The sequence below is a fragment of the Vombatus ursinus genome, unplaced genomic scaffold, assembly GCF_900497805.2.
Source record: "Vombatus ursinus unplaced genomic scaffold, bare-nosed wombat genome assembly UNPS02014832.1, whole genome shotgun sequence".
Classification (NCBI taxonomy): Eukaryota; Metazoa; Chordata; class Mammalia; order Diprotodontia; family Vombatidae; genus Vombatus; species Vombatus ursinus.
The window spans coordinates 65,776,541-66,064,898 of NW_020954610.1; the positions used below are offsets into that span (position 1 = coordinate 65,776,541).

At 38.9% G+C, this 288,358-nt stretch overlaps 1 protein-coding gene, 1 long non-coding RNA gene and 1 other non-coding gene across 9 annotated transcripts; 1 reads left to right on the forward strand and 2 right to left on the reverse strand.

Moving 5' to 3' along the window:
• Window positions 1–38,679: 38,679 nt before the first annotated feature.
• LOC114026041 (solute carrier family 28 member 3-like) lies at window positions 38,680–174,261 on the forward strand. Of its 7 annotated transcripts, none has more exons than XM_027839637.1 (25): window positions 38,680–39,124; window positions 39,231–39,583; window positions 42,830–43,057; window positions 45,643–45,772; window positions 66,620–66,672; window positions 67,131–67,255; window positions 67,344–67,415; window positions 68,668–68,836; window positions 101,799–101,888; window positions 108,136–108,218; window positions 114,793–114,884; window positions 117,108–117,297; window positions 117,971–118,115; window positions 122,268–122,381; window positions 122,507–122,584; window positions 131,705–131,785; window positions 132,587–132,667; window positions 143,949–144,074; window positions 146,026–146,156; window positions 153,861–154,029; window positions 154,799–154,996; window positions 170,247–170,328; window positions 171,178–171,276; window positions 171,541–171,661; window positions 172,869–174,261. In XM_027839637.1, exons 8-25 carry the CDS (start codon window positions 68,771–68,773, stop codon window positions 172,984–172,986), a joined length of 2,064 nt encoding a protein of 687 aa, XP_027695438.1. In that variant the 5' UTR covers window positions 38,680–39,124; window positions 39,231–39,583; window positions 42,830–43,057; window positions 45,643–45,772; window positions 66,620–66,672; window positions 67,131–67,255; window positions 67,344–67,415; window positions 68,668–68,770; the 3' UTR covers window positions 172,987–174,261. The 7 variants fall into 7 exon arrangements, with proteins under 7 accessions (XP_027695438.1, XP_027695435.1, XP_027695437.1 ...); XM_027839634.1 differs by having other exon boundaries at window positions 39,231–39,517; XM_027839636.1 differs by lacking the exon at window positions 39,231–39,583 and having other exon boundaries at window positions 38,680–39,184.
• A 32,060-nt stretch (window positions 174,262–206,321) lies between these two features.
• On the reverse strand, window positions 206,322–209,975 carry LOC114025723. The gene is made up of 3 exons (XR_003567063.1): window positions 209,883–209,975; window positions 207,544–207,650; window positions 206,322–206,360 (listed from the first exon to the last, which is right to left on the reverse strand). It is a non-coding gene; the product is annotated as an uncharacterized LOC114025723 (long non-coding RNA).
• A 1,182-nt stretch (window positions 209,976–211,157) lies between these two features.
• TRNAG-CCC lies at window positions 211,158–211,227 on the reverse strand. Its single transcript has one exon. It is a non-coding gene; the product is annotated as a tRNA-Gly (tRNA).
• Between the last annotated feature and the right edge of the window lie 77,131 nt (window positions 211,228–288,358).

Here is a 288,358-nt window from a genome sequence, read left to right on the forward strand (position 1 = left end):
TGCACAAAACCCCCAAAGCTTGGGACTGTACATTCTCCACACTGGAAGCAGACCCCTACCTTAACAAAGAGTTTAAAACTCGAGAAATTGGCTGGGAACATGAGCAAACTACACCAAAAAAGTCAGACCATAGAATCTTTGTTTAGTGACAAAGAAGATCAAAACATACAACCAGAAGAAGACAACAAAGGCAAAGCTCAAAGAAAAATATGAATCAGTCCCAGGCCATGGAAGAGCTCAAAAAGGATTTTGAGAAGCAAGTAAGAGAGGTAGAGGAAAAACTGGGAAGAGAAATGAGAGTGATGCATGAAAATCATGAAAAATAAGTCAACAGCTTGCTAAAGGACACCCCCCCCTAAAAAAAATACTGAAGAAAATAACACCTTAAAAAATAGCCTAACCCAAATGGCAGAAGAGGCCCAAAAAGTCAATGAGGAGAAGAATGCCTTAAGATGCAGAATTGGCCAAATGAAAAAAGAAATCCAAAAGCTCACTGAAGAAAATACTTCCTTAAAAATTAGAATGGAGCAAATGGAAGCTAGTGACTTTATGAGATTGCCCTAAGGTTAGTTGGCAGAGTTAAACACACACCAAGGTGTGTAAAAATTCACTTTTAAAATAAAACAAATTTGGCTAGTCGTGGTGGTCTATAACTGTAATCCCAGATATCATAAAGGCCCCTTCTTTGTCAGAGATAGGGGTGGGGTGGGGAGAGGAGAGAGAGGAAGATGATGTCAAAGGGTAATATTTTACATTTTCTTTTGTTTTTCAGTCTTTTTAATTTGTTCTAGTATTTCTCATCCCATGGAGTCATTGATTTCTGTCTCTCCTTGTTATGGAATTCCCTTACTCGGGTAAAGTTTACCACTTCATGTTCTAAGCTACTTATTCTCTTTCCCTCCCCTCCTCTCCCATCCCTTCCCTTCTCCCCTTCCCTTTTTTCCTTCCCTTCCCTTCCCTTTCCACACACACACGTACACACAGACCCCTCAGTGGATAGCCCAGCATGACCCAGAATATAATCATTAGCCATTGATAAAGTGCTACCATGACTAAAGAAATGCCTTCAGACCTGCTTCCTAGATGAGCAAACCCAGAAAAGGGGGAGAGAGTCAAAGCTAGGAGAAGCTCTGGGATGAGATCTCTATTGGGGTTGTTGGAGGGGGTAAATTCCCTCTCTTCTCCTACTTCAGTCATGTAGTTTTGAAGAGTAGCTACTGGACCAGTTAGAGATACTCTGTCTAGCAGGTAGCCAGACAAATACAGATAGATAACAAATACAGAAAGACAGTCACTCAAGGGAGGAAGCAACTTCAAGGTCCCCTGGCAGCAAAAAAGAGAGATGGCCTACGAAGAGGAATAAACATTCAGAACCCAGATGAAGAACCTGACCTGCAAAGACATTACACCCAAAGAGGACTGCATTTGGATTTATGAAGAAAGGACCTCCAGGCCTTATAATGTCAGGAGTTGTGAGTTACCTTTATCACACATGTATCTTTGTCACTATATGTGCACCTCACTACCATCATATATTGTTTGAATCTACTTTCCTCACATAGTGTTTACCTGTGGGAGAGTACACCACAACTTTATGGGAGAAATGCTTTATAACTACTGTCCTCGCTCTACGATATGAGTAAATGCCTTGGCTAAGAGCTAATTGTATTTACTGGCTAATTGTTAATAGGAGACATATCAGAAGGGGCTCATGGGCAATAGTATTAAGAGTATAGACCCACAGGATTACCCCTAGAAACTGTTAGAGTATCCCCTGCCTTATGGGCTGCCAAGCTTACATCCTCTACACTTACACGTCTTGCTCCCTTCTCCTACTGCTTCACTTCTCTGGCCCTGGCTTATTCTTACCATCTGCCTCCTCTGCTCCTCATGAGCTTATAAGCTGCCAAAAGAAGCCAGAGGAAATCCTCTAACTGTGCTTTCTGTGTGTATTATAAATTCATGTTATCCAACTTCAACATGTCTATTCTCTAGACATGTTCTCAAGGAAGACAGGAAGTCCTTTTATTTCTCCCTAATTGATTCCCTATTTCACTCCTCACAGAAGCTCCCCACATTCTTCCTCCCCCTTTGTCACAGCTAAGAACCTTGCCTTTCATTTTGCTGAAAAAATTGAAGCCATTCAACATGAACTCCTTATTCTACCATTCTCTTCATCTCAAAAGCCATTGACATCATCTTCCACTCTCTCCTCTCCCCACCCCACCCCCATCTCTGACAAAGAAGGGGCCTTTCTCCTTGATGAGGCCATCTCCTCTCCATGTACACTTGATTTCATCCCACCTCGTCTTCTTCAACAGATTACATTCTCAGTCACTGGTCCCCTCAAATCTTCAACCTCTCCCTATCAACTGGCTCCTGTCCTACAGCCTTCCAAACATGTCCAAGACTCCCCAACCTTTCAAACAAAACAAAAAAACCTTTCCTAAACCCTGCCATCCCCTAAGGCTGTCATCCTACATGTCTCCTCCCTTTCTCAGTCCAACTCTTCGGAAAAAGTTGTCTACAAACTCCAAAAGATTCATGATGAAAAATGCCATCCACTTCCAGAAAAAGAACTATGGGGTCTGAATGCAGATCAAAGCATACTATTTACTCTCTCTCTCTCTCTCTTTCTCTCTTTTTGTTTCTTCTTTCTTGTGGTTCTCCCATTGGTTCTAATTCTTCTTTTCAACAAGACTAATGTGAAAATATGCTTAATATGAATGTATACGTAGAGCCTATATCAGATAGCATGCTATCCTGGGGTGGAGGGAGGGAAGGGAGGGTGAGAAAATTTGGAACTTAAAATCTTATGGAAGTGAATGCTGAAAACTAAAAATAAATAAATAAACTTTTTAAAAAAGGAAAAAAAAAGTTGTCTACAATCATTGCCTCCACTTCCTCTCCTTTCACTCCCTCTTTAACCCTTTCCCATCTGTCTTTCAACCTAATCACTTACCTAAAACTGCAAAATTGCCAAAGATCTCAAAAGTGCCAAATATGATGTTCTCTTCTCATTCCTCATCCTTCTTGACCTATGCGCTACATGTGACAATGTTGACCAGCTTTTCCTGGATATTCTTTCCTCTCTGCTTTGTTTTTGTTTTGCTTGTTTTTGTTTGTTTGTTTTTCTTTTTTTTAGGCAATTGGGGTTAAGTGACTTGCCCAGGGTCTCATAGCTAGGAAGCGTCCAGTGTTTGATCTGAGGCCAGATTTGAACTCAGGTTCTCCTGACTTCACGGCCCATGCTCTATCCACTGCACCACCTAGCTGTCTCCTTTTGTTTGTTTTTTGATGCTGTTCTATCCTGGTTTACTTCCTCCCTGTCTGACTGCTCCTTCTCATTTTCCCTTTCTGGCTCATCATCCATCCCTCAACTGTGGGTGTTACCCAAAGTTCTGTCCTAAGTCCACTTCTCTTCTCCCTTTTTACTCTCTTGAAAGCTTCATCAGCTTCCATGGGTTCTCTATGTAGATGACACAGATCTGCACATTCAGTACACCTCCCTCCTGAGCCAATTGATTATTGAATAATCCAAAATGGGGCTCCTAGATACATCTTAAACTTAATATTTCTAAAAGTAAACTCATCTTTTCCCCTCTTCCAAACTTCCCCATTTCTGTAGAAGAAACCTTCATCAGCCCACTATCTCAGATTCATGATCCTACCATAATCCCCACCCCAGTACATCCTACATACTGCATCCAAAGTGATTTTCCTTAAGCCCATATCTGACCATGTGACTCCCCTACTCTACCAACTCCAGTGGCTTCCTATTACCTTTAGAATAAAACAAAAATAAATACCAAAATTTAGCTTTTAAAGCCTTTTACAACTTAGCCCCAAACCACCTTTCCAGCCTCACTAGATATTATTCTCCCTCCCCCACTCTTAGATCCAAACAAACTGGTCTTCTCTCTGTTCCTCATTCATCTTCTATAGATAAGGGAAGAAGAGATATCAGAAAATACTTCCCTTTCTTCTTTGCAAAGGTAGGGCACTTACAAGAACTGTTGAAGAGAAAAAAACCACCTGTGCATTAGAGCCAAACCTGTCAGAGATTCATTTTTATTAATGTACAAACAATTCTCCTTACAGAGAAATTGATCCAGAAATTCCTCCAGCTAAATCAGAAAAGTTTCCCTCCTCAAGCAGTTTCAAAATCAGATTTTTCTAGCAAGCTGGGAAAAAATATTCTACAGTGATATAAAACAAAGGCTATTATTTAAATTTAAGGTTTTTTGAATTACTAAACAAAGAGATCAATGTTAATGTTGGCCCAGATCCTGGTAGAAGAAGTTTCTTCTGGAAACTAGTAGTTTCCTCTAATGACTTCCTCTTTAAGTCTAATCAAGGGTAAAACAAAGGGACAGCTCTTTAGATTTGCTTAACTAAAAGGCATCCGTACTCTGAGTTTGGTTGACAATAAACATGGCACTCCCAGCCTCAGCTTGGTCCTCTATTAACCTGGCTGCTGCTTCTGTCTAGGGGAATTAAGGTCACTCCCCAAAATTGATCAAGGCAAACTGATTCAAGGGAGGCTAATTAGGTCTTCCTCCATTCAAGGGAGAACTAGTCAAAGGAAGCATAGCACTTCACATCAGGACACTGTCATAATACTAATTTTTAATTTCTATGACACAATTGAGATCTCCTTGTGCTTGAGAATGTGTATGCCTCAGTATACTTAGGCCTATACTTTGTGGAAAACTATATATTACTGGACTTTGTTGGTGAACTGCGTTTTTTCCTCTTTTCTTTTTTATTCACTGTTACAAGGGACAGCTTTCAGGTGGGAAAGGAGGTCAATGGGTGTCAATTCTGAAAACAAATGACCAACAGTAGCAGAGGTTATACAACTGCTGTTAACTCTAAAAATACCAAAAAATATCAAAGACCTCACACAGATTATCACCACAGTTAATTCTGAAAAATAAAATAAAAACAAAATAAAAACAAAGAGTTAACAGTGTTCATAAGCAAAAAGCTTTCTTTATTCTGTTAGAGGAGGTAACCTAGATACATGTGCCAGGGCCTCCTCTGATACTGAGGAGACTCGATTTAGTGTGGGCAAATATGTGCCTCTCAAAGCCACATAGACTAGTGGCTACATAGTGAGCTGTAGCCCTGACGATGAGGGGTAACAGCAACAGTGAGACAAGTTTGAATACTATCAGGGCTTCGTGATCTGGTTTCTGCAAGGTGCTTGTCCAATATCAGGGATCACCTGGTGCTGATGTGAAACAATTCTGGGATTTTGATGTGGCTGAGTTCATCCAGAGGGTGAGTGCTCAGGACTGTTGTTATGCCAAGTTCAGGGCACAGCTTGCTTGCTGGGACTTAGTTCTGGAAAATAGCTCTCCTAATAGTAAAAAGAGAGGGGTGGTCTTGGCATTGGGATCCTGACATTTCCCATTTTGACTAAAGGGAAGGTGTCTAAAAGAACTTCTCCCCTTCTGGCCAATAAAGGAAAGGCAGGTATAACTAAGATGCCACAAGAGGCTAGCTGGCCCAGGACAAGATGTCGAGTTGACGGACAGCTGTGGGCTTAGGTTGGTGAGCTTAGGGATTAAGATGGCAAATCCAACAATTTGTTAGCCTCTCCCCCTAGCAATGATGGAATGCTATTTTTATCCCAGAAGGTCATTTCCTTGAGGGGACCTATCAGGGAAGTGTGTCCCAGGTATCATTGAGAAACTCCCAATAGGGAATCAGGACCTTGGTGGTTGGGCACATAACAAAAGGGAAAAGGGAAAAAAAATTAGGACAGTATATTCAACCCTTGTCTGGAATCTTGGGACAGCTTTCTTATCTGGATATTGACTGCTTCTGGGTCCCTACTAAAATGAACTTTGGGCTCGGATTCTTATAATCTAGCCACAGCTCAGATTCTTAAAATCTAGCCACTGCTTAGATTCTTATAATCTAACCACTGCTTACCCATGTTCAGACTCCTTAAGAGTCTGCCCAATATGATGGATGTTCTAATAAACCTTGTCTTTGGCCAAAAGAAGGCTTGGGTTGAATTCTTTCAGGCAGGATCCATGTGTTGTGATTTTGGTGTCCCAGCACCCCTGAATCCCTAAACCGCATCATTTTGGTGGCCCGTACGGGGAAACTGCCTAACCCCAAGTTCTTCTCCAGCCAGGACTGGAAGGTATGTAAGCCTCCTCCCTCCCCTCCTTTCTTGCTCTGCGGTTGGGGTCGCTCTCCAAGCACCAAGGCTTGGAGGTGCTTTTCTGGCAGACAGTTATGAGGCTGTCAGGCTCTCGGTCCACTGGGTCAATTCAAGGCCATGGACCTGGGTACACCTTCTGCAGCATAGAGGACAAGGATGGACACCCTATCCAGAAGTGTATCTGTGAATTCCCTTGGCACTAGGGAATTGGGGAAAACTGCAGTTGCTTTTTGGTTCCCTGAGGCTTACTTACTCCCTTCCCTCTATGCCCCTGAATTCTCCTTCATGGAGGTTACAGGGGAAAGTTAGAACACCTGAAAATATCTTGGCAGATTCTGGAGGTTTTGTGATTGATCATTAAGGAGTTTAGAATTCCTCCTTACAACCCTGGTCACTCTTCTTCCACTCCTTTCACTTGAGTACTTTTGATTTTGCCCTCCCCCACCTAGGCAAAAGGAAGGAGCATGGAGGGGCAGCAGCTACAGCATGGGCCCCACTGGCAATGGGCTTGGGCCCTATGGCAACCTTTGCCTGGAAGCAACACCCAGGTTCAGCACATCCTGCTCAAGGTAATGAAGCTAGCCTCCAAACTTGGGTAAGCATGCTCTTTTAAATTTGTAGTTTTAACTGTTAACAATGAGATGTTGATTCTCTGTGTAAAGTAATTTGGAAGTACATTTAACAAAACTGAAGTCATCTGATTGGTAATAGGTTTGTTTCACATTTCAAATTGGTGAACTTTCTGTATCAGTTATGTCAAGCAACTTTTCATAATTTGGTTACCACTAAAATAATGTAGCTATTGTTGGTTATTGTTTTAATGTGTAAACTAGCCAAAAAGCTTGTTTGGGTTATGTATGGCTTGCTAAGAATTTGCAAGTGTAAAGAAATCTCAAATGATTGGCTTTTTACACCAGGACAAATTTAAGTTTGAGATGTAAATCCTGGAAAAGTTTTTCCTAGGCTGTGTTTAGTAAAACTTGCTGTTTGATGTAAAAGCTCATAGGATTTTATTTTGAGTTGTCTGATGGGTCATAATCCATCGATAATCAATAATCCACCATCTGAAAGAAATGCCACAAGCTATTCAGAGGAGGTGATACTGGTGGTAAGTCAGCATGAGAAGACAATTTTAGCCTCAGTCTAAGATGGGATCCTCCTGGCTCAGTTTCCCCATTATGTTCCTTTGAAAGGGAATGTTACCCACCTGGCTATTTCTGAGTCTGGCTATGAGGTAGATTTGATACTTCATGGTTGGAAAACTGAATTATCTGAATCCAAATACAGCTAAGGATGTCTTATTCTCTCATTTGGTTAAATTTAGTCCCTGTTTTATATCTGGACTCTGCAGTCTTTTCTATCAGATTTGTGTCTTCCAGACTACAGGCCATTCACCTACAGTTGGTAACAGTGAGTGCCAGCCAATGGACCCCCATTGTTCCCTGGATGCAGCCTGTGCTTGGTTCCAGTCAACCTCCTCTTTGGGACCCCCTCAAGGCAGGCACAGCTCTATGCCCCTTGCCATCAGGAAGCAGTTTCAGAAGCCAAGACCTTCGCCCCTTACCCCAAAAGAATTTGGGTTCCTATTTGTTTGAGAGGGGAATGATAGGGCTGGAATCTGGGCCCCAGAAAGGAAAAACCCTAGACTTTCCCACATGGCCAAATCTCTGGCGTTCCCCTGAGGCTATAATCCCATCAACTGGTCTTTCATTGTGGCTACACCCAATCTCCCCTCCATTGTCCCCTCCCTATGGCCCCAGACCATTTCCCACCCTTGGTCCCATCTAGGCTCCATTTCTCACCCTTGGGAATACTATTATCTCCTGGACAACCTCCATTGTCTTGCCTCCCTATGGCCCCTGGCCATTTCCCACCTAGGCTCCATTTCCCACCCTTGGGAATTCTATTACACCCAATCTCCCCTCCATTGTTTTACCTCCCTATGGCCCCTGGCCATTTCTCACACTTAATCCTAGCTAGGCTCCATTGTCCAGGTCCCAGGAGTTCTGTTCACCCCAGCTTACTGGCCACTCCCATCCAGATCTCCTTAGACCCCTCCTCCAGTCACCCCTAACTACTTGACTACTCCTAGATCCCTCCCACAGGCTTTCTGTATATAAGGTCCATCTTGTCTCCATTAAGATACTGAGATTCTTAAAATCTAGCTACGGCTTAGATTTTTATAATCTAGCCACTGGACAGATTCTTATAATCTAGCTACTGCTTACCCATGTTCAGACTCCTTAAGAGTCTGCCCAATATGATGGATGTTCTAATAAACCTTGTCTTTGGCTGAAAAAAAAATAAAATAAAATAAAATGAACTTTGAGATCCTCAGAGGGTTCTGCTGTTCACTCAGGAGCAAGGGCTTTCTTCAGATGATCCAGGAATTTGGCAGCTGTGAGAGCAGTCAAAAGAACCTGGTAGGGGCCCTTAGAAATAATAATTGGTTGATCAGTACAGGGCCAGTTTCCTGATAAGACATATGGGATGCCTGAGATGTACAATTCTGAGAAAACTCCTTATATCAATCTTTGGATCTGAGTTTTTGCTCAGCATAGACCTATGATAGACATAGGTGCTTGGTTGAGGGTGTCTAAACAGCACATAGAGGTGGTCCAGTTTCCTAGGCATGCAGGACTAGGTTCAAATGATGCAAAGTGACATGAAAACAAAAGATATCAATACAATTTTAAATTAAAAATTGAATAATTATATAGAAAAAGTGAATAACTTTATAACAGTGAATAACTATATAAAGCCTAAGATCCTCTTATTTTGTCTTCGGAGTTCACACCTTCAACTTGAAGGAAATGGTCGGTATTTTTGGAATCATATATTAAACTTTCTTAATATCTGTACTTGCAGACTAAAATAATGAACAACATTTGTTTCTCCAGACTAAATGATATGACACATTGTGGTTGTGTGACACTGGGCAAGTCATTTAACTGCTCAATCCTTAGACAATATGTTACAGAGAATGTATCAACTTTCATTAGCACAGGGAGTTTTTCATTGGAAAATTGAAGATATATCAATGAAATTGCAAGTCTAGTCTATTACTATCATTATTATTATTATTATTATTATTATTATTGCCTCTCAGAGTAAAAAAAAATACACTTTTAGAATGAAAAAAAGTATCCAACATACCCTAAGTTTCAGTTAGACTGGACCTCATAATCTTTCCCATTTGGTGTTTGCTTGAAGACCTCCAATAAAAGGAAATTCACTGCCTGCTGAGGAAATTCATTCTGGCCTAGGATAGCTCTATTGTTAGGTATTCTCTCCTCACATCAAGCTTAAATCAGCCTCTCTGAAACTCCCACCCAATGCTTCTCATTCTGGCCAAGGAGAGTAAGTCTAAAGCATTCACATGACAGCCTTCCTTCAGATACTTGAAGACTTTTATCATATTTCTCTTCCCACCCCTGCCAATATATCCCACCCCAAGTCTTTTCTTCTATAGGCTCAATACTCTCAGTTCACTTCCTTTAATGACTTCCCCCATGGTCTTCAGTTCACTCACCATTCTGGTTGCTTTCTTTTGGATTATTAATTTATCTATTAATCTAACTATTGAGTAATTACTTATTGAGTATAAGAAGTCACTTAATAAATGCTCAATGAGTAATAATTTATCATGTCCTTCCTAAAATGTGAAATCCAAAAATTAATACAGTATTTCAGATATGATCTGACCAGGACAGCATATGGTACAACTATCATCTCAAGTATGCTGGACATTCTACCTCTCTAAATGCAGCAGAGGTAAGCATTACAAGAGACAGACAGACGGCATGGAGTATAGGATAGCAAGCTGGACTTGAAGTCAGGAAGCCGTAGGTTCAAATTCCATCTCTGATACTTATTATGGCCCTGGGTAAGTCATCTAATCTCTCTGAGTCTCAATTTCTTCATCTGTAAATTGAGGAATATTTTCATCACTTCCTTCAAGACACAACTCAAGCACTACTTTGTACACAAAACCTTTCCTGATCCCATCTCTTTAAGTGTCTTATACTTTTTCTGCATATATATCTATATATATACAGATATATATGTAAATATTGTTTCCCCTAATTGAGCTTAAGCTTCTTGACAGTAGGACTTGTTTCTTTTGTTTGTCTTTGTATCCCCAGTGCCTAGCACTGTGCATTGGCACACAGGGACAGCTAGGTGGTATAATGGTGGGCTTGGAGGCAGGAAGACTCATCTTCCTGAGTTCAAATCTGGCCTCAGACACTTACTGACTGGAAAGTCACTCATCTCTGTTTGCTTCAGTTTCCTCATCTGCAAAATGACCTGGAGAAGGAAATGGCAAACCACTCTAGTATCTTTGCCAAGAAAATTCTGAATGGGGTCACAACAAATGGGACACAATTGAACAAGAATTCCAACAATGAAAGTCACTTAATAAATGCTGGTTGATTAATTTATGGCCAAGGATCCCTTCCAGATCTAAATCTACAGTCCTGTGATTGTGTCAAGCCACCCTGCTGGGACTTAGAGGGGATCCTGTTATTGGGCATTTACCAAGAAAAAACACTGAGTTTAACTAAAGACACTCAAGGGAGCAGGGAGTCAGGATAACAAGTGAAGAGTCCTGATGCAAGCCAACAAGCCCCCCACATTGGGACCAGGATTGACACCCCTAAACAATGACAAGGACTAATATTCCCAAAGCAGATGCCAGAACAGATACAATCAAAGATGACATCATGAATGAATGAATGAGTGAGTAAATAGGACCTCTTGGGCACAGGGGTCTTTAGGCCAGGATAGGAAGCTCTCAGCATTGAGTTTATAGCATCTCCACTATCAGAGCAACTCAAGTATTTCATAGGAAAATAAGGCATCCTGCTATAGAATATGTTTGTCTTCTTATCTTTGAAATTACAGGTAGTGACACACTAATTGGATGAGAAAGTGGAAGTTTCTAGCCTGGAATAGTAACAGGATTATGGGTTTTTAGCTGATAGAGACTTTATAAACCATTTTGTCCAACTCCCTCATTTTACAGGTGAGGAACTACAGCCTAGACATTGTATTTCAAGAAATTATCAAAGAAAACTGCCTTGATTTCCTAGAACCAGGGTGCAAAATAGAAATTGAAAGAATTCACCAATCGCCTCCTGAAAGAGATCCTAAAATGAAAACTCCTAAGAATATTAAAACCAAATTCCAGAGCTCTCAGGTCAAGGAGAAAATACTATAAGCAGCTAAAAAGAAATCATTCATATATTGTAGAGCCACAGTCAGGATCATACAAGATTTGGCAGCAACCACGTTAAAGGAGCAGAGGGCTTGGAATATGATATTCTGGAAAGCAGAGCTAAAATTACAACCATGAATAATCTACCCAGCAAAACATAGATATGTAACGAAACAGAGAGCTTTCAAGCATCTCTGATGAAAAGATCAGAACTGAATAGAAAATTTGACAATCAAACACAAGACTCAAGAGTAGCATAAAAAAGTTAAACATGAAAAAAGAAATCATAAGGGACTTAATAAGGTGAAACTGTTTGCATTCTGGTATGGGAAGATGATACACATAATTCCTAAGAACTTTATCATTATTAAGGCAATTAGAAGGAGTTTACATAGACAGAGGACATGAGTACAAGTCAAATACACTAGAATGATCTCCAAAAAAAAGTGGAGGGGTGAGAAACAAGGATGCACCAGAAAAGGGGGAAGGGAGAGGAAGAATGGAGAAAATTATCTCTTCTTGTTTTTTTGGTTGGGCAATGGGGTTAAGTGACTTGCCCAGGGTCACACAGCTAGTAAGTGTTATGTGTCTGAGGCTGGATTTGAACTCAGATCCTCCTGAATCCAGGGTCCGTGCTCTATCCACTGCACCACCTAGCTGCCCCTGACAATTATCTCAAATAAAAGGCATGCAAGGAAGAACTTTCTACAGTGGAGGGGAAAATAAGGGGCAGGGCAGGCAATGTTTGAATCTCACTGATTAGAACTGGTTGAAATAAAGAAGAAAAAATATGTATATCAACTCTTTTGGGCACAGAAATCTATCTTACACAACAGGGAAGTAGGAGGGGAAGGTGATAAGAGAAAGGGGAAGTGATAAAAGGAAGGATAGACTAAAGGAGGCAGTGGAGAGAAACTAAGCAGACTTTTGAAGTATGTTTTGCATGACTTCACATGTATAATTGATATCATATTGCTTGCTTCTCAATTGGTGGGAAAGAATTTGGAACTCAAAATTTTTAAAAATGAGTGTTATGATGAAGTATAAAAAGAAAAAAAAGAGGTGAAGAGCACCTAAAGTAGGCCCTCTGTTGCTTACTACCTGTGTGACCTTCGGAAGATCATTTAAACTCAGTTATCATCAGTTTACTCATTTGAAAAATGAGAGGGTGAAAAATGAGGATGTCCTCTGAGGTCCCTTCTAGCTCCAAATCTATTATTCTATAATCTATAATCTATAATCTTAAAAACAGAGGGTAGTGTCTGTGAGAATACAGAGGAGGGGATGGATGAGAAAAATATTGCAGAGTCAAAAAGACAAGCTTTGGCAATTGATTAGATATGGGGAATGAGGGAGAGTGAGGAGTCAAGAATAATAGCAAGGTTTTTGGTTTTTTTTCACATGTAGGTCCTTTTCCCCTTTTTGTGATTTCTTTGGGATACAGACCTAGTATTGCTAGATCAAAGGTTTGTTTGATTGCCCTTTGAGCATAGTTTCAAATTGTTCTCCAGAATGGTTGGATCAGTTCACAACTCCACCAACAGTGCATTAGTGTCCTAATTTTCCCATATCCTATCCAACATTTATCATTTTCCTTTTCTGTGAGGTGTTAGATGATTCCTCAGAGTTGTTTTAATTTGCATTTATATAATCAATAGTGACTTAGAGCATTTCTTCATACGATTATGGATAGCTTTGATTTCTTCATCTGAAAACTGCCTGTTCATATGTTTTGACCATTTATTATTTGGGAAATGACTTGTATTCTTATAAATTTGACTCTGTTCTCTATATATTTGAGAAATGAGGCCTTTATCAGAGACACTTGCTACAAACCTGTATAACTAGAACAACGGTGGTGCCCTCAACAGGAATATATAAATTCAGAAGAGAGGTAGTTTTGGGGGCACAAGATAATAAATATTGTGTGTAATTTTCTTAAAATGCAGGCATGACCACATCACTCCTCCATTCAATAAACTTTAATGATTCCATTTTACTTCTAGGACTAAGTATTAGACTCAGCTATCTAGAGTTATAGGCAGTTAGATGGTACAGTGGATAGAGTGCCAGGCCTGAGGTCAGGAAGACTCATCATTTTGAGTTCAAATCTGGACTCAGGCACAAATTAGTTGTGTTACCCTGGGCAAGTAACTTAATGCTGTTTGCCTCAGTTCCTCATCTGTAAAATGAGCTAGAGAAGGAAATGGCAAAGCACTTCAGTATCTCTGCCAAGAAAAGACCAAACTGGGTCACAAAGAGTCTGAAAAAAATGAACAACAAATAAGTTCCATAGTTTAACTTGTCAATGACTATGGCCCTGATTTCTCTTTCCAACCTATATATACATACAAACATACAGATGCATACACACACACACACACACACACGTGTGTGTGTGTGTGTGTGTGTTTATCTGACCTCTTTGAGTTTGAGATGCCTATAGGAGATACAGTTTGAACTATCTAATAGGCAGTTGGAAATGCATGACTTGAGCTCAGGATAGAGACTAGAGCTGAACATATAGGCATTGGTCATCTACATGGAAATGGCAATTCAATCCATGGGAGATGATGCAATTATAAATAAGAGAGTACAGAGAGAGAATAGAAGATAGCCCAAAGAAGAGTTAGGCAGCAAGGCATGGAATGATAGACCAGCAAAAGAGACTGAAAAGTATTAATAAGACATGCAAAAGGAGAACCAAGTGAGATTAATGTCACCAAACCCAGAGAAGAGAAAATAAATGGTAGAAAAATGTAGTCAAGTTTCAAGCTTTGAAGATTAGTTGAGAAGAATGAGGATGGAAAAAAGGTGATCATACTTGGAAATTAAGATATCATTGGTGACACTCCTGTCCTTTTGTTGAGGCTTTGTGTGAGTGGTCTAGGCCAGCAGATATTCAGCTATTAAAGAGATACATAGCCTCCTGTTTTCCATAAATTCTTCTGGACTTTCTCCAGTTTCACATCTTTCCTACTGGACCTGAGAGACAAAAAGGTGATCACATTTTCTGGAAAGTGCTCTTACAAAGGGTCTTATCTATGAGAAAAGACTGTTCTCCTCTAAAATACTAACATCTTCTCATCTACAAGAACTAATTCATGACTCATTCCCACTCCACCAATCCCCACCCCAAAAAAAGGAATTGAAGGAAAAGAATTTTCAACTTGTCAACAGGTCCTAAATAAGCATCCTTAATTTGGATACATTATAGGCTCTCAGAAACAGAAAACAAATTATGGAATGTTTCTCTTTTTAAGAGACATCTTTGTTCCAGTATCAGGATGGCTTTCATCTAGCCAGATATCCCTAGGCAAAATGAAGCCAGCTCTACAATTTGGCCTGTTCAAGTTTTGGCAAAATAGCCAATCAAGCATGAGAAAGGCTCAAGTCACTTTGCTTAGTTTACTAAATGCTATCAACAACATTTCTAATAATTCCTTTGAAGGCCAGTTCTTAAAAGATCTCAAGGAATGTTACAGATGTTTCTTCAAAAATCCTTATCATGTGGTTACTAAAAAAAAATTAGTAGTCCTATTTTAAAAATGGTGACACCTTAGCTCAATCTTGATTGCTGCTCAGCAATTCTTAGCCCATACATTCACAAAGACAGTCTCAAAGTCTTTAATCATCTTCTTTTAATTAACCCTCTCCACCCCCCACCCACCCTTGTACTCACATGTGTATTTGTGTATTTATACATACATATGTGTATAATATTTATATTTATATGAATATGTGAATATATGTATATTATATGTGTATGTATGTGTGTATACATAAATAAAATTTTATTTCAATATAATTGAGGCAGCTAGGTGGCACAGTGAATAGAATGTTGGGTCTGGAGTCAAGAAGACCTGAGTTCAAATCTGACATCTAGGTGGGTGGCCCTGGGCAAGTCACTTAATTTCCATCTGCCTCAATTTCCTCCACTGTAAAATGGGGATAATAATAACACCTACCTTAAAAGTTGTTGTGATGATCAAACGAGGTATTTGTAAAGCACTTAGCACAGTGCCTGGCACATAATAGGTGCTTAATAAATGTTTGGTCAGGGCAGCTAGGTGGCACAGTGGATAGAGTTCCTCCCTTGGAGTCAGGAGGACATGAGTTCAAATCCAGTCTCAGACACAAGACACTTACTAGCTGTGTGACCCTGGGCTTAACCCTGATTGCCTCACCAAAAAAGAAAAAAAAACATAAATGTTTGGTCCCTTCTTCTCTGACCATAATTGTTTTTCTTTGCAATCCTATGTATTTTATTTTCTGAATTTAAAAATATTGTTCTGAGAAGGGGTTCATAAGCTTCATCAGATTGCCAGAGAGGTAGGTCCATGACATAAAAAAGGTTCAGAATCCTTGTACTTAGAGCCATGAATAGGTGTTCTTTTTCTTTTCACAGTTTGGGGTTCATTTGGGAATCTTTTATAGGTCAATAGACTAAGGAAAAGTCAGATGGTAAGGGGTTAAGCAGAGTGTAAATGAACAAGAAGTGAAGGCACTGACCAAAACTTGATACTTTTGAGAAATCTGGAGTAGAGGACAAGAGCTTGTGACCTGAGCAAAGGGTGCATTTTGTCTATTTGGTTTTTGGTTTTAGGGATGGTTGGTAGGCTTTTTGTTTGGGGTTTGTTTTGTTGTTGTTGTTGTTTTGCTTTTGTTTTTGTTTTTAGGAAAGGAAAGATATGATTGTGTTTTCAGACAAAGAAGGAAAAGATGGAGAGATTAAAAATAGAAAAGAGAGGGAGGCAGTAGCAGCAGTGACAGAGGGGACAATGGAGGTTGGGATAGGACACAGGATAGTGAAGAGGGAAGAGGTAGTGAAGAAGCTAGGTTCTTGGGGAGGGAGGGAGGGAAAAGGACATGATGGTGCAGACGACAGTCCAACTATGGACACAGTTGTACTGGGAGAAGTAATGACCTGTCTCCTAGAATCTCGCCTTGTGGTTCTGTCAGATGAGAGGGGACGCCCTGGAAAGAGGCCTTTGGGGATGGGGCGAGAAGAAGGATCAGCATCTTGCTATTCAGTGTAGATGAGCAGAGAATCTCAAAGCACAGGGACAATTATCAATAGACATCTGCAGGAAGGAAGTACACTTTCCCAAAAGATGAAAAACTACAGTGGCCCCATCCTAGTTATATCTCTACCTCACCTGTTTTACTGAAAAGATAAAGGTGACTCAATGCAAGGTCTCTTAACTTCCTTCCACTCCACCACAAAATTTCTGTCTATACTCGTTCACTGTCTCCTCCTTCCTTCCTGTCTCCAAGGGAAAAGTGGTCCTTTCTCATGCCTTTCTACCTCCTCCAGGACCAGTTTCATCAAACATCCTTTCATCCTGTTCTGTCTTCAAAGTCTCCCTCTCCTTCCTCATGGACAAATGAATAGAGATTCTGAGGTGGATATTTGATGGAAAGAGTTCCAGAGTTGGATGCTGCCTACCAATAAAAAGCGCTTCCTGCAACCATGCCAATTCTGGCAGGAGAGAACCATAAATAGGAGGATAAGCCATGCCCACCTAACCAGCCAGAAATGTGGTCTTTGAGTTGCTTCCCAAATAGTACAGATCTGACATGAATGTGAAATATCTGTTCAGCAATCCCCTAAGTCTGCTGGGAGTCTTTCCTACTTTCTAAGGGAGTATAGAAGAAGTGATAGATTACTATCCCATGTTTTAAGTATTTATTTGTCAATGTGATCTTATTAGACTTCTGTGTTTTAAGTATTTCCTCTGGTGTAGAGGAAATAAGTAGTTGTCTGGTGCTTACGTCTACTACTTTGTACATTGAGTAACTTTTCTAAAGGGGACCCTGTTAATGGCTTTGAGGGAGACTCTAGACATTAGCCAAACTTAAAACTACTTAAGATATTTTTTCCAGGACTTCAGGCATTATGAGCCAGAGAGTGAGCAAGGAAAAAGGCTTATTGATTAGAGAAATGCAAATTAAAACAACCTTGAGATATCATTTTATACCTACCAGACTGGCGAAAATGATCAAAGGGGAAAGCAACAAATGTTAGAAAGGATGTGGAAAAATTGGGACACTAATTCATTATTGATGGAATTGTGAACTGATCCAACCATTTTGGAGAGCAATCTGGAATTATGCCCAAAGAGTTAATAAACCACTGAATTCTTCTTTTAGGGCTCAGGTTCCCCCAACATTAAATTTGGGTTTGTGTCAACCCAGAACTAGAATCCCTTGGGAAGAGGATAAAGGAGAGGCGGAGCTAAGATGGCAGAGTAAAAGCAGTGACTTGCTTGAGCTCTCCCTCAAACCCCTCCAAATACCTGTAAAAAATGATTCTAAACAAATTCTAGAGCAGCAGAACCCACAAAAAGACAGTGAAACAAATTTCCAGCCCAAGACAACCTGGATGGCTGATTAGAAAGTTCTATCACACCGAGCTGGGAAAGAAACACAGTTCAGCAGGAGCACAGGCAAAAACCAGGCCTCAGCGAACCTGGAGTAGGCCTCAGGGGACTGAATCACTGGCAGCAGTGGCAGTTTCCAGACTTCTCAACCCAGAAACACCAAAGACAACTTAGAAGGTCAATAGGAAAAATCTCTGACCTCAGTGAGAGAAAAGCTTGGTCCCAGCCCCAGTCCTGGCATAGCCCCGGGGCAGCGGCAGCTTTCAAAGCTCTTGGCCCACAGACTGAGGGGGAATCTAGTAGCTGATCAGAGGGGAATTACAAGGATCTCTTTGCTGATGCTGAGGCAGGATTCTCTTGCTTTGCCTGTGCTTGGATCTGGGTCACAGTTCTGGGTGGCAGTCCTGGGGCAAAGAGGAGCACTAGTGTGGTGGAACTTGTAGTGGCAGTGGAGAGAGAATCCTCCTCACAGTTCCAAGGCAGAAAAGACTGCTTGTGGTCATTCATAGAGCAAAGCACAGGCCAGGAAAGGAGCAAACACCTAGCCCTTGATCATACCACCTTGGAAGAATTGAAAATTTACAGGTCCCTAGAAGTATCTCTGAAAACAGCTACACAAAATCCCCAAAGCCTGGGACAGTACATTCTTCACACTGGAAGCAGACCCCTACCTTAACAAAGAGTTTAAAACTCAAGTAATTGGCTGAGATCATGAACAAACTGCACAAAAAAAGTCAGACCACAGAATCTTTCTTTGATGACAAAGAAGATCAAAACATACACCCAGAAGAAGACAACAAAGTCAAAGCTCCTATATCCAAAGCCTCCAAGAAAAATATGAATCAGTCCCAGGCCATGGAAGAGGTCAAAAAGGATTTTGAGAAACAAGTAAGAGAAGTAGAGGAAAAACTGGGAAGAGAAATGAGAGTGATTCAAGAAGATTATGAAAAACGAGTCAACAGCTTGCTAAAGGAGATCCAAAAAAATACTGAAGAAAATAACATCTTAAAAAATAGCCTAACCCAAATGGCAAAAGAGGTCCAAAAAGTCAATTAGGAGAATGCCTTAAAAAGCAGAATTGGTCAGATGGAAAAGGAAGTCCAAAAGCCCACCAAAGAAAATACTTCCTTAAAAATTAGAATGGAGCAATTGGAAGCTCATGACTTTTTGAGAAATCAAGACATTGTAAAACAAAACGAAAAGGATGAAAAAGTAGAAGACAATGGGAAATATCTCATTGGAAAAACAATAGACCTGGAAAACAGATCCAGGAGAGAGAATTTAAAAATTATTGGACTATCTGAAAACCATGATCAAAAAAAGCCTAGACATCAACTTTCAAGAAATTATCAAGGAAAACTACCCTGATATTCTAGAACCAGAGGGTAAAATAGAAATGGGAAGAATCCATCAATCGCCTCCTGAAAGAGATCCCCAAAGGAAATCTCCTAGGAATATTGTAGCCAAATTCCAGAGTTCCCAAGTCAAGGAGAAAATATTGCAAGCAGCCAGAAAGAAACAATTCAAGTATTGTGGAAATACAAGCAGGATAACACAGGATTTAGCAACTTCTACATTAAGGGACCATAGGGGTTGAAATATGATATTCTGGAGGACAAAGGAGATAAGATTACAGCTAAGAATCACTTACCCAGCAAAACTGAGTATAATCCTTCAGGGGGAAAAAACGGTCATTCAGTGAAATAGAGGACTTTCAAGCATTCTTAATGAAAAGACCAGAGCTGAATAGAAAATTTGACCTTCAGATACAAGACTCAAGAGAAGCATGAAGAGGTAAACAGGAAAGAGAAATCATAAGAGATTTATTAAGGTTGAACTGTTTACATTCCAACATGGAAAGATGATATTTGTAACTCATGAGACCTTTGTCAGTATTAGGGTAGTTGGAGGGGGGAAAAAATTATATGTATAGATAGATTGATAGACAAAGGGCACAGGGTGAGTTGAATATGAAGGGGTGATATCTGGAGAATAAATTAAGGGATGAGAGAGGATTATACTGGGAGAAGGAGAAAGGGAGAGGTAGAATGGGGTAAATTATCTCACATAAAACAGACAAAAAAAGACTTTTACAGTGGAGGGAAAGTGAGGGAAGGTGAGAGAGAGTGAGTGAATCTTATTCTCATAGGATTTGGCTTAAGGAGGAAATAACATACACACTCAATTGGATATGGAAAGCTATCTTACCCTACAGGAAAATAAGGGGAAGGGGATAAGAGAGCGGGGGGATGATAGAGGGGAGGGCAGATTGGGGGAGGGGGTAATCAGAAGCAAACACTTCTGAGGAGGGACAGGGTCGAAAGAGAGAATAGAATAAGCGGGGGTTGGAATAGGATGAAGGGAAATACAGTTAGTTTTCCACAACATGACTACTATGGAAGTGTTATGCATGACTACACATGTATAACCTGTATCAAGTTATTTGCCTTCTCAATGAGGGTAGGTGGAGAGGGAGGAAGGGAGAAAATTTGGAACCCAAAGATTTAAAAACAAACGTTAAAAAATTGTTTTCACATGCAACTGGGAAATAAGATATACAAGCAATGGGATATAGAAATCTATCCTGCCCTGTAGCAAAATAGAAGAGGAAGGGAATAAAGGTGGAGGGAGATAGAAAGGAGGGGAGATTAGGGGAAAGGGTATTCAGAAGGCACACTGTCTTGGGGTTGGGGGAGGGAGGAGATGGGGAGAAAATTTGAAACTCAAAATCTTGTGGAAGCGAATGTTGAAAACTAAAAATAAATAAATATTCAGCCAAAAAAACAAAATTTTTTAAATTTAAAAAAAGAGAGAGAGAGCAAAGGAGATTAGTAAAGACCTTCTGTTTGTCTGTTTTGGGGTTTTTTTTTTGGCTAGGCAATGGGGTTAAGTGGCTTGCCCAGAGTCACATAGCTATTAAGTGTTGAGTGTCTGAGGCTGGATTTGAACTCAGGTCCTCCTGACTCCAAGGTCAGAGCTCTATCTACTGCACCACCTAGCTGCCCCAGGAAAGACCTTCTGGAGGGGCTAGCACCTGGTCTGTGTTTTTGAAAGACGCTAAGGATTCTTGAGGTGAAGGTGAAGAGGAAGAGTATTTCCTTCTATATCCCTTCCTTCCTTTCCATTTCTATTGTCACTATCCTATTTCAGGTTTCTCCCTTCCTACACACTCCACCAGTTTAATCTTCCTTCTCCAGGTTCCCCACACTTGACATTCCATCTGTCTGCCTATGTTTGACAAGTTGTCCCCACTCACCCCCATGTGTGAGTTGACTCCCTTCTCACCTTTCCCTTTTAGAATCCTTAGTTTTTCTTATGCTCAGTTAAATGCCACCTCTTACATGAGACCTTTCCTAATGCCCCTCTCCATCTGCTAGTGCCCTCCCCCCTCACCATTACCTCATTTATTTATATATATATATATATATATTTATAGGCTTACAGTGATTTTAAATTTGACTTCAGATACTTATTAGCTGGGTGACCCTGGGCAAGTCACTTAACCCTGTTTGCCTCAGTTTCCTTGTCTGCAAAATGAGCTAAAGAAGAAAATGGCAAACCACTCCAGTATCTTTGTCAAGAAAATTCCAAATGCGGTCACTAAGAGTCAGGTACAACTGAACAACAAGAAGATAAGCTTACATATTACCTCTTCCTATAGAATATAAAGTCTTTTAGGGCTGGGACTGATTCATTTGTCTTTGAATCTTTGAATTCCTAGCACCTACTGTGGTTTCTGGCACATAATAGGTACATCATTATAATAATCCTCTACCCCAAAGACTTCAGCAACTCTCATTTCCTGCCAAATCACCCCAACCTACATTTCCAAACTTACCTCACTATTGCTCTATACCTGTGCTATTCTACTCTGCAGCCAAATTGGACTAGTACTCCCTGTACTTTCGCATCCTATCCCTTGGGGCCCTGCCCTATTGCTACTCCTCCCTGATACTCTTCCTCATTCCTCCCATTCTGAAGTCTTTCTCCCCTGAACCTACAGTACTTTGTTCATGCTTTTCTTGTTGTATTTACCATATATTATTTGTTTAGAGACTGAAGGGTTTGTTGTATGCATGTCTTTGCATCTCCAGGACCTTGCATATAGTAAAATGATGAATAAATCTGTTGAATAACTCTGCCTTATGCAGAAAGCCTTTCCTGGTTCCCACCTGCACTCTCAGCTGCTAGTTTCTTCCTTTTAAAATTACCTCCCAACTTACATGAACTGATACAAAATGAAACGAGTAGAACCAGGAGAGCAGTGTACACAGTAATAGCAAAGTTGTACCATGATCAACTGTAAATGACCTAGCTATTCTCAGCAATACAATGGTCCAGGACAATTATGAAGAACTTATGATAAAGAATGCTGTCCTTCTCCAGGGAAAGAACTGATGGAGTTTGAATGTAGTTTGAAACATACTTTTAAAAAATTTTTTCTTTATTATTATTGAATTTTTTTGTCTATGTTTTCTTTTGCAACATAGCTAATATGAAAATGTTTTGCATGACTGCATATGGATAATATATATCAAATTGCTTGCCTTCTAAAGGAAGAGGAAGGCGAGGGAAGAAGGGAGGGAATATGGAACTCAAAAGTTAAAAAAATATTAACAATTTTTGTTTACCTTTATTGAGAAAATAAATAAATATAAAATGTAAAAAAAATTACCTTCCAGCTATGCTTTATATGTCTTTACATATCTTAATTAAATGTTTCCCCTATTTAGAATGTAAGTTTCTTAGAATGTTTTTTCACATTAGAATGTAAGCTTCTTGAAGGCACAAACCATGTTTTTGCCCCTTTTTTGTAACCCCAATGCTTAGTACAGTTTCTGGCATATAGCAAGTACTTAGTAAATGCTTTTTGACTCACTGAACATCTTACCTCTCCTAGTAAATTATTAGCTTCTCAAAAACAGAGATGACAATTCACCTTTGTATCCCCCCCCTTCACATTACTCAGCAATACTTTGTATATAAGAGCTTCTAAGCAAACATTTGTTGAATTAATGAGTGAATGTTTGTTTACATATAATTGAGATAATAAACAACAAAATAAAAATAAACAACATACATGCTAAAAAATTTTAAAGAAAAGCAAAGTTAACTGATTTCTAGTTTTCTTGATAACACTGGAACTTGGAGTGAAGAAAACCTTTTAGAAGAAAGAGAGAGAGAGAGAGAACACAGACACTCCCTATAATATATAATATGCTAAGTGGCACAGTAGATGGAGCACTGAGGTTTGAATCAGGAAAACCTGAGTTCAATCCAACTTTAGACACTAGCTGGGTGACACTGGACAGTCACTTAACCTCTGTCTGACTCAGTTTTTTCAACTGTAAAATGGGGATAATAATAACACTTACTTCACACAATTGTGGTAAAGTTCTTAGAGAAGTGCCTGATACGTAGTAGGCCCTTAATAAATACATGTTTCCTCCTTTTTTCCTGTTCTACATGTCAGAAATTATTTCATAGATATTGCAGTTCATAGATCCAGAACTGGAAAAGATTATTTAGTTCAACCCCAACAGATGAGGAAACTGAGACTTAAGAGTCTTGCCCAGGGTTACAGAAGGTCTTAAATAGCAAAAGCAGAGAATTCAACCCTGTTTCTAATGAACGGGATATTTTTTAATGTAATATGGAGATATTACATTTAACATAGAGATCATACATATAAAGCACTTTGTAAACCTAGAAAACATTATATAAAGCCAGCAATTGTTATATTAGTAGGGATAGGGGAACAGGAACTTAACCCCCTAATTTCTTTTATTTATTTATTTATTTAGTTTTAGTTTTCAACATTCACTTCCATAAGATTTTGAGTTCCAAATTTTCTCCCCATCCCTCTCCTCCCTCCACCCCAAGACAGAGTGCAATCTGATATAAGCTCTATCTACATATACATTCAAATTAAACCTATTTTCACATTAGTCATATTGTAAAGAAGAATTAGAACCAATGGGAGAAAACTAGACCCTCTAATTTCACTAGGATGATAACTCTCAAATGAGAAAACTTACTCTCTGCAGGTCAATATTTTGTTCTGCAATCTATGGTCTAGACAGCTGCCATTGAAAGGTCCTGACTTTCCCAGGGTCACACGGCCAGTATGTGTCACAGATGAGCCTTACCTAAGTCTGTCTTTAAGTTTGGCTGTCCACTGTACCACACTGCCTCTATTCTCTTAATGCTCAATAAAAATTTGGCAACATCATCTCCAGGAAGCATATAAGATGATTCTTTCCAGCAATGGTGGGAAGGGAGTTCATGACCTGATCCACCTGTTTAGTGAAGATTCTTCCTGGTTAGAATCCAGCCATCCAGCAACTAAGACAGTCGTTCAATTATTTCTTCACTCACAGCATTCCTTCTCTATCAGATTCAAGAGGAAAAAAGGGAGTCAGTGGTTATCTCCAAGTACGTTTTGCCTCTTCCAATCTCATCTAATCTAGAAAACAAATTTGAGAGTTTCCTAGAGAATGGTCATCATTTGTTTACTTCTCTCTAAATTATTAGATTCATTCCCCCTAAATGGAGGAATTTTTACACGTTACTCCACATAGATTTTTAAAAACAGCTTTGAAAATTTGATTGAAAAGAGTAGACTATTGCAGTTCTAGATTTTATATGCAGCTTTATCAAATCCAATCCAATCCCTTCATTTTACAGATGAGGAAACTGACAACCACAGAAACGGTTCTTCTTCAAGTGGCAGCTAGGTACATAGAGTTCTGATCTTGGAGCCAGGAAGACCTAAATTCATATCCTGCCTCAGATACTTATTTGTTGTGTGACCATAGACAAGTCACTTAACCTCTCCAGGCCTTCTTTTCCTCATCTATAAATTTTGTTTTTCAGTTGTGTCCAATTCTTTGTGAACACATTTGAGGTTTTCTTGACAAAAATACTGGAATGGTTTGCCATTTCCTTCTCCAGCTCATTTTACAGATGAGGAACTGAGGTAAACATAGTAAGTGACTTGTCCATGGTCATACAGCTAGTAAGTGTCCGAGGTCAGATTTGAACTCAAAAAGATAAGTCTTCTTGACTTCAGGCACTCTATCCATTGGGCCATAAAGATGTCTCATCTACAAAATAGGTATGAAAATAACATCAGGTCTGAGTGCTATCCACCTCCAGAGAGAGAACTAATAAACTCGGATTGCAGACTGAAGCATACTTTTTTTCCACTTTCTTTTTCTGGCTTTTTTGTGTGTTTTCTTTGGCCCATGGCTAATATAGAAATATGTTTTGTATGACTTCAGACGTATAATTGATATCATATTGTTTACCTTCTCAAGGGTGGGGGAAGGAAGGGGAGGGAGAGTATTTGTAATTCAAATTTTTTAAATGAATGTTAAAAATCTTTTCAAAATGTAATTGGGAAATATTTAATGAAATAAATATTTTTTAAAAAGAAAATAATATCAGAGTTATTGGGAGGATCCAATCAGATAATATATGGAGTTCTTTGCATACTTTAAAGCACTATATAAATGTTTGCTATATGCTATTATTATCTGTCCCAAAATCACAGAGTCAGGATGAGAAACCAGGTCTCCAGGCTCCCAGATCTTTGTAATGGCAATAATAATCATGATTATTATAATAAAAACAATAATAGCATTTATATAGTGCCTAGTATGTGCCAGGCACTATGCTAAATGCCTTACAAATATTATCTCATTTGATCCTCACAACAACTCTGGGAAATAGGATATTATGCATTAAAAATTGTAACTAGTTCTCATCTCCCTGAACAAGCCCTACTTGTAGTTAGTATATTAAGTTTATAAGTAGCCAGTGTAAAGTGGGAATAGCAGAAAATAAGATTGCAAAGGGGGAAAACCAGGAAGTCACATACAAACCATCCCAAAGAGCAAAGGAACAGAGTTTACAAATTGTATCACATATTATCCAAAACTCACACCCGGATAGTATGCGTTGACTCAGCAGAAGCCTAGGCACTGTTGTCAGGGCCTTTTGATCCTACAATATGGATATTTCATCCCACATATCCACAGCAAAGTCAGCAGAGCACTAAAAGGGGCTGATAATTTTGAGATGATGTGTACATGTTAACTTTAAAGTTTTATCAACAACTTTGAGATGATGTGGATATGCTAATGAACCAATCCCAAGGAGCCACAGATAGTCCATTACCCCCAAATCCTATGCAAATGAGACCTCAAACTACTGGGACTCCCTCCAACATTCTCCATTAGGTCCATGCTGCCCAGTGCTCCAGCAGGTTACATGAGTGACTTTCTGTGTCTCTCCCCTTCTCCATCCTCTTCCTCATGCTGCCAGTCATGGTCTTTCCCATCAAGTCCCCAAATAACTGGATGTGCCTGCCCCCATTTCATGATTTCATAAATTAATTATCAATTTATTCTATTATTATTCCCATTTTGTAGTTTAGGAAACTGAGGCAGACAGAATTTAAGTATCTTACCCACGGTTGCCCAGTCAGTAAGTGTTTCAGATCAAATTGGAACACAGGTCTCCTTGACTCCAGGCCCAGCATCAACTGCACTACCTATCTACTAGAGTGGCTAATTTTTGTGTTTTACTACCAGAATAATAAGCATTAATTTTCCTTTAAGTAACCTTCAACTTGTATGCTTTTTTCAAAAATATATTTTTATTTATACCTTTCATTTTTACATCCCCTAATTCCCTGTAACTTGCTTCAGCCAGGCTCTACCCGGATTATTGTAATAAATATTTGAGCAGGGCAGGCCTGCACAACCTACGACCGGCCCATAGGACACCAAAGGATTTCCTCTATACAAAAAGGATGTTTTCCTCTACATTTTTCAAGGTGGGCTGCAGGTTGTACAGGCCTAGAGTAGAGATTGTTTTATTCACCATAGTATTTGTTATTGTTGTTGATTGTCCTTTGTTCTCAAAGAAGACCACGACATTAGGGAGGTGATGCCATGACTTGCAAGTGAACTGGATTTAAGTGAGGAATGGCTGTGCAAAGTCACCAGCCTCACTTTCTCCTCCACAGCCATCTGGGTTCAGTGGCAAGATATAGATAAGGACAACTGGAAATGGCCCTGGGTGCAGTAGGAGACCTTGGCTTTTTTAAGCAAAGTAGTAGGTACGTAATAAATGCTTGTTGATTGCATATATATATATATATATATATATATATATACATATATATATTCTCAAAGACTTTGTCTTTTGAATTTGAAAGAAGAGCAATTTTCAGGATTCCATGCACAGCTCTTTGGAAGAGCAAAAAGATCTAGAATCATGAAGGCTTGGGTTTGAATCCAGTCTGAGACTATTACTACCTGGGTAATTCAACCCTGGGTAAATACCTTAACCTTTTCGAGCCTCAGTTTCTTCATCTGTAAAGCGGATATAACAATACCACCTACTTCCTTGGCTGGATGTCAAATGAGTTAATATATGTGAAGTATTTTTTGCAAATTGTAAAGCATTCTATTAATATTAGCTATTTTTTGTTGGAAGCGTCCAATGAGATAATGTATATAAAGTACTTTGAGAATACTGGAATCACTACTATTATTATCTAGAGTAAAAACTGGAAATAAATCTTAATTAGAGACCCTACAGGTTTTGCCTTATCAGAGGGTCATCATCCCACAGTCTATCTTCATGAAGCCTGAAAGTCATTGCCCCCTCCTCTTTCCTTGGTTCTCAGGAGCCCAAGGCTGCTTCCTATTAGAGACACAGGGGTTAAGAAAATACAATATTAATACTACTTAATGATGCTGTCAGGATTCAGTTTTTCTAAGGTCTGTCTCCTGACATCCAGGTGAAAGGAAAAAGAACATGGGAAAGTGGAGAAAGTCATTTTTTTCAAAGATTTAAAGTAGTACATGATTTCTTTTTAACATGAAACAGATGCATCCTCGTTGATTAAACTTAAAAGTTCCTGGAAAATCCAATCTCTGATTGGAACCCACAGGCAATGTCAAATTGGAAACAGAACAGAGGGCACATATAGACCCAAATGAAGACAAATGAGAGGGCTGTTGGGAAAAAATTGTCCAGTGTCGCCTGTAACCAGGTGAGACAGAGTCAGCATTTATAATCCATTAGATGTCCTTGACCTGACCTGCTTAAGTCAAATGCAGAAAGTGGCCAGCCCTTAGGAGTGTGTTCTAAATATATCATTCATGTGGGACTCACCTAATGAAGCCAATGGAAGTGTGGCTGAAATTCCAAACAAGATTAAAACTCTACTGGAGATTGAGATGTGTTTCCATCGCCCACAAAGCTGGAGTAGAAATAATCGTACGGTAAATTCTAAAGCAAGAACTCGCCTAATCCATTAAGAACAGCCTTTGTTTGAGTGTCCCCAAGGTCATTTCTGGAAAGTTGTTGGTAGATTGGATGGCTGGTTGTATATTTGCTTGAGAGAAGGGAAGTTAAACTGACCTGTAGGGTTCCAAATTCAGCCATCAGATTCCTTTGTGACTGGGAAGAGGGGTACGGTCTGCCCTACTCCCAGGCAGCACGGAGGAATTTGTTAGCAGCCCCCTGCTTCATCAACAATGTGTTACTAAGAGAGGGAAAGTTGCAGAGTTTGGTCCCCCTTGACATCTGCTCAGCAAGCCCAGAAGAATCCCTTTTATTGAGCTGGCTGCATTATGCTTGGGTCTGCTTTAAAGGGAGAATTATTACTATCTTGTGGAGAGAAGAATTTTACCTATCCAAGCAGGCAGCTAGATTTTTTGTCTGTTTACATAGGGCAGATTTCATGCTGGATATGCAGGGAGTCAGCATTTCTGGAAGCTTTTGTGCATTTGGGGGCTGGAGAAGGGGGGAGACACTGGCTTTCTGGATCATGCAAAGAAAAGACTAGCTGAAAACAATAATGGGAAGGTTAAAGGTATATTTTCCTTATGGAGCTGATCCATTTGAATGCAATTTAATTCCACAAGTATTTATTAAGTTCATATTATGCATATGTAATTAGCTCCACAGCATGAGTTAGGTCTACCCCTTCTCCTTCCCTGCTGGGACAGGAATGAGGCTAGCTGATTGGCCTCTGTTTCCCTAACCCAGCTTCCCAGTCATCTAAGGTCATAAAAAGTCCAGTGGGAGCTCCTTTGTCTTGGTGGATTTCTGAAGACTTTGTGAGTCACTGTATCCTTCATCATATCTTGAGTTGATGACCAGACACCTTTCCATATGGAAATGGAAGCTTCATCCTAAAGAAGCTAAGCTAAGCTTGTCCATATCCTTGCCTTGTTAGGGCAAATTAAAGCTTCTTTTGTTAATGTTGAATGACTTACAAGTGCCTTATTTCACCCCAACAATGAACCTGAATTGAGAAAGTACTTGCATGACAGCCCCCTCCAATAGCATTTATTAATTATGGGCACTGGGAACATAAAGAAAAAAACATTTTTTTAATGCTCCAGTGCCACCTCCTACAGGAAGGCTACATTCACCACCCCAGTTGCTAGTGTCCTTCTCCCATATTATTTTCCATATATTTAGTATTTAATTTTCTATCCAACATATTACTTCCCCCCAATAAAATGTAAGCTCCACAAGGGTGGGGACTTGAAGGAGGCTACAGATTCTTTCTGTAGTAGTGAGGAGGGAGTACATTCCATGCATGCCTATGAGGGGCAGCTAGGTGGCATAGTGGATAGAGTACTGGACCTGGAGTCAGGAAGACCCGAGTTCCAATCTGACCTCAGACTCACACTAGCTATGTGACTCTGGGCAAGTCATTTAACCCTGTTTGCCTCAGTTTCCTTATCTATAAAATGAGCTGGAGAAGATAATGGCAAACCACTCCAGTATCTTTGCCAAGAAAACCCCAAATGGGGTCAATGGAGAGACAATGCAACAGAAAAGGCTCAACAACAACAAAATACATAAATAAAGATAAGGAGATGGAAGATGGAATGTTGTTAAATAGATTGCCCCCTCTATCAATCTCACTCTCATTAACCTTCAGTTTCTCCCATCTACTGAGTGCTGCCCTGCTACCTATCAACAAATCCCTATTCTTCCCATGCTTAGAGAAACCTTCATTTGATCCTCCCATCCCCACAAGCGATAGTCCTATATCTCTCCTTTCTTTGGTGGCTGAACTCTACAACTGATGCCTCCAATGTCTTCCTTTTCACTTTCTTTTTAACTCTCTGAAGTTTGGCTTCTGACCTCACCTTTCAACTGAAACCATCCTTTCCAAAGGCACAGTCATTGCTTAATAGCCAAATCTAATGATCTGTTCTCAATCCTTATCCTTCTTGACCTTTCTTGACCTCTTCTGGTCAATCTCCCTGCCTCAAGTCTGGCCCCATTCCAGTCCATCCTCCACTCAGTTATCAAAGTCATAGTCTTATAGGGGAGGTCTGACCATGTCACCTCCCCCCAACACACACACACACAGACACAGCCACACTCAGTAAACTCCGGTTGATTACTTATGTCTTGACACAGACTTAAGAAGGGTCAGAATATCAAAGGCTTGGTAAATAGAAACATGGAGCTCATAATAAGTCAATAGTACAAGTCACTTTTATTAAGGGGAAATATTAACAAAACAAAGGACAGTCAGGGAGAATTTGAAACAGGTCCCCTTGGGCCCAGGGTAGAACTTGGCACCCTGCTCAGGTTCCAGAGGAAATGAGACTCCTTCTTGCCCCCAACCAAGAAAGTCCGGTGAGTTTATATAAGGGTTCGTATCTGCAAGGTTAGGGTCTAGAAGGACCCAGACTTTGAGGGATAGGAGCAAAGAATCTGGACCTGGGGAGTGGTAATAACAAACTTCCCAATATTGGTCTTGCTCTGACTCAGTGACTTAGCTTCCTTGGGGCTTTTTTTTTTTTTTTAAGGAGGTAAGGAAGATTATTCTTTACAACCTATTACCTCCAGGATCAAATATAAAATATTATCTTTGCCTTTATTAAAGTCCTTAATAGCCTGGCCCCTTACTACTTTTCTAGTCTTTACTCCCCTGAGAGTGGTCAGTGAAGAAATAGAACTTGGCCGTGAAGAGAAGAAAAATGGGAAAGTATCGAGGTGGAGTAGAATATCAACGAGAAAAGCAAAAAAAAAAAAAAAAAAAAAAGAATAAATAAAATAATTTTTAAAAAAGAAAATCAATGAGATTCTTTAAGATATTCATTTATTTTTTATACAGATAAAGAGGAACAGAATAAAGTTGTATAAAAGGGGAGATGTCTACAGGAATCTTAGAAAAGGGAAGAGGGAAGTAGGATTAAGGACAACAGCAGAGGGAAAGAACAACCTTAGCAATTACCTTTTCCTCTGAGCCACCAAGGAAAGGTAGAATGAATGCGTAATGAGATTGAGAAATTTTGAGGAGTTGCAGGAGATGGATTTGGATGACCTGTTGGGGAAGTCCTAAAATCTTCCCAGAGAGTAATTCCTTTCACTCTGGTCTGTTGCCAGGAGGTCAGTAATGATGGAGGCTGGGCTAAATTTAAGATATAAATTTAATTAGCATCAACTGATGGACAATTTACAACGTGGATAGTGAATGCCCTGAACGAAGAGAGATACACACATACACAGAATTTTACACAGCCTTGGGTTGACTTTACCCCTAGGTAAAAGGGACCTATCAGGTGAGGCTACTCAGCTACTTTCCTTATTTGGGATAATGAATGATAGAGGTAGTTTGTTAACTGATTTAGGGAAGAATGTGTTTATTTTGGGATCTCAGGAATTGCCAGAGATGAGTGGGATAACACTTCCTCTACAGTTAATCTTATCAGAATATCCTGGTGGATAGGAAGATCACAGTAGAGGCCTCCTTCATGATGGGATCAGTAGAGCTCTCATCCTTTGTTAGCCTAAGGATCTCTATTAATAGAAACCTATAGCTTTGTTCCTTTGATTTCTAAGGTTACTTTCTCTGGGGAAAAAATGTTTCCCCAAAACTCATAATTCACCTGCTCCACCAACCTCATTCTTATAATTTAGAGGCTAAAACATTAGCTCTTCAAAGGCAGGGAAATTTTTTTTTAACTTTTTCTTCCTGATATCTAGCATGACACCTCGTATTGGTAGATTCCTGGCATTCCTAAAAAGCTCTCTATCTTCTTAAAAGCACATTTTTAAAATATCCATTTGCTATTAACACACTGATAAATTCAAAAGAATTAAGTTAATCATCTAATCATTTATGATTTAGTCCTTTTATGTACTTATTCAAAGCTGGGGCTTCAGAGGCTATCTATCTAGTCAAGTACTCTTCATTTTACAAATTAGAAACCTGAAGCTGGGAGAGATTAAAATAAATTCTTAAGATTAAGAAGCCTAAGGTCACATAGCAATCAGCAGAGCAGAGATTCAAACCCAAGTGGTTCCATTCCATACTATACAAGGAATTTACAATGCAGTTAGGGGACATCTTAATGTGTGTTCCAGGTCCTCTGGGATAGAATCCTCAACATCCTCAAAGATCAAATCAATTTCAGGACTCACATCTCATCAGTACCCTCCAGCTCTGGGACCAACCCCTCAAAATGGAGGATAGAAAGAAAAGCCTTCCGCCCAGACACTCCTTTTTTCCCAACTAGCTGTACTATTTTGAATTTCTTCATCTGACCCCCTCATGGAGGATCTTCTCACCTCCTCACCTCCACCTTTTCAGATTCCATTTGCATGTTGTTTCTCCTCATTGGACTGTAAACCCCTCGAGGGCAGGCTCTATCTTTTTTCTATCTGTATTCCCATCACTTAAGCCCTGTGTTTAGTGAATAGTAGGCACTCTGTAAATGTTTATTGACTGATTGATTGAACAAACCCCCAGGGGACCCTTAAACCCTTACACAAAGTCAAAACTATTTTTTATAAAGATACTACGATGTTCAAATTTCTAATATAAGAAATATTGATAAATATAACCTACATAAATAAAAGCTCTTGGGGGAGGGGGAACCTCATTAATGTCTAAGAGTGTAAAGGGGTCCTGAGACCAAAAGTTTGAGAACCACTGATGGAATATGTACCTATTATGTTCTAATCTGAATTATATTTATCTGGGTACAACACGTCTTATCTGTCCACACACACTAGACTGTATGGCTCCTGGAGGACAGCAGTCCAATTTTATTTAACTTGTTTATGAACCAGTTCAAAAGCACCTATGATGTTCACAAAGATATAGGTAGAAGGAACTGGACTCTTGGTTTAATTGTTCTAGGGGACTCCCTGTGCTGAGGATGTTCCCCCTCCCAATATGTCATCAATAAATTCTTGTTGATTGATAAGCCCATGGTAATGACTTTTTAAATGTTAATAGAATGAATGCATTTAGAGTCATCTTATAAAACAATTCATCCCCCTGTATACCTAGGTCATTTAATTCTTCATGTCTTTTTAAGGCATTTAGGGTAAGCTCTTATGGAAGGCTCAGCTCACTTTTATTCTATTTTTTTCCTTTTCTTCTAAATACTTATACTAAATTTTAAGAGCTTTTAATTTAATTAACCTCCATAAATACTTAACAATTTATTATATGCAAAACACTGTGTTATGTGCTAGGAGACAATAGCCGTCTTCTCCCCTTTCCTAGATGGCTTAGTGGATAGACCTTGCTCTAAGTTGAGTTCAAATCTTGGTCTCACTTGGACCCACTTACTAGGTGTGATCTTGGGTGCCTCAATTTCCTGAATTAGAAAATGAGGATAATAGAGTCGTTGAGACCATCAAAGGAGATAATATTTGTAAAATCTTAGTACAGTATTTGTCGCATACGAAGCAATTAAGGCTTGTTTCCTTCCTTGTACACAAATAAGTGTACCTTAATCAATCAGCAAGCATTTATTAAGTGCCTACTATATGCCAGGCTTTGTGGTAGGAATACCAAGACAAAAAAGGAAGCAGTCTCTGACTGCTCATACTATAGCAGAGAGTATAGTACCTAAACTTCATTTAAGTAAAAATGTAAGTAAAAAAAATTAAATGAAAGTTGACTAATTAGTCAACATTCAACAAACATCTATTAAGTGTTTATAATGTGCTGAAAACAAAATGATACATAAGAAGTACTAGGGGAAAGACTGTTTTTGACAAGGAAGATCAGAAAATGGATCCGGGCAGTCAGTCAACAAACATTTGTGAAGTCTTTACTATGCGCTAAGTACTGTGCTAAATTTTGGGAATTATAAATACAAAGAAAGGAATAATTTTTGTTGCTGTGATTCGGTCTGTCCAACTCTTCCTGAGCCCATTTGGGGTTTTCTTGGGCAGAAATACTTGAATGGTTTGCCATTTCCTTCTGCAATTCATTTTACAAATGACGAACCAGAGGTAAACAAGGTTAAGTAACTTGCCCAGGGTCACACAGTTAGTATAGTATAGTAAGTGTCTGAGGTGGGATTTGAACTCAGTAAAATGAGTCTTCCTGACTCCAGGTCCAGGCTCTGTCCATTGTGCCACCTAGCTAACCCAATATGAGTTTAACACAGGAAGTCAACAAGCATTTATTAAGTTCCTACTAGGTGCTAAGCACTGTGCTACTCACTGAAAAAGAATGAATTTCATTGATAAGCAGGGACAAAAATCACTGACTGTCCATTCTTATAATGTGTTGGAGACTGAAAACAAAGGGTTATGTACTAAAAACTTGTTCACTGGAGGATCTGAGAAGTAAGAAAGTCTGGCAATCTGCCAACAAGCATTTAAGTGCTAGGCTCTGGAATTAAAAGTATAAACGAGCCCTGTCCTCCAAGAATTTACCTTCTAACCTGGAGCATAAACCCAGCTAACTTAAAGGGGCACAAAATCAATTACTCAATAATAAAGGAGGGGCCACACACTGTGAAAGACAAACAAACAAGCTTTCAAACAAAAACCCAATCTCTGCCCTCCGGGAGTGTATGTTCCAAGAGCAAGAGATGCAATTTCAACTTTAAAGAATGTGTGGGATTCTACAGGCAAAAAGGACGAAAGAGAATATTTCAGATTTGGGGAATAATTGAATCAACATTTCTCTCTAGGCCACACCTTCAGGTCTCTCTCTTTGGTTTCCTAAAGAAAAGGATTCCCTCCTGTCCCTTTGGGCAGAAGCGGGACCAACATTTAATGCCCCTTTGCCCCCTTGAAGTTTCCACCTCAACTTACACTCGGGGTTTTTTTTTTCTTTTTCTTTGAAAGTCAAGTCCAACTCAGGAATTTCCCCTGGTTGAATCAAGTAAATAATGAGTGATTGATTAAGAGAAGTTTTTCCACCCAATAGAGCCAGTAACTTTAAAGGATCTTTTTAAAAAAATCTTAATATGCTTTTGTCAATCCATCAGCAAAGTCCAAAGGCAACCTGAAGTAGCATCTTCATTTTAAATAGCACTCTGCTTGTAGAATTCATGTGCCCTCAACTAATGAAATTTATTTTACCTGTGACATTTCCAGGCCATGCTTCACACCAGTTACCAGCAACTTTCTTCATTTTCAAACAAATAGCCTGACATGCATTAGCCAAATAATAATGAGCTCTGTTAACAGGTAAAATAAAGGTTGGGGCCCAACACTAATAGACCAGGGCACTCTGGCAGAGACAAACTAATTATTAACAATAATTTGATAAAACCAGGAATTCCTGAAAGTGACTAATAAATCCTGATTTCCTTTTTTTTTTTTTTTTTTTTAATGTGTGTATCTTGGGGAAAAGCTTCCTCATTCAAGTATATATTAGTCGGGGCAGCTAGGTGGCAAAGTGGATAGAGCACAGACCCTGAATTTAGGAGGAGTTGAATTCAAATTCAGCCTCAGACACTTACTAGCTGTGTGACCCTGAGTAAGTCATTTAACTCTATTGCCTCAAAAAAATAAATAAATAAAGTATATATTAGTCATACCTTAGCTGCCTGTGAGGCCCCTAGGGTATGACTGATAGTCATAGGATGATAGATCAATTGTGTTAACATATGTATCTGGCAATTATTATTGTTATTATAGACCTATGATAGACTTAGAGGTTCTTAGCCTTTTCTGTGCCATGGACCCCTTTGGCAGTCTAGTGAAGCCTAGGGCCTTCTTCTCAGAATGTTTCTAAATGAGTGAAACACATAACACAGGATTATAAAGGAAACCAATTATATTGAAATAAAGATATATTTTTTTTCCCACTCGAGTTCACAGATCCCCAATTACCCATCCACCCTTGTGCATCCGTGGACCCTAGGTTAAGAATCCCTGATCTAATACAACTCCCTCGTTTCCTGGGTAATGAAGTCTAGAGAAGTTTCTGTGACTTGCCCAAGGTCATTCAGGTGGTAAATAGCAGAGTCAGAATTTGCATCCAGGTTCTCCTCTAATTCCAGAAGCCACTTTTCCACTGTAATATGCTACTTCTTCAAAGGTACCAGAAGGGAAGGAAAAAAAGAAAAAGAATCAGAGTTAGGGGATTCAATTAAACCTGGGCTTAGTGGTAGCCTCTGACATTCAGAGTCCTAATCTTTTTCAGCCCTCAATGCCCCCTTGGCTTTTAAGAAACTTTACAGTACCTCCTATTCAGTATGAAATGGAAAAAAAAATTCTAGAGTTTTCCATTGCATATGCATATAATATAATCTTTAGCTAATTTCAAAAGACTAATACAGTTAATCTCCAAATATTTCCATATCCCCTACTTGAGCTTTTTGCACCCCTAGGTTTAGGAATACTGGGAAGTTGGAAGTCCCTGCTGCACAGGTTCTGTCAATGGACCAATTAACATACATTAAGTGTCTAGAAGACCTTCTGAGTAAGTCCATCAAGTGAGATAACCTGGCTACTGACCATGTGATTCTAAGCAAGTCACTTAACCCACCTCAGGAAAATCTCAAACTATAAATTGCAGATTTATGTTGGCAGAGGGAGTTTCTTTCTGTGGGGTTTCATTCACCAATGAAATCTTAGGATGGGACCCCTCCTCCCTCCAGTACACATAAATTAAAAGCAAAAGCCATCTATATGTAGAGTATTGTGTTGGGTGGATGAAGACATAGTTTATATATGACAGGTTGTCTACAATCTAGAAAGGGAATAACACACAAGGAACTATAATGTTAACATGATGAATTTATTTGAGAGCTGTAGAACAAAGTGTTCCTTGAGGAGGGGAAGGGTATGGAAATCAGGTAAGGCTCCATGGAGGAGGTAGCATTTGAGATAAGCTTTAAAGGATGGGGAAAAAAATTCAATAGTCCAAGAAGGGGACGGACAACATTCTGGGCACAGGACACACCATGAGCAAATATGAAGATACAGAGGTGGGAAGTTCAGGTGTGTTTTGGGAGGCAGAGAATCTTACATCCTCAATAAAGGGGGGTAATATAAGGAATAGCTGCAGTGTCAGATTTTGGAGAGTCTTAAATGCCAGGCAGTAGTGTTGGAACTTTATTTGGGAAGCAGTAGGGAATCACTTAAGATTGCTTAAGAATGTGCAGTTAGAACTAGAAGGGACCTTAGAAGTCAGGTCAAGCCCACCAATTTACAGATGAAGAGATTGAGACTCTGGTTAAATGACTGCTGAAAGCCACACCGTCAGTATTAGATGTGATTTGAATCAAGATCTTAGTGACTCCAAGCCCAAGGCTCTATCGGTTACATAGCTGCCTCGAGTTTTTTGTTTTGTTTTGTTTTGTTTTTAGTAGAGGAGTGACTTGTTTGTAAATAAAACTTATCTGTAAGTACTGTGAATAATGGACTTGGGGGGGCGGGGTGGGACGGAGGGAAAGGATTGACAAAGTGGAGATAGGAAGGTCTATTAGCCTTGGATTACAATTCTGAAAGCTGTGGTTGAAGACCTAGACTAGGGCGGTGGGATAGAGAGGAGATTCAGAGGCAGGTGCTAATGAGACAGGTCCTGGACAGGATCTGGTAACTAAGTGAATTAGAGAGAGAGGGAAGAGTTAAAGAGAAACAACCCTAAGCTTATTAACATGAGAGTCCAGGTGACTAGAGGAACCCCAGAAAGAAATAGTGAAGTCAGAAGGAAGCATAGATTTGGGGAGAAAGATAATAAGCTTGGTTTGGGTCATCTTGAGTTGGAAAAAGGGTATGGGCCCAGGGTTAGACTGGCCTCTGAGGACAAGTCTAACCAAACTGCCAGCAGTCTCATCACCCAAAAATTGGCCATCACGTGGTGGTTATTTTTTTTCCTGGCCACTGAAGCAGAAGACATACAGTGGCCTAAAAGCTAAAAGCTTTTTAAAGAAACAAATTTTAATTAAGGGTTGTTTTTCCAGCACCTTGTGAGGCCCCTCCTGGACTTGAGGGCATCCTAGAGTCTCTTTCCCCTATCTTGAAATGCCATACAACTTGCACCAAAAGAATTTCCTTTGCCTCCCTTATCCTGTGTTCCATATTCTGTCATCCATCTTCCTCATCCTGTGTGATGACAATTTTTCCTTATCTTGACAACCATTTTCCTAAAAATATACCATTATCCTACAGGCTGTATAGCTTTCTGTCTATATAAGTCTGGGTCCTCTCCTATATCAGGGCCTTTGTTTAGCTCCTTGCTAATCTCAGGCCTGTGTGCTTTGACGAAATAAAGCTCCCAATGGCTACAGAGAAGGTCTAAGCGAATTCTTTCACACCTGAACCAGCTCTCCCAACTCTAAACCTCAACATAAAATGGTGCTGAAACCCGGGAGTCCAAATATTAATTGAACTCTGCTATCTTCTCCTGGCCTCTGGTCTAACAGCTATGTGCCCTTTTCTTTGTTTTCTTCCCCTGACCTTTTCTGCTCCTACCTTCTCCCTGGCTGAGAGACCCCTGGAGTGCCCAGACACTGCCAGCGGCGTCAGTCGGACTGTTGACCCTCGTATAAGGGGACGCCCTTGTGCTGAGTTGGTCACATTTTTTTCCTCTCAAGTGTCTTGGGACGCTAAGACAAGCGAGAGGCTGCTAGGAAACTGTTAGGATGGGAAATTCAGGGAAGGAGATCTTAAAGAAAAGTGCCTAGTATTCCATTGTAACACAGCCTGACCTCAATGTAATCTAGAAAAATAATTTGTAAAGGGGATTTCTAAACAAGACAAGCTTAGTAAGAAATTTGGTCTCCAAACTTAAAGAAAAGGCACCTCAGACTTTTATTCCCCTGCACCGTAGTTTACCCTGTATTGTTCCTTCCCCTCCCCCGAGGAACTTTGGGGAGGCAGGTAGGTGGGCCTTCACACCTGGTTTTCTTTGGGGGTCCCAGTGCCCCGTTTCAGGGTGTCCACGCTCTGTGGGCCTTTGCGTCTGGTTTTCTTTGGGTGTCCCTGCACCCCCATTTCAAGGTCTCATTTTCTAGTACATGCAGCTCAAAATTCTCAGGAAGATGGGAATGGAGAGTTGGACTGCTTAAGGCTTATCTGGTAAGTCTCAAAGGTAAAAGAGAAGAGGAACTACAGCTCTTCTCCAGCTGAGGCTGGAAGGTACGTAAGCCTCCTTTCTCTCTCTATCCCTTTTCTCACCCTGTAGTTGGGGCGGCTCTCCAAGTACCTAGGAAGGCCTGACCTCTCAGATCTGACCAAATGGGTCAGACAGCTACAAGGCTGTCTCACACTCAGCCTGAGCTCTCGGTCAAGTGGTTCGAGGCCATGGACCTGGGCACACCTTCCGCAGCACAGAGGACAGACTCTCTATCCAGAAGCTTATGTCCAATTCTGTCAATTCTTTCAAATCTCTGGGCACTAGGGAATTGGAAAAATTGCAATTACTCCCTTCCTTCTGTACACGGAGACTCCTGGGAACTCCAGTTCAAGGAGGTAAAAAGGTTTTTGGATGTGGAAATTGTCACCATGTGTCTTCAAAAAACAAAACAAAACAAAAAGGTGCATTTATGGCTAATAATCTCTTTTAAAGTGCTAAGAGTATTGGGCCTGAGAAATTAAAATGTTACCATTAGTGATTATGAATCCAGATCTTGTTTGCTCATCTAATTAAATTTAAGGTCACCTGATTGGTAATTAACTGGTTTTGTGTCAAGCTTTATATATGTGATAATTGCTAAATTTTCTTGTATTGTGTAATGTGGTTAACAATTGTATCACCTGTGTTAGAAAAGCAATTTTTCTTATAATATACACGTTGTTAGATCAAGCATTGTACTGTCAGATTGTGAGGTTGTTAACTAAGACAAGGGTTTTTGGAACTATCTAGTCATAATTTCTTATCAATCCTGTGCAAGTCTTCTATAGTGGAATTCCTACTGAGTAAATTTTTAAAGGCCTGGTAAACTTTGTTAATGTGATAAGGCTAATTAAATTGAGTGTGTTTAAAACCCAATTAGGAAAAAAACCTTGAAATTTCCCAAGGTAAGCACTTTTTGGTACTTAGGAATTTGTGATTATTGAGAATTTGGTTTTATGGCACTTTGGGAATTTGTGATACTTAAAAGATGTTTTACACCAACTTGGTTTTGATAAATTCCAATCTTTGAGGTTTCTAGCTAATTTACTTCATGAAAGTTTAGTGATTACTCCTTTTAAGAAATCAGGATAAACTGTAACTTTTTTTAAAAAAAGGGAAAAACTTTTTACAAAATAATGTTTTGCAAAATCTTTTTGTGTGATTTTTAGAAGGCCTACTAAATTTCCACTTGCTGGCTAATTTGTTGCAGTAATTTGATATTGATAATAATTACGTCCAAATCTACTATGAATTTTCTAAGTTTCATTCCTAGGTTTGTTGTGTCCTTAGATCGGGTGATTTCAGAGAAACAGTCAATGGTTCGTGCTTCAGGTGCCATAAGAAAGGGTACTAGTCTTGAGAATGTAGTTCTGAAAGGTTTAATACCCCACTCTAAATTTTTACGGGGTGGACATAAAAGTGAAAAAGTTAGGACAGCTAAAACATCTTAGCAGATTCTGGAAGTTTTGAGATTGATCATTAAGGAGTCTTTAAACACTTCATTAAAATCTTGTCACTCCCTTCCCCACTCCCTCCCCTGGAGTCAAGACGGTTTCTCAGTGTGGGGATTCCAAACAGCCCTGGGTTTCCCTGTTAACCCCTTTCATCCCAGATCAGATTAGGAAGAGGGTGTTTCATCCCCCTCACTCCCGCCTACAAGTTCACCTTCCCCCACCTGGCTATAGGAAGAAGGGGGAGAGGCTGCAGCTACAGCCTAGAAGTATCTTCCAGCACACAGCTGTGGGAAGACAGTGAAGGGGGATGGGTCAAGGTAAAGAAGTCAGTATGTGTCTGTACTTAGTAAGCCTGCCCATCCTTCTATCAATAATGTTTATATGATCTGGAAACTCAATTGTTGTCATCTGAAGTTTATTGTTTTGTGTTACAGCTAAAACAATTTAGTTATCACTTATGAAAATTGTAAGATTGTTGGTTGTTTTAATGTTAAAGCCTAAAGCTGTTAATTAATTACTGTGTATATGTGTGTAAAGGAGCACTCCTCAGGGCTAGTGGAAAAGCACAGCCCATAGAAATCCTAAAGATAGATGGGGTGGATAAGGCAGCCCCTTCTCGGGGATCCATGTTGATCCTCCTTCGTTTTGTAAACTTGCCAAAGAGCTTGTTTGGGTTATGGAGTTCCTAAACAAGGAATTTGGCTTGCTGAGAGTTTGCTAGTATATAGAAATGATCTCTAGTGATTCACTTTTGCACGAGAACAAATTTACATTTGAGAAGTGAGTCCTGGCAAATTTTTGATTAGTGAAACTTGCCATCTGAGGTCAAAGCTCATGGGACCATAACGAATTGTGTTTTGAGTTGTCTGATGGATCATAAAAATCCATCCATAATCAATAGCCAATAATCCACCATCTGAGAGAATTGCCACAAGCTACTCAGAGAGAATGTGGCTGTTACAGGTGGACGTCTGCATCTGGAAAAGCTGAGAGGACAGTCTTAGCCTCAGCCTAGGATTGGATCCTCCTGGCTCAGTTTCCCCACTATATTCCTTTGAAAAAGAATGTTTCCCACCTGACTATTCCTGAGTCTGGCTATGAGGTGGAATTGACACTGCATGGTTGGAAAACTATGATGTCCTTGCTTTTCCTTTTTATGGCAAGTTTCTGTAATCAAATCAAACAGTAAAAGATGTGAGCACAATAAATCTTGCTGTTTTCAATCTGAATGTGTAACCATCCCATATCTCAAACAGGTAAATTAGTAGTCATGTGAAAGATTAAATCCCTGGAATAGAACATTCTTTCTGAATGATAGGGGAATAATTTGACAAAGGAAAAGGAAAAAGTCTGTGAAACAAAGGTACAAACACAATGTTGAATCATTATCCCACCGACTAAGGCTGGGATACATCTGAGCTACTATATTAAAGTGTGTGTTTAAGATCTGAGCTATTCAGTCTAAGATTATGTTCCTTTCTATTTCTCAAGCCACTTAGGAAATTAGTATTTGGCCTAGACATCTGCCTATTACTGGATATGTTTGTATGGAATAAGGTCCTTAAATGTTTCAAAATGATGTAAGAATAATTGGGTATTGGTACAACTGATTGAGGGACCTAGCTAGTATTCTATTAGTTACTGAAACTAAATCAGAAACATCTTCAGCTTGGGGGAAAGAATTTCAGTTCAATTTTCTTAGAGGGAGGTAACTTATGGAATATTTTTGCATTAATGGAAAAGTCAATTTCATTTAAAGTTTACTACTATTGTGGAAATAATACCTGTTTATTCTGTATGTCCTGTGGCACAAACATGTTTTATTGTAAACAACTTACTGATATGCACTGTTTTGGAATTAATTACTTAGAGATCTTCCCAAGTCTTTTATGATAATTGGAGTAAAGTCAACCTCTTATAAGTAAATTCATTCATATAACTACGGAACTGAAGGGTAGAAAGCTTCTACCTGCAAAAGTGTTGTTACTTATATTTACATGTATAGAGTTGGATCCTCAATAGCATCTGATTCTCCTAAAAGAATTGGAATCATAGTGGAAAGTTTTGAGGAAAAAACAAGATCAGATAATCCTCTGTCAAAAGTAAATAATAGCATCATGGGGCTCTTGGTTTCTTTCTTTGTTTTCCTTTTTTCTGACAGTATTTTTAATGCTCCTTCTATTTAGGCCCTGCATATTGAAACTTGTTTGTCAGATTTGTGTCTCCTAGATTATCGGCTGTCCACCTGCAGACGGTCATGCAACAAGGATAACTGTTCCACACTCTCTTCATCCCCTGGACGCTGCTTCAGCCTCATTTTACTTCTCTCCCCACCCTCACTCAGGCAGGGACAGCTCCTTTGTCCCTCTTCCAAAAGCATTTGGGTGAATGCTGAGGCAGAGCGGAGTGCTGGAGGCAGATGAAGCAAGCAGGATGCAGGATGTGAGATATGGGATAAAATGCAGCGTGTGACCAGTCAGAAAAGTGATCAAAGAAGACTATGCATTGAAGCCCCTCACCATGGGGACTTGCCTGTGTGTTTTCTAGCTATGCTTTGTTCTGGGTCCCACCTTGAACCACCTCTCCTGTTACCTATTCCTGATTCCTGCCTTGTGCCTAGGTTAGGCCTGCTTTCCTGGAACCGGAATCAAATGCTTTAATTCAAAGAGGGAACTCTGTGGGGCAAGGCATTGTACATGATTGCTGGGTGTGTCAACTAGCTTACACCCTATAGCTCTCCCCCTGAAAACCCTGCATGGAATTTATCCTTTCAGCACTTGAAAGATTGTACAGGCAGCCTCTTGGATGCCAGACATCCACTCCAGCCTGATACCTCCCCCTACCTTCTCCTGGGGTTCATGTTTTCTTCCCTTCTTTCCCACATTCTAATCCCATTACTTGCTCTCATATTTGGTCCGTGTTTGTTTAACGTCCTGGTCTGATTTGTGTCTTCTAGCCTGCAGAAATTCCACTTTCAATTCTTAGCATACCACCTCCTACCCTTGGTGTCCCTGAGTGGTTTGCCTTTCTCCACAATGGACTCAGCTGGCACTGCATCCCACACCTTCATGCTGACCTCCCCTCCTCAACCTATTCTCGGCCCCTGAAATGGACTCCACCCCTGTTCAGCAGGAAGCAGCTACTAAAGAGAATGACCTTCAGCCCTTCTTCCCCGATTTCTTTTGCCTAGTGTTTGAGTAGGGAATGAAGCAGAAGACACACAGTGACCTAAAAGCTAAAAGCTTTTTAAAGAAACAAATTTTAATTAAGGGTTGTTTTTCCAGCACCTTGTGAGGCCCCTCCTGGGCTTGAGGGCATCCTAGAGTCTCTTTCCCCTATCTTGAAATGCCATACAACTTGCACCAAAAGAATTTCCTTTGCCTCCCTTATCCTGTGTTCCATATTCTGTCATCCATCTTCCTCATCCTGTGTGATGACAATTTTTCCTTATCTTGACAACCATTTTCCTAAAAATATACCATTATCCTACAGGCTGTATAGCTTTCTGTCTATATAAGTCTGGGTCCTCTCCTATATCAGGGCCTTTGTTTAGCTCCTTGCTAATCTCAGGCCTGTGTGCTTTGACGAAATAAAGCTCCCAATGGCTACAGAGAAGGTCTAAGTGAATTCTTTCACACCTGAACCAGCTCTCCCAACTCTAAACCTCAACAGCCACAATTGTAAAAGCCATCTGCTAAAGTCCCAGCCTTGGCGGGGGAGAGATATACCCACACTGATGACATCATGGTTTTATGAACTATTATTAAGGAAAGAGGAAGGACTAGGAGAGAAAGAGAAAATAAAAGCATGGAGACAGTGTGGCACAAAGGGCTTACCTTTGTTCAAATTCTAGCCTCTGCTATTTATTTCCTTTGTAACCTTGGATGTGACACTTCAACACTCTGGCTGATGCGGTCTAGAGGTTAGGGGTCCTGGCACCCCAAAATCACGACACCCAGGTCCTGCCCAAAAGAATTCAACCCAAGCCTTATTGCAGCCAAAAACAAAGTTTATTGAAGATTCGCCATATTAGTTAGACCCTTAAGAAGTCTGAGCATCTATGGGCTATTGGCTAGATTGTAAAAATCTGAGCATCTTAATGGAGACAAGATGGACCATATATACAGAAAGACCTTGGGAGAGTGGCCAAGTAGTCCATGAGGTAATAGAATTCTCAAGGGTGGCAAATGGAGCCCAGGTGGGACCAAGGGTGGGAAGTGGCCTGGGGCCATAGGGAGGCAAGACAATAGAGGGGAGATTGGGTGTAGCCACAATGAAAGACTAGTTGATGGGACCATAGCCTCAAGGGAACACCAGAGATTTGGCTATGTGGGAAAGTCCAGGGTTTTTCCTTTCTGGGGTCCAGATCCCAACCTCATCAGGGCCAGAGTTTTTCCTTTCTGGGGCTCAGATTCCAACCCCATCATGGCCACCAGCTCCTCATCACATTGGATCAAATAGCCATTAGGACCCCACCTAAGTTTCCTAATCGTTTGTCTAAAGCTGTAGAGAAACCTTGCCAATTTCATTTATTTTATTTAATTTTTTTCAATGAACAAAAATTCATTTTATCACCCTCTCCCTCCCCCCCAATTGAAAGAAAAACAAAAAAGAAAAACAAAATTCTTGTAAATAATGCAGTCTAAAAACAAATTCCCACATTGGCCATGGCAAAAATACAGGTCTATTATCTGATTAGTCTCTAAGTAGATCAGAGTTCTTAAGTCTAACCCATCAATTTCACTTTAAAATCTATTAGTTCATACCCCAACAGTAAGTGTCAAAGATTGAATTTGCATAGAAAAGAGTCACCAAAGCCAACCAGAATTCACCTTTATAAACACTGCAACTCATCTGAATGCAATCAGTTTTTTCCTCTGGAACAAAGATTCTGAATCTCACTTTGTAGACTATGAAACGTCTTTTGTAAACTTCTGTTCTATAGTAATCATTGGAAAGAAAGAGGGCCTTTACTAGGGAGTGTCTTCTGGAAAGGGACGGTTTCATATCTACCTCTTCTCTTCAAGGATTTTTATGCAGCTCTGCTCTGCTGACTGAATTCTGCTCTGGCCCCCTGGAAAGCAAAAGAGTCTGGCTATCGGCCAAGGCCAAAAGATGGAGAAGAGAGACCTCCCCTGGATCATCTAGTTTAAAAGGGTGAGTACTGAAAAATCAATTTTTTTTCTCATTTGCATTTAATTTAGGCTCGCAGTGACAGGTTTGTGTGTCTTCTCCAATAAAAAGGAAGCTCTTTGAGGGCAAGGGCTAACTATTGTCTCTGACTAAGCTGAAAGAATGTTTTTTCTTTCATTTGTTTGCTTATATTTTCCAGTTTACTCTAAGTTAGAGAGCACTGCCTTCATTCATTTTGCCACTGTGTATGAATTTATTATTAAAGGTAAATTACTCATATGTTGCTCCCTTTTGGTGTTAACTATGGGAGTTGTGGGTAGGGTGCTGGACATCACGAGACCTGTATTCAAATCCTATTTTAGACACTTAGTAGCTGTAGAATCATTTGCAAAGCTCTGCAACCTCACTTTAGTTGTAATACTAGGATAATACTATGTCCCTCAGGGTTCTTGTGAAGAAAGCATTTAGATATGTAGATGTGAGTTCATGCAATACAGTATTTATTGAGAACCTATACAGGATGTCCCAAAAGTCTTAGTGCAATTTTAAGCTCATAAAACTTAAGAGCCATAATGAGAGAAGGAGGTATAAAGTCTGCCTCCTTATACAGGAGAAGTATAAGAAGTATACTCCCTGGTCTCAAGGAGATTACAATAATGTGGGGAGGCAAGACCTAGATATGAAAAGATAACAAGTCATAAAACAGAGCATATGATGTGTGCCCAATAAATGCTATATGTTCTGAGAATAACAAAAATGAACATTTTACATGAACTTTTGATTTGCTTAGGTCCTGAATATAGCCTGGAATAACTCAGAAAGCCTTCAGAGATGAGGTAGGAAAAGATACAGACTTTGGGTAGTAATCACACACTTTTCTAAGGTGTTTTGAGGTTTACGAACTGGTTTTCTTCACAACAACCCCATGATGTGGGTAGTACAAGAACTATTCACCCCAGTTTATAGATGAATAAACTGAGGCTCAGAAAGACTAGAGACACACAGGTAATAACTTATTTTATGGTATAATGTAACACTCCAACCCAGCCCTTATGATTTCCAAGTCCAGCATCCTTTTTTTTCCCATCTTTATTTGTGTTTTTTAATTAATTAATTAACTTTTAGTTTTCAATATTCACTTTTATAAGATTTTGAGTTCTAAATTTTTCCTCCTCCCTCTACCCCCTCTCCCCAAGAAAGCATGCATTCTGATATAGGCTATATATGATCATATTAAACATATTTCCACATTAGTCATCTTGTAAAGAAGAATCAGAACAAAAAGGAAAAACCACGAGAAAGAAAAGAGAGAGAGAATTGTCTGCTTTGATCTGCATTCAGACTCCATGGTTCTTTCTCTGGATGTAAATAGCATTTTCCATCATGGGTCTTTTGGAATTGTCTTAGATCATTGCATTCCAGCGTCTTTTCTGCCATGATGGTTAAGATGTGAAGATGAGAATGATCCATGGAGGCAGCACATTAGTAATGGCAAAAGAGGAAAAAGAATGAGCTTTGCTCTAGGAATAATGAGATCAACAGATCATGAAATGCTAGGTCAGGAAGTTTGGGAGCTATCTTACAGGTGACAGGGAAACTAGTGACAGCTTTTGACCTTGGAGGTTCACTAATGAAAATAATGCTTTAGAAAGATTTGTTTCAGTGATAGGTAAGAGTTAGGGGAGGGGATTAGGAATGTAAACCAAATCAGAGGTTAATCAAAAATCCAAGTTTGACTTAACCCTAGATGAAGAGTTGTGGCCATGATAGATTGGATGTAAGAGATGGGAGGGAGAAAAGATGGTAGTGAAGGACCAGGAGAATAATGAGCCACAGACAAAGGAAATAGGGACTTCTGGAATGAGAAAGTATTTTTGGTATAAGGTGACTTTGGTTTTGGGACATCAAAATATATATATTTTAGAACTAAAAAAGACAATATCAATCATCCAGTTCAATTGCCCCTTACAGATATGGAAACTGAGATCATTTTAAGTCTGAAGTGATCAAGACAAATGACAATGTTCAATAGACAATTCTAGAATCACAGAATCAGATACTTGGACTTTATCTAATCTAGTCCCCTCATTTTACATCTAAGAGAGTGAGTGGTTCAGTCAACTTGATGGAAGTTGTTGGACTTCAATAGGCTTTCGCCAATTGAAGAAAAGCCTTCTCTTTTAACCCACCTCATCCTGCCTTAAGCCTCTAATGCCACTTCCTTATTCCCCACTCTTCTCCTGGGACACATGAAATCCAGAGGAATCCAGACTTCCTGATTTGAGCCCTATTCACTCAATGGTAGTAGTAGAGTAAAGGGAAGGGAGCCACCTTCTTCCCACACATACGTCTCCTCTCCGTTTTTTTTTTAATCTGAAAAGTGATACCAGAACCAAGGATAAATTGAGTTTCAAGGAGAGAGTGGTCAGCAATGTCAAATATCCAAAAGAGGTTAAGGAGAATGAGAACTGACAAACGACCCTATGATTTTTTTTGTTGGGTTTTTTTTTTAGGTCACTATTGACCTTTGGTCTCAGGAGGGATAGCTCCCATGGGTTCAACAATCACCTTCTACACATTTGATTTCCAGATCTATATTTCCAGTCCTCTTGGACATCTTCCATTGGATATCCCTATGGACATCTCAAACTCAGCTCATCAAAAACAGAACTTATTCTCTCCTTACGCTCTTCTTAGCTTCTTTCTTTCTTTCTTTTTTTCTTTCTTTCTAGGACATCACATTCTTTCCAGCCACCTAGGCTTGCAACCTAGGTATCATCCTCAACTCTTTTTCACATAATTGGTGCTCAATAAATGTTTATTCATTCCTTCCTCACCCTGCATATCTAATCAGTTGCCCGGTATTATGAATTCTACCTCCACAATTATCCATGTCATTATCCATCTCCTCACCACTCACTTTATGCAGTTACCACACATCTTTAGGCTCTTATCAGCTCTCCCCTAGACTACTGTAATAGCATACTAGTTGGTCTTCCAGTCTCTCTCTTTTCCAATCCATCCTCCATACAGCTTCCAAATTGTTATTCCTAAAGCACAGATCTGACCTCATCATTCATTCCCCTGCTCCAAGAGCTCCAGGGGTTCCCTTGAGAATAAAACAAAAACTCTTCTGTTTGACTTTTAAAGCTTTTTAGAATCCTGCTCGAGCAGGTTTACTGAATGTTAATCTCCTTCATTAACTCCAAATTCCCAACAAAATGGCCTGTTTGCTGTTCTCCATCTATGTTCCGTGATGTTCTTTGCTGTTGTGCCTGGAATGCACTCCTTCCTCACCTCCTCCTTGGAGACTCTAGCTTCCTTTAAGGCCGTTCTTCAGCCCCATCTCTTATTGGAAACCTACCTTGATTTCCCTCTAGTTTCTAGAAACGTCCTCCCAGAAAATCACTTCGTAAATGTTTTGTATTTAATATTTTATATCCATGTTATTCTCGACCCATTTACAATTTAAGCCCCCCAACGGCAAGAGAGTGTTTCATTTTTGCCTTTATTTCTCCAGCTTTTTAAACTGTGCTTGGAGCATGTTGTTCAGTTGTTTTGAGATATATGTGTGTGAGTGTGTGTGTGTGTGTGAGAGAGAGAGAGAGAGAGAGAGAGAAATTCCAATTGGGGTTTTCTTTGGCAAAGATACTGGAGTGGTTTGCCATTTCCTTCTCTAGCTCATTTTACAGATGAGGAAACTGAGGCAAACAGGGGTAAGTGACTTGTCAATGGTCACATAGCTGGTAAGTGTCTGAGGTCAGATTTGAACTAAGGAAGATGAATCTTCCTAGCTCCAGGCCCCATACTCTATCTGCTGCACCACCTAGCTGCTAGCTTGGAGCATAGTAGACTCTTAATGAATGCTTATGTTAAAAGAAATCTGGATTTAGGCCTCACTCTGGTCAATGAGGCAAAGGTAAAAGGATTTTATTTAGTACACCAAGGCCACTTTGCTTTTTTTGTAAACAGCTTCCATAGAGGGGCAAAAAGTATGTTGATTGCATACAAACATGAGAAGATTAGTGTCACCTCAGCTCCTCCCTTTTTACAGTATCACTTGGAGACTGATTAGTGCTGATATGCAAGGATATTTTCAGATCACAATCTCCTACAGGTTGGCTGTGCATGTACTCAAAGTCTGAACTAGGTTTTTATTTTTTTTAATTTTTTTATTAATTTATTTTGATTTATCAATAATCATTTCCATATACTTTAAAAAAATTTTTTTAAGAAGTTTTTTTTTGGTTTGGTTTTTTTTTTGTTTTTTTTTTTTTAGGCAATTGGGGTTAAGTGACTTGCCCAGGGTCACACAGCTAGTAGGTGCCAAGTGTTTGGTCTGAGGCCAGATTTGAACTCATGTCCTCCTGACTTCAGGGCCTGTGCTCTATCCACTGTGCCACCTAGCTGCCCCCATATACTTTTGAGTTTAAAATTTTTCTCCCCCTACCTCCCCACCACCCTCCCCAAGACAGCCCATAATCTGATATAGGCTGTACATATACATTCCTATTAAACATATTTTCACATTAGTGATGTTGTAAGTAAAAATTAAAACCAATAGGAGGAACCATCAGAAAGAGGAAACAAAACTCAACAGAAGAGAAACAAAAATAGCAATTCAACTTCCATAGTTCTTTCTTTGGATATGGATAGCATTTTCCATCACGAGGCCTCTGGAGACGTCTTAGAGTCTTGTATTGCTGGGAAGAGTTAAGTTTATCACTATTAGTCATAGCACAAGGTGGCTGTTATTGTGTACAATGTTCTCCTGGTTCTGCTCACTTCACTCAGCATCAGACCATACAAGTCTTCCCAGGTTTTTCTGAAGTCAGCCTGTTCATCATTTCTTATAGCACAATAGTATTCCATCACATTCATTTACCCTAACTTGCTCAACCATTCCCCAATTGATGAGCTTCCTCTCAATTTCCAATTCTTTGCCATCACAAAAAGAGCTGCTATAAATATTTTTGTACATGTGGGTCCTTTTCCCTTTTGTATGATCTCTTTGAGATACAGCCCTAGAAGTGCCATTGCTGGGTCAAAGGGAATGCACATTTTTACAGCTCTTTGGGCATAGTTCCAAATTGCTTTCCAAAACAGTTGGATCATTTCACAACTCCACCAACAATGCATTAGTGTTCCAATTTTCCCACATCTTCTCCAACATTTATTATTTTCCTGTTTTGTCATGTTGGCCAATCTGATAAGTCTGATGTGGTACCTCAGAGTTTTTTTGATTTGCATCTGAACTAGGTTTTTAAAATGGAATCACTCTGACTCTGCACATTTAGTCAATGAATGATTGAAATAGCATTTATTAAGCATTTTCTATGTGAAAAGTGGTAAGTAGGTGGCTCAGTGGATACAGGGCTGGGCCTGGAGGCAGGAAAACTCATCTTCCTAAGTTCAAATTTGGCCTCAGACACTTAACTAGCTGTATGACCTTGGGCAAGTCGCTTAACTCCACCCCCACCCCACCCCCCCAAAAAAAACACTGTGCTAAATGCTGGGGACACAAATAAAAAGTAAGAAAGCTTCAGGAAATCTATGTTCTAATTTGGCAATATGTTACATATAGGGAGTGATGGTCAGGGAGGAGTGTTTTTTGTTTGGGAAGACACTTGAAAATGAGGGGAGCTCTAGTAGGGTTTACTGATAATGTAGTTTCCACTATCATGACAATACTGATTTGATTGTCATAAGGGCCCTGGAAAGGGAGGGAGAGGGGAAAATATGCATATATAGCAGGACAAATGGCAAGGCTTCCCCTCCCACCCACCACCTAGTTGTTTGTTGATAGAATAAAAGAATGAATGGAGGTTTTACTCAATTCCACTTAGAACCTGTCAATCAACTAGCATTTATTAAGGACCTGTGCCAGGCCCTGTGCTAAGTAAGCACTGGAGTACAGAAAAGGACAAAAAAATAGCACCTGCTCTCAGGGAGCTCACAAATCTAAGGGGAGGACAAGATGCAAACAACTACGTTCATACAAGCTATATATATAATTATATAATATAGAGAGAGTGTATACACATAAAATATATACGATATAATATAATTACATGTTACATATAAACATAATGTATTATAATTAATATAACATATACAATATGTAAAATAAATAGAAAATAATCAACAGAGGGAAGGCATTAGAATTAAGCAGGATGGGAAAAGGCTTCCTTCCAACAGAAAGTGAGATTTTGGCTGGAACTTGAACAAAGCCATGGATGCCAGGAGATGGAGATGAGGAGGGAAAGCACTCCAGGTATGAGGGGGTGAAAATGCTCAGGCCTGGGAGAAGAGCAAGGAGGTCAGGATTGCAGAGTACACGGCAGCAAGGGACATAGAAAAAGACTGGAAAGTTAGGAAGGAGGAGTTATGTAGGGATTTAAGTGCCAAACTGGATTTTACATCATTCTTTGTAATAGGGAGCCACCATGGACACATCTAAAGGCAGTTTGAGATGAGACTAGAGGTCAGCAGAGGGGTTAGGGATGAATAAGGAGATCTGAGAAGCATCAGTGCAGAGATGATCATTGGAACCGTAGGAGTTGATGTAAAAGTAAAATAACATAGAGAAAATAGGACCCAGGACAGAGTCTTGGGACATCTGTCTTTATGGGGCATGACTTGGGTAAAGATCCAAAGAAGGATTGTCAGCAAATAGGAAGAAGACTAGGAGAGCATTATCAGGAAAACCTGGAGGGAAGAGTCCATCGAGAAGAGGGTTTCATTTCCAACCTGAGGCATGAACCTCTTTTTCCTGTCAGCTTACAAAGAACCATTCACAAGGCCAGCACATTCATTTCACATATTCATTCACTGCTTTTTTTTTTTTTTTTTTGGCAAGGCAACTAGGGTTAAGTGACTTGCCCAGGGTCACATAGCTAGTAAGTGTAAAGTGTCTGGTCTGAGACTGGATTTGAACTCAGGACCTCCTGACTCCAGGTCCAGTGCTCTATCCACTGCATTCACTGCTTTTACTGACAACATCTGGTCCTGAGAAGGACTTGCCCAAGAGAGAGCCCAGCACTCTCTCCACTGTACCACCTAGTTGTGGCCACTTGTCGCTGCAGGGGATTTAAATTATATATAAACATATCACCACATTTTTTCCCTCCAATTCAGACCAGTAAATTAGCCATTTATTTTCTTACTTGGCATCTTCTATCAGAATGAATAAATGAGTAATGAGGTGATCTGGTGTAAGTGGAAAAAGTGATGACAAAGTAGAGTCAAAGGATCTGAATTCAAATTTTAGACTTAGCATCTGTGACCTTGGGGATTCAATTAATCTCCCTGGACCTCAATTCCTTCATTTGTAAATTGAGGGGATTGGTCTACACTGCCTAAGAGATCCCTTTTAGCTCTAGATTTATAGGACATCTATGACTCTCCCTCCCAAGAAAACATAGCAGGAAAAAAAGGATGTGGTTTGGGTAAGCGATTATAGAGGGAGGAGAAAGAAACTCTTACACAACTTCAAAGCTTCTTGTACACAGAGTAGTATATCAACACAGCAATGCCAATCCATGGGATATCATACAGTGGGAAGCACTTTCATTACAAAAGATGAAAAGATCGATCCCAACTAGGTTACATCACAAAAAGTGCCATTGTATTCAAAGAAGGAAAATGAACCTCCCAGGTTAGGCTGTGTTGGGTCTGGCTTGCTATCCATCCATAGGGTGTGATTTAATTTTTTTCAGGAAGTCTTGTACAGGGTCTGGTTTTTAATCTGGGTGCAACTATGACTAAGCAGAGAATAAGTAAATGCTTTCTGCCTATCTATTTCTACCCCTCCCTCCAGCTCTTCCCAACCTTAAGGACTACCCCAACAGCTTATATCAGATAACCTATATTTATGTGGGGCCACTCCACTCAATCCACTGGCTCAGGCAACAAGATAGTGACAAGGGCTGACATGAGGGAGAGCTTCCCCTAGAAAGATTGGGAGGCATTAGAGTGATTGCCAAAGGACACAGTGCATCTCCTTGAGGATTTTATGAAGTTTATGATAGCAAGACACAGATAGGTCTACTGACCTCCAATCTCACATCTCCAACTGCCCTTCAGATATTTTGAATTAGATGACCAGTAGACATCTTAAATTCAGTATGTCATTATCTTTCCCCTCCTATCTTCCTTATTACTCTTGAGGGCAACAACATCCTCCCAATCCCTCAGGGTCGCAATCTAGGAGTCATTCCAGACTCCTTGATATCTCTCACCTCTCATATCCAAGTAGTTGTCAAGGCAACACCTTTGCAACAGCCCTCAAATATGTCCCTTCTCTCCTCTGACACAGCTACCACTCTGGTACAAGCCCTCATCACCTCATGCCTGGATTATTGCACTAGCCTGCTGATGGGTCTGCCTGCCTCAAGTCTCTCCCCACTCCAAATCCATTCTCTATTCAGCCACTAAAAGTGATTTTCCTCAAGAGCAGGTATCATGTCACACACTCCTCCTCAAACACCAGTGGCTCCCTCCAGCCTCCAGGATGAAATACAAAATACTTGTTAGCATGCAAAACCCTTCATAACCTAGCCTCCTCCTAACTTTCCAGTCTTTTTACACCTAACTCCCTGACACCTATTTATATTCTTAGATCCAGTGACACTGATCTTCTGGCTGTTCTACAAACAAGACACTCCATCTCTTGGCCCCAGGCATTCTCTCTGGCTGTTCTCCACACCAGGAACACACTCCTGCCTCCCCAGGCTTCAACTAAAATCCCACCTTCTACAGAAAGCTTTCCTTGACCCCTTTTAACTCCAGTGCCTTCCCTCTGTTAAGCATTTCCTACTTATCCTGTATATAGCTTGCTTCATATATATTTGTTTTCATGTCTCCCTCATTAGATTATAAGCTCCTTGAGGGCAAGGAGTGTCCTTCGCCTCTTTGTATCCCCAGAACTCATTATAGAGCCTGGCACATATTAGGTGTTTAATAAATGTTTATTGATTGATTGGTTGGTTGTCTTGAGACTCTCTGAGGCACCAGTGACAAAGGATACCTCTCTATGCTTTAGAATTAGCATCTGGAGATTAAATAAATGTTTGAAGACATAGTGTATAAAATTTTAAGCATGTAGAGCTATGTAGACTATAGGTTTGGTTGTGGTTTTTATTTTGTTTTAAGGGGTGGGGAATCTCCTGCTATTGCCTGGCACATAATAGGTGCTTAATAAATGTATTGATTGAAATGTTTATTGATTATACATTGCACTATATCCTCTCTACCCCCCCACCCCCGTGAGAAGGAACAGTACAAATTATCACCATTTTATAAATGAGGAAAATGAGGTTCCAGGGGCATCATTAAGTGATCCGATCAAGGTTGAGCTAATAAAGGAGAACCAGAGCAGGTACTTCTGACTCGGAGATCAGGACTCTTTCTATAAAATATCTTAACTATAGATTTCATGGAAGGTCTGAAATACAATTTTAAGACCACCAGGGAGGGGGTAAAGTGGGGCCTGTGTCCCAAAATATTTCCCTCACTGTGGCTGGTATCTGAGATTTTTTTTTCTAAGGGAAAGAAAATTTTCATTCTCCCACTAGAAATAAGACCTAAAAAGTCAGCATATTTGACGGAACTCATTGACTTAAATTCTCACTAAAGGGAAAGTGACTGATAATGTTTTCCTTTTATTGTTCACCATTTATGGGGAGAAAGAAAAGAAAGAAAGATGGCATTGGACAATTATAATGGACTGATGAGGAAGTAAAGTTTGGGGGAGGAGAAGGTGCAGAAATAGAAGGTTGGGACAGCAAATACTCTTTACCTACTTGAGTTTTGTCCAGGGGCCACTCGAGTATTACCTGGGGACAGCTCCATGATGCCTTCTTCCTTGATCCATTTCATTCACAAGATTCTATGAGAGTTTAGACTTAAATTCTTCAGATAAGGCCCTTGTGGCCAGTTCTTTTTTTTATTAATTTATTTTGATCTGTCAACAGTCACTTCCATAAGCTTTTGAGTTTTAAATTTTTCTCCCCCTCCCTCCACAAGACATCATGCAATCTGATATAGACTATACCTATACATTCTTATTAAACATATTTTCATATAAGTGATCTTATAAGGAAGAATTAGAACCAATAGGAGGAACCATAAGAAAGAGAAAACAAAACAAAACAGAAGAAAAAAATAGCTAATAGTATGCTGCGATTTGCATTCAAACTCCATAGTTCTTTCTTTGGACGTAGATAGCATTTTCCATCATGAGACCTTTGGAGATATCTTAGATCCTTGTATTGCTGAGAAGGGCTAAGTCTATCAACATTAGTCATCGTACAATGTTACTGTTACTGTGTACAACATTCTCCCGGTTCTGCTCACTTCACTCAGCATCAGTCCACGCAAGTCTTTCCAGGTTTTTCTGAAGTCTGCCTGCTCATCATTTCTTATAGCACAATAGTATTCCGTTACATTCATATACCACAACTTGTTCAGCCATTCCCCAATTGATGGGCATACTCTCAATTTCCAATTCTTTGACTTGTGGTCAGTTCTCATGGAGCAAGGGTGGCAGTTTTGTCCCAGGTTAGAAATTTAGACAGTGTCAAGAGAATTGATCGGGAGTATGATATAATCCCCCAGCTAACTACTCTATGTCCCCAGAAACTGCTTTGAACCCAAGGTATGCTTCCTTCATCTCACCTCTCCTTTGCATTTGTCTAGGAATTTAGGAGGTATAGTCAACATCCTGAATGTCCTCTTCTCCCTCCCCCTTCTCCAGTTCTACCTGATCTTCTCCTCCCTCCCTCCTAATGGAAGGTGCTGGCCTTATCCTAGGGAAGAAGTCTTCTTTCTGGTCAGGAAATTTAGAGAGTGCACATAGCATCCTCTCAAGCTTCCTCCCAAACCATTCCCCCCTGTGTGTCCCCTGCCCAAGGTGTACTCCAACTCCCCATTGCCACACTCCAGCTATAAAGTCTCCTGATTCTTATCCCAGGCACAAAGTTGCTTAACTTATGAGTTTTTTTTTTTATTAAAGATAAGTGAAAAAAGGGTGTTGGGTTGAGAACAGGGGATTCATTCCAACTCACTGTCAGGACTAAGTACAAATAGGAGGAAGGATTGTGGGGAAAACCCCAACTTTATTTTGAAGGTACAATGACTCATGTGTCCAAATCATAGAACATCTTTCATCCTTGATTCTTAAAGGGATTTAAAACCTATTCTTTATCCACATGTATCAACATTATATTCATTCTTCCATTCAACCTTCTTCTCCCCAATTCACAATCTATTCATCAGAGGTACATGAAGGCACAAATGATTATACCCATTTTATAGATTCAAAACCATATCTCTAAAAATTTGTTCAAGGCCACACAGGCAACAAATAATATTGTTAGAAAACAGATTTTTTGTAGGCATTGCAATATATTTCTTGTTTGAGGTGGGGAAGTGAGAGAGCTGGGAAGATGAAGTCTAAAAGGGGACATGATATTCTTAAAATGATGCCACCAGCTGTACAGAATTTCTGATCTCCCCTGTCAGTGACAACTTTCCCAAAAAACCTTACCTAGCATTGTATGTGCTCTGAGTCTCTCTAATGTACTTATCACATAATATTTTATATTATAGTTCATTATCTGTGTGTCTTATCTTTTACTAGACTGTAAACTCCATGAGGACAGGAATAGTGTCTTATCTAAACTTCATATGTCCTCCATGATCTACATGAATGTATGAATGGAATTATACAAATAAGGATTTATTCTCTGAATCCTAAAAATTACAGAACTATAGTAGTGGGATTCTTAAATCTTCAAACTAGTAAATTTAGGACAAATCATCTTATATTTCCATAGCACTTTTCCATTTTTAAAGCAATCTTTTGAAGGAAGTAAAAAGTATAAGGCATTATTCCCATTTTCCAGATTAGAAACTGAGTCTTGAAAAGGATTAAGTGTTATGTCAAGATAATCACACAGAACGAATTCCTGCTCTCCAGGAGTTTATAATTTAAGACAAACAAGGGACATGAAGTGATTCCATCCTCCCCCATCACTCAGTGAAAGCCTCAGTCATCTCTAATGGATGGTGGCACAGTGGGCCTGGTATCAGGAAGAGTCAGTTCAAATCTGCCTCAGACACTTTCTAACAATGTAACCTTGGGCAAGTCAATTAACCTCTGTTTACCTCAGTTTCCTCAACTGTAAAATGGAGATAAGAGCCTCTACCTCTCAGAGTTGTTATGAGGATAAAATGAGGTGATATTTGCAAAAGTGCTGGTACATATTAGGTGCTATTTAATATGTATTCCTTTCCCTTCCCCTCTATATCCTCCTATTTAGAAGGATCTCAGATAGCAAATGACTCAAAAGTGTATATCCTAAGCAATTGGGAAATGTGGTACCAAGCTCCATAAACATGGAAAAGTCAGGAAGGGGATATGGTGTTAGGCAGAAGATTGCCAATTCCTTTTGGGATGTTGAATGTGATTTGTTGGTGGTGTGGGATTTCCAGACAGAGATGATCTGAGGCTAGCTGGAAATCAGTCAACAAACATTTTATTAAGCACTACCTATCTCTCTGGCATTCTGGGAATAGAGTTCAGGAGAAAGAAAAGAGATGGAGACAGAAATTTGGATCTCACCTGCCTAGAACTGATGATTATATATAGCCATGGGAGTAGATGAGAAGGGTGAGGATAAAATAAATGAAGAAACAAATGAAGGATTAGATTGTGGTACTAATACTATTGTCTCAATGATGTTTTATTTTTATGTTTTTATTACTCACAGCAAATACATGCGCTGTTGATCTCATTAGATATGACTGAGTGTGGGGTTGTGTGTGTGTGTGTGTGTGTGTGTGTGTACATATTTTGGCAAGATATTACCTCACTCAATACTGGAAACCATAGAAAACTCCTAAAGCAAGCCCCAGAGAAGTTTCTGTATTCATTTATGAATGTAGGTCCTTAAGGATGTAAATCCTTAGGATTTAGGAGAGAAGATAGAGGATGGGATAGATGTGATGGTCAGCCTGAAAGTCACAGAATTGAACAGCTCTTGTTTGGCCCATATGTGCTGGGGCATATCCTGACTATACTATAGTTAGATGCCTGTTTCCTGGCCCTACCTATCTTTTGTCTTAAGTGTAAATTAAATCCAATGCTAAGTAAGTTCCCTGGGGGCCCAGCATGGCATAGTGGAAAGAGGGCTGATGCTGGAGTCAGAAAGACCTGGATTTTGTGAAAATATATCCATTAAAGCCTCTTTTTTGTTTTTAGGAAATATTAGAAAACAATATTAGGAAGATATAATCTGAAGTTTTGTGGACTCAGTCAAATGAAACATCATATAATTTTCCCTTGAATAGAAGACTTAATACCAAGGAGACAGTGCCCAGAACAGAAGTCTTTTAGTTTAACTTGAATCAAAGGCCCACACAGCTTTTAAAGGAGGATCTTATCAAGTTCAGGGAGGGTTCTTCCTTCCCTAGAAAGAATATTATCAGAGTGAACTTTGCCTTGTTTGTGGTGACCAAACCATGGGGAACATCCTCTTTAATCCAATTTAGTCTATTGAGTTTATCTTTGACCAGATTTAAAGGGAAATGATTTGGAGTAATTGGTTTCTGAAGATACTTTTCCTAGGGTGTGATATTAAGACTATTGTTCTGCCATAAGCAAATCAAAAGCCCTGAACACTTTGTATCTGGCATTACCTCTGTGTGGAATTTTGTCTTAAATTTCATAATCACTATAGAAAGAAAAAAAAATAGAAAACATTTCATATGTTAGGGAGATTTTCAATTAACTGGAGAAACTTTGCTCCTTTGAATCCCTTCCAGGCAGGAAGGCTTGTATATTAGTGTATTTTTAATTAGTAGTCTCTGACAGACATGCTAGCTGTGTGATCATGAGCAAACACCTTAACTTCTCCCATTGCCCCATCAACTCTATAGAAATTATAGATAAATTGATGATCTTCCTCAAGGTGGAGAGAATCTCCATACTATCAAGAATTCCCCACACTGAGATGAGATCACAGGTCTGGATCCAAAAAAAAGGTTCATGAATTTATTTTTTTAGCCCTTTAATCCAGAAATTGGCAGTCCCAGGGAACATGCTACAAAAGGCAAGAAGCAGTTTTTTAATTAATTAATTTTTAGTTTTCAACAATCACTTCCATAAGCTTTTAAATTTAATTTTAATTTAATTTAATTTAATTTTCTCCCCCTCCCTTCCTTCCTCTTTCCCCAAGATGGTATGAAATTTGATATAGGCTCTACATATACATTCCTATTAAACACATTTGCATACTAGTCATGTTGTAAAGAAGAATTAGAACCAATAGGAGGAACCACAAGAAAGAAATAAAACAAAATAGAAGAAAAAAAAGAGCAAATAGTATGCTTCGATCTGCATTCAAACTCCATAATTCTTTCTCTGGATGTGGTTAGTACAGTGTGTTTCTTAAAAGAAGCAAGCTATTCATAACAGATCCACAGTTTCAAATCTGATTCGCTTTTTTCTATTTTACTATGAATTTGTAAAAGCTCACTATATTAGGTGTTAAGGTCAAAATAAAAATAAACAAGGAAATAAAGGGGAAATCAGAGGGAGATTCAGGATGTTTTAATTATGAGTGCAGAGGTCCGAAACTGCCTAGAATGGTGAAAATCCAGGCTCATAGCCTAGGGTCTATAAACGTACTATGTTGTTTTTTTTAATATGTCTCAACTATTTCAATATAATGTTTCCCTTGCAATACTATGCATTTTTTATTTTCTGCGTGCATTTAAAACTAATTCTGAGATGTCCTTTGGTTTCACCCAACTGCAAAGGGGTCCATGACACCCCAAAAGTTAATAACCCTTGGACTAGAGAGAAGAAAAAAGCCAAGTTTCCTAAAGGCAAAAGCTAGGAGTGGGTGTACCTGGAGCCCAAACATTGAAAAGACTTGGTTTAGATGATCTCTAAAATACCTTAGGGAAGCTAGGTGGTGCAGTAAGTCCAGCCTCAGACATTTACTAGCTGTGTGACCCTGGGCAAGTCACTTAACACTCTTTGCTTCAGTTTTCTCATCTGTAAAATGAGCTAGAGAAGGAAATGGCAAACTACTCCAGCATCTTTGCCAAGAAAACCCCATGGACGTTGTCATGGAGAGCTGAACGTGGCTGAACACTGAACAACATGCTACCTTCCAACTCTAAATCCTAGGACTGGATCCTCCCGTGACAGAACAAGGCTAAAAGCAGCAGCTTCATCTAAAATTTGATAGGCAAACTAACCAGAAAAACCAAGAACTCAAAGCTGATAGACTGAACAGTGGGGTTCTTAGCTTTTTTATATGTCCTGGACCCCTTCTCAGAATAAATTCATAAGATCATTGTTGGAAAGATCATTGTTCAGTCCTTTTCAGTTGTGTCCAACTCTTCATGACCCCATTTGGGATTCAGATCTTCCTGACTCTAGGCCTGGTGTTCTATCCACTGAGCCATCTGGTTGCCCTAATAACAACAAAAACAAGTTTTTCCCATCCAAATTCACAGATTCTCTGAAATGTCAATTCAGGGCAAATTGATTATTGTCTAGGAATTCAGCAAAAGTAGATGCCTAACACAACTAACATATGGCAGTTAACTATAGGGTGGTCTCTGAAAGAAGTGGCCATTAGAATTCCACATAGGAGCTGGCTACCTGTCAAACTTCCTTCCTCAGGCCAAATTTATATCATTAACAAGGAAGAAGTTGGTACAGTGGAAAGAATGCTGGCTTTGGAGTCAAAGGACCTGAATTCAAATCCCAGCTCCGCCTTTTACTAAATTATTTTGTGACCTGGAGTCTCTAGGCCCCAGTTTCTTCATTAGTGAAATTATGGGGTAATTTCAGAGCTGGTCCAAATAGAAGATAGAAAATAAGACTGAACCTTTATTGGTAGAAGGAGCTCCCAAGGGAGGAAATTCCCTTTACCATTGCAAGTTGGCACCTTCTTTGCAATTTACAATCTGAGGGAGTAGCCTAGAGTACTGGGACATTAAGTGACTTGCCCAGACTTTCAGAAAGCCAGTGTCACAGGCAATACTTGAACCCAGATTTTTCCTGCCTTTGAGGCTAGCTCTCTATCCACTATGCATACCATGCAGTCTTGCCAAATAAATGCTGCCACTAAATACAAAGTTTTTGTTTTTCAGTCTTTTTTTTTCAGTTGGTTTTTTGCTTTGTTGTTATTCCAGCCATATCCAACTCTTTCATGGCCCCGTTTGGGGTTTTCTTGTCAAAGAGGCTGGAGTGATTTGCCATTTCTTTCTTCAGCCCATTTTACAAATTGAGAAAACCGAGCAAACAAGGTTAAGTGGCTTGCTCAGGGTCCCACAGTTAGTAAAAAAAGGCCAGATTTGAGCTTGGAAGATGTGTCTTCCTGACTCCAGGACTGGCACTCTCTTCACCCAGCTGCCCCAATCAAATGACAACTTCTAGAAGGCCCTTAGGGAACTTGACTTAGTGAATAGATAAGAATGATTTATAATTAATATCAGTTATTTAGACATGTATGCTTTCAAGATACTTGAGAATGCTTGGAAAGAGTTGTTCCACATTCCCCTTGCGATCTTTTTTTGTTTGTTTTTGAGGCAATGGGGTTAAGTGACTTGCCCAGAGTCATACAGCTAGTAAGTGTCAAGTGTCTGAGACCAGATTTGAACTTAGTTCCTCCTGACTCCAGGGCCACCTAGCTTCCCCTGCCCCGCTTGTGATCTTAAATGTATAGTAAGCCCATACCTCATGCAAAGCCCCTATAGTCACTCCTGACTGAGGCATTGGCAAAAGGATGTTTTTTTGGGTAACATTTGGTTGTTATATGTGTGATGGCCTGCAGGGGTGGGGAACCTATTGCCTTCTAAGGCCTTTGAGGGCCACACTTGAGGACCTAGAAGGCCACAGGTTCCCCAAACCCTGCTCTAGTCCAACCCCATAATTTCACTAATGAAGAAACCGGGGCCCAGAGACTCCAGGTCACAAAAAAAGTTAGTAAAAGGCAGAGCTGGGATTTGAATTCAGGTCCTTTGACTCCAAAGCCTGCATTCTTTCCACTGTACCAACTTCTTCCTTGTTAATGATATAAATTTGACCTGAGGAAGTTTGACAGGTGGCCAGGCCCTACATGGAATTCTAATGGCTACTGACTTTCAGAGGACAGGCAGTCCTTGTTCCCTGAACATTAAATAGAAGCTTGAGGCATTGAAAGGAATGATTTCCATTTCACTGAATTTTGTAGGAACTGTATTTTCCCTTCAGGCTTCCTGTTGCTCCTTCCCAGGTTAAAAGTTAATGGTGCCTGATCACTTTGTAAGCTCCTGTTATCCAAGGTGATAATACAAAATCTCAGGATGGAGTTCTCAATTTGACTTTATGACTTTATAAGCTTCTTATGCCTTTCCGAACTTTACCAGCAAATTGGCCTCCTTGCAAAAGGCCCACTCCAACACTAACCACCTCTCTTCTTACCCTCAATATGCCCTTTAGAACTTTTCCTTCGATTGGTTTATAACAACATAACATAAAAAACAGAGCACAAAGTATGTATTCATCACCTACTGTGCACAGATCACTTTGTGTTAGGAACTAGGAGAGATGCCCAGCTTAGATTAGGCATGGTTCCTGTTCTGGGTGAATGAATGAGCATTTATTAAGTTGCCTGCTATGGGCCAGGCATTGTGTTAGGCACGGGAGATGCAAAGCCAAAAACGGAGACGTTTCTGCTCTCATTAATCTTACTAATGGAGAAAGGACACCAACAAATAACTCAAAAGTGCATTAACCATGTGCAAAATAAAGTGATGCCTTGGAGAGAAGGTAGTTGCTGATAAGAAGGATCAAGGGAGTCTTTCTGGAGGTGGTGGTATTTGAGTTGGGCTCTGAAAGATATTTAATAGGAAAAGAGGGGAAATAAGGTGATTTCCAGCATAGGAAAACAGCAAAGAGGTGAGACAGCACAAAGCATGTTGGAGTAGGGGAAGGTCATTCCAGTCTGACTGAAGCATAGAGAAAATGGAGAGAATATGAGATAAGACTGGGAATGTAGATTGAGGCAACATTACATAGGGCTTTGCATGCCCAATTTGGGAAAAGGGGAGACTCTGAAGATTTTTCTTTTTAAGGTAGAGAAAAAGAGGCAACTAGTTGGCTCAGTGGATAGAGCACAGGCCCTGAAATCAGGAGGACCTGAGTTCAAATCTGGCCTCAGACCAAACACTTGACACTTACTAGTTATGTGACCTTGGGCAAGTCACTTAACCCCAATTGTCTAAAGAAAATAAATAAATAAAGCAGAGAAAAGACAAGACCAGGTCCACACCCATAAACCAGTCACCTCCTTAGTTTCTGATACATCTTTTGGCTTTTGTGGCCAAAACTGATCTCTGGAATTTACCACTGCCCTCTTCATAGTCATATTCAACAAACTTCTATTAATATTATCTTCCTTAACCATTCATGAAACTGTTAGTCAGTATTTCTTCCATTTTTGAGATTTCCTCCTGCCTTGGTTTTGTTGTTTTTATTGTTGTTTTGGGGTTTGGTTGTTTTGGGGATTTTTTTTTGAGATTACACACAGTCCTAATTTGCCCTACTTCTTCAACATGCTCACTAATTCACCTTCTTAATCCTTTAATGTTCATTCAACATTCTGTCCCTGACTCTCTTCTCTCCCTACTCTCTTTTCTCCCTTAGCAATCCCTGTAACATCTGCAAGGGGAGAAAACATATGAACTGGAGAAGGAAATGGCAACCCCCCCCAATATCTTTGCTAAGAAAACCCAATGGAATTTTACCTCAGTTTCCTTATCTATAAATGAACTAGAAAAAGAAATGGCAAACCACTCCAGCATCTTTGCCAAGAAAACCACAGAAGGGGCAGAAACGATTGAACAACATTTATTTTAAAAAGTGAAAGAAAATAGAAGAAAATGTTTAAAAAAGAAAACTAGTTCATTCAAGCACTTACTACCACATGCCTCTAACCTTAACATGTCATTTATTACTACCTACCTCAGAGTTATGAGGGAAATACTTTTTTAGTATAGGGTGGGACATGACTGAAAAGAACTCAACAATATGATCAGTTTATGATCTAAATTAGGTCCAACTTATAATCAACACTCCTCCCCATCCTGCTCCCTGTGAAATTTCATTCATTATGATAACAGTCTATAAAGTGAGGATCAGAAGATCATTTGTGACATAAATGAGATAATGAAGTAACTGAACACCTGTATAAATTCCCTCTGTTGATTATCTCCAGTTTATCTTGTGTGTGGTTTACATGTTGTCTCTCCCATTAGACTCAGTTCCTTGAGAGGGTGTTGGTTAGTAAAAGAAAGAAGGTCAATTTGGTTAGATCAATAGTGTCAAACTCCAACGGATAGGCATCCAATTTATACTACTGGGTAATTTTGCACACATTTTGCATGTGGGAGTAGATTGCAGGCCTGTTAGGAGAGGGCTGATTACAAGTAGACATTGTTTCCTCTGGGCATGGATATGAGTCTTACTTGTTTCATTAACTTGTGGATAAAATTGTTTCTATTCTGAGCGTTAGAAGCCTGTGTGCTTGTAAGAGGACATGGTGGTCATACCCTGTGTGTTTTACAGGGGTTTGTATGTCAGATGCTAAAGGTTCCTGGTCACTTGGCAGTAAGACAGAGAAGTCTCCCAAAGTATTTTGAGGTCATACATATCAGCCAGGAGCTTCTGATAAAAGGTTAAATACATATGTGATATACAGGGCTATACCTCTAAAATTGCATGGTTTGGTATAATGGAAAAGTCATTGGATTTGGAGTCCTGGGTTCAAATTCTGGCTACTTAATATTGTGACCTTGGCAAATCATTGCACTTTAGTGGGCTTCAGTTTCCTTATCCATGAATTTAAGTCATTAGATGGACTAGATGATTTCTAAATACTTCTAAATACAAATTCTAAATACTATGAACCCTATGCATATTGTGTCAACCAAATCACAATGCTTTCCATTCCTGCATCCTCTATCATTCCCTATAAGAGATAATAACTCATTTAAATAGTGCTTGAAAGTTTAAAAAAGTGCTTTCCTCATAACTCTGAGGTAGGTAGTAATAAATAACATGTTACGGTAAGCAGGTGGTAGTAAATGATTGAATGAACTAGTTTTCTTTTTTAAATATTTTCTCATATTTCACTTTTTAAAATAAATGTTGTTGTTTGTCTGCCCCTTTTGTGGTTTTCCTGGCAAAGATATTGAAGTGGTTTGTCATTTCTTTCTCTAAATCATTTACAGATAAGGAAACAGAGGTAAACAGGATTGAGTGACTTGACCAGGGTCACACAGCTAGTAAGTGTCAAGTGTTTGGTCTGAGGCTAGATTTGAACTCAGGTCCTCCTGACTCCAGGGCTGGTGCTCTATCCACTGAACCACCTAGCTACCCCTGAGGCTAAATTTGAACTCAGGAAGATGAGTTTACCTGAGTACAGGCTCAGAATTCTACCCACTGTGCCACCTAGATGCCCCCTTAAAATAAATAATATTACATAAAATTCAAAGAAGGGTAGTGTTGTATAGTGGTGAAAAGGCTAGCCTTAGGGTCAGGAAGACCTGGGTTCAAGACATTCAGGTTCACAACGTTGGTGTCATCTTCAACTCCTATTCTCTCCCCTATGTTTCTCATCGTTTAGCAAACCTTCACAGTTCTACCTTCACAACATCTCTTGCACCTGTCCTCTTCCTCACACTCTGCCTCCACTGTAGTTCAGATGTCCATTGCTTCTTGCCTAGACTATTCACGATACCCTCCAAACTGGTCCCCCTGAGACCTGAGACACTATAGCTGACTACAGTCATTTTCCTTTGGTTTAGGTCTGACCTACTCAGCAAACTCCAATGGCTCCCTATTACCTCCAGGATCAAATGTAAGCTGTTCTGCATGATATTTAAAGCTTGGTACACACTAATCACTAAATCTCCAGCCAAACTTGCCTTCTTAATGTTCCTAGCACATGACATTCTATCTCTGTGGCTTTACTACTTGTATTTACCTTGTATTTATTTTTCATATATCTTATATACATGTATGTATATATTGTGTCCCTCTATAGGGAATATAAGTTTCATGAGGGTAGGGACAATTTGTTTCACTTTGATATTTGTATCACCACCACTTAGAGGAAACCCATGGCTAAAGGAACCATCTCCTGGTGCACCTTACAAGTGACTCTTTCCAATTTCATGGTGATTTTATAGTGGCTGATGATAATTTATATCCTAAGTGCTCAAACATTATGTCTCACCTACTTTGTACTCCCTTTCTCACCCCCACCCCATGCAAACGTTCAGGGAAAGTATCTCACTCTCACCAATTGTCTTTTAGTGCCCTCAACTACTTGGGCAACTGGCCACTTGGTCGAATTACCCAGGACTACATATCTACCCCTCACCCCCACCAAATATAGAGGAGAGGGAATGGAAAAGAGCCCAACATCCTCAGTACCCAAGGTATGAGGAGAGATTTAAAATTTCATTGCAATAACTCTTTAGTGCAATTACAATATGTGTTCTCTCTCTATCTCTCTCTCTCTCTTAGGAACCTTAACTTCCTTCGAAGCACACCTCAGGTGCCACCTCCAACACGGGGCTTTGCCTGATTTCACCCATTGTTAGTGCTTTCACTCCTTGAAATTAATTTGTACAACTCTGCACGTACTTGAATTAATGGTGTATACCTTGTATCCTGTATAGAATGCAAACTTTTGAAGGCAGGACAATTCCTATTTTGGGTGGAGGGGTCCTTGGTTGGGACAGAAAGGCCATTTCATCCACCACCACCCCAATTTTACAGAGAAGGAAACTGAGACCCAGAGAGGCTAAATATTCATCTTTTATAAGCAGCACCCCAAATGCCTAGCACAGAGCCTTGAATGGGGCAAGTACTTAATAAATGTCTGTTGAACTTAATTGCATTGGATCTTGTACTTCACTTTCTCTTTTAAATTTTGTATCTTTGGGTTTTCCTATCACCTTCACCTGCACATATCTCTCCCGTCTCCAAGGAGTCATCCTTTGTGATAGAAAGAAAGAGAGAGAGAGAAATAGGAGAGGAGAGAGAAAAAGAGAGAGTTCAGCAAATGAACAACACATCAACTGTATCTGACAGCATGTGCAATCTCCCTCCACCCATCTGCAAAGAAAAGGAGATGCACCTCATCTCTTCTCTTCTGGTTTTTCATGGGGTATATTGGGGGGGGGAGAGAAGCTGCTTCCTTTCATTTTATTTTTTGGGGGGCTAGGCAATGGGGTTAAGTGACTTGCCCAGAGTCACACAGCTAGTAAGTGTTATGTGTCTGAGGGCCAATTTGAACTCAGGTCCTCCTGAATCCAGGGCCTCTATTCACTGCGCCATCTAGCTGCCCCCTTTCATTTTTTTAATTGCTGAAATTGATTTTGCATTTTGTTTCTCTGGTTCTGTTGACTTCACTTTGCATCAGTTCATATGTATTGCCATGCTGATTACATCCATGTATCAAAATTTATTCAGCCATTCATTCCCCCCACATACATTGTTTCCACTTTGTTACTGCAATGAGTGGGCTAATAATATTTGGGTGTATCTTTAACCTCCTTGGGTTGTCCAGTTCACTTTAAAATGTGTTTTTTTTTTAAAATACACTAATTTTCTTTCTGTTCACTATATTGAACTATTGTAGAGAATGAGTACAGGTGGACAAGTGAGGAAGATAATTCACCTTCTCCAAAAACAAAACTCAGAAATGTACAGATTTGGTTGGCTTGACTATAAATCCTTTGGATAAACTCAAGTTTACCTCCTAGCTTTAAACCACAGGTCGAGTAGTTGTGACCTCAGCAAAAGGGTGTGGTGTTTTGTTTTGTTTGGGTTTTTTTTTTTTCAGGCATGTGAAACTTCAGACCAGATATACACCTTGGAAGAATTAAGAGTCAGAAACAAGTGTGAAGATCAAGCAGCTTTGAGGTGCTTCCCTGGGGCTGAATGAAATGGAGCTGACAGAAACTAAGCTTAACCTCAGTGGAGAGGATGTTTATTCCAATGCTGCTTTTGAGGTATGTAGGACCTTGTGTTTTGACTGTGGTTGCTGCTGCTGCTGCTGCTTTAACCACAACCAATATGTGTATTAGCCTTTAGGTTGAGAAACAATCTTCCCACATACCTTTTGGGTATTTGGCCAGGTGCTTAAAGAAACAATTAAGATTAGTGGTAGGGGGAGGGCCTGTTAAAGATTTAGCTCTTATAAAGTCTTTATAGCTAGTTTGCGTTCGTCCTGAGCTTTCTATTGTGTTGAGGAACCTGAAAAGTCTCTTTAGCCCTAGCCTGCTTGGATCTCAACTTTACTCCGTCATTTAGTCAGTCAGTCATAAAGCATTTATTAAACGCCTGCTACTGTGCTAAGTAAGCTCTAGGGATACAAAGAAATACAAAAGACAGTTCTTGGTCTAGCTTTCTTAGCTTTCAGTCAAAGCAGGTAGACAATATTAAAATAAAATTAAGTGCAAACAGATAGTCAACAGAAAGAAGGGATTAACATTTAAGGCAGTTCTGGAAAAAACCTTGTAGAAAGGATTTTAGCTGGAAGTTAAAGAAAGCCAGGAGACAAATGAGGAGGGAAAGACCTCCAGGCATGGAATAAGGCCAGTGAAAATGCTGGGATTTATTTTAGAGCTGGAAAGGATTTACATATAAAGAAACCGAGATGCTGGGAAATGGGAATGCCTACCTTAAAGTCATATATTTGCTCTATCTCTATTCTGGAAATGTTGAATGGCTAGAGAGCTAAATTTGCAGTAAAGAAGACCTGGGTTCAAATCCTATTGATGAGGTTCAGGAGCACCCCAAAGTGTTGGGGTTCAAGGTTGTCTCGAAAGAGATCGCTCAGGCTGTCTCTTTCAAATCAAATAAAGGCATTTCTTGGGATAACACAACACAACACACCAAGCAGGCTTTTCCGCCCCTTAAGGGAGACACAGCTTAAAGGGGGGTGGTAAACCCCCAAGGGAGATGGGTCCTTAATAGGGACCCACGCTGTATCTCCCTTAAGGGGTGGAGGAGCCTGCTTGGTGTGTAGTGTTACCTTTGAATGCCTTTATTTGATTTGGAGACCACCTGAGTGAATTCTTTCCAAGACAGCCTTGCACCCCAACATTTTGGGTGCCCCTGAACCTCGTCACTATCTCTACTGTGTAATAGCTATGTGACCATGGACAAATCACTTCACTTGTCTTTGAATTTCAGTTTCTTCATCTTAGACAAAACAGACTGTTTTGTATCTGTCTTTGCATTCCCAGACCCTTAGCATAAAACCTTGAATGTGATAATTTAAGGGAGGTAGTCTCTACCTCACAGAGCTGCCATGAGCTCCAAATGAGATAATTCATATAAAATGCTTCAAACCTTTCCTCACCTGCTACCCCCTACACACCTATGATTTCATTGGTGCAGGAAAACTTCCTCTAACAAAGCCGTGTGGTGCCTGCCCTGCAACTCCCAATCTTGGCTGCCTAGGGACAATGAGAGAGGTTAAAAGACTTCCCCAGAGCCACCAGTCTCACAGACAGTATGGGTCAGGGGAGGGACTGTTCTCTGGCTAACACCAAGGCTGCTTCTTCTGCATTAAATATACCATTTGCAAGCTTACAAGTGCCTGATGCAGGTTAATGCTTATATTTCTCTTTTGTCCAATTCAGGGTAAGGTTGAACTAAGAGTTGCAGGATCATAGGTATGTAGGGATCTTAGAGACCATCTAGCCCAACCCCTTTATTTTACAGATGAGGAAACTGAAATCCAGAAAGAGTAAAAAGTATCTATTAAGTAGCAAATGGAAGAGTCAAAATTTGAACCTGGGTCTTGGTGATAAGCACTTTAGTATTTGGTGTATGAAAGCCTGTCTGTACTACTAGTGAAATCCACAGTAACAAGGCAAATTCTGCTTTCCCCTCCGAACCACCATCACAAAACAAAGTAAACAAACAAACAAACAAAAACTAGCCACAAATGCACCTTAACCCATGTTCTGGTCCACGATCTAACCTTACCTCGAAAGTCTCAGTATAGCAGAAAACCCTCCTAGTTTGCTCAGTGTAAGCAAAGCATTCTGGTTTCCTGGGCAGCTAACCAGTGGGGAATGTTTGCACAGGCCAGCACCAGGCTACACTGAGCAGTTCCTGCTGTTCCTGAGACTCTGGGGGTTGGAGAGTAAAAATCGTCCTTTGAGCTGGCTAACCCGTTGGCAAGGGGGATGTTCAGCTTGCTTCACACTGATTGAGCAAAACTGGGAATGGCTCTATGCCACCCCACACTTCTAGGCAATACCTCGGAGTGCTTCCCCCACCAAGCAAGCCAGAGGAGGAATAAAGGGAGAAGAAACTAACTCTAAAGTCCAGGACCAAATCTTTTTTTTTTTTTTTCTTTTTTGGCAATTGGAGTTAAGTGACTTGCCCAGGGTCACACAGCTAGTAAGTATCAAGTGTTTGGTCTGAGGCCACATTTGAACTCAGGTCCTCCTGACTTAAGGGCCCGTGCTGTATCCACTGCGCTGCCTAGCTGCCCCATAAGGACCAAATCTTCTGTTTAGCTTTTAGATTCCTTCACCACCCAACTTTTCCAGCCTTTTTAGTCTTTGCTCCCCTCCTTACTGTTTCTTGAATAATATCAATAATCGGATTCATGTTATGCTTTTAGGGTTTATAAAGCATTGTACATAGGTTATCTCACTTGACCCTCCCAACTGCCCTGTGAAGTGGGTGCTATTATAATCCCCATTTTACAGATGAGGAAACTGAAGCATACAGAGGTTAAGTGACTTTGTCCAAGGTACCACACACAGCTAGTAAGTGTCTGAAATGGCATTTGAATTCAAGTCCTCCTAACTTCCTGAGCTTCCTCAACATAGCATTCCCATCTCCCGACTGCCTTTTCACTTGCTTTCCCCCAAGCCTGGAATGCTCTCCCTCCTAACCTATGTCTCCTGTCTTCTTTCACGACAAAGTTCAAAGGCTACTTTCTCCAAGTCCTTTCCCAATTCCTGCAATGACCCCCACCCCCCTGCCCACTGCTAATGTTCCCCAGTTTATTCTGTATATTATCTTTATACAAAGTTGTTAGTATGATGTCTCCCCTATTAGAATATAAGCTCTTTGAGATGTTAGGATCTGTGGTTCTGCCTTTCTTTGCATCCTTAGTGCTTAGCACAGTGCCTGGCACATAATAAGTACTTAAATATTTGTTGGCTGACTAAATGAATACATAAAAAGAAAAGGGCAAACTAGAAAGTAAAGAAGGAGAAAGAATCAGAATGGGGAGACAGAGGTTGCTATAGCTGGAAAAAATTTCCTCAGACAATTCTGGCTGTAGGCAGTTATATTAGCTCTTATAATTCTGCTTTAGGCAAGTCAAAGTAAGCTTAGCTCTCCTCCTGGGCCTCCAGTGACAAAAGCCCAATTGATCCAGAACTGTCCCCTAGTTCCTCTCCCCATTTACAGCTTGGTTGTCCTGAGTCCCATCTCCTGAGACTCCTTGACTGCTTCTAAAAACAAAAAACCAAACAAAACAAAAAAACCGATTACAGACAATGGTCAAAAAAGGTTTACTGTGTTTTAAAAATAAACAAGATGTTTGCCTGTTAGCCAGTAATTCCTAACCAGGAAAAGTTTTCATCTAAAAGAATTAATCTCTAATAGTGCCTTTTAGGGTTTCCCAGTGAGGAAGCTATTTGGATAAATGGGTTGCCTTAACCCATGTTCTGAAAATTATACCATGCAGTATCCTACTTTATCTGTATTGTTGATAAGAGGTAGTTCTTATCAACTCAGTATCCCACTTTCTACAACAGCTCTTCCAAACCTTTTCATCCCTCCTCAAACCTCCCATGATTCCCTCTCCCTTGACTTTGAGCTAAGAACGTTATCTCATACTTAACTGGGGGAAAAAAATGAGGCCATTCGCCATGAACTCTTTCTCTCTTCCTCATCTCCTGTACCCAGGTGTCTTCTGCCCTGTTTCTCCTCCTTCATCCCTGTTTCACATGATGAAGTGGCCTTATTCCTTACCAAGACTAACTCCTCCACTTGTTCAGGCAATGCCATTGTATTCCATCTCCTCCAACAGATTGCCCTGTCATTCCCATTCTTTCAGTTATTTTCAATCTTTCCCTCTCCGCTGGCTCATGTCATACTAGTCCGTATCTCCCCAATCTGAAAAAAATCACCACTTCCGTCTCTGATAACTCTTGTCTTATCTCTTCTACCCCTTGTAGCTAAAGTCCTTGAAAATCTGTCTATAATAGGTGCCTCCACTTTCTCTTCTCTCTTTCTTCTTAACCCTTTACAATCTGGCTTCTGACTTTATCATTCTACTCCAAAGTTGTTTGTGATCTCCTAGCTGCCAAATCCAATGGCCTTTTCTCGGACCTCCTTCTTGGCCTCTCTACAACCTTTGACATTGGTTGGCACATCTCTCTCTCTCTATCTCTATCTTTCTCTCACTCTGTCAGTAGGTTTTTAGGTACCTTTCAGGGTTCTGTCCAGGGCCCTCTTCCCTTCTCCCTCTTTCCCACCTCACTTGGTGATCTCATTAGCTTCCCTGGATTTAATGACCGTCTCTATGCTGATGACTCTCAAATCTACCTGTCCTGTCCCAGTCTCTCTGCTGACCTCCAATCTCACATCTCCATCTGCCTTTCAGACCTTCCAACTGGATGTTCAAAAATCATTTTAAACTCATTATATGCAAAACAGAACTTATTATCGTTCCCCTTAAGCCCTACCCCACCCATCCTACCTTTTCTATTACCATAGAGGATAATACCATTCTTCCAGTCCTTCATTATCTTTCACCTTACCCGCTATATCCAGTCTGTCTGCTAAGGCCTGGAGATTTCACCTTTCCCTCTTTTGATGCTACCATCACTCTGGTGCAGGCCCTCATTACCTCATGCCTAGATTATTGCTGCAGGTGAATCTTGCCGCCTTAAGTCTCTCCCCACTCCAACCCATCTTCCATTCAGCCAGGTATCATGTCACATCTTCCCCTACTCAAACTCCAGTGGCTTCCAATTGCCTCCAACATCAAATACAAAATGCTGCTCTTTGACATTCAAAGCCCATCATAACTTGGCCTCCTCCTACCATTCCAGTCTTTTTACACCTAACTTATTGACACCTACTCTGATTCAGTGACTCTGGTCTTCTAGTTGTTTCTTGAGGGGATTAGGACAGCAAATGTAGGAAATGAGTGAACCACACTGACTCCATCTGGTGATTCCATTCTAGAGCCGGCTGAGTTCCCTTTCTGTTCAATTATGGATCTAGTCCAACTTCTGTCTTGTGAGAAAACTAGTCAGTTGTGAGAATTGGGAGAAAACCTTATTGTATTGTTTTAATTTAGCCTTGGATGGCTGGGAAACTGGACTACCTCTACCTGCTGCTTAAAGACCCTTAACCAAGGACCTAGGTTATGGTGACCAGAAACTGTCAAATCCAAAGATTGATGCAAGGAGTTTTCTCACAATTGTATATCTCAAGCAACTTATATGTCTTATATGAAAACTGGCTCCATACTGAGTAATCAGTTATTGTTTCCATGGTCCTTTAATTGTTTACAGACACTTTGGGGAGTGGGACATCTCCTTTTCTGAATTCAGGGAATTCAGAATATTCAGGGAATACGTACTGATTCTCCCCCTCCCAACTTGGAAAGTCCCTAATCTTTACTCCAATTAGAAATCAGATTACTGTATGTTGTATTGTTTTCTTTTCATTCATTGGCCTTATTTGATTAATTGTTTTTAATGTATAAAAGTCTGTCTCCCTCTGTATTCAGGATCCAGGCCTACTCTAAGGAGGTCTGGTCCCTGTTTGTTGGACATTTGCCACGCATTGTTTAATCAATATGCTCAGAAGATTGAACGTTTATTTTCCTCATTCATTTCCTCTTTCAACTGCCACATCCACAAACCACAAGACATTCATCTCTCAATCATTGGTATTGTTTCTAGCTGCTTCTCATGCCTGGAACTACTGACCTCTGTGATTAAAAGAAAAAATTATTAATTTATTTTGATTTAGCAACAATCACTTCCATAAGCTTTTGAGTTTTAAATTTTTCTCCCCCTCCCCCTCCCTCCCCAAGACAGCACTCAATCTGATACAGGCTATACATACACATTCCTATTAAACATATTTTCATATTAGTCATGTTGTAAGAAAGAATTAGAACCAATAGGAGGAATCATAAGAAAGAGAAAACAAAATAAAACAGAAGAAAAACAGAAGAAAAAAAATAGCAAATAGTAGACTCCATAGTTCTTTCTCTGAATGTGGACAGCATTTTCCATCATGGGGCCTTTGGAGTTGTCTTAGATCCTTGTATTGCTGAGAAGAGCTAAGTCTATCAATGTTAGTCACAGTAAATGTGGCTGTTACTGTGTACAACATTCTCCTGGTTCTGCTCACTTCACTCAGCATCAGTCCATACAAGTCTTTCCAGGTTTTTCTGAAGTCCGCCTGCTCATCATTTCTTATAGCACAGTAGTATTCCATCACATTCATATACCACAACTTTTTCAGCCTTTCCTCAATTGATGGGCATCTTCTCAATTTCCAATTCTTTGCCACCACAAAAAAAGCTGCTGTAAATATTTTTGTACATGTGGGTACTTTCCCCATTTTTATAATCTCTTTGGGATAGAGCCCTAGGAGTGCTATTGCTGGGTCAAATGGTATGCACATTTTTATAGCCCTTTGTGCATAGTTCCAAATTGCTCTCCAAAATGGTCGGATCAATTCATAACTCCACCAACAATATATTAGCGTTGCAATTTTCCCCACATCTTCTCCAACATTTATCATTTTCCTGTTTTGTCATGTTGGCCAATCTGATAGGTGTGTTATGGTACCTCAGATTGTTTTGATTTGCATTTCTCTTAGTCAATAATGATTTAGAGCATTTTTTCATATGACTACAGATGACTTTAATCTCTTCATCTGAAAACTGCCTACTCATATCCTTTGACCTTTTATCAATTGGAGAATGACTTGTATTCTTATAAATTTGACTTAATTCTCTATATATTTTAGAGATGAGGTCATTATCAGAGACACTAGTTGTAAAAAATTCTTTCCCAAGTTCCTTGTAACCTTGGTTGCATTGGCTTTGTTTGTGCAAAAACTTTTCAATTTCATGTAATCAAAATTATCCATTTTGCATTTCACAATGTTCTCTGTCTCCTGATTGGTCATGAATTCTTCTGTTCTCCATAAATCTGATAGGTAAACTATTCCTTGCTCTCCCGGTTTGCTTATTCCATGATTAAGTGTGATATAAGTGTGAGTTAAGTAGGCCTGAAGTAGGCAAGGAAAAAATATTAATCAATTGGAGGCAAGAGTTTCTTCAATTACAGGAAAGATTATTAGGTGAGGGGCAAAGGGGTAATGGAGGAGGGAAAGATGAACACCAAGTTTCCATTTCCATTGAGAACTTTTAAGAATTTGTCTCATTTGGGGCAGCTAGGTAGCTCAGTGGATAGAGCGCCAGCCCGGATTCAGGAGGACCTGAGTTCAAATCCGGCCTCAGACACATAACACTTACTAGCTGTGTGACCCTGGGCAAGTCACTTAACCCCCATTCCCAAAATAAAAAAAAAAAAAGAATTTGTCTCATTTGTAGCATGAAGAATTTAAATTAGAGTGATAATAAAATATGCGTGATCACTGGAACCCAGGAAACCCAGTGTCCAAATTCGGGCGTATGACCTAGAATAAGCATTTTACCTCACTATCTCATCTTTTCTCTTCTTTGAAATCACAATTTTTTAAAAAAAAATATGCCTTTTCTCTTCCTATGAGTACAACATAAAAACCAAATGAAGACTATCTGGTACAGGGAGAGGGCACTGAATTTAGAGTCAAAGTACTCCAGTTCAAATTGTTAAGATAGTATCTTTTTTTTTTTGGTGAGGCAATCAAGGTTAAGTGACTTGCCCTGGGTCACACAGCTAGTAAGTGTCAAGTGTCTGAGGCTGGATTTGAACTCAGGTCCTCCTGACTCCAAGGCCTGAGCTCTATCCACTGTGCCATCTAGATGCCCCTAATGTTAAGATTCCCAACTGAGTTTAGCATGACACTGGGGGACCATTCTACTAAGGATTTTAGAGCATCTCAAAAGGATTTAAAAAAAAAAGATTACTATTCTTCTTCTCTTAAATTATTTCTCCTTTTAAAATGGGTCACAAGAAGAGGAAAGATTGCTGCTAGATGAGTTTAGTGTATAGAGTGCTGGTCATGAATCAGGAAACCTGGAGGTGGATCCCTCCTCTTCCTCTAACACTCTTTAGATGTGTGGTGCTGGGCAAGTCACTTAAACTCTCTAAGCCCCAATTTCCTAATCTGAAAAATGGGGATAATAGCTCTTACCTCACAGACTCATGAGGATTAAATAAGGTAAAACCTATAAAATGCTTTGAAAACCCCTCAGATGGTAAACAAATGTCAGCTCTTAACTTTAGAGCTCTGCTTTCATGAGATACTCTAAACATCTTTAATAATCCCACATGCCTCCAAGGTCATGCACAAAATGTTACCAGTAAGATAGCTTTGAGTATCCACCATTCTCAGATCCAGGTGAGGAAAAAATGAAATTCTTTGGATGTATGGAATCCAAGAACTAGAAAGCATCCCTAGAGATCATTTGTTCCATCCACCTGCTATTTGGCAATATTTTTGGCCCATTTTATTGATAAAACCTGAGGCTTAAGAGCTTAGAGAAAGGTAAAGACAAGTCAGTGAGGCTAGGAATAGAACTCAGTGCTCCCAGTTGTAGCAAGGTCCTTTCCTGATTTGAAGGCTTCCTGGTATTAAGAATTTATAGCTATGGAAAGGCACAAATTTAAAACTGAGTGTACTGTGAACCAATGCACACTTAAGGACAACATAAACAGCTTTAAGTAGGGTAGTGAGAAAAGAATGTGCACTTGCCGAGAACCTCTTCAAATTCTCATATTCTTTGTTTACTTACATACATCACATGCCACCATTCATCCCAGATTCATTAACCACTTCATTCAAATGAGTGAGACCAGTATTAATACAAAACTGGTCAAGATGTATTAATTCCTAGACTTTTCATAATTTGTTTACTATCAGGATCTCTCCTTAGGTTGGGAACCAGACAATGATTTTAGATTCGACCTCACTAGCTATAAGGTTAGTGTCATCCAGTAGGATTTTGAAGCTCAACCAGTCAATTAGTTTACTTCATCCATCTTGTCCATGGGAAATCTGTAATCATGGGACTTTGGGATGGGAAGCCAAACATCTGGATAAGGGAAATGATGAACAGAATGGGAGGACTGGTGGAGGCATGGAAACTCTTGCTTGTGATTCAGAATCAAAGAATGCTGTCTTCAGTGGAGACCCTCCAGAGCTTTATTTAACTTGGGGTTGGTGGGAGGGAGGAAAGAGGAGAAGGGAAAGAAGAAAGGAGAGGGAGAGAAGGAAGGTTGGATAGAGGAGGGAAAGGAGAGGGAATGGAAGAGGAGGGGGAGAGAGAGAGAGAGAGAGAGAGAGAGAGAGGAGAAATGGCAGGGACTGCTCTATCCATAATTGCTTCTGATAGCCATCCAGGCTCACTTGGCTTCCTAGACCCTCAGGACACTTTCTAGAAATGGCCGGTGATCTATTGGTAAGGAGAGAAGAGAAGGGAAGGAAACAAGAATCTATTAAGCGCCTACTATGTACCATGTACTGTGCTAAGCAGTTTATAAATATGATCTTATTTGATCCTCACAACACTTTTGGGTAAGTGCTATTATTATCTCCATTATACAGTTGAGGAAACTGAGGCAGACAGAGATTAAGTGATTTACTCAAGTCTTCCTAACTCCCAGCCCAGCTCTATCTACTGACCCCCCTAGATGAATGATTCAATCAAGTCAATCAGTTAACCTGCCTACTTTTTGCTAGGCACTGTGCTGGGAAGCCAAATTACAGGGTTTAGAACCTTTAGAGGTAGAAAGTGCTTTCCAGAACATCTAATCCTCTTTACAGAAGACAAAACTGAGACCCAGAGAGAGTTGAAGAGACATACCTTAAGAAGAGACAGTTAAGTAGCAGAATCCAGATTTAAGCCCAGTTATTACTACAAATTCAGCATTTTTTAGGCTTTAGTAAGAAACTATGTTGAGAAGCCATAGCAAGAGCTGATTTTCCAGTACAGAAAGGAGTGGTTTGGGAGGAGCAGACAAGATGAGGAGGTGAGGTTGAAGGCAATCTGTATCACTGCCACAAGGAAACCACATGAAGTTGTGGGGCTTGGGTTTGGTTTTGTTTTTGTTTTTGTTTTTTTTTCCAATTTCCTTTTTGGAATATGAGTTTAATCACAACTTCTGAATCAGAGACTTAGGGCTCTCTTCTTACTCACGCAATTCACAGAACCTGGCCTCTAAGCATACTGGAAAAGTTGGGTGTGAAGCTGCCAACTCCCATAGCAAGCATTAGAGTGTACTGACTTTAAGTATTTGGAAACTGAGCTAGCCATTCTTAGTACAGCTTGATGCAATTAACATGTCAGCACAGTGGAAACATGTGAGCCCATTTGGTCCTATATCTGCCTTGGAGAGCCCAACAGGGAAAGCTGTGCTCTCAACATCTGGGCTTCATCAAGGACCTCCAAATATTTTTCAAATATTTGGGTTCATGCCGATCCAATATCTATTTTGCGAAAGACCTTTCTTTTAAAATATTTTTAAAATGTTGTCAATTTCATCTATGTGTTTGACCCACTTACTTTTATTTGATTGATACACCCTTCTAAAGGATATGCTTGATGATGAAAGTCACTCAGCTACCCTTTTGAGTCTTAGTTTTTTTAGAACCAGAAAAAAGCATTTTGCCTTCAGTAAAATCAAATGCTAGCTTCATGAAGAATTAGCCTTGATTACAATCTCCACACACAACTACTATTATGGTCCAGCCTAGGCCAATTGGGGAGGGGGTCATCATGACTCCCACATATATGGGTATCCTAAGAATATCTTGGGGGTATCTAGATGGTGAAGTAGATAGAGTCAGGCCAGGAATCACGAAGACCTGAGTTTAAATCTGGCCTCAGACACTTATTGTATGTGTGACCCTGGGCAAGACCCCCAAATGGGGGGAGTTGATACAACTGAAATGACTGAACAAGAACAAAGAATATCCTAGAATTAATTTTGACATGAACAGCATACCTGGGCCCTCACTCCTACCCAGCAGACTCTCTTGTTGAGTTTTGACATTATACACCATATTTTCTATGCATCTTATTTCCTTTATTAGACTTCCTGAGAAAAAGGACTGTATCATTTTCTTTATATCTTTCATAATACCTAGTCCCATTGAGAAACAAGACATGGCAGCTGAATAGAGTAAGGGAGACGACAGGAATTATTTTATATTTGTCTTTGTGACATCCAGCAGTATATCTGGTACTTAATAAATATTTGGTGATTGTTTGATTTGGGACTGGACTTCAGAAAAGAGATTAGTTTTGGATATGTAGATTTGGGAGTCCTTATTCATGAAGTAACAGGGATACACTAGCTTAAAAACAAGAGTAGAGAACTTTTCAGCCATAAGTTGCCAACTTAATTTCAAACCAGCCCTAGAGCAAATACTAAGAAGTAACACCCTTACATGTGACAATAGTTGCAACTATACTTCAAATGTCTCTACTCCATTAAATCCTAAGTTTTTGTTTGTTTTTCGGTGAGGCAATGTGTCAAGTGTCTGGTCTGAGGTCGGATTTGAACTCAGGTCCTCCTGACTACAGGCCCAGTGTCTATCCAATGCGCCACCTAGCTGTCCCCTGAGTTTTTCTCTTTAGTCCCTGTGTGGAGATTCCAAAATTGTCCAATCTGCAAGAAAAACCACTGAGGTAGAGCTCTGAGCCAATGGCACTTTATTAAAGGGTCTATGGTCCCCTCTAATGAAGTGGACCTCAGCCCTTACTCACATCTGAGATACCCTTGGTCCCTAGGGTTTGACACCCAAATACGCAAAAGAGGCATGGTAAAATATAGAATCTCATTGGTTGATTGACCCTGCTCTTCAGGGCCAAAAATTAAGATGGGCAAGAAAAGAGTCTTATTTAGAGACTCGGTCATAAGATGGTCACCTGCTCATGTTGGGCAAGAGAGGGTGGTCTGGAGGTACAAAGATAAGTTGGGATATTTTCCAAAGAATCAAGGCATCCCACTTATGCTGGGTTTAGACATAAGATTTGAGTAAAACAGGATGGAGATATCTTTGTCAGCATTCTAATTATCCCTATATGATTTATGTAAAATATCAAACTGAGTAATACTGATGGGAATAAAGTAGGGATACAAATGAATCATTTCTCAAAACTGTGAATTATCTCTTGTCTTGAATTTCACCCCTCTTCCTTCTCTTCATTTCTCCCCTCCACCAGTCATAATATAGATCTAAGGTATAGGATCCTAGGATTATAGATTTTAGAGCTGGCAGGGACCAGGGACATCTGGTTAAACCTCCTCCTCTTATAAATGAGTTAATTTAGTCTCTGAGAGGTAAAATGATTTGCCCAAGGTCAAATAGGAAGTAGCAGGGTTGAGATTTGAAGCCAGGTCTTCTTTGCTCTTTAGTTATGTGGCCTCCTAGATATCCTCTGACCTGGTGACATCAAAACATTCACAACTACTCTTTAAGTCAGGACCTCCAACCAATTTCAAATCCATCTGATTACATTCCCAGAGCTAAAGATCTAAATGAACATCAAAACCTACAACCTACTTGTAACCAGCCTACCTTTTGCCAATGTCAGGATTAACTGGAACAACTCAAAGGAGGAAATGAGAGTGAGAAAGGACTTAGTTTCAGCTGACAATATGAGTGGATTTGAAAGGCTTATACTCTCAGGTGTTTTAAATATAGGAAGTTTAACTGGGGGAGGGGATGAGAGAAGGGAAGCTTGCCAAATGGTTAAATGTTTAAAATAATTTTAAGAACCTTACTGGGGAAGGAATTAGGGGACCACTTTCACATTTTTTTCTTTGCCATTAATTTGTGGGATCTTTTACATTTGGCTAGTGGTATGTTAAAAATCAGATGCTACTTTCCTTACCAGCACTGGATCACTTAAAAATTAATATATTCAAACAATCCATAAATATGAACATTTCCATACACAAAGGCCAGAAAATCACAATGTGTATGGAATTGCTAACCCACTAGATCCATTATGCTCCTTTTAGTATACATTAAATTTAACACGGTGGTACCAATATTGTCCTGCTTATCTATGTCTCCCTCTGAACTTTCCTCTGGTCTCCTTTGTGTATTTTTCAGTGTTTCATTGATTTTTCTCTTCCTTTTTTTCCCCCTTGCATCACTACAACTATTCTCTTTTCCGTGTAAGAGTTAAATGTTTAAAATTGTTTGTTTTCGGTGAGGCAGTGTGTCAAGTGTCTGGTCTGAGGCCAGATTTGAACATGGGCAGTAATAAAAGTATAGTCAAGAAAAACAAATTTGTTGTAATGACTGAGTCTGCAAATGTATACAGAATATTTAATAAAGACTAGCCAACACATGGACATTTCTAGTTCAATACACATAATGCAAATCTATCCAAAATAATTTCCATGAATTGAGAATCTAATTTTTGAAGAGTAACCTTAAAGACTCAGACATACATGCATTTTGGCAACTGGGCTACAACTCATTCTTCCTTCAAGTCACATGGCCTTGCTAACCCAGGGTTACAAGAGCTATCAAATATCAAACTTCATTAATCCAGCCTTTGTTTGAACACCTCTAGTGAGAAGTAAACTACTACATCCTGAGGCAACCCATTAACTCTAATGGTTAAAAAGTGTTTCTTTACATTAATTGACCTCTTTGTAATTTCCATCCACTGGTCCTAAGCCGGATCACCACCACGAGGTATGTTGTAGAGGGAATTCTTTGTGAAAAATGGGTTGAACCAGAAGGGCACAAAGGTGTCTATAAAATCCTGAGTTCTGTGATTCCCCAACTGTGCTAAAGTAAACATTTATTGACTCCTATTTGTCTCAGTTGTTAGTGAGAAATTCTTAGAAAAAAATTTTTAGTCAGGCTAGCAGTAACTAATAAATCGGGTCATGCCTCTCCCTATGAGCCAAGACCTTGAGTGAGGGATGACAGGATCTTTTATAACAATTAGCAAGACTGTAGAGCAACATAGGTATGTCTCCTTCTGATTGGCTTTTGATGACGTAGTCAGAATTGAGAACCCCCCCCCAACCACAGTAAAGATTTGTGATTCAAGTCACAAGATGACAGTTCTCAGGTGATAGATAGGATTAGGAGTTGCTACGTTAGTTTAAATTGATTTGACCTTTTTATTAATTATTTTGACCTTTTAATTAATCATGTTTCTCTGGAAAGTGGGGCTACAAAAGGTAATTAATCTCTGGGATGTGATGGTGGGTGAAGTTTACAAGGGGAAAGAATTTCAAAAAGGAATATTAAATCTAGCTTGATTTTGTTCTTCAGTGATTTCAATTCTGTTCAATTCTTATTTATTTTTTTTTGGCAGAGATACTAGAGTAGTTTGCCATTTCCTTCTCCAGTTCATTTTACAGATGAGGAAATTGAGACAAATAGGGTTAGTGACTTGCCCAAGGTCACACAGCTAGTAAGGGTCTGAGGTCAAATTTGAACTCAGGAAGATGTCTTCCTTCCTCCAGGCTCTATCCACTGAGCCATCTAGCTGCCCTCCTTCCTAATAACTCATTCCCAATTTCCATTTCATCAGAAGTATATGTTAGGGCTCAGATGTCTCATGCAGTCATCTGGTTTCTGAAAACATCTCCTCTTGGGCATTCTGGAAAATACCTGTTGTCAGAGCAATTCTGAAGGGAGGAGTTTCTCCTAGAAGGTCTACTTCTCTGGTTCAGGTTACTTGCAGAGATTCTTTGTTTCTACTATAAATCTTTTTTTAAAAAAAATAGACTTAAATACAATACAGTACACCCTCTTAAATTGGGCATTCCAATAACCAGCTCAAGCATCAGGAACCCATAATCCACCCAAAATTTCAGAGAATTCAAACTTTTCCATCTCCTTGCTGTTTCTATCTTTATCTAAACCATGTAACTGATACAGATACTGGCAACAACAGGCTGAAAGAAGAATCTTTAAAAGAATTTATGAGGATTTGATTTGCAAAATTATTGTGTTTAAAAACTTCACATTTACCAAAGTAGACATGTAAACTAAAGTTAAGAGTACTCTTTAAAATGGGCATTGACTCCATTATTTCATTTAAGACTGGCATTAATTTATTTCATTCTTTATGTCAGATTTAAGCCATTTTATTACTTATAACTGTCATGTGATATGTTAGCAAATCGTTATGTTGATATATTTTAGAAATTTAAATAACAACTAAGAAGTCAAAAACTAAACATTTTAAAGCACCACAAAGGCAAAACCCTGAAACTTAAATTAAGCTTATTTTTAAAACAAACTAACAAAAAACAAACAAACAGAAAAAGCCTGGCTTGTGCAGAGGGTGACAAAAATGAAACAATACATTTTATATATAAAGTTCTGAACCCAATTTTTAGCACTTATTATTATATTAGAACATGCTTAAGGCCTGTATATCCCATTACAATCCATTACATTTAATATATATGATCTGATCTTGTCCCTTTTTCAAAATTTTCCACTCCACTTAACTCCTGCCTTAGGAAGATAATATCAGCATTCCTTATAAATGGATGACTTTCATTCCTAGGTTCACTGGCTCCCCAAATGGAATTGCATGAAATATGTTTGTTTAACTTCAGTTGTAACCAACAACAAAAGACTTGAGATAGGATATATAAATATTTGTTTTCTACTCTTTGTGACCCCACTTTGAGGTTTTCTTGGCAAAGAACCTAGAGTGGTTTGCCATTTGTTTCTCCAGCTCAGACTACAGATAAGGAACTGAGGTAAAGAGGGGTAAGTAACTTGTCCAGGGTCACACAGCTATCAAGTGTCTGAGGCTTGATTTGAACCCAGGAAGATTAGTCTTCCTGACTCCAGGCCCAGGGCTCTATCCACGGTACCACCTGGCTGCCCCTTCTATACTAAGTACTTAATCCCAGATTGTATACAGAGAGCACTGCACATCTAAAATGAGATGTCTACCTGTAAATTCCTTGCACTTAAGGACATACTTTATACCAAGGCTTCTTAAATTTTTCCACTAGCTTATGCATTTCCCTACATTCGTTGTTTGCATGGCCTGAGGGCGTGCACAATGCAAAATGTGTGTGCTTGGGGAGGGGTTGTAACTCACAATTTAAGAAACTTTGTTCTACACAGAGGTGTTAATCCCAAATTATATAATAAATCCAATGGATTTCTCTTTGAAGTAATACAAGATGGTTCATAAATTACTGTCCTCTAAATTAACCGATTGCATGGAAATTCTTTTCCATATAACCAAAGAGATGTTTCCGATTTTAATCTTAGTAATTAATGGATTTATATCTTTGTCCTGCAAACTTCTTTATGTGTCTTTATTCTCATAATATTCTGAGCTATTTCAAGGACCTTGCATCTTATTCTGTCAATGCAGAGGTGCTGGTGTATTGCAACAAGAAGATTCATTATATTTTAAAAAATTACAGCTTTACCTGCCCAAGTTAGAGAGATTTGCTATGAAAGTAAAAAGCAAGGATATGATTATAACAGCATCAAAACTGGTTCTTCAAGCCTAAAAGCACAGAATAACTCAACATGGAGCAATGTTCCATATCATTCACAGGGTATCATAGCTCAGGTGGACTCCAGTGGGATATAGCACAAGGGGGAAACCAAGTCAAGAGGATCTAACTTTAGTCCAAATCCCAGGCATAGACATTCACCTGTAGTAGTTCTCAAGCTGGGGTCCCTAAAGCATCTAGTGGCATTTCCCTAGTGGATTACTGACTTGATGATCATTCAGACAATTATATCTAAATTCAAAACTCAGAAGAATGAGCAAATTACAGTCCCATGAAAATTTCACCTCACACAGCAGAGTTTCACAAATCATAGCTTCGGGCTAGATACAGTTATTACTCTCATGTTGTTGCAGTAAGTTAGTTAGTAATTAGTTTACCAGACTTTCCAAAAAAAATTACTCTACATCCTTTTCTTTTTCTTCTTCAGTTTAAACTCATCATGGCACAAAAATCAAGCACTAGAAATTAAGAAAATATTTACACTCAGGAATTCTACATAGTGAATATATGATCTTTCACTTGAAAAAAAAAAAAACAAACCAGAAAAGCAATGGTTAATTTACTGCAAATCTATAGACTCTTAAGGTTTGTATATTAATCCCTTAAGGCAAAAATCTTTTAAGATTGTAATCTATTGAGACTAATTTGGCTTAAGATTTAACTTCAATATATATTATTCCTTAACATGTAGTTTCATAATTTTCATTAGTCAAATAATCTTAGAAGAAACTTACTCTACTATAAGCAAGCTCGTAGATTCCCACCTCTACTTTTAAAAAGAGTGAAAGAGGGAATTCTAGTTTCTTAGTAAACCAGTTTTTTGTCTAGGGATTTTACAATATTCAGCAATTTCTAGCATGGAGCTAATAAGATTTTACGACCTTGTTCAAGCAGATTGTTCCAAGAAACTTGGTAAGTTTACCAATTAGGAGATTTGTAAAATCTTATAAAGGTCTCTCCTCTTCCTTTTTCCACACAGTAATTATTGTTTTTCCCTTTTAAAATATACTCTATTGAAATATTTCATAAATTTGGACATTATAACAATAGCCTCCAACAATTTAATGATTTCACAGAATCTAAACCAAAAGGAGTTAAATTTTTCAATAATACAATTGCATTATCTTCTTCACAGAATTTCTTATGCAATGGTTTCCCAGAATTTACAATACCAGAAAATTTAGAAATACAATAGCATTCACAATATGGTGAATTTAAAACATGAAACAAAACAGATGATATCAAATAAGTTGAATACATTTCCAAATTACCTTACATAGAAAATCATTCAAAAAAATTTTTTTAAATTAAAAAAAAGAAAATTATTCATTTTATCACCTTTAGCATTTTATACTACTCACATTAAAACCCAATGTAGACTTACGCAGTACATTGTAATTATATTTAATTAAAAAATTCATAATAGTTAACATTTATATGGTATTTACAATATGCCAGGTCTTCTGTTAGTTAATCACTTCTCAATCATGTGATTCTTGCAACAACCCTGGGAGGTGAGAGCTATTTTTGTCCCCTTTACAGATTAGTAAACTGAGGTAAACAGAGATGAGGTTACCTGCCTAAAATCCCACATCCAGTAAATTTATAGAGATTTTTAATTCATATTTTCCTCAATCCATGCTCTTTCAGCATTTTGCTTGATGCCAAACTGCATTACAATTTAGTTTTAGGACAAACCTTTACCACATCAAAGCTTGAGTTTGCAATCGCAAAATCAAAATCTCAAATTTCCCAAAGGCCATGTACTCCCAATATTTCACATTATAGGGCCCACTACTCTGTTAGTCTACTGCCAAAAATTAGATGTAGCAGTCTTATATTCTCATCCCACTCTTTAGGGCACATGAGGATTTTACATTCCTCATATAACTAAAATATACTCTTCTAACAGTCCTTCAAGGACAAAATTTTAGTATACTATTTTCAAATAATTCCATGTTGCAAACATATTACTATAGTTTCATATCATAAAGAATAACCATGTTTCCCATTTCTTTATCTCAAGAGATCAGAACCCTCCCTCAAATCTCTTTGAAAAACTCCAAATCCCAAACCATGTTTACTTTCAAAACTGCCTGTTCATATTTTCTTCTCTCTCTTTCTCTCTTTCTCTCTTCCCCCACATATATTCCTCCAGTGGTTTCTGATTAAAGCCCTTCAAAGAAGAAAGTTCTCCTTTCATATTCTAATCCACTTCCTCTCTTTCATGTCCCAGACTATCTATAAAACCCATCTTCACTCCACAGATTTTCACCTTTGTGAAAATTTTTTGTAGCACAAAAATTTTTTTTTTCTATACAACCCCAGTTAATGGCAATACTGTTGTCTTTGCACTTCTAAAGAGTTTACAAACACAGTCTTATCCAATTTCTAGTTTGTTTATAATACCACATTGCAATTTTTTTCCTTAAGTTTTGGGTGCAGTCAGAAGGGGTGGTGGCAGAAGTGGTGGGACCCAAAAGCCTAATAGGTCTGTAACAGAACACAAGGCAGGAAGCTTGCAGTGCCTTATCCCTTCTATTGAGGCACAGAAGACAGGGTCTAAATTCTCCCAGCCTGATCTTGTTCTTTCAGCATTTTGCTTGATGCCAAACTGCATTACAATTTAGTTTTAGGACAAACCTTTACCACAAATAACTATTAAGTTCTATTATATGGTTCACAGAAGTAACACAAAGTATTTTTCCAAATTGAATTTTACTCACTTTTAAGTTACTCCCTTAGATAAGCTTCTCTTTCTATGGGCAAGAAGCATGGCAGTTCTTAAAATTCAAATTATAAACTAGCTTTTGAAATTTAGTCCAAACTGACTTCTCTCTTCTCTAACGTGCAGTTTTGTGATGTAGAGTAGGGGAGGAAGACTTCTTAGGTGTAACACAAACACACACACACACACACACACACACACACACACACACACACCCCTCCACCTGGAGCACACTGGACATGTTGATTTCAATTTTCCCCTTCCTTTGTTTTTTTCTCTCACACATATATGTCAACTCCACCTAGGGCAGAAAACATAAATATACCGCTTAATTCTTGACAGGGATTGATTAACAAAATCAGTATTAATAATTTCTGGATCTGGTTTGAGTAGACTTAACCCCAAATCCCATCTGGAGCTTCTACATACAAAAATGGGTAAGAGTCTTATTTTCTTCTTGACAAGTTGTTTGAAATCTAATCCAATTAATATCCATACTCAAATTGGGGGATCTAATATAATTTACAGCAAAATTTCTAATTTCAAAACATACCAATTTAAAAATTAAATTGATGTGTACAAGTAATTTGTAAATTAATTTGTAAAATTCCCTAGGATCTAATTAGATGTAGCTTCCTTTTTAGTTGTTCCCTGATTTAATTTTTTCTTTTTTGTGAACCAGGAAAGAGTTAATAATGGGCAGCTCTTAAGTGGCACAGCTATCTTTTTTTTTTTTCAGTTTGAAATCTCAGTGATCCTATTTTCAATTTAGCTTCAGTTTTCTGATCAGTGAAATTACCTTTTCTCCACACTAAAACAGTAAATTGGTCACTTTCCAAGCAAGGAGTGAGATAAGATCAAAGTGTTACTTCCTTGTAACTTTTACAATTCTATTCTCATTTTTCCTTAAGACAAATTCTACAGTTACCTCAAAACTTACTAAAACATTTCAGCATTTATTAAAAAAAACACATTCAACTAAAATTTAAATTCAGAGTAGAGATCTTACATTTTTATCTATGATTGGTTTAAGATGCCATGAATTTCTACAGAATGGGGGAAATATCACCAAGCCTCTTATCTGTGTTTCTCTGGTCTGTCTTTGAGGGGAGGGGAGGGGAGGGGAGAAGAGGAGAGGAAGATCTTTCCTCAAGAAAATGTTTTTTATTCTTTCTTCTTGGGCTGATAAAGCCCAGGAAAAAGTTAATTTGACTTTCAGACATTAGATAATACAATAAGACCAATACAGAGAAGCCTTTTCAAGTTTTTTTTCCCCACTGAAAAGTTTTTAGTCAAAAATTAGTGTGCACAATTTTCTAAAAGCAATCTCAATAATTCTGAGTTTCACTTTCCCTTATAGAGGCTTTCCCGATAGTGTGGAGGATAACTTTATTCCTTTGAAGGGACATCCCCATCAAAATGGAAGATAACCTTAGCTAGCTACTTCCCCAACAACATGAAGGCTGGCCTATTCCCTTAGAAGGACTTCCTAGGGATATCCTTACCCACTTTAGCTTGGGTGGGTTGGGACTAAACTGGGACTGACCTGGGATTGAGAGGCCTCAGTTCTCCAGGTAAATTCTGAGGAGAAATCCCTCAGGGAAAAGGCACTCCCTTTAAGAGGTTGCCCTAGGGACCAGACTCACTCCCCCAGTCCCTTCAGGGATGTCAAGAGAAATTCTGAGAGCCAAATTTATAAGCATGATCAATTTATTAGTCAGGCTAGCAGTAATCAATCAACTGGGTCAATGGCCTCTCTCAATGACCAAAGACCTTGAGTGAGGGCTGACCTCATTTCGGGTTTTCTTGCAAAGATACTGGAGTGGTTTGTCATTTCCTTCTCCAACTTCTTTTACAGATGAGAAAACTAAGGCAAACAGGGTTAAGTGACTTGCCCAAGGTCACACAGCTAGTGTCTGAGGCTGGATTTAAACTCGGGTCTTCCTGACTTCAGGCCAGATCTTTTTTTATTTACTGTGCCACCTAGCTATCTACCCTTTCAAACCCTTAAGCTAGAGGTAACTGATAACTGGAAACCCCAAGGGTATTTTGGGCTTGGACAACTTGAACAGTCATATTTCCTTCCCTCTCTCTGTAATGCTCCTTCCCCTCTCCCCTCAACCCCAAGTTACAGGTCCCACTACAGCTGCTGCACTCCAACATAAAATGTTTGGGGGTGCCTCAGGGACCCTCAGAAGTCATCTTTGTTGAGCAAAAAATTTTGCTGATTAGGAGACCAGTTAACCCTAAGACTCGGGCTAACTGAAGATTAGGACTGCTATCCCCAGTTCACATAGATAATTAAGAATAAAAGCTTCCTATATTTTATTATCCCTCAGTTGCTCACTGTAATTCATCTTCATCATTGACTCAAAGTGAAATGGGTTTCTCTAGCCTTCGATCCCAAACACAGAATGGCAAAGTCTACAATGACCCAGGTCTTTTCTGAGACAGGTGAACCAACCCCAGGCAAAGACTGGAAGAAGCAGGCAACATCATAGGTCATAACAAGAAGAAACAAGACGCAGATTCAAATAACCATTTATTAATATCAACCACTCATTAATAGGAAGGAGGACTACCTTAGGGTGAAAAGAAAATAGACAGAAATTGGGACAGAAGTAGTTGCCTCGAGATGTCTTAGAGGTATTTATTCAACTAAGTCACAATGAAATTACGTGCAATTCCACATTTGTATTTCTTTAGCTTTAGGGCACTGAAACATCAATAAAGAGGAATGAAAGAGAATGAAAAATAACCAAACACATCTTGGGTAATTTAACTCAGATCACTGTGTCTCTTCCTAGAATTGATTGACTTATCCATGTTCAAATAAATCCTGCACATCAAAGGCAAAGGAATAAATTATATTCCCCTTTACCTCACACCTTTCTGTGTGTGAATTGATAGCCTGCTATGTCAATGAAGGAAAAAGCATGGATTAGCAGTACCCTTGGCAGACAGTTCCCAGCCTTACCCTCAGACAGGGCTGATTTGTATTCCCTGTCTCTTCTTCCTTCCACCCCTTAAATGTTAGTCTTCATAAGCTCTTTATTTTCTACCAAACTAGCCCCTCCTAATTTCATTTTCTGTTGATATGGGCCACTATTCTTCCCATAATCCAGTCTTAAAACATTGGAGTCATTTTTTAAAATTCCTTTTTCCTCAAGCTCATCATTAAATCTATTGTCTCCCAAATCCATTCCATTTCTTCTAACACCTTTGAAATGAATCTTCCCCTATCAAAATAAATAAATAAGTAAATAACTAACCCTCAAGCAACTTAACAAAAATAATGGATATGGCTTTTGATGATGTATGCAGCGTTCTGCTCCTGTAGTTACCTCTCTGCGAAGAGAAAAGGTTTTTTAAATTATTTGTTATTGTGACCAAGACTGATTACTATAATTGCTCAGACCTCAGTGATTTTAATTACATTGTTGTAAATTTACATAATGTATATTGTTCTCTGTATTGTGCCTATTTTACTCTGCTTAATTTGCCTTTTTCTCTGAATTCCTCACAATTTCTTAAACAATGCTTCATTTATTTCATATGCCACAGTCTGTCTTTCATATACCACAGTTTATTCAGTCATTAGACAATCTATGACAATCTCATTTTTGGTTTCTGCCACAAAAATCCTTCTATGAATATTTTATTATACATTCTACCTCCTTGGGATAGAACCTAGACCAGTGGTGTCAAACTCAAATGGAATGTCATTGATTTTGAAAGCTACAAATTAACATTATCTACATTATATTGTATTATCTACTTTGTTAAACATTTCCCAATTATATTTTAATCTGGTTCTAGACCCCTGGGGAATAATATTGTGGGCCCGTGTTTGCCACCTCTGGAGTAGAGGACTTTCTGGTAAAGTAGAGCTTAGCTTCTACTGGTTGAGCCCTAAAGATTCTTCTAGAAGATACCACCTGAACTTTGAAGGAAGCTAGGTGAGCTACGAGGTGAGGAGATAGCCCTTTTAGGTACATGGGAGAGGCTTTGCAAAGGCAAGAGATAGTTCCCTACTCCCTAATTTGCCAAACAAGATGTTCCATAAAGTCAGAAGTATAAATATAAAAACATAAAGTAACCTTTCCCAGTGTCTAGCATCATCCCCTGCACACATTCAGTATATAATAAATGCTTGTCAAATGAATGCTATTGATAAATGTAGAGCATTTAAATATAGAGCAGATGGGTGGGAATGCCTTCCAAATAGCTTCAAAAGAAGCATTTCCTTCTAGAAAAGCTTCTATAACTAAAAGGCAAAAACAAAAAGTAGAGGAAACCTAAGAAGCAGAGGAGTTATCTCCTTGTAAAGCTGGTCACAGGGATGTGAATAGAGGACCCAGGCAGACCACAGTAATCTGACTAAATAGAATTTAGGGTTGAGGTAGGTCTTTGCTAGAAACACGAAGCCCAGTATTTGTCTGGTGTCTAAGCTCTTTTATCCTCCTTTCTGTGGCGATTGATTCATATTGGTAAAAATTGTTCATTGCGTTTCTTAGAAATCAGCTGACATGGGGTCAGAAATGAATTCTACTTCCTCAGGCCTCTCCTCAGAGCAGGCCTACCTTCTTGCTCAGAGCACGGAACATGTCCTTCAACTTTCAACTTCCACCCTGGAGCCTTGCTCTTCTTACCATTCACCTAATCACCTGACTCACCTTTTCAAGCAGGCCCCCAGTCTTGCTTCACTTCACATTTCACTCCCTACTCCCTGGGGGCCATCTTTTCTCTGGATTTCTTACCCCTGCATGCTCACCCTGGAATCCCACTCTCTTCTCCCATCATGATCACTGCCTTTGCTCCAAAAACAGACGGGTCAGTCTCCCCTCTGATCCCACTTACTATCACTGGAGCTCTTCCTGAAGAAAATATCAATGGTATATTGGCACAGGGCTTTGTGTAGTCTCAAAACCCTATTTCTGAATTTCTAAACAATTTACCAACTTTTAGCTATCCTCCCTATTTTACAGTCACAGAGAATTAAAGTACAATTTGATTTAATTTGGAGAGTCTTCGTGAATTCTTTGTACAATTTCTCTACCTCTCATACCCTGCAATGGATATTCAGGTATGTACTGCAAATACTCTCAATAGGCCTTTTCAGCAAATATTTATCATGAGTATTGCAATAGCAGATGAACAAATAACCCGAAAAGCTTCCTTGTTATCTTTGGACTAACTCAAATAACTGATTTAAGTACCATTCCAAGAAAAGCCTGTGAATTTTCCTTCCATTTAGCTGCAACATTTTTTTTGTCTCCTGGTTTCATTTAATAATAATAGTAGCTAACATTTACATAATACTCTAAGGTATACAAAGTACTTTACATATGTTGTTTCATTTGATCCTCACAAACAACTCTAGTAGGTATGGGCTATTATCATCCCCATTTTACAAATGAGGAAACTGAGGCCAGCAAATCAACTGACTTGCCCAAGGTCACAATGTCTTGAGGCAAGATTAATTTCATTTATTTATTTACTCATTCATTCATTCATTCATTTATTTATTTAGGTGAGGCAGTTAGGGTTAAGTGACCTGCCCAGGGTCACACAGCTAGTAAGTGTCAAGTGTCTGAGGCCAGATTTGAACTCAGGTCCTCCTGACTCCAAAGCAGGAGTTCTGTCTACTGCCCTAGCTGCCCCCAAGGCAAGATTTCTGACTTCAAGTTTGTCACCTCCCTGCCTTAGAATGTCACAGTTGATATGATCATTTCATCTAATGGTATGTCTACTCATTGGTCACTGAATAAGGATCGCATATTTCAAGTACCAATAACTGTGATTATTTACAGCAAAAAAGTTATCACATTTTCCTACCATCACTGTTGAAGTCGAATAGGCCATATAAAAGCAAAGACCACTTTTATTTGTTTATGGATTGTCAAAGCCAAGAAATTCATCAGCAAGTGACCATCCTACCGACCGATTAATCTTCCTAAGATGTACGTGTCTGTACTTTCTGTTCATAATTCTCCAATGGCTTCCCATTGCCCATATGATAAAAGTCTAGAATTCCTCAGTCTGAATACTACAATCTTGTCCTTAAGCATACTAATATTTCTACCTTAGCATCTAGTTCTTGCTCATTAGTCAGAATATCTGTGTGGAAAATACATAAACCAGATAATAATAAAGTTTAGGTGGATTCAGAACCAAAGAATACCACTTAATAGGTGAACATCCTAATTTTCTACTACTCTCCTCCATGATGAACCTTTATAAGCTAGACCAGAGGTGTCAAACACAATCCTTCCAAGTGTGACCCAAACCAGATTAAATTGAGAAATATTTAACAAAATAAAACTATAGTAGAACATAGATAACATTACTATATGGTTTTCTGAGTCAATATACCATCCCAGGGATGCTTATGGTTAAGTAGCCCCATTTCCAGTTGAGTCTGACACGGCTGAGCTAGACTATTGCCAGGCGAAGGCAGCTAATGAAAGGGCCTAAAAAACATGCCCTATGAGACTGAGTTGAAGGAACTACCCAAACTTGCCTTCCTTTGTGTGTCCAACTGTAATCCCTCCTTCTTGCCACAGGATTGACCTATATCCTTTTCAGATCATATATAATGGCTTTTGTAATTAGAAGACATTTTATGCCACTACTTACCACTTATCATGTGTCTCTCTTTTCTCTTTGGATCACTTGCAATTCTGATTCTTCATATATCATTGTTTTTACTGGTTCATATCCATTTGATATCACCAGTACAATATTAGTGTTAAAAATGGAGGGTTTTCTGGAAAGACTTGTATGGTCTGATGCTAAGTGAAGCGAGCAGAACTAAGAGAACGTTGTACACAATAACAGCCACGTTGTGCGATGACTAATATTGATAAACTTAACTCTTCCCAGTTATCTCCAAAGGCCTCGTGATGGAAAATGCTATCCATATCCAAAGAGAGAACTATGGAAGTTGAATTGCTACTTTTTTTCTCTTCTGTTGAGTTTTGTTTCCTCTTTCTGGTGGTTCCTCCTATTGGTTCTAATTTTTATTTACAACATCGCTAATGTGAAAATATGTTTAATAGGAATGTACATGTATAGCCTATATCAGATTGTGGGCCGTCTTGGGGAGGGTGGTGGGGAGGAAGGGGGAGAAAAATTTTAAACTCAAAAGTATATGGAAGTGATTATTGAAAAATCAAAATAAATTAATAAAAATTTTTTTTAAAATGGAGGGTTTTATATCAGGGAACAGTTGGCTCACGTAAAGCACTTTTGAAACATAATCCAGCCCTCTCTTTCTTCTATACAATTCCGTGCCCAGTTCATTTTTCAGCTTCCATACCTGTCCAAATAAAGGTACTAGTGAGCCAACAAAGCAGTCTCTCCAACTGTATTTCAAACTAGTCAATTTGCCAGCACAGGGCCTGGCGCATAACAAACAATTAACAAATGTTTGTTGATTTAATTGCTTGATATCTGAGCTTTTGTAACTTCCTTGTTGTGGCACTTAAACATAATATTCTCAAATAATTAGCGATAATCAATGTCAACATCTTTACTTTTATCCTGTTTTCCATATTTAAAACAGTTTTAAATTGGGTCAGTTGTAACTGCCCATAATACCCTTTTTTCTTTTTTTATCCTTTAAGTACATAAGTAATTCATCACACTATTTTCTGCTTTTGTGTGTTTCCTTTTTACATTTCTTCTATTCTCTTCACGCATTTTTTTTTTTTTTGATGAGGCAATTGAGGTTAAGTGACTTGCCCAGGGTCACACAGCTAGTAAGGGTCAAGAGTCTGAGGTCAAATTTGAACTCAGGTCCTCCTGACTCCAAGGCTGGAGCTCTATCCACTGCCACCTAACTGTCGCTTCTTTGTGCATTTTTAAAAAATGATTCAATGGCTTTTTTTTTCCTTTTTGGAGTTCATTATTGCTAGTTCCACATTCTGTTTTTAGTAATATTTTACATTTTCTTTTGTTTTTCAATCTTTTTAATTTGTTCTAGTATTTCTCATCCCATGGAGTCATTGATTTCTGTCTCTCCTTTTTAGGCAATTCCCTTACTTGGGTAAAGCTTACCACTTAATGTTTTAAGCTATTTATTCTCCTTCTCTTCCCTTCCTTCCCTTCTTTCCCTTCCCTTCCTTCCTTCTTCCTTCCTTTCTTCCCTCTCTCTCTTCCCCCGTTTCTCCTTCCCCCTTAATTTCTTCTAAGTGTTCACCTATTTCTTGCAGAAAATCTGTGTTTTCCTTTGTCTTTGCAACTGTTGTCTAGTTACCCTCTTCTTCTAGGTTGAGTTTTGAGTATGTCTGAAATTATAACAGTTCTTTATAGTGGTCATTATCTTTTCCTATTTACTCATCTCCAGCCATTTTTAAATTGAAGCTCTGAGCCAGGGTCAATCTCTATCCCTGTAGCGCTTTTGAATGGGATGGTTAGTCCTCTCATATCCTGACCTGGATCACCTTGGTCCTGTTAAGCCCTCCATCTCTGAGGGTGTATCTCTACCAAAAGTGCTGGAAGTTCTAGGCCGTCTTGGATCTTTGGGACTCAGAGCACTAGATTTTAGGATCCTCTTCTCTCAGGACAGGAGCCCCTGGGTCTGTAGGGTCCTGGTCTGAACTCTACCATAACCTGGACTGGTTGCTCTTGCTCCTAGTTTCTTCCAAGGTTCTTACTGTAGATCTGCAACCATCCTAGGGCTTTTTTTTTTGTAGGAGCCCCCTGCTCTTACAGCCTCCAGAGAGAGCCTTTCAAACTATAAGGGTCTTTGGCCTGTCTCTGTTTGCCTACCCTGATGCTGGTTTTACTTGGGTCCTAATTCCAGGAACTCTGGTCTCTTTTGTGTAGTTCTGATATGGATGAAGTCACCTACAGCCCTTTCTCTTTGAGTATCTTGATCGTTATTCAGTCAAGCACTATTCTGGCTTTTTTTTTTGTTTGTTTTGTTTTTTTGCTGGAGTGGGTATGTGGGAGGTGAGCTGCCTACTTCTGTTCAAGTAGCCATTTGGGGCAATGGTTTCCAACTCTTTAAACTCCTGATTTATAGCTATGAAACTTCTGAATAGTTTGCAAGCCTGTGCACTCCTTTATTTCTTAATCTTACACCAAATTTTTTGGTAATTCTTCAACTTCCTATTTTGCCTTCATCCCTGAAATCCCTTTTACTTAGTGACGGTTCTTGCATTTAAAATCTGATCACACTCTGCAAATAGTTATTTTTTGCTTAGGGAGGGCCCTTTGTTCAATGAGGCATAAGGGAGTTTAGGATAGAATCCTTGACCTCAAGGGACTGGGGCTGATAAGGAAACCAAGGAATTATTGTAATAGATTTTTATTGACAAATTTTATTTCTTTTCATTAAAAACATTGGGTCAATTCTGACTTTTATTGGCTTTGCTTTCCTTATCTGTAAAACAAAGGGATTTGATTAGATGACCCCTGGGGTCACTTCTTCCTCTAGATTTATGATCCTGATATGGCCTGCAACCAGATATGGAACAGCAATAAATCAATTGGCTTATTGGCAGTAGTAAGATCAGCTAAGTCAATCAAGGGTCCCCAGCCACAACCACATGCATAAAAAATTGTTGTTGACATTGGTTGTTTTATGTCTGACTCTCCAACCCCATTTGGGGTCATTTTATGAAACTGTGGCCAACAGGGTTAAGTAACTTGCCCAGGATCACACAGCTAGGAAGTGTCTGAGGTCAGATTTGAATTCAAGTTTTCCTGACTCCGGGCCCAGCACTCTATCCACTGTGCCAACCTTTGTATTTCTAGCACCTGACATAGTGTCTGGCACTCAGTAGGCAAATAATAAGAGGCAGCTAGGCTTAGTGCATAGTGAGCTGACCTAAGGGTCAGGAAGATCTGGACAAGTGAAATGGCATCTCTTAGCTTCAGTTTCCTATCTATAAAATGGGAGTATAACACCTACCTCACAGGGTTGTTATGAGCATCAAATGAGACTATCCATACACATGTGTGTGTGTGTATACACATATACATATACAGATATATACATATGTACATATATAGAGAGAGAGACTAGTCATTATATTATAATAATTACATAGCATCGTTATATACACAATAATTAATTTTCATATTTTGCTTAAATATATTCTTATCACCATATCATTTTCTCCAAGCAATTCTACAAATGGTAGAAATTGCTGATATATATTAGTGAAAGAAGTTTCTACAGTGATAGTTGCCCACCCCAATGAAGTTGCAGTTGTGGGGGAAAGAAAAAACAATTCTAGCTGAAGGCTACTAGAGCTTAGTGGCTAGAGAGTTGGCCTTGGAGCCAAGAAGATCTGGGTTCAAGTCCTGCCTCTGGCAAAGGCTGACTATATGATCTTGGACAAGCCCCTCAACATCCAAGCAACTCTCAGAATATAAATTTCAGATGAGATGCCAATCTGCCTTGATGAAGGTAGTTTCCTGATTGGGAACTCTGGGATTCTAGTTCTCTATTCATTTATCTATCATCTTTCTTTCTCACCATTCTATCTACTTCCACTCTAGCTGTCATCCTCATGGCCTCCTCACTGCCCCAGCTCCATCCTTGGGTAGCTGGGCTTCCTTCCCCAGCATCTTTCATGTTATCTTGCTGGGATCCTGCTCAGTCTGTATTGCTTCCCCTTCAGCTCCCTTTAATGTGTCCTGTCAGAATATAAGCTCATTGAGGACAGGGGCTGTCTTCCTTGCTTGCATTTATAGCCCCAATAATTAGCACAGTGCCTGGCACATAGTAAATACTTTATCCATCTTTAACTCTCTATAATAGTGACTATGTAACATCTTACGGTTTGCAAGATGCTTTATATATACAAATCTAATTTTATATACATAGTATACATAATTTATAAACATAATCTCATTTGCTTCCCTTGAATTGAATTGACATGTTGAGGCATCATTGTGAGCTGAAAACAGACCTCAAGATACCTAGACCCTTTCAGGTATCTGAGTTTCCCACTAGTGACTACTAGTAAGGTGGCACAGTGGATAGAGCACTGGGCCTGGAGTCAGAGAGACTCCTCTTACCAAATTTGTTTAGAGTCATTTTTATAGGTATTTGGAGGGGTTTGGGGGAGAGCTTAAGCAAGTCACTGCTTTTACTCCGCCATCTTGGCTCTGCCCTATTTCAGCAATTTCTAAACAAAACTTTATCACTAAATTGTAAATGTAGCCACTCAATAAGGTGAAAAAAAATCCCTTAGTCATTCTGCATCTCCAGTAACTATGATGGCCAAATCTTCAGGTGTTAAAACTACGGGAGTTTGATAGGCTGGGCCCTCTAGGCCATAGGGATCTGCTCTACTTTCAGTTGGGGGCAGCCAGTAAGAATTCTGAGACTTGGTTACACACTGAGACACACTGTGGGACCATCTCAGTAACCATCGAAATTAGAGATTGTGGAAGCCGCTTATACACACCCAACTTGACTTTCTTTACTTTATAGAGTAATTAAGTCAACTGTTCTACTCTGCAAATAGCATTTGCAATTAGACCCAGTCCTAGCAGGTTAGTTATATGAATGTGCCTATTAGTGCTAAAGTACTAAATGGAAAAGAAGAAGAAAACAGAATTTAAGTAGCTGAAAGCCGTAATAATGCAACCTGAGCTCCACCTAAGAATGTGTGTTGGAGCTGACCAAGCAGGTAAGTCTATTTTCCTAAAGGGTCATTTTCAGCCATTAACCCATAATCACAATAGGCAGTGATCCCAGTGGGAGTTTACAAGTGGGAAGGGGGGTTGCCTCCAGAAGAGAAAATTGGGAGCAAAGAATAGAAATTTATAGTGAGGCTGAATTTGTCTCAATTTAAGGAAAAACTTGCTATGAAAAAAAATATATCAAAAGCCAAATACAATGACAAATTCTCAAGAGGTAGTAATTATTCATTAAGCACTTACGTGCCAAGCACTGTGCTACAAAAACAAACAAAAATGGAGATAGTCACATCCTGGAGAGCTTACATTTTTATTGGGGAGGATCACTGTGCAGATGGAAAAGTAAATATAAAATACAATGTTACCATGGGGAGGGCTAGGTGGATGCTACAGGGGAAGATTTGGGAAGATTGGATTTAGAGGGAGAGGCCTTGGGTTCAAATATGAACCTGAGCAAGTGACTTCATCTCTGTGCCTCAGCTTCTTCATCTGTAAAAAAATGTGTAAAATGAAGAATTTGGACTAAGTGATCTCTAAGGTCCTTTTCAGCTCTAAGCCTATGATCCAATCCATTAAGAATCCAATTCTTTTAGAATGAATAACAACTTGTTAGCTTCAGTTTCCTCAGCTGTAAGGTTCCTTCTAATTCTAAATCAAGGATACTATAAAGTAGAAAAATCAGAAGAGGCAGCCTGTAGGAGGTGGCACTTTAGTAAGCTGTTGAAGAAAAGCTGGGGATTCTACAGGTTGCAGAGAAATTGCATTCTAGGCAAAGTTCAGTTTTGTTGTTGTTCAGACTTTTCCACCCCATGGACCATCGCACACCAGTCCCTTCTGTCTTCCAGTAGCTCTGTCCAAGTTCATGTTCATTGTTTCCATGATACTATCTATCCATCTCATCCTCTGCTGTTCCCTTTTCCTTTTGCCTTCAATATTTTCCAACATCATGGTCATTTCCAATAAGTCCTGTCTTTTTGTTATGTGGCCAAAGTATTTAAACTTCAGCATCAGCATTTGCCAGAGCAGTACTGATATGATAAACTTGAAAGGGAGGGCAGAACTAGATTGCCACAGGCTTTAAACAAGAAACAAAGAGTTTTTATGTAATACATAGGCTTTCTATAATAACACACAGTGGGTTATGTAATATTCAAGATAGTAGACTACATTCAGAAGGTTTTTTTTTTTTTAAATATGCTCCTTTGTTTTTGTTTTTCTTTATCTAATGAAAAGCTTGAAATGGTAGCATCTATATGCTATGCACGAAAGTAGTTTTTGATCCTGCCACCAGGTGGCAGAATCAGCCAATCATCTTGAGAACTGAAAAAAGGTGGAGCTTTCTTCTATATTTCAAGCTGATCCTACATCTTTCCTACTGCATCATAGAGTGCACTGTATCTCCATTGTCATACATTATTATTCACCTGGCAAAACTATTCATTTAATAGTGTTAACCATAAATGGAGGAGAGAGGTCCTGGAAATTCCCTCCCTTGAAACAGATCAGTAACCATTGCACCAAATCTCAGAGATTTGTCTGGGGCACAGAGAAATGTTCACACCGTGCCTGAAATAGCACTTAGACCCAGGGGTTCCTGATTCCAAGGCCAGTCCTCTAGCCTCTTACCCATACAGCCCTCTTCTATGATCTTTACTATCTTTTTCCTTTCTCCAAATCTGGAGACCCCACTTCAATTGCTTTTATCAGTTTTCTTTAGACTTTTCATCAGATGGGTCATGGATTTTTGCAGGTCAAAAGAAATTGCAGGTTCTACTATGTCCCATTAGTCAGAAGGACAATTGTTTTCACTTTTTTTTTTAACACTGATTTTCCTTTCGAAATCTCTCTCTTTGTCATATTAAGGAAGAAGATATCAAGAACCAGAGTGGGTCAGGAAGATATTCACTGAGAAATCGTAATGAATATAACAGGGATAGGATAAACGCCCAGCAGGTAAGGTTTGATTTTCATTGTTGTTGAGGAAAGGCACCAGCTACAGTGACTACTGTTGTTGGTTCCTAGGCACAAAAGTAATGGGGCGCTTAGCAATCTGGAGGAGAGGAAATGCACCTCAATGGCATTTTTGAGTTAGTCAAATCTAGGGCCAGTCTCAGCGTTAAGGAGACCTGGATTATAGTCCTATTTCTGACATCTACGGTCTGTGTCGCCCTGGGCAAGTCAGTTTATTTAGTGCCTCCGGCATCTCTGAATATAAACTCTCGAAGGTATTAGGAGTTTTCCACACTGAATTCACAGATCTGTTTTAAAAAGGAAAAAACCCAAAATATATAGGACAAAAGGGGGAGAATAGTTGTAGAGGATTGCACCAACTTCTCCTAAACTGTAGAAATGCAAGGCAGAAAATTAATGGGATCATCATAGATTTAGAACTAGAAGGACCTTGGAGATCTCCTGGTTCAACCCCTTTGTTTTACAGATAAGGAAACAGATCCAGAAATATGCATTTACACATTTAAGAATGACCACAGGGGCAGCTAGGTGTCACAGTGGGTAGAGCACTGGCCCTGAAGTCAGGGGACCTGAGTTCAAATCCGACCTCAGACCAAACACTTGACACTAGCTATGTGACCCTAGGCAAGTCATTTAACCTCAATTGCCCAAAAAAATTTTTTTTAAAAATGAACTTCTGCAAAAAGGATGACCCTAGTCAGAATTTGAACACAGAGTCTTTTGACTCCTGATCTAATACTTTTTTCTATTGTGATGGCACAGTACCTCTCGTTTTTCTGGAATACACCAGCAACTCCCTTCTTCCCAGTCTCCCTTCCCAAGACAAGAAATGTCAGCTTAAGTTATAGAACCTGGAGGCCAAGTGAAATATAGATCTTGTGAGAAAGAATTTGTAAACATTTGATAGACTGCACAAGCTCCATGGGATAGGACTGAGAGAGGAGATAATAGAACTATATAGCATATAACGTGATGGGCAGCTAGGTGGCAGTGGTAGAGTGCTATACCTGGAGTCAGAAAGATGTGAATTTAAATCTGGCCTCAGACACTTCCTTGCTGTGTGACCCTGGGCAGGAAAACTCCAAATAGGGTCCCAGAGTAGGACACCACTGAACAACTTTGATGTAGAAAGGAAGCAGTTCAGCTTCACCTTCCTTCAGTATCAGCATCAAGATAAAAACATTCAGGGACTACTAGGTGACTTATTGGCTAGAGGACCAGCCCTGGAGTCAGGAAGACCTGAGTTCAAATCTGGCCTCAGACACTTACTAGCTGTGTGACCCTGGGCAAGGCACTTAACCCTGTTTGCCTCAGTTTCCTCATCTGTAAAATGAGCTGGAAAAGGAAATGGCAAACTACTACAGCATCTTTGCCAAGAAAACTCTAAAGGGGGTCATGAAGAGTCAGACATGACTGAACAACAACAAAAAGTGGTGATAATCTGACAGGATCTCTGTGAGTCACAAATGACATAACATGGAAAGTACCTCCACAAAAAAAAATAAAATAACATAAAAACATCATTCACTCAATGACCACATCACAGTAGTTTGTTGCTACCCTATTTACTCACAACTAAGATAATTTAAACATGTTCCTTCCTTCATGGAGCTTATGGTCTACCCATAATGATATGTACAAATATGATAATTATGCAATAATCCTAAGGAATTGTTCAAGTATCATTACCCTTGTCTTATTTTATTATCTCCATATCATAACTAAAAAAACTGAGGCTTAGGGAGGTGGTGAAGTGCACTTGGTCACTTAGCTAGTTAGTATCTGAGGTAGAATTCAAACCCAGCTCTCTTTAAGTCAGTTTAGTCTAGTGCTCTCCATTCTACTCTACTCTACACACTGTTCAATATATACTACATACTATGTATACTATGTTATACTAATTAATAATCATCAGCAAACATTTATTAAGCACCTGTGTGCTAACTACTGTGCCCATCATTGGAACACACTGTTCTATACTATGCTAACTAAATCATATACTATAGTATGTTAACTTTACTATACTATACTATACTAACTATACTATAGTTTACTTATACTATACTAAATCTACTTACTATATTCTGAGAAACAGATTTTTGTTACTTGAGTCTGTCACTACTTTCTGGACTTCAGTTTTCTTATGTGAAACAAGTATACTAGATTATATATTCCATCTGTTTAAATTCATCAAAAAAAACACATAATCCAATCCAGTGAGGACCTACCATGTTTTTTGTTTTTGTTTTTGTTTTTTCCTTAGGAGATTGGGGTTAAGTGACTTGCCCAGGGTCACACAGCTAGTAAGTGTTAAGTGTATGAGGCCGAATTTGAACTCAGGTCCTCCTGACTGCAAGGCCAGAGCTCTATCCACTGCCCTGTGTTTTTGGTTTTTTGTTGTGTTGGTTTTTTTTTTGAGGACCTACCATGTGAAAGACATTGTGCTAGGCTTAAGGGTACAAAGACAAAATGAAAAATTGTTAAAATTAAATTAAATTATTCCCACCCTCAAGAAGTTTATATTCTGAGAATGGAGGAGGCGGGGATAGTATATAGTAAGGAGATAGGATGCCCAGCTTGGGGAACCACAAACTCATAGGCTAATTTGACTGAAATACAGAGTGCACAAAGAGGGGCCATGGAAAGGTAGCTCCAAAAGGGACTTGACCCAAAATAGAGAGTTTGAACAAGAGTCAGAATTGGTAGAACAGGAGGTTAGGATGCTTTCTTATCCAAGGCGGGTGGGAGGATACAGATGAGTGTGACTGACATTATGGTAGAATTGTTTTTGTGGTCCAACAGTACAGGAAATTCAGACAAGCAGCAGCTCTGAACCTTAGAGAGTTACTTGAGCCACTAAGATAGAGGTTAAGTGACTTGTCCAGGGTCACACAGCTAGTCGAGGTGGGGGGGTGGGAGGGGTAATGCCCAGTTCTTACTTCTGAGGTCAACTTTGTGTACCCACTATGCTGTGATGGCTCACAAAAATTCTATCTTCTTTTTTCAAGGTTTATTTTTATTTTATTTTAAAAAAATGCAGATTCTAGGGGCAGCTAGGTGGCATAGTGGATAGAGCACTGGCCCTGGATTCAGGAGGACCTGAGTTCAAATTCGGTCTCAGACACATAACACTTACTAGCTGTGTGACCCTGGGCAAATCACTTAACCCCATTGCCTAACCCCCCCCCCCGTCCAAAAAAAAATACAGATTCCAAAGTTGGGTGGTGATGGGTGGAGGGGAAGGGGCCAGGAGTGGGACAATGGACTGGAGGAAGAGGCAGAGGAGAACTGAGGAGGATGTTCAATGTGGGAGACCACCAGAAAAGGGGCTGGAGCAGAGCACACCCAGCAAACCAGACCTTGGTGGGGGAAAGCATTTCCCCTAAATTCTCCTTCCAAATGTTTCCTCTCATTGCGTCCTCAGGACCTCGTGTTTGATATACACTATATGTTTTATATATATATATATGTATAGACAGATTAAGAAAAGGAAGATAGAAATAAGAAATCTCTATAAATGTGTTTACTCCATTAAAATGTCTGAAGGATTTTTTTTTTTGTCTATCGGTTTTCCTTAGAAATTGTTATGGGCGGAGGAAGGGCACAGATGAAGGAGAAACAGACAAAATGAACTTACTGCAAGTTATAGCTTCTAACCCCTGGAAAAAGGAAGAGAGAAAGAGAAAGGAAGAGGAAAGAAAAAGGGAGGGAGGGAGGGAGAGAGAGAGAGAGAGAGAGAGAGAGAGCTCCACCAAGTTCATTCTCAGCATTGCATTAAAAATAAAAATAAATCACAGTTTATAACTGCGGGATCTATTTACAGAAATATGATGTCTGCTCCCTTCCTCAGAGACAGATTAGAAATCATTTGATTCATTTAGATTCATTAGCATTTGGGAAAAAAAAGAAGCAACAGGGTCCTTAATAAGAAGGTAGGGTGGATGGGTGGATGGGTTGCTGAACTGTGTCATGGTGAAGGGACTTCTTAGCTTTTCCTTTTTTTTAGACAGTTGGGGTTAAGTAACTTGCCCAGGATCACACAGCTAGTAAGTGTCAAGTGGTTGGTCTGAGGCTGGATTTGAACTCAGGTCCTCCTGACTTCAGGGTCAGTGCTCTATCCACTGCGCCACCTAGCTGTCCCCCCCCTTTTATTTTTTTGGCAATTAAGTGACTTGCCCAGGGTCATGCAGTATGTGTCTGAAGCCACATTTGAACTCAGGTCCTTCCGACTCGAGGACCAGTGCTCCATCTACCGTGCCACCTAACTGCCCCTAGCTTTTCTCTCTGAGACCTATGGGAGACTCAAGCCTGAACCAAGGTTAAGAACTGGAAAGGGAGACAGAGACCGGGGTAAGAAATGGGGAGGAGGCTTTGTCTCCTCCAGAGAGGGCAGTAAGGGTCAATTTTTTTCCTAAGCCTCCTTCGAGGGGCCAGTTGCTTCAGATGGGGATCTGGGTCAGCGTAACCTTGGGAGATCGAGAACAGCCTCCTTTCTAGGCTCTTGCCTCAGACTCTTGGCTTCCAGTGGGAATAGGAAGAGGGAACTAAGATAACAAGTAGCACTATCCCTCCTAAAGTCTACCAAAATGTGCATGTCCCCAGGGGGTGCTTCTACCTTCACCCCAGTACTGTCCCCCAAAAAAGAAAAAACCTACAGTCCTGGAGCCAAATCTAAGAGATCCCAGATGGTCCGTTGGAGCAACCATGACCTTACTTGCTTGGGGTGTCAAGGGAGGATAAAGCCAGAGATGGAGGCTAGAAATCAGGAGTACCCCTTTGACCCACGGGGAAGGAGATAGGCCTGGAGCTTCCCCAGAGTTGTGGACTCAGGATACATGTATTTGAGTGTTTTGGTGGAGTATTGAGTAGAGAAGGTGATAAATAGATGCTGAGGAAAGGAAGGAAATTAAAAATTCTATCTTCTTGTGCAAAGAAGCTGGGAGTAAGGACCAGTTTTCTAACTACCTATATCCATAAGAACAGAGGTAATTCACCACTGCTGGCATCTGTGAGAACTCTTTAAAATACCAACATCTTTTACAATGGTTACAGTGTTGGGAGGAACAAAAATCCTTCTGAAAAGCATGGGAGTAAATTTAACTTTGAGAGGGCCAAGAGGATACTCTGTCTGTCCAAATAAAAGAAACTCTATAACATCTTGGGAGGATATACAAGGCAGATAGATGCTTCAGTGATAGAGTGCTAGTTGTGGATGTAGGAAGACCTGAATTCTCAAGTCCAGCCTCTAACACTTAATAGCTGTGTAACTCTGGGCAAGTCACTGGACCACTGTCTGCCTCAGTCTGCCATTGGGGATAATAGCACCTACCTCCCAGGGTTGTTGGGAGGGTTAGATTATATTTGTAAAGCATTTCACTAATGGAAATTTGAGCAACCATTATTAAAAAAATTATTTATTCATTTGTTTATTTATTCTGTAATATACTGACTCCAGGGGCCATTATCTAGAGAGGCCTACAGATCAACTGAGCCCAGCTACCCTTCCAACCAAAGTAAAACCAGCACTGACCTCTCAGACCTTTGGAAAATAACCCATGCAAGTTATGCCAACATTTGAAGGGAGGTTATAATAATTCTTGTGGCAAAGACTTTGATTTGATTGGCACAGACGTCCTTAGAACCAGATGATGGAATAAAATGGCTACAATTTTGACTGGATACACAAAAGAAGAGTAAAAAGTATACATTATTCCTTCCACATTTATAAGACAGAGTGAGGAAAATGGTGGATTCTGGAACATTTTGTGTTGGAAAAAAGCATATAATAGGTGGCCAAGAATTGTTCTCATTTTGAACCAACAAATTTAGGTTTAAAAATGAATCAAATTCTTGAACAATCAGATATCAGAATCATTCTCAACAGAGGAAATGGAAAACCTATTAGACTTTTTCTATTCTTTTTTTAAGCGTTTGTTTTAATTTAACATCTATTTAATTTCTCTTCCTCCTATTTCCTGCCCTGAAGTGAAATAAAAAAAGAAAGAAAAAACAAACCTATGTAGCACATAGGCACATTCAAGCAAACCAATTCTCACATTGGTCATGTCCAAAAATGTATGTCTTTTTCTACATCCGTTAGACTGAGTGCTTTCCTTCTATCTCCAGCTCTTACCATAGTGCCTGGAACACAGCAGGCACTTTATTAGCAACTTCACCTTTCTATCTGGGAGATAATTGTCTTTGTTTTTCCCATATATTTTATTTTCAGGGAGAAGAACATGTCACTGTTGAGCAAGATCTCCCCAAACAGAAAGGAAACCTAGAGGAAGGTGAACCGCCACACCGAAAAGGGTAGGACTTTTAGAAGCTGAATTCTAATACAGCTTCCTCCCTTTACCATCCCCCAGTCCTACACACTGACAGGTTTTCTCATGGAACTAAAAGGACTTCACACACACACACACACACACACACACACACACACACACAAATCAGATGGGTCAATGCTAAAAGAAATAGGTCGTTTTATTTGGCATGTTTGAGGGAAGGATCCATAGGCAAGGCCACATGACCTAATTAGAGCTAGGCAAGGGAAGGGAGTAACCAGGGCTGTGCATTTTCTATGTTTTTTATTTTTAACAACCAGATCACCAGGGATGAAAAATATATGCACAACATACATTTAAGTTTTATCTGTTTTGTTAATATTTTCTTCATCACTTTCTTAAGTCTAGACAATCAGTGAAACAACAAATCAGGCCCTGATTTGTAATATTTGTTGATTTCTGAGGTGTAATTGCTTACATCAAAAATTTAACAATTTGTTCTCAGAAGTTCACAGCCTCAGTATACCCCTGGGTATACCACTAACCCCTTCACAACAGGGCCAGGACTGACACAAAGCAGAACTAGGAAGGGTGAGAGACATGATACAACTAAATAAAACCTCTGATATGATGGTCTTAAGGCCATGATAGGGGGCCTTGATTGTCTTACACAAAATTTCTCTCTAGATTTAACTGATGTGTGGTTGTCCCAATCTTTTACTGGGATGCCAGCATGCATATTTCAGAATAGTTGTAGAGTCAGTGTAACACAAGTGTTTGAGGATGGTAAAAGGTCCTACTGAGGTGGATCTGATTGGTTTCCCACCCTTTAGGGTCCCAGGAAAGGATATGCCGACTAGCTAGTGTGGAGGCTAAAATTGTCCAATCTGCAAGAAAATTCACTGAGGCAGAGCTCCAAGCCAATGGCACTTTATTAAAGGGTCTATGGCCCCCTTTAATGAAGTAGACCTCAGATCTTCTCATGATCTGAGATGCCCCTAGTCCCCAGGACCTTACTTTTATAAGGTTTGATACCCAAATATGCGAAAGAGGCATGGTAAAGAATGAAATCTCTCTGGTTTATAGACCTTGCTCATGAGGATCAAAAATTAAGATGGGCAAAGCAAGAGTCATCTCTGGTGACCACGTGGTCATAGATGATCACCTACTCATGTTGGACAAGAGAGGAAGGTCCAGAGGTACAAAAATAAGTTGGAGGACTTTCCAAAGAATCAGACATCCCACACACACTGGGTTTGGACATGGAATTTGAGTAAAATAGGATGGAGATTTCATTGTCAGCATTCTTGTGGTTGCACAAGTGAGCTATATAACCAGTAAACAAGAAGTGAATATTACATTAAGGTTTGAGGTCCACTATAAAAGCCTACCATAAGAACCTATCTTATCTAATGACCCCTAAATGATTTATGTAAAAATCAAACTGATTAATACTGATTGGAATAGAGTAGGGGTCTAGAAGTTTCTAACCCTGCGTTTGAATCCTGATTCTGGGCCTCTGACGTAAACATAAGAAGTTGAACCAGATATCCTCTAGAATTCCTTCCAGCTCTACATTTATGATCTTATGAATTAAAATAAGGAGAAAAATCTAACCCACTACCATCCCCTGTAATAGTAGCATACAGTAACCACAGCTTATCACACACCTGAGACCTAAGAGCCTTCAGATGGAGTTCAAATTTACAAGTAGTTGTCATTGAACATTTACCATAAATTAATAGAATTCATTGAATGTCTACTTTGCACCTAGAGCACTATGGTAGGTGGGGAGCTGTGGGAGATGGGTGGCATATGTATGGTGCCTTTCTTTGAGGAGCTTATTAGAGATTCAAGGCTTGAAGTGCTTACAATATAATAATCAAGTTCCAAAATCAATTAGGCATCTGGGGAATTTTAATAGGACTTATTTCTTTGAGACTCAGGCATGGCTGCTATACTTGATGAGTTTGCAGTAGGAATGGTTTGAATTTCTTTGCTCTTTCACCAACTCCATGTCTCTGAAAGTCACAAAATAATGATCAGAAACTAGGGGACAAATGACTCTGTCCTCTGAAGTCAGACCTATCTATTGATGCAGTGAAAATATATCAACATCTTCTATTTCAATATTGGCTGTGCACCAATCCCTAGATCTTTTTCCATGGGAATTTTTCTGTTGCCATGCCTCCAGCTGTCTGCAGTTTTGACTTTTGGAACCTAAACACAGAAATTTTTATTTATCTCTATTACATTTCATCTTACTTGATTCAACCTGTAATTCTAACCTATGGAGCTATCCAAATGTGTTAACTATCCCTCCCAGATTCTGATCATTCACAGATGACAAGCATGTCTTCATCCAAGTTATTGATTTAAAAATATTGAACAGGACAAGGTCATGAACAGACAGATGATCTCTGAGGCACTGCCCTTGAAACTTCTTTCCAAGTTTACATTGACCCGTTAATGACTATTCTTTTGGATTTGGTCAATCATTTTTTAATCCATTGGACCATGTATCCATCTAACTCATATCTCTACATCTTGTCCACAAGAAAAGCTTCAGAGACTTTGTCAAATGATCTACTGAAATCTAAATATACAGGGTTCACTGTATTTCCCCAGTCTACCAGTTCTGTTTAGGGTTTTGTTGTTTTTTGTTTTTGTTTGTTTTTTTGGGGGGGTGATTTGGGGGGGTGTCATTAGGGGAATAGGGACCTGATTAGACCTGTGATTTCAATGCTATATGAAATCCCCAGTAAGGAACTTTCTACCAATTCAGATCAGTACCTGCTTTGCACCTTGTAGCCTTACAGAGTTGCCTGAAATGCACAAAGAGGTCAAGTCTTCCTCAGAGTCATGCAACCAGTGTGTGACTTGATCATATCTCCATGATTCCAAGGCTGGTTCTCAGTCCACTATATGACTGCCTGTCCTTCCAATCTAAAGTAAATGAGATTGGTGTGACCTGTTTCTCTTGATGAAATCTAGCTGGCTTTTTGTGACTGCTGTTTCCCTTTCTAAATGCTAATGAACTTTCCCTTTAACAACATGTTCTAGAATTTTGCCAGAAATAGAAATCAGATCCATGTTTTGCATACTCACCCTCTTTCCTTCTTTTGAAAAACAAGTTAATATTTGTACTTTTCCAGAATCATACCATCTCTTCCATTCTCCAGGATCTTTCATAGCTTTCTAACATAAGCTCAGTAATCATATTTTCTAGTTCTTTCATCAATTCAAGCTAAAGTTCACACAATTAAATACTGTCTTGCAATCTCATTTATTTTAGGTTACACTTCATTTTTTAAAAATTCAGCTTCTTACACTGTCATCTCATCAACCTTTAAATTTCCTCATTTCAAGAAATAATGTTGTTGTTCAGTAGTTTTTCAGTCATGCCCAATTCTTCATCGCCGTATTTGAGCTTTTCTTGTCAAAGATACTGGAGTGGTTTGCCATTTCCTTTTCCAACTCATTTTACAGGTGAGGAAACTGAGGCATACAGGGTTACTTGACTTGGCCAGGGTCACAGAGCTAGTAAGTATCTGAGACCAGATTTAAACTCAGATCTTCCTAAATCCAGACTCACCACTCTATCCACTGTGCCACCTAGCTGCCTATCATGTTATATGCTACAGAGTTCTATTATTATCTCCTCTACCAGTCCCCAATCATGAAGTAGCTCCTTGCAAAAAGGGATTGTTTTATTCTTTTTGCTTGTATCCCCAGTGCCTAGCATAGTGCCAGGCACAGAGTTGGTATTTAAATACTTGTTGATTGATTTAGGTATTCTATAAACTCCATCTGGTCTACAATACCTAAAATATCTCTGATTTTATGACACACATGAAACTCTACTTAAAAGTACTTAAGTGTATAACATCATCTTTAAATTTGAAGTTACTGAAAACAAATTTTTATTTTTGAGACTTTGAAGGGGCAAATTTCTTGACAGCCCTTGAGATAACTGGAGAGCACCCCAGGGCATTACAAAACCAAGGTTGAGAAGCACTGCACAGAAGCCAAAATATTCTCATCATGTATCAACTTTCAAGGACATTTACTGAGAGAAATCTGAGCTTCCTTTTCCAATTTCATTTTACCTTAAGATTCCTTGAAACACTGTAAGACTCTAGAGGTTGAGAAAGCCCCCTGAGTGGCAAGGAGGTACTCATGTTTCAGCTAATGTTTATAGAAAAAACCCACTGGATGCCTGGAATCATTTCTGATAGATAATCAAACATATGTCCATATTGGGACATATTTCCAACTAGATTACGTATGAGGTGCACAAGGGACAAACAGAGAAAAATTTGAAAGTTTTCCCTTATTCCTTGGGATTTAAAAAACATTAGCCTCCAAATAAATTTATCTTGTCACAATTGTCCCTGTCCCCCAACTTTTAACTTGTTGACCAGATAATCCTAGTTAGCATTTGTATAGCACTTTAAGGTTTTCAAAGTGCTTTACAAATATTAATCTCATTCAATCTTCACAACAATCTGAGAGATAAATGCTGTTATTATCCTTATTTTACAGGTGAGGAAACTGAGTCAGACTGAAGTTAAGTGACTTGTCCAGAGAGTCATACAACTATGAGAGCAGATTTAAATTCAGGTTTTCCTAATTCTAGGTCCAATCTCTGTTCATTTGGGGGAAGGTGAGGGTGGGGATTGGAGACAGAGAGAAATGTCAGAAATTACTGGTATGTACACTCCCTCCATCAGTAGTTGCCTAGGGCAACTTCAATCAATCACATCATATATGGCTTGAACTAGAAGGGCCATCTAGTTTTACATTTTACATCCTCATTTTACAAATGAGGAAACTGAGGCCCAAGGAGATTAAATGACTTACCTAAGGTTACTTAGACAGTACCAGAAATGTACATTTAAACCTAGGTGCTCTGACCCTAGAGCTAGTGATCAAAATTTCCACTGTTATGATGTCTCTCTGCCCAAAGTCACACAGCGATTAGGGCAGGACTTGAACTGGAAACTGGTTTTTCCTTACTTAAAGGCTAGCTCTGAGTACTCTAACAAACTGGCTACTATATGCTCACCTGGACAAAATACAAAAGAATCAATTAAAAACCTTTCCTAGGTAAAAGATTGGGAACCAGTAACTCAATCAAAACTGTATTTTTCCTTGTGCCTCCAAATTACATTCTATAATATAAACAATGCTTCCTACCTAGAATCTATTATAGAATCTATTCTTGGTTTTCAGTAAGTTTTCCCATGCCTTTTATTCAATATGAAAGGAAATAGGTTGTAGAGTTTACAATACATATGCATATAATAAAGAGATAGATTTTTCATAAAGAAACTTTATTTGGAATCTAAACATTTTTTAGTATCATAAAGCTGTCGAATGTTTTATCAGGAAACAATTAATGTGACCCTTGATTCTGTTTCTTGTCAATCTATAGTTTTATTCTCTGTATAGTTTTTTAAAAGACACCCATATATCATGTTCAATTTCGAGTCTGTTTACATTTTCCCATCAGTATATCTATAAAGATCTCCTTTTCATCTCCAACTCCTAGCTTCCCTCAAATCCCAGCTAAAATCCCACCATCTGCAGAAATCCTTTCTTAATCCCCATTAGTTCCACTGCCTTCCTTCTGTTATTTCCAATTTATACTTTATATAGCTCATATATAGTTTTTTGCAAGTTGTCTCCCATGTTAGACTGTTAGCTCCTTGAAGCCAGGGACTGTCTTTTGCCTTTTCTTTGTATCCCAGCACTTCACACAGTGCCTGGCCCATAGTAGACATTTAATGCTTCTTAACTGATTGATTGTTTCTTGCTTTGATTTGATTTGCAAGAAAGATTAAGAATCCTGATTCTCTGAGGCAAGTTGTTACAAATGGAATTAAATTGTGGTTACAAATTAAACCAAATGGAATTAGTTTAGTAAGAATGGGACTGGCTTTTCTCAGGGTATGCTGAAAATTTTGTAACCTCATTGATTAGAAATGATACAGTGTTTGTGGTTATCGCAGATTTCAGTTACATCATCTTGAATTACATTGAATGAAAAGGGTTTTGTCCCCAAACCTCATTCATTGGGTTTGGGTTGTAGAAATTATACCCCAATTTCACTTACAAATCTTTCAGATGCATCATTACATCAATACAAAATCCCTCCCTTTCCCACCTCACCTTGGCCTTCACCAAGTCTCTCTCCAATCCACATATTTACCACTACAACTTTGAAAGATTTCAATAGGATAATAGTTATTTGGCAAAAATTCCCCATATTCCCCGTGGAGTATTAGTAATCCTTACCCTATTCTAAATCTGCTTCAATTGTTGCTTCTACAAGGCTGACATTAATTTCTTTTTATAGATAGATAGATAGATAGATAGACATGGTTTATTGGCGTATTTTTATATCACCACATCTCTCCACTTCTCCTTCCCAGAAAGCCATCCCATAAAAGACAAAAGAAAAAGAGAGGAAAAAAATAACTGATACATTGAACACTGTGGCAGACACCTCTCACCTCTTAAAAAAAAAATTGGAGTGGAAGCCATTTGTTTCTTTCTACCTAAATTCTTTACTGTCTCTTTTTGTATTTTCACAGGTACCTAGAAAAGAAGTATAATGAGACTTGTGACTTCTTTAGGAAGCATAAAGCTGTAATCCAATACATCTTCTATGGCATTTTATTAGCAGGTACTTCAGTTGGGAGGGACACAAGCATCTTTTTCAGGTTTCAGTTGAAGGGCTGGGCTTCTAAGTGGAATACTGAGGAAAACTCTTCACTTGTGCTAGGAGGGAAAATTCATCCTATCCTTCAGAGCATCAAAAATGTATGTGGTCAAGATGCTCTTTGCCACAAACACAAAGCATAGGGAAAGTGAACACAAGTTGTTCCCCTTGAAATTCCCAGTTTATGAGGTAACACGACTTAAAAATGATTGAGAGAGATGTTATTGAAACCTCCTTAAGCTAACTACCATGCTTGCTGACATGGCCACTAAATTGTAATAATAGTTTTGATGGTGGTAATGTTGCTTTATTTCTAAGGCAAAGAAAACTAGTGGGAAATCTTCCCATTACTCTAAGGCAAAGCAATGACCTCTATTAAATAAGCTATTGTTAAGTGCCTACTATGTGCCTTAGTAGACTAGCTAGCCACTGGGGCTACAAAGGCAACAATAAAACAATCCTTACCCTTCAGGAGATGTGTGTATATAAGTGAACATATACAGAAAATACACAAGATAAATACAAGGCAAATTTATTGGGAGAGGATATCAACTAGCTACATGGCTCAGTGGATAAAGCACTGGGCCTGGAGTTGGGAAGACCTGAGTTCAAAACTACTCTGAGACACTTATTAACTTTGTGACTCTGGGCATGTCACTTGACCTCTCAGCCTCCCTAAGAAGGGAAAAGAAAACAAGGGACTATAAGAATTTGTGAAGGTGAGGGAGTAATGCATTTTTGGCATGCAGGATGGACAGTAGAAATGCTCGACAGTAATTCTAACATGCTGGGCAATTCTGTGGTGAAGTACATAGAGCACTGGGCTTGGAACCAAGAAGACTTATTTTCATGAGTTCGAATCCAGCAAAAGGCAAGCCAGTCACTAGGCTAAGTCCTGTGGATACAAATAAAAAAAGTAAAACAATACAAATAAATATGGAACATGGAGATGCCAAGGGGCCATCTATTTTATACTGTTGCTTTCCGATAAGTTCATACCTAAACCAGCTCACACAAATGAGAAGCCCTCCTATTTTTAAGTACTTCCAGATTAGAAGATTTGACTTTCTAATATTAAGCAACCCTTAGGAGATTCAATTTTATTCTACCCATGGCTTTTTCAGTCACTATGTACTAATCACCTATCCTCCCTTCAACCTGGTTTCTGCCATTTGTGTTATTATACCAAGCTACACCTCCTAAGTCTAACATTAGAATGAACAAGCAGATCATGATGAAGAATCATTTGTGGTATTAATTGCTTTATAAAGGAAATAGCAAAGATCACCCTCCCCACTTTGTTAGCTTTTAGGAGTTCACATGGTGAAAATAAATTAAAGTCCCCATTTGTATGAATGTTTAAAGACACACACATTCGCCCAAAATGTAGTTTTTGTATTTGATACATATGATATGTGTATTTGATATATATTATATAGTTACCAAAGCTCTAAGTTAACAGGTGTTAAATTACCTAAAATTGAAAGCTACCAGATGTGCTAAGAACTAACACGAGTTCCTCCCCTTCCCAACCACAATGTCAGAACATCACATTTGACTGGCAACTTTTTACACATCCCTATCCTTTTCTCAACCCCTCATCCCCTAATCTAAAAGTAAAAGTAAAAGTAAAAAAAAAAAAGTTGAATAAAAGTTGAAAAGAGAAATATTGGAGAACCTTGGATGAGGAGGACATGGGTTAAAGTGAGAAAAGCCTGGAGAATGGGAATGCTTCCGATGAGAGTAGAGTCCAGTGGGGTCAAGCAGGATGGTGTAGGGATGTAGCCCTTGAGAAATGAAGTGGTGGGTTGTTGTTGGTTTGTTTGGGTTTTTTTTTAAGTTTGTCTCCTTGAGGCTTTCTTTTAATCAGATAAAGAATCCCTTTTATGGCAAAGTAAAAATAAAAATTGAAGTCAGGTTAATGGACATCATTAAACTTCTCCCCACCTAGGTTTGGTTTCAAAATAGAAGAGCTAAAATTTGTCTTTTTAAAAGTGTTGATTTGAGGATGCTGTTCATGTTGCTTTGCCAGCCCATTTTATGAACTTTAATTGCTCTAGGCATGAAAAATGCTAGTTATGGCTCTGCTCTGCCTTGATTAAGTATCAACTCATTATAGGCTTGGCATAGTATCTACCAGTTCCCTGTATATGTGATGAATAGTGTGTTCATTTCTTTCCTTGATAGGCTGTTTGGCTGTAGTTATTGCAGCTTGCGTGGTGAACTTTCACAGAGCCCTCCCACTTTTTGTCTTCACTGTTGCTACCATATTCTTTGTCATTTGGGACTACTTGATAGCCAAATATGAAAGTCAGATTGCTAAATTCTTGTCTCCTGGTGGCAGATTCCTGAACAAACATTGGTTCTGGTTGAAGTGGTAAGTATGGAACATCTTTCTATTGTTCAAGGGTGAGATTTCAGTTTGAATAAGGAATAAGGATTAGTGCTCAGCTTTTCCCAAGTCCCTATTGTTGGGGGGGAGAGGTGGGGATTTATGCTAGGAATTCCCTCCAGGGATGGAATCACAAATCCAGACCCAAAAGATGATTAGATGCTAGAAGAAATATTCCAAGGAAAATTGTGGAAATCATACCATTTGGAGAGTTTTAAGTAGGGGTTGGCAAGCTATCTGTCCTGTCTTCTACACAAACCTACTTAGAGGGAGAAAACTGGACAGCTAAGCTCTTGAGATCTTTTCCAGATCCCTTATTCTGTAAAAACAAAATATTGGTGTTACCCATTCCACACTGGTGACACACAGGAAAGTCAGTGATTGGGTGTTTCCTTTCCTAATTCCTCAGAATATGAAAGGACATATGATATGGGAGGGAACTCTCTGAGTGATTTGCTCATGTTAATACACCCATAGAGATGGTGTTTGTCTATAACAAATTCCTCCACCTGAGTTTGCTAATACAGTTAGCTCTATTTAAGTGTTTGGAAAAGTTATCAACTTGTCATTCCCCGGGGCAAAATGAAAAATTCTTCAAAAGTTTGGCTGTCATTTGAAAATACATCAAGTCATCTCAACCCTCTTTCCTTCCTCTTAGGCTGATATGGATCTTGCTGATTACAGGAGTCATTTGCTGGCTAATTTTTGACACAGCCAAACAGGGAACCCAGTCTCTGGTGTCCTTTGGTGGGCTTGTGTTCTTTGTTCTCCTGATGCTAATATTTTCTAAGTACCCAACTAGGGTAAGTACTAAAGAAATATTTGCATTCATTTTAATCTCTTGTCTACATTTTAAACACTTGACCTTTATGGCATTATATATAAAGTATGTATTGGGTGCTTTAAAAAATGTTTTATTTATTTTCTTTAGTACAACACTGTCTTTTCTTTTTTTCTTGTGAGGCATTTGGGGTTAAGTGACTTGCCTAGAGTCACACAGCTAGTAAGTGTTACGTGTCTGAGGCTGGATTTGAATTCAGGTCCTCCTGACTCTAGGGCCGGTGCTCTAGCCACTGTGCCACCTAGCTCCCCAGCACTGTCATTTCTTAATGACTCTTCTTTCACTTCTCTTTCCCCCTAGAGCCCTCCCTTTTAACAAAGGAGAATGACTAAGTGAAAGAAATCATGGGCATGGTTTCTATATTGGGATGAGTAAGAGGATTGCTCTAACAGGGAAGAGAATGAATCCCCAGAACATATACTGTCTCATAATCACAAACACAAGGGATTTTCAATCCAAAGGAAACAAAAGCTTTGCAGTGATCCAAATTCTTCCATGTACCCCTTGACCATCACAAACATTGTCTGAACTGCCAATCAGTGCTATTCCCTTAGTTCTGTGTTTTGGAGCTAATCAAGTCTTTGCATAGTGAAATAGGAATGAATCATCAATGCTGATTTTCAGTCACATTATTCTCAAACAGCTTGTTACAGTGGAGAAAAAAGTTCTGGACTTGGGGACTTCAAGTTCCAGCACTACTATTTACTGCTTATGTGACCTTGAGCAAGTTACTTCACCTTCCTAGGCCTCAGTTTCCTCCTCTGAAAAATGAGGGGGTTGGGTAAAATGCTCTTCCAGCTCTAAATATTGGATCTTATGGAAGTTGGCAAATGAAAGCAAAACTCTGCCACAGAGAATGAGGGCTATATGGTATCAGACTGGTTCCAGAGTGAAGCACTCATGATGGAGCCGACATGTGAGATACGATAAAGCCAAGCTGCAACTCCCCTTTGTTAATGATTTTCTCACTTTTTCAATTGTTGGCACTTGGGCTGTCCATCTGTTATTGCTCACTTATGCTACCTGACCAGCTATTTCTAGTGATATATGTCTTTGATGTCCTATATTCCACTTTTGATGTAACTCATCTTGATTGACACAGTGCAGCCTACTTAACACCCACCATGCGTCTTTTCATTGCCCTTTGGATCATCTGTACTTCTGCGTCTACTAAGATCATAATGTTCTGTGATTCACAGCCATAAGGCATAAGAGGGAAAATATTGGTACTAAAGAGATGAACTCTGGCAGAAGAGAAGAGCTTGGGATCCCTGCAAACACTGTGCTGTCCCCAAGATGCAATCTAACCTAATTGCTTCCTCCAATTCAGTTCACTGTCCATCAGCCAGATGTAGTCAAGATTTGAGGATTAATGAATTAACTACTGGTTGCCCATCCAACTTCATATCATAATCTTGGCATTAGGCATTCTTCATTGTATTTGTTTTCCTCATTTACTTTAATTTTGCTGGATGGCTGATCTCTTGAGTGACCAAAGAAGAGGTCCAGTATTTTAACCCCAAGGCTATCAATACAATCTCTTCCATACACAGGAATATCTCAGCAATCTCAGCCATCTAGAGGATGTATTTCTTTTTACTATGACCTTGACTAAAACCAAATAAAATGAGCATTTCCATATATGAAGTAGAACAAAGAGAATTGTACTACATCTCTAATATGTATGGCTTGCTTTTCCTTATAATTATGTAATACATTTAATTTGGGATTTTCACAGAACATTTTTCTTAATAATAGAGAACACTTTTTGGGGAGCATGTATTTCTCTATTTTCAGCTTGCCTTGAGGTTGATAATCAGAAGATTGTTAAACCGATCCATCTTTATGGTTGTGTTTTCATTGAATCTTACATGTTCTCATGTTGTAGGAGAGCCTTTAAGATGACATTTTACTATGTAGGTCAAAAGCTTTTGGGGGTGGGGGGCATGGAAATAATCAACAAATCATTCAACTATAAAATATTTTCTACATGTTTCCTCAGTTTTGTGACTATTAAAAATGCCCTGCTGTGGAAAATCAACTGCAAAATACTACCTGTCTTTTTCATATTTTCAAGGATTTTCTCAATGCAAGCATAGACTCTTCTTATCAAGATCCCATAGAAAGGAAAAAGTAATTATTGATCTTTTTAGCCAGCATGCCATCCATGTTCTTTTTCTTTTTTGGTATCTTCTCCTCTTTGGGAGCTGTTGTAATTGTGTGCAGTATTTTCTCATCTTTATCCTGTCTTCTAACTTGTTAGCTAAGTTTTGACTTTTGCTCTAACTACTCTGATATGATTTCACTGGCTTTTAAATGACTCTCACATTTGTGACCAGTCATTTCCTATCTGTTAAGCTCTAGTCAGTTTCATTTTTATGATATCAAACTTTTTTCTTTAAAGAAAGCATTAATGGCACATAGTTATATGGCTTCTGAGTAAGAAAAGTCAAATAATAAAGGCAAATAAATCTTGGGCTCTTTTTCATTTCTTAATATAATTAACCATGTTTTCCAACTTTTTCTATCTCCCAGAATTCATTTTTTTCATCCCTCTGTCCCAGAGATCCATCCTATGTAATACAGAACCTAGTTTAATTCTTAAGATTTCTCTACTTCCTCATCCTTTATCATGTTGGCACATTCGCTGCAATTATCTTTATGGCCTTTTCGCTTATCTTCACCATGAGTGCTTCAAGGCAAAATGACCAAGGTTTCTTGAAATGAAGTTTCCCATTGCTTTTGGGCTTCAGATGTAGCCACTACCACCACCTGCCACTTTTAAGAAGACAGGGTCACCTTACAATGAGGCACTGAAGTAAAATGTTTCTCTTCATTTCTAATTGTGTCAGTGTTCCCACACGTTCTGTTACTGGCTTTCCTTGCCCGTCCTTGGATTCATTTGCTGTTTCTCCTGATATGTATACACCTTTCTGAAATGGTTTCTCTCTGTTCCATCCTAGTTCTCAAAGTGGCTCCCACATATTCAAGCATATAGCAGAGAGAGAAACACACATATGCTCCATGCATTGGTCATGCATTGCCTTTCTGTTTTCAAGACAGGAGAAATGGCCATGCTTATATGACAATTAAGAATGAGCAGGAAGTCAGGTTCATTCTCAGTGAACTGATGTGGATTTTCATGATACATCGTTGGTATGGAAAGGTGCAATGGTATAGTAGGTACAGGGTTAACTTTGGAATCAGGATGACTTAAGTTTAAGTCCCGCTTTTGACATATACTACCTGAATGACCCTGAACAAGTTTTATAAACTCTTAGTAGGCCATGCCACTAGGCAGTAGAACAGGTGATGTAAATTAGTAGAGGGCATTTCCTCCTCAGGAATTTCCTATACCAATGCAATCACAGATCCAGTTCAAAAGTACTGAATGATATACTTTTATCTTTCATTCTAAGTTACTAAAACAAATTTTGATTTTTAAGGTGCAAATTTCATGATGGCCCTTGAATAATCATTTTTGTTCTTATTCATTCATTTTTTCAGTCACGTCTGACTCTTCACGACCTCATTTGGGGTCTTCTTGGCAAAAACTGAAGTGATTTTTCCAGCTCACTTCGCAGATGAGGAACTGAGGCAAACAGTGTTAAGTGACTTGGCCAAGGTCACACATCTAGTCAGTGTCTGAGGCCAGATTTGAACTCACTGAGTCTCCCTAACTCTAGGCCCTGCACTCTGTCCACTGTGCCACCTGACTGTCCCCAGAGTAATCACACCCATTAGTAATACAAAACCAAGAGTGGTAATCACTTGTTGGTGCCAAAGTTAGACATGGTCTTGGTAAGTTTATCACTTCTTGAGATTGCAGTCTTGAAACTTAGGGAATCTGGGGCAATTTGGTAAACCAAAAACTAATGACTTTATTTAGGAAAGTTCTCCAGAGGGTAAATCATAAAAAGCCACCCCATGTCAGGTTCTGCCAGGGTCATTACATTCTGTATCTTCTTTGACAATTATTTTTTCTGGCTCTATCAAACATGACAGCTGAAAGTCAGCCCCATGTCAGTTTGAGAATGCAAGGTGTCATCTTGAACCCCTTACTACAGCATTTCTATCCTAATAAGATGAACATTTCTGGTTCTTTTATGCATAGGTGTTCTGGAGACCTGTCTTTTGGGGAATTGGATTACAGTTTATTCTTGGTCTTTTCATTCTAAGAACTACACCTGGATTTGAGGCATTCAATTGGTTGGGGAACCAAGTAAAGGTAAGGTCAGATTCAATGCAGGTCATGTTTAACTATCAGGCCTAAGGGTATTTCCCCCTAATTCAACAAGCATCTTTTTCAGTAATTGATTTTTAAAGCAAATTTTACTGATATCTTTACTCTAGATTTTCTTGGAGTTTACAGACTCAGGAGCCATATTTGTCTTCGGTGAGAAGTACACAGACCATTTCTTTGCTTTTAAGGTAAGAACCACCACCTTTTCCATGTATCTTAATCCAGAGCTATAAATTTATTTTTATTTGTTTTCATTGGTAGAAAGGCACTAAACCCAACTAAGTCTTTCTTCAGCAACCAAGCAATGGCTATAGAAATACCTTTTCAATGATAATGTATATGTCTGTATTTATTTATATCTTTTTAAAAATTTCTTTTTCCAATTCATTGATCTCTTCTTTCTCTATTTTATTCATGTAAGCATTTAGAGACATAAAACTTCCCCTAAGAACTGCTTTCACTGCATCCCATAAGTTTTGGTATGTTGTCTCATTATTGTCATTCTCTTGAATGAAGTTATTGATTGTTTCTATGATTTGTTGTTTGACCCATTCATTCTTTAGGATTAGATTAGTTTCCAATTAATTTTTAGTCTATCTTTCCGTGGTCCTTTATTACATATAATTTTTATTGTATCATGATCTGAAAAGGATGCATTTAATATTTCTGCCTTTCTGCATTGAATTGTGAGATTTTTATGCCCTAGTATATGGTCAATTTTTGTGTATGTGCCATGTACTGCCGAGAAAAAAGTATATTCCTTTCTATACCCATTCAACTTTCTCCAGGTCTACCATATCTAACTTTTCTAAAATTCTATTCACCTCCTTAACTTCTTTCTTGTTTATTTTGTGCATTCGATTGTTTCAAATGTATTTCCTGTAAACAACATATTGTAGGATTATGGTTTTTAATCCATTCTGCTATCCACATCTGTTTTATGGGAGAGTTCATTTCATTCACATTCACAGTTATGATTACTATCTGTCTTTCTCTCCATCCTATTTCCCCTCTGTTTATGCTTTTCTTTCTCCTTTCTCCCTTTCCCTCCTCACTAGTGTTTTGCTTTTGACCACTGACTCCCTCAGTCCCACCTCCCTCAGTCCCGCCTCCCTTTTCTTTCTCCTTTTCCCTCCTACTGCCTTGTAGGGCAAGTTAGATTTCTTTACCTAACTGATTATGTTATTCCCTCCTTGAGCCAAATCTGGTGAGAGTAAGATTCAAACAATGCTCATCTCCCTCCCTTCTTTCCTTCTACCATTATATGTATATATTTAAAATCTGTTTTGGGTGATCAGCCGAGTAAATTATTTTTATCTAATTGGATTTCTCTTATATTTTGTCTGCAAAGAGACACTGAGGGTAGGATGACTCCATCTTTTTTTTTTTAATTTGGAAAATACTAATACTCCTTCATGAACAGTTGCCTCATGAAGAACAGTTTTAAACAGTGTCATAATTTAATGATTGAGATAAATAGCCTCTATAAATTTCCAGTCTTAGAGTTTGCCATTTCTTAACCAAAAAGGTGTATGGTTTAACCTCAGTCCTCTGGAACCAATATTAACCTCTGTGTTTGACTGGATTATGTTGTCTTCCTTTATGCTATTGTATATATTGTATATACTATTCTTATATTGTATTGTGATGTCATTGTGTGTATTATTCTTTGTTCTTCTTTCCTGGCTCTGCCTCACATCATTCAAGTTATTCCACTGCATAGGTCTCATTAACCCTTACTTATGACATAATAATATGCAATTAATTCCATTTAAAAAAAAGAACAATAATTTGTTTAGTCCTTCCTAATTCTTGGGAGATATATTTATTCCCATGTTTTTGTTTTTTTCTAGCTATGATTATTTTGGCACAGATGGGGCCTCTCTTTTTTTCACTGACCTCCTTGGATATCTAAACCAAGTAGTGAAACAAAAGGGCATTAAGAGTTTAGTAACCTTTCCTACATATTTTCAAATTATTTTCCAAAATACTTGTACCAATACACAGCTACACCAGCCATGAATGAATGTGCCTATCTTTTCCACTTTTTTTCATCTTTGGCAATGGGGGGGGGGAGGTAGGTATGCAATAATGCCTCAATTGTTTTACTTTGTACTTGTCTTATTATGAATGACTTGAAACATGTTTATATGATCATTGGTAGATTGTTTGTGATTTCATCCATTTAAGGCACACTTGGGAAGGAACTTTATCTCCCTATGCAAATTGGCATCTTCTTTGTATTTATCAGAAAGTGTCAGGGGCCCTGAAAGGTTTAGTGGCCTGTCCAGGTACACACTGCCACTACCAGCCTGGAATGTTTTTCAAAGAACTATTTCTCAAATATTTTTCTTCTCAAGCCTCTTCTGAAAACCCAGGAAGACATTTAAGCAAGTATGTCTCTCTCTTTCACTCCATTTTTTTCCTTTTCCTGTGAGGCCTCTCCTGGAGGAAGTCCTTACTGTAAGAGAAATTGTTTATTTCTGTTGAACACATATGACATAACGGGTTCCCCTGCATCATAGAACAAAAAGGGTAGTAGTCTACACTACCCCATCATAAAGGGAAAACACCTTTAAGTTAGCCTGATTCAGTCTATTTTCCTTTCTCTTCATGAAAGTTCCGTGTTCTAAGATACATATCTAAAAGATCGGTTACTACTAGCCTCAAATGACAGTCAATCATGTAGGGTTAAAAATTGTCCAACCTATAATAAAAGAAAATGAGGCAGAGCTCCAAGCCAATGGCACTTTATTAAAGGGTCCCTCTGATGAAGTGGACCTCAGATCTTCCTCACAATCTGAGATGCTCCCTTCCTCCATGGCCTTATTTTTATAAGGTTGGATACCTAACACTCTGGAAAGGCTACACAAAATACAGAATTGCATTGGTTGGTAGGCTTTGTTCTGATGGCCAAAAATGATGTATCAGCAAAAAACTGCGGGGTCTTGGTTTGGGTTAGGCATCTTCATTGATTAGGTGGTCATAAGATGCTCACCTGCTCACACTGGACAAGAGAGAGTGGTCTGGAGCTACAAAAAGAAGTTGGAGGACTTTCCATGTAATTGGGCCACCTCTACCATGCTGGGATTGGTCCCCATGACAAGGAAAAACAGGGGTAGAGAGCCTCTAGTTAGCTTCTTATGATTAAGCAAGTGAACTTATATTCTGCAGTTCACAGCTTTGGGGCCTAATATATAGAACTTATAATCACTAGCCCTGTGGAATCATATCAAATTGATTAATACTGATTGAAATAGAGTAGGGGTGTAAATGAATCATTTCTCAGTCATTCAGACTAAAATAACTCTGTAAGACCACTCTTCTAGACACCACCCAGACCTTATGAGCATGAACAGTAAGAAAAAGAAGCATTTAGATTTAGAGGACCTGTTCAAATTCTACTCATCTAACTGACTTTTGGACAAGTTATTTCACTCACTGGGCTTCAATTTCTTCATTTGAAAAATGAGACAGTAAGACTAAATGACCCCTAATTCCTACCAGTTCTAAATCTATGATCACATGGACCCTGCATTTCCCAATCCTTCTGCCTGTCCCCCTCCTGCCGGGACTGTTGTGAGGATAAAATGTGATATTTATAAAGGACTATATAAATGCTAGCTATCATTGTAACCTCCTAACCTGGTAAAGGTACCTAAACTCTAGCATTTTGACATTAATGAAGACCAACTCTTAAAAAATTTGCCTTGTCCGACATTAATGGTCAGGCTGTATGTGGGAAAACTAGAAGTACTGATCCTGTTGGGTTACAGTAATTAGATCAACTACATTTTTTTTCCTAATTCAGAGGTCCATTTGATTGGGTGTTTGAGAAATCCAAAATGAGACACGAATTCTAAGTAACTGAACTTGTCAAATTAAATTGCTTCATCACTGCCATCCTCATAAAACCTGCAGGTCAGCAAAAGCCACGTTCCTATCAACTCAACAAACTAGCAAAAAGCTGAGTAAACCCAAAGATGCTAATGGAAAGTTTAATCAACCTGAAACTCAATTAAAATCTCTTGTATATGTCAAACTCTCTGCTTTTGACAGTAAAGAATAGCTAATACTCTGATGAGATGACAGATCTGGCTTTCCTGTTGACAAGCCAGATAAGTAATTTCCATATAATAGATGCCAAGAAATATTAAGTGCCTCATGCACTCTTTATATTGGGGTAGGGTGCTGTTTTTGTAGGATTGTAGATTTTTGAGTTGAAAAAGACTTTAGAAGTCTGAGTACAACTCCCCTCACTTTACAAATGAGTTAACAAAGACCCAGAGAGAGTCCAAGTTGACACTGATAGTAAGTGGTAAAGCCCAAATTCAAAGCCAGATCCTTTGACTTCAAATCCACTACTCTTTCCATGACACCATACTGCCTCACCAAGAAAGATCGTTTCTCATATTTGTCAGAGCCCACCAATGGGCATCTAAAAACTGAACAAAAGGAGACTGTGGTCTGCAAATAAATTAAACACTGAAGTTTCTTCATGAAGGACAGGTGCTATTTTTATACTGTTGTACCATAGGAGACTCCACTGCTTGATGGGCACAATGGGTAGAATGCCAGGCCTAAAGTCAAGAAGACCTGAGTTTGAATCCAGCCTCAATCACTTACTAGCTGTAGAATTCTGGTCAGGTCACTTAATCCTGCTTGCCTCAGTTTCCTCATCTGCAAAATGAGCTGGAAAAAGAAATGGCAAACCACTCCAAGCATCTTTGCCAAGACATGGCTTTGCCAAGTCAAAAACGACTAAAAGTGACTGAAACAACAACGCATGATATCAATTATACATGTGAGGTCATGCAATACCTATTTGCATATTAGCCATATTGCAAAAGAAAAAAAAAAGCAAGATAAACAAAGTAAGTGAAAAAAGTATGCTTCGCACTGAACAACTAGATGCTCATCCAGTGTTATATGAGCTTTGTGACCTATGTGATTTTCAGTCTCATCATCTGTGAAGTACAAGAGGTCATGTTTATACTAGGAGCCTCCTAACATTATTAGGGAGGAAAGTGTGCTTTACAATTTATGGTGTTATATGAATGAGAATTAGTGATTAAATGAGGCCTTGGACTAGATGCTATCTAGGGATGCTTCTAGATCCAACACTACCGACCAAGACTAATTACCAGGAATAATGAACCCCTTGAAAGGGTTGCATGTATCCAAATCCACCCTATTTGAAAGCCATAATTATGTAAAATATCTTAACTGGTTCCAAAATATTCAATGCAAATTTAAATAATGCCACCACTTCAGAAGATTGATTATATGCACTAATTAGGACCTAGATTTTAAAGTGGTAGGTTGTTATTGATCACCTACAAGCACTTGGCTCTCTATATTATTTCCATTTTAAAGATGAGGAAACTGAGATCAGATTGGGAAAAAAATAAAAATATTATTCAAATATTTAAAACAGATCAGAGAGGTCAGGTGACTTGTCCATCATAAGCAGAACCCAGGTTCTTCCTGACTCCAAATCCCACATTCTACTCTGACACCACACTGATATACCAGTCTCAAATTTTTATATATAACTGCAAAGAAACTGCAAAGAAAAGGAATACTGATTCTTAGAACACTGTGCTCACTTGAGGTGCTCAAATTTCACAGCCTAGGAGACTGCAATTTTCCCTTTCCAGGGAACATACAAAGGAAAGGCAGAATCAACTTGACTAGGTAACAAAGTTTACAAAGCAGACTCAGAGAGATGGGCATACTTTAACAGATCGTGATCTTGGCTCACCTTGGAACTCAAAAGGTGAGTTCCAGGTTGGAGAAATTAGTATGGACCACAAGAAGTTCCTATAACTAATCTAGGGAGCAAGCCTGGCATGGAGATCAAAGTAGGAATCTCATTTGTACCTGATTCTAGTGTGGAGATTTAGGATACAAGTCTAGTTCAAGTTCAAAGTAGAATCCAATATTGGAGAGGGAGGAAAGGATAGCTGCCTCCTGATTTGGTTTGCACCAAGCAACCTCACTCTCCAAGATAAGTCAACCTTGAGATACTATCAAGTAGACCTAGCTCTGCCACTTAAAGGGCTCTGTGACCATGGACAAGTCACTTAACCTTACTGAGAGTCAGTTTCCTTATTCTTACAGATGGACATAAAAACACCTGTGGCATTTATTATATAGGGAAAGTGCTTTGCAAACATTGCAAAGCAGCATGTGAATTTCAACTATTATATATTATACCAATCAAAGTAACTCTAAGAACTTCTACTTTTTGAGCCCTTTGCTTCACAAGATACTTTCCTTGCAATGACCTTATGATGTAGTATTACAAGTATTACTGTCTTATCACAAAAGGGGTGATAAGCAATAGATCAGGGACCGGTCTTGACAGCATAGGATCGGAGGTTTTGGAGCTAGCAAGAACTTCGGAGACCATCTATCCAATGTAGATAATAGAGATTAAGAAACTGAGGCCTAGGGAAGTAGCCACACAAATATTAAGCACAAAGGCATGATTTCAGCATTCTTTCCACTGTCTGCCAACTGACAGTCTCCCATTGTTTTTGCCACACACTAGGTTGGCTGCCTCCCTAAAATGAGAAAAATCCCTGGGCAACATACATAAATTATGAGTACTAAAACTATTCAATACTCAACATTTTTCATTGCTATAAGAAAATCTTCACCCACACCACAAATGATAAAGGCTATTTTCTTAAAAGAGCTCTAAACACATATTATTTCATTTAGCCTCCTAACATCCAAGTATAGTAACTGAGAAAGGCACTGCTGTCCCCATTTTATAGTTGGGGAAACTGAGGGAAAGGGGGCCAACCAACACAGCAAATTAATGGAAGAGATCGGACTGGAGTCAAGATTTCACAAGTTTCATGTCCTATTCACTCAAATATAGTATGCCACTGTTTTCAAGATAACCACCAGGATTCTCACTTGGCACTCTCTTCAAAAGAAAAAGAAAAAGCGTTTGGGTTCTAGGACTACAGGCTGCCCCAGCTATCCTTCATCTTTAATCACCTTAAAATTTGAGAAACTTCATTTCTTATCTTACCTTACAAGAATAAAAATTAAAAAAAAAAACTCAAAGGGGTTATGGAGAATGTAAGAAGAAAGCTTTCTACTCACTGCCATGATGTTAATTTCTCAATGTCCATACTCTCAGGCCATCAAACATCATTGCTAAAGCATTTTTCTTTGTTCCCGCAGCTTCCCCTCTCTGTCTTGCAGCAGAGCTGTGCCTAAAACAATGAATGGCAAGGGGGAAAGGCTAGGCTAAGTATTTAGCCTAACCAGAAGAGATTGATGGGTTTGTTTATTGTTTGTTTTTTTTTTTCAAAAGAGAAGCAAACTGGCCACAGGCCAGTTTGGGATGGTTATTTTTAAGTAAGAATGCTCGGACCTATTGATTCAGTGACCAGCTTTCATCAATAATCACCTCCCTTTCCCCCAGCCTCTTCACTTCAGAAACCTACCCTCTGTTGGGAGAGAGTGTGAATATTGAACAATGATTCACAAGTGGCAGTTTAGGGTTTTCACATTTCCTTCATTATTAACATTTATTAGGGTAACCATGTGTCATTTTAAAAGCCTATTTCCTTTATAGGTTTAGAGTTTGATGCCAAATGAATCTCCTTGCCTTCTTTTCATCTGATTTTACCTTTTTATGTAAAATCATAAGGCTCTTACCCTAAATGTTGGATGTTCCTGGTCAAAGACCTGAAAAGAATTAACTTCAGAAAAGAACAATTAAGGTGGTTAATTACCTATTTTCTAGCTTATAAAAGATGCTTCCTTCACTGGTGATCTACACACATATTGTTGGGAGAGTGGGGAAGGATTTTCTTTAGGTTGCTGCTCACGTCGAAGTTGTATCACAGTTAAAATTTAAAGATAAGCACTCAATGGAACTGTCCATGGTTTCAGGAATACTCAGCTTGCCCATTAAAATCTGGGTTATAAAAGGCATGAGAGTGCAAATTCTGAATAATGGGACAAATGCCTTTTAATAATATGTATTATTAATACACTTTTCTAAATCATATGGAGTGCTCCCAAACATGCTGTCCTAGATTTGGTCATTTGCGCCTCTGTTACTTACCCTGACCATTCATTCAGCTGGAAGAATAGCACGGTGTTAATAGCTTCATGGGAGTTACACAAACTAGAAGTGATGACCTGAAGAAATATGCTTGGAAAAATTTCATCAGGAATCCCCTTGTCAAAGTTTATTCTCATTCATGTGGGGCTCAGCTAGTTTCAAAAATAATGTGAAGTTTTACAGAATGGTGTGCTGGTGAAATTCCACTGTAGCAAAGGGTTCTGTATATAACAAAGCAAAGAAGATTCAATGCCTTAGCCCATGGTGAAGAGGAATAGTTTGGCTGACCTGCTTATATTAAATTCCCCAAATCATCTTTAGTATAGCAGAAAGAGCATTGGCTCTGAAAAAAAAAAAGGATCTGGGTTAAAATCTCACTTCTGTTGGCTTACTAGCTATGTGACCTTAGGCAGTCACTTAACCTCTCTGGACCTCAGTTTCCTCATCTGTAAGAAAAAGGGACTTAGATAATGGTCTCTGATGCTCCTTCCAGCTCTATTTCTTTGATCCCTGTAAGGAGAATTGGGGGGAGGGGAGGTACATTTAGTGTGGAACAGGGAGGCAAGGTGATAGTCCTGTATTCTGTCCTGATCAAATCATGTCTATGGTATTCTAAGAAGGACATTGGGTAAGCCAGAAAATATTTGGAAGAGGAGATTGAAAGTGGGTCAGTGGAAAGAGTGTTGACTTTGTAGTCAGGGGACTCAAAATGAAATCCCTGCTCTGTCACTTACCATATCAGTGCCATTCTGCAAGTCACTTATCCTTTCTGGGCCTCAGTTTACTCATGTGTAAAATGAGGTTGAATGGATCCATTATCCATCCTTTCCAACTTAATCTATGATCTTACATCTCTAAAATCTGCACTACTGTATAATTCCTACACTGATGAAATAAAACAAAAAAAAATCAAGCATCTGAAACTGGGGTTCTTAACCATTTCAGAGTCGAGGACCTCTTTGATAGTCTGATGAAGCCTATGGGCCCCTTATCAAAAAAATTTTAGACACAGAAAACACATAGAATTACAAAGGAAACAAAGTATATGTAAATGTATTTTTCAAACTATTTTAAAAAAACGTTCACAAACACTCTGAAATTGAGGGGTTTGTGGCCCCAGGTGAAGAGCCCCTGCTCTAAAGCATTTTTAAGAAAGTTATTTCCCAATGAGGAGGCAAATTAATTCTTAATCATATTTTTGTTTTTGCGCTAGGTCTTGCCGATAGTGGTCTTCTTCAGCACAGTGATCTCCATGCTCTATTACCTTGGATTCATGCAGTGGCTCATTAGAAAGGTAAATGCGGTTCTGTCAAGTGTCAGCATGGCCGTTTCAAACTGCATCTTTCGGGGAAATACTTGAAGTGCTGTCTTGCAGTATTTGTATTTCTAAAGTACCATAGTACTGAGGTGCACAGTAAAAGGAGACTTGGGAGATAGGAGATAAGTGCCAATACATGTATATATAGATGTTTAGAAATTAAAACATAGAATGAGGCTTTAACAACCACGGGTGTCAAGCATTTCTATGAAATAAAGAAGAGGTATTACTGCTAAACTGCCTCTGTTTGTCCAGGATCCTCCCCAAGGAAAAAAAGAAAGCTGAGAATTCTTTCCTGGCTGGGTTACTGTTGATTAGCTTTGACTTGTAGCAAGTGCAAGTGTTCACTGGCCCAACTCAAACCAACTCACCGTGGAGGCCACAGCAATGAGCAGAATTCCATGGATCAGGAACAACCCCAACTATTTCCACATGATTCAGGAAGTTCCTTCAGTTCTACTCTCACAAAAGGGACCCTGGTGAGCTTAGATAACCCATTGCCAGGTGATCATTGTTAGATTTCTAACTTGTAACAGTTGACTGGTTTAAAGCCATTTAAAGAATCAGGCTGTCCATGAAATGAAAACAGTGAGTATGGAGAAAATAATGAGTATGGAAGCCCTTTCCTTCTGGATCAAACATGCAGAAGTCAGCAATTCTCAGGACAATTCTGTCTTTTAAGTAGCTTAAGCATTTTCTTCTACAATCTCCTTTATTGGATTTTTTTTTGATCAGCAAATACTGCCTTTAGAGATTTCTTTCCCCCCTCCCTTTTAGGTTGGATGGACAATGCAGGTTACCCTGGGATCATCTGCTATCGAATCTGTAGTTGCTGCTGGCAATATATTTGTAGGGCAGGTAAGTTATAGCTCCAAAAATGGACATCATCTTTCTGAGAGGTTTAATGTTTTTGAGGGTGTCAGAAATTTTTTTTTTGGTTAGGCAATGGCGTTAAGTGACTTGCCCAGGGTCACGCAGCTAGTAAGTGTTATGTGTCTGAGTCTGGATTTGAACTCAGGTTCTCCTGAATCCAGGGCCAGTGCTCTACCCACTGGGCCATCTAGCTGCCCTCAGAAATTTTTTAAAATGTATACACACCCATTTTTGTATATATTTGTTTAAACTTTCAGAAGGATATCAGAAAATCAATGTATTTGGCATCTACAAAGTCTCGTTTTCTTACAATGAGTCATACTGCTTTTAGCAGCTTAAACACTTGTAGCTGAGAGTAGAATTAGGAATTAATGCATATTGGAATCTGTGGCCTCCTGGATTGTCTTGTTATCATTAGTTAAAATATGTTTAGAAACATAGAATTTTATATTTATATTTATACATATTTATATATTTTATATATAGAAAGGAACCTTAGAGTTCACCTAGTCCTTGCTAGTTTTTTCTGCAGAGAATGTTGTTTATCATCTTTATCATCTTTTGCCTGGAATTGTTGAGAGGGAAGATGAATTATTCAGGGTCACACAGATAATATTTTTTTAAATTTTTTTTTATTTTTAGTTTTCAACATTTACTTCCGCAAGATTTTGAGTTCCAAATTTTCACCCCATCTCGCCCCTCCCCCACACCAAGATGGCATGCATTCTGAATACCCCTTCCCCTAGTCTGCTTTCCCTGCTATCTCCCCACCACTTCCCCTTCTATTTTCCTGTAGGGCAGGATAGATTTCTGTACCCCATTTCCTATATTTCATATTTCCCAGTTGCATGTGAAAACATTTTTTTTAAACATATGTTTTTTAAACTTTGGGTTCCAAATTTTCTCCCTTCCTCCCTCCCCACCCACCCTCATTGAAAAGACAAGCAACTCAATATTGGCTATACATGTGCAGTTACACAAAACACTTCCATAGTAGATATGCTATGAAAAACTAACTCTATTTCCCTTAATCCTATTCCCCCCCCATTTATTCTATTCTTTCTTTTGACCCTGTCCCTCCTCAGAAGCATTTGCTTCTCATTACCCCCTTTCCCAATCTGCCCTCCTTTCTATCATCCCCCTATTCTCTTGTCCCCTTCCCCTCCTATTTTCCTGTAGGGTAAGACAGATTTCCATACCCTATTGAGTGTGTATGTTATACCCTCCTTAATTCAAATCCTATGAGAATAAGATTCACTCATTTCCTCTCACCTTCCCCTGTTTCCCCTCCACTGTAAGAGCCTTTTCTTTTCTGTTTTTTTTTGTGAGATAATTTACCCCATTCTACCTTTCCCTTTCTCCTTCTCCTAGTATAATCCTCTTTCACCCCTTAATTTTATTCTCTAGATATGACCCCTTCATCTTCAACTCACCCTGTGCCCTCTATCTACCTATCTATCTATCTGTCTATCTATCTATCTATCTATCCATCTATCTATCTACACATATATATGTACATACATATAATTTTTTCCCTCCAACTACCCTAATACTGACAAAGGTCTCATGAGTTACGAATATCATCTTTCCATGCAGGAATGTAAACAGTTCAACCTTAATAAGTCTCTTATGATTTCTCTTTCCTGTTTACCTCTTCATGTTCCACTTGAGTCTTGTATTGGAAAGTCATATTTTCTATTCAGCTCTGGTCTTTTCATCAAGAATGCTTGAAAATCCTCTATTTCACCGAATGACCATTTTTTTCCCCTGAAGAATTATACTCAGTTTTGCTGGGTAGGTGATTCTTGGTTGTAATCCTATCTCCTTTGCCCTCCGGAAGCAGCTAAATCTTGCGTTATCCTGATTGTGTTTCCACAGTACTTGAATTGTTTCTTTCTGGCTGCTTGTAATATTTTCTCCTTGACTTGGGAACTCTGGAATTTGGCTACAATATTCCTAGGAGTTTTCCTTTGGGGATCTCTTTCAGGAGATTGGTGGATTGTTTCAATTTCTATTTTGCCCTCTGGTTCTAAAATATCAGGGCAGTTTTCCTTGATCATTTCTTGAAAGATGATGTCTAGGCTCTTTTTTTGATCATGGTTTTCAGATAATCCAATAATTTTTAAATTCTCTCTCCTGGATCTATTTTTCAGGTCAGTTGTTTTTCCAATGAGATATTTCACATTGTTTTCTAATTTTTCTTTTGGATTTATTTTACAGTGTCTTGATTTCTCATAAAATCACTAGCTTCTAATTGCTCTATTCTAATTTTTAAGGAAGTATTTTCTTCAGTAATCTTTTGGACTTCCTTTTCCATTTGTCCAATTTGGCTCTTTAGGGCATTCTTTTCTTCATTGGCTTTTTGGACTTCTTTTGCCATTTGGGTTAGGCTATTTTTTAAGGTGTTATTTTCTTCAGTATTTTTTTGGGTCTCCTTTAGCAAACTGTTAACTTGTTTTTCATGATTTTCTTGCATCACTCTCATTTCTCTTCCCAGTTTTTCCTCTACTTCTCTTACTTGCTTCTCAAAATCCCTTTTGAGCTCTTCTAAGGCCTGGGATTGATTCATATTTTTCTTGGAAGTTTTGGATGTAGGAGCTTTGACTTTGTTGTCTTCTGGTTGTATGTTTTGATCTTCTTTGTCACCAAAGTAAGATAATATAGTCTGACTCTTTTTGCGCTGCTTGCTCATGATCCCACCAATTACTTGAGTTTTAAACTCTTTGTTAAGGTAAGAGTCTGTTTCCAATGTGGAGAATATACTGTCCCAAGCTTTGGGGGTTTGTACAGCTGTTTTCAGAGATACTTCTAGGGACCTGAAAAGTGTCAGTTCTTCCAAGCTGCTATGATAAGGGGCGAGGTGTTTCCTCTCCACAGCCACAACAAGCTCCACCACACCAGTGCTCCTTCTCGCCCCAGGACCGCCCCTCAGAGCTGTGACCCAGATCCAAGCACGGGCAAAGCAAGAGATTCCTGCCTCAGCCCTGGCAAAGAGATCCTTGCAATCCTCCTCTGATCAGCCACTTGATTCCCTCTCAGTCTGTGGGCCAGAAGCTCAGAAGCCAGCCGCTGACCTCGGGGCAGCTGACATCTAGCTTCTTCTCTCACCGCAGTCACAGACTTTTCCCACTGACCTTCTAAGTTGTCTTTGGCATTCGTGGGTTGAGAAGTCTGGAAACTGCCCCACCTGCCCGCGATTCAGTCCTCTGAGGCCTGCTCTAGGTTTGCTGCAGCCTGCATGCCCACGCTGAACTGCGCTCCTCTCCCAGCCCAGCGTGATATACCTTTCCGATCATCCATACAGGTTGCCTTGGGCTGGAAATTTGTTTTACTCTGTTTTTTTGTGGGTTCTGCTGCTTTAGAATTTGTTTAGAGCCATGTTTTTGTTGGTATTTGGAGGGGTTTGGGGGAGAGCTCTAGCAAGTCACTGCTTTCGCTCCACCATCTTGGCTCTGCCCCTCAGATAATATTTTTCAAAGGCAACATTTGACACCCCTTCCACCTAATTCCCATGTCAACTCCCTATGTACTCTGCCATACTGCCTCTTTGCACACAGTGTTGTTTTTTTAGTTGTTTAAGTCACGTCCAACTTCTTGGCAAAGATACTGGAGTGATTTGCCATTTCCTTCTCCAGCTCATTTTACAGATGAAGAAACTAAGGCAAACAGGGTGAAGTGACTTGCCCAGGGTCACACAGCTAGTAAGATTTTAACTCGGCTCTTCCTGCCTCCAGGCCCCATGCTCTACCCACTGCACATAGTTTGCCCTTAATATTTTATTTGTTGAATATTTGTTGATTGTTGAATGAATGATCTTGCCCTAAAGGTTTATATCACTGTGATATAAACCAGAACTTCCGAAAACCTAATGATGTTTAAGCATCCTTAAAATATTTAGTACAAATTGCTTCCATTCAGTAGAACATTTAAAAAGAGTTAACTTAAATCTGCCATCTGCATGGCAGGTATAACAAAGGTGTGTCTTTGTTCCTCAGAATTGAGACTTTCTTTAGTGACAGTTGCTCAGTTAAAAGATTTGAATAAGAAGGAAGCCTTGCCCATTGTCCCAATTTCACACACTACCCCACCTCTGCCACCCATTGTCTCTTTTTCCTACCCTAATTGTTCCTAGGAATTGGCTCTCACAAATCTTTAGAAAAAAAATTTTTATATATATACACATTTCACAATTTCCAGGTCTAATGCCTTCCTTCTTTTTTCTTGTCTTGATGGCATAGGTGTAGTAATTTGAACCAGCAAGTCTATGATTTGGTTAAGTTTAACAGTTCAATCCCCTTACAATACTTAAGCAGCTTTATATCCTGTTTCTCTGGATTACTTTCTAAAACCTATAATCTCTGTGGATTAAAGGATTCATCTTTAGCAAATCCTTTTTCTTGCCATCAGTCTTTTCTAACATTCCTAAAGAAAAATGTTTAAGAAAAAAAAAGCCAACAAGGTCCATTCAAATCAAAATGAGGGGAACATCCCAAAGTCTTCTAGTACCTTACAGTTTCACATCTGGGTTTATTAAGTGGGGGACTGAGAGCCAGGAAGAGTCTAAGAAGCTATTAATAGGTATAGGTGTCAATCAGTCTTTCTAATGAGGGATAGAGCTTCACTATACTGTACCAAAAAGCAGAAACACTAAGAAAATTTAAAGGATTCTGGATAATTTAGTTTAGAAAATAGAAGGTAGGGGCAAAACTTGACCACCTGCAAATATCAAATGACCATTATAGGAAGGATACTGAGTCACTAGTCTCCATTTTTGATGGAATTAAGTTTAAATGATAGCAAAATGGAGTTTAATTAAACATAATTAAAAATGTAAAGAAGAATTTTTTTTTTAGTTTAGATAACTAAGCATTGAGACTAGCTGCCAACAAAGGCCATGGAATTTCTATCCTAATAAAAGTGCTGTCTTGGAGCCAGGAATGGACAAATGGCCTCTTAGAGGCATTCCCTAATAGATAAGTAGCCAAAGTTCAAAGGTTATGAGCAAATAGTTATTAGAACAAAAAATGCAACTTACCAACAACCATTTGAAATGTTCCAAATCACTAACAATAAGAGAAATGCAAAGAAAAAAAAACTAAGGTTTCACCTTGTCCAGCAAATTGACCAAGATAATAAAAAAACAGGAACTGTCAATATTGGAGGGACTTTGGGAAGAGAAGCATATTAATACACTGTTAGTGGAGTTGTGAATGGGTTTGATTATTTTGGGAAACAAAGCCACTAAATTGTTAATATTCTCTAATTCACTGACCCCACTACTGGGTATATACTCCACCAAAAAAAAACCAGTCACATAAAAACCAGTTAGTAGCAGCATCTTTTTAGTGTTATCAGAAACAAAATGGTTACACATTGATGGGGATGGTCATCATGAGTTACTGTGACCAAAAAATGTAGCAGGTAAAGAAAGTGTGATATGTGACTGTAGATAATAGGGACTAGACTTATGATTTCATTGGCATAAAGAATTCCGAGGTGAAGAAACTTTCTGCCAATGCACATTCTTCTTTGTGACTTGTAATCTTAGAGAGTTGTCTAGAGCACCGAAAGGTCTAAGGGTGCTAAGGGTGCCATAGTCAGTGTCAATGGTAGGACTGCAACTCTGAATTCAAGACCAGTGCTCTAACAAACCCAAATACAAAGATTCCCATGGACCATATATTGACTTAGAAAACCACAAATTAACATTATTTATGTTGTATTTTTATTTTGTTAAACATTTTCTGTTTACATTGTAATATGGTTCTGAGACACTGGAGTTTTGCTGGACCCTCCTTGTTTAGTTGTTTCAGTTGTGTCCAATTTTTTGTGACCCCCATTTGGAGTTTTTTGGGCAAACATACTGGAGTGTTTTACCATTTTCTTATCCAGCTCATTTTACAGATGAGGAAATGAGGCAAACAGGGGTTAAGTGACTTGCCCAGGATCATCCAGCCAGTTAAGTGTCTAAGGCCAGATTTGAGCTCAAGTATTCCTGATACCAGGCCCGGCATTCTATAGCTGTCTATGCAATATAAAGTATGGAACTCCAGGTATAGAATGTTACGTATGCAATCAGACACAGTTGCCTTGGTTGGTTTTGCTTAGCTATTTTGTTGTTATTATTATTGTTGCAAAGGATGGTTCGTTAGGCAGAAGAGGGGTAGTATAACAGGAAATGACTGTGATGCTGAATGAATGAATGAACAAACAAATAAAAGCATCTATAAAACTTAATAAATCCATCGATCTAACTTGGAAAAATTAGCCTCTTGGCATCAAATACAGCCCCCAAACTCTAAGCTTCTATGATCTCAACTCAGCTTTGATTTGGCCAACAAGTAAGAAGACATTAATCCAACTGGGTGGCACAGTGGATATAGACTGCTGGGCCTGGAGTCAGGAAGACCTGAGTTCAAATCTGGCCTCAGACACTTACTAGCTGTGTGACCCTGGGCAAGTCACTTAACTCTGTTGACCTTAGTTTCCTCATCTGTAAAATGAGCTGGAGAGGAAAATGGCGAACCATTCCAGTATCTTTGCCGAGAAAACCCCAAAAAGGGTCACCAAGAGACAGACATGAATGAAAAATGACTAAACAACCACAGTAAAAGGAGAAATTGCTCCCAGTGGTGCTTCTTATATAAGAGTTACAAAAGCAGATTTCTTAGGTCACTTCTCTTTTTTTAACCTCATTCTAGTGAGAGTCTAGTCACATAAATTATGGAATAACAGAACTTTGAGCTCCTTCTTATAAAGTATCTTAGGTCATTTTTTCCCCTTCTTTTTTACCTTTGGGTGGCACATATGTCTTTTGAATCTCTCATTTCTTTAGTGTAAATACTCCCACTGTTAATAGATATTACAGCTCCATGCCTGGGTAGATGGTCATTCATGCATCATTGTGACCAAAAATATAACAGGTTGTTTAGTTGGGTACTTTCCTTTTGAGCACTTTTAAAAAATAATTCTTTTGTACAGAGATGACTCCTTTGTATTCTTGTAAATATGGGCATTAGCTCTATCTCACTTTCTAATCTCCTCTTCAGCTGAAACATTCATTTAAGCTTTATTTTGTGCTTATCAGGTTTCTCCACTCTTCTCTGAACACCAACATTTTTCATCAAAATTTTATCATCTTTCTTCAGTTCTTGAACTGGTATTAAAACAGACAGTTATTGACTTCTGGCCATCTTGTTGGTGAGCAGTTTTCTCCAGGCGAGGCCAAGTTAGTATCTAAACTAGTCTTTAAATGAGAGACACCATCTGTTGCCTATATTCAAAGGCTCTTTAGGTGTGTTAGACACTGTCAGAGTTTGATTCTTGGGCATAGCTTTTGAGAATTTGGGGTCACTTGATACCGTGATGAGGTTTCGGAGGACGACTTTAACAGAGGGCTATAAGGAACACCTTAGAACATGGTTCAGGGAGGCACCACATTATTTGTGGAGACACAAGGGACTGTTTTCCTGTTTTCAAACAAAGTCTTTATCTTTACGCGAAAGAATGATGTATGTAGCACCACAGAGCCTATATCAGACACATCCGAAGCTGAGACTGCTGTTTTTCAATATTATTTTTTCTTCAGAAATGTCAGAAACTTCCTTGTCCCAAGGGAATTTGTTCATTCATGTCCACCTCTTTTTTTTTTTTTTTTTTTTTTAGGCAATTGGGGTTAAGTGACTTGCCCAGGGTCTCACAGCTAGTAAATGTCTGAGGCCAGATTTGAACTCGGGCCTTCCAAGGGGATTTGTTAAGAGGCCTATTGTGTGAGTCACTAGATCCTGTATCATATCCAACTCATGTAACAGACTATGGGTACCCATCCTGTCCTGGAAAGAGATAAAAAGAGAATCACAGAATGTTAAAGGTGGTGCAATGGATAGAGTGCCAGGCCTGAAGTCAGGAAGACTCATCTTCCTCAGTTCAAATCTGGCCTTAGACACTTAACTGACTGGATGATCCTGGGCAAGTCACTTCACCCTGTTTGCCTTAGTTTCCTCATCTGTAAAATGAGCTGGAGAAGGAAATGGCAAAGCACTCCAGAATCTTTGCCAGGTAAACCCCATATGGGGTCACAAAGAGTTAGACAACTGAACAAGATTATAACAAATTGTAATGACCGAGGCCCAACTCCCAAACACAACCAAGGAGACAGAATTCCACACATGACATAGTGTTTGAGTTTTTGACTTGGAGTCAGGAAGTTGTTGTTTTTGGTTGTGGGTTTTCTTGGCAAGGATACTGGAGCAGTTTGTCATTTCCTTCTCTGGTGGATTAAGGCAAATACAGATTAAGTGACTTACCCAGGGTCACACAGTTTGTGAATGTCTGAGGCCGGGTTTGAATTCAGGAGCTGGAAAGACCTATATTCACATTCTACCTTTGAAGCTTATGTGAATACATAAACAAGCCCCTTGATCTTTATGAAGCTCAGTTTGCTCATCCCTAAAATGAGTAGGTTTAATTGGTTGCTCTATGAGGTCCCTTCCCATTTTAATTCTGGGATTCTGTGAGCCAAAGTCCAAATGTTTGCTATGGCTTTTTGGAAATTGGATTTGCAGAAAAATGTGTGTCACCCAAAAACAAAAAAAAAAAAACAAGCAAACAAAAAAAAAGACTTGGCCCTAAAACCTGAGCTGATAACTACTCCAGGCAGGTTAATTGTTCTTTTTTGTCAAGCCTTGCTAACCAATTGGAAAAGAGGGCTTAATAGTACAACCCCATACTTACTTCCCTAGGATGTGAAATTATCATGATTCTAGTAATAAAATCTCTCAGGATTAATTAGGAACCCACCTTGTGTTGCTTACCACTTCCTGCAGAGTGAAAGGATTTGAAGGGCTGGTACCCCTAATCCTCTCTTTAGTCCACAAGATGTGGCTCCACACACTCAACCTGACAGAACAATTAGTAATAATGAAGAGAAAATTGTAAAATTGCACACATGCTTCCATGGTTTTCAATTGGGTAATTAATATGCAAAAAATGTAGTCTGTATTAATGGAGGATCCAGAAGCTGTAATCTCTCTTCCCCACTGGTTTTTATGCCTCCTTTCCTACTAGGCATAGGTTTCAGTTCATTTTTTTCTTTTATCAAATGTTTATTTATAATTTAATTTTTAAAAAATAGCATCTATTTTCTCTCCCTTTATTTTCACAGCCCCATTTCCCTTCCACCCCCACCCCATCTCAGGGTGGGTGTGGGTTCAGCTGGCTTTAGAAGAAGTCCCTGACTCAAGGACTTTCTCCCTTAGAATACCATTTCTGGACACCTTACATTTATTTCTGTTCATTTTCTTTTTCCTGTATTTCTCAGCTATCCAAGGGATTGTCAATATGGGGAGTAAGGATGCTAATGGGAACACTTTTTTCATAGGGCTTATGGGATTTATCTATCTATCATCTATCCATCTATTCAATCATTTGTATTCTGAATTTAAACACCAAATAAAATAAGCCTTTCTGCATAGTAGAATGAATGAGCACACTAAATTACAGATCTCTACTATGTATAACTTGCTTTTTAAATTTAAACTTTAAAGTCAGGAGGATCTGAGTTCAAATATGGCCTCAGGCCAAACACTTGACACTTACTAACTGTGTGACCTTGGGCAAGTCACTTAAGCCCTATTGCCTCACAAAAAAAAAATAATAAAAAATAAATTTAATCTTTAGCTTTCAAAGCTATCCTGCTTGTCTGTGCCTCTTTCTGGCCTTCCTTCTGTTTTCTTCTTTGCATTTTTTAAAGGATGCCTCAATGACCCCCTTTTCAAATTTCATTTTTGGTATTATAGTTTTATATCTTGAATCCTTTGACCTTGTAGAAGGGATGAAGGGACCATGGAACCCTAGAAGTTCAATCCTAGGCCAGGATTAAAGATGACAAGAAGATTGAGTCTCAGGGTTAGGCAACCTTCTCCGTGGGCTAGACTGATTCCAGGATATGAGGCTATCAGGTAGTTTCTAGGCCAACCCTAGGAAGTACAAAGCAGGACAAGCTCTTGCATGTTACCAGATATTCTAGCCCTGTTTCCTGGAACTGCCCCTCCAAAATTTGCAAGTCACTTTCAGTGATGCCTCTTTATTCTGACTTTGTTAGAAATGGAGTTTTGACTCCTGCATTCAGATCCTGCCTCTGATATTTCCTAGATGTGCCACCATGGAACAGAGAGTTAAACTCTCTGAGGCTTGATTTTTTCATCTACAAAATGGGGATAATAATATCCATAGTACCTATTTCACAAGGTTATCAAGAGGCTCAAGTGAAATCACGTATGCAAAGTGCATTGCCAACTTAAACACAACATATTCTTATTATAATCTATAATTATATATATATATTTATTATAATTTCTCTGACACAGGGTAGTCTTGTTTTTGGGAAGAGAATTTTGAACAGGGATTCAAAGCAAAGCAAAAGCAATGATATTCGTAATATTAATAACTGACATTTACATAGTATGTTTAAGTTTGCAAGGCTCTTTACATATCACATTTGTATCTCATAGCACTCCTGTGAGTTAGGTACAGATATTTTTAAAATTGGTTTTCTTTTTATTTTGAGCATTAATACTACACATGAACATTTTCAGATACAAGGAATAGAAAAGGGAGGCTGTATATTAGCATGGTAGCTCCTTGAAAGTGAGGATATTTCTTTATATTTTTTGTTTTTAATTTCACTTTGTTGTTTTTTGATATTATTATTACTTTGTTGATAGGGAGATGTTCCGCCTGTATCCCCTACCCTTCCCATCTCTTTTAACAAAGAATTTTTAAAATAAGAGGAAAAGGAAAAAAAACAACAATAAAACCAATGAATACATTATATGCAATGCTTCCCATCCCCAGGACCTATACCTCTGCAAAAGAGCAGGGAGAGGTGTCTTCTTTGGGGATAAACTTGGTCATTATACAAGCATTATTAGAGAAGAAACTCAGGCACAAAAAAAATCCAAATATTGGTACAAAATTCAAAGCAGGGACTCTTGTCCTAGGGTCCATAGATCTCTAAGGGGTCCATGAATAATAATAATAATAAGGGGTTCAGGGAGTCTGTGAACCAAAAGGGAAATTTTACATCTTTAGTTTTACTGTCCTCTAACTGAAACTTTGCATTTCCTTCAACAACTTCAAAACATTATTCTGAGAAAGGGTTCATATGCTTTACCAGGCTTCCCAAAGGGTCTATGCCACACAACGAATGTTAATAGTCTCTCATTCAAAGAATGACCTGTTTCAAACCATTGATTTTTGTTTGCAGACTGAATCTCCACTTATAGTTCGACCCTATTTATCACATCTCACCAAATCTGAGCTCCATGCAATCATGACTGCAGGATTTTCAACCATTGCTGGAAGTGTCTTAGGTGCATATATTTCTTTTGGGGTAAGTGAAAATGCTTTTGGAATTTCATTATGGAAAATGCAATCTGTTTCTCTTGTCTTCTATGGCCTTTTCCTCTCTCTCCAGTGATGAACAAAGGGGTGGCAGCAGTGACCTGGTTTGTGGTTGGCATTATTAGCAACTGTGGTAATATAGAAAAGGTCTAGTATCTCACCTCTATATCTCTGCCTCATCAGCTATTTCTGGAAAAGAATATGAGCTCCTATGAGAAATTGGTACTAAAATGACTATGGATATTAGATACTTCTATGGATATGTGATCTCATTGATGTGGGCATTTTATCACCAGAGCTAATCACAAATCTTCCATGCCTTCTAATTTTTTAATATAAATAGAAAATTCATAGTGACATAAACAGATTAAATTTATGTTCTGGAATGCCAATAGTTTAAAACAGTAGCCTACTAAAAAGCTAGCGGTCTAACTTTTTGATTGATGGCCCTTGTGAGAAAAAACAAATGAGCATGCACCCCCCAATATGTGAATGTGTGTTTGTGTGTCCATGGTGTCTCTTGTTAGAATAAATGTAAGCTCCTTAAGGGCAGGGACTGCTTAATTTTTTTTCTTAGTGCTTAGCACAATGCCTGGCACATAGTAGGCACTTAATAAATGAATACTGATTGATAGATTCTTAGATGATGGACTGATGGATTCTGCCACATGCGAGTTGGATAAATGAATTGAAAGCAAACACAGATTCATTTGGTGAATGAGGATGCTAGGAGTGTTTATGGACCAGATAAGCTGGAATGTTTCTGGAATAGGGCACAGACTCCAGGTGTGAGGGAAGAGAAAGAAGCCCATAAGAGTGGGCAGGCCTGATCTGTGTGGGTGATTGGGGCAAAGTCAATAGTTATCCATCAGTCAATGATCATGGAGCTTACATTCTAACAGAGAATAGATCACATACATATGTCATTATATACAGAACATACATAAAATGAATACAAAACAAATGTTGAGGGGGGATAGGTGGGGCATCACTAGTAGGTGGGAGGATCAGGAACAGCTTCATGTAGGAGGTGACTATGCTAAAGGAAACCAGGTATTCTAAGAGGAGTAGGTAAGGAGGGAGTACATTCAGGGCTGGGAACAGGGGAGGCAAGGAGGACAGATGGAGAAATGTGTGTAAGGCCAAGATGGCCACTATGGCTGGACCTATATAGAATGTGTGCAAGGGAGTAATGTATAAAAAGCCCTGGAAAGGTAGGAAGGAGACAGGTATTAAGCACTTTAAATGCCAGCAAAGAAGTTTACATCTGATCCTGAGGTCCTGTAGAGTGTTTACTGACAAGGGAGACAACATGGTCTGAGACCTCCATGCGTGGCACTGTACAGTCATGTGCAACTCTTCATGACCCCCATGAATGCCAATATTGTCCATGGGATTTTCTTGGCAAAGAAACTGGATTGCCAAAGAGGTCAATGACACTGAAATGGTTAAAAACTCCTAGGCTAGATGGGCTATGCTCCTTCTGGTCTGAGATTTTATGATCTTCACTTGCCTAAACCTCTCAAAAAAAAAAAAAAAAAACATAAGCAGCTAAATGATGCTGGACCTGGAGTCAAGAAAACCCGAGTTAAAATTTGGCCTCAGAGTCCTTGCTAACTGTATGACCCTGGGCAAGCCTTAACCTCTCAGCCCCAGTTTCCCCAACAGTACAATGTAATGAGAGCAGCACCTTTCCCCTAATATTGTTATGAGGATAAAATAAGGTAGTATTTGTAAAGCATTTGTAATTCTTAAAGTACTATAAAATGTCAATCATTATTATAGTAAACTTTTTTATTTAAAAAAAAATCTGACATCGCATCAACTCCTTATCTCTGATGAACCTTCTAAAGATCTTATTACTTTTTGACTAATGTTTATAAGAGGATGCATCAATGAATAAAGAATATCAGCTAATTCTCTTACATTTGAAATTACAGGTTTCAGCGTCACATTTGTTAACTGCTTCCGTGATGTCTGCCCCTGCGTCTCTGGCTATTGCTAAATTATTTTGGCCTGAGACTGAAGTTCCTAAAATAACTCTCAAGGGTACCTTGCAAATGGAGAAAGGGTAAGTAGGGGCATATTCATCCATCTCTCACAAAAAGTAATAAGGCCTGTGTAACCTGTCTACTCCAGTAGATTTTCCCCTGCTTTGTTTCCTCTGGGAAAAGAATAAAAGGAAAATTCCAAGTATGGTAAAATCTCAATTAACCAGAACATTCAGGGAATGATGTCCTCTGGTTCATTTAATTTTCCAGTTACCACTTAGGCTTAACCAGAAATCCCTTTTTTATTTCGACCCTCACTGCTGAAAATCTTTCTAAATGTAATAATCCAATTTCCGGCTTTGGAAAAGACAGTACAGTGAGCATAATTGAATCTCTTTGATTAAGGAGCTTGTGATGCCTCAGGGTGGTGATCATTCTGAAGATCTGCTCTCATTGAGATGTAGCATTGTAGGCAATCGGCCTGTATGAGTACTGGCCCGAGGATGTACCTGGAAGAAAAAAAAAAGACCAAAAAAATGAAATTCCTATTTTCTCTACTCTTTATCAATCGACTATAATCATACAGAGACTATATCTCAATTGATTGATACTTGTTTGAGTTATGGGTTAATTTTTAGAGTTAATTTTTATTCCAAACATTACAACCAATGTGCAGAGAAACAGACACATATACCACTTTATCTCAGTGGCACTTCTGTAGTTTTGTTTTGTTTATGCCTTTTGTTTTCAACATCACATTCATTTCCCAACATATTCCTAATACATTTGAGAACATGTAACAATCTGTTGAACATATAATAGGTATATAACAACCATAATAATAGATAACATACACACACACAAACATTTAAACATTATAGATAAACCTTGAAATGTTTTATACATGCTAAGGTTTGCAAGGACTTTACATATTATCTCCCAGGAAACTTAAATAAGAATCCATAGTGTGTGAAAGTTTACACCAGCTTGACATTTTATGAAAACACTTCAGAGCAAGATCCTTGCAGTATATATAGAAGAATGAATCATAACTGTGGAGCTGGAAGGGACTTCGGATACTAAGGGTGGGGAACCTATGGCCTCAAGACCACATGTGACCCTCTAGGTCCTCAAGGTTGGCCCTTTGACTGAATCCAAACTTTATGCAAGTCGAGGACCTAGAGGGCCACGTGTGGCCTCAGCCACAGGTTCCCCACCTGATCTAGCTTAACCACTCCCCTCACCATTTTATAGATGAGAAAACTGAGGCCCAGGGAAGTTAAATGACCTGTCCACAATCACACTGACAGTATCAAAGGTGGGATTTGAACATAGGTCCTTTGCTCCAACTGAGGTCTGAACTGACCCTTTTGCTGAGGAGTAATGAGGCTTTGTTTCATAATGGTCAGGTTGTCTTTTTTAAAAGTGTTTTTTGGGGTAGCTAGGCAATGCAGTGGATAGAGCACCAGCCCTAAAGTCAGGAGGACCTGAGTTCAAATCCAGCCTCAGACCAAACACTTGACATTTACTAGCTGTGTGGCCTGGGCAAGTCACTTAATCCCAATTGCCTAGAAAAAAAGAAGTGTTTTTTATTGTCAAATATTGTTTCAACAAACAGATACTAACTGAAAAAAACAAACCATGTGCCTTCCACCAGCACTGACCTCTTTCCTGACTGTCTCCCCACAAAAACATATTCTCACAAAATAGTTAAGCCAAAGCAGGCAGTTTTTTTAGTTAGGGTACAACATGAACTGAGCTAGTATCCATCCACCTGGAAATGAATAATTATCTATCTTATACTTAGTGACATGGGATTCTAAAATGCACAAAACTGCACAACAACAAAACAGAAAAGAGTATGAAATGTTGAGCAAAATATTTTTAGGGTAAGTATTTATAATTTGTCTTTACGTGCAAACGTTGTAGGCAGGCCCCAACTGGTAATGAAGCCTGCTGATTCACCAAGAGAATAGTTTCCCAACTGTACTTCTAATTCACATTCCTGAGATATGACAACTTGAAATGTGATTCAGTTCCATGAAGCAAATATTTAAGTACTTACTCTGTGCTTATAAAAAGAATCAGTATCCTTTTAATTTGAACTTTAAAAAAAAAAAAGTATTCTTTTTCAGAAATATCTCCAAAAGGGGGCATGGAAAAATAGGTCTATTAATGCATTGTGGGTAGAGCTGTGAACTTGTCCAGCCATTCTGGAGAATAATTTGGAACTATACCAAAAGGGCTACTATGCACACATAACCCTTTGACCCAGCAATACTACCCCAAGTCTAAGGTCAAAGGAAAAGGACTTGTATGTGCAAAAATATCTATAGTAGCTTTTTTGTGGTGGCAAAGAATTGGAAACTGAAGGGATGCTCATCAATTAAGGAATGGCTGTGCAAGTTGTACTAAATGATTGTGATGGGTTACTGTTGTGCTTTAAGAAATGACTAGGGGGAGGCAGCTAGATGGTGCAGTAGATAGAGCTCTGGCCTTGGAGTCAGGAGGACCTGAGTTCAAATGCAGCCTTAGACACTTAACACTTACTAGCTGTGTGACCCTGGGCAAGTCACTTAAACCCAATTGCCTCACCAAAAAGCAAAAAAAAAAAAAAAATGACTAAGGGAATGGTTTCCAAAAAACCTAGGAAGACATATATGAGCTGATGCAAAGTCAAGTGAGCAGAACCAAGAGAACACTGTACACAGTAATAGCAATATTATAAGGTTGATAACTATGAAAGATTTAGCTACACTGTTCAACAGAGCAATCTACAGTTCCAAAGGACTCATGATGAAAAATACTATCCGCCTTCAGAGAGAGAACTGCTGAACCCTAAGGGCAGATTACAGCATATTTTCTTTCACTCTGTTTTTCATGCTTCCCCCCCCCCGCCCATGACATGGCTAAGGTGGATATATGTTTTGCATGACTTCAAATATATAATGGGTATTTCTTGACTTCTCAATGGGTGGGGGAGAGGCTGGAGGGAGGGAGAGAATTTGGAACTAAAAAATAAAAATTTTAAAGAAATTTGTCTCCAAGAGATTTTCAAATATCTCAGTTTTATATTCTGCCTAAACTAAGGTGTTGAGTAGCTTCTAGGATTTGATAAGAACCTTCATCCGAGCTGGCATTTTGGAAAACAATTTGGAATTATGCTTAGTTATTAAAATGTCCATACCTTTTGATTTAAGAGATTCTACTTCTCAGGCATGTACCCCAACGGAAGCAAAGATGTGAAAGGTTCCATATACACCAAAATTATCTTCATGGTACTTTTCTTTTTTTTGTTGAAGTGACTTGCCCAGGGTCACACAGCTTGTGAGTATCATGTGTCTGAGGCCAGATTTAAACTCAGATCCTCCCAACTCCAGGGCTGGTGTTCTATCCACTGTGCAACCTTGCTGCCCTGATAGTACTTTGCAAAGATGCAAAGAATTGGAAACAAAGTAGATGACCACTGATTGGATATGGTGTTAAACAAGTTCTGGTTCATGAATGTGATGGAATGTGACTACTATTAAAAATGGTGAATATAAAGGATACACAGAAGCATTAGAAAACTTATATGAACTAATGTAAAGTGAACTCAGCCGAGCTATATAACTATACCTAATGATTACAGTAATATAAATGAAAAGATAATATTAAAAAAATCCTAAACTCTGTGTAATTATAATTACCATGCTTAGCCCCAAAGAAGAGATGAGAAAATATACCTCTTTACTTTCATTATAGAAGTAAGGAACTCATACATGCTTAACATTGCATACATGTGCTTAGTTTTGCTGAACTGACTTTTCTTTGTTACAAGAAATTTTTTTCTGGGTAGGGAAATGAGGAAGGATATGTTTGGAAAGGAAGGAACAATAATTTTTTTTACAGGAAAAAAAAAGACTTTGGTTGGAATTCACCATATGATCATGGCTGAGTGACTTAATATATCAGAGTCTCAGCTTCCTCATTTATAAAATGGGCATGATAGCATATGCACTGTGAAACCCACAACATGTTGTAAGGACATCAATTTGTAATCTTATCATTCAGCAAACAAGCATTTTTTTTAGTAACATTTTTTCTCCAATTACATTTAAAAACAATTTGTAACATTATTTTTATTATTTTGAGTTCCAAATTGTCTCCTCTCCTCTCTGAGGAGGTAAGCAAGTAAGCAATTTGACATAGGTTATACCTGTGCAATCATGCAAAACATTTCCATATTAATCGTGTTGTTAAAGAAGACACAGACCAAAACAAAATGAAGAAAAAATTTAAAAAGTGAAAAATAGTATGCGTTGATCTGCATTCAGACTCCATCAGTTCTTTCTCTGGATGTGGATAGCATTTCTCAAATGTGAGTCCTTTGGAATTGCCTTTGATCATTGTATTGCTGAGAATAGCTAAGCCATTCAACAGTTGATCATCACACAATATTACTGTTACTGTATGTAATGGTCTGCTGGTCCTACTCACTTCACTTTGCATCAGTTCACATAAGTCCAGGTTTTTCTGAAATCATCCTGTTCATCATTTCTTTGTTATTTTAATTTTGGATTAATTTTTTTTATTTATCAACAATCACTTCCATAAGCTTGAGTTTCAAATTTTTCTCCCTCTCCCTTCCCCCTCCCTCCCCAAGACGGTGCACAATCTGATATATGCTATACATATACATTCCTATTAAACATATTTTCACATTAATCATGTTGTAAGAAAGAGTTAGAACCAATAGGAGGAACCACCAGAAGGAGGAAACAAAACAAAAGAAAAAAAGTAGCAAATAGTATGCTTTGATCTGCATTCAAACTCCATAGTTCTTTCTTTGGATGTGGATAGCATTTTCCATCATGAGACCTTTGGAGATGTCTTAGATCCTTGCATTGCTGAGAAGGGCTAAGTCTATAAACATTAGTCATCGTACAATGTTACTGTTACTGTGTACAACATTCTCCTGGTTCTGCTCATTTCACTCAGCATCAGTCCATACAAGTCCTTCCAGGTTTTTCTGAAGTCAGCCTGCTCATCATTTCTCATAGTGCAATAGTATTCCATTACAATCATATACCACAACCTGTTCAGCCATTCCACAATTGATGGACATCCCCTCAATTATCAATGCTTTGCCACCACAAAAAGAGTTGCCGTAAATATTTTTGTACAAATAGGTCCTTTTCCCTTTCTCTGTTCTCTTTTGGATATATACCTAGTGGTGGAATTGCTGGATCAAAGGGTATGCATATTTTGGTTGCTCTTTTGACACAGCTCCAAATTGCTCTCCAGAATGGTGGAATCCATTCACAACTCCACCAACAGTGTATTGTGCATCCCCTCCAATGTTTTTCATTTTGCTTTTCTCAGCAAGCATTTATTAAGCATCTATTATGTGCCAAACACCATACTAGGCACTGAAGATCCACAGGCAAAAAAATAGCTCCTGCCCTCAAGGATCTTAAACTTTCTTGGGGGAGACAATATATATACCTATAAATCTATACAAAGTAAACACAAGGGGAGACACTAATGTAGAGGATGGGGTGAGGGGAGGATTAGGGGAAAAAGCCTCATTTGAAGATAGCATTTGAGCTGAGTTTACGTTTATATCTAGCACAATGCCTGGCACATAGGGGTTCTTGATAAATGCTTGCTGATCTGATTGATTATTAATAGCAATAATTAAATATGAGTTCCATTAATTATTTCTACTTGAGAATAAAGAAAATTATTTTAATCCTTTTTCATCTCAGGCCTGTTGCATGACTAGTGGCACTAAATAAACTATTCATCCACCAAGTTCAATATTAGAGTTCTACCTCCAGGGAGTTTTCACTGCTCAGGAATCCAATAAATTCTTACGCAACTAGCACGACTGCATACTGTGACCCTGATTGATAACTGCTGTTCACCATAACTGGTTTCTTTTGTAATCCATAGTTTTTATTTCAAGCCTTTAAAAACACTTTTATTTTTCCTAAGAAGCGTTCACTAGGCTTTACCAGACTGCTCAAGGGGTCCAAGACACAAACAAGGTTAAGAACCCCTGCTCTAGTCAACCCCAAATGAGAAAGAATACTAAGATCAGGAAGGTTAAATGCTTTGACCAAGGTTATACAAATAATAAATAGCCAACTTGGGATTCAAGCTTCTCAGCTTCCAAATCTGGCATTCCCTCCACTGTACCACAGTGCCTCTCTTTAATAGTCTATGATTCTAACAGATAATGGGTATCATATTTCTTGCCTTTCCATTGGGTGGAGCAGGAGGCAGAGTAAGAGAGAGAATTTGGAACAGAAAATAGTTTTTTAAAATAGTCTATGATTCTAGATTTAGAAGAAATGTTAAAGTCAGTTGAGAGACCATGAAATAAATCTTCAACCAGTGTGACCTCTGCTCTATTGCCACTTTTCTCCCTCCCCAATAGTTCAACAAGTCAACTAGGTTTAAAAAAAAATTGTTAAGCACCTGTGATATGAAGCTCTGGGAATACAAAAAGAAATATGAAATGGTCCCTTTCCTTGAGGACCTTACATTCTACTGGAGTGAGGAAGGAACATAACATGTATATAAGAATTAAATATACAGAATTTGAGAAAGGAGAAAGCACTGGAAACTATGGATGAAGTGGGGGAATGGAGTTGAACAGAGAACTCTTCACAAGGGAGGTAACAGGAGTGCAACTTTGAAGAAAGGGAAATCTCCAAAGAGGGTTGAATGAGAGAAGGCATTCTGGGTAAGTTGGTTTTGCAAATGCTTGGAAGAGGTAGGAGAAGGAATCCTGAGTTCTCAGAATAGCTATGAAGAGAACCTGATTAAAGGGGAAGAAAGAAGAAAAACCAATGGAGAGAAAAGAACTGTTACTTCATCTTCACAATGAGAGGGTTGACCTTGGGGGTTGCTTTGAATTTTATAACTATGAAGCCCCAAGAGGCTGGATGAGAATCCTGACAACTGGTGTTTTGATTTTTTTTTTTTTTATGTCATGCATGCCTTCAGTGTTCTGGCAAAGCTTCTGGACCCTTTCTCAGAATAATGCTTTTACATGCATAGAATACAATACATAAGATTACAAAGGAAATCAATTATATTAAAATAGAGTTCTCAAAATATTTTTTTGAAATACGTTCGTGGGCATCAGGTTAAGAACTCCAACCTTGGAAGCCAAGCAAATGAAATTTGAAGAGAAGTTTGTCAAGGGAGGGTAGTTAGCAAAATCAAATGTTACAGAGAGGTTTAGGAATGCAAAATCCAGTCACTGCTTAAAGTTCAAAGAGTAGTTTCTTAGTGGAATTATGGGGCAGAAGTTAGATAGCAGGAATTAATCTGGAGAGAGGTCAATCAGTGTAAGCATTTACTAGATACCTACTATGGTCCAGGCACTGTGCTAAACTCTGGTGATACAAAGAAAGACAGAAGACAGTCCCTGCCCTTGAGGAGCTCACAATCCAATGAGGAAGACAACATTCAAACAACCTTGTACAAATGAAATATAGAAGAATAAATAGGAAATAATTAACAGAGGGAAGGTACTAGCATTAAGAGAGGTAAGCTAGCGTTTTAAGGTTTGAGGTATAGAAGAAAGGGAATAAGGTCCCAAAGAACTAGGGTTTGCCAGAGGCAGAGTTCTGAGGCCTTTCCATGAAGACCCCAACTCTTTCAGCCAAGGTAGCCCTTTCTTCTCATCTGAAACAGCTCTGCTTCAGTCATCCCCATCACTCACTGTGTTGACTCCAACTGACCTAGAAATGTCTCGTTAGTGTTGGAATTCTGTTTTCTTGATATAGGGACTCGAGAAATCTCCTGGAAGCAGCAAGCCACGGAGCTTCCTCTTCCATCACTCTGGTGGCAAACATCGCTGTGAACTTGATTGCCTTCTTGGCCCTCCTGGCTTTTGTGAATTCAGCCCTTTCCTGGCTAGGGAACATGTTTGACTACCCTCAGCTGAATTTTGAGGTATACCATTTTTCAGACCTTTTCACTCTAGGGGGTATTATTTCCAAGTATATTAAGTAACTGTTTGAAATTTGAAACTATTTGAAATAAAGACCCATATTCTGCTACTATAAAGCATAAGCTTCCAATATTCCCATACTTCCATTCAATTTAATTTAGCTAATATTTATAAGTGTAAAGAAAGTAATGCGAAATAACTTCACGAGATAGCAAGCACCAGCAACTGAGGGGAATCAGTGGGAAATGGTCAGAAGGATGCTAGGGATTCAGTGCTGTGCAGGTTAGAAGGGAGTACATTCCAGACATGGAATACTGCTTTGTGTAAAGGCACAGAGAAAGAAGAATGTTGTAGATAGGTAACAGCTAGCAGTCTAGTTTAGTGTTGTAGGTAGGTAACAGCTAGCATTCTAGTTGGACTAGAGTGGAGAGTAATATGAAATAAGATTAGAAAAATTATGGAGGACCTTAAATTTAATTCCATATATCTAAACCCTTTCTAATACACTTCCATCTTTTCTTTCCTCTCCACTACACTGCCACCACCTCATCCCCTTCCTACCCCATCCCCACCAAAGCACCAAAGCACTATCTTCTTGTGACAAGCAGGTGCTTGGATTAAATCATGTCTTTAGATGCCATCGAACATCACTGACATATGAGGCTTAGGTTGATAAACTGATAAGTAATTGGATTCCAAAAGGTTTGGGGATCATGGATCATGATTACTTAAAATCATCATGCATCCTCTGGTCTTTTTTTTTTTTTGTAGGTGATCTGCTCCTATGTCTTCATGCCTTTTTCTTTCATGATGGGAGTTGACTGGCAAGACAGCTTTCTAGTTGGTGGACTGATAGGATATAAGACTTTCTTCAATGAATTCGTAGCCTTCCAACAACTTGGAAAAATGATCAAGTTGCGAAAACTAGCTGGACCCAAATTTGTAGATGGTGTGCAACAATATATGTCTGTGAGTACCTTCATTATTTTGCCTTTCAGATGGGGTCTTCAATTCCCTAGATGTATATTAACATGCCATTTTGACTTGTGTTTAATGTTTTATTTCAAGAAAGAAACCCAGGTTGTCAGAATAGAGTAACAAACCCTTTCTCAAAGTGGTGGTCTATTTCTGAGCAGCACAGGAACAGGCCCAAGACCACATTTGTCTCAGAATTTAATAAAAGGCTACAGGGAATATCAAAATTTACTGTTGACATACATTGGGATAAGGTGGGTTGAACTCTGAATCTGTAGATTCTCAATGAATGAGAATCTCCATTTCACCACTTCCTCCCTGTGAAGATTTAGGCAAGCCACCTAAATTCCCTGAAGCCTCAGTTTCCTCTTCTGTAAAATGGGAATTTATACTGGATGACCTACAGTATCTTCTGACTCTTAATCTATCAAAGCTCTTCAACTACAAATCCAGTTTGCTTTCCCACTATACCAGGCTGTCTCCCTTTCTATCTTCCTACTTCTGGGCAATAAAGCTGATGCTTTGGTTACATCTTAGTTCACAAGGAAAATGTAAGAGACGTAAAGAGCTCAATTTGGATGGTCTGACAGTATCCACAACGGTAAGCAGATAGAGTCCAGACAGAAGAGGACCAAAAAAATTATGATGATATTCCCTTGAGCTTTACCCAAGCTTCCAGCCAATCAGGATGAAAGCCTGCACTTTCAATGGGTCTAGCTTTTAACACTTTCCCCTACTAACTTCTCCCTCTTCTTTCCTTCCACCCCCCTTTTCCTCTCTTTATCTAGCCCATAGGATTTAGTAACAATACACTTATCTTCAGAAGACACTTTTTTTTCTTTTTTTCTTTCTTTCTTTTTTTTTTTGGTGAGGCGATCAGGGTTAAGTGACTTGCCCAGGGACACACAGCTAGTGTTAAGTGTCCAAGATCAAATTTGAACTCAGGTCCTCCTGATTCCAAGGCTTGAGTTCTATCCACTGCGCCACCTAGCTGCCCCAAGAAGACATACACTTTTGAACATGACCAATGTGGAAAATTATTTCCCTGAACTATGCATCTTAATTATATGAGGGTGTGTGTGGTTTTTTTTTTAATTGTTCAGTTGGGAAGGATAGTATGAGGGAAAGATAATGCATCCAGAAATTTTAAAAAAAAACTGAAGATTAAATACATATAAATTGAAAAATAAATGATTGCTTAACAATAACAACAAAAAAGCAACTTTATGCTTCACTCAGAATGGCTTAGTATTTATACCTGAAACTTTGGTTAAAACATTGAAGTTAACTTATTAACTAAGAATCCTCCCTCTTAGGCTTCTTGAGGCTAGGGTTAGCTGGTACCATGCCAATAAATGACCTTCATAGAATAACAGATTTAGATTTAGAGTTAGACAGAATTTTAGAAGTTTTCTAGTCCAGTTCCCTCCATTTCACAGTTGAGGCTACTATGGCCCAGAGTGGTTAATGACTTTTCTGAGTTCACATAGGTGGCAATCAGTGGGGTTGGAATTTGAACCCATGCCCTCTGATTCCAAATCCAGTGCTATCCTGTTGGGGTTTTAGACAACGAGCAATGAAAGACCAGAGTCAAGATCAAAAAATTTAAGGAGAGAGGAAAGAGCTAAGTGGTTATCTCCTACTTGAACTTTCTGGAATGGGACCTGCTCATGGCTTGTGGTGATTCACTTGAATCTATCCCAGTCTGAGATGTATACTTATCTATTTACCTATGGAACTCTCCTTTCTCCATAGCTCTTAACTCTACTGGCATTTTCTCACTATTATTAGAGAGCCACTGTAAACAGTATAAAACCAGTGACATTAATTCAAGATCAAAAGTAATGCTACTACCCCCTATATACTGCTTGTCTGCTTCTCTTGCCAGCTGGATAACTCACTGGTCCTCAGCATAGATTAATAAGATGGGATTGTTTAGTCAGATAATCCATTTGGCTTACCTAGACATAGAATTTTACACAGTCCAACCAATTCCGAGTCAGTTATTCTTGACTAATTCAGATGAATAACAACATGTAAAATCCAGTAAAAATAACTCCACATTGGTCAATAAATGACATTATAATCTCTAAACTGGTTAACAAATTCCCCACCTTTACTGGTAACATTGCTACAGTGCTTATAGATACGTTCAAATAACTTTGCCCCAAGGTCTTGGCAGCTAGGTGGCACAATAGATAGAGCACTGGACTAAGTATGAGGAATACAGTCACTGGATAAGTCACTTATTTTCTATTTGTCTTGGTTCCTCATCGTAAAATGGGGAGAATAATAGCACCTGCTTCATAGAGTTGTTGAGATCAAATGAGATATTTTAAAGTACTTTGCAAACCTTAAAGCTCTTTATAAGAGCTAGCTATTATATTATTAGCATATATCATTATTATATTTGTTTTTATTTTATTTACTTGTATTTTTATTATGTTATATTTTTATAAGACTACACTATATAAAATACATATATAATAATATAATACATAGCATAAAAAATAAACCTTAATCATTTCTCTTTTCAACCATCCCATTCTCAAGCACAAGAGAGAAAGAGGGTATGATTTTTCCATTATCATTCTGCTTCCTACAGCTAATTCTGAAGCATGAAATTGAGGCTTGTTTTTATCTCCTATACTTCCTGATGTTAAAACAGGGCTTGATCTCTGTGATCATCATAAATCTTTCCTGATGACTAATAGGTGTGAAAGCTAGTTTGTGGGACTAGTACTGATTTGCCCATGACTTCTAAGACCCTTCATACTCTGGAACTCCCCTAAAATACTCAAATCTTGCCACTAGAGATTTCCCTGAGATAAGCATGGTATGGCATATTTGTATAATAGATAAAGCCAGCATAGGCAGATGAAGACCCCAAAGCCTATGTCCCCAGAATAGGAAACCATCTTACAAAGTATATATAAGCTCTTTTATGGTCTGGGTATGGTATTGCTATTATATGTAGGATTTCTCAGGGAGCAAAAGTTTTATCTTGGGTGTCTACTAGGACTTTGGATCATCATATGCTAATAGGTCTCCGTGTTTTGTTGGCTTCCCCCATGTTTTGCACTAGCATGCAAAAATTTCAGTTGGGACCCACACACCTAGATGTTGGTACACTTCCCCTCTAGGCTGAAGATCCGAGATGAGTCTTGACAATCCTGGTCCAGTGTTCCTCTAGACTCCTCCTGTCCCAGTTTTATGATGTTTGCTAGCCCTGTCACAGTCTAGTCTTAGCCCTCAAAGAACTCTTCTCCAATTCACCTTTGTTCTTGAACATCATTAGTTCCACATTCCGGGATCAATATGCCAATCAATTCTTTATTCACTGCATCTTGATTTCCTCAGAAAACTCCATCTGTTTACTGTTGAAGTTGCTGGATGTATGTGTAAATGTGTGTATACATTCTCACATTCTTTTAAGTCCATTTTACTCCAAACATCTTCATTGTCCCATAAAAAGCATTAGAGCAAGACAATCCTGATTCATATATTTGCAGCACAAACATGTAAGTGTGAAGCGACCAGAATGATATTAATCACAACATATTCTTCCAGGATAGTAGCTGTCCATGGATTCAATGTCTCACTTGAATCTTACCCCTCATGGGCTCAGGCTGGGGTAGGTAGGCATCCACTTATTACCTGTGGGGTTTTTTTGTGAGGGGGAAGTCAGGCTGGGAGCAGACTTGTGATTTCATCAGTGTATGGAACTCCCGGTGTGGATGCACCTTCCACAGTATGGATCAGGAACCTTTCTATGACTTAGGAATTCTAAAATCTGAGGTTCTCAAAGGATGTGCCTCAAGTCTCACTAGGCATGCCATGGAATTATTATCTGTTATTGAAGATTATTATCTGTTAATTATTATCTATTATTGCAGATAAAAAGTTTATTATTTTATTTACCCATTCATCATATACAGTATAATCAGTACAGTATTCACAAAATAAAAAAAAAACTTGCCTATTACATGTAAGCACTAACCTCAAAACACATCAGACCTTGAACTCAACCAAATGGCTGTCTTTATTGTAGGTAAATCACCTTTACAAGTATTCCTGACTCTGTTGTTCTGTATACTGTGTGTGACTCCTCATTGGCATGCTATTAACAAAAAAAAAAAAAAAAAGGTTTAAGAGCCACAGTCTTCATGGGCTAGGAAATCCTTGTGAGGAAACTTCCTCTAGTAATGCAGATGAGTGACTATCCTACAATTTACTGTCTTAGAGAGTTGCCTGGGGCATCTAGAGAGTAGGTGACTTGCTCTTGGTCACATATTCTTTATCCAAACCCAGCTTTTTACGACTTCCTGACTGGCATGTCTCCTATCCACAGTGCCATAATGTTTCTTACTATAATGATAGTACAGATGAATAGTATTAAGAGATGGCATGTAGAAAGAATGATATATCACACTCTGCTCCCATTATTTCCCATTCTCATTTGCCTCTTCCAAAACTTCCAGCGTTTTCCCCAGTCCTGACTAGCTGATGTGGGCTATATGATTTCACATGTACACACATACTTATCACCAAAAATTTAGTCACAGGATGGTGAAATTTTCAAGGTACAGAAATGCATGATGGAGAGATTGCATCAGTGCATCAAATTGTACCAGTGAAGTTTCCTCAGTCATAATCAGCTTTCACCTGCCACACTAGTGTAACACAAACCATTGCAGGTTCCAAGGTTCTTCTTAGCTAAATTCAGTAATTATTACTGGAGGTTTGACTGACATCAGATTATTTTTCTTCTGCATAGCATCTCATGAAACCATATTCTATGCTACAGTATTCATGACTTCATTGGCAGAAAGAATCCCCCAAGCCCACACTCCCTCCATCCCCCACACATGTGAATGCATGGAAGATCTTAAAAGGCACTCACATCCTACTGAATACTGAGCATACTTTAAAAAAAAAAACTAATTACTAAAATGTGAGAGTAAAACTGAACTAGCCATATAAGCTGGGGAACTGTGATAAACTAACAATTTTCCTCTGCTCTTAGCCAAAAGACAATGGATCTCTGAGAAACGGATGACATCTATCCCAGCCCACCTAGTGTGGGTAGATTCCGTGGGACACCAATTCTATTCATTCTGTTCTATTCTTGGTTCATGTAATCTTGGCCCCCTTCTCAAAATATCCACCTCATAATCTACCCCTTAGGTGCATCCTATTCAACTCAAAGCTCCTAAGTCTTGGATGTTTCTTTTATCAAAAACAAAGGAGTAATTAATTCAAAGTAGAGACATTTCATTAAATAGAAAGCAAGATAAATAACAAGGGGAAAATTCTCCTACATATCTACTCAGATTCCCAGCCCAGAAAACACACTTTTTTGGTTGAACCTAGCTAGAATATTTTGCTTTCTCTAAGGCTGTCGTAGGCTCCCTAAAATGCTGCCAATGTTATCCACTGGGCTGCTTGTACTACTAGTTAGTTGAATACTTCCAGAATCTAAGATCTAGCTAAATTACCAGTTCTATAACATGGCCAGTTTTATAGTATTCTATAACATAATTATTTTCAGGGTTCAGGTGCATTGAACATTCCATGCCTACTCTCCATTCTTTGTGGTAATCATAGCCAAGGGCACCACAGAAGATATCATATCTGCTGTATACAAGCAACTCTTTTTTGTCAGTAAGAGTAAAGGAGAAATCTAATATTTGTAACCTAGTTTATCTCTGATAATTTCTATCTCCACAGTTGACTTTACAGAGCAAGTGACTTTCAAAACATAGAATGTTTCCTATTAGCATTATTTATATGCAAAACTATTTAATCACTTGTTTGTTATCAACTATACCTGTAAAGAATTCTAATTAATCAAATCTAAAAAGAAAACTATGCAAAAGCAGGGGGAATGAGGGGAAGAGATCATAATGCTAGCCCTCCTTCCTTCTGGGAGAAAGTCAGTGTTTCTATGGAGTAATCTTGAAAAGAAATCTTGTGCACATCTCAGTCTACATAATAATGCACAAATTATTAAACGCATATGTCCTATTCCCTATTTGACTTAAGGACTGTTGGTGTTATAGAGACTCAAAAGGGCTGTTAACTTTTACAGTTATCCCTTCCACATCGTGGGGGCTTGGAGCAAAGCACTGCAATCTGGGAAATCTGCATAAAATTTTTTGGCCCTCCTTTCATACCAGGGAAGAAGTCTGAATTTTTTTCTTTTTCCTTTAAGGGGTGTTACACAGAACCTTATTGTAAAATTTGGGTTAAGTATTTGGTCATGGGCTCTGTGACTTGTGCTGCCCTGATCATCTATGGCTACCATAAAACTCCTCCCAAAATTCCCATTTTATTTCTTATGCCAACCCGTGATATATCAAACAGCGATGGAGAAAGTCACAATGTGGAAGGGATAACTGTAGTTTGTTTATTACTCTGCTTGCACTTTGTAATCCAAATGCAAGTCACTAATTTCCCAAAACAAATATTTTAGCTGCGCTGGGCCTATAAGAAGTTGGGTCTCCTCCCTATTTTTGCTGGCTGTCCAGCAGCAGCAGTCTTCAGAGAAAGAGTAAAAGAGTATAAATGATCAGTAACTTAATTCCCCCTTTGCCAATGAAGAGCTAAAGGAAAAAAGAAATGCATTCTTTCCAAACCAAATTAACCCATTATACAGGTATATACACACATATTGTCAGAAACAAATACTCTTATCTTATGGGCTTAAATTCTCAAAACCAGCGTTCTAACCCTACACATTTTTTTGTTTGTTTTTTGGTGAGGCAATTGAGGTTAAGTGATTTGCCCAGGGTCACACAGCTAGTAAGTGTCAAGTGTCTGAGGCTGGATTTGAACTCAGGTCCTCCTAACTCCAAGGCCAGAGCTCTATCCACTGCACCACCTAGCTGCCCCTTAAAACCAGTGTTCTTAAAATGAAATGCTCAGCTCTCTGTATTCTCACAAATTCTCAACACACATATGTGGACATTTGTTAAGGAAACTGAATCCCATATGACAAATTCATTTTCAAATGATGACAGTTGCATATATTGTCAAGAAGAGTATTAAGTCTCTCAGCTGATTACAATTAATTTGGCACCCAGGTACAAATGTGTTTATGCCTGGTTCTCCCAACCTATACAGGGCTCTGTTCACCTGTAAACTCAAAATATCATTAGGAAACTTTCATTCTTCCTCTCAGCTTTTGTAAAGTGCATCATTAAGTCAGAAAATAGTACTGGGTTAAGACAAATTAGAGTAGTTAATAGCTGGCAGCCAGAGAAAGGTTAAGAGACAGGACTGGGAGAATCATTTCTGTTTGAGTTAACCTGAAAGAGAGAACAGCCAGACAGAGTCAAGAGTAAAGTAAGATCAGCAAGGAGTGCAAATTGCCATGAAGTAACTCACTGCCATTCCAGTGCTGTGACTCAGTTTCTCTCCGCCATGATGAACTGCTGCTCATCACTGGGATTCACGCACCATTCTTCCCACAGGTTCCTGGACGAAGGTTTAGTAGCAATGTTGTTGGTGGAGAACTTCCTTGCATAGGCTCTAGGGGTATATAGGTGGTGAGCAAGTCCTCATGTTCCTTCATCGGTTCCTTTGCCATCCCAATCCATGAAGTACTAGGGATGGCCTCATTGGGTCCTACAACCCAGAGTCCCCTTCTTCATGAACTCTTCCCCTTTACTGGAAGACTAAAGTCAGATGGGTTCTAGTTAAGAATCTAAAAATGCTTAAAAAGTTGGGATCACTGGAATAAGATACAGAATGAAACTGATAATTTCAATATAAAGCCTGGGGCTCACTCATTAGATCAAATCTTCCTGGGGGAGATCCTGACTTGACCCTTGACCTGCATGCCCTCCACAAACATTTAGCTGATCACTTGGAAAGTATGAATTTAAATAGCCTCCAATTCTCCACAGACCATTGGGTGTATAAGATGGGAAACCATGGGCAAAATAAGTTTAGTTGGAATGTGCTTAATGTTGATATTATACAGAATTCTGCCACAGGTAACAATGAAAGCCAATCATCCTGATGATATGATAGAGAGTACTGACAAGTTCAACCGTATTTATTAGGCACTTAGTGTTTGTAGACAAAAGCACTAGGTGCTGGGGAAATACCAAGTTTAGATAAGAAATGATTGCTGCTTTCATGGAGCTTACAGTCTAGTGGGGAGAGATGACACATAGATATACAAATAACAATTGCACAAAATGACACATGGGAGAGCCATTAGAACACCACAAAATAAGTGCCAAGTCAGGTCTGGAAGGCAAAAGGAATGGGGGTGGGGGGAAGATCAGGGAAGACTTCCTGGTAGAGGTGACATTGGAACTGGACTTTTAAAAAGGATAGGTAAGAAGTCAGTAGGTAGAGAAGGGGAGTGGCACAGGCATTTTAGGCATAGGGAATAAGGCAGAAAGGCATAAGACTTACTTTAGGGAAAAGCCAGTAGCCCAGTTTGGCTAAATTAAAAAGTGCATGGACCAAGCAAGACATAATCCTAGAGAGGTAAGAAGGCATTATGGAGATTATGGAGAACCTTGAAATCTGGATAAATGAATGTGAACTCAGTAGGGAATAGGGAGCCACTAATGATTTTAGAGGGAGGGGATTAACATTAATTTATGCACAAAGATGAGTTTAACAATGGAATGGAGTAATGGCTTGAAATAGGAAGTAGTGGTTATAGAAGCAGAAATATCTAAGGCTTCATTTGAGGGTAGAGTCACCATGTCCGATTTGGCTACCGTACTGTGTAGTACCTACTTCACAGGATTGCTGTGAGGATCAAATGATAGATAACTTTGTTGTGTATTTGGAGGGAATAGCAAGTCGTACATGGTAGATTTGCAGTTTCATGTGCAATCATCTTTTTTTATTGTACTGTTACAGAAAGGTTTGTTTTGTTATGTGAATTGAAAATAAAATAAATTTTTTAAAATTCTTGGCACACAGTAGGCCCTTAGCAAATGCTTGTTTCCTCCCACCCTCCTCTGCCTGTGTAGGACAGGTGGTCAAGGGGTAAAATTTATCTGAAAAGACAGTGAAAAGTACAGTTCAGAAATGAAAGATGCATTGAGGGGCTCAGAGGGGAAAGCATATAACAGCAAGCTCTAACAGAGGCACAAATTATTGGCCTTTACTGCTATTAATGACATTACTTTCAGAAAGGTTGGAAATAATGGCCTCTCCCTCCCCAAAGATCTTTAAAAGCAAATGGATGATAGGATACTGCCTAGCTGAAGCCCACGTAATAAATGGAGACAATTTTGTTTGAGGCAAGAGGGAGAAAGCTATTTAATGAGTGCTTGCAAGGACGTGGAGTTTCAAATTTCTGGCTCTCAATAGAAGCATGCAAACCCACAAAAATGGCTGATATGCATTCATACCAATTCTAAAGACATGGGGACACAAACATTACTGGAAAAAGAATGGAATGAAGTCCCTCCTTCCTGGGTCCAGGAAGGCAAATTTGACACAAGGCCCTGCAGATAACTCAGCTTTAAACCAAGCCCAGACAGAAAAAAAACCAGCCACATATAGTTCCTCTATTACCCACCAGAATAAAAGAATAATTCCATTATATTCATCAAGCATTCATTAAGCACCAACTGTGTGTTAGGTGATAGAGATAGAAAGAAAAAAAATTAAAGCAGGAGCTTACATTCTGCCGGGGAAAGATATGTTGTCTACTGCTTTTAGGCGAGAGCAGGTCTGAAGCGGTGAGCAGAAGGCCCATGTACCTGCGTGTACATTTTCACCCTATTTCTGATTTAGTCTGGCCACAGTCTAAGTGTGTAAAGCCTACTTGGCATCCCCTGAGGGTTGGAGTCAGAGTTACACCCTTCTGTATTCCAAGCTCTCTGCCAGTTCTATGGGTGATTATGGGGTCATACTTTTTTGAAGGGACATGCTGAATTTGAAAGGAGGAGGCCCATTCCTATAAAAAGCAGAAAGCTACTTCCTCAGTTCACTCCCATAACTCACTGATTACCTCCTTTTAGAGAACTCTGTTCTAGCCACTCATTCAAATAGATGTCCATTAAAAAGTATGATATTTCCAAGCAGATAGACTCTGAACACATGGGGAAGTGACAAAAAAGTCAATGGGCTATCATTGTCATTGTCAACGCTTGCCAGGATTCTAACTTGGAGGGACATAAGAATTGTGGAACATGGGAAACTCGGTTGTTGGCTGAGCACACTACAATTATGGTGGTTGTTTTGTTTCTTGTTGCTATTTGGAGGCAAAGGAGGATGGAGTATAATAATTGAATGAGGTAATAATTGTAAAACACTTTGCAAATCTTAAAGTACTACATAAATGCTAACTATTATTGTTATTATCATCATCATTATCTAGAGCTTTAGAGGGCACATTCATAGGACTGTGTATTATCTATATATAGTGTTTCCAATATAGAGTGTGGGGCACTGAATTGCTGCTAAGAAGCAGGGTAAACCAGGGCATCTGCTTCTCTATTTGAAGTAAATGTTTCATAAGGATGCTGACAGTGTGAAGCCACCATCCCAAAGGTTATCTTGTCTGCTCAGTGTTTGTTTGTTTGTTTGCTTTCAAGGGAATTGGGGTTAAGTGACTTGCCCAGGGTCACATAGATAATAAATAACAAGTATTTGGTCTGAGGCTGCATTTGAACTCAGGTCCTCCTGACTTCAGGGCCAGTACTGTATCCACTGTGCCACCTAGCTCCCTCTTGCTCAGTATTTTTTCAATGGCTCCCTTTATTGCAGGTATTCTTAACCTTTCTTTGTGTCAATTTGGTGAAGCCTATGGACCCTTTCCAGAACAATTTTTTTTTCCTGCTTTTTGGTGAGGGTTAAGTGACTTGCCAAGGGTCACACAGCTAGTAAGTATCGAGTGTCTGAGGCTGGATTTGAATTCAGGTCCTCCTGACTCCAGGGCCAGTGCTCTATCCATTGCACTACCTAGCTGCCCCTAGAACAATATTTTTAAAAGAATAAAATAAAATACATAGGATTACAGAGGAAACCAATTATATTGAAATACAGTTAATAAAAGATGTGTGTACATATGAGTGTGGGGGTGGGGAGCTGTTGTAGCATTTGCCCATTTCTGAGGTATAATGAAATTGAAATTTGTTTTATGTGTCATCTCATCGGATCCTCACAAGAATCCTGCAAGGAATATTTTAGTATCACTCTTTTACAAATTCAGAAACTGAGGCTTAGAGAGTTCAAGTGTCTTGCCCAGCATCACATAGCTAGTAAGCATCTGAGGCAAAATTTCATCTTGGGTGTTCCTGACTCACAAGTCCAGACACCAAGCCACCTAGGGGCCTTTTAAAAAAAAAATTTCATTAAACATTCCTAATTACATGCAAAATTTTTTTAACATTCTTTTTTAAAATTTTGAGTTCCAAATTCTCTCCCTCCTACTCACCCCTCCCCACTCCTTGAGAAAGCAAGCAAGTTGATATTGATTACACATGTGAAGTCATGCAAAACATATTTCCATATTAGCCAATTACAAAAGGAAACACACCAAAAAAAAGCAAGAACAAGGGAAAAAGTTTAAATAGCATGCTTCAATCTGCACTCAGAGTTCATAGTTCTCTCTCTGGAGGTAGATAGCATTCATCATCATGGGTCCTATGGAATTGTTTTGGATCATTGTCTCAATCAGAGTAGCTAAGTCTTTTACAGTTGATCATCCTTATAATATTACTGCTTACTGTTACTGCATACAATGATTCTGCTTGCTTCACTTTGCAAGAATTCATGAGTCTTCCCAGATTTTTCTGAAACCATCTTGTTCTTCATTTCTTATAGCACAATAGTATTCCATTACATTCATATACCACAATTTGTACAGTAATTCCCCAATTGATGGGCATCCCTTCCATTTCCAATTCTTTGCTACCACAAAAAGAGCTGCTGTAAACATTTTTGTGTATGTAGATCCTTTCCCCTTTTCTTTGATCTCTTTGGAATGCAGTAGTGGGTCAAAGGGTATGCACAGTTTGATAGCCCTTTCTGTGTAGTTCCAAATTGTTCTCTAGAATAGCTGGACTAGTTCACAACTCCACCAACATTGTATTAGGGGACCCCAGGTTAAGAAATCTGCTTTACTATGTTCTAGGGGCCTTTTTTTTTGGACAGTGGGGCCATACCCACCTTCCTAGTCTCACCACCTCCTGCTCACATTGTTGCCTTTTTTTTTAACCTTTGATGACATTCTGTCCTGTGCATTTGGCAATGAGACTTACCTGTTTATCAAATACAGCTGTTCCAGGCTCTGTCTCTGTTCTAGTTTCTCCTGCTGTGGCTGCAACATATCTTGATAACCCCTGAGGGGTTCCTACAATAAGAACCCATAGCCAGTTGTCCTTCATGTTTAATTAAGACTGAGTATCATCACACTTCCTTGCCAAATGCAGAGAATAGGCTTAATTAAGTAAAATGTTTTCTATTTCCAACTGCCAGTCACTAAAAGTAAATAATCCTGCATAATGCAAGAGAACCTACAACCTTGGCAACCCCTACAACTTTTGTGAAAACACCATTCTGGGTGCAACTTAAGAACAAAAGTGCTGATTAAAAATTGGGATAAAACCAACTGATTTTATCGAGATTTCAAGAAACTCACTTCTACCTTCTCTACCCCCCCAATCTACCCTCAGACATTTAGAAGAAGAATGTCCACTGGAGTTAGGATTCTTGTGTTCTAATTATCCTGCTTGCCAAATCACTCTGGAGAAATCATTTAGTGCCTAGAAATATGTTTCCCCAACACTAAGAATAGGGATAACAATAAATCCTGTTTAACTCCCTATGGGTGCTGTGAGGGTTAGATATTTGGAAAATACCCAGAGTTCCTTAGACAAATGATAAAATATGGTTCACTCTGACTTAAATACAAGGTCTGCTTCTCAATGGAAGAAAATGATTCTCCACATGAGGTTGATTATTTCTTCTTGGGCTCCATGGTACTATTCATTCCTGGCAGAACTGGTCCTACGGAAGAAAAGACTGTTTCTCTCAATAGTTATTCTTGCTTCTTATTTTATTTTTTTTTTTAGGCAATTGGGGTTAAGTGACGTGCCCAGGGTCATACAGCTAGTAAGTGCCAAGTGTTTGGTCTGAGGCCAGATTTGAACTCAGGTCCTCCTGACTTCAGGGCTGGTGCTCTATCCACTGTGCCACCTAGCTGCCCCATTATTCTTGCTTCTTAAGCTAACCTAATCTTATCCAACTCGACCCACCCTGAACTTCAAACATCAGACCCGCTCTTCTGATCCAAATATATGTCCTATGGCTTTGGTGTTGTTTGAAAATATCAACAAAGGGGTTCTCAGAAACAGAAAAGGATGGGGGGAAGCTTGTAATAAATGGAAAACTTAACCGTCCCCATTCAGCCAACTTGAATGTTGGCTTAAAAATCTAGTTATTGAGTAAAGGGGAAGAGATGAAAGGGACACTTGGTTCCCTACTTGTTTTGTTTATTTTTTGACCTAAACCTGAATGTTCCAGGATTGGGCAGGACAAAGGGGCAAGGATCAATCACATTCTTTATCTGTAGAGCGATAACAAGGAAAGAGGCATTGCCTGTGGAGTTAGGGGCTTGAGCTTCAAATCCCCACCCTCTGATGCTTATTTCCCATGTGACCATTTAGTTTATCCATCTTTTTTTTTTTTAAAGGCAATTGGGGTTAAGTGACTTACTCAGGGTCAGTTAGTAAGTGTCTGAGGTCAAATTTGAACTCAGGTCCTTCTGACTCCAGGGCTGGTGCTCTATCCACTGCGCCACCTAGCTGCCCTAGTTTTTTTTCATCTTTAAGAGATCGAGGGGGTTATGCTCAATGGCCTCTGAGGCCCCTTCCTGCTCAAGATCTAGAGTCCCTATAATTTCTTCTTTTGACTCTTTGTGGTTGTCTCATGGGTCCATCATGTTTGCAGTAGAGTAAACTGTTACAAGCTCTTTCAGACTGTTTGGACAGAGTCTCTAAAACGAAGAAAACAAGTGAAGGCTAAGGCTCCACTTGGTAATGTTATTTTCGAAGTGATAGGTGAAGAGACAATGGGAATGCTGCCTGAATCCAGCCCAGTGCTATGCATCCCTATGACTTCCTTCCCCCTCCTTTCTTACCCACTACTAGAATTATAGGGCTAGAAGTAATTCTGGAGGCCAACTCATCTAGGCTCCTACATTCAGGGAGTTATCACCCCTGAACTCTAAACTTCCTATGGGGAATTCTCACAGCAGAGATTCTGAGAGAAGCAATGCAGCTTTTGACTTGTCCAAGGTCACACAGTGGGATTGTGGCTCCCTGTTGCTTGGCCAGGATGAACCAGAGATCTGATCCACTTCAGTCAGGGTGAGGATGTAAAGCGATTAATTGTTTGGCAACAACCTTCACCTCTGCTTCATTTCTGCCATTTCCATCTGCCAAGTTTGGCAGCTTTGTTATCTGCCTAAAGATACAAAGTAAGTGAGGCATCAAGGAAAACTGCTGAACCTTGTGCTGTTCCTGTTTCCTCCAAAGAGTAAGGAATCATAGGTCCTTGGCTAGTAAGTGGAAAATCCAAAACAGCCAGCCCTCATTTGATAGATTTCCCTCTGCACAGAGCACCTTTTTTTCCTAAGCATTTGAGAAAGAGATAAAAAGGGTAAGTACCAAGGTCAACAGGAAGCTAGGGGGTGCAGTGATTAGAGCACTGGGCTTGGAATCAAGGAAGATTCATGCTCCTGAGTTCAAATCTGGCCTCAGACACTTACTAAATGTGTAACCCTGAGCAAGTCACTTAACCCTGTTTGCCTCAGTTCCTCATCTGTAAAATGGGCTGGAGAAAAAATGGCAAATCACTCTGGTGTCTCTGCTAAGAAAACCCCAAAATGGGTCACAATGAGTTGGACACAACTGAAAAGACACAACCACAAAAACCAAGCTCAATGGTGACTTACATGGGTCATAAATTTAGAACCAGAAGGGATCTTAGAGGTCATCTAATCCAATGTCTTCATTTTACAGGCTAGGAAACTGAAGCGTAGAGAGTTGCCCTAGGTCACACTGGTAATAAGCAGCAAAGCTAAGATTTTAACCCAACTCTTCTGATGGCAAATACAGTGTTCTTTGTAGTTAGTATACCATGTTGCTTTAATAGTCAATGGGAGTGCCAGTCAAGCCTCAGAACTTAATATGTGTGAATGTTTCCCAGCCATGGCCATGTCATTTGCTCATCTGGGTGTGTCTTACTTGCCTTACAGGTTCACTCTGAAACCATTGCCACCTATGCCCTTTGTGGCTTTGCCAATTTTGGTTCTCTGGGAGTAGTGATTGGAGGACTCAGTAAGTAATAATGTTCTTTCTTCAAACCCCTGTGTGATTTTGATGCAATTTAAACTGAAATGCTTGGTTACTTCATCTGTCCCATTCTCTCTAATACCAGGAAAAAGATCTCACCAGCGCTAGGAAGGTAGGAGAGGAACAATACAGCAATAAATGCATATGCCACAAAAAGACACCCCCCTCAATATATATCAGGGTGGGGAACCTGTGGCCTCAAGGCCACATGTGGCCCTTTAGGTCCTCAGGTGCAGCCCTTTGACTGAATCCAAATTGGATATATCATATGTGTATGAAAGCCTCAGCCCTTTTTAGTGGGTCAGACTCAGAGCCATAGCTAGTAATTCTGGATCCTAGGGCAAGCACAACAAAATATGCCTAGTGTCAAGCAGCTTACAAAGTACTCTTGAAGAAACCTTTTAAGACAAATTCAGCCAGATTGCCAAGTTAAGACCAAGACCCTACAAGTGTGGGGCAGGGTCAAGACTAGAAGCTCATACTACCATTCATGGAAGGAACCACACCATCTGGTAGTTTTCTATTTTAAGTAAATTACTCTTGCTAACTAGGTGCTACTCTTGTTTCCACCTGCTGAAGAATCACTAAAGCTGTCAGTGGTCTCTAAATTTCAGCACTTTAAAGAAAACGCCAGCCCCCTCCTAGTCACAACTCTAGTCAAACTCCTGTCTCCCCCCTTGAGGAGCTCCCCACCAAAAACTGACTGGGCACTTCTATTCAGAAGATGCATGCATTGAACAGTCCAACCCCAGAGCTCCTTCTGGAGATAATACATTTTGGGGGAGGCCTTATCTGAACCCACTAACAACTCCATGCTTGTTCCATATTCCCTAGCATCTATGGCTCCTTCCAGGAAGCGGGACATTGCCGGAGGGGCTTTCAGAGCTCTGATTGCTGGTACTGTAGCCAGCTTCATGACAGCCTGTGTCGCTGGTAAGTGCTCTGCCCTGCCTATCTGCTAATGACCATAAGATGGCAGTGTTTCAGCTTTGGCTTCTCACCTAAGCCCAAAGGATGGATTTATTTTAAAAAAAAAAAAAAAAAAGGTTGAGAAATGGTCCCTCTATTGTACTTAGAGTGGGTAGAAATGGAAAAGCTGAATGGGGGGGGGGAGGATAGGGAAGGGGAGAGGAGGAACACAAAGATTTTTGTTCTTGAATTAATTAAACGAATGTCATTCTAATGTCTAATTTCTAGGCATACTCTCCAGCCCTCCCATGGAGATAGATTGCTATAGTCTTTTAGAAAATGCCTTCAACTCAACTTCACCTAGCAACACAACTGAGCTAGTTACCTGTTGCCAAAACCTATTTACCAGGTATTGTACCCTTGATTACAACTACTTTATATTCCATTATTAAGAGGCTTATGATAGAGTTTGACCTAGAGATACTTTCTTATTATGGCAGTTTTGAAAGGAAGCTTAAGGAGGCAATACACAAAGAAAGGAAAAGTTTTGCAAATGTGGCCTAATGAAAATGTCAGGTCCTAGCATTTGTATAGTCTTTTCAACCTCAACCTTTCATTTTGGCTTCCTTTCGATAATGAACAGGCCTCCCCATCCCCCATCCCTCCCATCCTGTGGTCCTTTCTGAGGTCAAGATGTTCACTTGGTACTGAGATCAAGATCTGATGTTCATTTCAACGTATAATATATTGGTTAAAATCACTGAACTGATAATATCCTGTCCCAGCTGTAAAATGTCCCTTTCCTTTTTCCAGACCAACCTGATGGTGAGGCAATATGCTGTAGTGGATAGGGTACTGGACTTAGAATCAGGGAGACCAGAGTCAAAATCCCACCTCAGGCTCAGTTACCTGGGCTAGTTACTTAACTTTTCTGTGCCTTAGTTCCTTCCCCTCATCTGTAAAAGGAAAAGGTTAGTTAGACTTAATGGCCTTTAATGTCCCTTGCATATTTAAATCTATACTCCTTAGATCCTTCAAAGGTGCTATAGAGACAAGTCCTCCCCTGGGGAAAGGCTTGATCCCAAAAGGCCTGACATCCTTTAGGACACATAGTTATCCCTTCCACAGCCTGACTTTCCTCATCATGGTTTCAATATCACAGTAAGTATAAGAAATTAAATGAGAATTTTGAGGGAGTTTTGCTGAAGCCACAGACGACACAGAAAAAAGTTTAGAAACTCAGAAATAAATATATGTATAGTATTGTATAATCTCAACATATTTTATATTTTAACACCATGATAATCCAGACTTTTCTGGTACAAAGAGAGGGCCAAAAATTTTTATATGGATTTTCCAGGTTGCAAGGGTACCACACCCTTAACCCTCCCTGATGTGGAAGGATGACTGTATATATAAAGTCATTTGTCCATGGTTGCACTGGCTGGAATGAAGAGTTATGTTACTATGACTTCCCATCCTCGGGCAATTCTAATAGATCTAACCATGGTCCTAATTCCAGAAGAAAAATACTGTCTTTGTGCCTTATTGACATATTAGAAAATCCACTTAATTATTTTTTTTCTCTTTGGCTTGGGGTTTCCTCTATCCACCAGCACTGACACCAGCAACACCAGTGATATTTTACCAGGAAGCTTATCTACCTTGAATGGCTGCTGTCTGGTGCTGAATCCAACTACATTTAACTGTGATTGGGTCACTACTTCATTCTGAGCTTAGTCCCTTCCCAAGATGGTCCCCAGAACAAGCTTCAATCAATTTGAAGGGAACAATGTGAAAATGAATTTATGTGATCACACTTCTTTATTGGGGGAAGGAGGAGTTGTGGGAGAATATCAGATACTATTTATAGATTAATTTTTCTACATGGAATCAGCATGGACTGGAAGAGAAAGAGAACAATAAGTATGACCCATCAAAAACTATTCGCCTCCTCTGTCCCCTATCTCTCCCCAACAAGGACACTAGGCTGTTCAGATATCCTGATGGAATCATCTCTTTATTCTCTTCATTGTCATTTGGGTTTGGTGTTCCAGAACACTTCACCTGAACACAGGTATTAATAAACTAATAAATTCACCAATAAAAAAAAGCTCTGCTCACCAGTCGCTCGTTTGACATCCTGAACTGGAGGTCCAAAGAGACCCCCTAGAATCATCATCAGTTATAGACCATCCTGATTTCACTGGGTCTGATTTGAAACAAGACATTTACATCAGACCTTAGAAAGTCTCAATGCAACTGTCCATGTAAAAGCAGACAACTGACTATTTCAGAGAGAAGCAGTGTCACCCCCACCCAAGGAGATAAGACAAGATGCCTAAAAGTAAGAGGAAAATGTCCATTCCACTCTCAGATTCTTAAGAGGCACAATTTGAAAAACAAAACCAAGAGAAAGATCTGCTACCATGGTTACCATGGTGAAATCCACATTCACTATTCCTTATCTATGGTTTTGAGAGAAAAGCTGTCTCCAGCTATGATACCCTAGGGAAGTGGCTAGGCCTCTGTGTTTCAGTTTTGCCAATGGCAAAAGGGGAAGACCACCAGTTCGAATCTACTTCACAGAATTGCAGGAGGGGGCACCCTGATGACTAATGGGTAGAATTCCTGAGTTCTTAGACACAAGGATATAATTACTTTGTAGGCCCAGCATTTAGGATATTTATTAAAGTGTCATTCGTGTTACTCAGTAATAGAAATTCAAAGGGAAAACCCAGGATCATCAGTTTGGGATCATCTCAGCCCCAGCAGGTTACAGTGAAACAATAACAATCAATCAGAGTGTCCTGTGTATTATTTTCACTCTTGTAAGTTATCTTCTGTACCTTGAGGCCAGATAAGCTTGACTCCCAAGAATTTTGGGAGACTTTATAGGGTTGGGAGATTTAAGAATACAGTTTCTTTCCCTTTAACCTTTCAAATGTTTGTGAAATTCAACAACTGTACATTTGTGCACAATGAAAATAAATATAAAATATTTAAATAGTTTTTACTAGTATTTCTATAATGCACTTTAAGGTAAGTCCCTGTTTTCAACTGTGTTCCTGAGATATTTAAAAGGGGGGGGCAGTGGGGAGATGGGTCGGATGGGAGAACCAAACACACCAACAAACAGTACATAACCAACAAGTACAACCAAAAGTCCTTTCTATATTGTACAAGAAAGCTGATCTTATGATTTACAATTGTTATTTGCAACAGCCTTAGACCACTCATCAGCCAAACTATGTCTTTGCTCAGAAAGTTCCACCCCATTCCTAGTCATTTCCAATTGCCAAGGCTATAACTGAGACAAGGTGACTGGGGCATTGTCCTAGGCTATCAAAATTTAGAAGATGCTGAAAGTACTTTAGCTCGTAGAAATAACTGAGTTTAAAATCAGATAGTAAGAATAGTTCATTGAAAGTGGAAGCCACCAGATGGTGAAACTCTCTCCTCTCCTTTCCCTCTCCCTTTCCCCCTTCCCCTCCTCTCTTCCCCTTTCCTCTCCTCTCTCTGCCACACCCTCCCACCAAAAAACTATGTAAGCATGCACTTTGGGTGAACTGCTCTCTAGTCCTGCCCTGTTGTCTCTCCTGGTGGCAGCTTCCTCAGCATGGGCATTAAGCATCCTGAGAGAGGTCTCCACCCAAAGGGGCTGATGTTCAGGGACCTCTAACTCCCCATCACGGGGTGGTATCCAAGGTACAAGGGTTTAATGGTAATGTCCTTAGGTCTCTTTCTCAAACTGAACCTGTCTTTAAACATCAACATCTGTTTGTCTTGGGAGTATTGTAGGAGGTTTGCTCTGGGTACAAGACTGCCAGACAACAAGATAATCTCTCCACTGTTATCCCCTGGCCTTGTGTTTCTCTGCTACATCGTTTGTAGCTGCTTTCAGCTTTGAAGGATTCAATGATAGGTAAAAGAGGAAAAAGTCCTAAAAATACCAGAATCCTCAGATAATTTTGCCCTTTTCAACAACATTCAATGCTTACTTAAATGTCTACAATTCTAGTCAAGTTTACTGCAATATGAACTTCTGTCAACTGAATCTGGTTTTTCCACTGACTTAGATTTTAATGATAACAACTGACTTGGGGGAGAGGGAAATCTGTGATTTCTTTGACCCTGGAAACTCCCAGGAAAGAAATATCTTCTGTCATGTGGAATTACACCTGCTTTTAGAATCTTAGTCTTAGAGTTGCCTGAGACACCAATGGGTTAAGTGACTTACCCAGGGTCACATACACAGTATGTATCAGTCAGGGCTTCAACACAAATTGAGGCAGCTCCAAGATGAGCTCTCTATTCATTCTGCCTTTCTCAACTGACATGTATATGGCACTTTAAATTTTGCAAAGAGTTCTCCATTCATGATGGCATTTGAACCTCATAACAACCCTATCATATAGGTCTTACAGGTACAAATGAAAGGGAAAGAGATGAGAGTATAAACATTTATTAAACACCTACTGTGTATGAGGCACTATGCTAAGTGCTTTACAATTATAATCTCATTTGATTACCTTATTCTTCAAATAAAGAAACTGAAGCTCAGTGATATGAAGTGACTTGTCCATGGTGAGGTCTTGCTAACTCTCCATTGATAATGCTATGCTACCCTCCCCCTCACAAGAGATGTTACAATGGGAAAAAATAGATAGTGATTGAAATTCAGTGATATAGGAAATGCCTAGGTAAGAAAACTCTCTACCAATTGGCATCTTCTCTGCAACTTGAGTCATAGAGAGTTGCCCAGAGCACCAAGAGGTAAATGTTGCCCAAGGTCACACTGTCAGAATGTATTAAAGGTAGGACTTGAATCCAGGTCTTTTTGGTTTCCAAGTCAACTTTTATACACACTACACTACACTAGTATAATACAATAAGTGAATTTAATACAAGTAAGGCACAATACCTGCCCTTCATTGGCACTCAGCCCTACTTATCTTCGTGAACTTGGTCAAGATTAGCTGAGTTTTTTCCCTTGGAGACAAGGGACTATAACCCTTAGAATCCAGAGAGACAAAAGACCAAATCTTTGTATTGGCCCTTCACCTGTTTTTTGTTTGTTTTGGCATGGCCTGCTGAGGCCATTCTAGAATGGATTTAAGGCATAGGACTCTAGGACCCCCTGTGCTGTTCAATGTTAACACCCCCAACATACATATGCACTCACACGTGTTACAAGGACTTCATAACAACAGAGATGACTAGATGACTAACATGCAATCATCCATAAACACGTCTACCTAATTACCTTTTATTTCAGTTAAATGTCAATCTTCTTTCTTCTGACAGCAATTGAATGAACACAATTGAATGAATACGGGAGGTCACCATGAGGTGCTTAGGACTCAAACTAGGTCTATGAGGAAGCAGCTAAGGCCATACTTTTCTAATCATAGAACATCTCAAAAATCATAAAATCTTAAAAGAAAGGTTCTGAAGGGCTGATGAGAACAGAATGTACTAGGAGGAACTGACTCATTTCCATACACACTTGAGATGAAAAAAATCTTCATTCATATTTTAGATAGGCAAAAGTACAGGCAAAAAGAAGAAACATTCCTTATAGTTCAACAGAGGTGAATCATGGGGTATTGAGAAAAAACTACTTGTTGCAATATTTAGCCTCATAAGAAAATTTAAAATTCCAAGCAGGAAGGAAAATAGAGAAACAATATAAATCTCCTTGAAGGCAAGGGCTGTTTTTTGTCTTTGCATCCCCAGCATCTAGTACTGTGTCTGTCAGATAGTAAATGCTTGTAGAATTGAATATATATTTTTGAAAATATCACAGGCTTTTAATAAAAACTTTTTTTGTGTGTGCAAAGGATGTCCCAAAAGTCTTTAGTACACTTACATTTTCATAGCTTCAAACTGCTCTAAGACGTTGGAGATAGCCAGTGAAAAGGTAATAGCTGACTTTTGCAAAGTGTTTTATATACATTATCTTGTTTGAGCCTCATGCTTTGTTGTTGTTTGTCCTTCATTCTCCAAGAAGACCAATGAAGGTGATATTTTGATTTGCAAGTGACTTGCAACCCAGGGAGGTAGGTACTATGGGTTTTATAGATGAGGAACCTGAGGTTCAGAGGGGATAGGTGACTTATCCCTGGTCCCACAGCTAAAGTATAGAGATGAAATTGAGCCCTATCTTCTGAACTCCAAATCTAGCACTAATCCACCCACTGAAGTTACTGACTCACCAGCTGAATATAAAATGTACTTTGAGGGAGTCAGTTTACCTAGGGTGAGGACAGATTTGCAGGGATTTTGATAGACAGTCAAGTCGATGAGTATTTTATTAAGTGTTTACTAAACTCAGATAGCCAGGAACTAGGCTAAGAGCTAGAGATACAAAGAAAGGGGAAAGCAGTCTCTGCTCCAATTTAGTTATAAAACAATAGGCATTAGAGAAGTCATCTGATAGAGAAGGAAATTATATGGCCCTATAATTCTTCACTGTGACCATGATCATCTTAAGTATATTGTTCTAACCAAATAAGAACCTCCTTCATCTTACAAATAGTAGATTAGTAAAGAACCAGAAAACCTTAACATTTAGAATCAGCACCTACCCTGGGGACATGTGCACATTAGACACGCTGTAATGATCACAAAGTAACAAAGTTGTGATAACCTTCCATAGTCTTCCAAAGACTACCTTCCCTTTTTTATTCTACCTCCCACAAGAGTTGTATGCTGAAATCATCTAAAACATATTACAAACCAACCTTCCTAAGCAATCCATTTTAACCTTTAAGAATCTTCAGCCCACTAATTCTCGTGCCTAATCTCATTCTCTCTAGCTGTAACTTAAGCTTCTTTTCTCTTAGGCAGGTGTTCAGTGGAGAGGAAATGTCAGGTGTCCCAAAGAACAATCCATTGCTTACCAGCAGAAACCCTAAACCTTTCCTATATCCAGGGCAAGTTGATATCTTCTCAATGTTTTTCTATTCAAGATAAATAGTCAAATATTTTTGTAAAAGGTGATGCAAATCAATATTTCTTAAGTCCACTGCTTGGGGCAAAAAAAGCTATCGGCTTAAAATTAACATTAAGCAACTATTGGTATATATGACTTAGGTTAACGGGTTTCCAAATAAGAGTTTGAATCTAAATCTTTAGTTAACAGGTGATTATGCATAATGTGACAAGCCAGAAAACCGAGTTGGAAATTGAACAGATGTTACCTAGCTCCAAATCCAGCATTTTTCCCTCTTAAGCACTGCACCTACTGCCTAAGGGTGTATTTTAAACCATCATTACTATTGTATTTCAATGAATATCTTCATTCAGTTTACTTTTCTGAAGCTAACCAGAATTAAGACAAATCAGCACAATGCACAATGAAAAAAGCTTTTGGTGATGAGATTATCCCAGTTTACGTGCGGAATTTCTTCCTTGTCACATTTATAATAAACACTTCTGGGAGCTAGGAAAGTTTTTTCTTTATCTACAAAACAACTTCAGCACCTTTGCTATAAACAGCAAATGTTTAATTTCAAAATCTGTGAAGCATTCTAATTTTTATGCACATACATTTTGGATATTCATAATGGAACTAACATTATTTTGGTTAATCCAACTAATCTTGCCCTTACTGCTTCTCTCCCCTTAAGTCTTTATGCTTATTTATTGACCTTAAATGAGACTTCTGTAGTTTTGGTCTTTGGGTTGCAGATGAATTACAGAGCAAGAAAAGCTAAGGAAACACATATTAAGTGATAGCGAGTGGTGTTTTTTAAGATTAATTGGCATTCCAAATAACAAAATTCTTCTTAACCTTGATAAAATTGCTCAGCCTCAAATACAAAACAAGAATCACATTTGCAATTGTCCTCTCAGGGCTGCTGACAAATCAGAACGAAAAAGAACTATAGTTTTCCTAGCATCAATATGAAAAAAAATAATTCTTAAGCAAGGTAATTTACAATCATCCCCTAACTGAATCAGTAGTGTGGGCTTACATTCTTTGTAAGTCAGTTTCACTTGATGAATGATCTGATTAAATTAAAGCTCTAGAAAACAACTCCATTTATTGGGCATATTTGCTAAAGAGAAAATCTTGATTTCCAGAGAGGTAATCCTTCACTTTCCCCTGTGACTCACCTTGAGAATTGAGTCTTGGGGCAATAAGGAATTGTTTGACCCCCTGCTAATCAAAATCCTGCCCTGGTGACAGTCATTCCTGGGGCCCAGCTTTTCCACCATTTCCAGCATCAAGCTGCATCAGAAAAGGCAGAAACATATTCTATAGACCTTAGAAAAGGTTCCATTCCTGCAATCTGTGTCTTTATTATTGTTTCTATAGCAACAGACTGTGGTGTCCCAAACAGAGGATGATGTGCTTGTTGCAGCATCCAAAAGAGTCCACAGGACTGGAAAAATCCTTTTTTTTAAAGGACTATGGAAGTAACCAGGAAGAAGTCAATCAAATTCCATTTAAAATCTATTCACTGGGTTTGGGTGGTGGGGTGAGGCAGAAAAAGCTCTACTGGTTTCCAAGTTTATATTTGATCCTATTTTCTTATGAATAACAGCAAGAATACCAAGGACATATCTTGGATCCTGGACCTTTCATCTTAGTCTAAGAACATCCTCATTCACAGGGTTCAAATGGGACACTTACTAGGTCTCCAAGTTAAACCCATTTGTCCTAGGATGATGGGGTCATAAGTTTAGAGCTGGAAGGGACCTCCAAGGTCATCGATTCCAACTTCCTCATTTTACAGATGTGAAAACTGAGGCCCAAGGAGATGAAGTGACTTGATCATAGTCAAGGGTTAAGTAGCCATGCTGGAAATTGAACTGATGTTGCCTGGCTCCAAATCCAGCCTTCTTTCCACTTGAGCACTCCACCTACTCCTGCCCAAGAGTCTCTGCAATGGAAAGACAATTAAGGGAATGTAAGCTTGACTTATAAGGGAATCTACACTATTCTGGGACCAAGTAAAGCAACGAACACAAAGTACCAGCAAAAGAATTCCACATTCAATGAGAATTTCTGGGAAAACTTTAGTTGTTTGATGGAAAATGGGTTTAGATTTGCAACTTATAACATCACAATTAATGTTAAACAAGTAAAATACCCAAAATTACATAGAGGACAAAAAGAAAGATATTCAGTTTGCTAATGAGAGTTGCACACAGATTTTAAGCTGAAGTTCCATAGCATCTAATCATCTAGTCTAACCCTCTCATTTTATAGATGAGGAAACTGAGGTCCAGAAAAGATGTAACTGCTCAATGTCACAGAAATAGTTAAGTAGCTAAGCCCAGGTTTGAAGCCAGCTTCCCTGACTCCAGATCCAGCATTCTATCTCCTGCAGCCATGGGATATGAATTTATAACCAACTTCAAGATACTATTAGATAAAAAATAGACTGCTTTGATAATAGATGGAAATCAAAACTTTTTTGCGTCAATAAAATAACTGAAGCTAGAATAAGAAAAAAATATATGTACTAGGAAAGAAAACCTTTGTAAAAATACCTCTCATAAAAGTCTAACACCTAGAATCTATGGAGAATTAACACAAATCCATTAGATAAAGAACTATTCCCCAAAAGATAAGTGGGCAAAGAATATAAGAAGAAACCCAGACTATTAGCAAAAATCTTAAAAGGCACTCAACATATCTAATAATCATAGAAAGGAAAATTAAAACAACTTTGAGGTATAACCTCACACCCATCAGATCAACAAAGGTCATAAGATCATTGAATCACCTATCTACCACTGGAAGGGTCTTCAGAGGCCAGATAATCAAACTCATTTTACAGATGAGAAAACTGAGCCTATGGGAAGTTAAGTGACTTGCTAAGGTCACAGATAGTAAGCATCAGATGATAAAAGACAGAAAAATTCAATGTTCACAGGTATGTAGGAAAATAGGCACAATGATTCACTGCTAATAGACCTGTAAATGATTTCGACCATTTTGGAAAATAACTTAAAATCAACTAAGAGAAGTTACAAAATCTGTTACTATCTTTTTTTTTTTTTTTGCCTAGGCAATGGGGTTAAGTGACTTGCCTAGGGTCACCCGGCTAGTAAGTGTTATGTGTCTGAGGCCTGATTTGAACTCAGGTCTTCCTGACTCCAGGGCCAGTGCTCTATCCACTGCACCACCTAGCTGCCCCCAAAATCTATTACTATCCAGAGGAGATCAATGACAAGGTAAGACCTACTGACACAAAAATATTCTTAGAAGCATTATTTCCAACAGCAACGAAGAAACAAACTCTGCCCAGTGATTTAGAAATGACTAAACAAATTGTGATATAGATATAGATATATATAGATATAAACATATACATATACACATATGGATATATATGGATATTACTGTACCATAAGGAATGATTGAAGAATTCAAAGAAATATGGGGAGACTTGTATGAATTGATGCAAACAGACAAAACAGAACCTAAAGAATATTCTGCTCAATTACTATAATTATGTTGACTAAGACAACTTAAAACATGAAGGAAATGGAAGCAAAAAACATCAGATTCTGGGCATTGTGGTGCGTACCAATAATCCCTTCTAATAGGAAGACTGAAGTCAGTAAGCCCTTGAACTGGAGAGTTCTGAGTTGCAGGAAGATTGAAGTCAATTAGGTAACCACGTGAAATCTGAAACCAATATGGTGAGCTCCTGAGAGTAGGGAGCCATGTGGCTGTCCTTGGAGGGGCAATACACCCCAGGTCAGAAGTGGAGCGAGTCAAAGCTCCTTTGCCAATCAGTAATAGGATAAAGTCAGTGATTTTCCACTGTACTTCCACTCTGGGAAAGATAATGAGACTTGGTATCTTAAAAAAAAAAAAGGATGGGTGGAGGATAATATCTGTATTAACTTATAATGTACACATCTATCCTTTTACTGGAAATTATCAAGTAAAGGTAGGCTAAGTCAACAAGCACGTGTTAAGTGCCTACTATGTGCCAGTACTGTGCTAAATGCTAGGGATACAAAGAAAGTCAAAACATCCATCCCTGCCCTGAAGGAGCTCACAGTCTAATGGAGGAGATAACATGCAAGCATCTATGTATAAACAAGATACATACAGAATAAATCACAGATAATCTCAGAGGGAAGCCATTAAGATTAAGGAAGACTAGGAACAGCTTTTTGCAAAAGATCAGACTTTACCTGAGATGTGAAGGAAACCATAGAAGTCATGAGGCAGAGAGGAGTAGGGAGAGAATTCCAGCCATGGGTGGTGGGGCAACCAGTGATTATCATAGAGATTCTTGTGCCAATACAAGTGGAACCAGATGGCCTCTGAGGTCACTTTCATCTATCAACTCACAAGAATTTATTAAGTGCCTACTATGCACTAGGTGCTAGGGATACAATAAAATAATGAAACAATCCCTGCTCTAAAGGAGCTTGCATTCTAACAGGGGAGACAACAAAGACAAATGTGTATATAAAGTAAATACAAGGAGAAAATGATAAGCTAGTTAAATACAAGGTAGGTTGACAGGGAACTAGAGAGAAGCTTCTACAAGAAGCCTTTCCAGAGCTTAGCACTGTGCCTGGCACATAGTAGGTACGTACTACATGTTTATTGTTTGATTGATAGAAGGCAGTGATTGAGCTGCATCTTGAAGAGAGGGATTCTGTGAGACAGAGGGGAGGAAGGAACGCATCCCAGGCAACAGTCCAAAGGCAGGGAGGTGGAGGTGGAGTCATCTGAGGACAGAGAGATGACCAATTTGGCTGGATCAAAGAATGCAGGAGGGTGAATCATTTACAATGAGGCTGGAGAAATAGGTTGGGGCCAGATCGTGAAGTGAAACAGAGGTGTTTCTATTTTGTCCTGGATGCAATAAGGAACCATTTGAGGCTATTGAGCAGGGGAGAGACCTGGTCACATTTTCACTTAAGGAAAATCATGTTAGCTAGCTGCTGGGTAAAGGATGGTTTCAAGTGGAGAGAGATTTGAGTCAGGGAGACCAATCAGAAGGCTGTTTCAATAATCTAGGCAAGAGGTGATGAATGCCTGAATCAAGGTAGTATCTATGTGAGTAGGGAGAAGGGGATATCAGATGTATCTAGGAGGAGAAAGTGATTGGCAATATCAAATGTAGCAAATAGGCCAAGAAGGATGATTACCAAAAAGAATGTCAGATTTAGCAATTAAGAGATCCCTGGCAACTTTGGACAGTGTACTTCTAAGTCAAGTGACGGGATTGAAAACCATCTGGCAAAGGTTTGAGAAGTGAAAGGGAACGAACTGGAGGCATAGAGAGTCGACAGCTTTTATTAGGAGTTTAAGAAAGGGAGGAGGAGCAGCTAGGTCATGCAATGGATACAGCATTGACCCTGAAATCAGGAGGGCCTGAGTTCAAATCTGGCCTCAGATCAAACACTTGACACTTACTAACTGTGTGACCCTGGGCAAGTCACTTAACCCCAATTGCCTAAATAAATAAATAAAAGAAAGGGAGGAGAGATATAGGACAATAGTTTGAAAGGATAATATGAAGGCTTTTAATAGAATTTTGAAGCTTTTTATTTATATTTATTATAATAATATTAATTAAAAACCTATTGATAATTATTTTTATTCTGTTTTTATTTTTTATCTAAGATACTATTGAAGGTTACATATTTATTTTACCAAGAACCCTTTTGAAGGGGAAAGAGAAGGGAGAGGGGCCAGAAGAAAGAAAGAGGGGAGGGGGAGAAGGAGGGAGAAAAGGGGAAGGGATAGTAGGAGGAGAAGAGAGAGGTGGTGGGAGTCAAGGGAAGAAGATTTGAGGGGGCAGGCTGCTGTAGAAGACAGAAGCAGATAGGATTGAAGGCACATGTACAGAGATTGACCTTGACAAAGAGACAGCCACTTCATTGTCAGAGTCTAAGAGAATAGAGGAGAGAAAGACAATAGGTGTCAAGGGTTTTTCAGATGAAGAGAAGAGGATAGACTTAACTCTACAAGAAAGAATGAGTTAGTCATACAGAAGTAATAGGAACCTTGAGAGAAAGTGACCAAGTCCTCTGAGAATTCATAATAGCAATAAAAAAAAAAAAGGAACTCAGCTTATGTTGGGCACGTACCCTGTAAGCACTTCAGAAAAACAAATCTCAAAAAGGTTGGCAACTATAACGTGGTTCATTGTTGTTCAGTTGTTTTTCAGTGGTGTCCAACTCTTCATGGCCCCATGTGGGGTTTTCTTGGTAAACTGAAGTGGTTTGCCATTTTCTTCTCCTCTAGCCGCCCACCAATAAAATGAAAGGGTTGGATAAAACAATCTTTAAGCCCTCTTTTAAGTTTTAGGTGTATCATAGTATGAACTCAGATTTTCTAGATTTCAGGCCCAGCACTCTAACCACTGTACCACCTAGCTACACCATTATGGCTCATCACTGGCTTATTGAATTGTAGAATGATTAAGTGGCTTGCCCAGGGTCACTCAGGCAGTAAGTATTTGAGGCAAGATTTGAAGTTGTGTCTTCTTGACTCCCTATATATGAAAACTCAGATTTTAAAATAACATAGAAGCAATGTTAAGTAGCAGATGATGGATACAAAAATGTGTCAGAGACCTTTAAAAATAGTGTGAAGTGGGGCAGTTAGGTGGTGTAGTAGATAGAACACTGGCCTTGGAGTCAGGAGAACCTGAGTTCAAACCTTACCTCAGACATTTACTACCTGTGTGACTCTGGGCAAGTCACTTAACTCTGATTGCCTCCTCTCCCACCCCCACCCAAAAAAGAATAGTGGTGAGATCTAAGGTTCACAGTAAAGGAAAGTGGTCAAGAAATGCTAAGAACAATAAAAACCTATACTGGTGAAAAGAGGAAGGTCAAGGAATAAAATGTCACCTCAAGGAGACAGGGATAATGGAAAAAGACAACTCGGAAAAAGTAATACTACTCAACCTTTCTTTGGCTTCTGTTTTCTCTGCCAAAATAGAAAAATATTTAGTTTGGAAGGATATGGGTCCTATCTTATTTATCCCTTTATCTCTACTAGTATCTAGCATAGTGAATTTCACATAGCAAGTGCTTGGTAAATGTTTCCTGAATGAATGAAATTAGGTAAGAGGAAAGAAGGTAGTGAGAGAAGGCAAGGGGGGAGGGGGAAAGCTAGCATTTATTAGTCACATGCTAAGCACTTCACAATATTATCTCATGTGATCCTCACAATAACCCTAGGAGGTAGGTTTTATTATTATCTTCACTTTGCAATTGAGAAAACTGAGGCAGATAGAGGTAAAGTGACTCATCAAGGGTCATACAACTAGTAAGTGTCTGAGGCCAAGGAAAACTGGAAAGTAGTCTGACAGAAACTAGGTATAGATTAATATCTCACACTTTATACCAAGATAAACTCAAAAGGATACATGATTTAGACATAAAGGATGATACCATAAACAAATTAGGGGAGTATGGAAGAAATTACCTGTCAGATCTATGGATAAGGGAAGAGCTCATGACCAAACAAGAAAGAGAGATTCGTGGGAGGTATAATGGATAATTCTGATTACATAAAATTAAAAAGTTTTTGCACAAACAAAACCAATGCAGCCATAATTAGAAGAAAAATGGGAAACTGGAGGGGGGGATTTGTGGCAAGTTTTTTCTGATAAAGGTCTCATTTCTCAAATCCATAGATTTATATATTTTATAGATCTCTCCCTATAGAGAAGTGAGCCAAATTCAATAATTCATTCATTTATTTATTTCTTAGTGAGGCAATTGGGGTTAAGTGACTTGCCCAAGGTCACACAGCTAGTACATGTCAAGTGTTTGATCTGAGGCCGGATTTGAACTCAGTTCCTCCTGACTTCAGGGCCAGTGCTCTATCTACTGCACCACCTAGCTACCCCTCCAAATTTATAAAAATAGGAGGCATTCCCCAATTTTCTACTGTTGGATAAAATGTTAATTATTCAGATTAAACTTAAAATTAGTTGTGGATTCTTGAAGAGCCAGTTGTTAAACATTTACCAGCACATGTCCTTGTTAAGATATGCTAGATCTTTGAGGTTCAGAACACTGGACCTTCACAGGTTCTTTATGGTGTCTCCAGACAGAATACTAGGGAGCCCTGAGCCAAAAGATATGAACAGGCAGTTTTCAGAGGAAGAAATCAAAGCTATCAGTAGTCATTTTAAAAAATGCTCTAAATCATTAATAATTAGAGAAATGCAAATTAAATTGCTTCTTAGGTACCAATTCATACTCTTTTGATTGGCTAAGATTTCAGATAAGGAAATTGACAAGTGCTTGAAGGGACATTGGAAAATAAGTATACCAAAGCATTGTTGTTGGAGCTATGCAATGGTCCAATCATTCTGGAAAACAATTTGGAATTATACCCAAATAATGGGGTAGGGGGGAGGTGATGGTCATACCTGAATCTCAGGAAGAATGCTTTGGCAACTGAGTAAGAAGATGGCCTAGAGTGAGCGAAACTTGAAACAGGGAGACCTGCCAGAAGGCTATTCTGGTGTGAGGTGATGAGGTTCTGTACCATGATAGGAGCAGCATCAGAGGAAATAAGGGAGTGTAGATTGCAAAAGTAGATCAATAAGACTGGATGGACATCATGGGGTGTGAGAGAGATTGAAGATTTAAGGATGACACTTAGGTTGCCAGCCTGGGGAACTTGGGAGATGGTAGTGTTCTCAGCAGTAACAGAAATTAGAAAGAGGGGAGGATTTGGGAGAAAAGATAACGAGATCAGTTTTGGACATGTTGAATTTAGGATGTGTATAATGATGATAATGATGATGATGAGCTAGCATTTATGAAGCATTTTAAGGTTTTTATATTATACACTAGGTAGCACAATGGATAGAGTGCTAGGCCTGGAGTCAAGAAGATCTAAGTTCAAATCTGACCTCAGATATTTACTAGCTGTGTAACCCTGGGCAAGTCACTTAACTCCTGTTTGTCTCAGTTTCCTCATCTGTAATATGGAGATAATAATAGCACCTACCTCCAAGGGTTGTTGTGAGCATGAAATGAGATAAGAATTGTAAAGCACTTAGCATAATGCCTGGAACATAGTAAGTGCTATATAAAGTTTAACTACTGTTATTATATTATGTTATGTTGTATTATGTTATACAGTATTTATGTTTGTTAATGTTTATGTATGCTAACTCATTTGATCCCCAAAATAACCTTGTGAGATAGGTCCTTGTCCCCATTTTACACATGAGAAAATTAAGGCAGCAACAGAATGATTAAGTGGCTTGGCCAGGGTCACTCAGATAGTATGTATTTGAGGCTAGATTTGAAGTCGTGTCTTCTTGATTCCATCCCTTGCCCAATCTACTTTGCCATCTAGCTGCCTGGGACATCCAGTTTGAGATATCCAATAGGAAGCTTGGATGCAAGGTCAGGAGAGAGATTAGGGATGGATAAACTGAGGTGAAAGTAGTCACTGTAATTTCTCATTGGACTTCTTGATCATTATTCAGTGTGGTAGGAATTTCAGGTTTTTACAACAGTATGTATATGGGCAGCAGGGCAACGACATTGGCCAAAAGTCCTGTTTACCTTGTCTTAAAGAAAACATACATCATTGCTGAGGCAACTAGGTGGTGTAGTGTATGAAGCGACAGACTTGGAGGAGGATCTGAATTTGAATCCTGCTTCAGATACTAGCTGTGTGGCTCTGGGTAAGTTACTGGGCACCTCTCAGCCTCCATTTTCTCAAGGGATATTAATGGCACCTCACTCACAGGGATATTGGCAGTATCAAAATGAGATGGCATGTGTAAAATGTTTTGACAAACTTAAAGCACTGTATAAATGTTAGCTACTATTACAGTTGCTCATCATAAAAGAATGCCAATGTACATATAAATGTGTTGGACAGCAGGAAGAAAGGGGAGGACGGTCAGTATTGGAAACAAGGGTCAGAAAAAAAGGAAATAATACTTCCTTTTCTGTCACATTTTAATGGTTTGATGAAAAGCTATTAGAACTATCAGCACCCATCTCCCCCACCCCCACCCCAGTCTTAGCTTTTCCCTTACTCCAAGAATAGCCAGAGGGAAATTTTATTTCCCCAAGCCCTGTTATATTGAGTTGGTGAAGACCTTCCAAACCACTGCCTGGTCTATTTATCAAGTTATCTCTGTGAATGTGATTCACTTCCTTCTCCTAAAATCCCTAGTCCTTGTTTTCTGCTGGCTGGACTGACAGCTCCAATTTACACGAATCTGCCACCAATACTCCTAATGTCTCACCATCTCCCCTCTTTCTTTCCTCCAGCTACCTGACTCCCAGAGTCCAATCAGATTAGCACTCAACAAATGGTAAAGCAGTAAGAATCAGAGCTGAGTATTAAGCTGGCTGTTTCCAATGCATTTGGAAACTCAAAGCAGACCATGATATTCTCCTGTTGCTATGGCACAGGTGACTCAATGTATAGTTACCAGCCTATGAACTGAAAGACACTGATCACTATGCACTGGTTGCCATGGTGAAGACAGAACCAAGGATACTTTCTCCATATTCATTGGTGACTTGAATGTCAGGTGGCCAGAAATGTCAGGGAGTTCTAATAGCCTTTCATCAAATCATTAAAATGTAGGCTTTGCATTCAGTTGTATGCAATGGATTTTAGGGATGTGTTTTGCAAAAGAAAGGAGGTAGAAAAGGGGGGCAGGGGGAGGTTACAGACAGCATTTCAGCCACCCAGAAAAAAAAAAGAATATTCCTCACTTCAACAAAATATTTTTTTATGCCTTTCTCACAGGAAATTTTCCACCAAATCTTTATAAGTATGACATTTAAGTGGGGAAATTACTCCTCTCCATTCTGCTGACATAAATTAAAATCCTAAAATAAGACACATAAGTATAGAGAATGCAGTAGATTACAATTAGCTCAAATAATAACTGTAACAATAATAACTGGCATTTGTATTGTTCTTTAAAATTTACATGCATGATTTCATTTTTACCCCAAAACAGTGAGATAGGGACAATAGATATTAGATAGACTAAAGATAATAGCTATCCCCTTTTTACACATAAAGAAACTGAGTCTGAGAGAGGTTAAGTGAAGTGCCTGTCCACACAGCTAATAACTGTCAGAGAGAAGATTTAAACCTAGGTCTTCCTGACTCCATATCTAATACTCTAACCATTTTGAAGTAGCCCAATGCTTGAAAATAATAACAGCAATATTGATACTAATTATTATTATAACAGTAACAGTAATAATTCAAAGATATAATTCTGAGAGATCTGGTGTACTCCTCAGAACTAGTACTGTGTAACCATTTATACAAGGCTGTCACTCCTACCAAGAAACTAAATAAAAGTCACAGTTTTTGAAATTCCTTAAGGTATGTATACTGTGTATAAATAATTTGTGTGGCTGGTTTGGAGGACAAAGGAAAACAAGATAAAAGGAATTGTTTTTATTTTTGTTTTACATAAATATATTCTTACAAGAAACCTCACTTTTGTCAGTGTATGCAGACATAGTATTCACCATAATTTTTTGTGGGGGGAATCTGATTGATTTTTAAATATTTTTTCATTAAATTCTTTTCAATTAACAAAAAGCTTTCTTTCCTTTTCCCCTCAGCCCCCTTCCTCTCCACAGCTTAGGTAGAGATTAGAAGAATGGGATTGGGGATGGGGGTTCAAAAGGAAGGAAATCACCCTGAATCCCCCTTCTTTCAGGTTGGCAGGGGCTCTGAGAGGTAATTGGCAGAGAAAAAGGAGATGACTGACCCTATGACCTCTATTCAGCTCCTCCCACCAGACTATCCTTTTCCCTTTCAAGATGGATCTCAATGTGCATTTGAACTCAGTTTTATTCCTTTAAAAAATGGGATGAGGAGGAGACATGCCTTAAGCTTTCATTCCCTAGATGCCTTGACAACTCAAGGATAGAAAATAAACAATGTTTTGGTCCTATATAGTACCTTCTACAGGTTGCGCATGTAAATGCAAACATTCAGATCACCTGTCAGAAGTCCTACCGAGCATGAATACGACAGGGTCAGTATTAGCAGCAATTTCTAAAACTGGACAAAACTATTTTAAAAATACGCTGCACTTTGAGAAAGTACAGAAAGATGCTGTATGCCCCGCGCAAAGTAGGTGCTTTGTAAATGGTGAATGAAACTGAAGATACCACTGGGAAAACTGTTCTGCTTCTGAGTTGTTATGATCTATTACCTGAGGGATTAATCGCTGATGTGATAGTCCAGGACTTAAAGGACAATTTTGTCCCTCAAAGATGTGCCACTCTGATCTGGTTCTCATGCCCTCAGGTGGTTTTTTTTGTTTTGTTTTTAGGCAATTGGGGTTAAGTGACTTGCCCAGGGTCACACAGCTAGTGTTAAGTGTTTGGTCTGAGGCTGGATTTGAACTCAGGTCCTCCTGACTTCAGGGCCGGTGCTGTATCCACTGCACCACCTAGCTGCCCCTGCCTCCTGTTTTTAAGTGTTGCCGGGTCAATTCCTGTGAATTTACTAAGAAATGAATGACTATGATTTTCTACCTGGAATAGATGATTCTAATGCAGGAAAGAATCATCATATTTCTTATCCTTACATGTCATTAATAAGAATTGTTATTACTATCACAATAGCTAGCATTTATACAGAACATTAAGGCTTACAAAATGCTTCACAAATATTTCAATCTATCCTCATAGTAACCCTGGGAGATAGGCAGTATTATCTGTTATCCCAATTTTAAAAATCAGGAAACCAAGGGAAGTTGACTTGCCCAGGATCACACAGCTATTAAGTATCTTAAACAGGATTTGAATTCAGGTCTTCCTGACTCCAGGCCCAATACCCTATCCACTTCGCCACTTAGCTACCTAAATCTTTAAAGTCATTATTTCCTGAAATACAATAATGGAGTTGAGACAAGGCATGCTACACTGATTTTCTTCTTGTTTTAATAATCTTGTTTTATTGACATCATTTGTTTATATATCACCATCATTTCTGAATAGATCCCTTTCTCACACCTACACAGTAAGCCATACCTCATAACAAAGATTTTTTAAAAAAATGTGGTTCAGTATAAACAACCAACATGCCTGATGGTGTATTCAATATTGCATATCCATAGTCCCCACTCCTCCAAACTCACTGTAATGAAGGGCTAAGCTTCCCTGGGGCTAAGCTTAGTCATTATAATTACTAAATGCTGAGTTCCCTTCTTTTTTATTTAATAATTTGTTATTTTAAACTTCAATACAAAATGAGAAAAGAAAAAAAATTTCCAAGTACACAGCAGACCATAAGAGATGATTCAACATAAAACAATAAATTTCCATTTCAAGAAAGCCTATATAATAAATACTACATATTGTTTTCAAAGCTGCCCAGCTTTTCCTTGTTACTCTGTTGGTTTTCTTTTGTTCTCTGCTGTGTACTTTTATTTTATTTTTTCCCCTCCCTCCCCACCTCATCCTAAAGAAGGTTACAATTAAGTGTGGATATATATGTATACATATATACATATATATCTATAAACATACACATATACACTCATATGCACATATGTAAGATTGTACTATGTTTATTTCCGCCTGTCATCTGTTTCTCTGAAGGTGGATAGCATCTTCCTTCATAGGTCCGAGTATTTCCATGTTTTTCTAAATCAACCAGCTCATCATTTCCTATGCCACAGCAGTATTCCAACCCAATCATATCCTGTCTGACACATTGTCTATGAAAGTTTTTTTTCCCCAATTTTCTGCATTTCTTCTATTCTTGGCTATATAGGTTGGTTTTATTTATACAAGAAGATTTTAATTTAAAATAATCAAAATTATCCTTTTTACATCTCAACAATACTCTCCCTTATAATACAGTTTAAGGTCTAATACTGCTGAACCTACTTCCTTTACTTCTTTTTTCCTGGTTTCTTTGAAGTTCCTTTGCTCTTCCAAATGAAATTTGTTATTATTTTTTCTAACTCAGTAAAATAAATTTTTAGTAATTTAATTGGGATGACATTGAATGAATAGACTAGTTAGGGAAAATTGACATTTTAAAAATGATTTATATTGTCTTTACCTACTTATGAACAATAAATATTACTTCAAATATCTAGATCTGAGTTTATATAAAAAGTGTTTTATGTTTATGTTCATATAGTTCCTGTGTCTATTTTGGCAGGTATAGGCTCAGGTATTTTATGCTGTCTAGATATTTTAAATGGCCTAAACCAATACTGAATAATATTGCTGACACATAGTATAGTTTCTCTATTTTTCACTTTTCATTAAATCTGTTTTAACTTTACCTATGTCTGAGATCATGATTGCTATCCCTGCTTTTTTACATAATAAATTCTACTCCTGTCCTTTATTTTATCTTTGTGTGTATCTCTCATTTTTATGTTTCCTGAAAGTAACATATTGCTGAATTCAAATTTTTAATCTGCTATCCATTTCTGTTTTATGGGTAATTTTGTTCCATTCACATTCTAAGCTACAATTATTTCTTGTGTATTTTCCTCCTTCCTATTTTTCCTCACCATTCTTCTCACCCCATTTACCCTATCTCTCCTCACTCCTCTGCTTTACTTCTACCCACTACCTTGCTGTACTATTCCTTAACCTACCCACCCCTCTAAAAGTTCCTCCCTTACCCTCTCCCCCTGTATCCCCTTGCCCTCTTATTTCTTCCTGAATTTAGAAGACTTTTATACATACATACATACATACATACATACATACATACATACAGAGAGAGAGAGACTTCCCTCTTTAACCCATTCTCGATGAGAGTAAGGTTGGTTCCTGCCCTACTCGCCTTCCCCCCATTTGCTCTTATTTTTTTTCTAATTTTTCATCAATCTCTCTTATTTGATTTTTAAAGTCTTTTTGAGTTCTCCCAAGAACTCTTTTTGTGCTAGGGACCATTTAATGTTTCTCTTTGAAAAAAGGAGTGGCTTTTTTAGCTCCATTATCTTCCTCTGAATATGAACCTAGATCTTCTCTATCCCCATAGTAACTATCTGTGACTGGGTTCTTTCTCCTTTGCTTATTCATTTCTTATTCATTTCTTATTCATTCATTCATTCATTCATTCATTTAGTTTTTAGCAACTATTAGGGTAATCAAGTTGTAGTCCTGAGGTATGGGGAATGATGCCCCAACTTTCAGGTCCCTATTACTGTTATTTTCTGAGGTCTGTCTTGGGACCCAACTGTGAATTCACCTCTCCACTCCTAAGCCACAGCTAAGGCCCCCAGCCACACTGTCCTGCAAATGATCTTGCTCCCTGAGTACCCTCTGGTGGCTGCAAACTACAGCTTTCCTCTCTGCCCTGGAACTGAAACCTGGTATTCTGCTTTCCTGCAAAGTGCCCCCATCAAACAGTGTCCCCATCTCTTGCTACTGCACTCACCCAATGTGTCCTTCTCCCTGCAGCCACAGTCCAAGATCCATCTCGGCAAGATAGCTGTGCTTGGCATCTCTCAACAGTGGAAGGGACGCCCAGACTCCAATACTGTCTGCAAAATGAAAATTTCTAAGGCTGAGGCTGCCCCTCAACCCAGCTGCCTCTAGGGCTTGTTGTTTGTTGATTCTGCAGAGTTTGTGTTTCACTCAGACCCAACCTCCATGCCAAACCTCCATGGCTGGAGGTTGGGTCTTCTCAAAATCTCTTAGAAGAACAACTGCTTTATCCCATGTCTATTTCTGCTGCTCTGAGGTGATGCTCTGTTTTTTGTATTTTTGTTTTTTTGTGGAGGAAATTTGGAGTGCCAAAAGTTTTCTGACCTACTCTGCCATCTTCCCAGAATACTCTCAAGTTTCCTTCTTTTAATCACAATGATTTTCAACAGGAGTGATTAACCTTCACAGAATCTCAGAGTTGAAAGGGTCAATGAGTTCAACCCATACCTGGGTAGGAATCACCTCATACTGCTCAGAAGTTTTTATCCAGGGCTCTCTTGAAGGTCTGAGGCAAGCAGGCACTCTGTTCTACTTCTAGTTACTTCTGATGATGAGGAAAATTTCCAAGCTGAAATCTGCCTCTTTGCTGTTTCTACCTTGTTCTTCCTTCTGGGATCAAACTGAATAAATAAAATCCTTCTTCTCTAAGACAGCCCTTTGGACACTAGAACACACATATCATGTCACCCCACAGTCTTCTCTTCCTCAAGCTATGCAGCCTCAGTTTCTTCTTCTTCTTCTTCTTTTGCCTTTTTTTTTTTTTTTTTTTGGTGAGGCAATCGGGGTTAAGTGACTTGCCCAGGATCACACAGCTACTAAGTGTCAAGTGTCTGAGGCTGGATTTAAATTCAGGTCCTCCTGACTCCAAGGCTGGAGCTTTATCCATTGCACTACCTAGCTGCCTCCCCCACAGCCTCACTTTCTTTCAATCAATCCTCATATAGCCTGGTCTTTGGTCTCCTCAACATACTAGTCCCCTTCCTCTGGAAGCACTCCAATTTGTTGATAATATTCCTAAAATGAGGCCCCAGAACTGAGTGCAATAGTAAAAATGTGGTTGGACCAGGGCCAACTGCATCAGGACCACCCTCCTCTGGACATTGTACCTCTGTGAGTGCAACCTATAGTCATGTCAGCTTCCCTCACCCCCACTTTCATGTCACACATTTTCAGTTTGAAGTCTTCTAAAACCCTGGATCTTCTTTTATAGGACCACTCTCTAGTCATGTTTCCTGCATCCTTTATCTGAAATTGTTTTTCTGAACCCAGGTGAAGGACTCTTTTTGAAGGATTATATTGAATCATGGTAGATTCCATTAGAGAAGACTAAAATGGAGAGTGAACTATTGTCCAGAGGATCTGATTAATGTATTTTGAACAATTCCCTTCCCCCTCCCCCCCAAAAAAAACAAAAACAAAACTCCGTAGACTTAATAGCAGATTAGAGGGATGGGACACATAAGCTGAAATTAACTGGTTGTCTTAACTCCATATTTCACTTTGTGTAGGCCATCATCTAAAAACAAAGCATTTGATCACCCTGATCTCGACACAAATTTTAGGTACTTTTTGAGTCCTCCTCCAAGGTTCAAAACTCCTTGCTAACATGTATGCAAGGTTGATATATAAAGTCTATTCCCCAACAATGAGCTTTATATTTGGGACTTAATTAATAACTTAATTAATCAATTTGGAAAAGTGTGATACGAGAGAGGAAAATGATCACAGAGAATTGTCAAACCATTAAAAGCAACTAAAATCAATCTATCATCCAGTTCTAGATCTTTTGTTCCAATAGGTTCATCGGGGTTTATTTTTGGTAGAGCCTTTGGTTGACCAACAGTCCCCTGAGTCAAGAGGAGACATATCAGATAAAGGTCGTATAAGGAGCTTGGATAAGGGGCTTTCTCAAGATCAAAAGCAATTCAGCAGCAAGGACAGGACTCAGGAATCAGAGTTTCTAACTACAACAATCTTTTCCCCACAAACTCTCCATTTTTATTTTCCCCCAAGTACAAAAAAAAAAAACCAAAAAAAAAAATTGGTAAGCCCACAACACCTAGATGTTTGTCCTCATGATCAGCTAAATACTCTCAGCAATAGGATGAATAAAATAAGCATTTTTACTATTAGAATTCTCTAGATCTTTTCTAAACAATTCTATATATTGTATATGTATATGAAATACAACAGTATTATGTTTCTGTTTCTCCAAGGGCTCACAAATTCCTATTACACCTTGTTCACTACAAATGCCTACATTTCAACAAAGTATTTGACAAAGTCTCTCATTCTGTCCTTCTAGACGAAAGGCAAGATGTGGACTAAATGACTGAAAAATACGTAGGTGGATTTAGAAGTGATAGAATGAAGAGCAGCCAGGTGACACAGTGGATGGAGCACCAGCCCTTGAGTCAGAAGGACCTGAGTTCAAATCCAGCCTCAGACACTTGACACTTAATAGCTGTGTAACCCTGAGCAAGTCACTTAAGTCTATTTTACAAAAAAAAAAAAAAAAGTGATTGAATCAATCATTCATGAGGTCAATGTCAATGTAGAGGGAGGCATTTAGTGGAGGGCCCCAAGGATCTATCTTTGTCCCTGTGCTATTTGACATAAATACAGAGGCTAACAGTGGCTAAAGTGACTTGTCCAAAGTCACCTAGGATAGAAAATGGAAGTTGGGAATCCCACCCAGATCTCTTGATTCTCCAAAGCATACCTTCTCTACTGACTGTTCTTATCAGTAACTAAGATGATATTATAAGTGATGTATTTATCAAATTTGACAGACAAGTCAACAAAATGTAAACTTCCCCCCCACCAGCCAAATAACCCAAGTTTAAGAGTAAATAAAAATCAGCATTTTTACTCCCATTTAAAAATTCTAGACCTTACTGTACATAGGGCTGAAATAAAATGCAAATTTTTTATAAGCATCTTTAAATAGAAAGGAAATGCAAATTACCAAAACCAAAAATGAAAAAGAAGAAATCACAATAAATAAAGAGGAAATAAAAGAAATTATTAGAAACTATTTTGGCCGACTATATGCTAACAATAGATAGGGATAGATAGAAGGATAAGGATAGGAATAGGGACTGGATCTCTGATTTCCTTGGTATAGAGAAGTCCCAGAAAATGGAACTACCTCTACCAATGAAGGTTAATACCTTTTATTAAATGAATATTCTTAGAGGCTTGCCCAGAGCACTGAGAGACTAAGTGACTTGCCCAGGGTCACATGGCTTTTGTCAGAAGCAAGACTCAAACCCAGGCTCTCTCATTTTTGAGGCCAACTCTATTCACCATACTGCATTGTCTTAACTTAAAAGAAATTGCTGATGATTTAAAAAATATGATGTTCAGATAAACAAAACAACAAATAGAGAATGTAAGCAACCCAATTCAGGGAAAAATATTATCAAACAAGGCATAAATAATCTCTCAAAGGAAAAAAAGACAGGTTCATATAGATTTACAAGCAATTCCATCAAACATTTAAAGCACAACTTACTTCAATATTACACAAAATGTTTACCAAAATAGACAAAGAATGCATCCTACTAAATTTCTTCTGTGAAACAGATAAGGTCCTAACACCTAAACCAGAGAGAAATAAAGGATTGAAAGAAATCTATAGACCAATATCTCTAATAAATATTGATATTTTAAAAAATATTTAATACTGGCAGGGGCTATAGTAACATATTAAATGTATTACTTCCTATGACCAGGTTGGAGTTATACCAGGAATGCGGAGTTGGTCCAACATTAGTAAAACCACAACTATAACAAACCATATTAATAACAAAACCACATAATTACACTAACATGCAGAAAAAGCTTTAAAATTTTTTGATATTCATTTATGCTAAGAACACTCAAAAGAACAGGGATAAATGGACCTTTCCTTTATATGGTAAAAAGTGTCTACTGACATCTAAAAATCAGCAATAATGTAATGAGAAACACTAGCGGCCTTTACAATAAGACAAAAGGTAAAGCAAGAATGTCTACTATCACCACTATTATTTACTCTAGTCCTAAAATGCTATCTCTAGCAACAAAATAAGAAAAATAAATAGAAGAAATAAGCATAAGCAAAGAAAAAAACAAAATTATTCCTATTTGTAAGATATGACAATTTATTTAGAAAATCCTAGAGATTCAACCAAAACGTAATTAAAATTAATAATTTCAGTAAAGTATGAGTATAAAATGCAACTATAAAAATCATCAGGGTTACTGTATATTACTAACAACCCAGCAGGAAAAAATACAAAAAGAAATTCCATTAAAAATAATTGCAGAATACTTAAAATATCTGGGAGTTTACCTATATCAATAAACACTAGAAACTTATATAAATTGAACTATAAAACATTATATAGAGAAATAAAGAAAGACAAATAGTTGCAGTAATCTGGGTTCACCTTTGGGCCATGAAAATAAAATTTAAATGGGAATACTACCTAAATTCATTTGCAGATTTAGTTTTAGACCAATCAAAATACCAAAGGGTTACTTCATAGAACTGAAAATAATAATAATAATACAGTTAACCTGGAAGAATGAAAGCTCAAGAACCTGTAGGAAATAATATTGAAAAGGTAAAAATTAAAGAGGTTTACCAGTATCAGTTTCCAACTATGCTATGAAGCAATTATCATTAAATCTATTTGGTACAGGTTAAAAAAAATAGAAACATTGATCAATGGAACAAATTAGATAAACAAAACCCAGAAATAATCTAATATTATCATCAGGTTCATTAAAACCAAGAATATAAAATAATAAGATAGGGACTGCCTATTTGACATAAACTGCTAGGAAAATTGAAAAGCAGTCTGAAAGAAATTAAGTTTAGAGTCCAGGGGTTAAATTTTTTAGTGTCATGGACCATTTTGGCAGCCTAGTGAAACCTATGGACCCTATCACAAGACATTTTCAAATACGTAAAATAAAATACATAGGATTACAAAGGAAATCTATTATATTGAAACAGTCATATACACACACATACATATTTACTTAAAACAAATTCATGAACCCCACATTAAGAATCTCATTTCAATTATTGTTTTATACATTAAACACAATAAATTCCACTTGGATACATGTACCAAATATAAAAGATCATTTCATTAAAAATTTAGACAAAAGGAGATATCTTTCACAATTACAGACAAGGTGAGAATTCTTACCTACACAAAGGATATAAGTGATCATAAAAGATGACGTGGATAATTTCAATTATGTAAAATTGAAACATTTCTGCACAAGGAAGAGAAATGCAGTTAGATTTAAAAGAGAAATTGGGGAAAATCTACACAGCTAATTTCTCTGATAATTATCTATCATATGAGATTATATAAACAATAGTTACAAATATGTGTGAATAAGAGATAATAGATACTCTCCAACAGATAAATGGTAAAAGAATATGAATAAGTTCTTCTCAAATGAAGAAATGTTAACTATTAACAACCACATAAAAATGCCCCAAATTAATAATAGAGAAATATAAATTAAAACAACTCCAAGGCTCTACCTTATGGCTCTTAGAGAGATGAAGATGATGAAAGAGCAAAATAATGATGGTTGGTTGGAGTTGTGGAGAATAGGTGCACTAATGAATTGTTGGGACTATGATTTAGTTAAACCATCCTAGAAAATAATTATTAAATATAACCAAAATGTCATTAAACGGTACCTACCCTTTGATTAAGTGATACTCCTATTAGAGATATATTCCAAGAAGATAAAGGATAAAGAAAAAGGACACATATACACAGACATATTTCTAGCAGTAATTTTTGTAGTAGCAAAGAACAAGAAAAAAAATAGGTGCTTGTCAAATGGGGAATTATTGAACAAACTGTGGTATAAAAATGTAATGGAATATTATTGCAACATAAGAAATGACAAGTATAACAGTTTCAGGGAGGAAAGGGGAAAAGCTACAAATTGATTCAGGTGAAATGATCAAGAGCATTTGGAAAATGTATACAATGACAACAATAATAATATGAAAAAAACACCTTTGAAAGGCCTCAATACTCTGATCAAGCTGTGAACAATAGTAACTCTAAAAGACCTATGATGCAATATACCTCCAACGTCTTGACAGAAAGAAAATGGACTTGAGATGCAGAATGAGATAAACATTCTCAGATATGGCCAATGTATTGATTTGTTTTTTGCCAGACTCCACATTTATTACAAAGGAGGGCTTCTACTTAGAGAGGAACAAAAAAGAGAGCATTAGTAAGACATATTTTCAAATACATAACCAAAAAAAATGTACAAGGGGACATAAATAGAATCATTTTACAACTGTTCTATTAAGTAAAATACATATATTATTTACATTTATTTAATTTAATGTATTTAATAATATATTTACCTATATTACTATACATGTGTACATATATATTTATATTTTATGTGTTGTTTAAAAAAAGTTTATATGTAATAGAAATTCACAATTTGGGGTTTTTAAGCCTCTTCTTATTTTTTGCATATTGAAATGTACATGTTTGCTGGTGATTACATTTACAATAATAAAGAAAATTTAATTATTTAAAAAAAAAACCAGGGAATATAATAGTTTCCCAGGCAGCAACCAACATGTTGCCTGATGGTTAGAATCCAAAAAGATTTTGACTGACTAGTCTACTCTAGTCCATTGGGCTAATTCTAATAAGATAAAATTTAATAGAGAAAAATATAAAATCTTACTCTTGGGTTCAAGAATCAACTTCACAAGTTGACTTGACTAGGTAACACTTTCTCTGAAAAAAAAAATAATGGGATATTTTACTGGAGTCTAAGCAAATATAAGTAAGTCTTCAATATCGTGTGGCAGCCAAAAGCTACGATAATTTTAGGATGAATGCAAAAGGCATTAACTCCCAGAACAAGGTAAGTGATAGCCTTAATGCCATGGTCAAATCACATTGATAACATTATGCTCACTTCAAAAAGGAAATAATAATTTACTAAGCACCTACTACGTGCCAGGCTATGAGTAAAACCAAGTGCTTTATAAATAATATCTCATTTGATCTTTGGTTAGGTTAGCTCAGATAATGACTCATAAAAAAGATACAAGTAGACAAAGAGTACCACAAGGTGGCAGGATGTCTTCACTGAACAATGCTCTAAATGACTTCTCCCTGACCAGTAAACTTGGTTGTGGGTCTGGTGCAAAGCATTTGTTTCTCTCTGACATTTTGAAAAATTCTGATTAACCTTAGTCCTAAGTCAAATTGAGTACCAAAAAAACCAGTGTGAATGTTACTTGGCTCAGTCTTCAGATTTTTATTCCTGACAATAAAATGTACTTTCCACATCTGCACATCTGAAAAGGTTCTCAAAGTGACAGGTAACCTATTAGAAAACAAAATGGCCCGTTTAGCTGACACAAACTCAAGCTGGCCCATATGGTCAGGGTTCTAAGATAAACTTGTAGAGCATCCTTTTTAGAAATAGACCTGCAGAAATGTGATATAAATGCTTTTATACACAGCCAAGAAGATTGTAGTCCTGAAAGCAGTATAGCATAGTGGAATAAATTCTGAGTCTAGAGGTAGAGGTTTTTGTTGTTTAGTCATTTTTCACCTGTGTTTGACCCTTCATGACCCCATTTGAGTTTTTCCTTGGCAGAGATACTGGAATGGTTTGCCATTTCCTTCTCTAGTTCATTTTTACAAATGAGGAAACTGAGGCAAACAAGTTTAAGTGACTTGCCCAGGGTCACACAGCTATCAAGTGATCGAGGCTGGATTTGAATTTAGAAAGATGAGTCTCGAAGCCTCAGCACTCTATCCCATGCTGCTAGAGGTAGAGAACCGAAGTTCAAATCCCACCATTGACACTTGGTACCTGTGTAACCATGCGCAAGTCACAGAATTTCAAGGGACCTCAGTTTCCTCAACTTTAAAATGAGGGAGTGGAAGAAGGTGGCATCTGAGGTCCCTTCCAGCTCCATTGCTATCATCCTATGATCTCCCCTAGCAAGTACAGTCAATTATCTATGCTTAGCCGCCACAAATTTTCAACTGTACTGGCTGGCTTCCCTTGCTACCCTGTATACCTCCAGGTAGTACACAATTTCTCCCCAGGTTATGAATTGGTAGAGGGAATACAAACTCATTTTAGCTTGAGTCAAAGGATTAAAGTTGATTTAAAAAAAAAAGATCTCATAATCCATTTGGCAATGGTAAATGGTCTTAAAGAGAATTAGAGAATCGTGAACTTTTAGAGGGAGAGCTGGAAAGAATTTTAGAGATCATCTCTTCCACCTCTCCTTTTCACAGGTGAGGGAAAACAAAGCCAAGGAAGTTAAGCTTTGTGACCAGGGTCATACATCAAATGAGAGGCAGAGCTAGGACTAAAACCCAAATCTACTGGCTTTCCATTCTATTGAATTATTCTGTCTTCTTTATCTGGGAGCTAGGGGGCTACAAAGACAAAAATGACAGTTCTTGCCCTCTAGGAGCTTATATTTTGTCGGGTGAGACAACATGTGTTTAAATAGGTATATATAGAATAAACACAAGGTGAATGGGGAGGGGCAAAGGGGAAGGGAGTACAGGGTAGGACTTTAGATGTTGATAATCAGCAAAGATTGATATAGACCAGTGGTTCTTAACCTGGAGATCTGTTAGCTTGTTTTTTTTAAAAAACATTTAGACAACTGAATCTTAATATAATTGCCTTCCTTTGTAATAATATGTACTTTTTTTTATGTGTATAAAAATGCTGCTCGTGGCAGCTGGGTAGGTGGCGCAGTGGATAGAGCACCGGCCCTGGATTCAGAAGGATCTGAGTTCAAATCCGACCTCAGACACATAACACTTACTAGCTGTGTGACCCTGGGCAAGTCACTTAACCCCCATTGCCCAACTTAAAAAAAAATGCCCTTCTGAGAAGGGGTCCATAGGTTTTGCCATACTTCCAAAGGGATCCGTGACACACACATACACAGGCAAAGAACCTCTGATGTAGAAGGTGGGGCTTGAGTAGAGTTTTGAAAGAAATAAAGATTCTAACAGATAGAGGTGAGGAGCTGGCTTATCCTGGGTGTGGGGGATAGCCAAGTCAATGACCACAACACAGGGGAGATGGAGTGTTGGGTGTGAACAAAGTCCAGTTGAGCTGGACCAAATTTAAAAAAAAAAAAAGGAAAGTCCTACGGACAATAGACCAGGCAAATTTCATGCTGCACCTGGGTTCCAACAGCTCAGTCTTTGAAATTCAATGGCAATTAGGAAGAAAATGGTGGGATAGTAGGCACAGGAGCACCAGAGTTACTACAATGGCAAACAACTAGACATGCCATAAAGAAACTAAAAAGGTGATTCACAGAGGAGACTCTAAAAACCTGAAAAAGGATTCTCCAGATCAAAGCCACCAAATTACCCTGTGGGCTGCTGTACAATGGAGGCAATAAGAACAGCCTGGCCCTCCACAAACAGCAGAAACTTCATTTCCTTATGACGTGACTATAAAGAGATGGAGCTTTTTGGTTTTGTTCATAGTGATTTTCTGTGGGGAGAGGAGGGAGGTTAGTGTGCTTTTATGTTTTTTTTTCCTTTCAGAGGAGCTCCTTTTGGAGACAAAAGCATATGTCAAAACATTCTAGGACCTCCTCTTTGGGAAATGCTTTGCTTTTGAATATTTGAGACAGCAACAGATGTCTGCACTTGAAAAATGGATTTGATTTTTTTAAATTATTTTTATTTTTTGTTAAGTATTTTCCAATTACATGTAAAAAGTTAGCAATCATTTTTTTAAGTTTTAAGTTCCAAATTCTCTCCCTCCCTCCTGCCTCTTCCCCATCCTTGAGAAGCCAAGTAAGCTGATATTGATTACATATGTGAAGTCATGCAAAACATATTTCCATATTAGCCATGTTGCAAAAGAAAATACATACATAATAAAGCAATAAATATAAGTAAATTTTTAAAAAGGATGCTTTCATGGGCATTCAGAGTTCATCAGTTCTCTCTGGCCGTGCACAGTATTTTTCATCATGGGTCTTTTGGAATTGTCTTGGATCATTATCTTGATCAGAGTAGCCAAATCTTTCACATTTCATCATTGTACAATATTGCTGTTACAGTGTACAATGTTCTCCTGGTTCTGCTCACTTCACTTTACATGAGTTCATACAAGTTTTCATGTTTTTTTTTTAAATCATCCTGCTTGTCATTTCTTATAGCGTAATAGTATTCCATCACAATCATATATCACAAGTTGTTCAGCCATTTCCCAATTGGTGGACTTCTTCTTGACTTCCAATTCTTTGCCACCACAAAAAGAGCTGCTATAAATGTTTTTATTTGTATAGGTCCTTTTCTTTTTTCTTTGCTTTCTTCAAGATATAGACCTAGTAATGGTATTGCTGAGCCAAGGGATGTGTACAGTTTTACAGCCCTATGGGCATAGTTCCAAATTGTTCTCCAGAATGGTTGTACCAGTTTACAATTCCACCAGCAGTGCATCAGTGTCCCATTTTTTTTACATCTCCTCCAATATTTGTCATTTTCCTATTCTGTCATGTTAGACAATCCAATAGGCATGAGATAGCATCTCATTGCATTTGTATAATCAGTAATGATTTAGAGAATTTTTTCATGTGACTATTGATAACTTTGATCTCTTCTTCTGAAAACTGCCCATTCATATCTTCTGACCATTTGTCAAATGGGGAATGGCTCTTATTTTTTTTTAACAATTTGGCTCAGTTCCCCATATAATTGAGAAATAAGAACTTTATCAAAGAAATTTCCTATAAATCCCCCCCCAGTTTCCTGTTTTCCTTCTGATTTTAACTTCATTCGTTTTGTTTATGCAAAAATTTTCTGCCTAACTGCTTTCTAGTTTGCCCAGCAATTTTTGTCAAATGTTGAGTTCTTAGCCCAAAATCTTGAATCTTTGAGCTTATCAAACACTTAGATCACTAAGGTCATTTACTACTATGTATTATATACCTAATCTATTTCATTGATCTACCACTCTATTTCTTAGCCAGTATCAGATTGTTTTGATTACCACTTTGTAATATAGTTTGAAATCTTGAACTGCTAGGCTGCCTTCTTTAACATTTTTTTTATTGATTCCTTTGATATTCCTGACCTTTTTTGTTCTTCCAGATGAATTGTGTTACTATTTTTTCTAGTTCTATAAAATAATTCCTTGGTAGTTTGATTTGTATGGCATTGAATAAGTAAATTAACCTAGGTAGAATTGTCATTTTTATTATATTGGCTCAGTCTACCCATGAGCAATTAATATTTATCCAATTGTTTAGATCTGTCTTTATTCGTGTGAAAAATAAATTTTGTAATTGTGTTCATATAATCACTGGGTTTGTCTTGGCAGGGTAGACTTCTAAGTATTTTATACTATCTGTAGTTATTTTAAATGGAATTTCTCTTTGTATCTCTGACTGCTGGACTTTGTTGGTAACATACAGAATACTGATTATTGATGTGGGTTTATCTTATATCCTGCAACTTTGCTGAAGTTCTTAATTGTTTCAACCAGTTTTTTTTAGTTGATTCTCCCGGATTCTCTAAGGATACCATCATATCATCTGCAAAAAGTTGCCTATTCTAATTCCTTCAATTTCTTTTTCTTGTCTTATTGCTGGAATAGATTTCTAGTACAATATTGAATAATAGTTGTGATAATAGACATCCTTGCTTCACTCTTGATCTTATTAAGAATGCTTCAAGTTTATCCCCATTACAGATAATGCTTGCTCTTGATTTCAGATAGATACCACTTAGAATTTTAAGAAAGGCTCCATTGATTCCTATGATTTCTGGTGTTTTTAATACTAATGGGTGTTGTATTTTCTGCTTTTTTCTATGGAGTCATATGATTTTTGTTACTGTTTTTTTGTGGTCAATTATGCTGATAATTTTCCTAATATTGAACTAACCCTACCTTCCTTTTATAAATTCCACGTGGTAATAATGTATGATCTTTGTGATATATTGCTGTAATCTCATTGCTTCAGTTTAATTTTAAATGTTTGCATTGATATTCATTAAGGAAAATGGTCCATAGTTTTCTTTCTCTGTTTTTGCTCCCCTTGGTTTAGGTATCAAAACCATATTTTTGTCATAAAAGGAATTAGGTAAGATACCATCTTGCCCTATTTTTTCAAATAGTTTATATAATATTGGAATTAACTGTTTCTTAAATGTTTGGTAGAATGCACGTATGAATCCATCTGGCCCTGAGGATTTTTTTCTTAGGTAACTTATTAATGGCTTTTTCAATTTCTTTTACTTTTTCTTTTTTTTAACTATTTATTTATTTATTTATTTATTATTAGTTTTCAACATTCACTTCCATAAGCTTTTGAGTTTTAAATTTTCTCCTTTTCCTCTCCCCTCCTCCCCAAGATGGCATGCAATCTGATATAGGCTCTACTTATACATTCATATTAAGCATATTTTCACATTAGTCATGATGTAAAGAAAAATTAGAACTAATGGGAAGAACCACAAGAAAGAAGAAATAAAACAACAAAAGAAAAAGAGATCAAACAGTATGCTTCCATCAGCATTCAGATTCCATAGTTCTTTCTCTTAATGTGAATAGTTTTTTCCATCATGAGTCTTTTGGAGTTGTCTTAGATCTTTGTATTCCTGAGAAGAGATAAGACAACAAAATCAGTCATCGCACAGTGGGGCTGTTACTGTGTACAATGTTCTTCTGGTTCTGCTCACTTCACTCAGCATCGGTTCATATAAGTCTTTCCAGGTTTTTCTAAAGTCTACCTGCTCATCATTTCTTATAGGACAATAGTATTCCATTACACTGATATACCACAATTTGTTCAGCCATTCCCCAATTGATGGGCATCCCCTCAATCTCTAATTCTTTGCCACCACAAAAAAAAAAAAAGCTGCTCTTAAAATTTTTGTCCACGTGGGTCCTTTTCCCATTTTTATGATCTCTTTGGGATACAGACCTAGAAGTGGTATTGCTATGTCAAAGGTCATGCACAATTTTATAGTTATAGGCATAGTTTCAAATTGCTCTCCAGAATGGTTGGATCAGTTCACAATTCCACCAGTAATACATTAGTGTTCCAATTTTCCCACATCACCAACATTTATCATTTTCCTGTTCAATTTCTTTTTCTAAGATAGTGTTATTTAAGTATTCCATTTCCTCTTCTGTTAATCTGAGAAGTTTATATTTTTGTAAATATTCATCCATTTCACTTAGATTGTCAGTTTTACTGGCATATAATTGGGCAAAATGATCCCTAATAATTGCTTTAATTTCATCTTCATTGGTGATTCATTCACCTTTTTAATTCTTGATACTAGTAATTTGGTTTTCATCTTTTTTTTAAATTAAATTAACCAATGGTTTATTTATTTTATTATTTGTTTTTTCCCCTAAAACCAGCTCCTAGTTTTGTTTATTAGTTTGATGGCTTCTTGTTGTTGTTGTTTTTACTTTCAATTTTATTAATCTCTCCTTTGATTTTCAGGATTTCCATTTTGGTACCTAATTGGGGATTTAAAATTTTTTTCTAGTTTTTTTTAGCTGTATGCTCAATTCATTAATCTGCTTTTCTCTCTTTTATTGAAATAAACATTTAGAGATATAAAATTTCCCCTAAGTATTGCTTTGGCTGTTGGATTTGATTTTTGCAAACAACTCAAAAAAATTCAGAACTAAGATTATAATCATCCCACATATCCAATTGGTTATTACATCTTCTTGTTTTTTTTTCCTCCACAATCTCTTGGATATATCCCCTTTCTCCCCATTCATCTACTGTATATCAAGTACCCTGGTTCAGGTCCTACTCACTCTGCATATGGACTGTTTCCTCACTGATCTTCTTCCAGGTCTTTCTTCATGCATGTTTCATACAGCTGCCAAAGTGATTCTCCTAAACTCCAGGGGCTTTCCTACTTCTAGGATCAAGTATAAACTCCATTTGGCATTTGACACATTATTCCTTTTCATGCACTCTATGGTTCAGTCATCCTGGCTTACTTGCTGTTCTTCACACACAACTCTCCATTTCCCATTTCTGTGCCTTTGTACTATGCCCTATGCCTGGAAAACTCTCCCTCCCCACTTCTGCCTCTTAGAATCCCTGACCTTCCTTAAAGACTTAGCTCAAATGCCACCTTCTGTAGGATACCTTTTCTGGCCCCTCCCTTGGTTCTTCCCTCCTCCCCCAGGTGCTACTGCCTTTCCTTCTAAAGTTACTTTTCACATAGTCTATATTTATGTTCATATTATCCCCCCTATTAGAATATAAACTCCTTGAGGGCAGGGACTACCTTTGCCTTTTTTTGCATCCTTTGCATGTAGTACACTGCATGGCACATAATAATGCTTATTGACTAATTGATAAATGTACTATTATTTCTTTGTAAGAAATTAGGAATTTGAAGAATTCATCGAAACATGAGAAGACATAAGAATTGATACAAAGTGAAAGAAGAACTAGGAAGTCATATACATGAAGGCTATAACACCATAAGTGAAAAGAACCATAAAATGGACCTGGACGTTTTATAATTATAATGACCAATTTGGTCCAGAAAAGTGATGAGAAAATGCACTTTTCACTTCTTTTAATGGGGTATTACAGGCATGAAATTTTGCTTATGCTGTCAGACATTGTCAGTGTGTTCCTTAGTTTTACTTAACCTCTTTTTAAATCATTGTTACAAAGAAAGGTTCAATGGAGAGGGGAAAGGGAAAGAGCATATTTAAAAATGAATGTAGTGTAAAAATCAAAACTTTAAAACATTAATCTTCAAAAAAAATAAAAGCTAAAAAAGTAATAAGACTCATTTGCTTGTGTTGCTCTTAAATTGGCAATGAATGCAATCTTAGAAGAGGAGTTCTGCAACTACCCTGAATGATAGCAACATTACTGGAATAAGTACATGGCCTTCTGAGGTGACTACTTTGAAGAAGACAGTACTCACTGGAATGTGTAAGTTCTGACATATTTGTTTAGAAAGTAGCATCATTTGATAGTCCCAGGAATAAAAGACAATGAAATAACCTTTTTGGTACCATCCCTGTACCCATACAAATTTAGGTATGTAGCAGGTGGTAAGACATTCCAAGCTGGCACAAGTGGACTCTAGGCTGTCCCAGAGACATCTACAAGTATAGATGAGTATGAACTTGATATCTGCTCCTGGATCCATCAGGTAAGTGGAGACACATCAAGTCTATAGCCAACTAGCAGCCTTTTAATACAACTCTTCTGACTTAAATCTATGATCCTAAGAAGGATGTACCAATATATTCCCTAGGGGATCCTAGACTTTTGAAAATCTTAAAAATAATTTTGTTTGGTCTACATAATGGAGATATAATGCTGAGGGTTCTAAAGTTCAGTTTCAAAGCAAATTTCCATCCTCCTCAAACCATTGCATCACTCCTTCTAAGATTCCCAGGGCTCATCTGCTCTACAGTTGTCCACATATGTGGACACATTGATCCACAACTCAATGGAGCAGGCACCGACTAGCATATGGTCCTCCCGAGGGAGTCCTATCCCTCTCAGGCATTCTTCATTAAGAAAATGACCCTTTTCTGGCCCATTTAAGTTAAACTGAAGCTTTTTTTTTTTTGCTCAAAGAGCTGTGGGTTCTATGAATTGCATCTAGAGGCAATGATCCACTCATATAGTCAGATAAAATCTTATAGTTTTGTTGATCATATTGTTAACAATTTATTAATAACCATAATATATTCATATTGACTTTAAATGCAAGGGTTCCTCATTCTACTTCTTTGTAATTTTTCACTGGTTGATAATGTTTTGCCAGCATGGATGTTATCTCCCCAACTAGACTGTAAGCCCCCATATGTGTGCAGACACCATATGTGTGCATTCTTTAGTATCTTACCACAACAACTGATATGTTCATAGGCATAAATTCACAGCTAGAAGGTACCTTGGAGGTCATCTAGTCCAATGCCCTCATTTTTCAAAGGAGGAAACTGAGGCTCAGAGAAATAATATGGCTTTCCCTAGGCTTCACAGGTAGTAAGTGGAATAGCTAAGAATTGAACTCTCATTCTCTGACTCCAAATGCAGCATTCTTTCCTTTGTTTCATGCTGCCTTCAACTTTGCACACAGTAGGTACTTGAAGAATTCTTAAGAACTTACCTCTTTCTGGTTAATCTGAAAATGCTAAAAATTCTCTTCATTAAAGTTAGTAGAAAGCCTTTCCAGAATAAGTTTTCAGGGAACGTTCCTGTGAAAAACAGCAAACCGGATAAAAGTCCATTTCCACCTGGATGTTTCTGCCTTTCACAGCTTTGGGTTTTTTTTCTCCTTATCTAACAATCAGCACTCCCTGAGAAGGGAAAGCATACCTTCCAAGAGCATTGCCCATCACTTAAAGTATCAGCAGTGCTCTATAAACAAGAAATCATACAAAAAGCATGAGGCTTATCTTAAGTGATCTACATTTTTGGAAGCAGGTTTGACTGCTCAGTTACCTTAGATTATGTGGCTCACAGCTCAGGCTGGTGATCCAAATGACTTAGTGGGCCAAAAGGCATTCTGTTCTTGGGATCCTAGATCCAGCGTTGGAAAGGACCCCCTCCCAAAAAAAAGCATTGGGGCAGCTAGGTGGCGCAGTGGATAGAGCACCGGCCCTGAAGTCAGGAGGACCTGAGTTCAAATCCGACCTCAGACCAAAACACTTGACATGTACTAGCTGTATGACCTTGGGCAAGTCACTTAACCCCAACTGCCTTACCAAAAAAAAAAAAAAGGACCCCAAAGTTCATCTCGTACAAACCCCTCATTTCACTGAAAAGAAAACTGAGACCCAGGGAGGTTGAGTGAATTGCCAATAGAATGTAAGTTTCTTTGAGAGTGGGAAGACTGTCGTCATTTTCCACTTTATATCTCCAGTACCTTGCCAAGTGCCTAGCACTTAGTGGGCACTTGATAAAATATTTTTTGATTGAATGTCCAAGGGCAGAGAGGTAGCAAGCATCACAGGCAGGGTTTGAACCCAACTATTCTGACTCCAGTCAGTAATGCTCTTTCCACTGGACCATGCTACCTCAGTAAAATGTTTGGGCTCTATTCTTTTATATCTCAAGAAATTTTTGCCCCCCCCCCCAAAAAACAAGCATATTAATTTCAGTATAATTTCATTCTTTCTTTCTCAGGTCTGTCTTAACTATTTCGCACATTTTTTCCCTTGCACTTTCACCCAAGGAGAATTAAAGAGATGCTTTCCACGGACAAAGTGCTATATACTTCTCAACAATTTTTTTTTTGGGGGGTGTGAGGCAATCGGGATTAAGTGACTTGCCCAGAGTCACACAGCTAGTGAGTGTCTGAGGCCTGATTTGAACTCAGGTCCTCCTGACTCCAGGCCCAGTGCTCTATCCACTGCACCACCTAGCTGCCCCTAAATATGACTGCATTGGTCGGGAATCGAACCCAATCTCCCACATGGGAAGTGAGAATTCTACCACTGAACCACCAATGCCCATGAAACAATTTCAGTCAGGACATAACCATGGCGATTTTCAATAGACAAAAGATGGCATCAAATAAATTACAAGGTGGGGAGGGCACAAGGGTAAAGACAAAAACTTGATGGTTTTGTAAGCCTGATGATAAGGAATTATAGCTGTAGAGCTGCTAGGGACTTCAGCCACTAATCTAATCTCCCCATTTGACAGACAAAGAAACTGAGGTCATCTGTTTGGATTTTAGAGAGGCAGTAGAGCACAGGTGAATGAGTGTAGGATTCGGAGTCAAGAAACCTGGGTTCTACTCCTGGTCCTTATACTTATTAGATCCTGAACAAGTCACTTAATCTCGCCATATCTCAGTTTCTTCATATCTAAAATGGGATTAACACTTCACAAGGCTTTGAGAAACACACTTAAATGTGATAGGAAAAAGCACTGGCTCTAGAGTCTGTGGACCTGGGTTCCATCCCGCTTCTGATATTTATTACCGGTATGACCTTGGACAAGTCACTTAACTTCCCTAGGTCTCAGTTTCTTCATCAATAAAATGAGGGGTTTGAACAAGATGGCCTCTGAGAGTCTTTCCAACTCTAGATCTCTGGTGCTATTTATGAAAATGATCTACGACTTCCTGTTCTACTGTTTCTCTTCTCCAAGAAACAAGTAATTGCTGATATGATTCATTTTCAGAGCTGGGCAAAGTGATTTGCCATCCCTCACTTGGTGCATTCTACAACAATCCCTCCAAATCAGCATGCCAAGACACAGTAGCACTATTGCCTAAAAACCTCAGGGCCACGTTAGAGAAATCCAGACCTGCCCCCCATGGCCAGCTCGTTCTACAAGCAGACAGCTGCCTTTGTCCTAGGAGGCACTTCATCTTCACTCTTTTACAGGACCCAGAGCTGGAAGAAATCTCAAGAGATAAATCTGCAGGGCTTTTTAACCTGGGGTCCATGGATCAATTTCAAGGGGATTGGGTGAGTATCAGTGAACCTAGATGGGGAAAATTACTGAAATTTACCATTTCCTTCAATTATGAATTTTTAGAAAATTATTTTGAGAACAAGGCCCATAAGCTTCACCAGACTTTCAAAGGGGTCCCTGATACAAAAAAGGTTAAGAACCCTAACCTACACCAATCAATCAATCAATCAAAAACTATTAAGTATTTACTATGCCAGGAATTATGCTAGGAACTATGGATAACAAGAAAGGTAAAAGCAATGTCTGCCCACAAGGATCTCACATTCTTTTTTTTTCCCCTTAGGCAATTGGGGTTAAGTGACTGGCCCAGGGTCACACAGGTAGTAAGTGTCAAGTGTTTGGTCTGAGATCAGATTAGAACTCAGGTCCTCCTGACTTTCAGGGCTGGTGCTCTCTCCACTGTGCCACCTAGCTGCCCCTAAAAGTTCAGTCTCTCTTTTTTTTTTTAATTTTTTTTTTAAGTATTTTTAGGCAATTGGGGTTAAGTGACTTGCCCATGGTTACACAGCTAGTGTCAAGTGTTTGGTCTGAGGCCGGATTTGAACTCAGGTCCTCCTGACTTCAGGGCTGGTGCTCTATCCAATGAACCACCTAGCTGCCGCAGGACTTCACATTCTAACTGCGGTGACTAGGAATAAATAAGATATAAACAGAATAGATGATAGCAATCCCTGGAAGGTATGGGAGGACTAGGTAACGCCTCCGGCAGAAGGTGGGTCTTGAGCTGAGTCTTGAAAGGAGCTGGGGGGTAGGTGAAAAGAGGAGGCAAGAGGACAGATATTCCAGGCATGGTGGACAGCCAGTGCAAAGGCAAGGAAACCAGAGGAATATATTAAAGGAACTTCGAGTAAGCTAATGTAACTGGATCTTAGAGTTTGCAACAGAGAATCAGATACAAGAAAACTGGAAAGGTAGGATGGACTGGGTCATAAAGAGCTTTGAATCCAAACAGCAGTTTATAGGACCAAGGGGAGTAGGAGTTGGGCTACTTTAAATTGGGAATTTTTTTAAGTTCATATTTCATTATTCTCCCTCTTTAAAGTTACCAATTCTTGATTTTCCTATTCTGTTCTCTTATCCTTTGAAGCCATTATAATTATCCAAGACTGACACTAGAAGTGCAGAATACATTAGATTCAAGAGGCAGGCAGAACACTCAGAGCCTGAAAATAGTCCATAGAGAGGGAGGGAAATGGACTACCGAATCTTCCCAGGGAGGATGCTACTCTCGCAGACCTGCGTCACTGAAATGAAAAGTAGAATACAGGCTTACTCTTATTATTACCCCTGCATGTAACCTTGAGACCAGAGTTCTTGACTTTACGGAACAAATTCCCTGTGAAGTTTGGATTCAGTCAAAGGGCCACACTTGAGGATGTAGAGGGCCAAATGTGGCTTCAAGGATGCAGGTTCCCCACTCCTGCAATCTAGAAATTCTGCTCATCTCTGGATAAAGAAAAGCCAACTAGGTTCTCTGAGCCTTAAACACCAAATATCAACCCCTACCAAGGCACAAAAGAACTAGAACCTAAAATGAATTGGTAATTTCATTAATGATGTGTGATACACCATTAGTCAGTAATAATGATGATGATGCTAGCCTGTATTTATATGACTCTCTGAGTTTTACAAAGTACTTCATAAATATTATCTCATTTAATCCTCATAACAACTCTGAGAGGAGGTGCTATTATTTTTAATTAATTTATTTTAATTTATCAACAATCACTTCCATAAACTTTTGAGTTTTAAATTTTTTTCCCTCTCTCTCCCCTCTCCCTTCCCAAGACGGTGCACAATCTGATATATGCTATACATATACATTCCTATTAAACATATTTTCACATTAATCATGTTGTAAGTAAGAATTAGAACCAATAGGAGGAACCACAAGAAAGAGAAAACAAAACACAACAGAAGAAAAAAAACTAGCAAATAGTATGCTTCGATCTGCATTCAAACTCCATAGTTCTTTCTTTGGATGTAGAGAGCATTTTCCATCATGAGACCTTTGGAGATGTCTTAGATCCTTGCATTGCTGAGAAGAGCTAAGTCTCTCAACGTTAGTCATTGCACAACATGGCTGTTACTGTGTACAACATTCTCCTGGTTCTGCTCACTTCACTCAGCATCAGTCCATGCAAGTCTTTCCAGGTTTTTCTGAAATCCACTTCCTCATCATTTCTTATAGCAAAATAGTATTTTATCAGGGCAGCTAGGTGGCACAGTGGATAGAGCACTGGCCCTGAAGTCGGGAGGACCTGAGTTCAAATCCGGTCTCAGACCAAACACTTGACACTTAACTAGCTATGTGACCGTGGGCAAGTCACTTAACCCCAATTGCCTTAAAAAAAATAGTATTTTATCACAATCATATGCTGCAACTTGTTCAATTGTACATACCCTTTGACCCAGCAATAGCACTTCTAGAGCTGTATCCAAAAGAGATCATAAAAATGGGAAGAGGAGATACTATTATTATCCCCCTTTCACAGATGAGAAAATTGAGGCAAACAAAGGTTATTTGACTTGTCCAAAGTAACACAGATGATAAGCGTCCAGAGCAGGATTTGAATTCCTGACTACAGGTTCAGTGCTCTATCCAATACACTACCTAACCTCTCTCTTCTTTAATACATCTGTCCCATGCTGCCCCTCACTATGGCTTCACCTGCTCCCAGTTAATTCACTTAGTTTTAGTTTCACTGCGCTGGGCCTAAGCTGTCTTTTCAGTGAGTACATGAGTGAAAACTGACCTAGCCCACTGTAGCTATTTTTTCCAAAAACATTCTTTTTTTTAAATTATAAACTTAACAGACATCAACAAACACGAAAAATTTCCACATATGGAGGACATAAAAAGACAAAAAATATTTAGAGCTGTGAATCTCTATTACTTAAGGCTTATTTTTTTTAAGAATATGTTAAATTTAACCCAGCAGACTTTGTTCTGCTTGTCTGTGTCTCCTTCTGAACCCTCTTCTGCTCTCTTCTGTGTATGGTTTAAATATTTCATTGATACTCTTTTTTTTTTTCCTTTTCAAAATCTCTATCATTACATTTCCCAATTCCTCATAATTCCCCTTCCCCTAATAAAAGCTGTCCTCTATAACAGGTATAGTCAAGCAAAACAAGGCTGAAATTCTATGTCTCAGTGTTCTGCATCTGGTGTCCATCCCCTCTCTGCTAAGAGGGATGTCCGGATGGCCTCAGACCTTGCTTCACCTCCCATTCAACCATCCACCCAAGGCATCTTGCCATTTGCTCTGCTGCACTTGAGTAATCCCTTCCCCTGAGAACAGTAATCAAATCAATACTGCCATTGTTTCTGTAAAAAGCATGGCAATCTGCTTCCCTAGGGATCAACTCGCCATCCCTACAACTCCCCAGACCAAAATTCCCTTACCTTGATCACTATTCCCTTATAAGTATGGTCTCCCTATAAGCTCCTTAAGAGTAGAGATTGCTGGGGTAGCTAGGTGGTGCAGTGGATAGAGCACCAGGTCTAGCACCAGGAGGACCTGAGTTCAAATCCAGTCTCAGACCAGACACTTAACACTTACTAGCTGTGTGACTCTGGGCAAGTCACTTAACCCCAGTTGCCTAAAAACAAACAAAAAAAAGAATAGAGAGTATTTCATTCTTGGTATTTGTATCCTCAGCACCTAATACAGTTCCTGTCACAAAGTAAGAGTTTAATGAATGCCTATTCATTCTCCACATAGCTACTAAATTCATATTCCTTTTTTTTTTTTGACTAGGCAATGGGGTTAAATGACTTGCCCAAGGTCATACAACTAGTAAGTGTTATGTGTCTGAGGCCAGATTCGAACTCAGGTCCTCCTGAATCCAGGGCTGATGCTCTATCCACTGCGCCACCTAGCTGCCCCGTAAATTCATATTCCTAAAACAGAAATCTGACCACAACCCTCCTTCCACTCAAAAGTTTTCAACGTCTCCCTATTGCCTCTACATACAAAATTCTAAAATTTGAAACCCATTATAATCTGGCTCCCACCTACCTTTCCAGCCTTATTCTATACTACCTCCATTCATACTATTCATTCCAGGCAAACTGACCTACTTGCCATTTCCCATACATGATATTTTTATCTCCCACTTCTTGACCTTTTCCCAAGTGGTCCCCAAAGCCTAGAATATATTTTCTTCTTACCTACACCCGTTGGGATCCCTGGTTTTCTTTGAGACACGATTCAGGTGGCAGGATGCCTTAATTTGGCATTCATGAACTTTTTTTAAAAAATATTTTGATAGATTGCTTGCTGTCTTGGGAAAGGGGAGGGAAGGGAGGTAGGGAGAAAAATTTGGAATTCAAAATTTCACAAAAATGAATGTTGAAAACTATCTTTACATGTAACTGGAAAAAATAAAATACCATTAAGGAAAAACTATTTTGATAACTATATTTCAGTATAATTTGTTTCATGTGTAATCCTATGTATTATATATACATATATACATATATATATACACATATAAACATTCTGAGGAGTAGATAGGCTTTGTTAAACTGTTAAAGGGGTAAAGACATAAAAAAAGATTATAAGCCCTGCTTTACATAGAGGTCTTTCCCAATGTCCCTATTCACTCAGTTTATTAGCTGTCCCTCAGTCTTGAAGTTACTTTGCATTAATCTGTATATGCACACATGTGTATACATGTTGTGTCCTCCCAGTAGAGTGAACTCTCCTTAAAGCCAGGGTCTGTTTCTGTTTTGCTTTTGTATTCTTATCACCTAGTACAGGGCCTTGCACATAAGTACTTAATAAATGTTTGTTGATTGAGGCACACACTCATGCTCATTTTTCTTCTACTGTTGTAGCATAATATAATCAGACAAGATAGCAGGAAAAGCTTGCTTTTGTTAGCCCCAGATGGTATAATGTGAAAGCCTTGGAAAGAACAAACCTATGTAAATGTTTATTCACCTGCACCTGTAAGTGAACACCCACAGATGATCAGCACTGTGCTGGTTCTGTGGGGGGACTACTAGGGTGGCCCCATTTTCAGAGTAATAATAGAGATGTCCAATTAACCTGAATAAAGTAAATTGGTCAAGGACATGAGGAGAGAAGATGAACATCACCCAGAGGCTTCACACATAATAACACCACCCCCCCCCCCCAAAAAATGAAGGAAGAAAATGAGGTAGGGACCCAGAAGTTTAGTCTCAGATGGAAAAATACATATTGGGGCTTTGAAATTCAAGACAAATTTAGGGGGGTTGATTCAAAATGAGACCAGCACTCTTCTTGAACACCACATACTAAAGTACCTGGGGCTCTAGTTAAAAGAAGGCTCTTGCAATGGCCTGCAGGGTAACAGCACCCGGTCAAACAGTAATTGGAGGATTTAGGTCTAAGTGACCCAGGAAAAGAGAGGTCAGGGTTCTCTATTTAATGGATATCAAAACTGGAAAATTAAAGTAGATACTTGAGGGGGAAGGAAGAAGAAGAAAAGAATTTGGCAAAAAACATGACAAAGCCCAGGAAGACATCTCCATCTCAACTCTGTTTTTAGAATACCAGCCTCTGAAAACTAGTTTAACTGGAAATCTGCCTGCTGTGGAGAGAGCTCTGATTAGCAGAGTTGGACTTGTTAAAAAGCCTAAAATAGAATCTTGGACCATTTTACCTACTGTTAAAAACATCTCTCTATTTTTCTTTCCTTCTAAAGATTTACACCAGCCCAGTTCTGCTAGCTTTTAAAGTAAGATGGCCCTTCCCAACTTATGTTGTCTTCTCCCATCTTCCAGCCATTTTTCTTAGAGAATGCATCCTTTGGTTAACTGACAATTTGAGCTTCCTAAAAGACATATATAAGCATTTCACACACACACACCCCATTCAATAAACTCCAATGGATCTAGGATCACATATAAAATCTGCTTGGCACTTCAAGGCTTTTAAAATCTGGCCCCTTTCTGCCTTTCCTGTGTTCTTATTACTTACTCCCCTCAACATGCTCTATTATTCAGTGACACTTCCTTGCTGTTCCTCAAATAAGAAACTCTATCCTCCTCTGGACATTTTCACTGGCTGGAATTCTTGAAATTCCAGCAAATTCCAGCAATTTCCCACTGCCTAGAATTCTCTCCCTCCTCATCTCCACCTCTTGGCTTCCCTGGCTTCCTCAAGCCTCAGTTAAAATCCCACCTTCAACAAGAAGTCTTTCCTGATCTCTCTTAACGCTAGTGCCTTTTCCCTGCTGATTATCTCTAATTCATCCTGCACATATTTTACTTGTACAAAGTTTTCAAATGTTGCCTCCCACATTAGACTTTGAACTCATTGAAATCAGGGACTGTTTTGGGGTTTTTTACCTTTCTTTTTATCCCCAAATCTTAACTGTGTAGGTGTTTAATAAATGCTTGTTGAGTTAATAAATGCTTGTGAAAGATGTTGAAATTTTAAACAAAATCCTGTCAAACAGACTACAATGATTTAGTCAAGTTATTAATTATTACCAAGTAGGATTTATAAAGGAGATTCATCATTCAACAATAGAAAAACAACATAGTTGATCATTTATAATCAAAACATCCAATGCCACATGATCATCTCAATAGATACAGAAAAAGCCTTTGACAAAATACTTTTCATGCTAAAAACCACATCAAACATATAATCGTGGGACATTTTCTAATATCATAAAAAATCTATCAAAACCCAAAAGCAAACACCATATACAATAGGGATACAGTAGAACCTTCCGCAATAAGTATGAGAGTAAAGCAAGGATGCCTACTCTCTTCCACTGTTAGTTGATAAAGTTCTGGAAATGCTAGCAACAGCAATGAGAAGAGAGAAAGAAATTCAAGGCTTAAATATAGGTAAGGAGAAAAAAAACTATTCCTATTTATCTTATATGAGTTTGGCACCCAAGATATATAAACAATTAATAAATATACACATAAGACTAATGGTCATTCGTCAATAGATAAGTGGTCAAAAGATATGAACAAACAGTTCTCAAAATAACTACAATTATTCACAACCACAAGAAAGACTGCTTCAAATCACTAATAATAAGATAAATACAAATCAAAACAATCCTATGGTTTCACGTCATAGTCTATAAATTTGCAAAATAACAAAAAATAGCAAAGTCAATGTTAGATGGTTGTAGAACGATAGGCACACTAATATATTGTTGGTAGAGTACTGTACAACCATTTTGGAAAGTAGTTTGGAATTATGCAAATAAAGTGACTAAAATGTCTGAGCCGTTTGAACCAGAGGCTTCTTTACTGGGTTTATACCTTAAGGAAGCCATCAATAAGATGAAAATCCCCATACACACAAAAATATTTATAGTAGCATTTTTTGCAATACCAAAGAATTGGAAATAGAGGTACCCATCAAATGGATAATGGCTAAACAAATTATGGTAAATGAATGTGATGGAACATTATTGTTTTGTAAGAAATAATTTATGTGATATCTACAGAGAAGCAAGGAAAGACCTAAATGACTCACTGCAGAGTAAAGTAAGCAGAATCCAGAGAACAACATACACAATGAATACATTGATGTAAATGGAAAGAATGACTACACACCAAAAAAAATCAAAAGTGAATATAACAAAATTATAAAAAATCAAGCAGGACTTTAATGAAGAGATATGAGACAATGATCCCTTTGTGGAGGTGAGAGGTCCATAGGTATTACACACTGCACAATTTTTTGGACTTTTTCAGTGTATCTATCAGTTGTGCTCATTTTTTTTCCTCTCTAAAAAATACTATTGTTAGAATAACCTCTGGGAAGGAGAAGGGAAGAGACATTTAGGATGACTATGAAGATAATAAAAAAAACCACAAAATATCAATAAAAACTTATTTTAAAAAAAAACAAAAATATTTTGATAACTATTTCAATAAAATTGGGTTCCTTAGTAAAAAATAAAAAGAAAGAAGTTGGTGGGTTATAGTGTTATTATTTTGTGCATATGTGTGTGTTTTTATTTATCTCCTATGTAGTCAAATATCCTACCTCATTATTTGTTTATAGAGCAGGGATTGTTGTTACTGTAATCCCCATACCTAGCAAAATGCTAGTACATAGACAGTGCTTAATAAATGTTTACTGATTTATATATATTTGTTTTATTGGAATATAAGCCCCTTGAGGGCAGGAACAATTTAATTTTTGTCTATACTTTCCCTGCTCCTAGAATAGTGCTTAGAATATAATATGCTCTTAATAAATGTTTATTGATTAATCCATCATGGATAGGTCACTTATCTCCTCTGAGCCTCAATTTCCTCATCTGTACCATACACTTTTCATTCCACTCTACTTGATCTAGTTGCTATAGCCCCAAACTCAGCATTCCATCGCTGGTCTTTGTACTTTGCATAGTATTTCCTTTGTGCCTGGAATGCCCTTCCTTTTTACTTCCACCTCTTACAATCTTGCCTTCAACTCAGGGGTCATCTGATATTGGAAGCCTTTTCTGATTCCCCTAGCCCTTAGTATACTCTTCCTCCTCAAATTATCATGTATATACTTGTACATGTTGTAAATTCCCAATAGAACATAAGTTTCTTGAGAGTAGGTACCAGGACTAAGTATCTCAAGAGAGGCTAGGTCAGATTTCTTTTAATGGACAATGGACATCTGGACTCGAAAATTAAAGTCAGGAGTTTGGAAGGAGGGAAGAGGGAAAGGTATCTAGCACACAGAAGACCCTTAGTAAATGGTTGTTGGATTGGATTACTATGGTACTATTATCATTGTTTTTATTGATACCTTTTTACATTTGTATAGTGTTTCACCATTTACCAAGCATTTTCACATGGTCTTAATTGATCCTTACAACCTAATAACCATACTACCAGACCCATAGGGTGGTTTTGAGGAAAGCACTCTGTAAATCTTAAGACATGATAAAAATGTGGATTTTTGTTACAGTTTCCCCAAAGCAAGTTGATCAAGAAGAATAAAAACATTCTTACCTTGATTATCCAAAGGTCATGGTTATTAATAGTCCTAGTAGTATGATATTTAATGCTCTTGACTCAATCACTAGGTTCTCTGGTATCTGATATTCAAGAGGCATTTCTGTTAACCCTTTCATGTAGGAGTTCTTCACGTCTTTTGGATCATGAACCCCTCTAGGTAGTCTAATGAAGCCCAAGGACCCCTTCTAAGAATTGTTTTTAAATATGTAAAATAAAGTACACAGAATTACAGAGGAAACCATAGTTATTGAAAAAATAGTTACCAAGGTATTAAAAAAAAAAGTTCACAGAGCCTAGGTCAAGAACTCCTGCTTAAAGCTATGTCTCTGTATTCAAACAGAAAATACCAATGCATGTTTTCTTCTGTCTTGCCTAATTCCCTTATATGCGAGGCTCTAGAAATGGATTAATTTACCTAATTGCCTTCATCACTAAAAAATAGGACTTTGGCTTCTGTGATGTACCCTTTAAACCCCTAGTTTTAAAATCTCAGAATTGGTTCTTGAAGTGGATTTAGTTAAGTCTTTCAGGTGATATAAATTAGACCATGTCACTCTGCCCCTCAAGCATATTGGGTTTCCTGTTGTGTCCCCTCTCCCAAAATAAAATACAAATTTCTCAACTTGTTTAAAGTCTTTATAGGACTCTAGTCTATTTTCCCAGATTTATTTAATACGAACACATTCTATGCCCCATTGTAACTGCCCCCTAACCTGTGATTTGATCCCAGAACTCAGCATTCCATCTCCAGATTTCAGGACTTTGCATGGACTACATTCTATGTCTAGAATTCACCTCCTACTCACCTCCACTTTTGAGAATTCCCAGCTTCCTGTAAGTCTCAGTTCATGAGCCAACTCCCAAAGTAAATCTTTCCTGATTCCCTTAATTTTTGGTGGTTTCTCCCCCTCCCTCTTCAAATAATTGTGTATATACTTATTTGTTTATATGTTTTTGCTCCTGCCCAATAAGCTGATGGGGACAGGGAGTATTTTTCATTTTGTAATTGTATACCCTAGCCCTAGCACAGTGCTTTGGGACAGTCAACTAATAAACGTTTGTTGGAAAGGATTGTCTAGTATTATTGTTGCCACCATTATTTTACTTTCAGTGGAGGAAGCTGATAAGGATACCCCAGAACAATTGATGCCTATATACTCCCTCCCTAGGAACAAGAGGCAAGAAGGTATTAGGATCTTAAAGGAAGTATTAGATTTTTCAATGAAGCTTGATAATATTAGGAGGTAGCTTATTTATTCCATTAAGAGCTGTGAAAAAGTTCCTCAGATAAGCATGAAAGAATTAGAAGGACTAGCAATTGGTTGGATGAAGGCTCAGTCACACTTCTAGAACCATTTTAAAAAGCAAAGATGTCCTCACCAGGCAGGGAGTCGGCCTTGAAGAGTGAAACCCCAGTCAGCAGAGAAAAGAGTTAGCTATCGATTTAAGTGAGAATCAGTCTTGCAAGTGTAAGTCTAGCTGGGGAAATGAGTGGGTCTGAGAAGCCCAGCTGAGCAATCTAACCAGGAAAAATACACTGTACCTGAAGGGCATCAGCATGAAAACACCACAGGAAGAGAAACGACATTGGAGTCCTTCATTGTAGATGCATGAGTCAACTTGGTCACATGAGTTCTCTATGGCAGCTTCTCTACCAGTGTACTCTAGGCATGGACCTACTCTTCCCATTTAAGTTGTTTGCTTTTATGAGTAATTGTACCCCAGGTTTATGGGAGTAACATCTTAATAGATTTTTCTTAATATCTTTTGTTTTAACATTGCCCGGTTTCCCCTGTATTCTCTCTCCCAGAAAATGACCCTTTATAATAAAAATTTTTAAAGAAAAAAATAAAAAGAGGAAGAGAAAAAAATTCAACAAAACCAATGGATACATTCAAAAATCTTACATTATATGCAATGTTGCCAAGATTGGTGGCTCATGCTTCTAAGCTCTGATACTAGTCTGGCTGGGGTTGGTGGACTGCTTCAGCTCAGGAGTTCTGTGTTATAGCAGGCCTAAGTCTACTATGTACGCATACTAAGGACACCAGTATGGTCAGCTTGAAGGATGTGGAAGATGAGGGGGGAACCAGATTGCCTAAAGAAGGTCAAACCGGCCCACTGAGAAATGGACCAGAGCAAAGCTTCTGTGCTGATCAATAGTGGGAATAAAGCCCACAAGTGGTACTGTACTTCTAGCCAGGATGAGATAAGGAGACCTAGCATCAAAATTAAAAATTAAATTTAAATTTTTTAATGAATTAAAAAAAAAAACTTTATACAATGTTCCATGCCCTTAGACAGCCCCCTCAACTCACCTCTGCAAAGGAGTAGGGGAGGTTTCTTCTCATATCTCTTCTTTCAGGCCAAGATCATTCCTTTTTTTTTTTTTTTTGACTTCTTAATGAGGCAATCGGGGTTAAGTGACTTGCCCAGGGTCACACAGCTAGTAAGTATCAAACCTCTGTCTGAGGTCAAATTTGAACTCAATTCCTCCTGACTCTAAGGCCAGAGCTCTATCCACTGCCCCTCAAGATTATTCTTTATAATTTCACAACATTCATTTTCAGTTGTTTTGTAGTGGTTGTTTTTTTTCCACTTACACTGTTGTAATCATGGTGCATATTAACTTCCTGGCTCTGCTTACTTCATTTTGCATCAGCTCATGTAAGTCTTTCCATGCTTTTCTTTATTTATCATCTTCATTGTTTCTTAAAGCAGAGTTTACATGCATATACCAAAAAAAAAAAAAAAAGCTCCATTACCTTCATATATCAAAATTTATTTAGCCATTCTAGGGGAAATGTTCTGTAGCTACTGTTCTTTCTATGCCATCTCACTAAATGCCTTTGCTTTGAACTAATTGTATCTGCTGGCTCTTAAAGACAAATGAACTCACTGGCTGAGGCTTATGAGTTATAGTTTTTGGAATGCTGATCCAAAGCGTACTTTGAACATTTGCACCCTGGGGAGCCAACCTACAAACAGAGAGTGTCCAAGTGGAAGGCAGCTCAGAGGAAAAGCTACATATTGATGACAGTAATACCACCCTATTTTTGTAGAGGGATTTATCATTGGATTGGAAATGCACTTAGTAAGCATTAGTAGGTGCTGAGCACTGTGCTACAGACTGAGATGACAAATAGAAAATTTAGACAGCCCCTGATGTCAACAAGCTTGCACTTTGATTGAGGGAGACATCACACAAAGGAGGGTTCAATTCATGAACAGAACTAAAGGTCAGTTGGTACTTGGGTTCTGGCAGACAAAGTTAGCAGTGCAGATGGCAAGACCTCAAGGGCCTTGTGAAGTAATCATTTGCAAAGAATTTTAACATAATTTCAGTTGATCCTTACAACAACCCTGTGGGATAGGTATCATTATTTCTGGGCTCAAAGATATGTGAATTATCCAAGATCATAAAATAGGTAAATAGTAGAACCGGGACTTGCAACCAATTCTTCTGACTCCTAATTTAGTGGTCCTTCACCCATACTATCAGGATGCCATTCATCCCAGGTTATGCCCTAACCAAGGCATCTAGATATATCAGATGATATGCCTTTTCTGAATTATAAAAATTCACCCTTATAATCTTTCTAGTTATAAAAGAACACCTTCTAGAACTACCTGCAATTCTGGAAGGCAGGAAAGAAGGCCATCACTTCATCCCTCTTCCCAAATTCTCTATCTGAATCCGTCTGTTCTCAGACTATCTAGAGAAACATGCCCACTGGAACCGGCAGTCTCCATAGCTCTTGCTTCCAACTGTGTTTCTAAGGTACTTTCTGAGTCATATGGGAAGTTGCTAGAGCAGAGATAAGGAAGGAATTTAACCCAACTCCTCCACAGCCAATCCAATCCCCCCAACCAAGATGGTACCAATCATGCGAGATAACTAAAAGGAAAATACTCTCCTTCCTGCATGAACCTATGAAGCTCTTCCCTCGAAAAATTCCTATGATTTTTTCATTAATTAAAATTTCACTGCTAGAGGTGCTAAGAACATAGATCTTGAGCTCGAAGATATCTCAGGCTCTATCTAGTCTGATGCCTTCATTTTACAAATGAGGCAACTGAGACTCATCGAGGCTAAATGACCTGTCCGAAGTCAAACAGGTAATAAGCATCAGAGGCAGGCTTTGAACCCATATCATCCGTCTCTAGAGCCAGTAATTTTTCCACTGTACACTGCTGCCTTCTCAAACCCCAGGACAAGGAATTTGGCTCCATATCCCCAAGATCAAGGAACTCAGGAGAATAAGCCAACTGGAAACTGACACCTCAACTTGATGAAGTTGGGAAGGACTTTGGGATCTGACCTGTCAACTTTTCTAGCACCTGAGAGCAATCTATTTTGCTCCTTGAGTCTGAAGGGTGAGAAAAATCTAAGAGTGAGAATCTTCAACGATCTCACGCTTTTATCCTCTTCAGTTCCCACAATTGTTTGGGTCACTTAATCACACAACACTCTGGGTCTTGGGCACAAAAGAAGTCAATAGAGTTGTGGCACCCTTTGTTTTTGGAGTTCTGACAAATCTAGGAAGATTGATAATGTGCATGACATATACGACATATAATACATATTATACATACGCACAATATGCCTTGTAGGATTTTTGTAACTTTTCTATATTATTCTATCACAGTAAAACCTATCACGCCTTCCTTGTGCTATCAGGTGACTTGAATTTTAGTCATCATGTCTTAGTACAGTTTTAAGCTAAAAACTAGGTCAAACTGTTGACCTGGGTTCAAGTTTCACCTTTGACACATACTACTTATGAAACTGGACAAGTCACTTTACCTCTTGGTGCCACCAGATGACTCTTTAAACTATAAATGGCTTTAAACTGCACTAAGACTTTTGGGACACCCTGTATATAGGTGCTTTAAGCTTTGCAAGCACTTTACATACATCATCTCACAACAATCCTTTAAGTTAAGTGCTGCTGCTATTATTATCCTCATTTCACCAATGAGAAAACTGATACTAAGAGATGTCAAGGGATTTACACAGTATTCACAGCTAGAATTACTTAGTCCATCATAATTTTTACACATCTGGAATCATAATGGGTATTAAATATTTTAAATAATTGTTGGTTAATTGTTGTACACTTTTACATATTAAATATTACATATATAATCTTTTTGTATTAGTCTTTAACATGGACCTGGGATTATCACCTATTTAAGCTCCAAATACTTAAAACCACACTAAGACTTTTGGAAATATTGTATCAATGTTGGTTGATTATTATTATAATAATAATTAATATTATATTATAACATAACAATTATATAAATATATATTATATATTATATAAATTATAGTACATATTACATATAAATATATTAATAATTATATATTATAATATAATAATTATAATATTATTATTGTTGTTGTTAACAATAATTACTGTCAGAGACAAATTGTAAACCTCCATCAGTAGAAAGAGTTTCCACTGTGAAAGTGTCCTCCCCTGATAAAATCACAAATCTAGGCCAAAAAAAAAAATCTGTGTAATCATCTTGACTGGACAAGTCCATTACTCCCCAAACCCTCTGCATTAAGGCCTTCTGGTGATACCTTCAGCAATACCCCAATGTTTCTCCACAATACAATACAGAACTGGGGTCAGTGCCACCACCAGGATATCAATTGACAAAGGTGAAAACCAATGATGATAAAAGTATTCCATTGTTGTCCAAATAAAGTAATTGAATCACAGTTTTCCTTTCAATCCTAAACAAATTATAATCCGAATGGGCATTCCAGAGAGTCTATTTGGGGCAGGAGCTTTGCAGGCGGAGAGTGAAAAGTATATCAACAACTGAGGAAATGTTAACATCCTGCCCAGGAAATATTGGCAATGTAGCTTATCGCTGAGTTCCAACAACAGATGCTGACCAAAGCAGAAAGGAAGAATTATTTATTATTTAGTACTATTCCGTGCTATTCATTATAATAGCTCACATTTACAGAGCACTTTAGGCTTTGCAGCAAGCCTTGCATACATTGTCTCTACAAGGCATGTCACCTGTGTAAGATGTGTATGTTCACACAGGTTGTCTAAATGTAGATCACAGTAGATATCTTTGGAATCTTAACCACCACCCCCTCCATCTCCCCCACCTCTGTTTCCAACAGAGACTTTGATTTTGGCCAGGAGAATAGAACATAAGACTGGCCGCTTTGTTCTTCTTCAAGAGAGGATGATCCTGGACTAGAATCATATCTATCTGCCCTTCTAAACAATGTTAGTCTAGGGCAGGGGTGGGGAACCTGCAGCCTCAAGGCCACATGTGGCCCTCTATGTTCGTAAGTACAGTCCTTTGACTGAATCCAAACTTCACAGAACAAATCTCCTTAGTAAAAGGATTTGTTTTGTAAAACTTGGACTCAGGGGCAGCTAGGTAGCACAGTGGATAGAGCTCGGGCTTTGGACTCAGGAGGACCTGAATTTAAATCTGGCCCCAGACACTTGACACTTACTAGCTGTGTGACTTTGGGCAAGTCACTTAACCCCAACTGCCTCACCAGAAAAAGGGAAAAAAAAAAAAACTTGGCCTCAGTCAAAAGGGTGCACCCAAAGACCTAGAAGGCCACAAGTGGCCTTGAGGCCACAGGTTCCCCACCCCTGGTCTAGGAGCATGACTTTTTAGGTTCAAACTATTTTCCTGGTCCCTTTCCTTGGTATTCCCAAGCTTTCATGTACTCACTCAACCCCTTCCACCAAATGCTATTTGCACCAAAAACCACAACAAAACAGTGAGTAAACTCATTTATCCTAGCAAATAATGACAATCAGAATAGAATAAATTTACAGAGTGGATTCTGCCAGGGATTGAGCTCTTCCACTAGGAGAGACCTATCTCATCTCAGCAAAGAAAGACGTCCTGATGGCATCCAAAGAGAAATTCCCTAAAATGTTTAAGGAAATCAAGCTGGAAATCAGGGATGTGACTCTATATATCCATCACTTGCCAGTTTTTTCTTTCTCCATGATATCTCCCTGAAGAGAATCTGGAATTTCATGTGCTTCTCTCAAAGCAAGAATAAAGAACAGGTCTCCTCTCCAAAGTTCTCATACCAACTTTACCCCTCACATAGGCATATACCTTTGAGTCAACATTTTCTCCACCAAATTAGGAGTTATACCCAAGCAGTAGTTTGCAAAATGCCTCAGGCTTGAGACCTGGGGTTGTATTTCATTTGATCTTTATAACAAGCCTTTGAGGTAGGTACCACAGGTATTATTTTTCTCGTTTTGCAGATGAGGAAACTGAGGCTCAGAGAGATTAAATGACTTGTCCAGGGTCACACACCAAGTAATTATCTGAGTCAGGAAGTGAGCTCAGGTCTTGCTGATTCTAAATCTAGTATTCTACCTACTATGTTATGTTGCCTTTCACAGCACCATCTTGCAAGAGTAGTTTGGCAGCTAGACCCAACACTAAGTCGCAGCTAGAATCCCTAGAAACCTGTTCTTTCCCGTGGCACAAGGCCATAGTAGGTACTAAGCACATTCTTTGTTGTTGTTCAGTCATTTTGATCATGATAATAACAAATCAGTAATGAAAACAAGCATGTATTAAGTGTTTATTACATACCAGGCACTGTGCTAAGTGCTTGGGCTACAAAGACAAATGTGAAGCAGTCTCTGGCCTAAAGGAGAACACATTCTCTGAAGAGTGACAACATACACACATAGAGAGTAAGATAGAATTTGTTGTTGTTCAGTTGTTTCAATCATGTCCGACTCTTCATGACCCCATTTGAGATTTTCTTGGCAAAGATACTGGAGTGATTTGCCATTTCCTTCTCTGGTTCATTTTACAGATGAGGAAACTGAGGCAAACAGAGTTAAGTGACTTGCCCAGGGTCACACAGCTAGGAAATGTCTGAGGCTGGATTTGAACTCAAGAAGATGAATCTTCCTGACTCCAGGCCTGGCACTCTATCCACTGCACTGCCTAGCTGCCCAAGCACACTCTAAGGTATAGCATTAGTGTCCATGGGGACACTATAGGAATACCCCCAATGCCCAAGTTCCCCTGAAAATCCTGGAACAACCATACAGATTCTAGTCTAGGGATTCTGATCTGGATAGGAATCAAAGAGCTAGTGGGAGGTAGGGACAAGGAGGAGCCTAATTTCTGGATGAGAATAATACTGTATCCAAAGGATCCCTAGACTTACCCCCAAATTTTTATGTTAAGATTGTACAAAAATACTCTTATTTACCAGGAGTTTTTTTTTAACTGTATAAGAACCGAATGGAGCCAGGTAGAAACCTCCTGCCTATGTCATTGAGACCTGATGGGACCCCAGACACGCACTGAAAAGCAAGGGTGTAGGCCATAAATACTCAGCAGCCAATATTGCTCTTCAAATTTCCAGCCATATGTACCTCACTGGTCCACAGACATCTGCCATGTGATGGATTATGCTAGCTTTTATTTACAAAAGATCAACTACTGTCCCACCATGAGTAATGCATGAACTCCAGCTTCTGTTTTTCTTGTAGTAGTGATAGATTTTTTTATTCTCCCATAAAGCTTTGTCCTATCTTCTTGCTCTTCTGATCTCACAGTACATCATACTGGTATATTCAAATGCTTAATAAACAGACTGGCAGAGTAAAGAGTGTTAGACTTGAAATCAAGGGATAGAGGTTTAACTACTATATTAGACATCTGATAGCTATGTGTTCACAAGCAAAGAATGTTAAGTGGATGGATCCCTTGCAGCAAACTCACAAGAAAACATACACAAGAGTCCTACAAGATGGGAAGCTATGGAGGGATTATAATCTGCATCTCTAGAGGTGACTTCCAAGTCAATGAGAACATGAATCCCTTTGAGTACTCGAGAGATAAGAGGCAAGTCACTGCATCTTGAAACCTCAGTTCTTCATCTGTAGAGTGGAGATAATAATCCATGTCCTACAACATTCCACAAATATATGAGTTGCTATTTTTATGATTGCATATATCTTATCACCTACTACTAGAAAGTAAGTTCTGTGAAGCCAGGAGCCATACATATATATATATTTTTTTTTTTTAATTTGCCCCAGCATGTAACATAGTGTTTTGAACATAGTAGGCAGGTAATGAATATGTGAAGACTTCCCTGGGTGGAATGGGTGAATGAGAACAATTTGTTCCAATGGCCATGAAGGTAGCTGAAGCAAGTACAATGGAGTGCTTAGAGCTCGATCAGATGCTGAAGATGCCAAGGTCATCCACTGCATTCCCAGGCCATTGCCAGTTGTCTTGATTTTTGTCTTTCTGCTGGACTTTGATGACTCTGATGACTTTGTACAATTCTTCATCATTTAAATCCAGTTGATACACAAGTCAAGACATCACTCTCATGATGTCACTGATCCTTTTTGAAAACAAAGGACAAAAAACAATCACTTGTGCTGAATAAACAAATATTATTCATCTGCAGCAAGTGCCATCTAACTCTTTAGGGAACATTCTATGGCCACGGGAAAGAGTCGAGGCAACTAATCTCTTCAGAGGAATCAGACCTACAACTAGGAACTCACTGCCACCATTCTTTAGTCAACTGAGTTTATTGCGTGTATACACTGGGATACAGAGATTCCCCATGAGTGACAGTAGATTCTTAAAATGGTCGGGAATCAGCAACACAAATTCCAAGGGAGTGTCTACATTGCTTACCTGGGCTTTTATTGTACTGAATATTGCTTGAAATCAACAGACCCTCAGCTGAAACTTGGAATGATTTTTTGTTGTTGTATTTCTTTTCTGCTTATGACAATTTGTTATAATGAGGTCTAAACTGATTAAAGTGGAGAGGGGTGAAGAGACAGAGAGACAGAATCAGATTGACAGTCAGACAGAGACAGACAAGGACAGAGACTAAAACAGCAAAAATGTGAAAGTTAATATTCCAAAGAGTTAAGGGAAGTGGGAAGGGATTTAAATGACCACTTGAGTCTTCCTCCATTTCTCCATACACACATACACACATACACATATACACACAGAGCATATGAACACAGAACAAACAGATCCCTAAATCTTACAGCACCACTCAAGCCTCCATACGGTAGAGGTTATAAGGCAAAAGACCCAACTTTGTCAGGAGGAAATTTGATTGAATCATCTTCCCTCATAATTTACTTAAATGTCAAAAAAAACCTCTCATTTGCCTGCCTGTCAATAGCAGCACAGTGTAACATTTAAGGAGAGACTGACCTCATTTAAAGCTTTAACTCCCTCTAAGTACTTTCCAAATACATTAACATCTCATCTAACTCCCCAGCTGTATCTTAAAGAAATGTCATTTCTTTAAATGAAATGTTACAGGGGCTGCAGGTGCAAAGTGTCGATGACAGAAGCAACTTGACCACCTGACGCCTCAAATCATAGAGCACAGCACAAAAAAAAATTGGTGAAAAATCTTCAAGCAGCCTGACCCTTATCTTCTAGGACAAAGAAAAAGATCTTTGTGTCTTTTAGAAATCACTATATAAAGAGGCGTACACCAAAGGATTTCACCGTGATCACACTCACTCACACACACACACACACAAACACACACACACACACACACACACATCCCTTGGAAAATTATGTTTGGAAAATAGCAGAATGGGAAAAAAAAACTTCATGGCACCATCTGGCATACTCTATGTTCCAGGATAAAGACAATAGGCACATTAGACTGTGGGGTGGGTCCACCTCTACTGTGAAGAAATGGTTCTTATCCTAATGTCCAAAAAGGTGTCTTTTTAAGATTTTTGATAACTGTGTCTCAACACAATTGGTTTCCTTTGGAATCACATGCTTTTTATTGTATACCTTTGAAAATAGTATTCTGAGAAGGGGTCCGCAGGCTTTAACCAGACAAAGAAAGTCCAACACGCAAAAAAGGATAAGAAGCCCAGGACCAGAGTTTAGGATTGGTTTCTAGTCTTGAGGTGGCCTAACATAAGTAAGACTAGGACTTGTATCCCTGACACCTACCAGAATTCCAGGATTTTAGCATTGAAAAGGACTTCTAAGAAGAATTCTCACTACAACCTATCCATTAGTGATCATGTTGTCTTTCTTTGAAATCTCCAATGAACAGGAACCCACTACCTCCTGAGCAATCCACTTTTAGATAGCTCTAATTATTAGACAGTTTTTCCTTACATCTAACCTAGATTTGTTACCTGACAGCTGCCCCCTACACTTACATTGTTACTAATATTGCTCTTTGTAGCCAAAAGGAATAAGACTAATTTCTCTTCCACATAAAAGTCTTTCAAGTTCATAAACAAACAAACAAAAATAGCTGTCCTGTTCCCACTGAGTCTGCTCAACATCAGGCTAAACATAGCGCATTCCTTCAACCAATCTTCACATAGGGACCTTTTGGACATTTGGGACCTTTCACCATTTTGGTTATCCTTCTCTGGATATGCAAGTCATCTGTTTTTTTTTTTTAAATAAGATTTTATTTTCCCCCAATTACACATTAAAATAATTTTTAACATTTTTTTGTTGTCTTGAGTTCCAAATTTTATTCTTCCCTCCCTCCCCGTCCCCTCCTTGAAAAAGTAAGCAATCTAATATAGGTTATACTTGTGCAATCATGTAAAACATTTCCATATTAGTCATTTTGTACAAGAAGGCTCAAATTTTAAAAAAGAATGAAAAGCAGAAAGTGAAAAATAGCATGTTTCCATCTGTATTCAGACAATATCAGTTCTTTGTCTAGAGGTGGATAGCATGCTTAAGCATGAGTATTGGGGGATTATATTGCTGCGAATAGCTAAGTCATTCACAGTTGGTCATCACACAATACTGCTGTTACTGTGTACAATGTTCTCCTGATTCTGCTCACTTCACTTTGCATCAATTCATGTAAGTCTTTCCAGGTTTTTCCAAAATCATCAATCTACCCCCTTCTATAACATGTTCCATGGTATTCATATACAATGCAGAAGACTGATCCAAATAGGACCTGAGATTTTCAAGGTCTTTTATTTTTGGTGTTTCTGTGTATGACATCCAGTGTATTACAGCAGAAAGTGGGCTAGAATTGGAGTCAGGAAACCTTGAGTTTGAATCCCAGATAGATAGACAGATACATTAGAGATGACAGATGGATAGTTAGGTAAGTAGATAGATAAATAAGTAATTTCTTAAGCATTTACTATGTGTCAGGCACTGCACAGGAGATACAAATTAAAGCAAGGACAACAGTCCCTGTTCCCAAGGAGCTTACATTCTAATGGAGAAAGACAACAGATAAAGAGGATCTGGAAAGCAAGGCATGGGGGGTTCAATAGCAGTTTCGTCATCTTTAAAATGGGGATAATAATAATAGGCCTAATTCATGGGGCTGTGGTGGGGCTCAGATGAAATGGAAACCTAAAAGCTGTATGTAAATGTCAGATGATAGTGTTATTCCTTTTTGGTAAAGCAGAGCTTTCAACTACCTTTCTTTTTCAGGTGGAAAGAAGGTTTTAGAACACTGACCTCAAATACAAATTATCAGGAAGAACAAGACCCAGAACCTGACAGAAGAATCACTCCATTAAATGGAGGAAGGTGATAAATTATGAAAAGTTTGGCCAATCTTTATGGTTGTGAAGTAGGAGGTTTGAAAAGAGATCAAAGACAAAATTAAGGTACCTTGGAATGTTACACAAGTCTGAGAGTATAAACGATGAAGAAGGTAGCACTGCTTTAATGAAGAAAAGGACTTAGTGAGATTATTTTTTCATTATATTATTTCCATAGCCCCACTCTCCCTTACCCTCTGTTATTTATACACATAGTTCCTATCACCATCACCACCCACACTACTGTAAGCCATGCAAGGAAAAAAAGGTGAGAAACTACTTGGGTTCTAGTCTCACCCTGACCTTAGGCCACTCATTTAGTAAGAGGTCCCTTAACCTCTCAGTGCTCTAAGAAACTCTCTAAGACTATAAAGTTATCCCTTCTACATTGTGACTTTCCCCACGATGGTTTCCATATTTTGCGGGTTGGCATAACAAATTAAATGGGAATTTTGGGGGATTTTTGAGAAGCCACAGACATGTGAAGGCCAGCACATGAAACAGAAAAAGTTCAGAAACTCAGAAATACATCAAATATATTTATAGTATTGTATAATATCAATATACTTTATCTTTTAATACCATAAATATACACAATTTCTTCTCAGGTTCAGAGGAAGGGCCAAATATTTTAAACAGATATTGCAAATTGTGGGGTGCTGTGCCCCTAGCTTCTAGCCCCTGTGATATGGAAGGCGTAACTGTATGTGACCTCTGCCTCAGAACTCCCAAAGCTCTGGGATCACATGGACCAGCTCATCTTATCTCTTCGGCTCCTTGCCTTGCTCCAGAATTGACCGTGGGAAAATCTCCAAATGTAGGTTAGATATACCTCATGCCTAGGTTGTCACAACTGTGCATGAGAATGTCTCCAGCTCTCATATAACCAATTAAGGTAACAAATACAAATGAGGTATAAGACAGTCTTTATTTTATCCCACAAAAAAATGGAGAAAACAAAAGATTCATGGGAGCCCATAAACAGAGACAAGAAATACACAAGGAACCCAAAAAAGTACATAATGCCTTTTGATAATACACAAGTATAAGGAAACCCTAATATAATTTAGCTTATATAAAAGATTTTAGCCTATAAGCAGATACAGAAAACACACAAAAGTACTTAGATAGACAATAAGCCCCACCACCATGAGTTACCAGCAGTGCTATCACTCAGCATTCTGATGAATCTTACTTTCCCATAGGGTCCTATGTAGTCTCCCCTATGTAGACTTATAATGCCCTCTGTGATTTGGACTTGCCTTGAAAAGCAAACATACTTTGTGGCTACTAGATAAGCAACTTCCTCCTCTAGAGATCTATACTGTCCAAATAACTCATTGTAATGGTGTAGTACAGAGCAGAGAGGTCCCCATCTCTTGCCCCACTATGGCATGGCTTTAACTCTTGCCCAACTTCAAGACATCATCCAAATGTCATTGGTCCTCTTCAAAAACGAACAACAGCAACAACTACCTTGGCAACAATAAGAAATAGAAGGTCTGGACCAAGGGAAAAAGTTACAAAGTGGGAAGGACAGAAAGCATAGAAAAAATTTAGTATTTCCTACCAAAAGTATTTTTCAAAACAATGACTTCTTGTTCTGGCTTGACTACAGCTATGAATTCATTGATAACTGTCATTCTGGAGTGTTGAGTTGCTTTTGTTTTTTGGGTTTTTTTTAGTCTATCTTTAGAATGTATGACAAATATCCTGTGACTGAAATACAATTGATTTTTTAAGGGAAATCAGAGAGCAGATAAATCCAATTGTTTTAAAGGTACATTTGTTTATGTGGTGATAGGCATAGTGTGTGCATAGCAAAACTGGTTTTCTAGTTGATGATATTTCCATACCATTTATGCAAATGAACTGTGCATAGGTCAGTTCCAATTATTGCCTGAGCCTGCTTCAGGAAAGTCAAATGAATATACAGTACAACATAGAGTTGTATAATGATGTCTGATGTCCATGATCTGCCTATCAACATCCCTACCCTGGTCCCAAGATCTGGCTTCAAAAATCAAAATTTCTCATTGAGAAAGAAAACAAAACCTTCTCCCAAGAAAGACATTGATTTCACTTCTGAAAAATAGTTCATCTAAGGAGGAAGGGAGAAGGGAGAATTGGCATCACTCTTCTGAAGCCACACCTTTCATTTCCAAATCTCCCTAGGAAGTAAACCTGCTCCCCGTGCTTACAATAATTCAATTTGCCATCCAGGCAACACAGGGCAGCTGAGCATCCACTGCAGAGAGTACTGAAGTGAAACAAGCAAGAACAAAGAGCAGCAGGGATGTGTGTATAAAGCATGAGGTGGGAATTACTATGGCAAAGTCAGCCACTTCTCTGAAGGAATAGCAGATGGTAAGGCCTGCCAAGGCTGCACAGGGGTGAGTGAGGTAGTCTCAACCAAGATGGTGTGCCCTGCATGAGGTGGAGCTGCATGGCCTGCAGCTGGAAGAAACTTAGAGAACAAGAATCTGGGGTCCAAGACGGACCCAAGTAACTCTCTCACTCAACTCTGTCCAATACCAATTATCTGATATTTACTTCAGGAAAATCTTCATTATAATAGTACCTGTAATAGCAGTAATAATTACATGGATTCCGTATCCCTCAAACATTAGAATTACTTTTATGGGGCCTGATCTGTGATTTTATTCATGTGGGAAACTTCCATTGTGGAAACTACCTCCACTAATGCCCATCAGCCACTCATCTGTGACTTATCTTCATAGAGAACTTACTAGGGAGGCCACTTAGAGGTTATGAGTCTTGCCTGTGGTCACACAGCTAAGTGTGTGTAACAGCAGGACTTCAATTCAAATTTTTCTGACTCCAAGGCTGGCCCTCTATCCACTGACTGTGTCATACTGCCTCTCAATTATACAGAGGTACAAAAAAAAATTTAATACAATTTTGTCTATAAGACAAATTTTAGCTTTGTACTCCAATACTAGCATTATAGAAAGGTTTCTTTTGCATTCCTATTAATGAGCCAGAGATTGTTAGAAAATCTATAAGAATGACCGTATTCTGAAGATACAGAAGCAAAATCATTATTATCATTATTATTATTATTATTTCTAATCCTGTCAGAATTCAAGTCCCATCTATGACTCATGATGGCTGAATGGCTCTGCGGATGTTGCCTAAGCTCTCCTTGTTCTGAGTAACTCCATTACAGAATAGTTGTCAACTGCATTGGTAGAGGAAATCTCCTCATTGAGAGTTCCTGCACAGATGAAATCACAAGTCTGGACCAAAATAGTATTATTAACAATCATTATAATTTATCAGTACCAATGATGGTAATTTATAACATGCTATATCTTAAGTACTTAAAATAATCACAAAATTATTATTTAATAATGAGAACAATACCTGTCACACAGTGCTTTAAATTTTGCAAATATCTTGATTCACATTAACTTATTAGAGCCTCACAACAATCCTGTGAGGCAGGTACTACTGGTATAATTATCTCTGCTTTACAAAAGAGGAAACTGAGGCTCAGAGATGTTAGGCAACCTTGCCATGGTCACACAGAAAGGCCTGGAGGGAAAGAAACACTCCCCAAATGTTAGATGCAGGATTTAAAACCAGATCTTTTTTAACTCCAAATTCAGTACTCTATTCACTACATCATTGGTTTGCTTCCCACCACCACCCCCCATATATATTTTTTTACTATTAAAAGCTTTTCCTGGAATGATACAGGAAGAGAGAATTGGTTTCCAGAGAAAATTTAAACGAAATTATTTACAAAAATGCATTTTTCCCTCTTCATATTACCAATGTCCATTGGGCATTTTCATTTCATCAAATTCTCTCCGTTTTCACATACTGCCTTTTAAAAAAGACTATGTTGCAAGACCAACTGAATCAGGAACATTAGTCTCCCATCTCTGTGCATTCAACAATTTTCCATTTTTCTCTCTCCTACTCCTGAATTAACTTCTCCTTTTTCTTTAATGGCCTTGATCATCAAATCAGAGATTTCCAGTTGGAAGAAACCTTAGAAGCCATTAAGTCAACTCCCTCCTTTTACTGATGAGGATACTGAGGCACCGAGATTAAATGACTTGTCCATATAGATGTTTAATTAGCCCCCCTGCCATTGCTTTTATTATTATTCCTAACGGTTTCCATGATAGCGACTGTCCACGGTGTTTTAATTCCCAGAGTGGTGTTTGCTGTGGTTCGTTATTGTTGTTTAAAAATCACATTTGAGGAATGCTTCTTTCAGGCCAGTCCTTGCTTGCCTTTTTAACACAAAGGCTTTTTTTTTTTTTTCTTGAGCTCTTCCTTTTCCATCTCTCCCCACTGTTATAGCCACGGTCTACTCTCTCACAAGCCTGCGGGGCAATGCCCGCACCTGAATCGCTTTAAAACAGCAGGCAAAAAATGCCTCGTCCTTTCAGATGGTTTCTTTTGATCCAAGTTCATTAGGTACCCTGCCCTGCTTCGCGCTAGCTGCTCTGGTAGTTATCTCTGAAGATGACTCAGCAGCCCTTTCTTCCTTTCTTCCTTTCCCGACCCAGGCCCAGGCCTTTAGAGATCCCATCATCCTGCGGGTTACCAACATGCTTAGTCTTGGTAGTCAAAGTTCTGACAAATATATTTCACAGCCCTAACTCTCCAGTATTCATGGCCTTTCCTCTTCCCCACCTCTTTCCCTTTCTTATAATAAAATAGTTCCTGGCCTCCTTGGCCCAGCTTCCCCGGTCGCCAGTATCGTCATGGAAGCCTTTGTCAAAGGCTTACTGACTCAAAAAGTGTTTGGAGATTCTGTACAAAGATTTAGGGAGGATCCCGCGGCTCCGAAGCACTTAGGACTCTCCACCTGTCCACCAATTACTTTTACCTCTTAATTCTCCAACTCAGCTTCTGTTGGTAACATCTTACGGGGAATCCCGAAGTCCTTTGTTACTTAGGGCCTTCTTTTCTCTTCCCTTCCCGTTAATCCAACTCAATAAACCCAAGGAAATATTCCCTTTATTTCTTAATTCAGGCTATTCCTCTTTCTTTTGCAAAGTCATTGCTGCTCTCCCGCCCCCATCTTCCAACGAATTGTGTTGGAAAAAAAAAAAAAGTTTTCATATCTACTTTTCCTTTTACCTTTCAAAAAAAAACCTTTGTTTTCTTTCTGCGTATTTCTCACGTTTGTTTTAATTTATACTGGTATGATTTCTCTTTCTCTTCTCCCCCTTAACCTGAGAGTTTCCTGCAACGCACTAAGCAGTTTTGACCAGCTTCTGCTCCCGTTTGCCCTGAGTCTAAGTTCAGCCTCCCGGTTGCACAGGAACTAAACTGCTTCGCCCCGCACCTGCTCCCGATTGCCCCTTTCCTCTTTTCAGTCTCTCCCGGGGACTGCTTCTTCTGCTTAAACGGCTTTTCCAGGCTCCTGCTCCCGATTGCCCCCCGCCCGGTGCCTTTGTTCGACCTCCCTGGTACACACAGATTCTTCTCCCTAAACCACTTTGCATGGCTTCAGCTCCCCATTGCCTCCAGTCTCTTTTCAGCCTCTTCCTCAAACCTGGAACATAATGAAAGAAAAGCAAAAGTACTCCATGCCCTTTAGTTATCTCCCTTAGCCATCTCCTTCCTTGCTTCCTGTGCTAAAGAAAAAAAAAAGGCCATTGTGTTCAGTCCCCCACACCCCTCCCTGAACTTCTCTGCTTTTCCAAAGTTAATTACCATCTTTAATATCGAATGATCTGAAACACACATCTCTCCTATGTTACATTCCATAATTGCCTTCTTGGAAATAGATTTGTATCTATTCAGTTTGTGCTCTCCTCTCTCACAAGTGAACTCTCCAACACTGGTTTATGTTGTGAAGTAGGAATCCTTCCTCCTCGCCTTCTTCCTGTAAAATCTCCAAATATTTTGCTTGGTAAATAATTTTTTGGAATTTCTCTTCCAATCTGTCATACAATCACATTCTCCACCGAACATTATTTTTTCTTAAGGATAGCCCCTTTATTGCTTGTTCTGGTCAATAGCTTTAATTTAAAAAATAAAAATTTTATTGATGGTTTGGTGGGTCCGCCGTTTTTTAACATCGTGTTTGCTTCCCACGAACACTCCCCCAAACACTTCTGTAACAAAAAGGTCAGTAAGGTTTTTGTCTGTTTGTTTTCTTTGCTGGCCATAAATTTTTAGGAATCTTATCTTTTCCCCTCCATTTTTGAAATCCAGAATCAAACATCTTTCAATTACAGTTTCAAAATATTTGTATGCTTTATTTGATGTGAGAGCAGACAAAGTTTAAATAACAGCTCTAACAGTGCTTCCTGCGTGCAATACACCATGCTAGCTGCTGGTGTTAGAGGCAGGTGGGAGATTATCCAGATATTTCAAATTGTGTGAAAACAGGGACAGTGTATCATTTATATTCTCATTTCCTTTAGCACATAGTGTTAGATAGAGAAGACATTTCATGTTGAATAAACACTGTCCCTACCCACAGGGACACAAAGGAAGTCACAGAGATCTCATTCCTGCTTTGGGACTGAATATAGTTACATAGGATCATACCATTTAGCATTTGAAGGGAGTTTAGAGATCCTTTAGTAAAATTTCCAATTTTACATATGAAGAAACTGAGACCCAGAAATGTTCGGTGACTTGCCTGAGTTAAATTAAATGTAATCGACGGCCCAGAGGGCCCCAGCTTTGGAATTACACGATCTGAATCTAACCTTGGGTGACTCTAAAATATCATTCTCTCTTTTTGGTTTATTATGTTCTCATGCAGTGTTTACTGGAAAAGCTCATGTATAAGCTCACCTTCCTATGGATATGGGTTACAAAGACCCCAGCTCCTATACAGGCACTTAAGGTAATAGACCTATTAGGCAGAGGGAAGGCTTTTATTTTGACCCACAGAAAATTAAGACACACACACAAAGGGAAAAAAAACTCACATAAGTCCACAAACAAATGTAGAAAACGCACAGAGGAACTTTCAAAATCTCAACACAGTTTTCAGCCCTTTCCTGTGGGTCCCACTTTTCTGCAGGGTACTGCAGTCCTCCATGCTCAGTGCTGCCCCTTGGAAAGTTTTAGGGAGGCTGCTTCTGTCTCCCCCCCCAAAAAAAAGTTTAATAAAAAGAACCAAATAAGGAATTGGGGAGGACTAGTAAAATAAAGAGTAGTCTAAAATAACTAACACCTGGCTGCTAGATTCATGACCAAAGCAAGTAAGGGCAAAAAAAAAAAAAAATGGTTAAGGAGAAATTCAATTCAATTTAATTCAATAAGTGTTAATAAGCACCTGCTAGATGCAAGATTTTGTGTTAGACACTGGGAAATACAAACAGAAACCAAACAGTTCTTACCCTCAAGGAGCTTATGTTCTACTGGGAGAAAACATGGACAAAGCAATTGTTGAACAGGAACAGCTCTTTTGGTAGCAGGGGATGACAGAAAAATTTATTGGAGGGGAGGAGGGTACAACAGGTAAACAAATGTAAAGAGGGTTTGAAAATTGATTGACAAGTGAGACTCAGTCCTGAGGGACAAGCATTACCTCCCAGTCTTAAGAACAATTTGGAACTACTGCCAGGTCTATATTCCAAAGATACATTTTTTTTCTCAAAAAAAAAAAAAGGAAAAGGACCTATTTGCACAAAAATATTTACAGCAGCTCTTTTTGTGGTGGCAAATAATTGGAAATTGAAGGGATGCCCATCAACTGGGGAATAGCTAAACAAGCTGTTGTATATGATTGTGGTGGAATATTATTGTGCTATAAGAAATGACAAGCAGGACGATTTCAGAAAACCCTGAACTTACGTGAACTGACACAAAGTAAAATGAACCAGGGCAGCTAGGTGACCCAGTGGATAGAGCACCAGTCCTGGATTCAGGAGGACCTGAGTTCAAATTTCACCTCAGACACATAACACTTACTAGCTGTGTCACCTTGGGCAAGTCACTTAACCCCATTGCCTCGCCCCCAAAACAAACAAACAAAAAAAAAAGTAAAATGAACAGAACCAGGAGAATGTTGTACACAGTAACAGCAATACAACGATCCAAGACAATCCCAAAGGACTCATGATGAAGCATACTATCTGCTTCCGGAGAAAGAACCAATATTGTTTGAATAAAGACTGGAGCACGCTATTTTTCACTTTCCTTCATTCTTTTCCTTTTATTTGAGTCTTCTTGTACAAAATGGACTAATATGGAAATGTTTTACATGATTACATAATTATAACCTATGTCTGATTGTTTTCCATCTCAGGGAAGCGGGTGGGGAGGAAGGAGGGAGGGATAGAATTTGGAACTCAAAACCTTTTTTTAAATGTCAAAAAGTTGTTTTAACATGTAATTGGGGAAAAAAATAAAATATATCAAATAATTAAAAAAAGAAAAGGTTAAAAAAAAAAGAACAATTTGGAACTATCAAATCTTTGATCCAGAAGTTGGACACTATACTGCTGATCCTTTCTACCTTAGCTTGCTAAGTCCAGGGAAGGCTAGAAACAGTCTCCTTATTGCTGCTGCTCTTGCTGCTTAGCTTTTACAGCCCCACTCCTTCATCTCAGACTGTGTCTCTTAGACTGAATGTATCCCTTTAATAACTCTTGGAAATGATTTAAGTGCTTTCCTGCTCAAAGATCATGATGGACCCTAATGTCTCAGGGCTAAGAGCATTTCTAAGAGGCAGAATTAAGAAGGTAGTGCTTTACAAGGATGGGAGACAGCCTGTACAAAGGCGGGGAGGAGAGAGTTGGAAGGCTGAGTTCAGAGTATAGTATACCTCTCAGTTTGGTTGGAACATAGCATGTATGAAGAGGCCTAATGTGAAAAGTTCAAATGGTCTTTATTTAGTCTCTTTTTTTAACCTCCAGAGAGCCATTGACTTTGAAGGGGTGGGTAAGGGAGGGGTGTCGAAGAGTGACATGGCTAGACCTTTGCTCTAAGAAGTTTACTTAGGTATCTGCGTGGAGAATGGAAAGGGAAGGGAAAGACTGATGACAGAGGATAATCATAACAATAACAAAAATAATAATAAATGGTTGGCATTTATATAACACTTGGAAGTTTGCAAAGTGCTTTACACATATTGTCTCACTTTATCCCCACAGGTAGGTACTATTATTGTTCCCATTTTTTAAATGAGGAAACTGAAGCAAACGGAGTCTAAATTACTTACCTGGGATTACACAGCTAGTTGGATCTGAAGATGGATTTGAACTCAGGTCTTCCAGACACCAGTGCTCTATCCACTGAACCACCTAGCAGCCTCCTGAGAAACCAGTTGAGAGAAAAATATTTTTGATAAAAGAACCTGGTCAATTTGAGGAGGTTTCAAGGAAGAGTCCTTTGTGTGGGACTTTGATTGTGTGTCCTTGATATTCATGCTTTGATCATACCATGATAGGGGTGGAGAGTAGTACCTTTGGCCTGGGCATTTTGTGGCCCATTCACATATCACTGGGATGATTGATTGGGTCCTGGATAACTTGATTGGATCAAGCAATTGTACATCTGACCCTGGGATAGAGAGATCAAAGTCCCATTCCTCTCCCTACCCCAAAGGCTTCATCCTCGAATCTCATCAAGCTGGTGAAGCTGTCCTGTTCACTGCTCTTCGACCCCCTCATACCATCTGGGACTGTTGCAAAGAAAGTTTTGTAGGGGGTTCCCTATCCCTAGGTCTCCGCACAAAGGCTGGATGATGATTATTTGCTTGGCATGTTGTAATATGGGTATATGTTAGACTAGATTACCGCTGAAGACCCTTCCAACTCTGAGATTAGGGGGTTCTGTGTGACACAATTTTGAGGTTCTTAATATTTTTTATAGCTTGGACCTCTTTGGCAGTCTGGTGGAATCTGTGGATCCATCTCAAAATGATGTTATTAAATGCATAAAATGAAATACTTAGGATCACAAAGGAAACTAATTGTGTGGGAATACAATTATTAAAAAAAATTTTTTTAAGTTCAAGGACTTTAAAATCCCTGCACTGTATAACTGAGTTATTATAGTAGGTTAGGGAGGCAGCATGCTACAGTAGGAAAAAAACATCATTGCATTTGGGTTCAAATCTTACCTCCTTCAATTACTATCTATGTGACTGTAAGTCACTTAACCTCTCTAGGCTCAGTTTTCTCACCTGTAAAATGCAGGGGTTGGATTAAATGGCCTGTTAGAGTTCTTCCAGGGCAGTTAGATAGCTCAGTGAATAGAGGGCTGGCCTGGAATCAGGAAAACCTGAGTTGAAATCCAGCCTCAGATACTTACTAGCTGTGTGATCCTGGGCAAGTCACCTAACCCTGTTTGCCTCAGTTTCCTCATCTGTAAAAAAGAGCTAAAGAAGGAAATGGCAAACCACTACAGTATCTTTGCCAAAAAAAAAAAAAAAAACAACCCACAAGAGGTCACAAAGAGTTGGACATGACTGAAACGACTGAACAACAGCAAATCATTCTCTTCCAGCTCTAAAACATATGGCCCTATGAGCCTTATCTACATAAGTACTAGAAAATTAAGCAATTTACCCATAGAACTGGGGATTAGAACTCCCTTGCTGCCCAGTTGTTGCTTAACCTGCTAATCTAAGTCACATCTCAGGAATCATATGCTGTATGAGTTGTATTTGCCCTTGTTCATTTCATCATCTAGAATTACCCACCTGACGCTTGCTAGGAGTACTTAGCAGCTTCATGAGAAACCCAAAACAGATGTACTTTCCATTTTAACAGGAAATAATTTGAAGAGTCAGCCCTTCAGTAAATGCTATTTATGGGCAGCCCAGAAATCTTAACAGGTCTATATTTTAAAAATTTTTATTATCTTCCAAACACTGAGGAGAGAATCACATTCTTTGAGCTATCTGCACAATCTTTGGGTGCCTGCTGCAGGGATTTGGGAAAGGGGCCTCAGAAGCGATGGTCTTCCTATCAACCTTAGTGCTCTGTCTTTTCACCACTCCACCCTCTATCCCTCCAATTGAACCTCCATTTAAGAAGGAACTTAGCTCAGAACATCTCCTCCTTTCTCATCTAGCTGTACTCATTTGAGCCTTCTCTGCCTTTTCCACTGTTGTCAATCTCTTCTCCAATTTCTTCTTGGTTCCCCCCTCCACCCCTATTTTAAGCTTCCTTTTGTATCCCCATTGCTTAGCACAGGGCCTTGTATATAGTAGGTCCTTGATAAATGTTTATTGATTGATTGATTGATCTCAACCCTTGATTTGTGTTGCAACCTCTTAGTTCTTCAAGGCAGATAACCCTTAAGACTGTTCAGTTTCATATCCACTCATATCCATATCATAGGAAGTTGTCTGGTAGGAAACATTACTCAAATTGGTATAAAAGTGAGCCTAGTGGGGATATCTAGAGAGGAGATACAGTGGGATAAGGGGATAGTAGTGAATAGGGTACTTACCCTTGGAGGCAGGAAAATTCAGGTTCAAATTTGACCTCAGACATTTACTATCCATGTAATCCTTGGTATGTCACTTAACCTTTCCACACCTCAGTTTATTCATCAGTAAAACGATGAGGGTTGGACTTAATGACCTCTGATTTCCATTCCAATTCTACATCTGTAATCCTCTGATCTACCAAATGAATTTGGTGGTATTTTGTGGTGAAATGAAGGCTGAATTTAGAGTCAAAAGATCTGAGTTAAAATCCAGACGTTGCTACTTCGACTTGGGTAAAACGAAGAGGTGGCCTAGAATCAATTCCCAACTTCCAAATGATATGATTATTTTAGTCTGGTTATTTTATTTCTGTGGAATTTTCGTCCCTAGCACCACCCAACTACAGTCTACTATATACCCGGGCTAAAGCCTACCTGCAAATAATGTGGAGTAGCCGGGGACTTTGGAAAATCACTATTTTTCCAGATACCAGATAGAACTTCCTGGCACTTGGTAATCATAAACTGTAGGTATGGAGGACCTTTTTGAGTGAAAGATTATAGCCAAACATAAGACCAAGTTGCAGATTAGTGATTTTTTTGAAGACTATACATTTATAAAATACTTATAAAGTAAAGATTACACCTGATGTCATCAATGAAGTTTTAAAGATCAAAACAAATTTGAAAGGATTTTCAAGCATAAAAAATAAGGTAAGGCATGCCAGAGTGCATTTTGGTTGGTGTTTTTTATTGTTGTTATGGGGTTTTTTGTCACGTACCAGCCCCTACTGGCACCCTGCTAAGGGCAGATGTGCCCTCAGATGGCACAGATCAGGCACAGGGGTTCTGCTGAATCCAAATGTACAAACTTATTACTAGCTACTCCCTATGGTGCTGTCTGTGCCCACACCACAAAGTAGTGTAGCAAAAATAATCACAGATATGAGATGCACAGAGGAGACATGCCCTGCTGTTTTCCTTGGGGGGTGGGGGGAGGAATAGCAGGAGATAACTCATGCACAGTGAAAAATGCCTCCTGGATGCTGTGATCAGCCTCCAAGACCCTATCTGAAAAGTCCTCTTGCTTCTCTTAAATTCTAACCATTCTACATTATTATAAAGGAACTGGTCTAAAGGTCAACATGAACAATGGTTATATTGTCTTCCCTGCTTAAATACACTGGCTCCATGAGATCTAGGAGTGGAAGAAATACTTGGGCGCTGTCCCCACACAAACAAGCACAATTGCACCCTTCCCACCTCCATGGTTCCTGTGAATTGCCTTTCCCACTGTGCTAACAATTTTGTTGAAATGAATATATTACTGTAAATCATATTTCCATTCCACAGGCCTGAGACCTGAAACAGAGCTAATGCTCAGCTTCTCTTCAGTAAACTGGCAAGAAAAAGTGAGTGCTTTGAACACAGCAGAAGAAAAAGGGAAGCATTGTTCACATGATTTATTATTATCATCTGACACTTAGGGCTTTTAGGTTTGCAAGGTACTTTATATACATTATTATCTCATTTGAATGCCATAATAAACCTGTGAGGTATTGTTATGCCCATTTCACATATTAAGAAACTGAGCCTCAGAGAGCATCAGAAATGAGATTTGAATCTGCCTTCCTTACTCCTAGTTAATAGTATTCACTATGCCATGCTGCAAGGTTTCAGTCCTTTTGTTTTCTGAATTTGCTTAGATGTACTTGTTTTATAGGCATTTAAAAGGGTAAACTTTTGTTAATCTCTTGTTTTCATATCACCGACATTTCCCAATGTATTTTTCTTCCTTTACCCAGGAGGCAATCTCTTAGAACGATGAATTTTTAAAAGGGTAGGGGGAAACAGTTCAGAAAAAATAACCACATATTGAAAAGGCCAGACATTCTCTGGAGTGTTCCACACCCATCGCCCCCCACCTTTGCAAAGAAATAGAGGACTGCATGGAGACTTTTTAAAAAAGTAATTGGGATGTTAAAGGTAGGTGATTTTAGAAAAGTTAGAGAATAACTGTTACCCTAAAGCAAGACAAAAGAAGTATAAAGAGTTCAACTAAAGCTTAACGCTCTTCTTCCCCTTCTAAAGTATGAACACACTATTAAGTTCTACACAGAACCTATCCAAGAGATCAAAGAATACATTTTGATTTTTGTAAAGAATTTGTTATCCCCAGATCAAAGAAACATTGTTTCTCTGGGCTATCCCTCTAGATATGAAAATAGCTTTGCAATTATGAACACTATGGGATCTGATCCACATAGGTTATAGCTCATATAGGCAATACAAAGAGGCATAGCCTATCTGAAAATGGACAGATGGGTCCAACTCAAGTGCAGAGAACCATTTAGAGTCATTGAGAACCAACATGATTGTCTAGAGGGATGCAATGAGTGCAATTATCAAGTTTATTCTGACTTAAACCAAGCAAAATGAAAGTGGATATGTGTTGGTAAGTTTGATTTCAATTATTTGAGCATATGAATGGTTTGTGAAAATTAACAAGGAAAGTGGTGATCAATAAGAGCCAGCATGGGTTCATATGTATTATTTTTTTTAGAGGTAATTGGGATTAAGTGACTTGACCAGAGTGACATAGCTAGTAAAAGTCTGAGGACAGATTTGAACTCGAGTCCTCTTGACGCTAGGGCCAGTGCTCTATGGACTACTCACATGTATTATTTAAATCAACATGTAATAGCCACTTAGAGTGTTTTATCTAATTTTCCCCTGTCCTTTTAAGCAACATTCCAAAATGAAACATTCAAAAGTGTGAAACCTTTGGTTTCAGGAATATTTTTATGGCCTTAAAAAAAACCCAGTATTTTTATTCTACAGTTCATTCATTCAACAAGTTTAGGGACCACTCTTCAAAAGGTATGATGTTAAACTCTGTGACAGATAGAGAGCATTGGATTTGGAGTTACAGGGGCCTATGGAGTTCAGGTCCTGTGACACAACCTATGACTGTAGACAAGTCATTTAAGCTCTCTGGGCTTCAATTTCTTCATCTATAAAATGAGGAGGTTGAACTAGATGGTTTCTGTGGACCCTTGCACATGGAATCCAAATAATGGCAGCCTAACTTTAGGGCAACTAGGCTGATAGATCAGGAGAATTCTGAGAGTGTATTTAAATTTCAGCAAGCATTTAATCAAATTTCTCATACAGTGCTTGTAGAGAAGATGTAGATATGTGGGCTAAATGATAGTTCAGTTAGGTGGATTAGAAACTAGTTGAATGAGTAGATAATAAAAGTAGTAATTAATGGGGTCTATGTCTGTTTGGTGGGAGGTCCTTGGCCCTATGCTGATCAACATTTTTATAAATGACTTAGATCAAAACACAGATAGATAGCACACTCATCAGATTTCTAAATGACACAAAGATGGGCGAGATAACCAGTATTTTTGTTAGACTATAAATCAGTATCCAAAAAGATCCCCTGAAGCTGGAATAATAAGCCAAAATTAAAAAGATAGAATTTAATAGGGGTAAATATAAAGTTCCATACCTGGGTTCAAATAATCAACTTTCTAAATAGAGGGTGGGAAGAAGGTAGCTACACAATGTGAAAAGTATCTGGGTACTTTAGTGAGCCACCCACTCAGAATGACTCACTAGGTGTTTAATGATGCCTTCTCAGGCTACCTGACTGGAGACGAAGTGTACATAAGGAGGGAAGGGATCGATTTCCCGAACTCTGTTCTGGTTCGACCACATCTGTAATACCACACTCAGTTCTGGGTTTCATATCTTAGGAAAAACATTAACTATCCAGAGTGTGTCCATAGGAGGGCAGAGTGCCTCGAAAGGATTTATTAAGAGAACTGGGGATGTTTAACCTGAAGACTTTGGAAGGGGGCAAGAGGGATGCAGATGGGGAAAAGAAGACATCTTTTGCACTTTTCAAGGGCTGGTGTGTGCTGAAGGGATTAAAGTTGTTCTGTTTGGTTCCAAAGGACAGAATAAGGAGTAATGCATCAAAGTAGAGAGGTAGGGGCAGGACAATGACTTTCTCAGTTTAGGAATTCTCCCAGGCCAACTCAGGAAGCTAACAGGGATGTCAGTATCAATGACAGGGGTTCCAGATGAACACAACCTTCCTAGGATCCTCAGTGTTGCCTCCTGAGTGATGGCTAACCAGAAGTCAACCACTATTACCCAAACTTGGATCTTTAACATATATTCATGGCATTTTGGCTATTTCCTTGAAGTAGGTGAATTTTTAATAGAGTCTTAAAGGAAGTAATATCTGAATTGATAGAAAGAGGGAGAATTAATTTATCCAATAAATATGTTAATTAAGCCTTAGGTAGAACTTACTGGACTTGGGGTGGAGGAGGAAGTAAGTTAAGGGAAGTCATGCTAGAGGGGATTGTGGCCAACAACACATACCTAATAAGAAGAGGAATGCAGGAGACTGGAGAAAAGTTTGCCCACTAGTCTTGATTATAATGTTAGATCCAATGTATTTACATGGAAAGATTAAAAAATTTGGGTGCCTGGGAGGGAAATGTGGTCATACACAAACACACACACACGCACACCCCTCTATGGAATTTCTTTGGCCGAGCTCCTCAAATTAATTTGAGGCTACAGATTACTCATAAAGGAATTAGCTGGAGGGTTTAAGACCTTTCTAACCCTAAATCTGATAAAGGCTTAGGATAAGGACCCAGTGTCTCCTAGAAAAAGGAAGTAAGTTTTAAAAATAAAATTTAATCTTAGCCTGGGGCAATCTCTAGCTTTTGACCCTTAGCTAGTGGTAGTGGCTTATAGCCTTAGCTATAACTAAAGAGTTGTCTGTCCTTCCTTATGTAAAAGAGACCTTTCTAGCTACCACTCCCTAGCATTTGGGTGGGAGCCAAGATGGCCAGGAGGTACACTGAAGAGAGGAAGGTCAAAAGCTAGTAAGAGAAGGAATTTGGGTAGCTACAAGATCAACAGAGGTACATGACCATAAGACTAGTGACACATCATCTAGAATGAAAGACCAGCAGAGAGCAGTACCCAGTAGAGACTACATGGCACACTCACATGTCTTGCAGAAAGTCGAACCTGGCAGAGACTTCACACTATATAAAACCAACAAGGGAACCAGCCCAAGGAGAGAAGCTTGTTGACCTCACTAAAAGATGGCAGCAGCCTGACAGCTTTGGAGGTATGAATTGCCCCTCCATGCATGTTTGCTACGTATGTCTACTCTTCTCACCAATGGTTGTGAGAGAGTATGCCCCAGGTTTATGGAGGGAATATTCTACTGATACTTTTCTTACCAAACTGTTTCATTAAATCTATTTGATTTTGAACTGTATCTTTTGGATGACTAGTAAAAATAAACACATTGCTGGGGGACTTCGGGGGACGGTTAGTAGATGCAGACCTATAGAGTATCTTGAACCTGAAGTAGTATTTTGGGGAGACCCACACGAAAAAGAAGGTGGCCCAGGTGCAACACATACAAAGAAGAATGTGACAGTTCTTTCCTTAATGAAACTTAGCTCCCCCAAATACAAGGTTTTTATATTCTATTATTACGTGATTGCTTTGAGTAGAGAGGATGGAGTAGGGAGTAGAGAGTGGAAAGGAGGGGAGGTGCAGAATGTAGTCTTAATATAAAAATGAAGGAAGAGGATTGAGTATTTAGTCCTTGGAGGTTTTGATGAAATATTCAAACAAGGATGCTAAAGAGAATTCAGAATTTGTTCCTATATTTGAGTGAACATGTGTGAAGTGTGCTGAGAATGCCAGGTTGGTTGGTTGATTGGATGGGTAGGTAGGTGGGCCCATAAATCATTCATAGTGCTCATCCCATGAAGGATAGATTGGTTTTTGCCATCCTTAGCTCAGGTGGCATCCCATTGTACTATTCACCCCCCACCCTCCCCCAATAGTTATATGCTTTGTACATCATAAGAACTTAATAAATGTTGTTATGATAGTTCACTAGCAGCATGCAAAAGCAGGAAAACAGAAATGAGCAAATGTGTGTAGGGGACCATAAGGAAGAAAGGCTGGCTGAAACAGTTTAATCTTTGCATGAGCTGCCTCAGGGCTTAGCATAACCAGAAAACCCATATTCTTGGGATTATCTCGATTCTATGTGTTTTTCCCCTTTTATACCTACAACTTGACTCCAGAAGCAGCAACATGTTCATTTCATTCATTTTGCAAATGCAACCACTCTTGGATTGAAAAACCACATGTTCCAAGTTTATCCTCACTCAAGCAGGTGTTTCTGATTGCCTCTGGTACCAAGTCTGCAGAGAATAAATATCCAAATTCTAGTGTGAGTTAATGAAACTGGTGACAGCTTTATCTCAAGTGGTGGAGCCCTGTATTTCGGGAGCATTAAGTTCCACTTTCTAAACCATATGTGTGCGTTTGATTTGACTGATGGCCGTGTGTTCTGCATATGACTAGGCTCATTATGTGCTTTACCCTAAATATATGTTGCAACATAACTTTCCAAGTCTTAACTGATCTTTTCTGTATGGGCTAGACTAGATGGCCAGAGAGGTCCCTTCCAGATTCTACAATTCTTTGATTCTATAATTGGTGTCAATGCCTTCCACAAATTTCCTCAAACAAGACGTCATTTCTAACATGGGAATTCTTTTAAAATGCCTTAAAATTAAATGACCAAACTTAATTTACTAAAGCAATGTGTGCTGAAGATCTCTATTAACTAAGCAAACAGGAATAACAAAACCACAGCAAGATACATTGTACCTACTGAGGATTGAAGGCACTAAAATTCTAAAAATTAAATTGGCAGTGGAAAATGTAAAATGATCTCCTCTGCTGGGCCTCTATATTTTGAAAGTTCTTCATTCAATGTAGGTCCAGCTTAAATTGTAATAGATCCATGGCCAGGCAATTGTGAACAACAATTTGGTTGAGTTTATTGGTTGAATTTTGGGGGACATTTTGAAGTCTGTATTTGTAGGATAGGAATGTGTTATCCTGGGCAGCTAGGTGGTGCAATGGATGGAGTGCTGAACCTGGAGTCAGGAAGACACCTTCCTGAGTTTAAATCCAGCCTTAGACACTTACTGGCTGATTGACCCTGGTTAAGTTACTTAACCCTGTTTACCTCAGTTTCCTCATCTGTAAAATGAACTGGAAAAGGAAATGGCAAACCACTCCAGCATCTCGGCCAAAAAAAAATCCCCAATGGAGTCAAAAAGAGATGGACACACTGAAACGGCTCAACAACAATGTGTAATCTTGTCTTTCTAATCCTCTTAAACCTATTTCTCTCTCTCTCTCTTTCTTTCTCTCTCTCTCTTTCTCCCCCCCCCCCCCCCCCCCCAACACATCCAGTCTTCCACCTAATGACACTAAACAACTCTCCATCTCCCACTCTGGGCATTTTCACTGTCCGTCCTCCATGCCCAGAATCTCCCTCCTTATTCATCTCTTCCGGACTTCCCTGGTTTCCTTCAAGTCTCAGCTAAAGTCCCACCTTCTCCAAAAACCTTTTGCCAATCCTTCTTAATCTTAATACCTTCCCTCTGAGATTATCTCCAACTCATCCTGTATATATTTTGTTTGTAAGTAGTTGTTTGCGTATTGTCTCTCCCGTTAGACTGTGAGCTCCTTGAAAGCAGGGACTGGTTTTTATCTTTCTTTGTATCTCCCAGCTCTTTGAATAGTGCCTGACACATAGCAGGTACTTAATAAATTATCATTGACTCATTATAAGCCTTCATCACCTCATGCTTAGAATATTGCCACTGCTGATTGGTCTCCCTAACCTCGGTCTTCCCCTACTCCAATCCATCCCCTACTTAGCAGTCAAATTAATTGAGTCAAAGCACAGATCTGAACATGGCACCCCCCCTATAAATAAACTCCAATGCTTCCCTATCACCTCCAGGATCAAAGTGTCATTCAAAGCCCTTCACAACCTGGCTCCCTCCTACCTTTCCAGTCTTCTTACATCTCATCCCCTCTATGTGTATTCAGAAATCCATTAACACTAGTCTTCTTACTATTATTTGCATACAACACTCCATCTCTTGATTCTGGGCATTTTCACTGGCTGTCCTTCGTGCCTGGAATGTTCTCCCTTGTCATCTCTGTCTCCTAGTTTCCCTAGCTGCCTTCAAGTCCCAGCTAAATTTCCATCTTCTAGCCTTTTCTGAGCTCCCTTGATGCTAATGCCTTCTCTTTATTGATTATCTTCAACTCATCCTGTATATATCTCATTTGTACATCCCTGTTTTTATGTTGTTTCCCTTATTAAACTGTCATCTCTTTGAGAGAAGGGACTGTTGACCTGAGTTCAAATCCACCCTCAGACATTTGACATTAGATGTGTGATCCTAGGCAAGTCACTTAACCCTAATTGCCTCCCCAGGAAAAAAAAAGAAAAAGAAAAAAAAGAGAGAGAGAAGGGACAGTCTTTTACCCTTCTTTTTATACCTTGCCCTTAGCACAGTGTCTGTCACATAGTATGGGGTTTAATACATGCTTACTGAATCTTTGAATATTGACTGCTTTGTCATCATTCCATGAAAGATAGCAAGCTTCTGATGCGTAATTTCAAGCCTATGTCATGTCTTAGATCTTGTCTTAAGTTTTCAGTAGATATTAAATTTTACAGCCTTCAATTATATATTTCCATGGTTTCTATTATTTTCCTTACATAATGTGCATTGATCTCTAAGATGGGACTATTTAAGGATAACACGTTTATAATTTTTGATGGCAATGACCCAGCCCTGAATTGTCATCATAAGCCCCTCCATTTCCACAAACAAACTCTCATTATTCAGCCATTTATTTGATGCTTCTTTGTCAACATTTTGTTGGCTGAGTTCATGCAGATGTTGCCCCTGGAGGGCTCTGAATCCATTCTTGGATCTTAACTATTTCATAGGATTGCTCCAGAAGTAAATCACTTTTGGTTACATCTGACAAGTTCAGTGCCATGTAATTCTTATTGGCCCTGAATCCTCGGTGAACTGATGTATCCTTTTCTAAAAGTCTGTCTGAAGGTTATTATAATGTTTACAACAGTAAACTGTCAGTGAACCTACCTAGAATCTCCTACTGTCCCTATTACACAGAAGTAGAAAGAACAGATTGAACTCAAGGATAGGACAATCAGGGCTTTGCCTCAGAGCATTGAAACTTGGAGGCAGCAAAAATGTAACTGTGTGCCACAAAGCACCATCCTTTTCATCCCCTCTGCCCCTCCTCCTAATCTACAAAAGAGCTAAAACACAGGCACTTTTCTCTGTTGCCTTTTAACTCCCAAGGAAGGAAAAGGAAGCTAAATATGTAGCACTCCTTGAAACTTGGGAAGGAGGCCTCTCACCAGGATTTGCCCAGGGGCACCAATATTTAAAGGGTGCCAAAATTTAACACATGCATTGCTTTAGCAACTTAGAAACAACTCAGTTTAGCACCTAGTTAGCAAGCATAATTAGCTAAAATAGGAAGCTATCAGCCTGTACTGTTAATAACACCCATCTGTGAACCAGCAAAGCAACTAATTCACCCTCCTCTAAATGTGTCTTAATTACTTCTGTTATTTTCACATCATGAATTACTATCTGACCCTGTCAAACTGTTGTTGGCCCTGGCACCAAAAGTGTTGGTTACAGTTCTGCTTCCAAGGCTTTTATAATGAAGAAAGGAAACTATCAGAGAAAAGAGAAAGAAAAGGGAAGGAAAAGGACATTCTCCAAGCCAGAGAGAGGCTACAAAAAGCACAGTTTCTATGTAGGAACTTCAGTCTCAAAGCAAAATGAATCTGAAACCCTATTGAACACAGTGTTTCCATGACTGCTAATTACAGCTAGATTGGCTGCTGGCAGTGCTATGTGCTGTGGCCATTTGGACATACAACTTAACCTGTGAAAAAAAAAATCTCACTAAATTAAAGTTAACCTGACCTTTAAGAATACTTACTTTTATAAAATACTATAGAAGGTCTTTGGAATATAGAATGCTTAATAAAATCCTGCCAACACAAAGCCCCTGACTACACTCAAGCTTAATGATGAAGGTAATGATGATGATGATGAAGACAATGTAGATCAGATTTGCAGACCAAACCTCAACTTCTGCCCGTAGCAAAAAAAAAAAAAAAAAGTGCCAAGTAATCTGAAAGGTTTTGTGTTGTATCCCCCATTGGAACGTAAACTCCTTGAGAGTAGGAACTGTCTTGCTTGTGTTTGTAGCCCCAGTGCTTGACCCATAGTAAGGGCTTTATAAATGTTCTATCTATAGGTATTCACTAGACTTCCCAAATCCCATTGGGCCTCCCATTGATTTACAAGTAGGGATATACACTGTGGTTGACTAAAAGACCTCTCTGGTTTGGGGAGCCTAACCTCTCTTGAGCAAGTTGTTTTATTATAGAACCACCCCCTCTTCTCCTTGTCCTTTTCTGAAATCTTCCATGTTGGAGATTTCCATGCCCATGTATGCTCAGCAAGAGCTTCTTCTGCCCACTTCTTGATATTTCCCTCCCTGGGACACCCAAAATGAGAAGCCAATCACATGTACCTGAGTGAGACCCAATCCCTCCCTGTAAAAAAACATAGTCCTTCCTCTTCAGCATCATCCAGTGGCCTTCGTTGCATTCTTCCTCTGACTCTACTGCTGTAATTTTGTACCAAAGGCCTACTTCTTTGAGCTTTTAGTGTCTGGTCCTATTTTCAAAATTTTCCTTGAGTCCCAGAACTCCCATGCAATGGACTGGGAACATGCACACCCATGCATAATAGGGGTCAAGGTAGTCACAAAGACATCAAAACAGAGTGGAATAAAGGAGTTCAGAAAACAGGAAAGAAATTTCCTGGCAGTGGGGAAGTTTCAGTCCTCCTTCTTAATATGAATTACTTTTTTTTTAATTGACTTGTCAAGAGTAAAAGAGAGACAGAGAGGGGAAAAAATAGGGCTGTGGAACTAAGGTGAAAAGACTGTAAAAACTCAGCAATGCAGAAGGGGGGTGACCAGGTAACCACAAGCATGAACCTTGGAAGAGCACAGATGTCAACAGCACCAGATATGACCAGACACAGTAGCTGGCTAGCCCTGGAAAGTCATGAATTCACCTGTCCTTCATATTGGTGGAGATGGGAGTAGGAGGTAGGTTTGACACCTGTGAGAGAGAGTACAAACATCCAGAAAGGAAAGATATACCTCAGGTGTGAAAATCTTTTTTTGCCCTTCCATGTGCTTTTGAAGCGGAACTGGGGAAGGATGAGAGAAAAAGAAGTCAGTAGCCAGAGAACCTAAGGACCAAAATATAGGACCTCTTCAGTTTTCCTTATCCTCTATTTGTGGATCCTTCCAGGAGAAAATGTAAGCTCCTTAAAGACTTTCATCTTGGTCTTTGCATCCTCAGTGATTTGACCACAGGAGGTGCTTAATGTTTGTTGGAAGGACATGAAATTAATAAATATTCAAAAACCAACCCTAGCTCCCTCCAAAGATCAGTTCTGGTACCTATGTAAATCCCTGATCACTCTGTCTTCAAATGACCTATTAGCATGTTGTGTCCTACTAGTAGAATAAAAATAAGCTCCTTGAGGTCAGGGACTGTTTGTCCTTTTGTTTCCATATCAGGAAGTGAGTTAACCATTTATTATCAATAATTATAAATTAGCAATGAAACAGGCATTTATTAAGTGTTTACTATATACCAGTGCTATAGTACTATATACTATAAACCAGTACTAAGGGACTGAGGTACAAAGAAAAACACAAAACAGTCTTTGGCCTAAAGGAGGATACAATCTATGAAGTGAGATAACATATACATATAAATAGATAGATAGTAAGATAGAATTTGTTGTTCAGTCATTTTGTTCATGTCCAATTCTTTGCGATCGCTTGTGGGGTTTTCTTGGCAAAGGTACTAGAATGGTTTGCCATTTCCTACTCCAGTTTATTTTACAGATGAGGAGACTGAGGCAAACAGGGTTAAATGACTTGCTCAGGGTCACATAGCTAGTAAGTCTATTAGGCCAAATTTGAACTCAGGAAGATTCATCTTTGTGACTCCAGGCCTGGCACTCTATCCATTGTGCCACCTAGCTGCCCCAGTAAGATAGGTAAGAGATAACACATATAGATGTAAGTATATAGAAAGAGATTATATATTTAAGTAATATATACATATGTTTATATATATGTTATATGTGTGTCTGGCACCTTCACAATGGTTTAATTGCTCAACTGTCAAATGGTATCAGTGGAAATGACACTAAAGAAGACAGGTTATCATCCGTTTTGCTGCTGCACCCTAAATTCCATGGGATCTTTCCATCTGATATACAATCTCTTATACATGCTTATACATACATCCCCAATAGAATGAGATCATGAACTATCTCCATTTTTCTAGTTTCTTCTCCAGCATGTAACACATGTGTAGCAAGTACTTAATAAATGCTTTTTAATTCCTATAAACTATTTGAATATCAATTTTGCCGCTGAAGGTAGCTGGAGAAAATCACAAAACCATGCATATTGAGTCCACTACAAGTTTATGTTATGTGATCTCAACAAGGCCCTCAATATGGCAAGGCAATCATTTTACACCTCACTCATTGATTCACTATCCCACTCCCAAACCTTTTCATTCCTCTTAAATTTCCCCTAGTTCTCTCTCCCTCTCCCTTACCACATATTTCACTGAAAAAAATTGAGGCCATTGGAGGAGAGTTCCCTCTTATTCCCTGTTCCTCATCTCAAAACACACATATGCCTTCTGCCACTATCTTCTCCTTCTCATGTTTCACATGAAGAAGTGGCCTTTCTCCTTGCCAAACCAAATCTTTCTACATACATAAGTGATCCCATTCCATCTTGTCTTCTCCAACATATTGCCTTCTCTATCATCCCTACTCTCTCACTAATATTCACTTACTTCCTGTCTACGTCTGCTTCCCTAATGCCTACAAACATGCCCTTGTCTCCCCATCCTCAAAAAAAACCAAACCCTTACTTATCAGTCCATCCCTGCTAACTGTAATCCTATATCTCACCTTCCTTTTGTGGCTAAACTCCTTGAGAAGACCACCTCAAGGGTGCCTCCACTACCTTTTTCTTTCATTCTCATTGAAATTTGGCTTCCAACCTCATCATTTAAGTGAAATTGCCCTCACCAAAATTACTAATGATTTCTTAATTGCCAAATCCAATGGCCTTTCTCAATTCTCATCTTTCTTGACCTCTCTGCAACCTTTGATACCTTGTCACCCTCTTCTTGATACTCTCTGGGTTTTCATGAGACTATTCTCTCATGGTTTTCCTACCACTATGACTCCTCCTTCTTAGTTTCCTTTACTATATCTCCACCCAGGTCAAACCCACTAAGAGTGGCTGTTACCTCAAAGCTCCACCCTGGGCCCTCTTCTCGTCTGCCTCTACGCTATTTTACTTAGTGATCGTATCAGTTCCCATGCTTTCAATTATTGTCTCAATACCAGTAACTTTCAGATCTATTGTGCAGCCCTAACCTCTCTCCCATCTTCTGGTCTCAGATTTCCAAAGGCCCTTCAGACATCTTAAAGTCAACAGGTTTAAAACAAGTCATTCCCCCCCCCAAAAAAAACCCTCCCTTCTCCTTAACTTTTCTTTTATTGTCCAAGGTACCACCTTTCCAGTCACTCAGGCTTGCAACCTAGGTGGCATCTTGGACTCCTTACTCTCTCACCCTGCCCATGTCTAATCAGTTATCAAGTGCTATTGTTTCCAACTTTATAAATTCTCTCATATATACACTTCCTTCTCTCCTCTGACTGCCAATACCCTGGAACAGGTCCAGCTAATACCCTGACTATTAGAATAGCCTACTGGTTTTTCTCCCTGCCACAAGTCTCTCCCCACCCCAGTCTACCCTCCACTTTGCTGTCAGATCAGTCTTCCTAAAATTCAGGTCTGACCATGTCATCCCCTAGCTTCCATTTCAAAAATTTCCCTGACCTCCTGTTACCTCCAGGATCAAATATAAAATTCTCTGTTTGGCTTTCAAAGTCCTTTATAATCTGGTTAACTTTTCAATCTTCTTATACCTTTCTCCCTTCCACATACTCTGCAATCCAGTAACACTGGCCCCCCTACTCTTCCTTACACAGGACACTCCATCTGCTAACTGAACATTGGCATGGGCTGTCCCCCTTGCCTAGAATGCTCTTCTTCCTCATCTCTGCCTCCTGGATTTCTTAAAATCTCAGCTAAAGTCCCACCTTCTGGGAGAAAATCTTCCCAGTCCTCTTTAATCTTAGTGCCTTCCTTCTAGCATGCACCCGATTTATCCTGTACAGATCTTGTTTGCAAATAGTTGTTGACATGTTGACTCTCCCATCAGACAGTGAGAGCAGGACTCTTTGAGAGCGGGACTGTTTGGTGTGTGTGTGTGTGTGTGTGTGTGTGTGTGTGTGTGTGTTTTGTTTTTTTTTGTCTTTCTTTGTATCCCCAGTCCTTAGCACAATGGTTGGTACATTATAGGTGCTTTAAAAATGCTAGTTGGCTGATCTGCGTATAATTTCATATAATAGGTATATGTTAGGTATGCATATAAGTATATGAAGGTGCATATATACACATAAGTACATGTTTTCTGTACATAATTTGTACACAAAATAATAAATGCGTATATATATTATATATGTATATATATACAAAATAAAAATAAATTACAAAGTAATTTGGAGGGGGGAAGGTCCTGATAGCTGGCGATATCAGGAAAGGCTTCTTATGGAAGGTGATGTTTGAGCTGAGTCTTCAAGGAAAGAAGGGACTTTACAAGGATTTTTGGCTGGTAAAGTGCCTTATTTAACAAATATTTATAGAACTGAATGATAAAGAGAATGAGAGTTGAAAGTAGCTAGTGGACAGAGTATTGGAATGACCTTTGGGGAGAGCTCTGATCCATTCTTGCCATTGTGTGTGTGAACTCCAGCACACACTAACTTTTCTATTTCAGTGTTTTAGCTGAAAATAGAGAACATGACCCCTTACAGAAAGAGTGGTAAAATAAATTGGATTATACATGTAGAAAGAGTTATGAGATCTTAAGAAGAGGATGCTATATAAAAACATAATCTAGGATGATATAGTTGCCCTTCAGTGGGACATCTTTAAAAATAATCCCTTCATTAAACGAGTCAATTTATATTCAGCTCTGTTCATCCTTCCTTGTCAATCAATACCTCCAGATCTCTAATTGCTTAAATTGTTCTTTCTCTTAATCTATTTCCTTCATCTTTCAACTAATGAAATGCCAGGAACCAAAGACCATTTTTCAAGAGCCATCTCAACAATCATATTTACCTCTTTGTACCTACTGGGCTTCGGAGAGATGGAATATCTATTTTTATGCATTATAAATTCATATTGCCTTTTCTTCCCCTGCTACCCTTCTTTTTCTGCATTGCCTTTTTGCTTCATGGAAAAAGCTAAATTGTTCTAGCATTTTCAATAGTCAACACAAGGAACTTTCTCAAAAATCTCAGTGATCAAAAGAGTTCAGGCACAGGGTAGCAGAAACAAGAGCTAAGGGTGGTTCATCAGTACATCATTCCCTGCCTTTCTAGCATTTTTTTTTCAGACTATTCAGTGATTTCATTCCAGTAAGAAAACTTCACCTACTAAGCAGATCTGGCACTTAACTTTGCAATTTATAGTCTTAGAGATTTGCCTGGGGCACTGAGAGTTTAAGTGATTTGTCCAAAGTCATACAGGTGCATATGTCAGAAGCATCATTTGGATGACCCTCCTCTTGAATTGAGAACACTGTTTTATCCCTTATCCTATGATGCTTTCAGCTTCCACAATAATATTCTCTACTCTAAGCATTTATTAAGCACCTGTTATGTCCCAGGCACCATGTCAAGAGCTGGGGGCACCAAGATAAAAATGATATCAGTCTCTACCTTCAAAGAGCTTCCCATCGTGGATCCTCTTTTTCTTTTCCTTCTGTACATCTGATCCCAACCTCATATCATCATCATTTTGCTTTCTATTTCTCATTTCCTCTTTAAGCAGAGAAATAAACAGAGTGCTGAACTTGGAGGCAGGAAGACCTGAGTTCAAATCCTAAGACACTCGCTACCTGGTTGGGTGGAAGGGGAATTTAACCTCTATCAGTCTCAGTAGTACCTGCCTTATGAGTTTGTCCATCACACACACAGACACACACACAAGGTTAGATTGGATTAAATGAACTCTTACAACTCCAAATCCATGAATCTATGATACTATATTTATTCAGAAATTAAATTAAATTAAATAGATATAACAGTTATTCAGCCATACTAAATCCAGAAATGTGGCCATCAGGGCATCATCATCATCGTCACCATAACTAACATTTCCATAGTGTTTTAAGTCTTGCAACACATTTTACATTTGCTGTCTCTTCACAACTCCATAAGTAGGTATGATTGTTGTTCACTCGTTTCAGTCATATCCAGCTCTTGATGACCCCATTTGGGGTTTTCTTGGCAAAGATACTAGAGGGGTTTGCCATTTCTTCCTCCACTTCATTTGACAGATGAGGAAACTGAGGCAAATAGGATTAAATGACTTGCCCAGGGTCACATAGCTAGTCAATGTCTGTGGCCAGATTTGAACTCAGGAAGATGAGTCTTCCTGACTCCAGGTCCTGAACTCTATCCACTCTGCCACCTAACTGCTCTGTAGGTAGGTACTACCTCCATATTCCATCATCATTTTGCTTTCTGTTTCTCATCTCCTCTTTAAGCAGACAAATAAACAGTGTTGAACTTGGAGGCAGGACTTGGGCTCAAATGGCAGATTAGACAATCACTGGCCATATGACGCTGGATGTCGCAGGATCCTAAAACTAGGTCTAGAAGGAACATCTAGAGGTCATCTAGTCCAAGCCAATCATCTTACAACTGTCACCCTAACTTTTCTGAGCCTCAGTTTCCTCATCTCCAAAATGATGACAATAATAGCTCCTATTTCAAAGGGTTATTGTGAGGATCAAATGAGATAATGTATGTAAAGTACTTTGCAAACTATAAAGTGCTGTATAAACACAAGCTGTTAAAATCCTATTTAACCCACAGCTCTGCCACTTGCTACCTGTGTGACCCTGGGCAAGTCACTTAACTTTGTGGAACATTTTCCTCAAGTATAAAATGAGGGTGTTAAATCAGATGGTTTCTAAGATTCTTTTGAGCTCTAAACAAGCTATTGTTACTATATTCTGAGGAACTGTAGCTGCCTATTAAATTTTAGAATAATATCTTCCCTACTTTCACTTCCTCTGTCTTATAATATTAAAATACTATTATTAATATAATATAAATATATTATTAATATAATGATAGTAATAACACATTCTTATAGTACTTTAAGGATTTCAACAGACTGCTTATGACAATCTTATCGTGTAGGTAAATTGTTGACCTGCCTAAAAGTATGTTACCTGTTGTGAGACTGTTCCTGAAGAATACATTGCCAAAGTCTTCATCGCCTACAATTGTTCTGCCTCCTAGGCTTTTCGGTCTTCTCTGGCAGCACTGAGATCGATTAACGCAGATTCTTCAACACAGGTGACATCTGCCATTCCCTCTCTTTAGAGATTCATTCTTTACAAACATTTGTCATATTCAACAAATGGAAGTACACCCAAGGTCAGCTAGAGCTTGAAGCGGCCAGTGGTAAAGGAAGACTGTCCTTGGAATAAAGCTACTAGACATCACCCAGGACAAAACTGAGCACAATTTCACAAGCCCATACTTCCTCTCAGATTACAAACCTGCTTGCAAACAACAGACAGACAGACATTTTATCATAATAATAATTCTTATTTCCATTACATTTTTAAGTTTTCCAGAGCACTTTTTTCCCCTTTCAATAGCCCCAGCAAGGAAATAATCCAAATATTATTACCTCTATTTTACAAATGAGAATGCTAAGCCGACTTGTAGACAGCATGATATAATGGAAAGATAGAATGTTGAATTTGGAGTCAGAAAGACTCTGGTTCAAATTCCACCTCATAAATTTACTTACCAGACAAATGCTTAGGCAAATCACTTAACCATTTTTAGCCTCAGCATCCTCATCTACAAAACAAGGGAGGTAGACTTGATAACCTATAAAGTCCTTTCTCACTCTAAATCTATGATCCTATCAATCATTAAGCAAACAAACACTAGCAGCCATGAGGTGCTACACTAGGTATTAGAGATCCAAGTACAAAGAATTAAATAATCCCTGCTTGGAAGGATTTTACGTTCCTAGATTCAAAATTAGAGGACATTGGCCCAAATCCTGGCTTTGCTACTTCATAGAAATTTAGAGCTGAAGGGGGTTCTTTTTCTCTGTAGCCAATTCTTAATGACATAGTACCCCATCATGGTTGGAGTTGGGGAGAGGGAGATAGTACATGAGGATCAGCCAGAAACCTCTACTTGTCCATGCCTTTTATCAAGAAGCCAACACACCAGTGGCTGAAAGTGGCCAGGGTGCAGGGTCAGCATTTCATGGAAAGTGTCCCAGTCATAATACATTTCACCTAAAGTAACCGGGGTGCTGGCCACATATATTCTATTGGATGTATATTGGATATATATTTCACTGTCATACATATTAGAGCTAGGATTTAAATCCAGATATCCTCTAATTATAAGCCCAATATTCTTTCCATTATACTGTACTGCCTCTTTTTTTTTCTTTCCCAAAGAAAATAGAAAAACTGAGAATCTGAAATCAAGAAGTTTTATTCATGAGGGAATCATAACTATCTATGAACTGAGGAATGTGACTCTTTGGTTTGATTTCCCCATTCTTCTCAAGGCCACAAAACCACAGTGCCCTTCGATAGGTGAATGGCATCCACCTTCACAAACCAGTGTATCCTTTTTAAAATAAATGCCTGGGGGATAGAGGGAGAAGAGGGAGAAGTAGAAATGCTTGGGTTCTAATTCTATTGCTCAATGATGGTCCAAACCAAAGTCTCCTTTCTTGTCTCTCTAGATACAGGGCTCTTTCTACAAAGTGTTCCCTATTTATAGCATGAAAGGTTTACAGTTGATAGCTGGAAGGATTTCCTGACAATAAATAAAGATTTCAGTTTGTATCTTTTTCAAGGACCCAGAGTGGTTTATCCTAACAATGTTAAGGAAATAAAACAAGTACTAATCTAGGTTGGTCCCTCCCAAATCAAATAATCAACAAACATTTATCAAGTGCCTACTATATGTCAGGCACTGTGCTAGGTACATGGGACACAAATGTAAAATTGAGACAATCCTTGCCTCAAAGAACTTACTTTGTACTGCTGCATTTCCATTGCCTTGAATGAAGGAAAGGCAGAGAACCAGAAGGACAAAGAAGGCCTTTTCCAACTCTATTATTCCTAAGCAGGGGAAAAAAAAGAAGACTGAGAGTAGAATAGGCAGCCATCTTTAATCCCTACCTCCTTTGCAAACAAGTTTTTGGGGGTCAGGTTTTCTGCTTTTTGTACCATCACTTTACAGTGATATATGCTTCATAATCATAGAGGCACCTTTATCACAGGCTCTATGCTAGGCTTAACCACGTATCCAACAAGCCTGCTGGGATTCATAGCTACTTGAGTAGGTAAGGATGGATTGAGGTTTTTGCCTAACCTTTCTACCCAGAGCTTAACCTGAGTTGATTTCTTCAGTCCAGGATCTGTGGACTGGCAATTCTGAAAATGAGTTTCCTCGTCAAGTTCTTCATGGAGCTACCCTCCTCCCCCACACCTCAAAAGTTAATTGTGTGCCAATTGCCTTGGCATTGTCTTACCACCACCACCACCACCACCAAGATATTTTGAAATGCATTTTTTGTTCTTTTCTAGCTCTCTCTCAATTTCTTGATCCTCTATATAAAAGCCTAACAGACCCTGGCAACCATCTCCTAATGGAGATGAGAGGCATGAACTGATTCTTTAGGACAAGAAAGGAATAGCATTATTGAGCCTTCAAGACAGATAAGGATTCTGAGAGGGGCAGTTGAATAGGAAATGCCTACCAGGCATAGGGGTTCCTGAACATGCGTGGAGAAGGGAGGCAGGGCATTAGGTTCTGACTACAGCTAGTAGCCCAGTTTGGCTAGAGCACAGAACACATGAAGGAGAACAATCTTCCTAAACTAGTAAAACATAGAATCATTCTATCTGATCTCAACACAGGCTGGTTAGTTGGTTGGTTGTTGTCCTTTGTTCTTGAAGAGGACCAAAATGGCATGACTAGGTTGAAGTCAAGGTACTGTTATTCATCCAACCAATTTGGGATGCAGAACATTTAAATTTGCACAGCTCATGTTTCTTTTGAGCTACTGCAATTCTACTTCACTCATAGAGTATGGTACCTTCTTTGACACGTAGTCCTTTGTCGGTGTCTCCCATGTCATGCAATCAATTCCAAAGTTCTTGAGACACTTGAGACACTCTTGAGAGTATCCTTGTATCACTTCTTCTGACCTCCATGTGAGTGCTTGCCTTGTGTGAGTTCTCCATAAAATAATCTTTTTTGGCATTCAAACAACATGGCCAGCCCATTGGAGTTGTACTCTCTACAGAAGAGTTTGAATGCTTGGCAGTTTAACTCAAGAAAGGACCTCAGTATCTGGTACCTTGTCTTGCCAGGTGATCTTCAGAATCTTCCTAAGACAATTCAAATGGAAGTGATTCAGTTTCCTAGCATGGCACTGATATACTGTCCAGGTTTCACAGACATATGACAATGAGGTCAGCACAAGGCTCTGGAGACCTTCATTCTGGTAGGCAGTCTAATACCTCTTCTCTCCCACACTTTCCTTCAGAACTTCCCAAACACTGTATTAGCTCTAGCAACGCATAGATCAACCTCATCTAAATCTATGTGGACATCTCTGAAAAGTATACTGCCAAGGTAAGTGAACTTATCCACAGCATTCAATATTTTTCCATTTGCTGTAACTGATGGTTCCATGTATGGATGGTGTGATGCTGGCTGGTGGAGAATCTGTATTTTCTTGTTAATTGTTAGACCAAAATTAGCACAATTAGTTAGACAAAATTAGCACAAAATTAGCAGAAAATCAATCCATACTTTGTTGTATCTCAGTCTCAGAGGCTGCTTTGAGTGCACAATCATCTACGAACAAAAAATATCATGTACCAACTCTCCCTCCACTTTAGTCTTGGCTTGTAGCCTTTTCAAGTTAAATAATTTATCATCAATGCAATAGCATTGGCGAGAAGAGCTCATGAATCTTTCCCCTCTTAATTTGTGATAAGAAAGAAAAACTTCAGGCATGTGTCCTAGAACCCTCTTAATCAAAGCCCACCAAGAACATAAATAAATGGATAAAGTCAGCCTACTCTTCAGCGTAAGAGTCAACATTAGTCTCCCCATGCAGGGATGACTTAGAGTTACAACATTGTACTCAATCGAGGAAATTGAGGACAGTTGGAGCCTGATGACCCTGAGATATTTTTCTTTCCTTATTCATCTATAAGACAGTTAATAAAAAATAGTAATAATAACTAACATTTATATAGCACATAGCACAATACCTGACACATAGTAGGCACTTAATAAATGCTTATTTTCTTTTTTCCTTTAAGATTTGCAAAGTGCTTCATAAATATTTTCTCATTTGAACCTCACAACAGCCCTGGGAAAGTGGTCACTATTACTATTCTCATTTAGCAGGTGAGTAAACTGGGGAAGGGAAGAAGCATTTATTAAGTACCTATTATGTGCCAGGCACTATGCTGAGTGTTTTATAAATATTATCTCATTTAATTCTAACAAAGACCCTGGAAGGTAGATGCTATTATTAATCCCCATTTTATAGTGGAAGAAACTGAGGCAAATAGCTGTTAAGTGATTTACCCAGGGTCACACAAGCTAGTAAGTATTTGAGGCTGGATTTGAACTCAGGTCTCCCTGACTCCAAGTTCAGTGCTCTATTGACTGTACCCCCTAGTTGCCTCTGAGTTGAGGTCAGCTAGAATATCCCAGCTGGCAGATCCTAGGGTTGAGTACTAAAAACTCAAAAGATGCCTAAATAACTCATTCCTCTGCTTCTAAGCCAAATGAAGATGAAGTCATCCATTGACAGTCACCAGGCATGAAGTGACCTTCCTTCCAATTTCAATTCAGTGCAATGAATGTTTATTAAATGCCCATTATGTTCCAGGCTCTGTGTTGGGTGCTGGGAATACCAAAACAAATGTGAAGCATTCTCCGCATTCATGAAGCTCACAAGTTACTAGAGGAAAAGACAGGCACACAAACAAACAGGATAATTTGAAGAGAGGGAAAGGTATTTCTAGGTCAAAGAGTACCAGGGATGGGGCTTTGGCCTCAAGGCCTAATGTAGCCTTCTAGGTCCTCAGGTGTGGCCTTTTGACTAAGTCCAAATTTTACAGAACAAATCCTTTTATTAAGAAAATCATTCTGTGAAGTCTGGATTCAGTCAAAGGGTTGCACTTGAGGACCTAGAGGGCCACATATGGCCTTGAGGCCACGGGTTCCCCATTCCTGGGATGCTTTAGTTATTTCCTTGGCATAATTCCAGACTTCTTTCCAGAGTAGAAGGACCAGTCGCAGGTCTCCCAATGCATCACTGTGCCAGCCTGTCTTTTCATAGCCCCTCCAGCATGGACCAAATGTTCCCATCTTATGTCACCTTTACCAGTTTGCTGGGTGTGAGGTAAAACCTCAGAACTGGATAACAATTTGCTTTCATCATCAGTCATGGAGATGCCATCACACTAGGACACTAACAACTCAGTCCTTGATGTGCTGTTCTGAGAGGCTGATGTGACATTTGGGAAATCGAAGCATGAAGGATGACTGGACAAACCAGGTACCCAACAGTTAAGAGAATGGCGAATGGTTCCTTTCTAAGGAGCTTTGTCCAAGGCAACTCAGACCTCTGTTCTTAAAGTAAAGGGAATCTAAACAAACATCCAGTGATTTCCTCTCCCCTTTTCAGAAACCTCCAATCCTTCCCCATTTTTTACAGGATAAAATACAAACACTTGCCTGACACTCAAAACCCTCCACAATCTGGCTCCCACTTACACTTCTAGCCTTGTTACATGTCTCTTCCTTCCATATATTCGATGTTTCCATCAGATTGGATTACTGGTTCCCCTTCCAACTGCCAATCTCATTCTATTTGACTTCTATGAATTTTTGCAGGCCATCCATAATGTCTGGAATTGATTCTTTCTGCATCTTTTACCTGTTACGACCCTGACAACTCAGATGCTGCTTCCAATACAAGATCTTTCTCAGTGCTCCCTCTCTCCTCAAATTTCTTATCCCTCTCTGGTTAGCCTCTACTAGGTACTTCTCCTTTAAACTTATACTTATTTCACACATGTCTCTTTAGCTTCCACTTTTGTTAACTCCATAGGAGAGAGGAATTAAATATTTTTTTCATCTATGTATTCCAAGTGGGATGTTTATTGAATTGTTGAAGTAAAATGCTTCCTTGTCAGCATTCCTCAAACAGAAGTCCAGTGTTCTTTATCAGCACTGTAATTACCATAGGGAGAACTGGGCTTTGTCCTAGGGCACTGACATCTAAAAAGGATGCCCTTTCTCCCTAGGCATGTTTGCATTTACCTTTCTCCTTCCTTCAACAACTGCTATGTTTTGCCTTACAATCCTGAGGCATGGAGTATTACCATTTCCACTGGGCTCTAAAGGATGGCCTTCCTCTTCCTGGTGTAACTGCACTTATAGTGAGACTGTCTTTTGCATGATTCCTCCCCTTCCCAACCCCCCACCCCCCACACACAGACTGGACTTCGTTCTGGGATACTTCCCATACCTTCCCATCAGTTGGATTAAACTCTGTACCACCTCTCAACAACAGTCTCACTGCCACCATCTTGTACCCACAAAATTGGCCCAATGTTCAGTTTCAGCTAGTTACATCTACACTCATTACCACCCTTGCCCACTATTGTAGCACAAGTCAAAAAAATGTTCACTGGACAGTAACTTTTTTTTTTACCTTGGTCATCCCCCCAACCTCTCAGTCCGTCTCAATAACGGACAAGAATGCCGACTTCTAGTAACTCTGATCCAAAAAGAAGAAAAGACAGAAAGAGAAAAGGTTGTCATTTTAGCCACATGATTCCATATGGGTTTAACTTAATATTTATTACCCTAGGATTATTTAAAGTCATCAGCAACCAGAGGATAGGGCAAAGAAGCTGAGATAGAGCTTCCAAAAACCAATTTCCCTGTGATTTAAAACACACACACGCACACATGTGCACACTCCCACTCACACACACATTTTTCAATCATCTTCAGAAAAAACAAGCAGCTGGATCTTTTAACAAAGAGGTTTAATAGGGTACTAGAGAAAAGGAGGGGGAATTGAGGGGAACAATGACTGTTTCAGTGCCCACTACACAAAATCACGGCAAGCAAGGTGAAGCACATCTCTCCTTGTGCCAGTCACATTGTCAGAGGCAGACCACTAGACAATGAAGTGTCCCTAATTATTGGCATGCTCTGAACATGTTGTGCAAAATGGTCTCAAACCAGAAATTGCAGCAGCAAAAGCATTTGTGCCCCTTAAAAATATATGTAAATACAAAAAATGAAAGCAAGCCACCAGCTCTAATGTAACCTATAGCTATCAACAATACACCAGATTCAAGGTGGTCTTTCTTTCTTTCTTTCTCTTTCTTTCCCTTCAATTGCAATTTGGAGTTTTTTCATTGCTTTGAAGTTTGCATCTAACCTCTTAATATCCATGCTTCTACCTGCTCTTACCTTTTGTCCTTATTTGTGCTACTAAGCAAAAGCCTAATTAGTAATTTTCTTATTGTTGTTTTAAAGATTCTCCCATTATTGTATTCTCTGAACACTCAAAAGTAGGCCTGCTTGAGTTTTACTAGGAAGTTTGCCTCCTTTCTGGAGACCACACATGCACGTTCTTTAATTAGGAACCATTAGACATGGGGGTGGGGGGAAGGGGAAGGGGGAAAGTGAAGGGAAGAGAGGAAGGCGCCCCCCCCATCTTACCAGGAAAACAACAAGGGAGAACAAAATGCTTTATCAACTCTGCTTAGACCAAATTAACAATGTGGACAACAATATGGGTACTCTGTTTTTTTCCTTAAATGCATATATTAACAGCTGGGGAGGCTAAGTAAATTCTGCTTGGTGGAGAATGAATTATGTAAATTCAATTTATAGTGTTAATTTGGGTTTGTAAATTTAATCCATTCAAATATAAAAAGGTTTCCGTGCAATGAATATTTCTGAGGTTGTTTAATACATTTAAAATAAATATTGAGCAGCTGACAGAAAAGCATGCCCTCCGCATCACAAGGGCTGTTTTAAAAACAATAATGTGAGCACCTAATGAATATTTACTACCTTGGGATTTTAACTCTTAAGCAAATTTTCTCCCTAAAATATTCAGTGTGCAGTCTACACAGGTGGTGAGGCAGAGATGCTCTGTGATCAGAAATGTGCAAGCCAGGAGCACATTAGGGAAATAAGGGTTACCCTGGAGACAAGTGAGGACTTTCTGTCCAACCAGCAGGTTACAAACAATGCAGAGGACACGAGAAACCCACATTTGGAAGCCTTATTCCATCCTAAAATATCTTTTCTGTCAGCTACCTATTTTGCTAACAAGTTGACCAAGGATGTCTTAAAAAAAAAATTAGGCAGGTTAAGGAGAAAGGATTTTAAAAGAATTTTATTGACTATGATTTTTTTTTTCAATTTTTGGTTGTTTTTTGTTTATTTTTTTATTTGGTTAACTTTTAAGATTTTATATATATGTATATGTATACATATATACACACGTATAGACACATATATACATACATACACACACATATCTTGAGAAAGAATGAAAGAAGAGAGAGACACTGCTTGCAGTTGTGGCTAAAAAGCTGTCATGAATAATCAATCAAAAGACATTGCATTTTATTAAGCTGTATGAATAAATGCAATGTTATTGTACTTATTAAGCACCTACTATGTACCAGCGCTATGTACTAGCACTATGTGCTAGGCACTAAGGATATAAATACAGTGAAACAGTCCCTAATTTCAAGGAACTTACACTCAAAGAGGGGAGACAAAAAGTACATATAAAAGTATGTATAGAAGGCAGCTAGGTGGCACAGTGATCACTAGCCTTGGAGTCAGGAGGACCTGAGTTCAAATCCGGCCTCAGACACTTGACACTTACTAGCTGTGTGACCCTGGGCAAGTCACTTAACCCCATTGCCTACCAACCCAAAAAAGAGGTATATACAGAATAAATATAAAGAGAATAAATACAAAGTGGTTAAATTCAAGGTAGTTTAGGTGGGAGGGCACTAGCAGTTGATCCTAAAAGGATTCATGTAAACCAGGGATTCTTAACAATTTTTGTGTCATGGTCCTCTCTGGCAGTCTGGTACAGCCTAGGGACCCCTTCTCAGAATATTTGTAAACTAATAAAATAAAACACATGGCAGGGGAGAGAGAAAAATTAGTAAGTATTTACATAGCACCTGCTACATGCCAGGCACTGTGCTAAGTGCTTAATAAATATGATCTCATCTGATCCTCATAACAACCCTATGATGTAGAATTACAACAGAAACCATTTACATTAAAATTCAGTTATCAAAAACTTTTTTACAAAAGTTCACAGACCCCAAGTTAAGAAACTCCCCATTCTCCAAACTGATGTAGAAGGTGGTGCTTGAGCTGAGGAAGACATGGGCTCAAGTCCTGATCTTGACACAATTTGGCTCTGTGACAGTGGGTGAGACCCAACCTTTCAGCACCCCCAAGCACTTCTCAAACATAATCCAGGGTACAACACATACCAAGCCGTACATTGATAGCCAGTGTAAGTTCCTTATGCCAGAGAAATCACAGATCTGGTCCAAACAGTATAGGACAAAATACCTTCCACCAGTGACTGAGAAAGAACTTCAAAGGATATAGTAGGTCCAGACTTGTGAGAGCGCCAATGTAATGTAGTAGAGTCAGGGAGAACACAATGGCATTTCTGCCTCTGACACTTACTTGCTGTGTGTTCATGGGCAAGTGACCTAACTTCTCAGCGCTCCCAGGTAATTAATTCTGGGAGTATTGTATAAGTTATAGACCAGCTGTGGATCTACTTCCATAAAAGGAATTTTCCTACATAGAGTTACCAATATGATGAAATTGCAGATCTGGACCAAAAATTATTCATATCAATGTAATTATTCATTTGTGGAGGTTCATGGAACAAACCAGAAAAAGACATCAAGAGATCAAATGAACCTTGGTGTACCATTTCCATTTGGGATTAAACTACAGCATCCCAGATTTACAGTTAGAAAGAGAGATCTTCTAGTCCCACCTTCTTTTGGAAAATTGATTTCTAGAGAGAGCACATGATTTGCTCACAAATTAAAAAGTAACACCTGGATTGTTGGGTTTGAACCCCAGTAGTCTGACTCCAAATGCAATGCCTGCACTATGCTGCTCCCATTTACTCCACAATACTGGTTTTCCAACATTTTTGCCTTCATTTTACCCTTTAATATAACACCACCTTTCAGGGATGCTAGTACCACTGACTATCACACTTTTATCACTGCTTCCCCTGTTTCACCTTCACTCCCTGTTCTCCCAGTACTCCCTTTCCCCCCCCCAAAAAAAAAAAAAGAAAGAAAAAAAAATTTGGCAGAATTTCCATGATTCTGAAAATATGTAGTCCTATTTTCATTTAGCAAAGGAGAGAATAATAACAAGAACATAAGAAAGAGAATTGGCTGATAAGCCAGGTTATGGGGAGTATGATAAGTATGCAAAAAACATTCAATGAAAAAAATCAACTTACGAAGGAGAGGATGGGAGACTTGGGACAGGCCCAATACTACTAGTTCAGGCTCAGTATTGGCACAAAATAGCCATGAAATGAGATCATCTTTACTTAGCCCTAACATAGCTAGAATAGGCAAGAAGGACACCATAGTGCTTAACTTCGATAGATATAGCCTTACTCTTGTCTATATAAAAATTTGTCTGGTCAACAGAACAGAATGAGGTGACTCTGATCTTTAGGCATCCACCAAGTTGGAGGGGCACCTCTTATGCCCCTAGGTGACTCGGAATTCATGGGCACTAGGAAACTGCATTAAGGAATATAGGGTTTGAGCATTACCTCACCCTGGTCAATCAAGTCCTGGCTTTGTCACCTCTTAGGGACTAATCTTTTTTTTTTTTTTAAATGGGGGAGGGGGAGAGAGACAGAATCCATGATAGATATCAGCCCTATCCCAGACACTCAGCTCTCATCTTAATGGAAATGAATGAATTTAACTTTTTAAAGAATACGCCAGAATTTTTTATTTGTAAAGATCACATGTTGCATCATTCAAATGGATCATCTTTGTGGGGATTGGGAATTAAGTGCACATAGTCTGGATACTGACATAGACATAATGCTGAAATGAATTTGGTATTAAGTATGTCCAGTGCCAGAGATTTCCCTGTGGGAGTATAATTCTGAAATTTCAATGGATTTAAATGGGGAAACATGATCTAATATACAATGTTTTGCTTTACACGTATGACTTTTCAAGAATGTAGCTAATTGAAATCAAGCTTCATGACAAATTCACCAGATAACTTTAAGTCCAGTGCTCCCTTGGACTAGGAAAATGTGATTTTTATAGGATTAGAAGCCAGAGAAGGCTCCTGGGTCTAAGGTTCAACAGCAAACACAAGAAAGCAACTTTCTACTTCAAAGAAGAATGGCTTTAGTGGAAGCTTAGAGAAAATCTCATTAGGGAATCAAAAAGCTTTTACCAGTAAACGATAGGAGAAATTAAATAGAAAAGCATCAGAAATAAAGATGATTTTTTTCAAAATACATAGAAATTTAAATTTTTTGTGACTTTGATTCATTCTTTTTTTTAGGCTTAAATACCAAAACTTAAATACATAATAAGAAAAGTAAAAGAAACATTATAAGCTTAAATATAAAATGAGAAAAGAAAAAAAATATGTCCTTTTTACAGCAGAACATAAGAGAGGATTCAAAATATACAGCAATAAATTTCCATTTCAAGAAAGCCTATATGTTAAATACTACACGTTTGTTGAGAGCTATCCATCTTTTCTTTGCTTCCTTGTAGGTTTTCTTTTGTTCTCTGCTATATGAAATTTAAAAGTTTTTAGCAGATATGGATAGTGGAACAAATGCTACTAGGAGGGAGGAATAAAAGCAAAATATTTCATTTTTGTAAATTTGTATATATTAGAATTGTTAAATTTTCAGAGTGAGCATTTATACCTCAGGAATAAACAAATGCTACAAATCAGAGCTTCATTTATTGTTTTGCAGATTATCTAGACTTAAGAAAGTAATGGAGAAAATTTTGATGATGCACATTAATAGTAAAAGTATGTTGCATTGCATTTTTTCCTGAGAGAGCTAGTTATTAATCATTTACCAGCATACTACTATATCTACCCAAAAGGACAATGGGCTGGCTACTGCAGTCAGCAATGAATTTCCCCATCTTCAATGGAAGTCTTCAAGCAAAAGTTAAATAACCACCTCTTAAAAATATTGTAAGAAGGGTCTGCTTGCCCAGACCTAAGTTGGGCTAGATGACCATTTAATGTTCAGTTTTGAAAGTCTGTGACTTTGTTTACAGTTTCACAAAGCCTGGTTTCACCACAAATGCCACTGTGTTCTCTCTCTCATACTTTCTTATTCTAGCTTCGTTAGGAGAACACTGTCCCATCTCCCCTACTAAAATGGAAGCTGTATGCTATCAGGGATTGACACTTAGTCTTTGTCTCCACGGTGCTTTTCACATAGTAGGTGTGTGAATGACGGCTGAATTGAATTGCTTCAGTGGAATTACGAACAGGGTGGAAATGCAGCTCTTAGGACTGGAGGGTTTCTGTTTATAGTAGGATTATGTAAATTGCAAAGAAAGGGGGGAGGGGAGAGATCTCTTTTGAGTTGAACATAATTTTGATTTGTCCTAGACTCAAATGTGCTTATTCAAGAAGTATTTATGGAGCACCTACGGGGTGGAAGGCATCATGCTGGGGACTGAAAAACATTTCAAATGTAACTGATTTTGCTGGACATAGGAAACAGACACTCTGTTATTGTCCCTAAGCAGAGAATTCAGATATGTTTTCAACCTTTTCATGCGCTCGGAAAAATAACTTCAGATAATATGCCTGCATACCCTGTATGCTATTGCCCCAACAAACATCCCGCTTCAATCACATCATTAATAGATTATAAGCGAATCCCTCCATTAGGTCATGAAACATCATTGTAACAGTGTTTGGCTAGTCCCTGAACGTTTGTAATGTTGTAGCTATGGAATCAACTGTCCCCTGTTATTTTGTGTCACCTGAAAGGACATTTTCCACCCTCCAATTAGCAGTGTTAGGCAAGGTATGCCTGTACTTCTATTGTAGAAATAAAAGCTTGTCATTCAAAACGCGGTCTTCAAATGGATGTTGATGCTTTTCTTTAGTAATGAGAGTTACACCACAAGGACTTTTGTAAAAATGTCTCACCACTACCACCACCACCCCTATGGGGTCTGTGCTAATTGATGGAGAGAATGGATTGTACCCAATGATCTTATCAGTTCAAATCAACAAAGGTTTATTGAGTGCCTAATACCTGCAAGGCACCATGTTAGGTCATAAGATCATAAATCTCAAGCTGGAAGAGGTATCAAAAGCCAGTTAGGGGGACAGCTAGGTGGCACAGTGGATAGAGCAACCACCCTGGAGTCAGGAGGACCTGAGTTCAAATCTACACTCAGACACTTATTAACTACTGTGACCCTGGACAAGTTACTTAACCCCCAACTATCTCAAAAAAAAAAAAAAAGCCAGTTAGTCCAATTCCCTCATTTTGAAATTGAGGCAGGAGAAGGTTATTTGATTTACCAAAGTCACACAGTGAGTAAAGATGAGAGGTAGGATATGAATTCAGGTCCTTCAACTCTAGAGTCAGTCACTACTCTTATCACTTTACCACAAGAGGTTGGGAATTTGTAGGGCATAGTGGAACCAGCAATTTCATTGCTCTATGTGTTCACAGTAAGGAAACTCCCTGTACCAATGCAGATGAGTTCAGTACTTGCTTTGAAATTTACAGTCTTATTTCACAGTCTTAAAGACTTTCCTGAGGCACTAAGAAATTAGGTAACTTGTCCAGGGTCATCTAGCCAGAATGTCAAAGCAGAGACATGGCTCTAAGGCCTGCCTTCTCTCCTGGTGCTAGAGGTACCAAGACAAAAATGAGGCAGTTCCAACCTTCAGGGACCATATATTATGCCATATATTATATAATTCTACAATAATAATAATTATCCTTTTTTGTACACAAAAAGGAATAGGGACAGGACTTGTGATTTCCTTTGTATAGGAAACTCCTTTATGAATTGTTCCATCATTTCAGTTGTGTCTGACTCTTCATGACCCCATCTGGGGTATTCTTGGCAGAGATACTACAGTGGTTTGCCATTTCCTTCTCCAGCTCATTTTACAGATGAGGAAACTGAGGCAAATAGGGTTAAGAGACTTGCAGAGGGTCACACAGCTACTAAGTGTCTGAGGCCAGATTTGAACTCAGGAAGATGAGTCTTTATGACTCCAGGCTAGGCACTCTACTATGCCTACCTAGCTACCCTAAGCTCTCTCTACTAATGCAGGTCATCCCTTCTCTACAGTTTTTGTTCATTTAGAGAGTTGCCAAAACTAGAGCATAGAAAGGCTAAGTGACTTAACCAGGTTCACTCAGCCAGAGATGGGGCTATAACCCAGGTCTTCCTACCCCTGAATACATACTACTTTATGATACCTCTCCTATATACACAAATAAGTACAGTAAAAGACAAATTGAGGAAGGAGAAGGCACTAACAACTTGGGATCAATGGAGGTTTCACAGAGGAGGTGGCACCTAAGTTGAGTGTGAAGGAAGACAAGCCTTCTGGGAGTCAAAGATGAGATGGGAGTGCATTCCAAGCATGGGGAAATATCTTTTATGAAAGCAGGGAGATAAGAGATAAAATGCTGGGTTCAGGGAAAAGCAAGGACTATGGCTTGGCTGGGAGATGGACTTTGTATGAAATAAAGTTGGAAAGGTGGGTCCTCAAAGATTGGTGAGGGTCTTTTTTTATTTTTATATTAATTTATTTTGATTTATCAATAATCACTTCCATATGCTTTTGAGTTTAAATTTTTTCTCCCCCTTCCTCCCCACCACCTTCCCCAAGACGACCCACAATCTGATATAGCTATACATTTACATTCACCTTAAGCATATTTTCACTTTAGTGATGTTGTAAGTAAAAATTAAAACCAATAGGAGGAACCACCAGAAAGAGGAAACAAAGCTCAACAGAAGAGAAAAAAAAAATAGCAATTCAACTTCCATAGTTCTTTCTTTGGATGTGGATAGCATTTTCCATCACGAGGCCTCTGGAGATATATCTTAGATCCTTGTATTGCCGGGAAGGGTTAAGTTTATCAATATTAGTCATCACACAACGTGGCTGTTATTGTGGACAATGTTCTCTTGGTTCTACTCACTTCACTCAGCATCAGACCATACAAGTCTTTCCAGGTTTTTCTGAAGTCAGCCTGTTCATCATTTCTTGTAGCAGAATAGTATTCCATCACATTCATATACCCCAACTTGCTCAACCATTCCCCAATTGATGGGCATCTTCTCAATTTCCAATTCTTTGCCACCACAAAAAGAACTGCCATGAATATTTTTATACATGTAGGTCCTTTTCCCATTTGTATGATCTCTTTGGGATATAGCCCTAGAAGTACTATTGCTGGGTCAAAGAGTATGCACATTTTTATAGCCCTTTGAGCATAGTTTAAAATTGCTCTCCAAAATGGTTGGATCATTTCACAACTCTACCAACAATGCATTAGTGTTCCAATTTTCCCACATCTTCTCCAACATTTATCATTTTCCTGTTTTGTCATGTTGGCCAATCTGATAGGTGTGATGTGGTACCTCAGAGTTGTTCTGATTTGCATTTCTCTAGTCAACAGTGATTTAGAGCATTTTTTCAATATGACTATAGATGGCTTTAATTTCTTTATCTGAGAACTGTCTGTTTATATATCCTTTGACCATTTATCAATTGGGGAATGGCTTGTATTCTTATAAATTTGACTTAATTCTCTATATATTTTAGAAATGAGGCCCTTATCAGAGAAACTGGTTGTAAAAATTCTTTCCCAATTTTCTACCTTCCTTCTAATCTTAGTTGCATTGGCTTTGTTTGTGCAAAAACTTTTCAATTTAATGTAATCAAAATTATCCATTTTGCTTTTTGTAATGTTCTCCATCTCCTGTTTGGTCATGAATTCTTCTGTTCTGGTGGGGGTGTTAATTAGCAAATTAAAGAGTTTATATTTTATCCTATAGGCAATGGGGAGTCACTGAAGATTTTACCATAGGTGAGTGACATAGTCAAACCTGTGCATCAGAAAGAATGTTTTGACAGCTGCATGGAGGGTAGACTATGGAGGGGAGACATGAAAAGCAGGAAGACCAATTAGGAGGCCATTACAATATTCCAGGTAAGAGAGGAAGAGAGTCTAAACGAGGGTGATGTCTGCATGATTGCAGACAGATACCAGAGATACTGGGGAGCTAGAATGGACAGGACTGATTGAATACAGAGGATGGAAAAGAGGGGAGAGTCAAGGGTGACTCTGAGGTTATGAACTTATACAGTCAGAAGAAGGACGGTGGTACCATCAACAGAAACTGGAAAGTTTGTGGGAAAGAAAGATAGTGAGTTTCATTTTGGACATGTTGAGATAGAAATGCCTACAGGGCAACATGGAGGAGATATCCAGTAAGCAATTTCTGTGTGACTAGATTCACAAAAGAGATTATCAAAAACTTTCCATCTATATATTCTATATATAGAATACATAGAAATATACAGATCCATCTATATATTCCCATCTATATATAAAGATCTATATATATATATATATATATATTTTACCTTTACCTTATACACCAATCTTTGAGGACCCACCTTTCCAACTTTATTTCATACAAAGTCCATCTCCCAGCCAAGCCATAGTCCTTGCTTTTCCCTGAACCCAGCATTTTATCTCTTATCTCCCTGCTTTCATAAAAGATATTTCCCCATGCTTGGAATGCACTCCCATCTCATCTTTGACTCCCAGAAGGCTTGTCTTCCTTCACACTCAACTTAGGTGCCACCTCCTCTGTGAAACCTCCATTGATCCCAAGTTGTTAGTGCCTTCTCCTTCCTCAATTTGTCTTTTACTGTACTTATTTGTGTATATAGGAGAGGTATCATAAAGTAGTATGTATCTTTACCTTGTCTATATTGCAAAGGGGGCCATTGCTCAGGTCACCTATAATTTTAAGATCACAATTTTTCACTTGGAAAATACATGCATTAAAATTCAACCAGTTTGTTTCACACTCTCCTGCTTGTTTGGAGGGTAATTCATTTAAAAAAAACAAAACTATTCTCCCTGTTACCTTGAATAATTTGAGATTTTGAAGTAGTTTAAAGTCTAATTTTAAAAAATAGTTTCATTTTTTCCTTCATCAAAACTTTTTTACAGAACCTCATTCATTTGTTTTTTCCTTTCTAATTCAATTCAACACACACTTATTAAGTCCCTGCTGGATACACAGCACCAGGAATACAAAGATGAAAAATGATATATAACCTGCCTTCTGGGAACTTGTAGGGGTCGAGAAAGAAAAGGAATAAAAATGTGAACAAATAAGAGTGATGGAAGGTAAAGAGAATGGGATAAGGGCGAAATGAAAGGCCAAAACAAAAGTATCTTTAAAAGATTTAAGACGGGAAAGATCACCTTCATCTAGGGAGGATCAAGGAAGACTTCTTGGAGGAGGCAACACCTGAACATGGCTGAAAAGGAAGAGGATTTCAATAAGTAGAGATGGAGAAGAAGGAGAGTAAGATATATAGAGATAAACAGTCTAACCTCATTCATTGCTACTGCCAAAGCAATCACATTAAGAGAAGCAGCATTACAGGGTTTCAGTGCCATATGACACGCAGAGATAAATCAACTGCATATCAGCAGTACCAGTTTAAACAGGCAGGGGTTCACAGTGTGTTATGAGCATTCAAAGAATGGGCCCTGACCTGGCTAGCATCAAGGTCTCCCATTTCCCATCTGTCGACACCCATGTATCCATTTTTATTCCCTTATGGGCTATTTGATTTGTCCTTGGTTTCTCTCTTTGTACCTGGGCTAATTAGTCCTCTCACACTCTTCTGGACTTATCCTTCAGGACAAAAGTCAATCAACAAGCATTTATTTAAGTGTCTACAATGTGCAAGCACTGTGCTAGGCACTGACAATACACTTCCCTTATCCTAAGGAACTCACATTCTGTTTGGAAGTGGGGAAGTGTATAACATTTTCACAGATAAATAAAAACTGGATATAAACAAAATAAATATTTTATTTTGTGACGGGCGGTGGCTATACTCTAACAGCTGGGGGAATCAAGAAAGGCTTCTTGAAGGAGAGAAAGTAATATAAAATATAAAAAAAATAAGGATGAAAGAGGATGAAAAGAACGTGATCAGCAGGAAATGAAAGACCAAAAAAAAAAGTATCTTAAGAAGTTTAAGAAGGAAGAGATCACTGTCAGCTAGACAGGATCAGGGAAGACTTCTGGGAATATGGCTGCAAAGGAAGATTTCAATGGGCAGAAATGGAGAGGCCACCTGAGCACCTTCAAGGGAGTTCGGGCTCCACAGGGCAGAGGCAGAGAGGGAGATGAGGACAAAGAACATGAAGGAGAACTGATGGAAGATCGAATGCTGTGGACAGAGAACCGCAATGAGGCCAACCACAAATCCAAAACTGGCGAACACTGTAACCTACTCTTTTTCTGTCTTCCTAATTCCTAAACGAGGAGGTTTGGACTCAACTACCCCATCCCACCCCACCTTCTAGCTATGGCAGCAGCCATGAGCTGGTCCCATGATGCAGAGAACAGGAAATAAGATTATTCAGTTTGTATCTCACATAATCAGTCAAGGGATGTTACAGAGGGGCTTCACGTCACTGCAGTAAGGTTTAGTTATAACACATTTGTGTTACTGCAAAACAGTGGTGGTCAGGGCAGTACTGTAAAGGTTATCCTATGATGATTTACTATTAGAATGTACTTTTCTTCCAAGAAACTCTAAAAAACTTTGCGACCATCATCTTATTTATCCTAATAACATCCTTTGTGAGACAACTAAGTGCAATTTTGAGAAGTATTTTGATTCAAAAATGTTAGTATCATTCCTATCATCTCATGGCCAGGGCCCTACAATCAAGCTGGCTGAAACATGGGGCTATCGGGGTGATGATCATGACATTATGATCCCAGCTGCCATAATCAACCCTTTTAAAACAAGAAACGTGAAAAGGGAGAGGCTGGGCACCTGAGTGCCCTTGACTCTGTTCTCTTTTGGATTCTCTCATCTGGTGGGAGATGTCTCAGCAGAGGAAACTTGTAGTCAGAGGGGCTGATCAGAAACCACTGAAGGCCTTTTAAATCCAGAGTGGCTGGCCAGACTCAGAAGCACTGAACAGACAGTCTAAAAGTTTCTCCAGCTTAAAAGGCAAGAGAAGGCCTCAGACGGCTGCACACTTTCTGAGCAATTCCTGCTGTGGACTTCTGGTTGCTATAACAACAGGCACTGGTGAGTTAACCCTTTGACTTCAAGCCTTCGTGGTGCTCTATAGACTGCCCAGACAATGCCTCAGACCCTCTGAGGAAGAACTATTCTTTACTCCTCCCCTGATGCCCTGTTTCACTGTTATCAGCCCAGCATGCTCAGCCTTGCCTTCAGTGTGTCATGCACAATGTCCTAGTCAAACTGGCCTACTTGTTGTTCCGTCCATATGTAACGTTCCCTCATCTCCTGGCCCTGTGCTTTTACACAGTCTGCCCCTCCCACCTGGAACGTTCCCCCTCTTCCCACCTGCCTCCGAGAATCGCTGCCTAGTTCCCTGCAAGGCTCAGCTCAAGCACTACCTCCCACAGAAGAACTTTCCACAGCCCCCCAGTTGTTAATGGTCTCTCTTCCCCAAAATTATTTTCTATGTATTGTGTTTACTCATCTGTGTACGTATTTTTTTCCCCAGTGGAATATGAAGTCCTTGAGGTCAGAAACTGTTTCCTTTTTCGTTTTTGACTCCCCAGTGCCTAGCATAGTGCTTGGTGAGAAGCAGGTATTTTAAGTACTTGGGGTTTTGTTCGTTTGTTTGTTTTGGTGAGGCAATCTGGATTAAGTGATTTGCCCAGGGTCACACAGCTAGTAAGTGTCAAGTGTCTGAGGTCGCATTTGAACTCAGGTCTTCTTGACTCTAAGGCCAGAGCTCTATTCACTGTGCCACCTAGCTGCCCCATTAAGTACTTGTTGATTTGAATTGTTAAAGAATTTCATCAATTCTCCTGTCTATCCATCCCGGGTCTAACCTCCAGAAACTTCATGCTCTTTAACCCTTGTCTTCTCTCTCTCTGGATTCCTTGTGTAACTGAGAGACAGAATGATACCATTAGAAAAAACCCTCAGAGAGGAATCAGGAGACCTGGGTTTCTAGTCTTGGCCATGTGACCTTCCCATAAATCACTTTCTTGGACTTTGGTTTCCTTATCTATGAAGTGAGGAGGTGAGACTAAATCTCTAAAGCCCCAGCTGGCTCAAACATGATGAATTTCTCTTGCCTGCTTCATTGTTACTCAGTTATTTCAGTTGTATCTGATTCATCGTGACCCCATTTGGAGTTTTCTTGGCAAAAATACCGGAGTGGTTTGCCATTTCCTTCTCCATCTTGTTTTACAGATAAGAAAACGGAGGCAAACAGGGTTAGGTGACTTGCCCAGGGTCACATAGCTAGTAAGTGTCTGAGGCCGCATTTGAACTGGCCTCATCTGCTAGTTAAGCATCTGAGACCAGACTGCAAACTCCAATTGTCCTGATCTATATCTTGCCACTAGACCCAGATGGCTCTGGAGGAGAGAATGAGGCTGGTGACTTTGCTCAGTTCTGCCTCACGTAAATCCAATTCACTTGCAAGTCAAGACATCACCTTCATGATGTCACTGGTCTTCCTCAAGAACAAAGGACAAACAACAACAATCTTCTTCCTGCCTGGCTCTTGAGGTCCTGGTCAGGTCTAGTAATACCTAATTCCACCAGTGACTTGCAAAATCCTGCCATGTATCACAGAGGTGGTCAGGTGAAAAAAACAATCCAATGACTCAATGTCTTTGAGAGGCTTGACGCCATATTGGAGAAAAGAGCATGCTGCTACAGTGGAAAGAGTACTAGAATCTGGCATCAGAGGATCGATGCTGGAATCCTAGCTCTGCTCCTTACTATCTGTGTTGCCTTGGGCAAGTCCCTTCTAGAAAATGAGATGGCTGGACCATATGATCTCTCAGGTCAATTCAAATAAACCAGTATTTTTTAGGCACCTACTCTATGCCAGGCATCCTGCTAGGTGCTGAAGATATTATGATTAATAACAACAATGATTTACATAGCGGATTACTATGTGTCAGACACTTTGCTGAGGGCTTTTTACAAATATTTTCTCATTTTATCTTCACAACAATCCTGGATGCAGGAGCTATTATTATCGCCATTTTACACTTGAGGAAACTGAGGCAAACAGAAATTAAGTGACTTGCTTGGGGTCACACATTTGGTAAGCATCTTAATTTGAACTCAGATCTTCCTGACTTCAGGCCCATCACTCTTTCCACTGTGCCATCTACCTGCCTTCCTTCAAGAAGCTTATAATCTACCGGAAGGAAACACAAAGCATATACTAAGCAGTTTCATGAGGGAGAGAGTGCTAACAAGGATAAGGAAAAGCCTCTTGTAGGGGTTGTTGCTGTCTGAGCTATACTCTGAAGGTAGATAGAAATACTATGAGGTGGCAATATGGGGGAAATATAGGTGGAAGCCTAGCAAAGGGATGGAGATAGGAGGATGGCATGTATAGAAAACAGCTAGCATGCCAATTTGACTAGACTGGAGGGTATGGGAAAGGAAGTGATAGGAAATAAAACTGTGTACTTTTTTCCAATTGGCCAATTGTACTTTTAAAGGACTCCTCTACCTCTCTCATTTGACTTTTAAAATCCTTCTTGAGTTCTTCTAAGAAGGCTTTTTGGGCTTCAGACCAGTTCATATTCCCTTTTGATGCTGCAGATGTGGGTTTGATGACTGTTGTCCTCTTCAGAATTTCTGTCTTGATCTTCACTCTTCTCATAATATGAATCTATCATACGTGTCTTTTTACTCATGGTGTTTCTCTATTCCCTGGCCTTTAAAGAGATTAAGCTCTCCTGCTGGGGAGCAGAGGGCACTGACCCAAGCTTCTTGTATTGGGAGCCTAGGTCTTGGTCACTGGCTTTGTGTGCTGGGGCCTCTTATGTTGGCAATTGGAGGCTGTAGGGTTCTGGCAGCTTATCTGGTGTTGGGCTGGAATCAGCAAGGCTGCGACTTTCAGGTAAATCTAGGTTGCCTGCTTTTCCTTTCCTTTACCTTGTTTAGCTCCTTTTAGATAAGTGCTGCCAGGTGTTTATTTGCCTGGGGCCCCTTGCAGTGCTGCCATTGGGAGACTTCTTTGCTGTAGAATGCCGAGGCACCTGATAGTTTTCTGAGCTGGTTTCCACCAGTTACCCCACCCTCACTGAGGCACTCGGACGTACAGCTGTTGGCATTTGCCTGTTCAACCACCTGGGCTCTGGGATTTCCTCCTGGTTGGCAGTTGGAGGCTGTAGGGTTCTGACAGCTTACCTGGTGTTGGGCTGGAATCAACAAGGCTGGAACTTTTTGGTACCTCTAGGTTGCTTTCTTCAGCTGCTTTCAGACAATGCTGCTGGGTGCTTATCCGCCTGGGGCCCTTTGTAATGCTGCTTCCCTTATTTTTGCTGAGGCACTGGGAGACCCATTTGCTACAGAATGCAGAGGCACCAGAATCTCCTCCTGGTGTGCTAAAGTGGGTCTTTCCACTAGCTGGCTGGGCGACTCCTGTTTTGTACTGCTCCCCTTCCCCCAGGGTAAGAGGGGCCTTTCCTGTTAATCCCTCTAGCTACCTGGGCTACTGCACTGCTGCACCCCATCTTTCTTCTGGTTCAGCTGTTCCAGGGTTTTTTCTGGGGTGATATTTTCTGGGTTTTCAGAGGTTGTTAGGAGAGGGTGAGAGTGACTACCTTTTCACTCTGCCATCTTGGCTCCTGGAAGTGGAAGTCTGTAGGAAATAAAACTGGAAAGGTAAGTGGAAGCCAGACTGGAGAACCTTAAATTCCAGGTTAAGAGTTTATTTTTTATCTTAGAGGCACTATTGAATAGGAAGGTAACATGGTCAAATCTATGGCCACCTTCACTATTAATCAAAGAAGTAAAAATGAAAACAACTTTGAGGTTGTTTTAACATAAAATTGATGAAAAAAATTTGAAAGAAGGAAAAAATATACAAAAAGTACATGGAATAGTCTTGTTTAACAATCTTATTAGACAATATGTATGTTTTGGATAGTTTAAAAAAAATCTAGCTCATAACAGAAGTTTCCAGTTGTTTACATAAACAACTGTTCTTTCCTGTTCTTCTTTGTATACTAAAATGATTTCTATTTGTTGATGATTGCTAATTTCAGAATAAAAACAAAAATGTACCAGACAAAAATTAATGGCAATCTAACTCAGTGCTGTGGAAGAGCAGGTTCATTCATTCATTACTGGTGGGGTGGTATTGCAAACTTGTAGACTCTTTTGGAGGGAGTAATCTGGCTGTGCACAATAAAAGTTACAAAAACAATCATACTCTTTGACCTAATAATTCCATTGTCAGGAATATACTCTGAAATTGTTTTTGTTTCTGTTTTTAAAGCAAGAGAGCTATCTGTGTTGAAAGATTTTCACGGAGGTATTGGAAGACACATTTTCCCAAGTTCAAATCCACCCTCAGACTAGCTGTGAGATCCTGGGCAAGTCATCCTGTTTGCCTCAGTTTCCTCATCTGTTAAATGAGCTGGAGAAAGACATGGCAAACCACTCTAGTATCTCTGCCAAGAAAACCCCAAATGGGGTCGTGAAGAGTTGGACACAACTGAAATAACTGAACAACAAAATTATATTGTAATTGCAATGAATTGGGATGAGGAGGGCAGGGGAAGACCTTGAATACCCAATAATGGGGGCATGGTTAAATAAATTATGGTTACATTCATATAATGGAGTGCTATAGTATAATTAACACCAACAAGCAAGGAATCATGAAAGGCCTTCATGAAATAACGTAAAACCAAAAGAGCAAAATCAGAAGAAGAAAATAAATGAAGCATAGAGTATCTATGATCATAAAAGAGGAAAAGGGAGTAAGAATGAATGAATAAAAGGATTCTGATACTGAAAAAATTACTAAAGAGTTGTAATAGTACTTTATCTGTTACAATGAATTCATTTAAATATAAATAGTAACCAAGCAAGGCTAATTGGTTGTATTAAGGCTCAATGTTCAGTTTTTAATAAAACATTTAATGATCGTGAAAAAAGAAAGTAGTGCATTCCTCATCATTGGAGGTCTCCTAGTTGAAGCTGGATGGACACTTGTCTGGGATATTGGTGGCATGGATCGGATCTTGTTTATTAATGAAAAACTGAGTTAAGGGATCGATGAGGTCCCTTCAAGCTCTGTGGTGCTGTGATATTATTTGGGAGGCTCCAGAGCTGATACAGGCTAAGTTACTCCTTGGACTTAATGTTCAAGGCCTCAGAGGTAAACAGGCATTAATCCTTCCTACAGAGTATATAGTCACTAGAACACAGTGAGTATTGAGAAGAGGGAGATGAAGGGGGAAGGGCCCCAGGAAAATATAGGCTAGAACCAAGGAAGAGAAAGATATCTCTGTCTTAAAGCAGGTAATAAATAGACAGCTAGGTGGTGTAGTAGATGGAGTGTTGGATCTAAGGTCAGGAAGATCTTAGTTCAGATATGACCTCAGATATTTACTAGCTTTGTGACCCTGGGCAAATTATTTAACCTCTGTTTGCCTCTGTTTTCTCATCTGTAAAATGGGGATAATAATTGCATCTACTTCCCAGGGTGTTGTGAGGAACAAATGAGATAATAATTGCAAAAACTTAGCACAGTGCCTGGCACATAGTAGATGCTATATAAATGTTAACTATTATGTTAGGTACTAATAAAAAAAAAAAAAAACCAGGATGCTGAGTGAGGAAACCTGGGTTCACAACCCAGCTCTGACACTTACTAGATGGAGAATGGACCTTAGATATCATCTGGTCCAACCCCCTTATTCTGCAGATGAGGATGTTATGGCAAAGAGATGTTAACTGATATGCCCATAGTCACACAGGCAGGGCTAGGATTGACCCCAGTCTTGTTTGACTTCAAATCTATTATTCTTTCCTTTGTACTGTGCTGTATGACCTTAGCCAAATCACTCATCTCTCGATGCCTCAGTTTCCTCATCTGCAAAATTGGAGATAATAATACTGGCATTGCCTACTTCACAGTGTTATCAGGAAAGCTTTATTCAAACCTTAAGTGGACATAGAAATGTGAACTGTTATGAATGAATAGGGATTCAAAATGGCAAAATCTTTCCTGATGTACTATAGGTCCTCCCATGGAGCTATTGGAGTATCTTCCAATTCAATCCCCCAATACATATGTAAGACCATGGAAAACTCTACTGAGATTTAGAGTCATTGAAGATAAATTCTAAACTAAAAACCCTACAAAACCATTTCAAGACTAGTTGAATTTGAGACCGTGGTGTTTTGGTTTTTTTTAGATATTCTTCTTGGGTAGTGAATATTCTAAGAGCTGTAGAAATAACATGCATGATAGAACATCAGATTTTTTTCAAGGTATTGATTGGTTTTGTTAGGTTTTTCTCTTCTATCTTTCTTTTTAAGAAATCTTTTATATTAGCAATGACTGAGTAAAACTGGGGCAATATAAAAATAAAAGATATCAATTTTTTAAAAATATTTTTTAAGAAGTATTGGGGAGAGAAAAAATCATATCTCTGGATATATCAGTCCATATAGTGTGTCATTCCCAAAACTG

Bases quoted from the DNA above. Each gene is read 5' to 3' on its own strand.
- LOC114026041 (XM_027839636.1), top strand. From the start codon at position 68,771: ATGGAGCTGACAGAAACTAAGCTTAACCTCAGTGGAGAGGATGTTTAT. The intron at 154,030-154,798 runs GTATACCATTTT...TTTTTTTTGTAG, and splicing joins ACCCTCAGCTGAATTTTGAG to GTGATCTGCTCCTATGTCTT. The intron at 154,997-170,246 runs GTGAGTACCTTC...CTTGCCTTACAG, and splicing joins GTGTGCAACAATATATGTCT to GTTCACTCTGAAACCATTGC.